Here is a 240980-nt window from a genome sequence, read left to right as displayed (position 1 = left end):
GCCTATACATAGAAGGTGCTACGTAAATATTTGTTGAGTAAATGAAAAAATGAGTGAGTTTCAAAGACATCATTGGTGTTTTGTTGCTCTAAATGCCCCCCAACCCCGCACCATCATCTCATCTGAAATTACCTGATTTTATTATGTATGTATGTATGTATTTATTTATTTATTTTGAGACAGAGTCTCTCTTGCTCTGTTGCCCAGGCTGGAGTGCAGTGGTGCGATCTTGGCTCACTGCAACCTCCACCTCCTGAGTTCAAGCAATTCTCCTGCCTCAGCCTTATGAGTAGCTGGGACTACAAGTGCTCACCACCATGTCAGGCTAATTTTTATATTTTTAGTAGAGGCAGGGTTTCACCATGTTGGCCAGGCTAGTCTCAAACTCCTGACCTCAAATGTTCCATTCACCTCGCCCTCCTAAAATGCTGGGTTTATAGGCATGAGCCACTGTGCCCGGCCTGAAATTACCTGATTTTAGATGACAACAAGCTTCATAGGATCCCACTGTGGGATAAAACAGCCCAGAGGTTTTAAACCATATTAACCACAAAGACAGCATCCTAATCAAAGACAGTGTGTCCTGTTGTCCTCACGCATCCCAGGTAAGGGCTCCCCAGGTAATGCTCTGATAAATGACAGTTGCCCCCAGCTGAAGATGGGAGGAAGAGGAGCCTTGGCTGGCACATGCTGCCTTCTCACCTTCACCTTCACCCCACAATGGCCCCGTGCAGTGAGGGTGTGAGCTCATTTGTTAAAATTTATTTATTTTTATTTTTTATTTTACAGACAGGATCCGTCTCTGTTGCTGGAGTACAGCGGAACAAACACGGCTCACTGTAGCCTCGAACTCCTGGGCTTAAGCGATTCTCCCCCCTCAACCTCCCCAGTAGCTGGGACTACAGGTGTGCACCACCATGCCTAATTTTTAATTTTTTGTAGAGACAGGGTTTCACTGTGTTGCCCAGGCTGGTCTTGAACTCCTGGCCTCAAATGATCCTCCTGCCTAAGCCTCCCAAAGTACTGGGATTACAGGTGTAAGCTACCACACTCTGTTTATAGATTAGGAAGCTGAGTTTTAGGAATCAGTGTCCCTAGCCAAGGTCTCCGGGTGCCAGCCACAGGTGCCACAGCTCTGGGGCATCTGGTCTTCTCTGACATCACAGAGGCTCCTCAAAACCTTTGCATCAGGAGCTATTGACGCAGTTGGAGACATTCAGAATGGAGGAGAGAAAGCTGAGGGTTCCCAAGGACATTATCTGCACTTTCCAAACTGAAGAATTAGAGCAGATGGGTGAGAATCATAATCACCTCTTTCTCCTCTTCCTCTTCTTTTCATCCTCTTCCATCTCTTTTTTCTATGTGTTGTTAGTATGACACTTACAATTTACAATATTACCTACTTTATTCATAACGCCCCAAGTCTGACCTTTTCTGAACTAATTCTATTTCCAAATTAGATCTCAATTTAAAATAAAACAGCAATTAAACAAAATTGGTCTAGTCCCAACACCATGATTTAATCTACTGTTTTTTCTTTCTATGACATGGATTAAGGAATGGGCTGGAAAAAAAAATTTGCCCAATTATGATTCAACCTTTCCACATAATTGCTATTGTCCAAAACATAAAGACCAAGGATAATCACAACTCTCATGTCACCAAGGACAGCAGGTGACATTTCCGGGTTGCACATTGCAATCCATGCCGTGCTGTGCATGGTGCACAGAAGGGGGCCTACTTCTGCCCAGGAGCCACAGCCATAGCACGCCATTGTTGAGTCCATTGGTTGCTCCCAGTGTTTAGATTCTCAGATTAAAAAAAAAAAATGTATGTAATCCCAGCACTTTGGGAGGCTGAGGCGGGCGGATCATTTGAGGTCAGGAGTTTGAGACCAGCCTAACCAACATGGTGAAACCCCTTCTCTACTAAAATACAAAAATTAGTCGGGTGTGGTGGCAGGTGCCTGTAATCCAGCTACTCGGGAGGCTGAGGCAGGAGAATCGCTTGAACCTAGGAGGTAGATGTTGCAGTGAGCCAAGATCGCATCTCTGCACTCCAGCCTGGGTGACAGAGTGAGACTCTGTCTCAAAACAAACAAACAAAAAACAAAGCAAAACAAAAGAAAATGTAATCAGAGTCTCTCCCAAACGAGAAACTAAAAGGCAAAGTCTCAAGCCATAAAAGGCTTCCATCTCTGTTGCATTGCTGATGCCCTCTGTCTCCTGATGTTCTAGAGCAGAAGGGAAGATTGCGCCCACCTATGGGTTCCTCCAGCAGGCAGTGGTGGCGTGGACTGCGCTCGAGGAGCTCACCTTGATGGGAGCATCTTAGGCAGGACCTGCAGGGTTATGCGGCGGGAACAAGTTAACCTCAGAATGGCGGCGGCTACAGAGGAGGTTGGGGGAGCTCTGCTCCACAAGGTCAACCAGAGAGGAGCTGACAGAGGCATCACCATCTCAGTGCAGGGCTAGGGGTTCATCGAAGCAGGGAAGGGAGAACTGGAGAGGCCACCCCAGATCACCTCCACTCATAGCCCGTTGGCCAGGACCACAGCCCAGAGCTGAAAGCGTTCTGGGAACTGTGGAGGAGCAGTCGTTACTTGTTGAGCAGCAAATGTCCCTGCTGCACGGACAGAGAAAGACAATAAACACAAGAATAAAGTGACATGAGAACTACGCTACAAAGCCAGGCCACGCCATGCAGGTCATGAGGGGTGTGCTAGTGTTTAGAGACCATTGGTTGAGGACTTGCCTGAGGGAAAGGTAAGGCACGGGCCCCTGAGCTCCAACCCTGACCTGCAATGACTCTTGTCCCCTCTCCCCCAACTGCTGCCATCCAGGCAGTCCCCACACCATCTGCCTTGAATGTGGGGCCCCTGGCTCCAGAGCCCTCACTGCTCTGCCGGGACTCCCCTCTACTCCCTGGCTACCTCTCTGCTCATCCCACTTTGGGGTGCTCAAGGCTGAGAGGGTGACATTTCCCCGATCCCAATCTGTCAGGATGATGTTGAAATAGCAGCAAACTAAGATTCAAAAAGTTTAAAAAAGGAACTTCACCAGCTCACACTCCAGAAGGCTGCAGGGAGGGCTGGTGCCAGGCTTGGACTCAGTTCCGCCTCTGCTGTGGGCCAGCCCTGCCCAGGGGACAGCAGGGTGGCTTCTTCTCTGAGTCCCCTTCTTTCCCAAAATTTCTCTGGAGTCACCTTGAGTGGCTGGACTGACTGCCTGGACTGAGCATGGCAAACACTGCTGTTGCCTGGGCAAATCTGTTCCTCCTCCCTCATTGTTAACAGAATTCAATTTTGAAAATTTCTTTAAAAATGATGATGCTTAGGATCCTGAGATTTTCATTCTATGTTCTGGGCTAGAGCCAGGGCATCACTATGTTTGGGTTATTTGTTATTTGTTTGTTTTTTGTTTTCTGTTTTTTTTTTTAGATGGAGTCTCACTCTGTCGCCCAGGCTGGAGTGCAGTGGCAAAATCTCAGCTCACTGCAAACTTCACCTCCCGGGTTCAAGCGATTCTCCTGCCTCAGCCTCCCGAGTAGCTGGAATTAGAGGTGTGTACCACCAAGCCCAGCTAATTTTTGTATTTTTAGTAGAGATGGGGTTTCACGATGTTGGTCAGGCTGGTCTCGAACTCTTGGCCTCAAGTGATCCACTCACCTTGGCCTCCCAAAGTCCTGGGATTACAGGCGTGCACCACCACGCTCAGCTAATTTTTAATAGAGGCAGGGTTTCACCATGTTGGCCAGGCTGGTCTCAAACTCCTGACCTCAAGTGATCTGCCCGCCTCAGCCTCTCAGAATGCTGGGATTACAGGCACCTGCCCGGCCCCTCAGGCCTTTTTTGTAAGGGCACTAATCACCTCCCAAAGGCCCCATACTCCTAATACCATCACACTGGGGACAAGGATTTCAACACCCAAATGTTTAGGGGGACACAAACATTCACATCATAGCACCAATAAAAACAGATGCACAAGAAAGGGCGACCCCTCTCCCACCAGAGGGTGGCATGTCTGGTTGTGAACTTGGAATGCACAGCCGTCTTGTGGCCATGAGGACAGCCCTGAGGCGAGGCCGGCGGGCTGAGACCGGCTTAGTAGGGAGATGATGCCCCTGGGCTTCTCTGGGATGTGAGTGAGCTGCTGGAGCCGCCTTCCCTTTAACAAATTTTCCTTTCCTCAAGCCATTTTGCCATTTTGCCATTTTGAAGCATTTCCCGTTCCTTACATCTGAGAGCATCTTATCTATCCTCCTCTTACCGCTTGGTCTACTCCTTGTTCCAGTGTCTCCTGAACAGGGCTGGCTTGTTCTCCTGAGACTTCTGCTTAGACCTCCCAGCACCTCCTCCCTCCAAGTCTCTTCCTCCCCAGGCCTGCAGGGCGTCAGCAGGGCCTCCAGACTGTAGACACCCGCGTATGCCAGTGTTTGCGCAGACCCCTGCGCACATCCACACCACCCACCTGAGGCCACCCTGCAACTGTGAAGGTCAAGAACTCCCTGTCCGCCGGGAGCGGTGGCCCACGCCTGTAATGCCAGCACTTTGGGAGGCTGAGGTGGGCGGATCACTTGAGGTCAGGAGTTTAAGTCCAGCCTGGCCAACATGGTGAAACCCCGTCTCTACTAAAAATACAAAATCAGCTGGGTGTGGTGCTGCACACCTGTAGTTCCAGTTATTTGGGAGGCTGAGGCAGGAGTATTGCTTGAACCCAGGAGCTGGAGGTTGCAATGAGCCGAGATCTTGCCATTGCATTCCAGCCTGGGCAACAACAGCAAAACTCCATCTCAAACAAACAAACAAACAAACAAAACCTTCCTGTCATGGGCTCAATTCAAGGGAAGCTGGGACTGGGAAGCTGGCACTGCCATCACCACTGTAACTGCTTCTTGATACCCACAGAAGCGGCTGCTGGATAAGAGATCACTAGTGCAGGAAACCCAGCAACTGAAGCAGCCAACTTTTTTTTTTTTTTTTTTTTTGAGACGGAGTCTCCCTCTGTCACCCAGGCTGGAGTGCAGTGGCTCGATCTCAGCTCACCGCAACCTCCGCCTCCCGGGTTCAAGTGATTCTCTTGCCTCAGCCTCCCCAGTAGCTGGGATTACAGGCGCCTGCCACCACGCCCGGCTAATTTTTTTTTTTTTTTTTTTTTTTTTTTAGTAGAGACAGGGTTTCAGCATATTGGTCAGGCTGGTCTCAAACTCCTGACCTTGTGATCTACCCTCCTCGGCCTCCCAAAGTGCTGGGATTACAGGCGTGAGCCACCGTGCCCGGCCCGAAGCAGCCAACTCTCACACAAGTGCATCTAAAGTGCAGAACTTCATTCTTCCCTGGAACCCTGCCCCAGGGGAGTCTGGGAAATGTGGGTTTTAGCTGCTGCTGCACAGAGAGCTGCGAGCAGGAGGCGGAAGGGAAGCTGAGCGCCAAGTGATTGATCATACCCAACCATGTGAACGTGGGTGGCTGGCCCACCCCTGGGACTATCTTTCAGCTACTAATTGGTTACATCAGTGTTTGCCTCCTAGGGTTGGTGTGGATTAAATTAGATTGCGCAGGTAAAGCACTTGTGCCTAATCAGGGGCTAATGAATATTAGTTCTTATTATTTCCAACACTTCCTCCTTCTAGCTCTGTGGTTTTCCAAGCCTGAGCTGCTCAGACCTCTGAAACGGGCCCTGGAGGTCACTGGAGAGTTTGCAGAAGGTTCAGAAAGAATAGTCCTGAGAGGGATGACCCAGGCCCCTTCCTGCCTGGACACACCACTGTCTGCGCCCAGGCCTCTCTCTCAGCTATGCCAAGCAGCCGCTGATTCTCCAGCCAAGGGTGTTATATAAGCTTCATCTTTTCCTTTGTTTACAGGAAATTTTGAAAACACCAACTGGGCTTGGCCTGAGCTCCTTCATTCCTAAAGGCAACAGAAATTATTTGGGCAGGAGAGGCAGCCACACGCAAAGCAGCTGCCCTGGCACAGGGCCAGGCCTTGCAGGACAGGCAGCTGCTGGCAATCGTGAGGTCAGGCACTCTCGTCACTCAGGGCCAGGATCTGCGGTGCCTGGCGGAAACCATGTACTTTTGGATGTGCAGCTTTCACCCACACCCATTGGGCCCTGCCTTGGTTTCCCTGCCTGGTGCTGCAGTTCTCTGCCATGATGGCAGCTCTCCACCCTGCCAGACCCTGCCTCTGGGAGGCCTGGGATGACCTGGGAGCACTTTCTAGGGTTCTGCCAACAGCTCGGACAGACCTCAGCCTCTTAGCAGAGCAGGGGGAGTAGAAGGCACCTCAGCCTGGGTGGGGAGGGAGGACAAGGGCAGGTGGGAAGGAGAAGTCCCCTCTTCTCTGCTTTGACCCACGCTTCTAAGTGGACAGGTGGGGGAAAGCTCACACCCTTCGTTTCCTCATATGACAGCGGGGCTGTGCAGGTGCCAAGCTTCCCAAACAACTGCCTTGCCCATCCTAGGAACATTGCCTAGGCCTGGTCCCCGGGAACTGCTTTAATGGAACATCTTCCATTTGAGCCAGGGCCAGAAATGATCTCACAAGTCCTCATGTGACCTGCTGGGAAACAAATGTTTGTTGCTGGTAACTTGTGCTTGAGCAAGACAACAGCTCTCTGTTTCCCAAGGCTTGTATGCCTGATAGAAGTTTACAGGGTTGGTGACTGGTAGAAATTGGCACCAGGAGTAGAATTTTTTACCAGAAATTCCCAACTGGATTTTCTACACCTTCCCTACCTTGGGAAGGCAAGGGGGTGAGGACAGAGAAGACCTAGCCCCAGCTAGACACCCTGACAGTAGGAAGGCTGGGCCTTCCTGAGCATTCGGACACTGAGTTCTTTTTCAGGCCAACAGTTGCTAGACAGACAGAAAAAAATATTTTCTTTCTAGTTCTGCTCCTAAACCTGTGCTCACTGTGATGTAAGTTGGAGAGGTTCTTCCATAAGCACATATACTGTTACTCCTCTATCCAGTGCCCATGGCAGACATTACAAGTTGCTCACCGCACTCTTGTTTGCTTTGCTGAATCTGCTGAAGTTCACAATATAGCAGTGTAGTACAACAGAGTAGAACTGGCAGGCTGGAGAAAAGCTATCTGCCATCCCAGATGAAGTAGAAAGGATGTGCACTTGGATAGGAGACAGACCCAGCCTCATATTCTGACTCTGCCACTTTCTAGCAGTGTGACCTTGGGCAAGTACTTCCTTTCTCTGAGCTTCAATCCTGTCATTTGCAAAATGGGAATAAGTATATCTGCCTGAAAAGGTTGGCATTAAATGAGATGAAATGAGATGTGTCTCGTGCTGCACAATTAGCACATAATAAGAGGCTCCGATTCCTACATATATCATTACATCATCACATACACTCCTACACACCATTCAGACGTATTCTGTGGGGAATTTGCAGAAATGAAATGCTAAACACCAAGCCAAAGTTTTCTTTCCAAGCCAAAGGAGTCATCTTCTCCTTCTCCCCCCTCCTCCTTCTCATTCTCCTCCTCTTACTCCTTCTTCAAAAAGATTTGTTATGTAACAAAATGTGTTATGCAGATTATTTAACCTACTTAAGAAAAGAAACCTGAGAACTTTTACAGTGTTCATTGATATATAAGTAATGTTTGGGCTACTTACAAATGAGTTTCATCTAGTCTATGTCTTTAAAACATCAGGAGCCAAGGACCCAGAATTTTAGGAAGAAAGAAAAAAGGACCATAACATTGGATAAATGTCTTCTAGGTTCCAGACACTTACATCTATGTTAGCCTATCTCCTTCTTGTACCAATACTCTATGTCAGGTTTGTTTTTATTTTTATTTTAATTTAATACACACAACGTAAAATTTACCATCTTGGCTGGGCAAGGTGGCTCACGCCTATAATCCCAGCACTTTGGGAGGCCCGGTGGCGGGGGTGGGTGGGTCATTTGAGGTCAGGAGTTCGAGACTAGCCTGGCCAACATGGTGAAACCCTGTCTCTATTAAAAATACCAAAATTAGCTGGGTGTGGTGGTGCACACCTGTAATCCCAGCTACTTGGGAGGCTGAGGCAGGAGGATCGATTGAACCTGGGAGGCGGAGGTTGCAGTGAGCAGAGTTCACGCCATTGCACTCCAGCCTGGGTGACAGAGCCAGACTCCGTCTCAAAAAAAAAAAAAAAAATTACCATCTTATCCGATTTAAGTGTACAGTTCAGTAGTGCTAAATACCTTCACATTGCTGTGCAAGCAGTCTGCAGAACTCTTCATCTTGCAAAACTGAAACAATTTACACTTTAAACAACTCCCACCTTCTCTCCAGCCCCTGACAACCACCATTCTACTTTCTGTCTCTTGGAATTTGACGACTCTAAGTCCCTCAGGTAAGTGGAATCACACAGTGTTTGTCCCTTTGTGTCTGGCTTATTTCATTCAGCAAATGTCCTCAAAGTTCAGCCACGTTATATGTGGCATCTGTCAGAATTTCCTTCCTTTTTAAGGTTGAGTAGTATTCCATCATATGCATGTACCGCATTTTGGTGACTCATGCATCTGCTGATGGACACTAGGGCTGTTTCCACCACTGGCTGTAGCGAATAATGCTGCTGTGAACATGGGTGCACAAATTCCTTTTTGAGTCCCTGCTTTCAGTTCTTTTGGGTATTTATAGAAATGGAGTTGCTGGATCATATGTAATTTTATTACAAGGAAGGAACAAACTAAAGAGAGTAAATGGCTAGCCCAAGGTTAACACAACGAAAAAGTGGCAGAATCAGAATGTAATCCAAGTCTATCTGAAGTGAGCTTAAATTATGTATTTCCTTTCTCTCATTCCAGTTGGGTTAAACAAACAACCTCACGAAGGGCGTGCAGGTATGAGGAGCAGGTGGGGACGTCCTCTTTCCCCGCAGGCTGACATAGGTCTGATGGGTCAAGAAATGGCCTGCTGGGTGGTCTGGAAGCTCCCCTGGCCCTCAGGCTAGGGGTCTGCCTCCTAGCAAGGCCCATGAGGAAGGACAGTAAAGCCAGGCTTTGTTCAGTGGGGTCAGTATGAAGACACTGAGGTTGTGGATGGGGAGATAGCTGAAGTGCAGACCTCCCGACAGGCCTCACACAGTCAGTCAGGCGTCACGGGTTAGGAGGAACAGATGCCATTCAAACCGTCTCAACTTAAAAAAAAAAAAAAAAGATTGGTCCATGCTGGGAGAGGTGTCCAACCCCCTGCGGCCCGCGCGGAGGCTGTCACGTGGCACACAGGACCACGCCTTCCAGGCCGTGGGCAGGGCCTGTCCGGGGGGTCCAGTGTGGGGGCCACGCGTCCTGGGGAGCCCTGTGCAGCCCCCGAGGGCAGGGTCCACGGGGAGTGGGTGGGCGCGCTCGCCGCCCCTGAGGGGCTGGCTGACCGGGCGGGGCGTTCCGGGCGGCGGATGTCCCCCGCAGGCCTCGGTATCCGGGCCACCCGCGCCGAGGCTGCTCTGAGTTAGGGCCTGCGGTTAGAGAGAGGCCAGTTGAGTGCTGCGGTGCCAACGCCTGCAGCCCGGGCTCGGGCTTCCTGTTTGCGCGCCCTGGCGGTGTCACGTGCGTGGGCGAAGCCTCGCTTTGACCTCAAAAAGCCCGGTGTTTCATGCCAGCCAGTCTCCGCCCGATGAGGACAGTGGAGTTAAGAGGGATCCCTGCGGCTGGGCGCCCAAGACCCCAGCGCCTGCTCCCTGGACCGCACCCGGGCTGGCTTCACAGACCCCGAATCCTCCCCTTGGCGGGGGCTGACCAAGTTGGGAGGGGATGGCGGGGATAAGCAGTATCAAGTCACTGAGACCTGACAGCCCTACCAGTGCCTGGAAGGGTAACCTCAGGGACAAATAGATGTAGAGTCAACAGTAGCCAGGCTCAGTAGCCCACCCATATCAAGTAGTCCTAGGAAAGTCAGGACATGTACCTGTTAATTTGAGAAGTAACCATTGAGCACAATGGCACTGCACCCCTCCATCTTTGCCAAGGACACTAATTGGGATCAAATCTGGCAGCAACATGCTGAGAAGCTGGGCCCCGCCCTAGCCCCAGGGTGAATGTGTCCAGACCTGTGGCTCTCAGCGCCAGCTGCACATCAGAGAGGGAGGTTTAGAAGAATGCCTGGCAAATGATTCTCTGGTGCCCAAAGTCAAGGCAGTGGCTACCCTTGGTAAGGGACGGTGACTGGAAGGGGAAACCAGGCGGCTTGGAAGCCACCAAAGTTCTGTTTCTTGATCTGTCTGCTGGTTACTCAAGTGCATTTATTTTATGAAAATCCAAGGAGCTGTACACGTACACAGTTTTCTGTATAAATGATATACTTCAATAAGAAGTTAAAGAAATCAGGCAAAAAAACCCCAGCTGTCTGGGCCAATTTCCGATCAGAATGTCTGGGGCGGGCCCTGGATAGTGGTTTTTTTCTTTTCTTTTTTTTTTTTTTGAGGAGGGGTGAAAGCTTCCTAAGTGATGATAAAGTGCAGCTGGTTTAAACCCAAATTTGCCACCCAGGGTTGCTGCCAAAGCTCTCAGGCTCTCATTTGGATGAGGTAATGGAGTTTCTTTCAGCGCAATATTCAGGCTCTGGGACGCCTGCTGGAAATTTGCCAGGGCCCGGGGCTTGGGGTGGCAGCTCCCCACAAATATGACAAGGCTGAACGGACAACCTCTCTTGCCGCCATCCTGGCCGCCTTGCAGGTGAGCCTCCAGCCTCTTTTATACATTTTCCCAAAATGTAAAAATCTATCTTTGCACATGCAATTCTTCACCGTCCCAACATATACATAACCTTGGTGTGTAAAGAGCTTACAGCATCCCTCCCCCCCCGCACCTATAAATAGCTTCATTCAGATAAAAGTCACATGCCATATGCACCTTTTTTTTTTTTTTTTTTTTTTTTTTTTTTGAGACAGAGTCTCACTCTGTCGCCCAGGCTGGAATGTAGTAGCACGATCTCGGCTCACTGCAAGTCTGCCTCCCAGGTTCACGCCATTCTCCTGCCTCAGCCTCCCGAGTAGCTGGGACCACAGGCGCCCACCACCACGCCTGGCTAATTTTTGTTTTTTGTTTTTTGTATTTTTAGTAGAGACGGGGTTTCACGGCGTTAGCCAGGATGGTCTGGATCTCCTGACCTCGTGATCTGCCCGCCTCAGCCTCCCAAAGTGCTGGGATTACAGGTGTAAGCCACTGCGCCCGGCCGCCATATGCACATTTTTAAAGTATACAATTCAATGGCTTTTAGTAGATTCACAGAGATGTGCAACCAGCATCACAATCAATTTTAGAACATTTTCATGACCCCCCAGAGAAACCCCATATCCGCTTAGCTGTCACCCTATGTGCCCTGCACCCCCCGCCGCCTGCTCCCTGCCAGCCTCTGGAAATCACTCGTCTACTCTCTGTCTCTATGGATTTGCCTATTCTGGACATTTAATAGAAATGGAATCACACACTTTCTGAGCTTTTGTGATTGGCTGCTTTCACATAGCATCATGTTTTCAAAGTTCATCCATGTTTTTAGTGGATCAATACTTCATTCCTTTTTATGGCTGAATAATATTCCATTATTGGATATTCTACATCTTGGTATTCCTTTCATCAGTGCATGGACATTTGAGCTTGCCATAGTTTTTGGCAGTTGTGAAAAGTGCTGCTGCTGCATTCTGGATCCAACATGAAATGCGTGGGCAAGAGGGCGACATGTTCCCTAGAGATCTCAAGAAATGCCCCGTTGTTATTATTTTGTGTACCATTAAAAAAAAATAGACTTTCTGTTTTAGAGCAGGTTTGCATTTACAGAATTGCACAGAATGAACAAGTTTGCAGTGACCTCGCTACCTCCACCCCCACCTCCCCACCAGTTTCCCCTATTGACATCTTGCATGAGGATAGTACGTTTGTTACCACTGATTAACCAATATTGACACACTATTACGAACTAAAGTGCATAATTTACATTAGAGTTCACTAGTGGTGTTGTACATCCTATGGGTTTGCAGAAATAATGCGAGGTATCCACCATTACAGGATCCTACAGAATAGTGTCTCTGCCCTAAAACTCCTCTGTGCTCCACCTATTCATCCCGAACCCCCGCAGCAACCACTGATCTTACTGTTTCTATAGTTTTGCCTTTTGCAGAATGTCATAGAGTTGGAATTGTACAGTATGCAGCCTTTTCAGACTGGCTTCTTCCAATTAGATTAGCAATATGCATTTGAGGTTGCTCCATGTCTTTTTGTGGCTTGGTAGCTCATTTCTTTTTATTGATGAGTAATATTTATTTTTATTTATCATAGCTTTTCTCCAGATGGAAAGGTCCACCATCTTCCAGCACTTGGCAGTGTCTTCTGGGGGTCTTGCTGCCACTTGCTGAGGGCTTTGCCAGCTGGCTCTGTCTCTCCCCTGGACTGCAGGGTTGGGAGGGGCGACGTCAGCTCAGGGACTGAGCCCTGGTCATTTCTAGGGGTGCAGCACCTGCGCCTGGAAGGTGCCCAGGGAGACCTTGTGGGAGGAGGGAGAGAGGAAGATAGGAAGGGGTGAGAGATGGAGGGAGAGGGTACTAGGTGGAGGCAGAGAGAGCGAGGCAGCTGCCAAAATCTATGAGATGGTTGAGGAGGAGTGGAGGAAGGGAGCCTCAGGGATTTAGCAGGTGTTGGTCACTGTCCGGTGGGAGACCTGGGGGTGGACAGCTCGGTCCTCCCCAACTGTCCTTTGCCCTGAATGTGGGGCTGAGCCATCAGCCAGAGTCCCCACCCTCCCAAGGGAGGAATGGGTGTTTTGCAGTCACGAGGCAGTGGAGAGGGGTTGGAGGAAAGGACATTGGTCCACAGCCCTTGTGGTGTGTGTCTCTGGCAGCCAAAGGGCAAATACAACACCTTTGGGCCCAGCGAGGTGTAACCGAGTGAGAAAAGGTTAACAGAGGCCCTGGACCCAGACTGTACTTGGCAGGACTCCAGGAAATTAGTCACGTGAAGGCAGGCCCAAGGATCTGGCCCTTGCCCCCAGCAGGCTCTGGGCCTGCAGGACCTGAGCCCTCAAGTGAGGGGGACTTCCTGGCACGCCCACATGCCTCGTGGCTCTGCCTCAGCGAGGCTGCTGGGGCTCAGGGGACAGCTCCCCCGGGTCAAGCTTCCTCTTGCTGGCTGGGAGCCTCCCTAATCCCAGGGTGTGTGCTGGGGGCTTGCCAGGACTCTCCACTCCCTTGCCTCTCCCCGCGCCTCCTGCCATTCCTAGGATTTTGTAGCTTTGGGTCCTCCTTCCCCAAAGAGGTCCTGGATATGCGTGAGTCCTCTCACCACTGATCTCAGGGGTCTTTATCTGCTTGCCCTTGCTCGGGGCCAAGTGTGGACAGTGGATGGCACTGGAGAAAGCAGAGAGAATGGAGAGGGAGGAATAGAAAGGAGGAAGAGGAGGGTGCTAGTTAAAGAAGGCATGGCCTCTCGGCTGCTCCCACCTAGAAGTGGAGGCTGTTCCCTCTCCTATGAAATTTGGGTGAGTCCATGATTAGCTGTGGTCAACAGGATGAGGCAGAGGGACATGGGGACCTCCCAGGCTGGCTCTTGACCTGTATGCAGCTTCCACTTGCACCATCGAATGTCCTGTCTTCTGCTCCAGCTCCATGCTGAGATGCCCATGGTGCGTGGGGAGGTCGCTCCATGCTGAGATGCCCGTGGTGCTTGGGGAGGTCGCTCCATGCTGAGATGCCCGTGGTGCGTGGGGAGGTCACTCTATGCTGAGATGCCCGTGGTGCGTGGGGAGGTCGCTCTATGCTGAGATGCCCGTGGTGCGTGGGGAGGTCTCTCTATGCTGAGATGCCCGTGGTGCGTGGGGAGGTCTCTCTATGCTGAGATGCCCGTGGTGCATGGAGAGGTCCTATGAGGGGAGGTGGAGATGCTCCGACTGACAGTCTCAGCTGATAGCAGGCACCCACCGTGGCCTGGACATGAGCCTGGAGGATAGGCCAGCCCGGGCCAGCCCCCAGTGACTGCAGACACAGCTAGACTAGGGGAGGCAGAAGGACCACCCAACTCGCCCCACAGACTCATGACACAGATGGTAATGGTTTTAAGACAACAATTTTGGGGGGCCTGGGTCATGCAGTAATAGATAAATGAGGCAGGGTGTGTAGGCATGTTTTCACTTTCATAGCATCCCACCCTCTGGGGGGCCCCATGCCCCACTTCAGGTAGCTCACAGCTTCCCTCCTTCCCACCCTTTCCACCTCCATTCTTGTTCAGGTTGGCTCTTGCCCCAGTCTTCCAGGAATTTGTCTCTGGGACTGAAGGTGTTTGGGCTGAGTCAGCTTTCCCTGAATCACCCCTAGAGTCCAGGGCTGCATGATTCTCCCTTCTCAAGGCTGGCGGCTCAGCCCTCTTCTGTATCACCTGGCAATAATGATCCCTTCTCCCCCTTCCTCCCTTCCTCCCTTCCATCTGCTGACATGATCCCAGTCCGTTTCTACTGTTTCCGTCAGAGAACGTGGCTGACACGGCAACTGGCATCGGGAGGATGTAATAGGCCATGTGCCCCAGGAAATAAGGGCCTTGGAAACAAGTGATCAGCTGAGAAGGGAAAGGGTCCAGCATTGCTGGGACTTGCTTGTGTATTCTAGGGGATTGGCAGCCCTGTTCCTGAGAGTGAGCTGCTGATCCGTCTGTTGTGTGCAGTATCTGGGACCACAGAAGATGCAGGACTGAAGGGTGTCATGTTGGCTCCTGACAGCATTGGAAGCTCTGGAGAGAGGGCAGAGGCTGAAGCCTCGGAGGCTCCCCCCGGCCCCAGCCACAGGATGGCGCACAGGGGCCATCTGCAGCTCTGCTCAAAGTATCTCAGGTTCCAGGGCAGAAGCCTGGAAAACCCAACTCGGAGCTGAGTCTGCAGGTGGCTGCAGGGCGGTGCTGCTGAGTCTGCAGTTACCACCACAAAAGGAGGGCCTGAAGGCATTGCCGGGAGACTATGGAGGACTCACGGAGCTCTGACACCCCTCACCTGGAGGAGGTGGCTTCCCCCCACCCCCCACTCTGCCTGCACCACCTTTGCCTGGGGTGGCCAATGCATGGCAGTGGAGTCAGTAATTGCCCTTGCTCCTCCCCAGGGTCAAACCCACTGGGGCCTGGGGATTGAAATTCTGAGAGGAGTGTAGGAGGGGAGTGTCTCCCCGAAGAAAATATAGGAATGCATTGGCTTCTATCACAAAAATCCTGGGAATGTTCCTGAGAAGGGATTTTGGAGATGCTCAGCCTAGGACTGGCCCTCGGGAAGATGATCCGACCTTTGTCCTGTGCAGCTGAGTGCTGAACACCGGTCAGCTCCAGATAAAGCCTAATGTCACTGAGCTGATGGTGGGGTGTCTGCACTGAACACCTTCCAGCTTGGTGGGGGCAGGGGAGCCAGCTGTCCTCATTAAAAGTGACCTGGAGTGAGATGGATTCTTCTGCCTACACCTCCACGCGTGGGCTCCCTGAACACCCCCATCGCCATGGGCTCCCAGGAAGTATTGCTTCAGGCTGCAGGGCTCACTGCAATGCTGTGACAGGAGGTGACAGGCCAAGGCCAGCAGGTGACTGCTCTCCCCAGAGGCCCTGTCAGCTGGAAGCAGCTGGTTTCACATAACAGAGACCCCAGGCCCAGGTCCCCTGGATGCAGGAGGATTTGCAGCCGCCCTTTTGGAAGAGGTAGGCTGACCATGAGAACTGGCCAAAGGTGAGAAGGACATGGAGAAGGTGTTGGAGGAGGGAAGTCAGACATACTAGCAATAGCCTGGCCTGGGGGCTGTAGCTTTCACCTGTACTTCCTCCTGTTTGGTGTCATCATCACAATCACGACAGTGACAAAATGTCTTCTTTCCTCTAGGCAGGTGGTAAAGGTACTATTTGGTGCACAGGTTGGAGAGTGCTGTGATAGGAACCATCAGAACAAGGGCAGGAATGTGACCTCCCAGGTGATCCTGATGCAGGTGCTGCCAGTGGAGCGTTTCAGAATTCTGTGTCAAAAAAGAAGTCTGCGTGTTGACTGGGGTGGGGCTGTGCCTGTGTTTGGGGCCACCCATGGGTGTAGCACACCCGTTTTTTTTTTGTATTTGTCCTGCCTCCTGTCCTTCAGGGTCTGCTTCTTCCTCCTCGTGGCTCTGGGGGCTGCATCTCAGAATCCTGCCAGCCACTCCTCCGCTGCAGGGGTGGACATGGGAACCAAGTGGGGCCTTTGGGGTGTCTTCAGCCCTCCCACAGCTGCTGGCCAGCCTGCCTGCCATCTTCCTGCCCCCCTTGCTCACTCCTCCTTCTCCTGGGCTGAACCCACACCCAAAAGCCTGATCCAGGACTGGGCTAGGTGACCGGTGCAATCCTTAGATGCCTCTCTTGGTTCCCACTGCCCTGCTGGTCTTGGGGCAGATTGAGGGGGGAGTCACAGGCCATCCCTGCAAGGAAAAGCAGAGAGGGCAATTTGGGAAGGTGACAGAGGACCCTGTGGGACGCCGAGTCACAGCCTTGCTGGGCACAATGACTGGCGTGCATAGTGAGCTGCTTTCGGAAGCACTGCCACCCCTGGCTCTCAGATATGCTGCTGAAAGGGGTGACAGGCAGTGGGGGGCTTGGGACTCTGCCAAGGTGTCCTAGCTCCCATCCCCATCCCCAGGCCCAGGCCCAGGCCCCTCCAGCAGGAAAGGCTAGGGACCACACTGCCATGGGGTTTGCCAGGCCCTTGTCTTTTGGGAAGCCGCCCCTCCCAGGGAAAGGCAGGGCCGGGGGCTGTTCAGGCTCTGCCACCACCTGCTCTGTGACTTCGGGCAGGCCACCAATTCCTCTGAAAAATGGGAGTCTTTGTGGGCACCATCACGCCCGGGTACAGGACACCCAGTGGCTCAGCTGCCCCAGCCAGGCTGCCCTTTCCTGACCTCAGCACACCTCCCACAGCCACTGCAGGCAGCCCTGGACCTTCTCCGGCTGAGGCCTTACTGCCAATCCCTCTGGGAGACCAGACACAACAGGCATCGGTCTGGGTGACTCCCAGGAGCCCAGGCCTCTATCCTGTCCTCCCTAGTGGCTGAGGCAGTGGGCTGGGCAGCAGGGACTCAGTGCCCTGGGAGGCAGGGCTCATCCCACAAGTTGCCATGGTAGCCCCTCCTCCTGCCCCTTACTCATTAGCCAGGCTGTACTGACACGGGCTGCCCAGGCAGGGGGTGGCTCGCTGGACAAAGCTGGCCATGCAGGCGCTCAGGCGTGCAGGGTAGCCAGCGCCCCGGCCAGGAATGGACAGCCTCCAGGACACAGTGCCCCTGGACCACGGGGGCTGCTGCCCTGCCCTCAGCAGGCTGGTTCCCAGAGGCTTTGGGACTGAGATGTGGACTCTCTTTGCCCTTTCTGGACCCCTGGTAAGGAGGAGGAGCTGGGGGGCAGGTAGGGAGTGGAGGAAGCTGAGAGGCTGAGGGTGTCTGCCTTGCAGGCAGGATCCAGAAATGTGCTCACATTTTCCCCAGAAACTGCCCATGTTGACTGCCAGGTCCAGAGTCTGGGGACAGCAGGACGGCTCCTGTAGGCTGTCCCTAGACAATCCCCAGTGGCAGTGGGGCCTGACTGTGCTTAGCAGCAGGCAGCCACCACACAGAAGGGGTGGGTGTGCCTCAGCTGGAAACCCACAAAAGCCTGAGTTGGAAGATGGCTCCAGGACAAATGGGACCCGGAGATGCATGAAGCCTGCAGCACCTTCGCAGGGGGAAGAAGGGGCCGGCTACCCATTTCATTTCCAAAGGGGAAACTGTTTTTAAATACATTTATTTTTTCTGATCACAAAGAGTAATGGGCTGGGCGCGGTGCCTCACACCTGTTATCTCAGCACTTTGGGAGGCCGAGGAGGGAGGATCACCTGAGGTCAGGAGTTGGAGACCAGACCGGCCAACATGGAGAAACCCCTGACTCTACTAAAAATACAAAAATTAACCAGGCATGGTGGCGGGCGCCTGTAATTCCAGCTACTTGGGAGAGAGAGGCAGAGAATCGCTTGAACCTGGGACGGGTAGGCTGCAGTGAGCCAAGATCTCACCACTGCACTCCAGCCTGGGCAACAAGGGCGAAACTCCGTCTCAAAAAAAAAAAAAAGAAAAAAAAAACCAAAAAGGAGTAATAGAATTACACTTCCTGTAAAACTTTTAGAAAAAAATGAAAGTTATAAAGAAGAAAGAAATTTAACTCAAATCCTAGTGCTTGGAAATAGCCATTACTAAGATTTTGGTGTATTTAATTCCCCTCCTTTTTTGGGGGTGTGCGGCCTGACCAAATTATTGTTATAATAGGAACCGCAATAGCAGTATCAGACACTTGGGTCAAGCTTAGGGCACCAGGCACTGCGCTGTGTCAGGCACTGACCCTTCTGGATAGGGATGTGGAGGCCAGGCGTGATTGCAGCTGCAGAACGCAGAATGGGAGCTGGGCTCAGGCCATCCGACCTCCAGCCCTGGCTTCCCCAGGCATAGGTGACCTCTCGGGGCACTGCTGTGGGGCCCTCAAAGCTGGAGAGGCCTGTCTTGCAGGGCTCGGCTGTGCGGGGACCTGTGGCCCCGAGTCTGACCTGGCCGCTGTCCTCCAGTTCCTGTTCCAGGTGCTGACTTTTATGATCTACATCGTGAGCACTGTGTTCTGCGGGCACCTGGGCAAGGTGGAGCTGGCATCGGTGACCCTCGCAGTGGCCGTGAGTACCCAGCTTGGCCCAGAGCAGGGAAGTTCTCTCCTCAGGTTCTCCACTGGGTTCCCGGGTGGGCCCGTCTTGGGTGGCTGGTCAGGGATGGGAAGACACAGCCCACGTGGCTGGACAGCTGCCTTCACAGGTGGAACCTGAGGGCCGGAGATGGAGGCGGTCTGGCCCTGGGGCACACAGCACATGAGGCTGCTGAGCAGAGCCACCTCTGCCACCGCTGCCTGCTGGGCAGCATTTCACAACCCTGGCTCAGCCCAGAGGCAGGGGCCTCTCTTCAGGCCTCGCCTGACAAGCTCTTGTTTCCTCCTGTGTGTGGCACCAGTTTGTCAATGTCTGCGGAGTTTCTGTAGGAGTTGGTTTGTCTTCAGCATGTGACACCTTGATGTCTCAGGTAGGTGGCCTCCCAGGGAGCTGGGCAGGAAGCCAGGCAAGGGCAGAGCCAATCCCACAGGTGCTATGGAGATGGCAGGTGGGAGGGACGCAGCCAGGTGATCTGGGAGTGATGGGCCCTGGGGTCAGCTGCCCCTGCTCCACCTCCAAGGACCACAGGCTGTCAGGGAAACAGACCCACCCCTTTGAAAGAGTCTGGGCCAGGAGAAAGGCGAGGAGATGGTAGAGACAGTTCTCTGACCTCTTGCCCCCAGAGGAGGTCACCAAGTAGAGAAAGACAACCGGTTCCCCAGCCTCACTCCTAAGTTCGGCTGCCTACATGCAGGCATGTGTCAAAGGCCAAGGGGACACAGAAGGAACCTCCCTGCTTTCAGGGGCCTGCAGTCCAGCACGGGCTGCCCAGGTGGCCATGGGGTCACAAAGCGGCAAGGCCTCACCTCTCCCTGGGGGTTCTAGCTTCACGGTGCACCTGGGCTTGGTCCTGGCTCCACTTACCCGCCGCTGACATGTGATGAAGCCCCATGTGCCTTCATCCTCCTTGGAGCTTTGGAAGAACAGTGGAGACAGTGGTGGGCTCAGGCTCAGGAAGGCCGCTGTGCCATTACAGACTGCGGGCGCCGGGCTGTGGTCACCAGAGGCCGCAGGGTCCGCCACACACCGCTGGCGCCGCTGACAGCCCGCTCCCCGCGCGGGGTTTAGGAATGTCCCGGGCAGTGGAAAGGGCTGATGCGGGGCGGGCTGTTTTGCAGAGCTTCGGCAGCCCCAACAAGAAGCACGTGGGCGTGATCCTGCAGCGGGGCGCGCTGGTCCTGCTCCTCTGCTGCCTCCCTTGCTGGGCGCTCTTCCTCAACACCCAGCACATCCTGCTGCTCTTCCGGCAGGACCCGGAAGTGTCCAGGTGCGCTGGGCTCCGGCTGTGGAGGTGGGGCTTGCTAGAGACCCAGAGGCTCCTGGGAAACCCGGGCCGCCGCGGGAAACCCTGAAGATGCCCAGCTCTCAGACCCCATGCTTCTCTAGGCCACGAGTGCTCACAGTGCACGGTGCCTGCGGGTACCTTCCAGGCTTTGGTTTGGGGATTCTCCCCATGGCTGCGGCTCCAGCAGTGACCAGCAGGGACAGAGGCGGACAAACGCCGTTTTAATTTAGGAGGCAAGGCAAGAAACAACTTGGGATTTGCATTTTATTTGCATTTGTGTGCCCGGACACAGTTGGAGCTTTACAGATGCTTTCGAAGAAATGAAGTGTGTGCATTTTCCCATATTCCGAAAAGAAGAAAGATGACAACCACTTTTTGATGAATTATAGATTATTATTACTTGAGACAGAGTCTCGCTCTGTCGCCCAGGCTGGAGTGCAGTGGTGCGATCTTGACTCACTGCAACCTCCGCCTCCGAGGTTCAAGTGATTCTTCTGCCTCAGCCTCCTGAGTAGCTGGGACTACAGGCACGTGCCACCACACCTGGCTAATTTTTGTATTTTGAGTAGAAACGGGGTTTCACCATGTTGGCCAGGATGGTCTTGATCTCCTGACCTCGTGATCCACCCGCCTCAGCCTCCCAAAGTGCTGGGATTACAGGCACGAGCCACCGCACCCGGCCTATAGTTTATTATTAAATTTATTTTATAATAAATCCCTCTCATAGGGATGCCTTGTTCATGTTCATTTATATTATGTACATTTCATTTGGTTATTCCTTTTTAAGATATAACCTTTTTTTCTTACAAACCACGTTACTCTGAATTTAAGTTCCCTCGTCCTGAGGCCTGGGTGTTTGGGTGCTTCGGCTGCCCCTCCTGGCACCTGCTTAGCATCTGGAAGCAGCAGCCCCTGATGCTGAGGTTTCACAGTCCTGGCTGAGACCCTGGGACAGCGGCCGAGTACCCGGTCCTGGAGGACACAGGGGAGAGGGCCCTGCCTCCCCGGGCCACAGCCTGGTCAGCTCCGGAGTTTCTCCCTCTCTTGCAGGTTGACTCAGGACTATGTAATGATTTTCATTCCAGGACTTCCGGTAGGTGACCCTGTTTGCTGAGCATGGAATCACATTCCCCTAAATTCTGGCTTTTTGCTTTCCCACTCTATCTGCTGCGGAAGATCCCTATCCTGCTGTGACTTCCTGCTGGGCCATGAGGGTGACTGACAGAAGTTCCCGTTGCAGTTGGTGCAAATTGAATTAAAAAAAAATAGTATAACATGTTTTTCTGATTTGAAAATGTTTGTTGGAGAAAATACGAAAAGCATGAGGCAGAGAAAATTCAAATCACCTATAATTCTACTACCCAGAGAGAATATATGTTACTATCTCTCTCCAGGATTTGATTTTTTTTGAGATGGAGTCTTGCACTCCAGTCTTGCCCAGGCTGGAGTGCAGTGGCACAATCTTGGTTCACTGCAACCTCCGCCTCCTGGGTTCAAGCCATTCTCCTGCCTCAGCCTCCTGAGTAGCTGGGATTACAGGCATGCACCACCATGCCTGGCTAATTTTTGTATTTACAGTAGAGATGGGGTTTCACCATGTTGGCCAGGCTGGTCTTGAACTCCTGATCTCAAGTTATCTGCCACCTCGGCCTCCCAAAGTGCTGGGATTACAGATGTGAGCCACCACGCCCGGCCCTCCAGGATTATTTCTATTCATGGGTGTGGGTATTCAAACACACACATAAACACAAATTGAAATGGGATCAGTATGTGTATATTGGGTTATAATATCCTTTTTCCCTTTAAAATATGTCATTAGTCTCTTTATAGGACTAAATAACCTTCCACAATATTAATTCCAAAGGTTATCTGGTACCCATAGTTAGGCCATAGCTTATTAAACAATCTCTATTTATAATACAAACTATTATAAATAAGATTTGTGGTAAATATTCTTAAAGAAAAATCTTTGTGAATCATCTTACAGATGATTTTCAAGGAAACTATCAATTACAGAAATGCATTACTGGAAGTGGATGGCTCAGTGAATGGCTTTGAGACATATTGCCAAACTACCAATTTCTACTCCCACCAGCAAAAACTTCCATTATTGTAGACTACTATTATTAAAAGATTTCTTCCAATTAGAAACCGTATTAAAATGCATTTCTTTTTTCCTTTGTTTTTTTTTTTGAGACAGAGTTTTGCTCTGTCATCCAGGCTGGAGTGCAGTGGTGCGATCTCCGCTCACTGCAACCTCTGCCTCCTAGGTTCAAGCAATTCTGCCTCAGCCTCCTCAGTAGCTGGGATTACAGGCACCCGCCATCATGCCCAACTAATTTTTGTATTTTTAGTAGAGACAGGGTTTCACCGTATTGGTCAGGCTGGTCTCGAACTCCTGACCTCAGGTGATCCACTTGCTTCCACCTCCCAAAGTGCTGGGATTACAGGCGTGAGCCACCATGCCTGGCCTGCATTTCTTTTACTGATAATGAAGTTGAACATTTTCTCATGTATTTATTATGTGAATAGCTCTTTGCTTATTTTAGTGGGTTAATCTTTTTCTAAGTATTGTACTTCTTATTAAATAATATCTTAATCCTTTGTCTCAAATATTTTCCAATTTGTCATTTGCCTTTTATTCTGCTTATGTTTCTGACTTAAATAATTTTGAGCTGGGCACGGTGGCTCACACCTGTAATCCCAGCACTTTGGGAGGCTGAGGCAGGCAGATCACCTGAGTTTGGGAGTTTGAGACCAGCCTGACCAACATGGAGAAACCCCTTCTCTACTAAAAATACAAAATTAGCCGGGCGTGGTGGTGCATGCCTGAAATCCCAGCTACTCGGGAGGCTGAGGCAGGAGAATCGCTTGAACGCAGGACGCGGAGGTTGCAGTGAGCTGAGATCCCACCATTGCACTCTAGCCTCGCAAGAGCAAAACTCCATCTCAAAAAAAAAAAAAAAAAAAGATTTGTGAATGTGTATGTAAGTCCTATTCCTTATGTCTTTAACGAGCTTAAAAGACTTAACCTGGCCGGGCACGGTGGCTCACACCTGCAATCCTAGCACTTTGGGAGGCTGAGGCGGGCAGATCACCTGAGGTCAGGAGTTCGAGACCAACCTGGCCAACATGGTGAAACCCCGTCTCTACTAAAAATACAAAAATTAGGTGGGCATGATGGCGGGTGTCTGTAATCTCAGCTACTCGGGAGGCTGAGTCAGGAGAATCGCTTGAACCCGGGAGGCGGAGGTTGCAGTGAGCCGAGATTGTGTCACTGCACTCCAGCTTGGGCAACAAGAACGAAACTCTGTCTCAAAAAAAAAAAAGACTTAACCTACTGCAAGATTATATACACATTTGCTTATACTTTTTTGGACCCTTCCAGAGTTTCTATTTTTACATTTAAGATATTAATCCAACTAAAATTTTTTTGAACACCATTTATTACATATTCTCTCCTTTCTGCATTAATTTGTTAATTAATCAACAGTGCATCTATCTAGGTCAGTGATTGTATGTCCAGTGACCCGGGGATCTGTATGTCTCTTCCGCAGCCCAGTGCTTCACTGTTTGACCTGCAGCTTAGTGATGCCTGTTACAACTGGCAGTTCTGTGTCCTACCAGGCCCTACCAGGCTGAGCTCACTTTCTGACAGTGTAGCCTCCATGGCACCAGGGGGAAGGTTGTGGGCAAGGGAGCTGGCAGGGAAGAGGTCAGGGTGAAGGTGGGGTGCCCCAACAGCGTGCAGTCCCAGCAGACCCAGCCACACCCACCTCTCTGCCAGGCCAGTGCCATGACCTTTTTGGGGCCTAGCTGGTTACAGATTTCTTCTGGTTTACGGAAACCCCCTTATAGGGCTGCTCTTCTCCTCTGAGTCTTCCATATAATCCATACTTTGGCTTTTCGGACCAAGGTGATGGCATCTTGTCAACCAGCACTATTGGGGCTGGGTTGGGGGGAAATGCGCTATAAAGATGTCACTGTGGTGTCTTCTTTGTCAAATAAGCCAAGGTCCTTCCATAAAATGCAGCTGCAAAAGTTAATTGCCAATAATAGTGACTAATAACACTAACATAGTTATGTTAGTGGCTAACACTTGGAATGCTTAAATGTCCCATATATCATTTTGTAAGCACTTTGCAATATTAACTTTGCAATATTTATGTATGTAAAATATTAAGTGTATATTAAGTACACACACACACTATTATTATCCCAATTACAGATGAGGAGACAAACTCAGGGAGATTAAGTAACTTGCCCAAGATCACACATCTCAGAAGAGGCAGAGCCAGGAATTGAACCTGGTCTATTCCAGCTCTGTACTCTTAATCAGTACACTATGCTGAAAAGAAGTGGAGAGCTACAGGAAGGAATGGGACAAGGGCCCTGGGCTAGGTTTCAGTTGATGCCTATTCTATTCCCCTTAAGAGAGGAGAGAAAGGGTAGGTACAGTGCCCCTCAACACACACACTGCCAAGCACACTCCCCTGCGGTCCTCCCCGGCCAGGGAAGGGCCTGCCACCCCCGTAGGGTCTTGAACCTGCTTAGCATAGGCTGCTCACGGCCAGCATGTCTCAGTACCTGCCATTCCCTCGTCGGAGGTCACGCCTTCAAATCCTGTCTCTAAGGCCAGAGCCAAAGTGGGCCCTTCTGTGAACAGGCCCTTGGGTCACTTCTCACCTTCCTAAGCTGATGGAAGCCTGGCTTAGCAGCCAGAAGGCCTACCAGGCACTGTGCACCATGAGCATGTGTGCAAAGGGTACTCTCTCAGAGCCAAAGAATGCCTGCTCGTCTCCCCTGCGGCAGAAGGGAGCCCTGAGGGGGCCTCTTCCATAGGCCGGGCCCGAGCACGAGTCCAGGTGGCTGGGTAGGCTTTGGCCGCACCTGAGAGGTCCCAGACATACTTTGATGAACTAATTGCCCCAATCTGGGGTACTATGTCCTGGAAAGGAATGTCTGTTATTGCTCATTTGGTGGGTTTTGGTCATTATTGTTGATTTGTTTGGGTTTGCTTTTCATACAGGTGATTTTTCTTTACAATCTGCTGGCAAAATATTTGCAAAATCAGGTACAGGTCTTTGGTGTGGGGGGAGGCCCTTCTCCCAGCACACTGCCCTATTCCAGTGGGAGAGGGGCCTGGGGCTTTCCCCTTCTCTCCACCATCTGTGAACCAGCTCTTGAAAGGGGTCACTTCCAACCCACCTGCCACGTCCTGACCTCCCGCACAGAGGCAGGTGACAGGCTGTGTGTCTCAGCCTCTTCCAACTCCTGAACAGGGATGGCTGAAGGGGCAGGAGGAGGAGTCCCCATTCCAAACCCTGGGTTTGTCCACCCTCCATCCATCTCACTCACACCTTAGCAGGGCCAGTTTTCATTTATTTCAGAAGATCACCTGGCCCCAAGTCCTCAGTGGTGTGGTGGGCAACTGTGTCAACGGTGTGGCCAACTATGCCCTGGTTTCTGTGCTGAACCTGGGGGTCAGGTGAGCCCGGGGGCTGGTGGGGCCTGGTCAGGGGACACTGCCCACTGAGCTCTCCACCCCTGGTGGAGACAGGTCAGTCACCATCCTGGCCCGGCCTGTGCCGTCCTGAAGTGGAGGGTTATGGGGCCTGATGGTCCCTTGGGGACCTCAGTTTGAGGCTTGATCGGGTGAGAGGACAGCCACTCCCCGCTCCTGCCCAAGCCCACCAGGAGAGGTGAAGTGGGCACTGGCAGGGTGGCCCCCAGGACACTGTAGTCACGGCTGCCTTGGTAAAGCCACCATGGCCAGAGGTGCCTGTGGGCCCTGGTTGAGTCTGATCCCAGGATGGGGGAAGAGCACAGCCATGCCTGCCCCACACGGGCTGGTCGCCAGAGCCACCTCTCTCTCAGGCAGGGTGGTGGCAGAGTTGGCATCAGTCGCAGCCCTGTTCTCTCTCCTTACCCAGGGGCTCCGCCTATGCCAACATCATCTCCCAGTTTGCACAGACCGTCTTCCTCCTTCTCTACATTGTGCTGAAGAAGCTGCACCTGGAGACGTGGGCAGGTGGGAGGCCTGGCCTGCTCTGGGAGGCTGAGCAGGCCAGCTGTGGTGCTGCCCCAGCCCTGAGGCAGGGTGGTCAGCAGGCAGAGGGTGCAGTGGAGCCTGTAGGAGGAGGTGCAGGACCCTGCACGGCCCCTTCCCCTTTGCTTCCCCAGACCCAAGGGCCCAGAGTCCCTCCATCCAAGGTGTCACGATGCAGAGCCCTGCTGGGTCCATCACAGAAGCCTGGCCCAGGGAGCTTTCTTGCCCAGCCTCTGCTCTCAGGATGGCGGTGAGAGCAATGACACCCGTGGAATACCAGGCATCAGCAGTGCGTGGGGTGCCTAACATTCCTGAATTCATTTAAACCTCACCCCACCTCATTAGCCCCATTTTACAAAGAGGAGATTATGACAGACGGAGGTTAAGTAATTTGCTGAAACAGCAGGCGTGTAGGGGCCTGCCTGTCCTTTTCTGCCTCTTGAGAGCCAATCCCATACAAGGACCTTCTCTTGCCAGGCATTTCAGGAATAGCTCTGCAGGCCCCTGGGGTCTCACGTGGGGCAGGGCCCTGGCTGAGCCCCTTCCAAGCTTGCCCAGCGCACCTGCGGTGTGTTTCCCTTCAGCATCCTTGATCTCATGCCGCCTCTGAAAACTCCCCAGGGAGGCAGGGCAGCTATAAGGCCTCGGGTTTTCAGATGGAAATGGAGCCTGCAGAGTGCTGGGTAGTTGCTCAAGATCCCACACTGTTGAGGGTGGAGTGGGGACCAACACCCATGCCCTGGGCCCTGGGGCCACACCGTGGACTGGCCAGGTGAGCCTGGTGCCCTGTTCCTGCATCCTCCTCCTCCGTGGGCCCCAACACCAGCTCTAGACCAGCCGCATTCCCTCTGCAAAATGCCCAGTGCCTGGGCCTGCTAAGCCCCAGAGCAGGAAGAGCCAAAGGGGTTTAGGGGCCTCCTGGCAGTGGGGAGCAGGAATGGGGTGGGCAAGCAGGGCAGGCTGTCAGCTCACGGGGCCTCTGTTTCCAGGTTGGTCCAGCCAGTGCCTGCAGGACTGGGGCCCCTTCTTCTCCCTGGCTGTCCCCAGCATGCTCATGATCTGCGTTGAGTGGTGGGCCTATGAGATTGGGAGCTTCCTCATGGGTACGTGGAAGAGCATGGGGGGCGCAATGGCATGTGGGCGGCTCACCCAGCCCAGAAGCCCCCTCCCCAGGATGGCAGCTCACCAGCCCCCTTCCAGCTTCACTGGCCAGGCCCCCCAGGCTTGGACCCAGAGAGCACCACTGCCCAGCGGGGCTGATCCGTCTGTTGCTGGTCTGCCTCCCTACTAGGCTGTGAGCATCCAGGAGGCAGGCTTGGGCCTTTCGTGCCTGAATCCCAGCACGGGCCAGGTGGAGCAGGTGCCCGTGGGAGGTGGCTGAGGCACGGAGGAGTGAGAGATTGAGCTGGTTTGCGGGTGTGAGCAGAGGTCTGGGCTTGCCAGTGTGAGGCTCCCACCTGCTGCCTTGTGTGTGCTCATTAGAGCACTCGGTGAAGTGAGGACGCTAGGCAGCCTGAATGTGAGAACCCCTGCCCTGCCCCGCATTTGCAGATGAGAAAACGGGGCCCCAAGAACAGAGGAACTCCACAAATAGAAAATCAGTGGGAGGGCCAAGAACCGAACTCGAGTTGCCGGACCCTGGTCCCGTTCTCTGTCCCCTCCCTCACACTGCCACCCTGAGTTCATCTGGAAAGACAGACCACACAGGGAAGCCTGCAGAGGCCTCCGGGTCACTGGGCAGAATTTTCCTAACAGGCTGAAGGCCAGGCAGGAATGTCTTTTTGTTGTCATTGTTACCAATCTGCCCTTCAAAATCAGCCGGGCTCAGTGGCTCATGCCTGTAATCCCAGCACTTTGAAAGGCTGAGGTGGGAGGATCACTTGAGGCCAGGAGTTCGAGACCAGCCTGGCCAACATGGCGAAACTCTGTTTCTACAAAAAAATACAAAAATTAGCTGGGTGTGGTGGCACCACCTGTAGTCCCAGCTGCTTGGGGGCCTGAGGTGGGAGGATCACCTAAGCCAGGAGGTGGAGGCTGCAGTGAGCTATAATTGTGCCACTGCACTCCAAATCAGGCAACAGAGTGAGACCCTGTATCAACGAAAAAAAAAAAAAAAAAAAGCCTGAGTCCCCAAAACAAAGCAGCGTCCTGTCGGCGCAGGGTCTGGGTGTCTGGGGCTGCGGGTCGGGCTCACGGTGGGCCTCTCCTCTAGGGCTCCTCAGCGTGGTGGATCTCTCCGCCCAGGCTGTCATCTATGAGGTGGCCACCGTGACCTACATGGTAAGGCTCCTGCAGGGGTGCCTTCCCCACATCCCCCACCTGATGGCTGGAGGTGTCATAGGAGGGGGGCAGGCTGTCACCTGAAGCTGTCTCTGTCTCCCGAGGGACCCCCCCCGGGCCTCTCGTGCCCACCAGGTCCAGACCTTGCTCAGCTTATGCCAGGGCTCACACACAGGTGCCCAAAACCTGACCACCAAGGGTGATATTTCACTCACAGATGTTGGAATTTTAAAAATTAATTAGTATTATTTTAAAATTGGGAGATTTCACATCACAATCTTATTTTTGGATTTTCTTTAAAAATGCACATTCCAGGCTGGGCACGGTGGCTCACGCGTGTAATCCCAGTACTTTGGGAGGCTGAGGCGGGCGGATCACAAGGCCAGGAGTTCAAGACCAACCTGGCCAATATGCTGAAACCCCATCTCTACTAAAAATATAAAAAGTTAGCCAGGTATGGTGGCACAAGCCTTGTAGTCCCAGCCACTTGGGAGGCTGAGGCAGGAGAATCGCTTGAACCCAGGAGGCGGTTGCAGTGAGCTGAGATTGTGCCACTGCACTCAAGCCTAGGCAACAGAGTAAGACTCTGTCTCAAAAAAAAAAAAACAAAAAAAAAAACACATTCCATTGAGCAGCAGGCCCACATTCCTGCACACTGCAGTTGGCCAGAGCTGGGTGACAGCGTCCCCAGCAGGGCCATGGGCTCTCCTCCACCACAGCCCCCACCTCCCCTCTACTCCCCACAGAGACACAGCCATCATCTTGCTTACACAGCCCATGTCGCTCGGGTACGCATCTGCATGTTATCCCTGACCCCAGCTTTAAGCAAAGGAATCACAAAAATCTACATTACAAAATCCATTTAGAGATTCTTATTTTTGCAAATGGTTTCTGCTGAAATCTCTTTTTTCTTACAGGGAGCTTTTCTGGGACTAAGACCACAGTCACCTCTTTAAAATCTGTTTACTCATTTGATTTTGACAACACAGTGATTTCGGTTGCAAGGCCCGCCTGCCTGTGCTGCCTCTGATGGCGCAGGTGGTGGTGGGACTGGTTGGCTCACTGGGGGTACCCCCACCCTTCTCCCAGCCCCAGCCCTCCCTGCCTCATTGTCAGCAGCAAGAATGTGACATGCCTCTTACGCTGCATGCCTGAGATCTGCTCTGCCTTCCCGCTCCCGTCCCTCTTGGCCCAGGCTGGCTCAGGACTCTAGGGGTTGGAAGGTGGGCCCACTGACAGTGCTTTCTTTTCTTTGATCCCAGATTCCCTTGGGGCTCAGCATCGGGGTCTGTGTCCGAGTGGGGATGGCTCTGGGGGCTGCGGATACTGTGCAGGCCAAGCGCTCGGCCGTCTCGGGCGTGCTCAGCATAGGTAGGTGGAGTCCTCTCCTGGTGGGCCTTCAAACGTTGGCCTGAGTCACCAGCCTGGGCCACAGGAAGGCTGACATGGTGGAGGCAGGGCTGGCCTCGGGAGCTGCCAGGTTTATCTTCCAGGCCTGCTGGACCTGCCATCTGACCCAGGTCAGCCTCTGCTGATAAGCTGACAGCTGCCCCTCCCTGAGCAGCAAGCGTCCCTCTCACCACTTTCTCCCCATCCCCAGTCACTCCTTCCCTGCTGCTGTGATTCTGGGACTCTTCTGGAGACAGCTGGCTTCTACCACTTACCTTAGAGCAAAGCCTGACTCTTTGAAGGCCCTTCCTGCCCAGCACTCTCCTTCCAGCTGTCCAGAGTCCTTCTGCAAGTCTGGCCCTCCCAGCACCCCCATGAGCTTGGCAGCTGCCAACCTACTCTGGAGAAGGAGCCACTCGTGTCCTCTGACATCATGGCTGTGCTTTCTGAGACCGGAAGGCTCAGACCGGCTTCCCTGTAGAGAAAGCAGTGGTTCTCAGGCTGTAACCTGTGCAGGAATCCCCTGGAGGGCTGGTCACAGATTGCTGGGCCTCACCAGCAGGCTTTGGTTCAGTAGGTCGGAGGCAGGGTCTGAGAATCTATTTCTAACAAGTTCCCACGTGATGCTAATGCTGCTGGGCCAGCGTGCCGCCCACTCTGAGAACCACTGGAGTGGAAGCTTTCTCCACACTGCCCTTCCTACAAGGCTGTCTAGCCCAAATGAACGCCTCAGATGTGGGGGACATGAAGGCCTGTGACAAAAGGCACCTGGCTGCAGAGGGCTGGGCTGACTTACACTGACGTAAGGCCCAGCCCTTTGCTGATCTGAGCAAGGGTGCTTCCTGGCTTGGGGTCTGTCATTGCTGCACCTTTTGTCTCTTCCAGTTGGCATTTCCCTGGTCCTGGGCACCCTGATAAGCATCCTGAAAAATCAGCTGGGGCATATTTTTACCAATGATGAGTAGGTAATCAGTTTTCTGTGCTGACTTTTGGAAAATGTCAAAGTGGTTCCCAGTGTGTGCTCAGATTTATCACATGCCTAGCTCAGTGCTGGGCCCAAAGGAAGGAGAAAGAGCCCAGGCTTGGCTCTCACTGAGAGGAAGCCAACCTCTGTCTGTCCACCTCAGGCCTTTAGTGCCTGTCCATAGACAAGAGGCTAATTGAAGGGCAGTCCAAAATTGTGGGGGCTCTTCTGAAGTTTTAGGTGTGACCCACAGACACAGAAAACTCTGGGCTAGCAGTGCCAGTTACATTTGTGTGGGGCAACTACCTCTATTCCAAAGCTTTTTCTTGTGGGGGTGGGGTGTGGAACAGAAGGGATATAAATGGGTCTCAAAGGATACATCTGTGTCTTAATGCTTTCTCATTTCTTCTGCAGAGATGTCATTGCCCTGGTGAGCCAGGTCTTGCCGGTTTATAGTGTCTTTCACGTGTTTGAGGCCATCTGTGTAAGTACCACTTTGATCCAAAGCCTGACTCCCCAGAACATGATTTATGTACTTGTGCCCTCCCCAAGACCTCGCAGGGCTGTGAGATGAACTTGTTAATACACGTGAAGGGCTAACTGTATAGTAAGTGCCCAAAGTATTTGCTGATAATAGTTCCATTCTTATTTCAAACAGTGACTTCCCTCTTCTGCAATTTACACGAGCTCAAAAGTGAATGCAGATTAGCAAAGAACTGAAAAATTGCAGCAGTGTAAAGCCACAAATCTTTTTCTTCCGGATTCCTCATGAGCTGGGACCATGACATTGACCTGTGCCCCAGGCTGGCCAGGAGCTGAATGGCAACCACATCCTGTTGCCAGCACAGAGGGACATTACTACAAGGGAACAAGCTCACCCAGAACATAGAAGGAACTGGACTTTCTGCTCCTTTGATCACTAAAGGACAGGTGTCATTTAACACAGATTTGAATTATGTGATTTTTTTTTTTTTTTTTTTTTTTTTTTTGAGACAGGGTCTCGCTTTGTCACCCAGGCTGGAGTGCAGCAGTGCAATCATGGCTCATTGCAGCCTCAACCTCCTGAGCTCAAGTGATCCTCTCACCTCAGCCTCCTACGTAGCTGGGACTACAGGTGCATGCCACCACATCCAGCTAATTTTTAAATTTTTGTATTTTGTAGAGACAGGGTCACACTATGGTAGGTGGAATCCTTTCCTGGTGGGCCTTCCAATGTTGGCCTGAGTCACCAGCCTGGGCCAGAGGAAGGCTGGCACGGTGGAGGCAGGGCTGGCCTTGGGAGCTGCCAGGTTTATCTTCCAAGCCCTGGCTGGCCTCGAACTCCTGGGCTCAAGTGATCCTCCCATATCAGCCTCCCAAAGTGCTGGGACTATAGGCATGAACTACTGTGCCCAGCTATGATTTTTTAAAAACACGAGAAAACAACAAAATGCAAAACACTAAACTCTTGCTTAATAAGCAGAATTTGAACTCATAGCTCTCCTACTTTGCGTCTGGAGTTAAGTGAATTCTTCAGGAACACACCCCTTGCATACATTCCCATAGCTCTGCAGAAGGATATGCCCTTAATTAGCAACACTGGCACACTCCAGCCCTTTACCTACCTGGGGAAAAAACACTTGCATAACAATTACCAACTCATTACAAATCTACTGAAAGAAATCATATTTACGGAGGATTTTTCCAAAGGCCTCTGTGTACTCCATCCAGTTCGCAAACTATTCTAGGATTTATTTTTGAATATAGCTGGGCATTCAGAAAGCGACAAGCTCGGGCCACATGTTCTTAGCCTCAGCAGAAATGCCTTCTCTGGGCTGTGTTCTGGCATCATATTTGTGGCCTTTATCAAGGAACATTAAACAAAACTACTTTATGGAGCCCATTATTGCTTTTGTCATAGGATACTATTTTTTTTTTTTTTTTTTTGAGACAGAGTCTCATTCTGTCACCCAGGCTGGAGTGCAGTGGTGTGATCTTGGTTCACCGCAACCTCTACCTCGTGGATTCAAGTGATTCTCATGCCTCAGCCTCCTGAGTAACTGGGATTATAAGCATGCACCCCTACGCCTGGCTAATTTTTGTATTTTTAGTAGAGACGGGGTTTCACCATGTTGGCCAGGCTAGTCTCAAACTCCTGACCTCAGGTGACCCACCTGCCTCGGCTTCCAAAAAAGCGCTGGGATTACAGGTGTGAGCCACCGCACCTGGCCTGGATACTGTTAAAAGACACTATTCATACTTTTTCTCTAGTGTCTGGGTGAGACCACACCTGAGAAATCATTCTTGAAATTGAAAGCTAGGAATAGCTTTGCTTTTTTCTTTTTTCTCTTTTTTTTTTTTGAGACAGGTCTCACTCTGTCACCCAGGCTGGAGTGCAGTGGTGCCATCTCAGCTCACTGCAGCCTCGACCTCCTGGGCCCAAGCAATCCTCCTACCTCAGCCTCCTGAGTAGCTGGGACTACAGGTGTACACTACCATGCCTGGCTGATTTTTTAAAGATTTGTACAGATGGAATCTTGCCATGCTGTCCAGGCTAGTCTTGAGCTCCTGGGCTCAAGCAGTCCTCCTGCCTTGGCCTCCCACAGTGCTGGGATTGCAGGCATGAGCCATGGCACCTGGCCCAGCATTTCTTAAGAAATTAAGTATGCCTCCCCTTCCAGGGGGCAGTACTTCTCTAGTCACTTGGCTACCAAGAAACTCCGAGTCGGGTTTACAGGGAACAGTTACCAGGGCCTGAGGGCTTGTGTATGTGCAGCCCATCATTTTTCCCCCTGGCTAGTCGGTTTTTTCTTAATTTACATTTTCCATGAGCCTTATTTTTATATTTTGTAAACTTTTAGTGAGTTATAACTTACATATGATAAAATTCATATGTAAGTATACAACTCAGTGATTTTAAATGAATTTAGAGTTATGTAACCATCACCACCATCTAGTTTTACATCACCCCCCAGAATTTCCTGGAGACTGTTTTGTAGTTAATCCCTGCTCCCATCTCCTGCCCTGGGCAATCTACTGCATTGCTTTCTGTCTGTATGAACAATTTCATATAAGTAGGGTCATATGATATGCAGTCCTGTGTCTGGCTGCTTCTCCTTAGCATACTGTTTTTGAGGTTCATCAGTGCTGCAGCATACGTCACTGCTTCATTCCTTTTATTACCGAGTAGTTCCATTGTATGGAAATACCGCCTTTGTTTATCCATTTATCAGTGGATGGACATTTGGGTGTTTCTAGTTTTTGCTATCATCAATAATGCTGTTTAGAACGTTCACGTGGAAGTCTTTGTGTGGATTTATTTTCATTTCTTTTAGTATAGTCCTGGGAGTTGAACTGTTGGGTCAAATGATTTTATTTTTAGCTTTTTAAGAAACTGCCAGCCAGGTGCAGTAGAGCTCATGCCAGCATACCAGTGCTGGTAATCCCAGCACCTTGGGAGGCTGAGGTGGGAGGATCACTTCAACCAAGGAGTTTGAGACCAGCCTGGGCAACATAGGGAGACCCTATCTCTACAAAATTAGCTGGGGGGTGGGGGGGTTGGCGCACACCTATAGTCTTCGCTACTTGGGAGGCTGAGGCAGGAGGATTGCTTGAGCCCAACAGTTCAAGGTTATAGTCAGCTATGATTGTACCACTGCACTCCAGCCTGGGCAACAGAGTGAGACCCCCATCTCTAAAAATAAAGTAAAATAAAAAATTTTAAAAAGTCACGGTATAACCCAAATTCACCTAACCTTTCTATTATTTTGTAGGAGTTTTATAGTTTTACATGTTGCTTTTAGGTCTGTGGTTTTAACTTTTGTAAAACAGGATATCTAAATTCATTATTTTGTATGTGGATGTCCAGTTGTTCCGGTACCATTTCTTGAAAAAAAAACTGGGCTTTCTCCAGTTGCCTTTGTTCCTTTGTCAAAATCAGTTGACTGTACTTGTATGGGTCTATTTCTGGGCTTTCTCTTCCATTCCAGTGATCTTTTTTATCTATTGTTTCACCAATAGAATCATTTCTAGGTATCCTTGGGCAACTGGTTCCAGGACCCTGCAAGGTACCAAAATCCACAGATGCTCAAGTTCCTGATATAAAACGGCAGGGAATTTGCATATAACCTATGCCCATCCTATGAATTTAAATCATCTCTAGATTACTTATAATACCTAATACAATGTAAAAGCTATGTAAACAGTTGCTATGCTGTTTTTTTTTTATTGCTGTATTATCGTTTTTCAAATATTTTTGATCCATGGCTGGTTGAATCCATGGATGCAGAACCTGGGGTATGGAGGGCTGGCTATATACTTAACACTGCTGACCTGTACACTTAAAAACAGCTAAGACAGCACATTCTATATGTATTTTATCAAAATTAAAAGAATTTTTTTTAATCAACCCTGACATAAAGTATTGATACAAGGCTGGGTGCAGTGGCTCATGCCTGTAATCCCAGGACTTTGGGAGGTTGAGGCAAAGGAGGTCCTCACTTGAGTTCAGGAGTTCGAGACCAGCCTGGCCAACATGGCGAAACCCTGTCTCTACAAAAAATACAAAAATTAGCCAAGCATGGTGGCACATGTCTGTAATCCCAGCTACTCCAGTGGCTGAGGATGAGAATTGCTTGAACCCGGGAGGTGGAGGTTGCAGTGAGCCAAGATTGCGCCACTGTACTCCAGCTTGGATGACAGAGCAAGACTCTGTCTCAAAAAAATAAATAATAAAAAAAGTACTGATACGAGAAGTAACTGAGCTAACATGTATGAAAGTGTCTGAAACACAGTAGCCATTTAATAGACATTAGGGTTGACTATAATGCAACAGCCAAGACCTTGTGCACAACTTTACCATGCTGTCTTGATTACTGCAGCTTTATAGTAATTCTTGAAATTGGGTAGTATCACTCCTCCAACATCGCTTTTCTTTGTAAATGTTGTGTTTTGAGTCTTTTCCCTTTCCACATAAGCTTTAGAATCAGTTTGTCAATATCTACAAAACAAGCTGCTGGATGGCTTTTCCTTTCTTGTTGCAGCCATCCCAGTGGGGATATGCCTCTATGTCACTGTGGTCTCAGTGTGCATTTCTCTAATGATGAGCCCCTTTTTGTGTGCTTATTATTCATTCATATGTAGCCTTCAGTGAAATTTCTATTTTAGTCTTTTGCCCATTTTAAAAATTAAGTAGGCTAGGTGTGATGACTCAAGTCTATAAAACCATCACTTTGGGAGGCTAAAGAAAGAGGTTGGCTTGAGCCCAGGAGGTCAAGACCAGCCTTGGTGACATGGCAAGATAACATCTCTACAAAACATTAAAAAAAAAAAAAAAAAAAAAAGCTGGGCATAGTGGTGCATATCTGTAGTCCCAGCTACTAGGGAGGCTGAGGTGGGAGGATAGCTTGTGCCCAGAAGTTCAAGGCTGCCATGAGCTATGACTGCACCACTGCACTCTGGGCTGGGTGACAGAGCAAGACCCTGTCTCTTATCTACAAAATAAATAAAACAAATTTTAAAAATATGAAAATATAATATTTGGTAGCTGGTTGTATTTGCTTGCTAAGTGCTTTGGTTTGAATGTGTCCCCCGAAGTTCATATGTTCATGTAACAGTGTCGAGAGATAGAACTTTTTTTTGGTTGTCTTTTTGTTTTTTTGAGACAAAGTCTCACGATGTTGCCCAGGCTGGTCTTGAACTCCTGGCCTCAAGCAACCCTCCTGCCTCAGTCTCCCAAATTGAGCCCTGTCGTTATCTTTTTCCTTTGAGACGGAGTCTCGCTCTGTCTCCCAGGCTGGAGTGTGTAGCACGATCTCGGCTCACTGCAAGCTCCACCTCCCGGGTTCATGCCATTCTCCTGCCTCAGCCTTCCGAGTAGCTGGGACTAAAGGCATGCACCACATACACCTGGCTAATTTTTTTTTTTTTGTATTTTTAGTAGAGACGGGGTTTCACCGTGTTAGCCAGGATGGTCTCAAACTCCTGACCTCGTGATCCGTCCACCTCGGCCTCCCAGAGTGCTGGGATTACAGGCGTGAGCCACCGCGCCCAGCCTTAATGTCATTATCTTAAGAGCGGGTTAGTTATTTCAAGAGTCGGTTCCTGACAAAAGGATGAGTCTGGCCCCCTTCCCCTCTTTCTTGTGTGCTCTTTTGCCCTTCAGGCGTTGGGATGATACAGCAAGAAGGCCCTCAACAGATGTTGTCACTTGATCTGGGACTTCCCAGCCTCCAGAACCATGAGCCAAATAAATTTCTGTTCATTATAAATTACTCAGTCTATGGTATTATGTTATAGCAACACAAAATGGACTAAGACACTAGCACTGCCATAACAAAGTAGCAAAAATTGGATGGCTTACATAACAGAAATTTACTGTCGTACAGTTCTGGAGACCAGATATCCTAAATCAAGGTGTCAGCAGGGTCATACTTATACTTCCTTTGAAGGCACTAAAGAAGGATCTGTTCTGGGCCTCTCTTCTAGCTCTGGTAGCCTCAGGGGTTTCTTGGATTGTAGATGGTCATCTTTTCCCTGTCTCTTCAAGTCTTCCTTCCATGTCTGTCTCTGTCCAAATTCCTTTTTTTTTTTTTTTTTTTTGAGATGGAGTCTTGCTGTGTTGCCAGGCTGGAGTGCAGTACTGCAATCTGGCCTCACTGCAACCTCCACCTCCTGGGTTCAAGCAATTCTCCTGCCTCAGCCTCCCAAGTAGCTGGGACTACAGGTGCGCACCACTATGCGTGGCTACTTTTTTTTTTTGTATTTTAGTAGAGACGGGGTTTCACCATGTTGGCCAGGACAGTCTTGATCTCCTGACCTCGTGATCTGCCCACCTCGGCCTCCCAAAGTGCTGGATTACAGGTGTGAGCCACCGCACCAGGCCCAAATTCCCTCTTTTAATAAGGACACCAGTCATATTGGATTAGGGCCTACCTACCTTAATGACTTCATCTTAACTTGATCGTCAGCAAAGGCCTTATTTCCAAATAAGGTAACATTCACAGGTACTGAGAGTTAGAATTTCAACATCTTTTGGCCGGACACAGTGGCTCACACCTGTAATTGCAGCACTTAGGGAGGCTGAGGTGGGCAGATCACCTGAGGTCAGGAGTTCAAGACCAGCCTGGCCAACATGGTGAAACCCCATCTCTACTAATAATACAAAAATTAGCTGGGTGTGATGGCACACACCTGTAATCCCAGCTACTCAGGAGGCTGAGGCAGGAAAATTGCTTGAACCTGGGAGGTAGAGGTTGTAGTGAGCCAAGGTTGTGCCATTACACACCAGCCTAGATGACAAGAGCGAAACTCCACCTCAAAAAAAAAAAAAAAAGGAATTTCAGTATCTTTTGTTGGAGACACAATTCAACCCATAACATTTATTATTAGTTATAAGAGTTCTTTATATATTCTAGATACAAGTCCTTTATCAAGCTTTATGATTTGCAAACCCAGGCTGTGGCTTATTTTTTTAAATTAAATTTTATTTTTTAAATTCACAGATAAATATATTTATGGTATACATTTTTTTCTTTTCTTTTTTTTTTGCTGTTTTGGTTTTTTTGTTCTTTTTTTTTTTTTAAGACAGGTCTCACTCTGTTGCCCAGGCTGGAGTGCAGTGGCACCATCATAGCTAACTACAGAACTCCTGGGCTCACACCATTCTCCCACCTCGGCCTCCCAAAGTGCTGGGATTACAGGCATGAGCCAATGCACCCAGCCACTATGTCTGTATATATGTAAACATTTCACTATGTTTAGACATTGTGAAATGGCTAAGTCAAGCTAATTAACATATGCATTACCTTACATAATTCTAATTTTCTTGTGGTGAGAACATTTAAAATACACTCTTAGCAATTTTCAAGTATACAATAGTTATCATGTTGTACAACAGGTCTCTTAAACGTTTTCTTCCTGTCTAACTGAATCATTTTCTTAATGGTATCTTTTGGGCTGCAAAAGTTTTTACTTTCAATGTAGTCCAATTTCGTAATTTCTTTTATGGCTCATGCTTTTGCTATTTTATACATAAGAACTCTGCCTAACCCAAGGTCACAAAGATTTTCTCCTCTGTTCTCTTTAAAAAGTTGTAATTTTAAGTCTTTCTTACATTTAGGTTTATGATCCCTTTTTTTTTTTTTTTTTTTTTTTTGAGATGGAGTCTTGCTCTTTTGCCCAGGCTGGAGTGCAGTGGCACAATCTGGGCTCACTGCAACCTCTGCCTCCCGGGTTCAAGCGATTCTTCTGCCTCAGCCTCCTGAGTAGCTGGGACTACAGGTGTGCGCCACCTTGCCCAGCTAATTTTTGTATTTTTAGTAGAGATGGGGTTTCACCATGTTGGCCAGGCTGGTTTCAAATTCCTGACCTCATGATCCACCCGCCTTGGCCTCCCAAAGCGCTGGGATTACAGGTGTGAGCCACTGCACCTGGCCTCTGATCCATTTTTAGTTCATTTTTGTGTATAATATGAGGTAAGGGTTTAAATTCATTTTTTACATACGGATATCCAATTGTCCTGGCACCATTTGTTAGCACATGAAAGACTCATTTCTCCACTAAATTTTCTTGGAAACACAGTTGAAAATCAACTGACCATAAATGTAGTGGTTTACTTCTGAATTCACAATTCCTTTCCATTGATTTATGTCTATGCTATGCCATTGTGACAGTCTTAATTACTGCAGCTTTACAGGGAGTTTTGTAATCAGGTACTATTAATATACCAACTGTTCTTTTCTGTCCCCAAACTCTTTTGACTCTTTTAGGTCCTTTGCATTTTTGTATGTATTTTAGAATCAGCCTATCAATTCCTACTAAAAAGCATGCTGGGATTTTGAAAAGAATTGTGTTGAATCTATAGATCAATTTGGAGAGACGTGTCATCTTAACAATATTGAGGCCTCCAATCCATGGGCACAGAATGTCTCTAGTTATTTTGAACTTCTTCATCTCAGCAATGTTTTATAGTCTTCAATGGACGAATCTTATACTTCTTTTGTTAAATTTATCCCAAAGAATTTTATTCTTTGGATGCTACTGTGAATGAAATTGTTTTCTTAATTTCATTTTAGATTGTTCATGTTTATAAAAAATCAATTGAGTTTTTGATTATTGATCCTTTATCCTGTGACCTTGTTCTAATAGTTTGTGTGTCTGAGCTCCTTAAGATTTTCTACATGTAGGATCATATCATCTGTGAATAGACAGTTTTACTTCTGCTTTCCAATTTGGGGAGAACCTCCAGTACAATGTTGTTTTGTTTTGTTCTGAGATGGAGTCTCGCTCTGTCGCCCAGGCTAGAGAGCAATGGCACGATCTTGGCTCACTGCAACCTCCACCTCCTAAGTTCAAGCGAATCTCCTGCCTCAGCTTCCCAAGTAGCTGGGACTACAGGCACGCAACTCCGTGCCTGGCTAATTTTTATTTATTTATTTTATTTTATTTTTTTAGTAGAGACGGGGTTTCACCATTGGCCAGGGTAGTCTCCAACTCCTGACCTAAGGTGATCCACCCTCCTCAGCCTCCCAAAGTGCTGGGTTTACAGGTGTAAGCCACTGTGCCCAGCTCTCTAGTACAATGTTGAATCCAAGTGTAAAGAGCATACATCTGAGCCTTGATTCCACTATTAAGGGGAAAGTATTCAAAGTATTCAGTCTTTCTGTGTTAAATTTTATCTGTAGGATTTTCCTAAATGCCCTTTTTCAAGTTGAGAAAGATCCCTTCTAATCCTAGTTTGTTGAGACATCTCACGATTGGGTGCTAGATTTTGTGGAATGCTTTTTCCGCTTCTATTGAGATAATCATGTGGTTTTGTTCTTTATTAATATGGTGTTTTGCATTAATTGTTCTTTATTAATACGGTGTTTTGTATTAATTGATTTTCAGGTGTTATACCTTGCATTTCTGGGATAAACCTCTTTTTTTTTTTTTTTTTGAGACAGAGTCTCACTCCATCGCCAGGCTGGAGTGCAGTGGCATAATCTCGGCTTACTGCAATCTCTGCTTCCCGGGTTCAAGCAATTCTCCTGCCTCAGCCTCCCGAGTAGCTGGGATTACAGGCACACCCCACCACACCTGGCTAATTTTTGTACTTCTAGTAGAGACGGGATTTCACCATGTTGGCCAGGATGGTTTTGGTCTCCTGACCTCGTGATCTGCCTGCCTTGGCCTCCCAAAGTGCTGGGATTAGAAGCATGAGCCACCATGCCCGGCCCGGATAAACCTCTCTTGATCATGGTGTATATATTTTCTGTATATTACTAAATTTGGTTTGCTAATATTTTGTTAAAAATTCTGAGTCTGTGTTCATGAGGAGTATTTGTAATTTTTATTTTTTGTTATCTTGATCTGGCTTTTGTGTAAGGGTAACATTGGCTTTACAGAATGAGTTTGGAAGTATTCTCTCCTCCAGTACTTTCTAAAAGAGCTTGTGAAGAACTGGCATTATTTCTTGTTTAAATATTGAATACAATTCATTGGTAAGGTCATGCGGGCTTTGGCTTTTGTCAGAAGAGTTTAAATTATAAATTCAATCTATTTACTTGGTATAGGTCTATTCAGATTTCCTATTTCTTGTTAAGTTAGTTTCAGTAATTTGTGCCTTTCTAGGAATTTATTCATTTCACCTTAATTGTTTAATTCCTTTGCATGAAGTTGCTCTTCATATTTCCTTTAATTTTCTTCTTTATGGTCAGCAGTGATGCTCTCATTTTCATTTCTGATTTTGGTAATCTATGTCTAACTCTCTTTATTTTTTGGTTTTATTTTACCAAGATCAGATCCTTGGTAAGCGTGGGTCAATTTTATGGATCTTTTCTTTTTCTTTTCTTTTTCTTTTTTTTTTGAGATGGAGTCTCGCTCTGTTGCCCAAGCTGGAGTGCAGTGGCGCGATCTCGGCTCATTTCAATCTCTGCCTCCCGAGTTCAAGCGATTCTCCTGTGTCAGCCTCCTGAGTAGCTGGGACTATAGGTGCCCACCACCACGCCTGGCTAATTTTTATATTTGTGGTAGAGACGGGGTTTCACCATGTTGGCCAGGCTGGTCTCAAACTCCTGACCTTATGATCTGCCCGCCTAGGCTTCCCAAAGTGCTGGGATTACAGGCGTGAGCCACTGCGCCCGGCCAATTTTATGGATCTTAAGAACTAACTTTTGTTTTTATTAATTTTCTCTGGTTGTTTATTTATTTATCTTAATAGGTACATATTAGATGTATATATTTATGGGGTACATGAGATATTTTGATAAGGCATGCAATGCCTAATAATCAGGATAAATGGGGTTTTCATCACCTCAAGCATTAATCATTTCTTTGTGCTACAATCCAATTATACTTTTATTTTAAAATGTATAATAAATTATTGTTGCCTATAATTACCCTGTTGTGCTGTCAAATGCTAGATCTTATTCATTCTATCTAACTATACTTTTGTACCCATTAACCATCCCCATTCCCTCTCCCACTATCCATCCCAGCCTCCAGTAACCATCATTCTATTCACTATCTCCATGAGTTCAATTGTTTTAATTTATGTCTCCTACAAACAAGTGAGAACGTACAAAGTCTGGCTTTCTGTGCCTGGCTTATTTCACCTAACATAATTTCCTCCAGGTCCAAGCACGTTGTTGGAAGTGACAGGATCCTATTCCTTTTTATGGCTGACTAGTACTCCATTGTATATATGTGCCACATTTTCTTCATCCATTCATCTGTTCATGGATACTTAGGTTGCTTGCAAATCTCGGCTATTGTGAATAGTGCAATAAATATGGGAGTGCAGGTATCTCTTCGCTATACTGATTTCCTTTGAGTATATACCTAGCAGGATTGCTGGATCACGTGGTAGTTCTTAGTTTTGTGAGGAACTTCCATACTGTTCTCCACAGTGGCTGTACTAATTTACATTCCCACCAGCAGTGTACAAGGGTTCCCCCTTTTTTTTTTAGACGGAGTTTCGCTCTTGTTGCCCAGGCTGGAGTACAATGGCGCAATCTTGGCTCACTGCACCCTCCGCCTCCCAGGTTCAAGCAATTCTCCTGCCTCAGCCTTCCCAAACAGCTAGGATTATAGGCATGCACCACCACACCCAGCTAATTTTGTATTTTTTTTAGTAGAGAAGGGGTTTCTCCATGTTGGTCAGGCTGGTTTAGAACTCCCGACCTCAGGTGATCTGCCCACCTCGACCTCCCAAAGTGCTGGGATTACAGGCCGTGAGCCACCGCGCCCAGCCAAGGGGGGTTCCCTTTTCTTCATGTCCTCCCTAGCATCCATTAGTGCCTGCCTTTTGAATAGAAGCCATTTTAACTGGGGTGAGATGATATCTCATTGTAGTTTTGATGTGCATTTCTCTAACGATCAGTGATGCTGGGCACCTTTTCATATATCTGTTTGCCATTTGTATGTCTTCTTTTGAGAAATGCCTATTCAGATCTTATACATTTTAGGATTATTTTTTCTATTTCTGTCCATTTTTAAATTGGATTAGATTTTTTTCTATAGATTGTTTGAGCTTATATATTCTGGTTATTAATCTCTCATCAGATTGATAGTCTGCAAATATCTTCTCCCATTCTGTGGGTGGTCTCTTCACTTTGTTGATTGTTTCCTTTGCTGTACAGAAGCTTTTTAACTTGATGTGCTCTCATTTATCCATTTTTGCCTTGGCTGCCTGTGCTTTGGGGGTATTATTCAAGAAATCTTTGCCCAGATCAATTTCCTGGAGAGTTTTCCCAAAGTTCTTCTTCTAGTAGTTTCATGGTTTGAGGTCTTCAGTTCAAGTCTTTAGTCCATTTTGAATTGATTTTTGTAAACAGTGAGAGATAGGGATCTAGCTTCATTCTTCTACATATGAATATTCAGTTTTCCTGGCATTATTTATTGAAGAGACTGTCCTTTCCCCCATGTATGTTCTTGGCACCTTTGTCAAAAATGAGTTCACTGTAGATGCATGGATTTACTTCTGGGTTCTCTATTCCATTCCATTAGTCTGTGTGTCTATTTTTATGCCAGTACTATGCTGTTTTGGTTACCACAGCTCTGTAGTATAATTTGAAGTTAGGTAATGTCATTCCTCCAGTTTTGTTCTTTTTGCTCAGGATGGCTTTAGCTATTCTGGGTCTTTTATGGTTCCACATAAATTTTAGTATTATTTTTTCTATTTCTGTGAGGAATGTCATTGGTATCTTAATAGGGATTACATTGAATCTGTAGAATGCTTTGGGTAGTATGAACATTTTAACAATATTAATTCTTCCAATCCATGAACATAGAATATCCATTTTTTGTGTGTCCTCTTCAATTTATTGCATCAATGTTTTATAGTTTTCACTGTAGGGATCATTCATTTCTTTTTCTTTCTTATTTTTTTCGAGACAAGGTCTCACTCTGTCACTCAGGCTGGAGTGCAGTGGCATGATCATGGCTTACTGCAGCCTTGACCTCCTGAGCTCAGGTGATCCTCTCACTTCAGCCTCCTGAGTAGCTGGGACCATGGGTGCATGCCACCACACCCAGATAATTTTTGTATTTTTTGTGGAGACAGGGTTTCGCCATGTTGCCCAGGCTGGTCTTGAACTCCTGGTCTCAAGAGACCCACTCACCTTGGACTCCCAAAGTGCTAGGATTACAGGCATAAGCCAGCGTGCCTGGCCATCTTTCATTTCTTTGATTAAGTTTATTCCTAAGAATTTTACTTGTAGCTATTGTAAATGGGAATACTCTCTTGATTTTTCAGATTGTTTGCTGTTGGCATACAGAAATGCTACTGATTTTTGTATGTTGATTTGGTATACTGTAACTTTATTGGATTTATCAGTTCAAATAGTTGTTTGGTGGGGGTCTTTAGGTTTTTCCAAATATAAGATCCTATCATCTGGGCCAGACATGGTGGCTCACAACTGTAATCCCAGCATTTTGGGAGGCTGAGGCAGGAGGACTGCTTGAGGCCAGGAGTTTGAGACCAGCCTGGGCAACACAGTGAGACCCTATCTCTCCAAAAAGATTTTTAAGTTAGCCAGGAATGGTGGTACATCTCTACTAAAATAAAAAGTAATCAGGTATGGCGGTGCATGCCTGTAGTCCTAACTACTTGAGAGGCTGAGGTGGGAGGACTGCTTGAGCTCAAGAGGTCAAGGCTGCAGTAAGCTGTGAATGCACCATTGCACTCCAGCCTGGATGACAGAGTGAGACCCTCTCTCTTAAAAAAAAAAAAAAAAAAAAAAAGATGATATCACCAGCGGGGCTCAGTGACTCACGCCTGTAATCCCAGCATTTTGGGAGGCCGAGGTGAGCAGATCATTTGAAGTCAGGAGTTCAAGACTAGCCTGGCCAACATGGTGAAACCCTGTTTCTACTAAAAAAAAAAAAAACAAAAATTAGCCAGGCTTTGTAGTGCAGGCAGTGTAGTGTAATCCCAGCTACTTGGGAGGATGAGGCAGAGGAGAAGTCCCTGAACCCTCCAGCCTGGGCAACAGAGCGAGACTTCATCTCCAAAAACAAAACAAACAAAAAAGATGATATCACCTGCAAACAAGGATAATTTGATTTCCTTTTCAATCTGGATGCACTTTCTTTCTCTTGTCTGCTCTAGCTAGGACTTCCAGTACTATTTTGAATAATAGTGGTGAAAGTGGGTATCCTTGTCCTGTTCTAGATTTTAGAGGGAAGGCTTCCAATTCTCCCGTTTGGTATGATACTAGCTGTGGGTCTGTTGTATAAGGCTTTTGTGTTAATGTTCCTCCTATACCCAGTTTTTTTGAGTTTTTTTTTTAAATCATGAAGGGATGTTGAATTTCATCAAATGCTTTTCAGCATCAATTGAAATCATATGGTTTTTGTCCTTCATTCTCTTGATATATCATACTGATTGGTTTGCACATGATGAACCATCTTTATATCCCAGAGATAAATCCCACTTGGTCATGATAAATTTGGTATGCTAGTATTTTGTTGAGAATTTTTGTATCAATGTTTATCAGGGATACTGGTCTATAGTTTTCTTTTTTTTGATGTGTCTTTGTCTGGTTTTGGTATCAAGAAAATACTGGCCTCATTATAGAATGAGTTTGGAAATATTCCTCCCTATTTTTTTGAACAGATTGAATAGGACTGGTATTGGTTCTTTAAGTGTTTAGTAAAATTCAGCAGTGAAGTCATTGGGTCCTGGGCTTTTGTTTGCTAGGAGACTTATGATTACACTTGATCTTAGCCAAAAGGCTGAGAAGTGATAGGAGACTTATTATTACAGCTTCAATCTCATTATTTGTTATTAGTCTGTTCAGGTTTCAGATTTGTTTATGGTTGCATTTTGGTAGGTTGTATGTGTCTAGGAATTTATCCAGTTCTAGGTTTTCCAATTTATTGGTATATAGTTGCTCATAGTAGCGTTTAATGATCCTTTGCATTTCTTGGTATTAGTTATGTCTCCTTTTTCACTTCTGATTTTATCTGGATCTTTTCTCTTTTTTTTCTTGGTCTGGCTAAAGGTTTGTCTATTTTGTTTATTTTTTCAAAAAAACAACTTTTCATTTCATTGATCTTTTGTATTTTTTTGGTCTGTCTGTTTCCATTTAACTTATTTCTGCTCTGACCTTTATTCTTTCTTTCCTTCTATTAATTTTGGGTTTGGTTTGCTCTTGCTTTTCTATGTTTCTGGCTGGACTCACAGGACACAGACTACTAATTTTGGGTTTGGTTTGCTCTTGCTTTTCTATGTTTCTGGCTGGCCTCACAGGACACAGACTACTAATTTTGGGTTTGGTTTGCTCTTGCTTTCCTAGTTCTTTAAGATGCATCATTAGGTTATTTATTAGATGTTTTTCCACTTTTTGATGTAGGTGCTTATTCCTATAAACTCTCTTAGTACTGCTTTCATTGTATGACATAGGTTTTGATATGTTGTTTCCATTATCATTTGTTTCAAGAAATTTTAAAAATTTCCTTAATTTCTTCATTGACCCACTGGTCATTCAGGAGCATATTAATTTCCATGTGTTTGTATAGTTTCCAAAATTCCTTGTTATTGATTTCCAGTTTTATTTCACTGTGGTCAGAGAAAATACCTGATAGGATTTCAATTTTTTCTGAATTTTTTAAGACTTGTTTTGTGACTCGGGTCTGTCCTTGAGAATGATCCATATGTTGAGGAGAAGAATGTGCATTCTGCAGCAGCTGAATGAAATCTTTTGTAAATATCTATTAGGTCTATTTGGTCTCTAGGGCAGATTAAGTCCAATCTTTCTTTGTTGACTTTCTGTCTGGATGATCTGTCCAGTGCTGCAAGTGGGATGTTGAAATCTCTAGCTATTATTGTATGGAAATATATTTCTCTCTTTAGTTCTAATAACATCTGCTTTATATATCTGGGTGCTCCAGTGTTGGGTACATATATATTTATAAATGTGATATTCTCTTGCTGAATTGACCCCCTTTATCGTTATACAATGACCTTGTCTCTTTTTATCGTTTTTGTCTTGAAATCTATTTTGTCTAAGTATAAACTACTCCTGATAACTTTTGGTTTCAATTTGCATGCAATATCTTTTTCCATCTCTTTATTTTCCGTCTATGTGTGTCTTTGTAGGTGAAGTGTGCATCTTGTAGGCAACAGATCATTGGGTTTTGTTTTTTATCCATTGAGCCACTCTATGTCTTTTGACTAGAGAGTTTTTAGTTCATTTACATTCAATGTTATTATTGTTAAGTTAGGACTTAGTCCTGCCATTTTGTTATTTATTTTATGGTTTGGTGGTCTTCTCTTCCTTCCTTCTTGTCTTCCTTTTTGTGAAGGTGATTTTCTCTGGTAATATACTTTTTATTTTTTGTGTATCTTTTGTAGGTTTTTGATTTGAGGCTACCATGAGGCTTGCAACATTATTTATTTATTTGAGACAGGGTCTCGCTCTTGTAGCCCAGGCTGGAGTGCAATGGTGTGATCTCAGCTCACTGCAACCTCCGCCTCCCGGGTTCAAGTGATTCTCCTGCCTCCGCCTCCTGAGTAGCTGGGATTACAGGTGCTCACCTCCACGCCCGGCTAATTTTTGTATTATTAGTAGAGACAGGGTTTCACCATGTTGGCCAGGCTGGTCTTGAACTCCTGACCTCAGGTGAGCCACCTGCTTTTGCCTCCCAAAGTGCTGGGATTACAGACATCAGCCACTGTGCCTGGCCAATAATCCATTATTTTTAAACTAATGACAACTAAATATTGATTGCAAAAACCAACAAGCAGAGAAAATTAAGACAAACTTTAACGTCATCCCCTGCTGTTTCTTAACTTTGTTGTTTCTATTTATATCTTACACTATGTCTTGAAAAGTAGTTTTTTTAATAGATGCATCTTTTAGTCTTCTGCTGTTTATTTCAATGACTTCACACTAATCTTTTATCTATTTATTTTTTAACTTTTAATTTTTTTTTGTAGAGACAGTCTTGCTATATTGCCCAAGCTGGTCTCTAACTCCTGGCCTCAAGCAATCCTCCTGCCTTGGCCTCCCAAAGTGCTGGGATTACAGGTGTGAGCCACCATGCCTGGCTCACACTAATCTTTTACATTCTTATCCTTTTACTTTATTTAGGTATAGTTTGTTCTTCTTTACTAGCTTCTTAGGGTAGAGTATTAGGTCACTGATTCGAGACCTTTCTCCCTTTCTGATATACGCATTTGAAGCTGTACATTTCCCTCTAAGCATTGCCTTAGTGGCATCTAATAAATTTTGATGTTCATCAAAATTTTCAAGTTCGAAATATTTTTAAATTTGTCTTGTGATTTATTCTTTATGGTTTAGAAGTGCATTTAATTTCCAAATATTTGGGGTTTTATTTCTGGCAGGCATCTCTAATTTAATTCTGTTGTGGCCAGAGAACATACTTTGTATGAATTCAGTCTTTCAAAATTTGCCAGGCATGATGGAATGTGCCTGTAGTCCCAGGTACTCAGGAGACTGAGATTAGAGCACTGCTTGAGCCTAGGAGTTCAAGACCAGCCAGGGTAACATAGCAAGACTCCATCTCTTAAAAAAATTTTTTAAAGTTTAGTTTATTGAGATTTGTTTTTTGGCCTACCACAGGTCTATCCTGGAGAATGCTCCATGTGAGACCAAAGGAATGTCATTGTGTTGGTTAAGTAACTTGCTTAGACTGATTCTGTGACTCCTATCTCCTCTACAATGTACAGCTGCTGATCTCTCTTGCTCAGTTTTTTCCCCCTTGTTCTTATTTTTAAGTCTAGCTTTCTAGTTTAAAATGTTCTTTCTAGGATTAAACATGTCTGCAGAGCTTAGTGTTCAGTCAATTACTGGTCAGAGACTGTGTTCAACACCTCTGATAGCTAGCAAGGCTTCCATTCTCTGCTGACAGATCCATGTGTGGGCTAGAGACATATTCAGAGTTCCAGCTGTTTTCAAGTGAGTCCTGGCTTTTACTTTCTTCTGGGTACTACTGGTCTCTTCAGTCCATGTGGACAGGCTCCATTGTCCAGGAACATGTGGGAGGCTTGGTCTCTGCTACACCATATGCACAGCCTCTGGTCAGCTTGGGATATGTAGAGAACTTACCAGTACCTCCCCACTCCCTTGGCTGTTTTACCTCATCAAACTCCCTCTTAAATCCCCGCGTAGTCCACTGGTCGATGGCTTCTCCTAAACAGGCTCACAACCTCAGGCTAGCAAAGCCACTGGCCCTTCCTGCCACTGAAATTGCCACTTTAATTCACAATACTCTAAATCAGAGTTTCTCAACCTCAGCACTACTGGCACTTTAGACCAGATAACTCTTTGTTTGGCGGGGGGAGGGTGGTCCCCTGAGCATTGTAGGATGTTTAGCAGCATCCTTGGTCTCTACCCACTAGATGCTATAACAATTTCCCCCACCACACCCCCACAGTTGTCACAACAAAAACATCCCAGGATTTGTCATCCCCATTTGAGAAACACTGGTCCAGGGTACATCAATCATAGTTTGGGAGAAGTCTTTTTTAGCCAAAAAAGATCATGCCATGACATATAATAACCAGAAATATACATACCATATTACAAAGTTCAAGAGGCATACATCTCCTAACCCCAGTGCATTACCTCTTTGTTCAAATGTGTACAAACCACAAAATACTCCCCACCTCTCACAGGAACAAAATAAAAATAACCAAATATCTATTGGCCAATAATCCTGACCAAGGATGAGCTGTGCCTGTAGTTCAGAAGATCTGGAATCATGTTGGGAAAATGAGACTAATGAAATAAACAGTACTTTTTCCAGAGCAATTATCATTTTTGAGATGAGACATAATCACAGACAGCAGTGGGTGAGGGCTGCTTGTCTCATACGGAATAAGCTAACAACCACTGTTTGCCATGCGTGGTAGGCAAAATAATGGCCCCCAAGTTTCAATGTCCACATCATAATCCCCAGAACCTGTTAGTGTTTCAAGGCAAATGGGACTTTGCAGGTGTGATTAAGAATCTGGAGATAGGGGGATTATCCTGGGTCATCCAAGTGGGCCCAATGTAAATACAAGGGTCCTTAGAAGAGGGCGGCAGGAGAATCAGAGGAGATGTGAGGCTGGAAGCAGAGGCTGGAGTGATGTGGGGCCACCAGCCAATGAATACAGAAGGAATTCTAGAAGCTAGAAAAAGCAGAGAAACATTCCCAACTAGGGCCTTCAGAAGGAACAAGCTCTTGATTTTGGCACAGTGAGACCCAATTCAAACTTCTAACCTCCAGAACTGTAAAATAAAATAATAAATTTGTGTGTGTGTGTGTGACCAAGTCTCGCTCTGTCGCCCAGGCTAGAGTGCAGTGGGGCATCCTAGGTTCAAGCAATTCTCGTGCCTCAGCCTCCCAAGTAGCTGGGATTACAGTGCCACCTTGCCTGGCTAATTTTTGTATTTTTAGAGATGGGGTTTCACCATTTTAGCCAGGCTGGTCTTGAACTCCTGACCTCAAGTGATCTGCCCTCCTCAGCCTCCTAAAGTGCTGGGATTACAGGCATGAGCCACTATGCCCGGCCCAAATTTATGTTATTTTCAGCCACTATGTTTGCAGTAATTTGCTACAGTAGCCACAGGAAAACACCACACCACCTCTGTATCATGTGAAGTTAGTCCAGTCTCCCAGACCAACTGGTTGCTGGCCACCAATTCTACCTTTACTTTCTAGGGAGGCCATATGGTGTGGCGGTGAAGCCTGGGTGCTGTAGGGTTGTGTTCAAAACAGTTACTTCTGTGTAACATGGACAAGTGATCTGACCTGTCTTGGACCGCCACCCTCAGGGAAGAAAGGGAGATAAGGGCACCCATCCAGTGCTGTGAGAACTCAGTGAAGCAATGCCATGCGAATGGCTTAGCACAGTGCCTGCTGCATGACACCTGCTCTTAGTCTCATCATCATGACCCTCTTGCCCATTTCTGTCTCCCCTCCTAGTGTGTCTATGGCGGAGTTCTGAGAGGAACTGGGAAGCAGGCCTTTGGTGCCGCTGTGAATGCCATCACATATTACATCATCGGCCTACCACTGGGCATCCTTCTGACCTTTGTGGTCAGAATGAGAATCATGGGTATGTGGTGTGAGGAAGTCGGGAGAGGCCTGGGTGGTCGTCGGACCTTGTTCCCATCATCACTTGTCTCCTCCAGGCCTCTGGCTGGGCATGCTGGCCTGTGTCTTCCTGGCAACTGCTGCCTTTGTTGCTTATACTGCCCGGCTGGACTGGAAGCTTGCTGCAGAGGAGGTAAGTGGGTCAGCTGACCCTGGCCACAAGACACACCCTGCACCTGACCCCAGCAGGTGGAGTGACTACTCAGCCAGAAATGCCCAGAGCACATGAGAACTTGGCAGCAGTGTGGTATAAGCTGCAGGTTTTTTTTTTTTTTTTTTTTTTTTGAGACGGAGTCTCGCTCTGTCGCCCAGGCTGGAGTGCAGTGGCACGATCTCAGCTCACTGCAAGCTCCGCCTCCTGGGTTCACGCCATTCTCCTGCCTCAGCCTCCCCAGTTGCTGGGACTACAGGCACCCACCACCACGCCCGGCTAATTTTTTGTATTTTTAGTAGAGACGGGGTTTCACCGTGTTAGCCAGGATGGTCTCCATCTCCTGACCTCGTGATCTGCCCACCTCAGCCTCCCAAAGTGCTGGGATTACAGGCGCGAGCCACCATGCCCAGCCTTAAAATGATACTTTCTAAAAGCCCCACGACTATGAATACATGCGTATATGCTGCTTCAGCTTGCAATGTTTTAAAAACAGAGAATGTGAGGCTAGCAGTGAAGGGGTGAACTGTTGAGCTGGCAAGTTGACCCAATTGAGTTCTTTCTCCTTTAGGCTAAGAAACACTCAGGCCAGCAGCAGCAGCAGCAGAGAGCAGAGAGCACTGCAACCAGATCTGGGCCTGAGAAAGCAGTCCTATCTTCAGGTAATACTGTCACCGCTGTTTCTACTTTGATACACATATAAATGTCAGTGGCATGTTGCTCTTGTCTGCCCTCTGTGCCTCATGCAATTGGAAACTGTACAAGCCCAAGCTATTTTTCTTCCCATTATTATGAAAATGATGTCCTAAGCACCAGGAAGACAACAACAACATCTATTGTCTAGCAGGCATGCAAGTACCAGGCCCCACACCAAGTCTTTGGCCTTGAGAGGCAACTAGATGTATGCCCATTTTCAGATGAGGAAGTGAGGCTGAAAGAACTTAGGTATTTCCTCCCTCATCCCACAACTTGTAAAGGCCAGACATAAGATCTGAGCATCAACCCATCAGATTCAAGAGCTCATGATCTCCCCCACTGAACTCTGCTCAAGACGGAAGGCCAACTTTTAACCTATGGGGAGCCTGGCTTGTCAGCCAGCCTGGCTTGACTCATTGGCTTTGGGAGGGCACCTGCTATCCACCTCTCTCCACCCCATCAGGCAGACAAACATCTCTCTGGTTTGTGCCCAATGTCCATGTTATGAAGTGATGGCCCCAGCTCTGCCCGAGGGCTGGTCCTGAGTGCTAGGTGTGTGTGCAAATGGCCCAAAGCTCATACAGATGATGTCTCCATGACCTCATCCATCCTGGGCTAATCCTTGATCAGACAGTAGTGAGCCAGCTAAAACTCTGGGAGCGTAAGTTGTCATGAGAGAATACGGTAAGACATGATTGTGTTTCCTACGTGCTTTTGAAGCCACAGATCATCACAGGGCCAAGTGCTGACAAGAACACTCCTCATTAGATCCTAGTAGTAAGCGTTATCTGCATGTGAAATTCACAGTTTAAGATGCTTTCCTGCATATCTCCTCCTCTGATCTTGCTTGTAAAGTAGATAAAGCAGGTATTTTTCTATTGTATAGGCATCATCCTTTGTGAGGTGTAACAAACACAGACAGGTGGTTAACCTAGGTTTCCCGATTCCAAGGCCAAAGCTCTCCCTCTGACCCCTGACCTGCTGAGTTTGCTCTTGTTTGCTTCCGCAGTGGCTACAGGCAGTTCCCCTGGCATTACCCTGACAACATATTCAAGGTCTGAGTGCCATGTGGACCTCTTCAGGACTCCAGAGGAGGCCCACACCCTTTCAGCTCCTACCAGCAGACTATCAGTAAAACAGCTGGTCATCCGCCGTGGGGCTGCTCTGGGGGTGGCATCAGCCACACTGATGGTGGGGCTCACGGTCAGGATCCTAGCCACCAGGCACTAGCAAAGAAGCTTGGAAAGAGAAAGCCAGGAGTGGCTGTCCCCAGTACGCAAACACACCATGGTCTGCCCTGCAAAAGCACCAATGGGGTCCAGTGCAGGTGGACACTTTGAACCACTCCTCAAAAAAAGAACTTTGGCTGATTCCTTGTGGTGACACTCAGAGGGGTCTGAACAGAGCAGACTTGACAATTCTGTTCTGGTCAAGCTGGAGTTTTCTTCTGTGACCTGGACTGCTCTACAGAAGACATCAGCCAACTGCACGAGTCAGAGTCCAGGGATTGCCACTATTATGAATAATGTAAATGGCTTCAAATGGGAGACTGCAGATAAAATCACAAAAACCACTGTTACATTAAAGATTACACATTTCCTAGGCACAGCCTGCTGCTCAAGTCTGTCACAAAGCCTCTGTGAAGCTCTGAGAAGGGGACCAGTGGGCCCTGTCCAGGCAACCCCTGTGTGCTCCCGGAAGATACAGGTGCTGTGAGACCCTGACCAGGGCGGTGGCTGTCCATACACTCTTCTTCCCCTTTTCTCCAGTTCTTTCATTCCATCAGCATTTTCACTTATCACAGACTTTGAGAAATACATGTTCTTACTGTACTTTTTCTTCTAGTAGTGACATGATATAAATAAGGGCACAAAACAAGTAGGAACAGAGCACAGCAAAGTCATCACAGAAGCAATTCAAGACTCTATGCCACTGTTTGCCCAAGTATGGTCCACAGTTAACAGGTATTAAGGTAAATGGCTCCGCGGTCAAGGAAGTCTGGGAGCTGCACACACTAGCACTTCAGAGGTTCCGAAGGACCTGGGTCCTTTAGTTTGCTGATGTGCTTTACAAGCCAGTGGTATACAGGACTGGTGGCAGGACCATTTTTTTGTGTAAAATCTTGCGGGATTAGTGTTCTACGAATATGCTTACAGAAACAGTTGTTCTAGATCAGCAACTGGGGGTAGGAGGATGCCACTGGAAAAACCTATTTACTATAGCTACTAACCACCACCCCCAACACACACAGCAGAACATAAAGTTTGAGAAAATCTTCTCAGCTAAGAATTTTAAAATGAGAAAAAAAAAGTTGACAAATACCATCTATGATAAAGACATAAAAGGATTTATAGTTGGGGAGAATTTATGACCAAATGATTGTCTCCAATAGGGTATATCTGAGGTTCCACACCAGGAGCGTCATTAAAATTGATGCCAATTTTATGAAATATGTTCATTTTGAAGCAGATATGTATTAGTAGACAAGCCAATAATTTAAACATACTCAATGAAAATTCCATAGTGCAATTTTATCTAAGGTATTTTATGATTACTCTCTTAGAGCCACAGTTTTAAGCAGCTTTTTCCTAAACTAGGCTCGTTATTAATTTTCAACACTTCATACTATGATGAAGACATCACATACTTTAGACAGTCTTAATAGAACAAATTATTCAACAAAGTTGATTATACGTTCTATAAAGTAAATCACATTCTCTCATTGAGTGAGCTGAGTCTTTTTGAGTGTGGGGACAGAGTCCCTACAGTCAGGAGCTCCAAGGCATAGAATTGCCTGCCCTGCCCTATCCAGCAGGTAACGCTGCGTTTCACAGGCCTCTTCTTCAGCATTGCCCACTCAGCAGAGTACCTCAGGTTGTGACCATGAACGACTGATGAGAGTAACTTCTGACTTGCTCAGGGGATCCTCTTGCCATCAATTCCCTTCAGTATGACCAACTGCAGTGGCTTACTCGCTTCTTGTCCAGACCATCCACCATCTGTCTGCCCCATGACGCTCTCAAACCCCAAAGTCCTAATATCCAAGGCCTCTTTGTCTGTGAGAGGAAATGGTTCCCTCACTTTAAGTTCTGTAGGCTAATCAGAAAGGGATCTCTCTATAGTTTCAAAAAGTGAAATTTTACTTGCACTACAGAAATAAGAAACTTTCAGATTTGTCCCTGAAGACCTACTAACCTGCAACTTTAGGGTCCTGAGAGAGGATTAGTATGTTTATAAGTACTTTTATTACAGTATTTTTTGTTTGTTTCGGAGACAGGGTCTTGCTCTGTTGCCCAAGCTGAAGTGCAGTGGTGCAATCACAGCCTGCTGCAGCCTTGGCCTCGCAGGCTCAATCGATCCTCCTGCTTCAGCCTCCTGAGCAGCTGGGAACACAGGCTCATGCCACCACATCTAGCTAATTTTTATTTTTTGATAGAGATGAGGTCTCACTATGTTGTCCAGGCTGGTCTCAAATTCCTGGACTCAAGCAATCCTCCCGCCTCGGCCTCCCAAAGTGCTGGGATTACAGGCATGAGCCACCATGCCCAGCTACAGTATTTTTTAAATGCCAGTTAGGTTTTATAAGATGTAGAATTCTATAACTCCAACACAAGAATGACAGGTGATGCTTGCATGACTTTGGCAACTAACTTCCAGGAAGCCCTAGGATTTACAAGATGCTTTGAGTGACATTAGTCACAGGAGACTGTTGCAACTAAACAGAACATAGGATGATAAAGAATGAATGAGGAAGAATGAAGACCACTGGTGAGATGGCACTTCTGACCAGGGGCCTACTCCTGGAGGTCAAGTCCTTGAGTCCCATTGGAGGAGGAGTAACCCCTCCCTCCCCCACATAGAGTTTTAGTGCCTGAAACCTCACAGGGAACCAAGATCTAACCTCACCTCTCTGGACTACAGAGGACTGCTGGTAGCCCTGGGAAGTACCAAGCTCTTCAAAGCTTCACACAGTGATGGTGGCAGCAGGGGCAGGAAGTGGGCAGTGCCATTAACTGGAGTGAAGGATTCACTGAGGTCCTGAGACTCCCTTACAACCCCTTCAAAGTTTGTATTTAGTCTAATACATTCTCCTCTCCTAGCTCAAAGCTCAAAGATTTAGATAAGCACAATTTAAGATAGGTTCCCTGAATGCCCTATTAGGGAATGTTGGGATGTGGTTGAAATGGCAACTTTTATTAATGATAAATGGCAATGACTTTTAAGTTTGATCACAGAATGTTTGCATATTTTCTTACTATTTTTGGTATGATTTAAAAATTATTGGTTCATTAACCATTTAAAAGAGGAATAATTCAGTAGAGGCACTAGGAGGTTGAACAGGATCATTCTTCAGTAATATTCAGCCTGGAGAGAGGAAAAAGGGACTCAGTTTACTCAGCTGCTTTAAAAACCTACCCACAACCAGCCTTGCAACACAAGCTCAGCACTGGGACTCAGACACCTCCTGTCTGAAGAGACTCTACATGCACTGTACAAAAAAGGACTACATATCCCTAGGAAGCCTAGGGAGCATGGTTTAGGCTAAAGGATTATGCCCTTCCTCAAAAAACAACAATAACAATAAGAGCGAGACAACGTGATAATGGAGGCTATATTCTGTCCACTGTCAACTAGCTAATGTCAGAGTAGAGACAGAAGATGAGAGTACTAACTTATTATCCTAGCATTTTCAGTAGGAAGCTGAAGTCTCTACGTGGAATTCAAAAACTGGTAAACAATTTTGTTTCTAAAATTCAAAAGTAGTACTGAATTTAATCCTTCCTATTGAAGACTGAGGAAGGGCTGCTGCAATCTCAAGGTTCAAATGTCATATTTAGTTGTCAAAGGCCTAATGAAATTAATCAACATTATATGTTTCTCAACCTTTTAAAACCCACATCTCCCACAATGCCTTCTGTAGCTTATAAGCTTTATTGGAACTTTACTTTGTGTACAGTACTTATGCTCTAAATCCCTTCTAATTCTAATAAGGTAATTAATAAAATCCAAGAGTGTAACAAAATAAGGAAACTATTAAGTACATAAAAGCCATTTCAGAAAAATGTAATTACAATAAATAGACTCTTCAGGTAAATATACAGTGCAGATTCAAAGTCATTTATTTAAAATAAGAGGTAATTTGATAAAAAGAGGATTAAAAGCTCATAAAGGAGCAGAAAAGCAGCAAAGTGGAAAAGAAAACCAAATCTCTACCTAGTTCCAGATTGAATCCAAAGAAATATTAACAACTATTAGTAATGAGAATTGAGCGGGAGGGTTGAAAGTAGCCTGGGGAATCACTGACACCTACTCCCTCACCCTGTAGATGAGCAAGCTGAGACCCAAGGAAGAGTTCAGAAAAGGCCTTGCCCAAGGTCATTGAGCCAGGAATCAAACCACATTTTTTTGTTTCTGCTAAAGGTTTTATATATTGCTGCTTCTTTTATATATTGCTGCTTCTCTAGACCCTCACAGAGAAACATGCCTGCCAAACCGTTTGGGAACTCGAACCTGCCTGGCACACTGCACTGCACCTGAGGGAGGCTTCTTGGGGGTTTGGTAAGATTGGAGAATGCAGACTCAGCCTGGGCCTCCATATTTTCCATGAGGCTAAAATATTCTATCCTAACCAAGACGCATTATCAAACTGAGGAACTGAGGTCTTGGGAAAAGAACAAAAGAGACAGATATTGACCAGAGACCCAAGTAAGCTTCCGATCACACCTCCAGCCTCAGGAAGGCAAAGAAAGTAGCCCCTAAATTGTATACTACACCTTGATTTCACGACATTTGCTGCCATGAATTCCAAAGTCAAACCTTTTTTTAAAAATGAAAACAAATCAAAACTACTTAGTGATTTAAAAAACATATTCTTAAATTATGACATAAAGAGTTCAGTGCCTAGATGGCGACAAGTCCGAATTAGTCAGCTGGCACTTCCCCCAGGAGAGCTGAGTAGAAGGGGAAGAGAAATGAGGCTCACACTCGGCTGCCCTTTTCCAAGAAATGATGTATGCTTCACCTGGACGCAGCTAAGCCATTGCCTCTGCACATTTCTCTTAGATTCCTAGCAAGTCACTTCACCCTTTTAAAATTGTGGATAAGTGGAGTTTTAACACCCTGATACTCTGGGCCCAGGTCCAAAATGTCTAGAGATAAGTAAGTTAAACATTCTTGTTTCTTTCTTTTTTTTTGGAGACGGAGTCTTGCTCTGTCGCCCAGGGTGGAGTGCAGTGGCACAATCTTGGCTCACTGCAACCTCTGCCTCCCAGGTTAAAGCAATTCTCCTGCCTCAGCCTCCCTGGTAGCTGGGACTACACAGGCACGTACCACCACACCCAGCTAACGTTTGTATTTTTAGTACAGATGGGGTTTCACCATGTCGGCCAGGCTGTTCTCGAACTCCTGAACTCAGGCAATCCACCTGCCTTGGCCTCCCAAAGTGCTACGATTACAGGCATGAGCCACTGCGCCCGGCGCATTCTTTTTTCGATAACCCTTAAGCCTCCAACTGTGGCAAAAACAAAACAAAACAAAACAAAAACAAACAAACCAAAAAACAAACCAAAAAACCCTAGAAAACATACCCCAACTTGGCCCACCTTACATATAGAAAGAAAACAAAAAGTTCCTACCTCACTCTTAACAGACAGGGCTGGGTTTTGAAATCTGGTGTTCATCTCTGCTTACTGGACCAACACAGTCTGTGAACTACCAGAAAAATCAACAGGGCCTTTCTCCTCAGCACAGCTTGGTATTTCTGAGAAAACCCAAATGATTTCAAATGCAACTGGTATCTCCAATTCCACTAAGGTTGGGATACTGTAAGACAAGCCAAATCCCTTTCAATTTCTTTTTTTTTTTTTTTTTTTGAGATGGAGTCTCGCTCTGTTGCCCAGGCTGGAGTGCAGTGGCGCGATCTTGGCTCACTGCAACCTCCACCTCCCGGGTTCAAGTGATTCTCCTCCCTCAGCCTCCCGAGTAGCTGGGACTACAGGTGCGTGCCACCATGCCCGGCTAATTTTTGTATTTTTAGTAGAGACAGGGTTTCACCATATTGGTCAGGCTGGTCTTGAACTCCTGACCTCGTGATTCCCCTGCCTCAGCCTCCTGAAGTGCTAGGATTACAGGCGGGAGCCACTGCGCCGGCCCCCTTTCAAATTTTAAACAAAACATAAACACAACTATTACCATTGCCTTTTCCAAGCCCATTCTTCACTGATATGGTCAATATTTTCAATGTTATATCCTCAGTTGAACGGCTGAGGGCGCCACAGACACAATTGCCTTCCTCATTCCATCTTAACTTTAATTACAGATTTCCTCTTTCATCTCAAAATACGCAAACTGCTTTGAGAAGGCAGCTATCATGAAGGCCTCTTTGCAAGCCCATCTCTATAATGACTAATCACCGAAGATAAACTTTATCAGATAGTGAACTTTGGAGGAAAAAAACTCAAGCCTAATAAAATATCCCTCACCAAAGCTGTTAAACCAGAGTTCTTGACTTCACCTCTGTGGTAAGCTGATTTCATGCACACTCAAGAACAAAGTTGTAAGTGACAAGGAAAGTCCAATACCAAAAGGATCAAAGGGCTAACGCTTTGATCAGACAGCTCAGAATTCTGCAATCAAGTTCTACGCTGTTTTAACCTCTTAGACCAGAGATCAGCAAACTTTTCTGCAATAATTTAGGCTTTGAGGGCCATTCAGCCTCTATTGCAACTACTCAGCTCTGTCACCATCCCATGAAAGCAGCTGTGGATGATTAAACAAGTGGGTGTGGCTGTGTTCCAATAACTTTAGTGACAAAAACGGCTAGCTGGCCAGCAGGCTGTGGTTCACTGACCCTGTCTTAGACTCTACAAGTTAATGTAGAGTCCTGCTAGAATATGCATCTGACAGCCATCCAGCCAGGACCAGACAGAATGGCACTCATGGGTAATAGGGACTCACCTTGACAAGCACAGCGGCTACAATACCCAGGAAAGTGAGCAACAGGAGACCAAGTTTTTCTTTGTTGAACCGTTTCAAGAGAAAAAATTTTCCCCAATCCACTTTTGACTGGCTGTTGGGAGGATATCTGAGTTTGTTAGCACCTTCTCTCTTTAAACTTTTTAATAAACAGGGACGCTGATGAGAAAAAGTATCAAAACTATGTTTTCCGTGATAAGCTCCCATCCCACTGGAACCTGAAATAAAGGGAACAGACAAAACAAGCTTCACTGTAGATGATGCAAGCTACTTCTGTCTAACAACGACCAGGAAAGCTCAAATGCACTCCCTAATGCCTGGGAACCCCACTGAACTTCTCTGCCAGCTGAAGTATCTCTTTTCAGGAAGTCCTTACCAACTTCCCTGGAAAAGTCAATGTCCCTGTCAAACAGGATGCTTTCCATGAGCAAGACAAGGACTTGCACCTCTTCTAGAGCTGTGGCTCTCATTTATGCCAGGGACTGTGCTAAGAGTTTAAATCATTCTCTTAAGATAATTCTCACCACAATCCCACTTGGTGAATTATCAGCAGCCTCATTTCCAGAGAGGGAAAGGGAGCTTACAGGGTCAGTTAACCTGCCCAGGGTCACACGGCTGGTAAGTGGCAAAGCCAGAACCCGAACCTGGATCAGACTCTATCTAAATGCTACATGTGCTCTCTTCCCACCATCCCATGTGGCTTCATTCATCCATGGCCCCACTCACCCACTTGTTTTCTCAAAGCCTGTGGAAAGTAAGACAGGGCGACAGGGTTGCCAGCTGGGTGACAATAAGCAAGTGTAAATCTCTGCCCTCCACAAAGCCATGCTCTGTGACAGTTTCTCTAATTCGTTGTGTGTACAACAGACTGACAGGCACAAAGGGGAGCAGTGTGAGCTGGGCAGAGGGAATGGCATGTGTGATGTAAGACACAGGTGACCAGAGGCCAGGGAGCAGTTTACCAAGGCCAGGCCGCAGGAAGGAATCATTCATGAAGCAGGCCTGGTGTGAGAAGAGACCCAAGGACAAGACCATGAGAAACCCTAACACTGAGGGAGGGTAAAGAATGAGGGAGGGGGCCGGGTGCAGTGGCTCACGCCTGTAATCCCAGCACTATGGAAGGCCAAGGCGGGTGGGTCACGAGGTCAAGAGATCGAGATCATCCTGGCCAACATCGTGAAATCCCGTCTCTACTAAAAATACAAAAATTAGTTGGACGTGGTGGCGCACGCCTGTAGTCCCAGCTACCTGGGAGGCTGAGGCAGGAGAATTGCTTGAACCTGGGAGGCGGAGGTTGCAGTGAGCTGAAATCGCGCCACTGCACTCCAGCCTGGGCGACACAGCGAGACTCCGTCTCAAAAAAAAAAAAAAAAAAAAAAAAGAATGAGGGAGGGGCGAGCCAAAGACATAACCAAGGTAGTAAGAAACCGGGAAAAATTTGGGAGGCTGATGCAGGAGGATTGCTTGAGCCCAGGAGTTCAAAGTTGCAGTGAGCTATGATTGTGCCACACTGCATTCCAGCCTGGTCAACAGAGTGAGACCCTGTCTCAAAAAATAAATAAAAAGCAAAAAACTGACATGAAGGAAATTACAAAGTTTTGTTGGAAGATATAAAAGGGCTATATAAATGAAGAGATGATATAACATATTCCCATTAAGACTCCACATTTTAAAGATATAAATTTTTCCCAAAATAATTTAAATCAATTTTAATAAAAATCCTAGGGGATTTCAGAAGGTTTTGTTTGTTTGTTTTAAGTAGGAGGAGGTAGTGATTCCAAAGATCATCTAGAAAAATAAATTTAGATAAGAACAAGCAAGAAAACACCGAAAAACAGTAATAATGAGGAGCTTTTACTTTTAGATATTGAAATAGTACTTTGTCCTAAAGAGCAAACTACTGGATTGGTTGAATATGTGGGTTTTGGAGCCAGACAACTTTGGCTCATTTCTTGGCTTTACTACTTATTAGTTGTCTGTCTCTAAAATGTGTGCATTTGGCCGGGTGCGGTGACTCACATCTGTAATCCCAGCACGTTGGGAGGCTGAGGTGGGAGGACTGCTTGAGCCCAGGAATTCAAGAACAGCCTGGGCAACATAGTGAGACCCCGCCTCTATACAAAAAAAATTTTTTTAATTAGCCAGGCATGGTGGTGCACCCTTGTAATCTCAGCTATTCAGGAGACTGAGGCGGGAAGATTGTTTGAACCCAAGAGGTTGAGGCTGCAGTGAGCCGTGATTGCACCACTGTACTCTGGCTTGGGTGACAGAGCAAGACCCTATCTCAAACAAGAAAAAAAAGAAAAGAAAAGGCATGGATTCAACCGTAGTACCTGGCATACAATAAGCACTTACTAAATGTCACTTATAAAGCTAACTGTACAACTACTGTAATTGAAACTGTGGTACTGGCTCATGGAAAAAACAAACCAGAAAGATAATGCAACCAATGAGAAAACCCGAAGAACGACCCAAACGTGTTTTTATTGAGTACTGATGATATAATGATGATTATTTCAAAAAATGGTGCCAGCATAGTTTACTCTTTGAAAAAAAAAGGCAAATTATTACATCATGCAGTGTATGGCATTCTAAAGTGAACTCCAGGGTGTTTTTTTTGTTTGTTGAGACGGAGTCTCGCTCTGTTGCCCAGGCTGGAGTGCAGTGGCATGATCTTGGCTCACTGCAGCCTCCGCCTCCCAGGTTCAAGCAATTCTTCTGCCTCAGCCTCCCAAGTAGCTGGGACTACATGTGCATGCCACAATGCCCAGCTAATTTTTTTTTGTATTTTTTGTGGAGATGAGTTTTCACCATGTTGGCCAGGCTGGTCTCAAGATTCTGACCTCAGGTGATCTACCTGCCTCGGCCTCCCAAAGTGCTGGGATTATAGGTGTGAGCCACCATGCTTGGCCAACTCCATGGTTAAATGGAAAGAAAAGAAAAGAAGGAAAGGAGGGAGGGAGGGAGGGAAACTACAGATAATATTTATTTTTTTATTTATTTATTTTATTCTTATTTTTTTGAGACAGAGTCTCGCTCTGTTGCCCAAGCTGGAGGTGCAGTGGTGCGATCTCTGCTCACTGCAACCTCCGCCTCCAGGGTTCAAGTGATTCTACTGCCTCAGCCTCCTAAGTAGCTGGGATTACAGGCGGTGCCGCCACACCCGGCTAATTTTTTGTATTTTTAGTAGAGACGGGGTTTCACCATGTTAGCCAGGTGCCTTGGCCTCCCAAAGTGCTGGGATTACAGGCGTGTGCCACCGCACCCAGCCTACAGATGATATTTATATAATAATGAAATAGGGAAAGCTTTTCTAAGCCTACTTTCCAAATCAGAAACCAAAAAACAAAAAGCCACACAGGCTTAGGCCAGATGTGGTGGCTCATGCCTGTAATCCCAGCACTTTGGGAGGCTAAGGCAGGTGGATCATCTGAGATCAGGAGTTGAGGACCAGCCTGGCCAACAAGGTGAGACCCCATCTCTACTAAAAACACAAAAAATTAGGTAGGAGTGGTGTCGGGTGCCTGTAATCCCAGCTACTTGGGAGGGTGGGGCAGGAGAATTGCTTGAAGCCAGGAGTCAGAGGTTGCACTGAACCGAGGTCACGCCATTGCACTCCAGCCTGGGTGACAAAGTGAGACTCTGTCTCTAAATAAATAAACGCTTCAAATCATAGATAAAATTAAAAGAAAAATTAAAATCTGGAAAGGGATATGTGTTACAGATAGGACTGAGGATTTTCTTACTTATAAAAAAGGCTATTTATATACCAATAATAAGGAAAATGTGAACACAGCAAAAATATCAAAGGACATAAATAGAAAATTCATGACAGTGGTAAAAAAAAATTCAAACTCACTAATAATCAAAGGAGTACAAATTGAAATGAGACCCTTTTCTTTCTGTCTAGAAATTTAATAATGGAATAATCCAGAATTGGGGATATAAGGAAGTAAACACTCATATACTGTTCATGGGAATATAAAGTGGCAGAAATCTGCAAAGGCACTTGAAATATGTATCAAAAGTCTTAAAGATAAGCATTTCTAAAGAAAAACCTAGGCTGGGTGCAATGGCTCGCACCTGTAATCCCAGCACTTTGGGAGGCCAAGGTAAGTGGATCTCTTGAGCCCAGGAGTTTGAGACCAGGCTGGCTAACATGGCAAAACCGTGTCTCTACTAAAAATATAAAAATTAGCTGGGCCTGGTGGCACACACCTGTAGTTCCAGCTACTTGGGAGGCTGAGCCAGGAGAATTGCTAGAACCCAGGAGTTGGAGGTTGCTATGAGCTGAGATCACACCACTGCACTCCAGCTTAGGTGACAGAGAGGGAGTCTCAGTCTCGATAAAAAGAAAAAAAAAGAAAAATCTAAACTATATGCCAAAATATTAAAAAGTTTAACTGTTTAGACTTTTTGCCACTGTGTCTATATTACTTTGAGAATTAGAAGAAAAAAGCATTTTTTTCAATTTGGAAAATTGTATAAGCCCTTTTAACAGAGTAATTACACTTGTAGACATTTTTCCTAAAGAAATAATCAGAGATTACATAAAGATACATTATATAAGAATCGTAATACCAAAAAAATTGAAATCACAAAAATCTAATACTGGGAGTTGGTTAAATATGCCACATTCATATGATGGAAAAGTATGCAGTTACTAAAATTATGACATGCAAGAATATTGACATGGAAAAGTGTCACACTATTCTGTCACATACAGGGTAGAGAACAATATATAGTATGATACCTTTTTGAATAGAATATTCAGATGACTGTGTATATGTGTGTGCATATGTGTGCAAGACATATACCAGTTATCTTTACATAGTGGGGTTATGGGTAATATAAATGTTTATTCTTTGGGCTCTTCTATCTTTTCCAAGTTTTCTTAAAAAGCCTGTATTCCTTTTACATTTGGGGGTCAAGGCTTGTTTTATTTTTTATTTTTATTTTTTTACAGCATGGCCACTATAATAATGTATTATATGCCTGAAATTTGCTAAGAGAGTAAACCTGTTTTTTTCTTTTGCATCTTCTTTTTGTATTTTTAATTTTTGTGGGTATATAATAGGTTGCTTGTTTTGTTTTATTTTATTTTATTATTTATTTTTATTTATTTATTTATTTATTTTGAGATGGAGTCTCGCTCTGTTTGCCAGGTTTGAGTGCAGTGGCACAATCTCAGCTCACTGCAACCTCCACCTCCCTGGTTCAAGCGATTCTCCTGCCTCAGCCTCCCTAGTAGCTAGGACTACAGGCACGCACCACCATGCCCAGCTAACATTTGTATTTTTAGTAGAGATGGGGTTTCACCATGTTGGCCAGGCTGGTCTGGAACTCCTGACCTCAAGTGATTCACCCACCTCGGCCTCCCAAAGTGCTGGGATTACAGGCATGAGCCATTGCGCCCAGTCTTGTTTTGCTTTAAATAAGATGGTATAGTCAATGATGCTACAGACTATCTTGTCAAGTAGGACACGGACTGAACCCAAGTCACTTAGATTTGCAATTAGAGGGCAGTGGAGACACCATATGGAACAATTACCGAGTTGATTACTACACTAGCACAGTGGATGCCAGGATCCTATGCGGTGAGCTGGGGAACTAGAGACAACAGAGTCCAATCTTTTAAGCATTTGGGCTACAAAACTATTACTTACTCCAGCCAAAATCCCAGGAGTCATCCTCTTTCATTCGCCGCCTCCTCCAACATTCACTCCATCAGCCAATCCTGCTGCTTGATCCCAAAAATACCCCCTTCCCTTTCCACTATCTCCCCTGCTACCGCCCTCTACAAGCCACCACCATTTCCAATTTGGATCTGGCAATACCTACCGATTTGGCCTCTTCCCACCTGTCCCTCACTCATGTCAGTCACTGTGCTGGGTGCTGGCAATATGTTTACCTCCTAGACAAGGAACTATGGCTATATAGGTCAAGGCTCCTTGGTCATAGGACAAGGTTTCCTTAACCAGGAACAGATGGTCCTGCCAAACTGGTCCATCGCATCCCAGGGAGCAACTGACTTACAGTATTATAAAGGGAGAGGATAGAACAGGGCTTTAAGACAGTGGCTTTTCTGGTTGGGTTTCTGTTATGAGAATGTTTACATATCGGCTGTTTTGTAACAGCTCTAGTAGATAGTAGAAAAGCCTAGGTCCCAAAGGAGAAATAAAAAGCTGAGTCAGTCATCTCACATGTAGGAGAGGCAGGCAGGTCATGTTCTAAAGGGAACAGCAAGGATCAGGTTATGTCTACAAAGCTTCACTTGGAATGAATTTCTTTCTGCCCATCCTCTCTAGAACGGGGGGAGTCCCATTTTACTCAACTCACAAAACAATTCAAGGAGAGGCTGCTCCTCCCAACAAAGGGCTGGGGAATGCAGGTAAGAACTGAGCAGAAAACAAAGGCACATTAGAAAACCCCTCTACCTTCTGTCTGTTCCTGGTATTCCAAACCTTTCATTTGCTACCTCATTAAACACACACACACACACACACACACACACAAAGAGAGATCTTCTTAATTAATTTGAGACTTGATTCTTGGTTCCCAAATCTCCTAAATGTGGCAGGACAACAAAATCAATGAAGTGAACAAAGTAATGATTACAGCTGTGGTCAGTCAGTGCTGCTGACAGAAAGAGAGTGACAAGACATTTGCCCTATGCTGGAGGGGTGGGTGGGGAAGCAGGAATATCAGTCAACTGCGTGACCAGGAAAGGCCTCCCTCAGAAGAGGACAATTAGGGTACGCAACAGCTGGCTATTTCAGCAGCCCGCACAATCCACTCATGAAATGGTGGTGCTTTTGAAATATCCACTATAAGCAGGAGAAAATAAGACTTACCCACTCCTCCAAAGGGGAAAGAGTTGAGCATGAAGTGCATAATGACGTCATTGCCTGTGACACCTCCACTGGATGTCTCATCAATCATCCGTTTGATGAGCTGAGGACAGACCAAAGGTGTCCAGGTCAGTGAAGTTGCCCCTTAGGGAACACTCATGGCCCCACCACACACAGGGCTGTGTGCTCAGTTATGTGCTCAAAGCACACACATTCTGGCTTTGTGTCAGTGAAAATTCTCGAGTTTGGGGACACAATGCCAGATAGACCAACAATCTCAACTGTGGTTAATTTAGCAAAGTGACTGATACCCAACTTCTCAGACACACATCTAGTGCACAAAAGGAGGCAGCTCCAAACCTCTGGGCCTACTCAGCCACAACCTGGAGTTGTACTCCCCAACACAGCAGCAAAAGGCTCTTGGGGACAGCTTAGACTATATTCCAGCTTTAAAAACTGTTATTATTTCTTTCTTATTTCTGCTTTAAATTATAACACATGATTAATAGGTATTATTTAGTCTTTATGAAATGTAAAAATATTTAAGACTTTAGATTTAGCATCCTATTTTTTAAGAAATAAATGGTTGTTTGGCCTAAGGCTCAGAAAAGCACAAGAACACTTGACTAGTAAATGTCATTTCCCTTGGGTGCCAGCTAGCCCTTGACAATTCTTCATGGCAAACGTCAAGTCTGGACTGTAGTGACCTCGGATGACCCACTGCTGGGAAGTGCTCCACACCTGACTTATACCGTGGCCAGCTTCAGGGTTCCTTCCTGCCCACATTATCCATAGTTTTAAATGTCAAACCATTGTTTTGTTAATAACCCAGTCTTTACTGAGCCCCACACATTTGGTCTCACTTCAAATACCTGTAGCTATCTGTATCTCAATAGCCTCACAAGCTCCAAAAGCTGTCACATGACTATCTATACATTACCATCAGAAGCTCTCCAGAAAACATTTGGGCCACTGTCTCTTAGCAGCGGCTGGTCACCTAGTGACATGAATGAGTGAGCCATGCACAAAGTGGCAGAACTGTTCAACCAGGTGATGCAGTTCCACCACTCTAATAAGAAGCTAGCATCATGTGAGAAACTAAAATCCATCATATCACAACCATTTATGTGACAGTGTCAGGGTCTTCATCCCATACAGTGGGTGTGAATGCCATTTTGTGCAGGCTGTTATTCAGCAATGGCCTGTGGATTAACATCAGAAAAGCATTTAATGCTGGCACATATAAGTCTTCCAATTATACAGGAGATGTTTGTGAATCAAAAACCTTGGGACACTCAACCCTGCAGACTCAGATCTAACCCGAGGGAGGAGGGGAATGGATGCTGTGATAACCCCAGAGTCTCATTAACCAAGACAGCAACCTTGGAACACAACCTCACTTAGTGGACTCTGATATGACACAGAAGAAACCATCATTGTTTCATATTGTTTTTTGCATTGTTTTACAGCAAAGAAGGAACACGACTCTTGATAGTTGCTTATGCTAACAAGCTGTTCTCTCTAAAGCTTACCTTATGGTTATGCGAAAATACATAGAGAGCCAGAGGCTTTTCACGTTCATTTATGAAATTTATGGCCTCATCTACATTTTTCACAGGCACTATTGGAAGAATTGGTCCAAAAATTTCTTCTTGCATCACCTTGGTTTTAGGATCAACATCAGTAAGTACTGTTGGGGCTAAAAAGAAAATAAACAAAATGAAAATGCTTCTTAGACAAAAATGCACAACTCTCATCTTACATCTCTTTCATTGGGTCACTTATCCATGCCTTCCCCTCTCCCACCCAAGTCATATCTATTGAAAAATCCTGAGCACGTGGATGAACTGTGCAAATACTCAATGTCTCCAAAGCCTGTGAATCACAACCCTGTGGATACTTGTGCAAACCAAGGGAATGATACACACTCAAATATATCTTTTTCACACTGAACCCTGTTCACAGCCATGCATATATTTAACTGTAGATTATACTTAACATTTTTCTGTGGACAGGTTTTTTTTTTTTTTTGAGACGGAGTTTCGCCCTTATTGTCCAGGCTGGAGTGCAATGGTGCCATCTCAGCTGACCGCAACCTCCGCCTCTGGAGTTCAAGTGATTCTCCTGTCTCAGCCTCCCGAGTAGCTGGGATTACAGGCATGCACCACCACGCCCGGCTAGTTTTGTATTTTTAGTAGAGATGAGGTTTCTCCATGTTGGGTCAGGCTGGTCTCGAATGGACAGGTCTTTCTAGGAGCAAAGACAGCTCCTCTGTGAATCAAACCAATACTATTTTTCTTAACTCGAGTGCTTTCATATATATGATCTCATTAACCTTTATTACAACCCTGTTAGACAGATTAAGAAAACAGACTTAAATGGTCAAAATTCCCTAAGCCTTAGTTCACTGTTCCATCTACCATGGGGAAGAGGCACAAGAAAGGAGGGTGAAACAGATGCTGGGGAGGCTAGACAAAGTGAACCAGCATCTGCTGCCAATGTAAGTCACCAACTAGCAGTACTCCAAAAGATGCTGTAAATAAGAAACTGGCTCATCAACCAAGAGAAGTCATCTGACAATAACAAGTTGGCACTTTTCCTTTACCCCCAGTTTCTAATAGGTTATCTTGGCAATGTGGCTGGGAACAGCTTCTTGCAGCACCACTTTCAGGGGTATATAAACTGCCACTCCAAATCCATTGCCCACATCTTCCTCAGGTCAGAGAACCAATTCGGGCTGAGTGTCTACTTCCTCTGCATAGCCATGCTCAGGTAAGATGATCCCAGCTTGAAGTTAGGGGAAAGTCTTAATTAGTCTATAAGCTAGTCAGGATAGCCCCTTCCTCTTACCATTCATTAGCCTAGAAATGGGCAATGTGGACATGCTGAGGATGGGAGAACAGAGAGGTGAAACAAGTAGAGTCTGTTTTCTCTTTTTTCTACAGATGTATTCCCCAATTCAATCTGGGCTGCCACCAAGAGAGACAGAAGGCACAAGGATTGTTTTCTTTTGCATCCTAGTACAAAGAATCAGGGTTTTTTGATGGTACCACGGAGCCACTGAATTATCTAGCTCAGGAGAACCTCGGGACTGCTAATTATAAGAGAATCAATGCTGCTTATTATTTCATTTTTAAGTTTTGTTTTTTTAAAGTTGATTTTTTTTTTTGGTAACTTATAGCATCTTATCTGATAAAGGGGATAAGTAAAGCTAGGTGGTGCAGCTTCTTTGCCAGACAAATGTGTCTAATTTTTCTGTCACCTTATATGTTACTTTAGAAAAATGTGCTTAACATTCAAAGTAATACATATTCAAGGCAAAGAAGAAAAAGCACAAAGAAGGTACACAAATAATAAGGTCAAGCATGATGGACCAAAACATTATTTCTGGAATGGTACCGTCACTGGTTAATTGTGGAATAGCGGCCAAGCTATTTCCTTCTTTGCGCTGTTTTCCCATCCACAAACTACAGATAATTACATCAAGTTCTATTCTGCTTCTCAGGATTGTTAGGAGGAAAAAAGTAGTTAGGTGTAAATACGAACAACTGGAGCAACGCTGGTGGCGTCATTCAATACATAGAAACACAGACATTTTAAATAGTTTATAACAAAAGCTACAAGTACAGTATACCAGAAAGCAGGATTTAGTACTTTAACAATTAAATGCTATATATTTAATAGTTTTTTAGTGTTAATAAGTAGTGTCAGCAAAAACTGCCAAATTGCCATCTTCCCAGAGGAAAAGGAGAATTTCCATTACCTATGTAGCGTGTGGCCTCATCAGTCTCCCCACCAAAAGCTATCTTTTGTCCTTCAAGCAAACTTAGTATCCTCTTAAAATGACGAAGATTGATGATCCTTTCATAATCAGGAGACTCTTTTATATTTTCTCCATAAAATTCCTATTTATAACAACAGGAGTATATAAATGTCACAAAGACCCACAATTCAATTTCAGTAAGTACAAAATCCAGCCATGCCCCCAAATCAATCTGGTTTTATATCCTCACAGAATCTAACACCCCACCCCTCAAGTAATTTAACAGTAGTATGATAGTAGCAAGTTTCAGCTTTTTGGCAGGTCGAGGACCAGAAAATAAAGCATGCACACACACAGAGATCTGTCACTGTCCATAGTTCCAAAGGTTCTTATGGATCTCTTACAGTCCACGCACGGGCCTTCACCTCCTGGGGCTGACAGTGGGAGCGGGCTGGGGAAAGAAGTCCTGTTCTCCATCAGAGTTGCCTATTTGTTCGCACATTGGCTGTGCCTGCTTTCCCCCTACAGTAAGTTCGGTAGTTACAACAGAGACCCTAACATCTGCAAAGCCTGAAATATTTACCATCTAGCCCTTTACAGAACCCATTTGCCAATCTTTGCTCCACTTTGTTGTTTTGGTCTTCTTTGAACTGATATTTCCACCACTTACACATGATGGTGAAACCACCCAAAGGATCAAAATACACCTTTGGTAAATTACCAAGGTAAAAGAACGTCAATAATCATACAATCAATATTTACTTTGTAAAACAAACAAAATTACTGAATTGCTGCATCACTTCAAAGCCTTGTGAGAGTTCTCAATTTCATCCCAAATCAAAATGAACATTGTTCATCCAACCTCTACCAAGAGCAATTCTCAAGTCTGGATGGTCGGAATCACTGGTGCAGCTTGCTAAAATGCATGTGCCTGGGCTCTGACTCCAGAGTCACCAACAGTAGTTTTCAATGCTGAGTGCATCACAGAATCACCTGGAGGCCTCAGACAAGCTGAATCTTTGGAGGGTAAGGCTTGCAAACTTGCTTTTAAATGGCTCCCTAGTGTAACATGTAGCTTGAGAACCACTGTGTTAAGAGTATAAATGCCTCAAAGGGAGGCAGAGGCCGTTATTCCTTTGAAATTGAATTCATCACCACACTCAACTAAGCATTCTCCAATTCCCAAATATTTTCAATCTCACAAGTATCTTTAACCACTCTCTCTTCCCACATACCCTGAATATGGGCAACTCTCCCTTCATGTGCTCATCTGGATCCATTTTTAGTCCTATGACTAAAAATGATAGTCCAATTCCCATGTCAAGACCCTAGCACCTCATCCCCCAAGTTACTCTGCCTGGAACACATAGTGAACTACTGTCCTGAACTTCCTGGTACATAATTTTCTCTCTCTTTTTTTTTTTTTTTTTTGAGACAGGGTCTCACTCTGTCACCCAGGCTGGAGTCCAGTGGCACATTCTTGGCTCACTGCAGCCTCCGCCTCCCAGGAGGATCAAGCGATCCTCCTACCTCAGCCTGCCAAGTAGCTGGGACCACACGTACACGCCGCTACACCTGGCTAATTTTTGTATTTCTTGTAGCGACAAGATTTTGCTATGTTGCCCAGCTGGTCTTGAATTCCTGGCCTCAAGTGATCTGTCTGCCTCGGCCTTTCAAAGTGCTGGGATTACAGGAGTGAGCCACTGTGCCCAGCCAATTTTCTCTCTTTTTTTTTTTTTGAGACAGAGTCTTACGCTGTCATTCAGGATGGAGCACAGTGATGCAATAATGGCTCATTGCAGCCTTGAACTCCTGGGCTCAAGTGATCCTTCTGGCTTCAGCCTCCTGAGTAGCTGGGACTACAGGCATGTGCCACCGTGCCCAGCTAACCTTTTTTTCTTTTGTAGAGACAGGGTCTCATTATGTTGACCAGGCTGGTTTTGAACTCCTGGGCTCAAGTGATCTTCCCGCCTTAGCCTCCCAAAGTGCTCAGATTACAGGAGTGAGCCACCACAACCGGCGACAACTTTCATTTCTTTTTTTCTTTTGAGATAAAATCTCATTCCGTTACCCAGGCTGGAGTGCGGTAGCATGATCTTGGCTCACTGCAACCTCCACCTCCCAGGTTCAAGCAATTCTTGTGCCTCAGCCTCCCAAGTAGCTAGAATTATAGGTGCGTGCCACCATGCCTGGCTAATTTTTGTATTTTTAGTAGAGATGGGTTTTGCCATGTTGGCCAAACTGGTCTCTAACTCCTCACCTCAAGTGATCAACCTGCCTTGGCCTCCCAAAGTGCTAGGATTACAGGCGTGAGCCACCATGTCCGGCCAACAATTTTCATTTTCAGATCACATGCATTACTCTTTGGTGTTTTTGATCCTTCCTTTTAGTGCTCAATTAACGTCTGTCGAGTAAACAGTGACTGCTCCAATAATTTCTTTCATCTGAGGGGTTAATGATCCTCACCCACTGCTGAACTCAGTCACACTGGTCATCTGGTCATCCCATTCTTCATTTTTTTTTTTTTTTTTTTTAGACAGAGTCTTGCTCTGTTGCCCAGGCTGGAGTGCAGTGGTGTGATCTTGGCTCACTGCAACCTTTGCCTCCTGGGTTCAAGCGATTCTTGCCAGGGTTCAGGCAAATCTCGTGCCTTAGCCTCCTGAGTAGCTGGAATTACAGACATGCACCACCACCCCCAGCTAATTTTTTTGTCTTTTTAGTAGAGACAGGGTTTCACCATATTGGCCAGGCTGGTCTTGAACTTCTGACCTCAAGTGATCTGCCCCCCTAGGAAAGTGCTGGGATTACAGGCATGAGCCACCGTGCCCAGCCCCCATTCCTTTCTACCAACTTAAATCCTATATTTCTTCAAGTCTTGGCTTAGGACTCTACCATGCAGTCTTCCTTGGTTCCCTCACTGCAGATATTTACTTTAAACACCCTGAAAGATTGTTAACTATATAAAGGGTACACTGTAAGTAGTTATTTAATTAAGTCACTCCTCCAAACTACTGGCCACCCTAGGCCCTCTACATACACAAAAACTGATAACCTTCAGCAGCAATGGCCAATATGCCAAAGGGTCTCTCTGATTATACCTAAAGGGTTGGCAACATTCCCTCAAAACCACGGACACACAATTATTTAACTTTTTTAAAAAAAGTATATGCCACAACTAATCATCAACAAATCAACTAGATAGCTTAAGTAGATTTAACACCAATGCAACCTTGCTCCCAGCATATATTCTATGAAAGGTACACATAGCATTTTCATATTAGTCAGTAAGTTCACTGAGTCACATATGATTTTGAAATTTTCCTGAAGGGAGAAACAAATGGGGATGCTGCCTGTGAATAGTTAATTTGACTCCTTATCTTATTAAAATCAGTGGAATCAGATGTTTTTCATACAAACCTTCACCGTTTCCTTAATCTTCCATACAATTTGATTTTGGAGGGATGCTTCACAGAGAATATAGTCGGGTGCAATGCAGGTTTGGCCACAATTCATGTATTTTCCCCAGGTTATGCGTCTGAGGGGAAAACATTCAGAACAGCTATATAATTCAGTCAAATATTCATTTGTTACATTGTGTTGTTTGAATGTCTTGCAACTAAAATAGATTCATATATTTATCTGGCAATTTTTATTAAAAAGTTAAAAACTCATTTCTAAATCAGTTGTTTGGAACTTAGAAAGTATTTTCCAAATGAGGTGGAATATTTTACATAGCAGGGAAGTTCTCAGGTCAGCTCATGGGAAACAGTACTTGGTAAACAGTGAAGCCATTGCCTGCTGCAGGAAAAGAGGAGAAACAGCCTCCCAATGTCCTTTCCCCTCTCCCAGTCCAGCCAAAGGAAAGTCTTGGACGACTGGAGTTTGGTACAGACTCTCCTGGTTGTGGCTTTTGGCTCTGCCGGCAAGATGTTCAGGTATAAAGCAGGATGTCAGCCAGCCTCTAAGGCCACCCTCCTCTTTGTGGAGCCCTGCCCCACTTGGGAAGACCTTTCCTATGCATGGGCAGAAACCCATGCCCTAAACATTCACTAACTGAGGGTGTCTGGTTTTGACAAATGGATTTCTACTTAGGAAGCCAACCTGGAACCCTCACCTGGAATCTCTGAAGGGGAGAGAAAGCCACGCCATCCAGAGCACAGAGTCATGAAGGGGAGAGATAGCCACGCCACCCAGAGCACAGAGTCAGTTCTATGATTTGGCACTTCTTAGTAGCTAAACCGGATTTAGCAGAGAGAACCTGAAACCTCTTATTTTCTAATTTTCAGATGCAAGATGTTATTCGCAGTTAAAAAATGAGGAACACTTGTTTTGTCCACAAAGGATCTCAGTTAAGAGATCAGCATAATACCCTCTCAAATGGGCATTTCAAGATTTTATTAGGCACACACAATACTTTGGATTATGTACTTCACAGATCACTGGCCAGAAGAACGTTAAAATTTCTTGCTAGATCTAGCTGTAACCTTGAGAACAGATATAACTTTTTTAAAATTCCTAAGGACAACCACATGATGTCAGGACTTACAGCTCACCATTTTTGACAGTGGCGCCAAGAGACAGTGAAAGACTCCTGTTACTCTTGAGGACATCAACCACCAAAGCTTAATAATGTATCTTGGAGCCATAAGGTATGGGGTTCAAGTACAAAGAGTAACATTGTCAGGAAAAGTCTCCATTGTGCTGGGAAAATCTCAGAAAATCAGAGAGCCAGACTCACCTGCAAACAATGTCCAGGTCACAATCTTTATCAATATAACATGGACTTTTCCCTCCCAGTTCAAGAGTCACAGGGGTCAGATGCTTGGCAGCAGCTTCCATGACAATTTTGCCAACCGCAGTGTTTCCCGTATAGAAAATGTGGTCAAATCGCTGCTTCAGGAGCTCCGTGGTTTCCTCAACACCACCATTAATAACAATATAGAGATCCTGAAAGAAAGAGAAACACAAACTCTTGCACTGCCAAATTAATCCTAACGTCTAACATCAGCAATCTCTTCAATATAAACATGTAACATTCAGTAAAACCCAGAGAGTGTCAAGACCAGTCCCTGTGAGGGATGGAAGAGGGAGCTGACCAAGGACAAGAGAACACACAGTCCAGTGGCATCTGGGAAGCATGAACCCACATATAACCAACCTGGAGACTCCAGTGTTTTTTTACATGAGCTCAGCAACAAAGACACTAAGGAGAACAAATGGTTGAATTTGACCAGGGAAAATGCATGAGATGCGGGTGTGTGCAGAAGTGCCTCTGGTGAAGAGTGGCTACCACAGGACAGGTCATGCATGTCTTAGTCTGAATGTTCTCTGTCTCACAACACAGAGTGGGCTTAGCCCACGCTATTCTGAATGAATGGTATACACGGCACAGTAGCTGAGAGCGCTTGCTTTTGAAGTGTATCTGGTTTGAATCGGGGCTCTGCCACTCACTAGCTTATGCAACCTTAGGCAAGCTACTGAACATCTCTGAACCTCAATTTCCTCATCTGTTACTGGGAGAATTCACGTAGCTTCTGTGGACTGAGCCCATCTATGCATTGTGCTATCTTTACCAGCTATTCTAAGAGAGAACATCTTGGACAATAACAGCATGAAAAGTAAGAGAACAGATGGCAAGCAAGGAAGACAGATGTATTCAAGATTCCAAGGTGGAAGTGTGAAGTAAAAGGTGGCTTGTGGATCTCATGTTTCCACTTGAAGGCGAATTAGTTTCATTCACTTCATGGTTCAGCTGCCCAACAAATGTTTCAAGCTTTAACTTTTCTATGGCTTAATCTACATAGCATATATTATTGATCCCCTAACACGGTAACTGAAGCTGGTAGGGCATTATTATCCTCCTTATCTGGACAGAGTCAGTTATTGAAGAATTTACCCCTGGTCAGGGGCAAAGCAGTACCTTCAACCTCTATCTTCTGGTTCTATGTCCTATTCAATCCTTGACATCTCACTGTCTTCCATTTCATCTTTCTTGATTGGATCATCACAGCTATTAGAACAAAATGGTTCTAACAAAGAGAACGATGTCATTCCAAGAACCAGAACTGGCCTCAAGCCATTACAAGTTGATGTGCAGAATACAGGTAAGATATTTTTAAGCTGTACTTCACTTAAAGCTAAATGAAGACTCGTCCCTGTAGCAACTGCATGTAGAGCTCAGCAGTGCCAATTTCTTTGTGGCATCATAACTTCCTCCCCAGGAAGGCATAAGAACCTCTGACTCAGACAGATGAACTACCCCGCAGTTCAGCAGATCGTTTTCTTTATTCAGTTCTTGATATTCTTAAATGCCAGCATGTTAAGTCAGTGTGAGGATCCACCCTCTAGTTCAGGAGGGCACTTTTTGTGTATGTGTGGCATGTTTTCACGCCACAGACATGTCTTTTTTGAAAGCAGAAGTACTCTTATAGGCTGGGTGAGAGGTGACAGTGTGCGGGCAACCCTCACCCGCTCTCAGCACCTCCTCGGCTTTGGCACCCACTCCAGCTGCGCTTGAGGAGCCCTTCAGCCCACAGGTGCACTGTGGGAGCCCTTCTCTGGGCTGGCCGAGGCCAGAGCCGGCTCCTTCTGCTTGTGGGAAGGTGTGGAGGGAGAGGCGCAGGCGGCAACTGGGGCTGTGCATGGCGCTGAGCGAGTTCCGGGTGGGCGCGGGCTCAGCGGGCCCCACATTCAGAGCAGCCGGCCGGCGCCGCCAGCCCTGGGCAATGAGGGGCTTAGTACCCAGGCCGGCTGCTGAGGAGGGCGCCCCAGGTCCCCCAGCAGTGCCGTCCCACCAGCGCCACACTCGAATTCTCGCAGGGCCTCAGCCGCCTCCCCGCAGGGCAGGGCTCGGGACCTGCAGCCTGCCATGCCCAAGCCTCCCATCCTGCCCCTGGTGGGCTCCCATGCTGCCCGAGCCTCCCCAATGGGCACTGCCCCCTGCTCCACAGCGCCCAGTCCCATCGACTGCCCAAGGGCTGAGGAGGGCAGATGCGCAGCGCGGGACTGACGGGCAGCTCCACCCGCAGCCCCGGCGCGGCATCCACTAGGCAAAGCCAGCTGGACTCCGGAGTCGGGTGGGGACTTGGAGAACTTTAATGTCTAGCCGGAGGATTGTATATGCACCAATCAGCACTCTGTGTCTAGCTGGGGGTTTGTGGATACACCAATCAGCACTCTGTATCTAACTAATCTAGTGGGGACTTGGAGAATTTTTATGTCTAGCTAGAGGATTGTAAAAGCACCAATCAGCACTCTGTCTAGCTCAAGGTTTGTAAATGCACCAATCAGTGCTCTGTGTCTAGCTAATCTAGTGGGGACTTGGAGAACTTTTATGTCTAGCTAAAGGATTGTAAACGCACCAATCAGCACTCTGTGTCTAGCTCAGGGATTGTAAACACGCCAATCAGCACCCTGTCAAAACGGACCAATCAGCTCTCTGTAAAATGGACCAATCAGCACGATGTGGGTGGGGCCAGATAAGGGAATAAAAGCAGGCTGCCCAAGCCAGCAGCAGCAACCCGCTCGGGTCCCCTTCCACACTGTGGAAGCTTTGTTCTTTCGCTCTTTGCAATAAATCTTGCTGCTGCTGCTCACTCTGGGTCCGCACTGCCGTTATGAGCTGTAACACTCACTGCGAAGGTCTGCAGCTTCACTCCTGAGGCCGGCGAGACCACAAACCCACTGGGAGGAATGAACAACTCCGGACAGCAGGAACAAACAACTCCAGACGTGCTGCCTTAAGAGCTGTAACACTCACCACGAAGGTCTGCAGCTTCACTCCTGAAGCCAGCGAGACCACGAACCCACCAGAAGGAAGAAATTCTGAACACATCCGAACATCAGAAGGAACAAACTCCGGACACACCATCTTTAAGAACTGTAACACTCACCGCGAGGGTCCACGGCTTCATTCTTGAAGTCAGTGAGACCGAGAACCCACCAATTCCAGACACACGGGCATAGTGGCTCACACCTATAATCCCAGCACTTTGGGAGGCCAAGGTGGGCGGATCACCTGAGGTCAGGAGCTCGAGACCAGCCTGAACAACATGGTGAAACCCCATCGCTACCAAAAATACAAAAACTAGCTGGGCGTGGTGGCACAACATCTGTAATCCCAGCTACTTGGGAGGCTGAGGCAGAAGAATCGCTTGCACCCAGGAGGCAAAGGTTGCAGTGAGCCGAGATCGCACCACAGCACTACAGCCTGGGTGACAGAGCAAGATTCCATCTCAAAAAAAAAAAAAAAAAGTACTCTTATATAATCATAGAAAAGTACATTTTGTTAGAACAAAAGAGATTGTTAGTAACAGAAATATGTCAGCACCCAGCACAGTACCAGTCCCTCATTAAATAATCCATTAAATGAAAACATCTAAAATCATGTTAGCTCAAAAATTAACCCAAAATCCCAAACAGACAGAATCTGTTTGGCATGAAGCCATGGGCCTACGTATATTGTGTAACCCCAAGAGCTGGGTGACTCCACACAAAATACACTCCATGTATTTTGGAACTGAACTTGTTTTGCTAAGCCAACTGTTCAAGGCTTAAAGAGACTGCAGTTGGGTCCCTGGCCGGCAATAACATGCAATAGCAAGAAAATCAAATGTGTGTTTTCCACAGTAAACACATATGTTGGAGATGGGTCAAGAAATTCTTACCTGGTCTAAATACTGAGGGAGAAGCTTCGCCAACATCTTGGCTGTATTTTCACTCAGTTCAGAAGGCTTTATAATTACAGCATTTCCTAAACAAAGTAAAAAGCAGAACAGTATCATCTAATATTTAACTTTAATAGCTACCAAAATGATGTTCAGTGGGAAGTACAGGCTAGGTACTCCCAATTATTTCTGCAGCTCTCAATGCTGCATATCCTCATAATTAGCATAAGAGCTCATCTCACTTTCTCTTCTAAGGCTAACTCCTTAGCTGTCCTCATCTTCAGGTCACTGACAATGGGTTCCATCAGCCTTTCCCACTCCTCCAGCTTTCTATCGCTTTTCTCCCACTTCTGCCCTTAGATTGTCCTTTCTGCTCTGGAATTATTGGGCAAGTGAGCCATTTCAATATACATCTCTCTACCTGGATCCTGCAAAGTGAGAAATTAATCTCCTGGCATTTGCTATACACCCAAGCTAGCATTACTCTCATAGTCTTTATTTGAATGAAGAAATTGGTCAGACAGAATCAAATGGTTCATCCAAAGCCAGGGCCAGCAACTGAAACCATATTAGAACATGGATGCCTGACTCCAAACTCCTGGGCCTGTTGACTCAGACACCTTTACACTCCCACAGGTTCATTCCCCAGGTGCTTCAAAACATAGCCACACAAATCTCCTCAGCAGCCCATTTAAAAATATGTATGGTATGTATGAAGTCTCAGTACACTGGTGGTGTAAATAAAGGCAAATCACCAAAGTAAATGTATTTAATTAGCCACTATCCTTAATTTCCAATTAATATAAGAAAATAAGCCTCCATGTACCATAAAACCTAAAGTATAATAATAATAAAAAAATAAAAAAATAAAAAAAAAAAAAGAACAGATGCTAGGCCAACAGGTCTTCATGATTTTACAACCTCTATGGTGACAGATAAGACATTAGGGTGCATATGAGAAAAAGATAGGCGATAGCAGGATACGAAGGCCAAAAAAAGGGGGAGAGGAAATGGAGAAAAAGTGCCTACAGATTCTAATAACTTGAGAGACAATTTTCAGGATTATGGTCACAGTTTCAGTAGCAAGAATAAAAACATACAGAATTCTACCCTTTCCTTGCCAAGGTTAGGTAAGGGCAAAAGTCCTTAATGGCGTTAAAGAGAAAGACAGAGAAAAAACTAGAGAGAGAGAAAGGGAGAGAAAAAAAATAAGAAAATAAGCCTCCCTAAAAAGGTATATAGACATAAGCTGGCACCAGACCTGCAGCGATGGCTCCTATCAGTGGCTGAATGGTGAGAACAAAGGGGTAATTCCAAGCTCCGATTATCAGCACCACTCCCAGAGGCTGTGGCTGAATATAGGCCTCATCCAGCATGGTGAGCACGTTCTTCTTAACTGGTTTAGCAGTAACCCATTCAGGAAGATTCTCAAGCATAAAATCAATTTCCCCAAGGACAGTAATGACTTCCTGACTGTACACATTGAATTCACTCTGTTGTAAGAGAATCACAGTTAATCTTGCAGAGTAAGTATGATACACTTGGCCCCGAATGTCAAAACACTCAAGCCAGGTACACTTGCAGTGACAACAACTGGCATTATCAGACTAGCTGTTTGCCATTCAGACTCCTTTTGCACCCTTCACACCCCTGATAAGGGCTTGCTAATTCTCTAATATATTTCTTTTAAAAAAATCAAAGATTATTTCAGGGAGTAGTAACACTAGTAGAATACCACTAGTAAATCCTTCTTTAGTAATCCACACCCTTTAAAAGCCAGGCTTAAATATTACCTCTTTCAGGAAGATTTCCTTGAATAATAAAGATCTGCTCTGAACACACTTTATATATTACAGCAATCATGCTTTTGACCTGCATCTTAATATTCATCCTTAACACACTGGTTTATAACTATCACTCACATTTCATCTGTGTATGTTCTGTTTCCCAACCAAGTTTAAAACTCTTGAGGACAGGGAACTTATTGTATTTCTTGAGTCATCCTATATACACACATACTCACACAAACATTTAGTTCTTCAAGTATGATTAAATGACACAGACTTTTTAGAATCTTAATTACCCCATCTTGTTTATTTAATATCACAGCCCCTTTCCACCAAAAGTACTCTAAAATAAATTTTATAGTTGCTACTAGTACTACCACTATTACGACTTATTAAAATAATCTTCGATAGAGGGGATTGTGGGGAAGGGAAAAATCACAAACCCAGAGCAAAGCCTTGCTACACATGTAATGCAAATAAAAAGTAAAAACAAGATGATAGGCCAGGCATGGTGGCTCACGCCTATAATCCCAGCACTTTGGGAGGCTGAGGCGGGCGGATCACGAGGTCAGGAGATCGAGACCATCCTGGCTAACACGGTGAAACTCCATCTCTACTAAAAATACAAAAAATTAGCTGGGCACGGTAGCGGGCGCCTGTAGTCCCAGCTACTTGGGAGGCTGAGGCAGGAGAATGGTGTGAACCCGGGAGGCGGAGCTTGCAGTGAGCCAAGAGAGCGCCACTGCAGTCTGGCCTGGGCCAAAGAGCAAGACTCTGCCTCAAAAAAAAAAAAAAAAAAAAAAAAGATGATAGCCTCATGCTTGTAGTCCTAGTATCTGGGAGGTTGGAGCAGGAGGACTGCTTGAGCCTAGGAGTTGGAGGCTGCAGTGAGTTATGATTGAGTCACTGCCTGGGTAACAAAGGGAGACCCTGTCTCTTTAAAAAAAAAAAAAAGTAACAATATTATCAGAAAACATACAGGAATATACTTACACCCTAAAACACTACTTAAAACTTTGCTACCACAGGCCAGGGGTGGTGGCTCACACCTGTAATCCCAGCACTTTGGGAGGCCCAGGCAGGCGGATCACTTGAGGCCAGGAGTTCAGGACCAGCTTGGTCAACATGGTGAAACTCCATCTCTACTAAAAATACAAAAATTAGCCGGGCGTGGTGGCGCATGCCTGTAATCCCAGCTACTGAGGAGGCTGAGGCAAGAGAATCGCTTGAACCCAAGAGGTGGAGGTTGCAGTGAGCCGAGATCGCACCACTGCACTCCGGCCTGGAAGACACAGTGAGACTCCGTCTTAAAAGCAAAACAAAACAAGCAAACAAACAAAAAAACCACACACACAAATCAAAACAATAAAAACTTTGCTACACAAAGCGTGCTTCCAAAAGAGGCATATGATATCACTGGGGACCTTGTTAGAAACTTGGAATCTCAGATCCCACCCCCGACGTACTGAACCATAATCTGCATTTTAACAAGATCCCCAGGTGACTGTTAGTGCATTAAAATTTGAGGAGAAATGACCTAATAATACACAAAGTTATGAAGAAAAATTTGAGTGCAACTATAACTTAAAAACAAAACTCTGTCTAACAAAGAAACCATAAACAAAGATAAAAGGCAAGAAACAGACTCAGCGGCTGGTCTGATGGTAATGGGTTATTCAGAACTTATTAATATTAGTTACTCAAGTTGGTATATAACTCTCCCACTGCTAAGTTTGGCTTAAAAAAAAAAAAAGAAAAGAAACCCAAAGAAAGTATCCACAATATGAGAAATTGACAAATTACTTAAATCCAGAATATACAAAGAGTTCCTACACATCATAAGGAAAAGAACCACAAATGTAACAGAAAAATGGACAAGAATAGAAAAGGCAGAAAAGCAACCACAGAGGCTAGGTAACATATGCCCTTCTGAGTGCTAGAGAACCGGGAAAGTCTGCGGGAACTTTAGCTTTATCTGTATTGCTGGAGATCATACTCCCAGTGCTGGAGTAATCCGAAATGTAAAAACAAAAACAAAGCCCAGCCGAAGCTCCAGTCCACAAGTGCGCAGCGGGGGCCAGCTTCCCCACACCCCGCCGCACGCGTGCGTACCTTGCACAGGTCGGCGGCGATGGCCGCCAGGATATCCTTCTCGCGCTCCTGCACCATCCTCCGCAGGGCCTCCAGCTGCTGCAGCCGAAACCGCAGAGGTCGCGACCGGCCGGACAGGAACGCCTGTCGGACTCGCCGGACTTCGAGCTCCATGGCCTGGTCCTGCAGAGAAATGCACGGTCGGGGGGCGCTGGGGCGTGGGGGGCGCTGGGGCGTGGGCGGCGGGAAGCATGCAGGTGCAAGGCCTCGCCTCCCTTCCCTCCGCCTCCCTCCGGGGGGTGTCCCCACCGTCAACCCACAGCCACAACTCACTCGCCCAGGGCTCGCTCGCTCAGCCGCGACCTCGACGCCCGCCTAGTCCCACTGCCAGTCCGAGGCGCCGGCGGAGGAGTGAGCTCGACCCAAAGCCTCACCCCTATTGGCCTGGGCGGCCCACGTGACAGCCGCTGTCCACGGCCTCGCCCACGCGGCCCCCGCCCTCTCCCCGGCTGTGGCAGCTGGCTGGGATGTAGGGGGTGGAGTGAGCAGTGCGGGAGCCAGGCGCGGCCACGGGCCTGGGGGCGCCGGGGTGTAGGGATGGAGGGAAGGTGTTGGCCATCCTGCTGAGAGCGCCCCGGGGCGGCTCCAGAAAGGGCGAAGAGGAATCCTGGAGGAGCAGGCGGAGGGCGCCCGGCCGGAAGCGCCCCGACTGCGACGGAGAGCCGTCTCCGCTCTGGCACGCTCTGAGGGGTTCCCTCCTCCATTTTGTGGCTCTTCAAACATGGCCAGATGGACGGAGTTGGAGGCCTAGCGCTCCCCATTTCGCTTCCCTGTCCCCTGCTTCTTCCTTCAGCGAGAAGCTGCCTCGACTTGACCGGCACTGACCGTCCCAGTTCCCTGGAGACCTAGTCCCTGAGGGCGGGAAGCCGGGGTTCGTCTCCCGCGGAGCCGGGACAGCGGTCATTTCCTTCTTGCACAAGCATCATCCTCGCACGTCCGTTACTCAAAGCTTCTCCCCAGCCTGCATTTGCCTCGCTGCCCATCGTTCCGTGTTCCCGCTCCCAAGAGAGAAGCCGCTGCCCTCAGATTTCCCCCTCCCGCCTTATTGCCTTTCGGGCGAGAGACCAGCTCTCATCACTCTACTCAGCAGCAGTTGGCTCAGCTGATCGGTCCTGTCTTGTGGAAAGCTTTCCCTTTTTTACCATTTCCCTGCACTCTTCTGCACTTTTGTTTTTAGCTCACTGGCCGGGTCCTCTGGGGTTTCCTTTGCTGGGTTTTTCTCCCCTCCCTGACCTCTCAGTTGTTCAGGTGCCCAGGGCTTAGTCCGGGGGCCCTCTTTTCACAGCCACTCCCTCGTGTAATCCCATGAATGGTGCTCACATAAGGCTCTAATCCCAGCCTTTCCTCTGAACTCCAAAGGGTATATTTGTGAAAAGAAAATAACTTGGGGCCCTGGCCCAAATGAACACTTATATACAAAACAACAAAAACCATGGGAGCCCAATTCACTATGCCAAAAGGAAAAAATTAAGCAGAAAGCTGAGTCATGCAAGAAACTGCCTTTCTCTATGTTCCTAAGCAGATAGCTACAGATGAAAGGTTAAATGTCCCCATAGGTAGCTGCTCTGTCCTCACCTTATCTTACTGAAGTGCTGATTTACAGAGCAGGAGGCAAATACATAATTGACTATTTCCCTGCCTGTTCCTTTTTCTGTTTGTGCAATGTGTGGATTCAGTAATGACCGTGTTCTCCCTCTTTCCCCTCCATCCCGCTCCTCACTTTTAAATATTGAAGCCCTCAAGATCATCTTTAGATAAAGGCACAGACCTCCCTCCCAAGCATGTCCTTAACCTTGGCAAAATAAACTTCCAAATTGATTGAGAGCTGGTTTTGATTTACAGACTGGCAGCCAAAGGAAGTGACTCTGAGTGGAGGTGGCGCTGACCTTTGACAAATCTATCAGTGCTTGGTACCAGCTTGGGCTATTTTTATTGCTCAAACAGGACAATTTGCTGAGGCCTGGGAGCTCCCCACTCCAGAGAATCTCTGATCTCCCAAAATTTGGTTGAGATCTAAAGTTTATTTTGCTGTACTCCTCTTTTTCTGCAGTTTTACTTACTCCCAACAAAGAAGGTGTGTTTTCCTGCTTCCATGACGATGGAGGGGAGGCAACTCCTTTCTGGAATTTCATCTGGCTTCCAGCAGGGAAGGTGAGTCTGAGTTTTTTTCCTCCTTCTAAAATGGTAAAGAGCAGTCTTGAGCCTGGACCCTATTCCTAGGTAAGCACCTGAATTGGAGTTTTGTCTTGGAAACTCTCCTTGGTGACTAAAGTTAGGATTAACAACCAGCTGGTCTTAATTTCTCCTTACCATTAGAGCGCTCAATAATACAAATTGTGCGATCGTTTCTTTTGCTTAACTGTTTCTTTGTTTCTGTTGTTGTTGTTTTGGTCTTTTTCCCATTGGGTTTGACCAGCTCTACTTGACTTGGTCAAATCTGAAGGAAAGTTGAAATTATGGAGAACAAGGCCTTTGAATTGGCTAAATTACCACAGCTGAGGGGAAAAAAATGAAAAAGAAAAAGCAGGCCAGGCGTCCTGATGGTTTCCTTGCTTCTACTCTTCTGGTTTTTTTTTTTTTTTTTTTTTTTTTGAGACTGTCTCAAAAAAAAAAAAAGGAGTGCAGTGGTGTGATCTCAGTTCACAGCAACCTCTGCTTCCTGGGCTCAAGTGATCCTCTCACTTTAGCCTCCCTAGTTGCTCGCATTACAGGTGCGTGCCCCCATGCCTGGCTAATTTTTATATTTTTAGTAGAGACAGGGTTTTGCCATGTTTCCCAGGCTGGTCTCGAACTCCTGAGCTCAAGAGATCCACCTGCCTTGGCCTCCCAAAGTACTGGGGCTACAGGTGTGAGCCACTGCACCCAGCTTGTAGTGATATCTCCTTGTGATGTTAACTTGCATTTCCCTAGTGACTAATCATGGTGGGTACCTTTTCATGTGTATTGACTATTTGCACATATTTCCATAGCTGGGAATAGCAGATTTTATGAAAGGTGTTTAAGACAACAGACCTGAATTGAAGCCTCAGACTGCCTGGGACACCTCTCCTAACTTTCAACACACTCTTCTTCAGCAAATGCCAATATAAATGTTCGTGTCTACAGATCAGTAATAGAAAAGAACAAACACAGGACCATAGACACTACACACACGCACACATGCATATAACTCTAAGGAAAAAGGAGATACAGACCTTTACAAAAGATGAAGCATTCTGATGTGTAATTCTCACAATCTCTTAAGACACTGACACATGATCTTTGGGGGCGGGGGCGGAGGAGTTAGCCCAAAGGAAGGCTGTGAGGGATTAAAGAATAGATTATAAGAAAACAGGAGAGGGCAAACTCGAATTGAAACTCAGGAAAGAAAGAGAAGAGAAAAGCCCACCTTAATAGAGATGAAAGTTGCATGAGAACAAAAGGTAAGAGATACAAAAAGAGAAGTTTGACAAAATTACATAAAATGAAAAGGAGACAAATGATTCCATTTACATGATAGAATAGTCAAATTCATGGAAACAGAAAGTAGAACAGTGGTTACTAAGGGCTGGGGCAGGGGGCAAGGGAAGCGATTATGGTAACAGAGCTACTGCTTGATGGGGGCAGAGTTTCAATTTGGAATGATGAAAAAGTTCTAGAGGTAAATAGTGGCAATGATTGCACAACATTGTGAATGTACTTAATGCCACTGAATGGTTCACTTAAAATGATCAAAATTGTAAAATATACATAAAAGATACAAAAAAATACATAAAACATGTGGATGTAAGTTTTCAACTCATTTGGGTAAATAGCTGATATGTGCTTATTGGAGACCTATGCTTAGCTTTGTAAGAAACTGCAAAACTCTTCCAAAGTGGCTGTACCATTCATCATGCATTCCTACCAATATATGAGAGTTCCTGCTGTGCCACATCCTTGCCAGCATTTGGTGGTGTAAGTGCTTTGGATTTTAGCCATTCTCATAGGTGTGTAGTGGTATCTCATTGTTTTATTGCCATTTTCCTGATGACACATAATGTTGAGTATCTTTACGCATCTTTATTTGCCATCTGTATAGTTTCTTTGGTGAGGTGTCTGTTTAGACCATTTTTAATTGGGTTGCTTTTTATTGTTGAGTTTAAAGAGTTATTTGTATATTTTAGATAAATAGTCTTTTATATAAGATGTTTTTACAAAGATTTTCTCATAATCCTTGGCTTGTCTTTTCATTCTATTAACAGTGTTTTTTTACAGAGCAAGTTTTAAATTTTAATGAAGTCCATTTTATGAATTTTTTCTTTCATGAATTGTGCTTTTGGTTTTGTATCTAAAAAGTCATTGCCAAACCCAAGGCCACCTAGATGTTCTCCTATGTTATCCTAGGAGTTTTATAGTGATGCATGACAGGAAGAAAAGAAAGATACAAGATCTTTCTCTAGGTTTTGGTTTTGTTTTGTTTTTTGGCATGTGGATATCTAGTTGTTTCAGTACCATTTGTCAAACAGGCTGTCCCTTCTCCATTGAATTGCTTTTGTTTCTTTGTCAACCCTTAGTTGACTGTATTAGTGTGAATCCATTTTCAGTTTTGTATTCTGTTCTATTTATTTGTCTATTCAGTCATCAATGCCACATTATTGTGTTTACTCTACCTTTATGGTAAATCCTGTAGTTGGTAGTGTCAGTCTACCAACTTTGTTCTTCAACATTGTGTTGGCTATTCTGGGTTTTTGCTTTTCCATGTCATCTTTAGAATCAAGTTTGTCAATATCCACAAAATAAACTGCTAGATTTTAATTGAGAGTGTTGAATCCATGTATCAAGTTGAGAAGAACTGGCATCTTTTCAACTTCAGCTCTTCATTTCCATGAACATGGACTGTCTCTTCATTTATTTACATCTCCTTTGGTTTCTTACATCAGAATTTTGTAGTTTTCCTCATATAGATCTTGTATATATTTAGATTTATATCTAAGTATTTCCCCCCCTTTTTGGTGCTAATGTAAGTGGTGTTTTTAATTTTAATTTCAAATCCAAAGTGTTCATTGCTATTGTATGGTAAAATAATTGACTTTGTATAATAACTTTCATCCTGATACCATGCTATAATCACTTATTAGTTCCAGAAATCTTTTTTGTTGATTATTTGGGATGCTCTACCTTGATAATCATGTTATCTGTGAACAAAGGCAGCTTAATTTCTTTCTTCCTAATATGTATAGATTTCCTTTATTTGTCTTATTACATTAGCTAAAACTTCAGTTACGATGTTGAAAATGAGTGGTGAGAGGGGACATCCTTGCTTTGTTCCTAATATTAGCAGGAAGGCATGCAGCATGTTTTGACTAATATGTTATCTATAGAATTTTGTAGATGTTTGTGATCCAAGTGAGGCATTTTTATTATTGAAATAAAATAGATAAATAAAACTTACTATTTTAACCATTAAGGTGCACAATTCAGTGACATTAAGTACATTCACAATGTTCTGCAACCATCAATATCATTCACTTTTACATCATTTTCATCATCCCAAACAGAAATTGTACCCATAAACAATAATTCCCCTCTTGCCCTCTTTCAATCCCCTAAATAACCTCTATACTTTATGATTTTGACTATTCTGGGCACCTCACATAAGTGTAATCATACAGGATGTGTCCTTGCACACTTGTACAAGTGTCCTTGTATAATAGGCCTGCATATGGCTTATTTTCCCTAGCACAACGTTTTCTTTTTGGGGGAAAACAGGGTCTTGCTCTGTTACCCTGACTGGAGCACAGTGGCACAAACATGGCTTACTGCAGCCTCAACCTCCCAGGCACAAGTGATCTTCCCACCTCAGCCTCCTGAGTAGCTGGGACCACAAGCATGTGCCACCATACCTGGGTAATTTTAAAATTTTTTGTAGAAACAGGGTCTCGCCATTTTGCCCAGGCTGGTCTCAAACTCCTGAGCTCGAGGGATCCTCCTGCCTCCATCTCCCAAAGTGCTGAGATTATAGGCAAGAGCCACACCAACACCAGCCCTAGCACAATGTTTTTAAGGTTCATTCATGCTATAGCATATATCAGAGTTTCATTTCTTTTTAAGGTTGAGTAATATTCCATTGTAAGTATACCACATTTTGTTTATCCATTTACAAAATGGACATTTGGGGTGATTCTACCTTTTGGCTATTGTGAATAATGCTGCTGTGAACACTGGTGTACAAATATCTGTTTGAGTCCCTGCAGCATATCGTAATTCTATATTTGTTAAAGATCTCACATACTATTTTCTATAGTGGTTGCACCATTTTACGTTCCCATCAGCAGTGTACAATAGTTCCAATTTCTCCACATTCTCACCAAAACTAGCTTTCTGTTTTCTTTCTATAATGACCCCTATAATAAGTATAAAGTAATGTCTCATTGGATTTGCATTTCCCTAATGACTAGTGATGCAGAGAGAATATTTTCATGCCCTGGTTCGCTATTTATCTTCTCTGGAGAAATGTCTGTTCAAGTCCTATGCCTAGTTTTTTTGTTTTTTGTTTTTGAGACAGAGTCTCGCTCTGTCACCCAGGCTGGAGTGCAGTGGCGTGATCTTGGCTCACTGCAACCTCCGCCTCCCAGGTTTAAGTGATTCTCCTGCCTCAGCCTCCTGAGTAGCTGAGATTACAGGTGCCTGCCACCATGCCCAGCTAATTTTTGTGTTTTTAGTAGAGATGGGGTTTCACCATGTTGGCCAGGCTGTTCTTGAACTCCTGACCTCAAGTGATCCACCTGCCTCGGCCTCCCAAAGTACTGGGATTACAGATGTGAGCCACCTTCCCCAGCCATATGCCTAGTTTTGAATTAGGCTGTTTGTATATTTTGTTCTTGTGAGTTGTTAAGAATTTATGTCCGAACATAAATCCCTTATCAGATATATGCTATGCAAATACCTTTTCCCATTCAGAAGGTTACCTGTTTATATTATTAATAGGGTCCTTTTATGCACAAACGTTTCTAATTTTGATGAAGTCCTGTTTATCTATTTTGTTGTTGTTGCTTGTGCATATCCAAGTAATCGCTGCCAAATCCAGATTTCCCCTTATGTCTTCTTCTGGCAGGCTTAGTGTTTGCTCTTATGTTTAGGTCTTTGATCACTTTTTTTTTTTTTTTTTTTTTTTGAGATAGGGTCTCACTCAGTCACCCTGGAGTACAGTGGTGCAATCAGAACTCACTGCAGCCTTCACCTCCCAGGCTCAGGTGATCCTCCCACCTCAGCCTCCTGAGTAGCTGGGACTACGGGCACACATCACCACACCTTTTGTGTGTGTGTGTGTGTGTGTGTGTGTGTGTGTGTATTTTTTGTAGAGACAGAGTTTTGCCATATTGCAGGCTGGTCTTGAACTCCTGGGCTCAAGCAATCAGTCCATCTTGGCCTTTCGAAGTGCTGGGATTATAGGTGTGAGCCACTGTACCCAGACTGATCACTTTTGAGCTAATATTTATATATCATAAATAGGGGATCACCTTCATTCTTTTCTATGTGGATATCCAGTTTTCCCAGCACAATTTGATGAAAAGACTTTCCTTTTCCCATTGAATGGTATTGGCACCCTTGTTTAAGTCATTTGACCATATATGCAGGGGTTCATTTCTGCATTCCCAATTCTGTCCATAGATGTGTCTTTATGCCAATACCACACTGTTGTGATTATGTAGCTTTGTAGTTTGTTTTGGAATCAAGCAATCTGAGTCCTTTCACTTTGTTCTTCTTTGTCAGACATTTTTGGCTGTTTGGGTCCATTGAGATTCCATATGTATTTTAGGGTCGATTTTTCTATTTCTGCAATATGTCTTAGGGATTTTGATAGAGATTGCATTGAATCTTTAAATCGCTTTTGGTAATATTGTTATCTTAACAGTATTAAGTCTTCATGTGCATGAGTATGGGTTGTCTTTCCATTTATTTATGTCTTCTTTAATTTCTTTCGATTATGTTTTATAGTTTTTAGTGTACAAGTCTATTGCCTCCATGGTAAATTTATTCCTATGCATTTGATTCTTTTCGATGCTATTAAAAATGGAATTGTTTTCTTAATTTCTTTTTGGGATCATTCATTGCTAGTGTATAGAAATGCAACTCATTTTGTGTGTTGTGATTTGCATCCTGTGCCTTCTGAATTTGTTAATTGGGTCTAATGGTTTTGTGGAATGTTAAGGGTTTTATACATATAAGATCATGTTATTTTTGAACACAGGTAATTTTACTCCTTCCTTTCCAATGTAAATGCCTTTTATTCTTTTTGTTGCCTAATTGCACCATCTTAAACTTTCAATAGTATTGTGAATAGAAGTGGGGAAAGCAGACATTTTTGTCTTGTTCCTGATCTTAGGGGAAAAGCTTTTAGTCTTTCACCATTGAGTATGATCTTAGCTGGAGGTTTGACATATATGGCTTTTATCATTTTGAGGCACTTTCCTTCTATTCTCATTTTAAGTGTTTTTATTTTTCAAAGAAAAGGTGTCATTATTGGTATAGTGAGATTAGTATCTGTATATGTTACCTTTTCTATTTTTTTTGTTTTTTGTTTTTTTTTTTTTGAGATGGAGTCTCGCTCTGTTGCCCAGGCTGGAGTACAGTGGCGCGATCTCGGCTCACTGCAAGCTCCGCCTCCCGGGTTCATGTCATTCTCCTGCCTCAGCCTCCCAAGTAGCTGGGACTACAGGCGCCCGCCACCACGCCTGGCTAATTTTTTGTATTTTTAGTAGAGACGGGGTTTCACCGTGTTAGCCAGGATGGTCTCTATCTCCTGACCTCGTGATCTGCCCACCTCAGCCTCCCAAAGTGCTGGGATTACAGGTGTGAGCCACTGCGCCCTGCCTACTTTTCTATTTGTTGTCCTTGTTACTTTCTTTCTTCCATTGTGGTTTTAACTGAGCATTTTATGAGATTCTATTTTCTTTCTTCTCTTAGCATATTGATTATATTACTTTTTAAAAGCTTTTTCATTTGTTGTCCTAGAGTTTGCAATATGCATTTACAACTAACCTAATTCCACTTTTGAATAACACTATTCTTCTTCATGGGTCATGCAAGTGCCTTAGAATATTCTCAGTTCCTCCCTCTTGACCCTTATAACACTGTTGTCCTTCATTTTAGCTATGCACAAGCTGTAATAACCAAATACATTGTTGCTACTATTTTCATATATCTTTTATCAATTAAAAATAAGAAAGATAAAATATTTTACCTTCATTTGTTCCTTTTCTAATACATAATTCCTTTCTTTATGTGTATCTGAATTTCTGAAGTATTTCAGAAAATAGGCTTGGCATCATTAGTAGTATGTGATCTCTAGTAATCACAATGAGACACCACTTCCCACCCATTAGTATGATATAACTAAAATCAAAAAGAAAATCACAAGTGTTAGCAAGGATGTGGAGAAACTGGAAACCTCATACACTGCTGGTGGCAATGAAGAATGGTGCAGCCACCATGGGAAACATTTTGGCAGTTCCTCAAAAAAAATAGAATTATCCGCCTGTAATCCCAGCACTTTGGGAGGCCGAGGCAGGCGGATCATGAGATCAGGAGATTGAAACCATCCTGGCTAACACAGTGAAACCCTGTCTCTACTAAAAATACAAAAAATTAGCCAGGCATGGTGGCAGGCACCTGTAGTCCCAGCTACTCAGGAGGCTGAGGCAGAAGAATGGTGTGAACCCGGGAGGTGGAGCTTGCAGTGAGCCAAGATAGCGCCAGTGCACTCCAGCCTGGGCAACAGAGCAAGACTCCATCTCAAAAAAAAAAAAAAAAAAAAGAAAGAAAGAAAAAAAATAGAATTGTCATATAACCCAGTAATTCCACTCCTAGGTATAGACTTAAAAGAGTGAAAACAGGTGTTCAAACAAAAACATGTACACGAGTATTTACTGCAGCATTATTCACAATAGCCAAAAAGTAGAAACAATCTAAAAGTCCATCAACTGATTAGTAAACACCATGTGGCATATTATACAATAAACTATTCAGCCAGAAAAAGGAATCAAGTTTTGAGAGACATGCTACAACATAGAGGAATCGCGGGCCAGGCATGGTGGCTCACGCCTGTAATCCCAGCACTTTGGGAGGCCGAGGTGGGTAGATCACGAGGTCAGGAGTTCAAGACCAGCCTAACCAACATGGTGAAACCCCGTCTCTACTAAAAATACAAAAATGAGCAGGGCATGGTGGCACGCACCTGTAGTCCCAGCTACTCGGGAGGCTGAGGCAGGAGAATCGCTTGAACCCGGGAGGCGGAGGTTGCAGTGAGCTGAGATCGTGCCACTGCACTCCAGCCTGGGCGACAGAGTGAGACTCTGTTTAAAAAAAAAAAAATAGAGGAATTGCAAAACCATCATGCATGCCAAGTTCAAAAAGCCAGACTCAAAAGGTCACATGTTCTATGATTCCTTCATTATGAAACATCCAAAATAGGTAAATCCACAGGCACAGAGAGCAGATTAGTTGTTGCCAGGAACTCAGGGAGAGGGGTATGGGGAGTGAGAGGTTAATAATCTGAGTTTCCTTTTTGGTATGATAAAAATGTTTTGGAAGGGTTAATTTTATGTTATATGAATTTTACTTCAATAAAATCTAGGGCCAGGCACAGTAGCTCACGCCTGTAATCCCAGCACTTTGGGAGACCAAGGCAGGAGGATCTCTTGAGCTCAGAAGTTCAGGACTACCATAGAAAACATAGCGAGATTTCACCTCTACTAAAACTAAACAAAAAATTAGCCAGAAGTGGTGGTGCACGCCTGTAGTCCCAGCTACATGGGAGGCTGAGGTGGGAGGATCGCTTCAGCCCAGGAGATCAAAGCTACAGTGAGCTGTGATCGTGCCACTGCTGGAGCCAGGGAGACAGAGGCAGATCCTGTATCAAAATAAATAAATACATACATACATATGTACATACATAATCTTCTGGGGAAAAAAAACACTTTTTTTTGGAGTGCAGCGGTGTGATCAGAGCTCACTGTAGCCTCGAACTCCTGGGCTCAAGTGATCTTCCCACATCAGACTCCTGAGTAGCTGGGACTACAGGCACATGGTTTTGTTGTAGAGATGGGGTTTTGCCATGTTACCAAGGTTGGTCTTGAACTCCTAGGATCAAGCCATCCACCCGCCTCGGCCTCCCAAAGTGCCGGGATTAGAAGCGTGCACCACCATACCTGGCTGAATGTTTTATTCTATAGCATCCTATTCTATATCATAGTTGAAATATTTTGTGTTACCTCTTTGAAGATGTAAATTTTCTCCCTATAACGCCTATTTTTTTTCTGGTTGCTTTCTCCTATAATTGGATTTTCACAAATCTAATAATACTGGGTTGCTTGTTAACACTCAAGAGAGGGAGACAAATAAGCTAAGGGAAGCACTGGTGACATTGGGTGCTTTCAACTGTGGGCTCCTCTTCTGGGAATCTGGTGGGCTTTGTGTGAGAGAATACCCAATATTCAGATTTTTTTAAGGATTTTCTTTTTGGGCTGGTCTAATTCCCTATAAAAGACTCTAAAACTTTTTCGCTTTGAGGATGAGGCCACCGTAGCTGCCAGCATTCTGGGAGCTGAGTAGCAGAAGAGAACACAGATTTATTTTCTACTTTTAATGACAGTTGCCACAAAATTAATTAAAAGGCAAAAATGCTAAAAGTTAATCTTTTATATTGACTGTATAGCTCCAAATATTGTCAGTATACATTGTAAATTTTAAGAGGTTCCATTTTATAAAAGCTTATATGACAATACCTGAGATAGGACTTGAACAAGCACTTAATATACACTCACTGAGAAGATTAAGTACATTCATAGAGAAATACAGAGAAAACTAGATCAGCAATAATATTTAACAGGACTATGAACCACTCCCCAGGAGAAGAAAGAAGTTTGAAATAAGGAAGAGTAAGTAACCTTTACATCAAGGAAAATCTAATTTATATATTTAGAAACCATGATAAAATTAACAGGGAAAAGTTTACTTAAAATTATAGCCCCTTTCTTGATCTCCAATAGGATAGTGCAATTCCTTGGAATAACCAAGGAAACATCCCTGATATTCTTTCCATCCACAGTTAAGAGTAAAAACTGTCCAAATAAGAAGGTCACCTTTCATACTTAACATATGGCATGTAATGATCATCTCTAGTTTGTAGAATGGTGGTAATTCTACCATTTTAGCCATGGTCTTAATGAAAATTCCTGCTGAAAGGAGAGTGACAGCAAGAGCTAAAGCCACTCCACGATAGAATATCAGCTGCCTCACTGTCAGGACCTCTCCAGCGGTGGACATTGCATACTGGGTGTTTTCTTCTGGTCTCATCAGTTGAGGGGTCTGGCTCTCTGGTCTGATGATATCAGGCAAAATGATTCCATCAGTTACTTCTCTTCCCAGGATAGGTATATCTGTTTGCAGAGAATAGTGGGGTATTCACTTATGTCCAGGTCAAGTAAAGGCATATTATGAAGTTTACATAAGAATATGTTGTAAACAATAACCCTCAGTTATCAGTTAGTATATGTGAAATTACATTTAAAAATATTTCATAGGAGAACCCACAGGTGATCTCAGCAATTACTAGGGCTGAGACAAATTTTATTGAGCAAGAGAGCAGGATCTTGCAAACTGAGCAACTCTGGCTGCACTGTTTCAGTTTTCGTACGTCAGACATTGAATATACTAGAGAATGCTCTCTGTTACCTGAGGAGGTAGGCATGGTCTCTTTATTCCCTTTTAGTCCAGCTTGAACCTGTGCCTAGAAACAAGCGTCACATGAGTAAATGCAGAGTAAGTTTAATCACACTAGTAGTTGTTTGCTAAAACTTTGACTTAAAGCCATTGTAGGCTGGGCGCAATGGCTCATGCCTGTAATCCCAGCACTTTGGAAGGTTGAAGTGGGCGGATCACGTGAGGCCAGGAGTTTAAGACCAGCCTGGGCAACATGGCAAAACCCCATCTCTACTAAAAATGAAAAAAATTAGCCAGGCGTGGTGGTGGGCTAATCCCAGCTACTCAGGAGACTATGGCAGGAGAATAATTTGAATCCAGGAAGTGGGGGTCACAGTGAGCCAAGATTGCACCATTGCACTGCAGTCTGAGTGACAGAGTGAGACTCTGTCTCGAAAAATAAATAAAGCTACTATGAAACCTACTGCTAATGGGTTACAGTATCTAGCACAGTCTGTCTTGGTCCTGGATGTGCCATAAAGCAAGAGAACAACACCAGAAAAACACAGACTCAGTTCACAACAATAATATAAAAAGCTGCTGTTGCTAGAGCAGCAAGTTTAACATATCATTTGCACTTGTGCCCTTCAGTGTTCCGAAACACAGATAGAAGGAAGAAAGTCTAAAGGTCAATGGTATTGTGATCTAATGGGTAGTTTATGGCCCATCTTAATCTCCTATAAAGTTTAGTCCCTGAATAAATCAAACAGAAGATAGGAAAAATATAACGCATCATAGTTAGGCAAATCTAAAACGTAAATGTGGTCAAAGCTTAGACAGTGATGGTTGATATGCCTAAACTCATCTTGTTTCCTTATTAATAATCCCTAAGCCAACCACCCATCTTTTTTTTTAAAAAAGTATTATTATTATTTTTAGTAGAGATGGCTTCTTGCTGTGTTGCCCAGGCTAGTCTTGAATTCTTGGCCTCAAGTGATCCTTCTGCCTCAGCCTCCTAAAGTGCTGGGATTACAGGTGTGAGCCACTGTGCCCGACCATCCATCTCATCTCAAGCCTCAAACAATAAAAACTGCTTGGCCAGGCACGGTGGCTCACGCCTGTAATCCCAGCACTTTGGGAGGCTCAGGTGGGTGGATCACAAGTTCAGGAGTTCGAGACCAGCCTGGCCAACAAAGTGAACTCTCGCCCCCACCTGCCACTGTCTCTACTAAAAATACAAAAAATTAGCTGGACATGGTGGCACGCGCCTGTAATCCCAGCTATTTGGGAGTCTGAGACAGGAGAATCGCTTGAACCCAGGAAGCAGAGGTTGCAGTGAGCTGAGATTGCGCCATTGCACTCCAGCCTGGGCAACACAGCGAGATTCCATCTCGAGAAAAAAACAAACAAAAAAACGGCTCCCAGTTCAGCATGTAGATGCTCACATCAGTGAAGATGCAGATTCTATCCACATGTTGTTGTTCTGCCCCCAAAGTACTTCCCACAGATTACAGATACTTAACATACTGCTTTTATGAAACTATGGACAAAATAGAAAGAGGCATAAAGAACAGCTAACAAGTCAGTATAAATAGGAAACAAACTACTATTTTCCTACAACTAGTATACCCAAACAGCAAAATACATATATCTTTAAATTAAGAGGCAGGGTCTTCCTCTGTTGCCCAGGCTGGTCTCACACTCACTTGGGCTCAAGTGATCCTCCTGCCTCGGCCTCCCAAAGTGGTGTGATAATAGGTGTGAGCCACCATGCCTGGCCCTAATTCCTTTTCTTTTTTAGGTTGAGTCCCTGGTTAGTAGATATTAAATCAGCTCTATATAAAGAGGAAAATGTGCTGAACTATGTTTTCTTTTGCCTCCCCTCCCCACAATGTTAGATGTATTTCATGATTCACAGTGAATCAATCTGCCAATAGCATTTTTACCATTTTGACCCTAAGAGGTTCCTTACCATGCCATGGGATTAAGTAGAGCCATGTTTCTAAAATAATACACTGACTGTTAGTTGCTCCACAACTTTGTTCCAGTTTATCCTCAAGATGTACACCAGATAGAAAAGGGCTTGAAAGAAGACACAAACTCTCAATCCAGACCAGAGACCTATGGGTGTAAAATGAAATCAGAGTTTAGATTTTTTTCAATTCTGTTCCTATGAGCATTAAAATTCTTCCCTAACTACTGTATCCATAGAGTGAAATTTCAGTTAATTTCCCTAAAATTTTAGATAAAATTTTAGATAATTATGGACAAAGATTAGACTCAAGTTTACCACTGAGCTATTCATGGCAATCATTCAATCAATGAACAACACAAAACCTCCAAAACTGTTTGCTGCTTGTATGTTAACAAATATTTGCTGCCTTCAGTTTTATGCCAGGTATTGTTTTAAGGGCTAGAGATACAGAACTGAACAGGCAGACGAGCTAGGTGTCCTTGGGAGTTTATGTTCTACTGTGCAGGACAAATAATAAACAAGGAAGCAATCATGCAGTCATTTTAGGAGTGAGAGGTGCCAGGACAGACACCGGGCAGAGCCACGTCATAGCACCAAAGATTTGCAGATGAGAATGTGAATGAGACAGCCAGACCCCTCTAAGGTGGGACCTGGCAGCGAGAAGACGCCATGAGAAGTCTAGGACGGGCACTGCAGGCAGAGGGAAGAGAAGAACCCCAGCCAGAGGAGTCCCAGGAGCTGAGGGGCCAGTCAGAAAGGAGCACAGTGGCAGGGGAGCGTCCAGGAGATGGGGTCAGAGAAGCAGGCTCAAAGGATGTGAATGCCATGGGAGGACTGGGGTTCATCCTAAGGCTGATGAGGACCTGGCACAGAGCTCAAGCCTGGGGTGTGCATCCACAGATGTGAGACCTGATGCTTTCAAAAGCTTGCCTTGAAAACAATCCCTCCAACCACGGGCTGGAAAAAAGTATTGGGAATCCAAGAGTGCTTGGTAGAGAAGAGACAGTAATAAATGTGGCTGTTCTGTCCTCAAATAAATAAGGACGAATTCCAGCTTGAAGTAAAATATCCTATGGTCCCAGCCTGTACCAGTCATTTAAGTGGGAGATGACACAGAAGACACTTACTCATTAATCCACCAGATGATATTTCCAAAAAGACGATAAGAAACAGCCGCTGTGTTTGTGTTGACACTAAGTTCATGTGACAGCTGTAAGACTAATACTTCACAAAGAAATGGTGACAGAATCAGAGTTTTTTACCTAGTAAAAATAATGCACTGGTTGGATAGAGAACAAAAGGAGTTATTTGAATACGTATTACAGGACTCATTCCATTTTCTAGTTAGCCTTTTTAAAAACAAAATAAAATTCATTGTTGCTAAATCTGTAGAAAATGAAGATGTGGACATATATGCAAAACACATATATAACAACTTATCCCAAAAGCACATAAGTTAATTTGCTCCCTCTCCCCTCTCCCCTCTCCCCTCTCCCCTCTCCCCCCTCCCCCCTCCCCCCTTTTTTTGGTCTCCCTCTGTTGCCGAAGCTGGACTGTACTGCCGTGATCTCGGCTCACTGCAACCTCCCTGCCTCGGGCTCCTGTGATTCTCCTGCCTCGGCCTGCCGAGTGCCTGGGATTGCAGGCGCGCGCTGCCACGCCTGACTGGTTTTTGTATTTTTGGTGGAGACGGGGTTTCGCCGTGTTGACCGGGCTGGTCTCCAGCTCCTGGCCTCCAGTGATCTGCCCGCCTAGGCCTCCCGAGGTGCTGGGATTGCAGACGGAGTCTCGCTCACTCAGTGCTCAGTGTTGCTCAGGCTGGAGTGCAGTGGCGTGATCTCGGCTCGCTACAACCTCCACCTCCCAGCCGCCTGCCTTGGCCTCCTAAAGTGCTAAGATTACAGCCTCTGCCCTGCCGCCACCCCGTCTAGGAAGTGAGGAGCGTCTCTGCCTGGCCGCCCATCATCTGGGATGTGAGGAGCCCCTCTGCCCGGCAGCCCTGTCTGGGAAGTGAGAAGCGCCTCGGCCGGCTGCCATCCCGTATAGGAAGTGAGGAGCGTCTCTGCCCGGCCGCCCATCGTTTGGGATGTGAGGAGCGCCTCTGCCCGGTCGCCCTGTCTGGGAGGTGAGGAGCGCCTCTGCCCAGCCGCCACCCCATCTGGGAGGAAGTGAGGAGCACCTCTGTCCGGCCGCCCCGTCTGGAAAGTGAGGAGCACCTCTGCCCGGCTGCCCCATCTGGGAAGTGAGGAGCGCCTCTGCCCGGCCGCCCCGTCTGGGAGATGAGGAGCGCCTCTGCCCGGCTGCCCAACGTCTGGGAGATGAGGAGCGCCTCTGCCTGGCCACCCCATCTGGGAAGTGAGGAGTGCCTCTGCCCGGCCGCCACCCCGTCTGGGAGGAAGTGAGGAGCACCTCTGCCCGGCCGCCCCGTCTGGGAGATGAGAAGCGCCTCTGCCTGGCCGCCACCCCGTCTGGGAGGAAGTGAGGAGCGCCTCTGCCCGGCTGCCCCGTCTGGGAGGTGAGGAGGACCTCTGCCCAGCCGCCCCGTCTGGGATGTGAGGAGCGCCTCTGCCCGGCCGCCCCCTCTGAGAAGTGAGGAGTGCCTCTGCCCGGCCATCCCGTCTGGGAAGTGAGGAGCGCCTCTGCCCGGCCACCACCCCATCTGGGAGGAAGTGAGGAGCGCCTCTGCCCGGCCGCCCCGTCTGGGAGGTGAGGAGCGCCTCTGCCTGGCTGCCACCCCGTCTGGGAGGAAGTGAGGAGGGCCTCTGCCCGGCCGCCCCGTCTGGGAGGTGAGGAGCATCTCTGCCCGGCCACCCATCGTCTGGGAGGTGAGGAGCGCCTCTGCCCGGCCGCCCCGTCTGGGAAGTGAGGAGGACCTCTGCCCGGCCGCCCCGTCTGGGAGGTGAGGAGCGCCTCTGCCTGGCTGCCACGCCGTCTGGGAGGAAGTGAGGAGCACCTCTGCCTGGCCGCCCCGTCTGGGAGGTGAGGAGCGCCTCTGCCCGGCTGCCCAACGTCTGGGAGATGAGGAGCACCTCTGCCCAGCCACCCTGTCTGGGAAGTGAGGAGTGCCTCTGCCCGGCCGCCACCCCGTCTGGGAGGAAGTGAGGAGCACCTCTGCCCGGCCGCCCCGTCTGGGAGATGAGGAGCACCTCTGCCCGGCCGCCCCGTCTAGGAGGTGAGGAGCGCCTCTGCCTGGCCGCCACCCTGTCTGGGAGGAAGTGAGGAGCGCCTCTGCCCGGCCGCCCCATCTGGGAAGTGAGGAGCGCCTCTGCCCGGCCGCCCCGTCTGGGAGGTGAGGAGCGCCTCTGCCCGGCCGCCACCCCGTCTGGGAAGTGAGGAGCGCCTCTGCCTGGCCGCCCCGTCTGGGAGGTGAGGAGTGCCTCTGCCCGGCCGCCCATCGTCTGGGAAGTGAGGAGTGCCTCTGCCCGGCCGCCCTGTCTGGGAAGTGAGGAAGTGTCTCTGCCCGGCCGCCCCGTCTGGGAGGTGAGGAGTGCCTCTGCCCGGCCGCCACCCCGTCTGGGAGGAAGTGAGGAGCGCCTCTGCCCGGCCGCCCCCCATCTGGGAAGTGAGGAGCGCCTCTGCCCGGCCGCCCCGTCTGGGAGGTGGGGAGCGCTTCTGCCTGGCTGCCACCCCGTCTGGGAGGAAGTGAGGAGCGCCTCTGCCCGACCGCCCCGTCTGGGAGGTGAGGAGCGCCTCTGCCTGGCCGCCCCGTCTGGGAGGTGAGGAGCACCTCTGCCCGGCCGCCCCCTCTGAGAAGTGAGGAGTGCCTCTGCCCGGCCATCCCGTCTGGGAAGTGAGGAGCGCCTCTGCCCGGCCACCACCCCATCTGGGAGGAAGTGAGGAGCGCCTCTGCCCGGCTGCCCCATCTGGGAAGTGAGGAGCGCCTCTGCCCGGCCGCCCCGTCTTGGAGGTGAGGAGCGCCTCTGCCTGGCTGCCACCCCGTCTGGGAGGAAGTGAGGAGCGCCTCTGCCCGGCCGCCCCTGCCTGGCTGCCACCCCGTCTGGGAGGAAGTGAGGAGCGCCTCTGCCCGGCCGCCCCATCTGGGAGGTGACGAGCGCCTCTGCCCGGCCACCCCCTCTGAGAAGTGAGGAGTGCCTCTGCCCGGCCATCCCATCTGGGAAGTGAGGAGCGCCTCTGCCCGGCCACCACCCCGTCTGGGAGGAAGTGAGGAGCGCCTCTGCCCGGCCGCCCCGTCTGGGAAGTGAGGAGGACCTCTGCCCGGCTGCCCCATCTGGGATGTGAGGAGCGCCTCTGCCCGGCCGCCCCGTCTGGGAGGTGAGGAGCGCCTCTGCCTGGCTGCCACCCCGTCTGGGAGGAAGTGAGGAGCACCTCTGCCTGGCCGCCCCGTCTGGGAGGTGAGGAGCACCTCTGCCTGGCTGCCCAACGTCTGGGAGATGAGGAGCGCCTCTGCCCAGCCACCCTGTCTGGGAAGTGAGGAGTGCCTCTGCCCAGCCGCCACCCCGTCTGGGAGGAAGTGAGGAGCACCTCTGCCTGGCCACCCCGTCTGGGAGATGAGGAGCACCTCTGCCCGGCCGCCCCGTCTGGGAGGTGAGGAGCGCCTCTGCCTGGCCGCCACCCCGTCTGGGAGGAAGTGAGGAGTGCCTCTGCCCGGCCGCCCATCGTCTGGGAAGTGAGGAGTGCCTCTGCCCGGCCGCCCTGTCTGGGAAGTGAGGAAGCGCCTCTGCCCGGCCGCCCCGTCTGGCAGGTGAGGAGCGCCTCTGCCTGGCTGCCACCCCGTCTGGGAGGAAGTGAGGAGTGCCTTTGCCCGGCCGCCCCGTCTGGGAGATGAGGAGCACCTCTGCCCGGCCGCCCCGTCTAGGAGGTGAGGAGCGCCTCTGCCTGGCCGCCACCCCGTCTAGGAGGAAGTGAGGAGCACCTCTGCCCGGCCGCCCATCGTCTGGGAAGTGAGGAGTGCCTCTGCCCAGCCGCCCCGTCTGGGAGGTGAGGAGCACCTCTGCCTGGCTGCCACCCCGTCTGGGAGGAAGTGAGGAGTGCCTTTGCCCGGCCGCTCCGTCTGGGAGGTGAGGAGCGCCTCTGCCCGGCTGCCCCATCTGGGAGGTGAGGAGCGCCTCTGCCCGGCCGCCCCCTCTGAGAAGTGAGGAGTGCCTCTGCCCGGCCATCCTGTCTGGGAAGTGAGGAGCGCCTCTGCCCGGCCACCACCCCATCTGGGAGGAAGTGAGGAGCGCCTCTGCCCGGCCGCCCCGTCTGGGAAGTGAGGAGGACCTCTGCCCGGCTGCCCCATCTGGGATGTGAGGAGCGCCTCTGCCCGGCCGCCCCGTCTGGGAGGTGAGGAGCGCCTCTGCCTGGCTGCCACCCCGTCTGGGAGGAAGTGAGGAGCGCCTCTGCCCGGCCGCCCCGTCTGGGAGATGAGGAGCACCTCTGCCCGGCCACCCATCGTCTGGGAGGTGAGGAGCGCCTGTGCCCGGCCGCCCCGTCTGGGAAGTCAGGAGGACCTCTGCCCAGCCGCCCCGTCTGGGATGTGAGGAGCGCCTCTGCCCGGCCGCCCCGTCTGGGAGGTGAGGAGCACCTCTGCCTGGCTGCCACCTGGTCTGGGAGGAAGTGAGGAGCGCCTCTGCCCAGCCGCCCCGTCTGGGAGGTGAGGAGCGCCTCTGCCCGGCTGCCCTGTCTGGGAGGTGAGGAGCGCCTCTGCCCGGCCACCCCCTCTGAGAAGTGAGGAGTGCCTCTGCCCGGCCGCCCCGTCTGGGAAGTGAGGAGCGCCTCTGCCCGGCCACCCATCGTCTGGGAGGTGAGGAGCGCCTCTGCCTGGCTGCCACCCCGTCTGGGAGGAAGTGAGGAGCGCCTCTGCCCGGCCTCCCCGTCTGGGAGGTGAGGAGCGTCTCTGCCCGGCCGCCCCGTCTGGGAAGTGAGGAGCGCCTCTGCCTGGCTGCCACCCTGTCTGGGAGGTGAGGAGCGCCTCTGCCCGGCCGCCCTGTCCGGGGGGTGTACCCAACAGCTCCGAAGAGACAGCGACCATCGGGAGTGGGCCGTGAGGATGATGGCGGTTTTGTTGAAAAGAAGGGGGGGAAGTGTGGGGAAAGGAAGGAGAGATCAGATTGTTGCTGTGTCTGTGTAGAAAGAGGTGGGCATAGGAGACTCCATTTTGTTCTGACTAGGAGAAATTCTTCTGCCTTGGGATGCTGTTGATCTATGGCCTTGCCCCCAGCCCCGTGCTCTCTGAAACATGTGCTGTGTCAACTCAGGGTTAAATGGATTAAGGGTGGTGCAAGATGTGCTTTATTAAACAGATGCTTGAAGGCAGCATGCTCTTTAAGAGTCATCACCACTCCCTAATCTCAAGTACCCAGGGGCACAAACACTGCAGAAGGCCGCGGGGTCCTCTGCCTAGGAAAACCAGAGACCTTTGTTCATGTGTTTATCTCCTGACCGTCTCTCCACTATTATCCTATGACCCTGCCATATCCCCCTCTCCGAGAAACACCCAAGAATCATCAATAAATACTTAATTTAAAAAAAAAAGAAAAAAAGTTAATTTGCACAAATCTTTACATTTAGAACCTCAATAAAGTGGATAATTTCCTTAAAAAATATAACTTACCCATGTTGACACAATAAAAGAAAGTCTTAACAGACTGAGAAGAAATTGAGAAAGCTGTACAAAGAATAAACTACTTCAGAATGCCAGGTCATGGCAGTTTCATGGAAGAATTACACCAAACCTTTATAAAACAGAGAATTCTTATACTACTTAAACTGTCCTGAGGCATACAAAAAGGTATAATTTTTAATTATCTTTAAGAAGCGAGTATAAAATTAATATCATTAATATCAAAACCTAACAAAGATACACAAAAAATACAATTACAGACCAATCTTACTTATAAATTTTAGTGCAAAATTTTTAAATAAAATATTTAAAAAGTGTAGCAGTTCAATAAAAGAACAAGATATCATAATCAGGATAGTTCAGTATGAGGACACCAATTAATATTATTTATCTTCATGATAGATCTAAGGAGAAAAATTATAGAATCATTTCTAATAGCACTAAACAAGCATCTGGCAAAATGCTCAACTATTTTTGTTTCAATAAAATAGACTTCATGGACATTTCCTGAACATGATTTCAAAAAACATGAGCACATACATACATAGTTGTGTGTGTGTGTGTGTGTGTGTGTGTGTGTGTGCGTTTTGTGTTTTGTTTTTTGTTTTTTGTTTTTTTTTTGAGACAGAGTCTCACACTGTCACCCAGGCTGGAGTGCAATGGCGCGATCTCGGCTCAATGCAACCTCTGCCTCCCAGGTTCAAGCAATTCTCCTGCCGCAGCCTCCCGAGTAGCTGGGGGATTACAGGTGCCCACCACCAGGCCCGGCTAGTTTTTTGTATTTTTAGTAGAGACGGGGTTTCACTGTGTTGGCCAGGCTGGTCTCAAAATGCCTGACCTCATGATCCACCTACCTCGGCCTCCCAAAGTGCTAGGATTACAGGCGTGAGCCACTGCGCCTGGCCGTGTGTGTGTATTTCAACCTCAAATCCAGCATACCATTTAGTAGAGGAACACTGGCAGTGCTATCACTAAAGTAATGAATAAGACAAGAATTTCCACTATTACCAGAACTTATTGTACTAGAGGCATTATGCCGGAAAAAAGAGAAAAGCAGCGCCCTCTTCTTCTCTCTTGCAATGCTTAACCAACGGGGATTGACAATTGTATAAATAATTATTGAATCTGGCCCTCATTCAGAGGGCAGGGACATGTTTATTTTGTTTGCCATTGCATTTCCAGTGTATTTGTATGGAGGAGGCACCGAATAAATATTGGGGGAGAAAATAATTTTTCCTATTACACAAGGGCAACTTTCTAGTTGAATGGTTTTTTTTAAGAGTTATTTTGTTTTCTTGTTTCCAGTGGGGCTGGAGTCAATTGTTTTATATCTCAAGCAGTGTGTCTTAATATGACAAGTGAGATTTGAGACAAGTCACAGGACTCAAACACATACCTATTATCCTGAGTTTAGTGGCAAACATCAGAGGTACTCCAATGGGAAAACCAAAGACATAGTACCCAATGGGATTCAAGACAGCACCAATCTTTTGTTTTCCTGTACCTCTCGGGACTCCACCACAGGCGCCCTACGGAGAGGAAAACCAAACCCAACATTGGTGTCAAGTCTGTCATCATCACAAGGCTCAGAATACTACATTCATATCTCACGAATATGGATACAGTCAAATGGCCCTAACTCAAAACAGGTACAGCACATTATGTAAGAGAAAAAGGAAATCTTTTGTTTCTAAAGTTATATTAACAACAATAGCAATAAAAAACCACAGCTTCTTTCATCAGAAATCTATCATGACTTAAATCTCTAACTCTTTATCTTGACTATTTAAAAACATTTTGTAAGTTAAAAAAAAAAGATGTAGAGGTTTCATCAATGGCATCTCTTCAAAAGTTAGCCTAATATCATGGCTGAGAAACATTTAACGCCATTGCAGGCTTCTCATCCACATTTCTTACCACAGTTTCAATGGGTGCCACATCTTCAGGATGACATGGACAAAGGGCAAGAAACTCCACGGAAAAAAAGCAAAATGACTAATGCCTAGAAATCATGTCATGAGGAAAAAACTCAAACTGGGAAGAAGCCGGATGGGCTGATTCTGGGGTAGAGCAGGTCTTCAAACCCTTGTACACCCACAGATCAGCCTAGACAGGGACTTTCTAGTGGTCAGAGTCAACTCAAAGGTGGCGTGGCCTGCAGTGGAGGGTTCAAGCAAAGGTCACCTCACCACTTGGATACAACACCTGGCATTCAGGCACCAGATGAAGATAGAGGAGGGGAGAACTCACTTGGCTCACAAGCCTCTTCTCCACCTTGAGAGGCTACACTCTTTAATAAACCATCTTCCCCCAAGTGACTCACACTGTCTAAAGCAAGAGCTTTCTCTTTTTAAAAATAAAATCACTGACATTTAATTTCTAATTAAAAAGCTAGAAACACAAAACAAATTTTGCTATCTTTATTCGAGTAAAATCACTCCAAATACTGCAAGTGCATCAAGTAGATGAAAAGAAGCAAAAATAGGCATCACTTGGCTCACAAGGGAAGTAATATCTCTGTTAGAGGAAAATAAAGTAGTTAGTGATCTAAAAATCACATTAAAGTGGGGTATTAATTAACTACTGATCTGACAATCCTGACAAATTTATCAATAAATTCAATCAAAATAGTACATTTCTTTTTTATAAAGTTAGTACAGAATAAAACCTCACTGATTTAAAATTTATTATTATATAGAATTTAGGTTAAAATGGACAAGGCTGCCACTATAGAAGATAATTCTGAAAACTCTTTATCTGAATATATAAATGTGGGGATTGGGAAGAACCCGATACAGGTTTCAGTCTGGGTGTGGGAATTGTCCTCAAAAATGGAGTTGAAGGCCAGTATTTACTTAGGAAGCATTTGCTTCCTCAGGGAGCCCCTTCAGTTATGGTGGAAGATCTGCCTGGGGAGCTCTGCAGAAAGATGCTGGGGCTCTGGAGAGGGACACAGCAGAGGTAACTAGAGACCCGTGAGATGGATCTAGAGTGGGTAAACACATGAAACAGGCCCAGTGCCCTCTCCCACTTACCCTACAGGGAAGCCCGCTGGTCAACAGGTGCCACCAATTTAGACAGAGCCTACAGGACATCCTCTGACTCAGAGGAGTGACCTCTTTGGAACAGACCTACAGGACTGCAAAGTTACCTAACATCTGCACTGTCTCCACCAGTCAACATGGCAACACAGTCTTTCACTCAAAAATACAAATGTCCACAAAAACAAATGTTCACAATTGCAAAGATATGGAACCAACTAAGTGCCCATCAATCAATGAGTGAATAAAGAAAATATGGTATATATACACCATAGAATAAAAGCCATACAAAAGAAATAATGAAATAATGTCTTTTGCAGCAACTTGGATGGAGCTGGAGGCCATTATTCTAAGTGAAGTAACTCAGGAATGGAAAACCAAATACTGTATGTTCTTACTCTTAAGTGGGAGCTAAGCTATGTGAGTATGCAAAGGCATGCAGAATGGTATAATGGGCTCTGGAGACTCAAAAGCTGGGGGTGGGATAGGGATAAAATAACTATATATTGGGTACAATGTACACTACTCAGGTGGTGGATACACTAAAATCTCAGACTTCACTGTTATACAGTTTATCCATGTAACCAAAAACCACTTGTACCCTGAAAGCTATTGAACTAAAAACATATTTTAAAAATAGAAAAATAAAATACATTTTCAACATTAAAAAAACAAAAATACAAATGTTAAATCAATGTTCACCAGACATTGAGGAAAATCAACAGCACAAAAAAAGGAAAGACCAAAATAAGCCTGCTAATACAACAGGAAACAAAGAATGCAAGGAACATGAGAGAAAAAAAATTTTAATTATAATTACTATTATCAGAGACATTTATCAGCTAACAACAGGCAATTAAGGAAGAGGAGCAATTGGGAGAAAAGTAATTGGAAATGAAAAATATGAACACTAAAATAAGACCTTTTTTTAGAAACTGGATAATGAATAGACATGGCTAAACACTACATTTCAACTTGAAAGATAAAGTTGAGAAAATATCCCAAACACAGAGATAGAAACTGGGAGAAAAGAGACATGTCAGATTAATCATACATTCTATTCTTTATCCAAAAAGAATTTCAAAAGGAGAGAACAGAAAAAAAGGAAAAGGAGTAAATTTTTTTTTAAAGGGTAAATTTCCTAGAGCTAAAGAAAAATCCAATGCTTCAGATTGAAAGTCTACAAAATAGCAAGCAGAATATAAGAAAAAAAGATTCACCCACACCTAAGCACACCCAGCAGAGACAAAAATAATATCTGAAAGATTTCCAGAAAAAAAAATTTCTTCTACAGAAGAACGAGAGCCAAATCAGCATGAGAAGCCTCTATCCAGATGACATCATGAACAACAGTGGAGTAGGAAGCTCAAGAATCAGTCTCTTGTGAGACTGATGGCGAGAGATGTCACAGTCAATGATTTCAGCACTCTGGAGGCTAGTGAGAAACTCGCAGTGAGCAACAAAGGGAATGCCTGAAGAAAGGGCCTGGTGATCATGGGTGAATTGCATTTCACATAGTGGCTACCTTTTCCCGTCTTCCAGTTCCGCGGCAGGCAGCTGCAGGGATGGCTGCCTGCATTCCTAGTGTGGCTTACTAGTGCCAAACTGGGCAATAAAAACCTTATCCTCTAAAAATTAAAGTTGTGTGTTTCGATCTATCTGGAGGTTCCACTGAGGAGCTGGCATAGAGGCCCTTTGGGATGAAGTGGCTTCACAGGCAGTGCCTATCAAATAATTTTACAAGAAAAAAGCCAGCTTAACTTTTCTTGTTAGATAAAGGCATTTAAGGAAATCCCTACCAGATCATTCTGTCTTTGTAAAAACCACTTTGGAAAAGTTACTAAACAAATAGATAAATAGCCCCAACAAACAAGAACAACAATGCCTGGAGAGAGATGAAAATCTGATTTCCAGTGTTTTCATAGAATAATACAATGTCCAGTTCTCAACACAAAATTACAGAGCATACAGAGACAGGAAAGTATGGCCCATTCACAGGAAACAGAAATTGGCAAAAATTGTCAGAATCAATTTTTTCATGGCTGACTGTGGTCACTCACACCTGTAATCCCAGTGCTTTGGGAGGCCAAGGCAGGAGGGTCACTTGAGCCCGGGAGTTTGAAACCAGACTGGGCAACATAGTGAGACACTATCTCTACAAAAAAAAAAAAATTTTTTTTAAATAACTAGCTGCACACAGGGGCAAGCACCTGTAGTTCCAGCCACTTGGGAGGCTGAAGCAGGAGGATCACTTGAGCCCAGGAGCTTGAGGCTGCAGTGAGCTGTGACTGCACCACTGCACTCCAACCTCTGTGACAGAGCGAGACCCTGTCTCTTAAAAATATTTTTTTAATTAAAAAAAATACAATTTTTTTCCAGATTTTCAGAAATTCACCAAAGGGAATTGGGAGCATTTATTTAAGAAAGGTGGCTGAATCTTGGTAAGAACAGTAAGCATTGTGGTATTTTAACTTACCCTAATATCATCCTGTTGCTCCTAGCTCAGCAGTAACCTTGAAAAATAACAGTTCCAGGACTTGAGGAGGAAGAATGGGTTGAACTCTTTGAAAGCCCTATTCCCAAGGAACAGTTATTATTTCACAGACAGATCATCTGTCTGGTGGTTCTCTAGAAGACCCCACTTGAAAGGCTAACTTTATTTCACCTGATTCAAACCTGCCCAGTGCTAAAGTTGATGTTGAGGGATGTTTGTTGAAAATGTATATGGGCAAATGTTTTAGCTGCTGCTGCCTGATACAAGGGATACACAATAAACTCACCAAAAAGCTTAGTAGGAATGGCTGGGGAATGAAATGTCTGAGGGGCTTTGCAAAGTTCTGACATATTCTGGGGAATCTAGAAGGCCATATGCATGCTTAAGACTGCGCCCCTGCTCAAGGAAGACCCATTAAGGCCTAAGCACTCACCTCTGGCCGAACTTGAGACTCTGCACAAACAGGAAGTGAAGGTTAAAACCAAGTTGTGGCTGGGCATGGTGGCTCATGCCTGTAATCCCAGCACTTTGGGAGGCCGAGGTGGGCGGATCACCTGAGGTCAGGAGTTCAAGACCAGCCTGGCCAACACGGTGAAACTCCGTCTCTACTAAAAATATAAAAATTAGCTGGGCAGGGTGGCACATGCCTATAGTCCCAGCTACTTGGGAGGCTGAGGCAGGAGAGTTGCTTAAACCTGGGAGGTGGAGGTTACAGTGAGCTGAGATAGTGCCACTGCACTTCTAGCCTGGGAGACAGAGTGAGACTCCATCTCAAAACAAAAACAAAAAACAAAGTTGTAAACTGCCTCACTGAGTGTTGAAGGTGTTCCTCAAAATGCACAGAGAGTCTCTTGGCAAAGAATGGGAGATATTTGGGATTCTAAGCATTTGAGAAAATATTTCTCCAATAATTAGCTGACATTAAGCTAACAGAACAGGGACTTTAGTGGCTACATTTGGCAAATAATATAGACTTTACAGAATTAGTCCATAAAAATCACTAAGCAAACAAGCAGCAATAGCAAAAGCCCCTAAAGAAAAAGACAATCTGACTTCTAGAACAGTGGCACTGTAATATTTAAAATGTCCAGTTTTCAACAAAAAACTATGAGTCATACAAAGAAACAAAAAGGTACAGCCCATACACGGGGTGAAAAGCAATCAATAAGAATTCTCTCTGAAGAAGCCCAAATATTGGACTTACCAAAAAAGACTTTCTTTTTTTTAGAGAGATAGGGTCTCACTCTGTCACTCAGGCTGGAATGCAGTGGCACTATCCTGGCTCACTGCAGCCTTGAACTCCTGAACTCAGGAAATCCTCCTGCCTCAGCCTCCTGAGTAGCTGGGACTACAGGCACATGCCACCATGCCTGGCTAATTTTTAGTTTTATTTTTAATTTAATTTAAAATTTTTATAGAGACAGAGTCTTGCTATGTTGCTCAGGCTGGTCTCAAACTCCTGGCCTCAAGTGATTTCACCTTGGCCTCCCAAAGTGCTGGAACTACAGGCATGAGCCCCTGTACCCAGTCAAAAACAAAAAAAGACTTTAATTCAGCTATTTTAAATATGTTGAAAAAGATAAAACTATGTCTAATGAAGTATGAGAATATTGTCTCACCAAATAGATGCTATCAATACAGATATATAAATTATTTTTCAAGAGAACCAAATAAAAACTATGGAGTTGAAAAATACCACAACTGAAGTGAAAAATTCACTAGAGGGCTCAAGAGTAGATTTGAGCTGGCAAAAGAAAGAATCAGAAAACTTAAAGATAGGATAATTGAGATTAGTCTGAGGAACAGAAAAAAAAGGTAAGAAAAGTGAACACAGATGTAGGGACCTAGGGAACACAATCAAGTATACCAGCATATAAATAATGGAAGTCTCAGAGGTGAGGAGAGAAAGAAAAAAACATAAAAATATTTGAAGAAAGAATAACTGAAAACTTCCCAAATTTGATGAAAGACATGAATCTACATATCCAAGAAGCCCAACAAGCACCAAGTAGGATGAACTTGAGGAGGCAAGGTCATTTGCTGACAGTGATGGTGGAAGGTGGTAGGGAGGGGCCAGTGGTTTTAAAAGAGTAGAGAAGGTTTAACATGAGTTGCAGAGATGGACAGTGAGATGACTAAACAAAGGCAGGGCAGCGTGCTGAGGGTCTAATGATGGTTAATGGTCATAAGTTTCTAGTGTAACCAATATGAAGTGATTGGCTATTAGTACAGAAAATGTGCAACTGGGTTCCTCCAGGATGGAGTTCTGTCATTTAGAAGGGTCAAAAGAATTCAGGTTACTGGCAAAAGAGTTACTAAAATGATGAACCATACTGACTAAGCAACATAAGGAAGGAAGTAAAGGCAAGAATGTAGTGGATTGAGAAAGAGTTGTGAACTGACTGGGAGTGGTTAAGTGGTTGAAGAAACCTCTTAAGTAGACATAGCTATAAAAGTATGCTGGAAGGATTAGGGATGTGGCCAGTTAAAGGGCTGAAGGTAGAACAGTTATATGCAGTGAAAAAGCCCAAAGTATGATCATGGAGTGTGTGCCTGAGGTAGGGCAGAGAAAGTTACTGGAGAGAGGACTGGGGAGTTGAGGTGAGGGGCTGGGGCATTGAATGTCTTCATCTATATGGATGCTGAGTTCACACAGGATGCTAGTAAGATTTGAGGGTAGAAAGACTGTATGAAGGTGCTAGGGTTTTACATAAAAGAGGAGGAAATGAAGATCTAAAAGTGTATATCACATGTACACGTGCCACTAGCTGGAAAGGATAGGACATACTGTCACTGGAAAAATTAGACACCAAAAACGTCAAGATGACTAGAAAATAAGAAAAAACAATTAATGGGTCCAAATGTAGAATTCTGCACTTGGGCTCAGGAGGACAAACACAAAGGAAGGATGGTGATGCTGTGGCTGGTCAGTGGCACACTGGCAGGTCATGTGGTGTAGCCACCAAAAACTTAGTACTTCCCTAGAAGTCTAACAGGTTCTGCTCTAATGGAAATGGTTCTGCTCTAAATGGTGCTGTTTGTACTATGGACACTGCCTTCAGGCTTGTGTTAATTCAAGATGAAGATGGTAGAGACTCAAAACCACGTTCCATGAGAAATGACTGAAGGAATTACAAATGTTTACCATGAAGATCCTGTGGAGCATGAGCCATCAGAAAAACACCCATAGGGCAGTAACTGAAAAATGGACAGACTCTCCTACAGGATCATAAGCCCCAACAGCTGGTATCAGTGGGTGAAAGTTATGGGTAGGAAAGGTAGGTTTCAGTTCAAAAGAAAAGTGTTCTGAGAATCAAAGCTGCATTGGGAGGTAGCAGGTTCCTCATCAGTGAGGTAATTAAGTATAAACTGGACTGCTTGGCCAGGATGTTCTAGAGGAATCCCAAGGTCAGCTCGGTGATTACATCAAATAAATACCCTTTTAGACCCCTTTAATCTGAAGATTTTATCAAATGTGGAAAGTTTTTTGCCATTATTTCTTTAAAAAAAAATATTCTGCCCCTCTTCCCTCTCCTCTGCTGTGGGAACTACGATTATGTGCTTTTAGGCCACTCACAGCTTGCTCATTTTCATTTTTTTCAGTCTTTTTTCTCTCTACATTTTATTTAGGATATTTACCATTGCTGTATCTTTAAATTCACTAATCTTTTCTTCTACAGTGTCTAATCTGCTGTTAATGTCAACCAATGTATTTTCATCTCAGATTTTTTTGTTTCATCTCTGGCAATTCAATTTGGTTTTCTTTTTATAAATTTGATGTCTCACTTTAACATGCTCATGTTATTCTCTATTTTCTTAAAGATTAAACAAAATTATAGAAACCATTTTAATATTCCTGAGTAGTAATTCTATCTGTTCATTTCTGGGTCAGTTTCTATTGATTGATGTTTCTCTTTATTACGGATTTTAGTTTATTGATTCTTTGTATGCCTGGTAATTATTAATTGTATGCCAGACATTGTGATTTTTACTTTGTTGGGTACTACATATTCTTGTACTATTTTAAATACTCTTGAGCTTTCATACAGTTAAGTTCTGTGATGCAGTTGCTTCCTAGAAGCAGTTTGACCTTGTTGAGGTTTGCTTTTAAGCTTTGTTAAGCAGGACCAGAGCACTCATTATTTCTAGGGCTAATATTCCTCTACTACCCAGGCAAAACCCTCCTGAGAACTCCACCAGCTGTCTCATGTATTACGAGGTTGTTTCATTCTGGCTGTTGGGAACACAAACTCTTCCCAGCCCTTTATGAACTCCAGGGATTGTTTTGTCTGCTCCTTTCAGGTGTGTCCTGCTGGCTTCCAGTAGCATCCTCACATGCACATCCAGTTCGGTAGTCAGCTAGACTTGAGAGAGCCCCTCTGTGGATTTTTTTTTTTTTTTTTGAGATGGAGTCTCAGTTTGTGGCCTAGGCTGGAGTGCAGTGGTGTGATCTCAGCTCACTGCAACCTCTGCCTCCTGGGTTCAAGCGATTCTCCTGCCTCAGCCTCCCAAGTAACTGGTATTACAGATGTGTGCCACTACGCCTGGCTAATTTTGTATTTTTAGTAGAGACAGGGTTTCACCATATTGGCCAGGCTGGTCTCAAACTCCTGACCTCAGGTGATCCACCCACCTCAGCCTCCCAAAGTGCTGGGATTACAGGTGTGAGCCACCATGCCCAGCCAAGATCTTGAAAGCACTCTCCCTCAAACTCTCTCCTCTCTGGTCCCCTGCATTGTGAACTCAAGTCACATGGCCTCCCAAAACTCCCAACTCCATTTCTTCATCTCACAGAGATAGCAGGGCTTTCCCCCTTCCTGTGCTATGGCCTGGAAACTCTCCCCTAGTACACTGGGTAATCATAGTGTTCTCTCATTTTTTTCCCCTTTCTGGGCTGCCTGTTGTCCAATGTCTGAAAACTTTTTTCTTTTTTAAGATAAGGCCTTGCTCTGTCACCCAGGCTAGAGTGCGGTAGCATAATCATGGCTCACTGCAGCCCCAACTTCCTGGGCTTAGGTGATCCTCCCACAGAGCTGGGACTACAAGCATGTGCCACCACATCTAGGCAATTTTTGTAGTTTTTGTAGAGATGGGTCTTGCTATGTTGCCCATGCTGGTCTCAAACTCCTGTCCTCAAGGGATTGAAAACTATTTTAAAATATATATATATATTTTAAATACATATATATAATGTACATATATACATATACATTTATACATGTATACATACATATATAATATATACATATTATATATTATATATACATACATACATATATACATATTATATATATATAATATATATTTATGTGTTGGCCAGTTTTTAGTTGTTTAAAGCAGAAAGGTAAATCCAGTCCCTATTACTCCATCTGATCACCTCCTTGGTTCTGAGATTTTATGAGAATACATTTAGGCATTGGTCTAAAATCAGTGAGGTCAGATGACACTAGGAGAGCACACTTGAAAATAATAAAACTGGGCTAGGCACGGTGGCTCACATCTGTAATCCCAGCATTTTGGGAGGCCAAGGCAGGCAGATCACCTGAGATCAGGAGTTCAAGACCAGCCTGGCCAACATGGTGAAATCCCATCTCTACTAAAAATGCAAAAATTAGCTGGGTGTGGTGGCACGTGCCTGTAATCCCAGCTACTTGGGAGACTGAGGCAAGAGAATTGCTTGAACCTGGCCTTTAGAATTATTTCAGTAGAACCAAGTGTAACATTATTTAGTTGGTTTATCATTAACAGAAAATCATAATTAAAAGCTTTATTTAACTTTGTAAATTTGAAAGAGCATAAAGAATAGATGTTTTAGTTGAATATATATATATGATTCAATTCCTAGAGAAATTCTGATACATAGATTTTAACTTAGCACACTAAGTTCAGCACAGATGCCAGGGAGTAGAACGCTTGACTCACCAGTACACAGAAGAACTGTAGTGCAGGAGCACCAAGCCTCCTCTACATTCCCTTCCCCCAGAGCATTGCCCACTCAGACGCTGGCTGCAACTCCAAGGCCAAGGGGTACCTGAGAATTAAGAAGCATAAATCACAGTCATAAAGCCTGAACATTGCAGTATTAGTGCACTAGCGTCTAACTAAATGGAAACAGGACAGACCCAGAGAGCTGAGTTCTAGAACTGGCTCTCTTACATCCTAGCTGTGTGACTGTGGACAAATTGCCCAGCCATGTGACATCCGATTTCTTTGCAGGTAAGGAAGCATGACAGTTGCCCTGACTGCTCCCTGTACCACATGCATCACAGCAGAACCTCGTAATGAAGCTGGATTTGAGGGCAACACACCTCCTTTATTGGCTACATACACACTATCAAGACAATTCAACTTAGCTACATTATACAAAGTAAGATTTAACTTAGTATAAACGTTAGTATATAAATAATTTTTAAAAACTAAATGACCCATGTGAAAAAGCACTTAGAACCGCGCCTGGCACACTGTAGGAACCCCAGACATTGATGAAATCTGGACTCCATGACAATACCTCATTGATGGTGGGATGGGTGAAACATTCCATATGTCTGATTATCCAGTAAATTGAAAGAAGCCCCTTCAGATGCAAAGGCTTAATTTTAATCATTGATTATGGAAATCTAAAGCTATAAGCTTATTTGCTTCTTAAATAGACCACCACTCAACCTTTGGAGCCACCTCCTTGACCCGTATCATGATCCTGCAATATAGTGCTGCCCCCAGGGGCTGCAAGGGTAACGTGTGTTGTACAGACAACTTAGCTTTGGGCTCTCAAGTTCGCTTTTAATCATTTGTACATCAGCTCTAACTTCTCATTCCTACTAGAAGCAGCAGCTCCCAAAAGCCCTCTAATTCATTATTGTTTTGAAAACTAGCCTAACTTCAGTTGATAAAAATATGTATTAAATTGTTAAGATTAAGAACTTGAGGCCAGGTGCGGTGGCTCATGCCTATAATTCCAGCACTTTGGGATACCAAGGCTGACAGATCGCCTGAGCTCAGGAGTTCGAGACCACCCTGGGCAACATGGTGAAACCCTGTCTCTACTAAAATACAAAAAACTAGCCAGGCATGGTGACACGCACCTGTAGTCCCAGCTACTCGGGAGGCTGAGGCACGAGAATCGCTTGAGCTCAAAAGGTGGAGGTTTCAGTGAGCCAAGATTGTGCCACTGCACTCCAGCTTGGGCTACAGAGACTCCATCTCAAAAAAAAAAAAAGAACTTAAAAAAAAAACAGACCTGAGTATATGAGTATATAAACATCTCTTAAGATTTGTGTGCCTAAAGTACACATAACTGGCTTCCAGTTCAAAATGAATGAATCACATGCCTAACTCTCTTCCCTCCCAAAACACCGTTAATGGAAAATAAATCTCCATGCTTAATAGAAAATAAATTCATTAACAACACTGAGAATGAGAGCAGGTCAGCTTCTGGAAGAGGGAAAGCAGGCTCCACAGCCATGATCCGAGGGCAGAAACACAGGAAGCCACAGCCCAGAACACGAACAGAATGCTGCCTCACGCTCCGTCTTCCCAGTAGAGCTCCAGGAGCACTGACACCCTGCTTCCCCCCACCGAGGCTGTGAAAAAGAGCAGTCAGGGAGATGTGCCACAGGGCTGGGACAGGACAGCCAGGGCCCGCGACCTGCCCATCCTTAGCCTTACTATACACAAGAAGCTGGGCTGACACAGAAAAGCCAAGTGTGGAGCTTCCTCCGTGGCATGAGTCAGGCCCCTCTTCTTTTGTTTTGGGGGACAGGTGGGACATGGGGATAAAATGGGGCAGGAGGTCAGGCTGCCTACTGCCTAATCCTCACCCATAAGCCCTAAAATGAAGATGTCACTGGACAGGTACCACCTTGGTACTGAGCTCCCCACTAGTCCTTCCCATTTTGGGGAGAGGCCTGTTGGAGAAAAATCTCCAAATAACAGGAGAGGAAAGCCATGCCGGCCATTTGTTTGATAAATCAATGTACTCATTCATTCCTAAGTATAAACAGACTAGTAAGATCACCAGAGCTTTGAGGAAGACTGAAGCACACATCCCCAAAACAGATAAAGATAAGTAAAGGTCAACTGATCTCAGAGAAAATAGATGACTCAAGGAACACAGAAGAACATTTAAAGTTTCGATTTAGCATCCACAGGGATATTTAAAAGGTAATGCAGCATAAAACAAGAACAGGTTCCCATAAAAGAGACTATAAGACAAAAAAAAGATGTTCTTAGAAATTAAAAATGAAACTAAAAAAAAGCAGCAACAGAAGATAAACAAAAAGACAAAGAGATATTTTTTAATAGAAGAAAAAAAAGCCAAAGGCAAGAAGATTAATTCCCAAGGTCAACCTCCACCTAATAAGAAATTTAAAAAGAAAGAACAGAAAAAAATGTACAGAAAAGAGGGAAAGAATATTTTTTAAATTTCCCAGAGTTGAAGAAAAACACAAGTCTTCAGACTGAAAGGGTATGCCAAGTGCTAAGCAGAAGTTAAAAAGTATCCTCAGCAAAATGCACTCTTGTGAGATTTCAGAACTATAAAGAAATAAACGTTAAAACTTTCAAAGAGAAAAATCATGCTGCCTACAAAGGAACAAGAAACAGATTCTGAGCAGACTTCACATCAGTAACTCTGAACACCAGACTGAGACACAGCAATGTCCTCAAAATTCAGAGGGAAGTTATTTTGAACCTACAATCCTATGCTCAGCCAAATTATTAAACAAGTATAAGAGGAAAATAAAGTCTCTCAAATATGCATGGCATATGATTTACTTTCCATATAGTCTTAGAACAAGTTTTTGACTAAGTACTCCAGAACAAATTTTTTTAAATTTTCATTTGGCTGCTGCTAGATCAGAAGAAAAAAAAATTAAAGGAATCTAAGAAAGAGGAAGAAATTGGATCAAAGAAATTGTAGGCTTAATTCGGGAGGACAATGAGAGAAATTCTGGAATGACAGCTGTGCAGCAAGCTTGAAAAAAGTCTAGAAATCAATGGATACAAATTAATTATTCCTTTTTTTTTTTTTTTGAGACAGAGTCTTCCTCTGTCACCCAGGCTGGAGTGCAGTGGTGTGATTTCAGCTCACTGCAACCTCCGCCTCCCGGGTTCAAGTGATTCTCCTGCTTCAGCCTCCTGAGTAGGTGGGACTACAGGAGCCTGCTACCACTCCCAGCTATCTTTAGTAGAGATGAGGTTTTGGCACGTTGGCCAGGCTGGTCTTGAACTCTTGACCTCAGGTGATCTGGCTGCCTTGGCCTCCCAAAGTGCTGGGATTACAGGCATGAGCCACCGCCCCCAGCCTGGATACAAATTAAAACAAGGAATCAAAGAGCCCTGAGGCATTCAAGAAAAAAATGCACTCATACTTAACAGTATGTTTACACACTGGATCATCTTAGTAACAAGATGAGGGGCCATGCTGCTCTGTCAATAAGAAATAAAGGCTATTAGAAATGCCAGAAAAAACAAATGAGCTGCACAAGAAAAGTCATGGCCTAAATATGAAACAAAATATGACATGATTTTGACCAAATGACAAAAGCAAGAAAAAATGATGCATTTCATCTTTCACTTGTAAAAGCCTCTTTCAAGTGGTAGTGTTGGTGGCTACTGGATTTGCATTTCCTTCTCGCCTGATGCAAGACCGCATTTGGATCTGTAAATAATCATATTTACAAAAATCATAATATTATGAATGTTGATTTTTTTCAGACAACCCCTAACACATGAAAGACATAATAACCATTAGATAATACAATTCAAATGTTGTAAGCTTCACAAAATAAAAACAGTGATATAGCTGAGAGGTAGCTGTGACTAAGACCATGACCATAACCTCTGGAGCCAGGTCCCTGGGCTCAAATCCTAGCCAGTTACTTCCTTGAACTTGGGCGAATGATACTCTCTGGGCCTTAGTTTCCTCATCTGTGATGCAGGGGAAAGAACAGTAAATCCCTCACATGGCATTGCAATGAGGAGCTTGTGAGTCCCATTTGTGAAGTGTTTCGCATAGTGCCTGGCTCATGGCACGTGGTGGCTATTAAGCAGCGTATGGAATTCTGGAATTCGGGAGGCAAATGGGAAGAGAGATGGAAAGAAACATAAGGACCCCATGTTCCTCATCTTAGAACTTAGGGGTCAGGTCACAGGGTCTATAAAGTTGTCGGACCAAGAAATAGAGGTCTATGCTTATTATTTAAGGTTATAAACAATTTGACCACTAAGAGAACTATAAACAGAAAAAAACCGCAAGGAAGAGGGAGATGGCACGCAAAGTGAGCTGATTTCTCATCTTCCCAACAGGAAGTCAACCATTACTGAGTAAGGGTGATAAGAAGTGTAAGGATAAAGCTCTGGAGACAATCATCAGAGCTATAGCCAGAAATGGTTAGGAAGTGGGACAGATTGGCCGGGCACAGTGGCTCACAACTGTAATCCCAGCACTTTGGGAGGCCGATCACGAGGTCAGGAGATCAAGACCATCCTGGCTAACACGGTGAAACCCCATCTCTACTAAGAATATAAAAAATCATCCAGGCCTGGTGGCACGTGCCTGTAGTACCAGATGCTCGGGAGGCTGAGGCAGGAAAATTGCTTGAACCCAGGAGGCGGAGGTTGCAGTGAGCTGAGATCACGCCACTGCACTCCAGCCTGGGTGACTCTGTCTCAAAAAAAAAAAAAAAAAAAAAAAAAAAGAAGTGGGACAGCTCTGGGGAACTAGCCTAAATAGAAGAAGTGGGCTCACTTTCAGTTGTGTTAACTTCTGAACTATGCTATGTGTTCAGAATGTGTTATGTGTTGCTTAGTATAATTTGCTTTTATAATAAAACATTTTTAAGAATAAATAAAATTTTAAAATAAAATGGAAAAATTTGTCATGGAGACAACTGATAGAAAACTAATAATCTTCTAGTTATAAAGAACTCATATAAATTCAAAAGAAAAATAAACCCCAAATTGATAAATAAACAGGCAACAGACATAAACAGATAAAAGATGATTAAAAGAAAAACTAGTTAAATATAGTCAACCTCACTAATAAAAAAATTGAAATTAAGTACCCATTTTTCATACACTGAGCTAGCAAAGATTTTTTGAAACACTTGTTTCTGATTTGGGATTCTAGTCTCAAGGATCAAATTCTGTGTAAAGATATTCAGGGGATCAATTATAGGGGATAGTGAAAAACTAGACAAATGAAAAGTCCAGTGACAGTGAAGTAATTAGGTGAACAGTGTGACAATCAGGTACTGATTATACAGAGACAGTCAGATTTTAACATTATTTTCAGGAAGTGCCTTTATAAACATAAAAAACATGTTTGTGTGGTAATGTTAAGTAAAAAAGCAGAACACAGCTGAGACAAAAAAGCACTGCAAAGGGATTGGAAGTGAGGGAGGGGAGATTTGAGAGTCTATCTTTGGGAACTTTTGTGTATTTTCCTTTAGTGTGATTATACATATTTGAGATTTAATTCTACTATCTTATTTTGTATTATTATAATGCCTTCTTTTTACTTTTTATCTTCATTTTCACTGCTTTATGTTAGATTTTCTTAATTTCCTTTTGATTTCTACTGGTTTATAAATTATATATTCTAGGCCGGGCGCGGTGGCTCACGCCTGTAATCCCAGCACTTTGGGAGGCCGAGGCGGGCGGATCACGAGGTCAGGAGATCGAGACCATCCTGGCTAACACGGTGAAACCCTGTCTCTACTAAAAATACAAAAAATTAGCCGGGCGCGGTGGCGGGCGCCTGTAGTCCCAGCTACTCGGCAGGCTGAGGCAGGAGAATGGCGTGAACCCAGGAGGCGGAGCTTGCAGTGAGCCGAGATAGCGCCACTGCACTCCAGCCTGGGCGAAACAGCGAGACTCCGTCTCAAAAAAATAAATAAATAAAATAAAATAAATTATATATTCTATTTCTTCCCTTTTGGTTATTCCCTTAAAATGGCAACATGCATACCTGACTTAAAAACTTTGTCAATCACTATATCCTACCCTCTTCCCTGATAATATCTAGATGGCTTTAACTAACAGAATCTTCTCCCAATCTTACCTTTTATTGCTGTACATATTTTATTTCTACTTTATTTTTGTACTGTATGAATTAACCTATTATTTTTTAAAATTTAAATTCAAAGTAAGTTTCAATATATCCATATTTACCAATTTCGTTGCCATGTTTCGGACATCAGTGTTTTTTTTTTTTTTTTCATGAATGCTTTATAAATAAATGGTGATGCCTCTGAGTATTTGCTGGAAAATGTCTTTTAATTTGCCCTCTTTTGAGAACAATAGTGTAGCTGAATAAGGAATAACACTATTCTCTTAGCATTTTGATGATATTATTTCACTGTCTTCTGGTTTTTATTGTTGTTGTTGATGTGTGAATCCTCCAACTTTCTTCTTTCACAAGATTGTTCTGACTATCCTGGGTCCCTTGCATCTCCATGAGTTTTAGGATGTGTTTTTCAATCTGCAAGAAGGGGGCCTATTTAAAGTTTGATAGGGCTTGCCCTGAATCTGTAGATCAACTTAGGGTGTATTTAACAATTTTAAGGCTTCCAGTCTATGAACATGGGAAATCTTTATTTACATTTTTAATGTCTTTTAACACTGACAAGTCTTGCACTCCTTTGGTTGAATTTATTCCTAAGTATTTTATTCTTCTTTGTTATTCTTGTTGTTTTTGTTTGTTTGTTTGTTTGAGACGGAGTCTCACTCTGTCCCCCAGGCTGGAGTGCAGTGGCGCCATCTCAGCTCACTGCAAGCTCTGCCTCCCGGGTTCACGCCTTTCTCCTGCCTCAGCCTCCCGAGCAGCTGGGACTACAGGTGCATGCCACCACTCCTGGCTAATTTTTTGTATCTTTAGTAGAGACGGGGTTTCACCGTGTTAGCCAGGATGGTCTCGATCTACTGACCTTGTGATCCGCCCACCTTGGCCTCCCAAAGTATTTTATTCTTTTTGATACTTTTGTGAATGGAATTGTTTTCTTAATTTCATTTTCAGATTGTCTGTTGCTAGTGGATAGAAATTCAACTGATTTTTATGTATTGATCTTGTATCTTACAACTCTGCTGAACTCATTTATTAGCTCTAGTAGTTTTAGTTTTGTGTGTGTATGGATTCCTTAGGGTTTTATAAATGAACGATCATGTCACACTCAAATAGGATAGTTTTACTTCTTCCCTTACAAGCTAGATGCCTTTTCTTTCTTTTTCTTGTCTAATCACCCAGGGTAGAATCTCCAGTACAATGCTCATTAGATTTGTGAATATTAAGATTCATGTCTTACTTCAAGTGTCTTCTGTCAAATGTCTGAATACTACATCTCCACCAGTTTCCTACTCTTTTCCTTAGAATTTCTATCAGATAAATAATGACCTAGGCCCGGCGCAGTGGCTCACGCCTGTAGTCCCAGCACTTTGGGAGGCTGAGGCGGGCAGATCACCTGAGGTCAGGAGGTCGAGACTAGCCTGGCCAACATGGTGAAACTTTGTCTCTACTAAAAATACAAAAATTAGCCAGGAATGGTGGCAGGCGCCTGTAATCCCAGCTACTCAGGAGGCTGAGGCAGGAGAATTGCTTAATCCTGGGAGGCAGAAGTTGTAGTGAGCCGAGATCGCGCCACTGCACTCCAGCCTGGGTGACAGAGTGAAACTCTGTCTCAAAAAAACAAAAAAACCCACTTAGATCTTGCATACATTCCATCTCTTTACATATCTTTTATTCTGGGGAATTTCCACAAATCTATCTTCAAGTTCATTATTTAATCTTTCAGTTGTAACTAATCTGCAGTTTAGTCTATCAAGTATTAAATGTCAATGGATATATTTTTTACTTCTGGAAGGTCTCTGTGGTCCTTTTTCCAATATTGTTCTTTTGGTTTCAATTCCTTCTTTTATGTCTAATGATTTTTGTTATTTTTTGAGATGACTTTTGCTTTTGTTGCCCAGGCTAGAATGCAATGGCACGATCTCAGCTTGCTGCAACCTCCACCTCCCGGGTTCAAGCGATTCTCCTGTCTCAGCCTCCCAAGTAGCTGGGATTACAGGCGCATGCCACCATGCCTGGCTAATTTTTGTATTTTTAGTAGAGACGGGGTTTCATCATATTGATCAGGCTGGTCTTGAACTCCTGACCTCAGGTGGTTCGTCCACCTCAGCCTCCCAAAGTGCTGGGATTACAGGCGTGAGCCACCGTGCCCGGCCTTTATGTCTAATGATTTTAAACATAATTTTCTTTTCTCTGTCTGATTATGATACCATTATTGCAAATTCTGGACTTTAACTTTCCTGTTAGTTGTATGTGTTAACTCTTGTTCATGGTGGATTACTTCTTTATATTTTATAATTTTTACTGTAAGCTCACCACTAACAGGGCTTGTTTTGCTGTTAGTGATGTTGCTGTTAGTGTTAGGGAATAATGAAGAATTGTTGCCTCGCTGTCTCTAACAAAAAAGGGCCTGCAACAAGAAACAAAGTAGAAGGTGGTTACCAGGGTCTGGGGAAGGAGGATGAGAGTTGTTTAATGAGTTTTGCAAGATGAAAAGTTCTGGAGACTGGTTGCACAACAGTGTGAATACAGTTAACACTACTGAACTGTACACTTAAAAATGATTAAGGAGGAGTCCAGGCACAGTGGCTCACACCTGTAATCCCAGCACTTTGGGAGGCTGAGGTGGGCAGATCACCAGAAGTCGGGAGTTCAAGACCAGCTTGACCAATATGGAGAAAATACAGAATTAGCTGGGTGTGGTGGGGTATGCCTGTAATCCCAGATACTCGGGAGGCTGAGGCAGGAGAATTGCTTGAACCCTGGAGGTAGAGGTTGAGGTGAGCTGAGATCGCACCATTGCACTCCAGCCTGAGCAACAAGAGTAAAACTCTGTCTCAAAAAAAAAAAGATTAAGGAGGGAAGGCGCAGTGGCTCATGCCTTTAATCCCAGCACTTTGGGAAGCCGAGGCAGGCGGATCATCTGAGGTCAGGAGTTTGAGACCAGTCTAGCCAACATGGCAAAACCCTGTCTGTACTAAATACACAAAAATTAGCTGGGCCTGGTGGCAGGCGCCTGTGATCCTAGCTACTTGGGAGGCTGAAGCAGAAGAATTCCTTGAGCCCAGGTGGCAGAGGCTGCAGTGAGCCAAATCACACCACTACACTCCAGCCTGGGCGACAGAGCAAGACTCTATCTCAAAAAAAAAAAAAAAAAAAAAGTTAAGGAAGCCGAGTGCAGTGGCTCATACCTGTAATCCCAGCACTTTGGGAGGCTGAAGTGGGAGGATCACTTGAGCTCAGGAGTTCGAGACCAGCCTGGGCAACATGGAGAAACCCCATCTCTACAAAAAAAAAAAAAAAAAAAAATTAGCCAGGCATGGTGGCTGGCTATTATATGTATGTAGTCCACATACATATAAGCACATACTAAAAATTCCTTAATCAACTTTCGTACATCTACTATTAATGGCCCCTAAAACAGAAGAAACACCTGCCAAGTGGAATGAGAAGATGGTTAAATCTACAGAGGCTCCTGCATATGTTCGGTTTCCTGCTAAAGGGGGATGAACTGTTCAGCAGGTTCCAGCACTGGCTTCTACTGTTGAGGATGCAAGTAAGAGTAGGAAAGAGATGGGCAGAACTCAGAAGCTCGTATTATTTATCCAGGGAAATGTCATATCGGGTGCACCAATTATTAGAGGGACTAGCCAGTTGCCGAAACCTCCAATTATGATTGGTATTACCATATAGAATATGATGATGACTGCATGGGCGGTAACAATAACACTGTAGATCTGATCATCTCCTAGCCAAGTTCCTGGTTGGCCTAATTCTGCTCTAATTAGAAGGCTTAAGGTGGTGCCCACTATCCCCACTCATGCGCTGAATAGCAGGTATAGTGTTCCGATATCTTTGTGGTTAGTTTAAAACAGTCAACGACTGATGAACATAAGTGGGAAAAAGGTAAAATGAGTAAGCATGAGACTGTAAATCTAAAGACAGAGGTCAAGGCCTCTTTTTACCAGCCCTGAAGTGATTTCTCATGTTGAATTGCAAATTCAAAGGAGCAGCTTCAATCCTGCCAGGGCTTCTCCTGCCTTTCTCCCCGCAACGGTGGGAGAAGTAGATTGAAGCCAATTGATTAGGGTGTTTAGATGTTAGCTAAATTTTCGTGGGTTTGAATTCCACCAGCCTAGCCAGGGCTTTGCTTCATTAAAGTGGTTGATTTGCGTTCAATTGACGCAGAAGAGAGTCTTGCAGTCCTTAGGTCTGTTACAGAAATTAAGTATAGTTTACTTACTAAGGGCTTTGAAGGCCCTTGGTCTTATTTAACCTAAATTTCTAAGTTATAGTTAGTGTTAATGGAGAGATGGGTAAGAGGAGGGTGGAAGAAATGATAACTGGGGTGAGGAGTAGTATGGGTTTTGTGTTTTCGAATTGTCATTTTATTTTCATGTTATTAGATGTGGAGAATATTGTCACTGAGATGGAATAAATTAGGCATATGTAAATGTACAGGTTGAGTAGGGTTATGGTAGCTATAATGATCAGGATATTAAGACTATTGTTTTTTGTAAATTCTTCAATGATGACTCATTTAGGCAAAAATCCTGTTAATGAGGGTAAACCTCCTAGGGATAGTGGAATTAGTGGAATTATAGGTGTTAATCATGTTAATTTGTTTCAGGCATGAGATAGTGACAGGATTTCAGTGCTTCTACTCAGGTTGAGTGCTAGAAATGCAGTAGTTGTTAAAATAAAGTAAATAATCAGGTTTAGAATGGTAATTTTGGGGTCATAAATTAGTACTGCTATTATTCAACCTATGTGAGTAATTGAGGAGTAGGCTAGGATTTTACACAGTTGTGCTTAAGTTCTCAACCGCCCACTATAATGGATAAGATTGTGATAGATAGGCTGGGTGTGGTGGCTCATGCCTGTAATCCCAGCACTTTGGGAGGCTGAGGAGGGTGGATCACAAGGTCAGGAGTTCAAGACGAGCCTGGCCAAAATGGTGAAACCCCGTCTCTACTAAAAATACAAAAATTAGCCAGGCATGGTGGCAGACACCTGTAGTCCCAGCTACCCAGGAGGCTGAAGCAGGAGAATCATTTGAACCCGGGAGGTGGAGGTTGCAGCAAGCCAAGATCGTGCCATTGCACTCCAGCCTGGGCAACAAGGGCGGAACTCTATCTTCAAAAAAAAAAAAAAAATTGTGATAGATAGGAGGATGTTCGAGTTTCTTGTTGGGAAAATGTGAAACATAATCAAGATAGGCGCTAGTTTTTATCATGTGGGGAGAAGTATGCCAGACATTAGAGAGGTTCCTTGGGTTACTGTTGGGACCCACAAGTGAAAGGGGGCTATTCCTAGTTTTATTACTAGGACTGTTATTATTAAGGATGAAAATTGATTACTAGTGTTTATTATTGTTCATTGTCCAGAGGACAGGTTATTGGAAAGGATACCTATCATGAGAATTATAGATGTGGTTGCTTGTGTAAGGAGGTATTTGGTGGCTGCTTCTGTAGACTGGGGATTGATTGATTGATTGATTGATTGATTTTTTGAGATGGAGTCTTGCTCTGTCGCCCAGGCTGGAGTGCAGTGGCGCAATCTCGGCTCACTGCAAGCTCCGCCTCCCGGGTTCAAGCCATTGTCCTGCCTCAGCCTCCTGAGTAGCTGGAACTACAGGCACCCACCACCACACTGGGCTAATTTTTTGTATTTTTAGTAGAGACAGGGTTTCACCATGTTAGCCAGGATGGTCTCGATCTCCTGACCTCGTGATCCGCCTGCCTTGGCCTCCCAAAGTGCTGGGATTACAGGTGTGAGCCACCATACCCGGCTATTTTTTTAAATTAAGATTGGTGTAAAAGCTAGTATGTTTATTTCTAGGCCTGTTCAGCTGAGAAATCAGTGTGAGCCCAACATTGTGATAAGAGTTCCTGTGAAAATAGTAAGGCTGAGCTAATGGATTAATTAGTACGGGAAGGGTATGACCAACATTTTTGGGGTATGGGCTCAATAGCTTATTTAGCTGACCTTACTTTAGGATGTGGTGTAATAGGTGGCGTGGAGAATTTTGGATTATCAGGGGTAGGTTCAACTCCTATAGTTCAAGCAATAAGAGGATTTTAACCTCTATTGTTTACTCTATCAAAGTAATTCTTTTGTCAGACATATTTCCTATGTTTGAGGTGGGATGCTGGAAATTAGGACAGGCCATATAACATATGCAGAATGCTAGTTTAAGTGGTAGGAAGTTTTTTCATGGGAGATATATGAGTTGTTTGTAGCACAGTCAGGGGTACGCTGTTCGAATTCATAACAACAGGGTGGTTAGAAGGAGGGTCTTGGTAATGAAATTTGTGGTATAGAGTTCTGGTGAATATATACTGTGTAGTGCTCCTAGGAAAATAGTAGTAGTTAGGGCACTTATTAAGATAATATTCATGTATTCTGCTATAAAGAAGAGGGCAAATGAACCTGTGGCATATTCAATGTTGAAGCCTGAGACTAACTCTGACTCTCCTTCTGTTAGGTCAAAAGGGGCTCGGTTAGTTTCTGCTAGTGTGGAGATGAATTATATTATGATTAGGGGCATGATGGTAGGAGCAGTCAGAGGGATTCTTGTGTTGTGATGAGTGCATATAAGTTAAATGAGCCACTTATCAGTAGGATTAACAGCAGGATGATGGCTAGGGTGACTTCATATGAAATTGTCTGGGCCACAGCTCATAATGCGCCGATTAGTGCATAATTTGAATTAGATGCTCGTCCTGATCATAGAATAGAGTAGACGGCTAGGCTTGATGTGGCTAGTATACATAGGAGGCCTATATTAAAATTAATTAGAGGATCTGGTATAGGGAGTGGAGCTCACAAGAGGACAACGATAGAAAGGGCCAGGGTTGGAGCAATAATATAAAGGGTAAGAGTAGATGTTGAGGGCCGTAAGGGTTCTTTGGTGAAAAGTTTTATTGCATCAGTGAATGGTTGAAGCAGTCCATAGGGGACCTACAATGTCAGGTCCTTTGCGTAGTTGTATATAGCCTAAGATTTTCCGTTCAGTGAGTGTAAGGAATGCTATAGTGATTAGAGTAGGACTGATGAATAGGAGAAGGTTAATTATAGACATACTGTTAAGAAGAGGAGTTGAACCTCTGATTATAAGTTTTAAGTTGGCCAGGCGCAGTGGCTCATGCCTGTAATCCCAGCACTTTGGGAGGCCGAGGCGGGTGGATCACGAGGTCAGGAGATCGAGATCATCCTGGCAAAACATGGTGAAACCCCATCTCCACTAAAAAATACCAAAAAATTAGCCAGGCGTGGTGGTGGGCGCCTGTAGTCCCAGCTACTTGGGAGGCTGAGGCAGGAGAATGGCGTGAACCCGGGAGGCAGAGCTTGCAGTGAGCCAAGATCACGCCACTGCACTCCAGCCTGGGCTACAGAGTGAGACTCTGTCTCAAAAATAAATAAATAAATAAATAAAGTTTTAAGTTTTATGCAATTGCTGGGCTCTGCCATCTTAACAAACCCTGTTCTTGGGTTAAGTGTGTGATAATTTGTTTGACTGAGATAGCATCATCTATGGGGCGAGAGCACTTTATGAAGTGGGCCCCCTATTTCTCTTGTCCTTTCACACTAGGAAAAATGTTAAATAGATAGAAACTGACCTGGATTACTCCAATCTGAACGCAGATCATGTAGGATTCTAATCATTGAACAAACGAACCCTTAATAGCGGCTGCACCATTAGGATGTCCTGATCCAACATCGAGGTCGTAAACCCTATTCTCGATATGACATTAGGATGTCCTGATCCAACATCGAGGTCGTAAACCCTATTCTCGATATGAACTCTAGAATAGGATTGTGCTGTTATCCCTAGGGTAACTTATTCCGTTGATCAAATTATTGGGTCAATGTGTGTTAACTCGCTTACACTAGTGCAGTCTTAGTTTAGGTTGTTCGGAGGTTGGATTATGCTCTGAGGTCACCCCAACCAAAATTTTTAATGCAGGGATAGTAGGCTAGGGCCTGTAGGCTTTTTTTTTTTTTTTTTTTTTGAGTTTTCATTTGCATTAATAAATTAAAGCTCCATAGGGTCTTCTCTTCTTATATCCGCCTCTTCATGGATAGGTCAGTTTCACTGATTAAAAGTAAGAGACAGATGGCCGGGCACAGTGGCTCATGCCTGTAATCCCAGCACTTTGGGAGTTCAAGGCAGGCAGATCACGAGGTCAGGAGATCGAGACCATCCTGGCTAACATGGTGAAACCTCGTCTCTACTAAAAATACAAAAAAAAAAAAAAAAAATTAGCTGGGTGTGGTGGCGGGTGCCTGTAGTCCCAGCTACTCGGGAGGCTGAGGCAGAATGGTGTGAACCTGGGAGGCGGAGCTTGCAGTGAGCTGAGATTGTGCCACTGCACTCCAGCCTGGGCAACAGAGCGAGACTCTGTCTCAAAAAAAAAAAAAGAGAGACAGCTGAACCCTCGTGTGGCCATTCATACAAGTCCCTATTTAGGGAACAAGTGATTATGCTACCTTACATGGTCAGGATACTGCGGCCGTTGAACATATGTCACCGGGCAGGCAGTGCCTCTAATACTGGTAATGCTAGAGGTGATGTTTTTGGTAAATAGGCGGGATAAGATTTGCCAAGTTCCTTTTACTTTTTGTAATCTTTCCTTAGAGCATACCTGTGTTGGATTAACAGTATAAATAATAGGATGCTTATTATATTGCTTATTAATATTAGGCTTTCAGTGGGTTATTCCGATCTGATATAAGCTTATGCGATGGAGAATATCTTCGTGTTACTTACATTAACATTATTGCTTCTATTAAGTAATAGATTAGTCCAGTGTGATGTTAGGAGTTCAGTAGAATGATTAGAATTTAAGATAGTTAGATGTTGAGCTTGAATGCTTTCTTAATTGGTGGCTGCTTTTGGGCCAACTATGGTGGTAATATTTTTTACTCTCTGTAGGAAGGCTGTTTCCTATGGTCTAAAGAGCTATCCCTCTTTAGATTAACAGTTAAACTTTTTTTGTTTTTTTTTGAGATGGAGTCTTGCTCTGTCACCCAGGCTGGAGTGCAGTGGCACAATCTCGGCTCACTGCAAGCTCCGCCTCCCAGGTTCACGCCATTCTCCTGCCTTAGCCTCCCAAGTAGCTGGGACTACAGGCGCCCGCCACCACGCCCGGCTAACTTTTTTTTTTTTTTTTTTTTTGTATTTTTAGTAGAGACAGGGTTTCACCGTGTTAGCCAGGATGGTCTCAATCTCCTGACCTCGTGATCCGCCCGCCTCGGCCTTCCAAAATGATGGAATTACAGGCGTAAGCCACCGCGCCTGGCAATTAACAATTAAACTTATAGGGAGATTAAGTAGTTCTGTGAGTAAGTTTAAAGTTGAACAAAGATTCTATCTTGGACAACCAGCTATCACCAGGTTCCGTAGGCTTATTGCCGCTACTCATGAATCTTCCACCTATTTTGCCACATAGGTGGGTGTGCTCTTTCAGCTGTTCTTGGGTAGCTCATCTGGTTTCAGGGGACTTGGCTATGGTTCTCTGTGTAATGTTATTTCTAGTTATGCAGAAGGTATACGGGTTTGTCTTTGCTTTTTAATGCTTGATTCAGTTCTTTCATCTTTCCCTTATGGTACTATGTCTATCGCACCAGGGTAAAAATTTCTATTGTCTATACTTTTGTCTAAGGTAAATGGTTTGATTAAGATAGTTTGATAATATTTTTAGTGAGGTTTGGGGCTAGAGTTGGCTCAAAGTGATCAGGTCGTGATGAAATTTTCCAGGTGAAAGCCGGATGCTTTGGGTTAAGCTACACTTTGGTTTGTCCAAGCACACTGTCCAGTATGCTTAACATGTTACAACTTATCTCCTCTATATGTACATACAGAGTTTTTAGTAATAGTAATTTCTAGAATAATATTTGAGGAGGGTGATGGGCGGTGTGTGCGTGCTTCCTGGCCTTATTCAACCAAGCACTCTGCTCTTGGTTTACTGCCAAATCCTCCTTGAGCCCTTAGATGTCATAAAGGTTGTCGTGAGATTTTCTGAGTATAGAAAATGTAGCCCATTTCTTGCCACCTCATGAGCTACACCTTGACCTAATGTTTTTATTTGTATACTTGTGCTTACTCTACAACCTTTTTAGGGTTTGCTGAAGATGACAGTATACACACTGGGGGCAAGAGGTGGTGAGGTATATCAGGGTTTATCGATTATAGAACAGGCTCCTCTAGAGGGATATAAAGCACTGCCAAGTCCTTTGAGTTTTAAGCTGTTGCTTGTAGTACTCTGGAGAATGGTTTTGTTAATTAACTATTAGAGTTTAGGGCTAAGCATAGTGAGGTATCTAATCCCAGTGTGGGTCTTAGCTATTGTGTCTTCAGGGTATTAAAGCCACTTGCATAGTATATTTTATTTCAGCTGGAGGTTTTTTACAACTTAGATGGAGTTTAGCTTTATTGAGGCCAGACCTTAAACACTCTTTATGCCGAGTTCTATTAACTTGGGTTAATGGTATGGCCACAGTAGCTGGCACGAAATTGACCAACCCTAGATATCAGTATAGCTTAAACTTTCGTTTATTACTAACGATTTATCACTGCTGTTTCCCCTGGGGGTGTGGCTGAGCAAAGTGTTTTGAGCTGCATTTGTGCGTGCTTGATACCTGCTCCTTTTGATCTGGGTGATCTAGAGGGCATTTTCACTGGGGCGGGGGTGCCTGCATGTGTAATCTTACTAAAAGCTAATAGAAAGGCCAGGACCAAACCTATCTGTTTATGGGGATGTGCAGACCCATCTAGACACTTTCAGTGTCTTGCTTTGAATAATTAAGCTACATTAACTGCATAAATACTTAAGTGTAAAATTAAAATACGAGAAGGAAAGAAGTAAGTATAAATAGTCGTTTACAGATCCGGGAATTCAGGGTCTTTAAAGTTGAATTGGCAGAGGTTTGGCTGAGAGGACTACTCATAATTCGGATATAATTGATTTAGGGTATGGCATATGGGGTAGCACTTTCAGAGGGGTATGCTCAAGGTATATTAGTATTAGGGTGGAAATTTAGTTATTGTATTTATTATATAAAATGGAGGCTTAATTTAGTAGGAGGGTCTCAAGATTTTTAGGAAAATGACATCGATCGAGGGGCAGCTGTTGGGGTATTCATGGTTAAAATATGATTTCTGGGCTCTGACTGGGTTGCATTTTAGTCTCTTGTTTTGGGGGTTTGGTGAGGGTACACTTACCTAGGTTGACGGTAAAGTCAGAGATGGGGGGTTGCAGATTTAATCGGAAATAGTTCTTGAAAGTGAGTGGACATGCATGAGCATACATGCCTATTGATTAATTGTTATGTCTTTCAAGCATGAATTAATTAATACCTTATGGTTATTGTGCCAGCCTGGAATATTCAATACAAGCTCAGCTTCTACAATTGATTCGGCAGGAATCAAATCCAAGTTCATCTACGGCGGATTCGGAAGGGACTAGACCTTCCGCAATGGTGAGTGATAGCATCCCCCAAAGTTAGAAATACCCAAGCATGACAGTGCTCCCGTGACTGGTTAGTAGGGTGATAGTCATTAGTCCATCAAGATGTCTTATTTAAGGGGAACGTGTGGGTGATCTTAGTTTTATGGCCCTGAAGTAAGAACCAGATGCCAGGTACAGTTTCAGGATAGTCACCCCCAAGTGTTATGGGCCTGGAGCGAGGAGAGTAGCACTCCAGAGCGGGATGATGATTTATTGGAGGTTGGTAGATTAAGAGACAAAAATCTGGCAGAGGATATCCATATTGACAAGGGATTTCTTGACTGAAATGTGCCATGTCCAATGAACGAATATATGCGCTATGCAATATTAAGAATTTCTAGTACGGATCAATATTCGTATGGATTAGGTTTTGTTGTACAGTCAATAGTAGTATATATACGCATATATATATGTGTGTGTGTGTGTGTATATATATATATAAACAAAAATGGCCCATAATCCCACTGCTGAGATGGCCTCAGTTGATCTTTAAAAACAAAACAAAAACAAGAAACAAACAAAACAAAGGGAATATCTGCACCGGGTTGGGACATTCAAAAAGCATCAAAAGGCAACAGGCATTACCGCTACAGTTGCTCAAGCCAGAAACTCTGCAGTCTGTGACCCTTCTCCTTCATTGTTTTGCATTCCACAACCAAATGCTGATCATGACCTGTCGATTCTGCCTCTACACATAACTGATCCACCCCCTTTTCTCCTCCCCCACCAGCAGCCTCCTGATTGTTCATCTGGACGATTCGAACAGCCTCCTTCTGCCCTCCCCAACTCACACACACACCTGTTTTCCTCTAAGCCCACTTCTACATGGCACCAAGAATGGCTGTTTCCTTCTGGAGCCCACAGGCCCTGCGTGCTGCCTCCAGCCTCCCTCTACCCTCACTAACCCTTCGCCTCATCCACGCCAGGTGCTTGGACCCATTGCAGAGCCTTGGCCCAGGCTGAGCAGTTGGCTCCTGTGCACAGGCTCCCAAGCTGGCTCCTCTCATCCTTCAAGTCTCAGCTTAAACAGCAATGCAGAAAGACCATTCCTGACTACCCAAGCCAAAAAGGTGTCATCTCTGTTTTCATGCACCTCAATCCTACTTTTGCTTTTTTTTTGAGACGGAGTTTCGCTTTTGTCACCCAGGCTGGAGGGCAGTGGCACAATCTCAGCTCACTGCAACCTCTGCTTCCCAGGTTCAAGCAATTCTCCTGCCTAGACTCCTGAGTAGCTGGGATTACAGGCGTGCATACCACACCCAGCTACTTTTTGTATTTTTAGCAGAGATGGGGTTTCACCATGTTGGTCCAGCTGGTCTTGAACTCCTGACCTCAGGTGATCTGCCCTTCTCAGCCTCCCAAAGTGCTGGGATTACAGGAGTGAGCCATCATGCCTGGCCCTGCTTTTGCTTTTTAATGGTACCTATCGCATACATTTACAGTGCTCTCACTCATCCGTGTACTTGGCTCATCTCTGTCTCCCTATGGGGCCACGAGCCACAGAGGGCAAGAGCTGACCCCATCTCACACCCCACTGCATCCTCGCACCACATCAACTCCACGTCAGGTGAACATATGTGCCAGGTGTCGTGGTGAGTGTTGCATATGCATGCATTCTCATTCAATCTTCACCTGCAAAGTAGGTTTTTTCCCCCTCCATTTTGTATATGAGGAAACTAAAGTTTGGAAAGGTTAAGTAACAAGCCCAGGTCACACAGTTGGGGAATGACATGGCCAGGACTCAGCTCCGTGTGTCTGGCCCCCGTCCATGCTGTCCACACTGCACTGTCCTCTCTCACTTGTGCTGCCTGGTTCCTCCCTTCCCATGGTGCACATCTGCTGAGCGAATGCAAGGACAGTGGCGCAGCAGGTTTAAGCAGAGAAGGTGCCAGGTCTCGGCCTGAGTCTCACCCGAGTTCTTACCATGTAGGCCACTGACGCCAGCTCACAGATGATGCCCTGAGCGCCAAGCTCCGTCATGTCAATCAGTCCTGAAACGTCAGCACACACAGAACACATTTCAAAAAGTATGTGAACATTTTCCTTATGAAACTAGAACTTATTTTAAGAGAACCCAAGAATGCCCCCAAGAAGCATAACCTGGTGGCAGAATTCACCGCGTGTGCTGAGAAGCCCAGACATCCTTCCCCGAGCAGTTGCCATGACCATGATCTCAGGCAGCTCAGATGAACACAGGCTCATTCTACAAATCCCTCCTCCACCAGGGAACAAAACATCAGGTTCCAAGTAGAAAAAAGAATGGCCAGGTGCAGTGGCTCACACCTGTAATCCTAGTACATTGGGAGGCTGAGGTGTCAGGATCACCTGAGCCCAGGAGTTTGAGACCAGCCTGGGCAACATAGTGAGACCCCCATCTTTACAAAAAAAAAAAATTAGCTGGGTGTGGTGGCACACTCCTGTAGTCCCAGCTACTCAGGAAGCTGAGGCCAGAGGATCACTTGAGCCCAGGAGGTCGAGGCTGTAGTGAGCTGTGATTGCACCACTGCACTCCAGCTTGGGTGACAGACTGAGACCCTACCCCCACCCCCAAAAAGCAGAAAAAGGTGAGGCTGTTAGAGTTGCAAGTCACTCCCTAGAGAGACATGGGGTCACATGGTGGGAGGGGAGGCAGAAGGCTGCAGAACTCTACAGATAGCTGATGGGACTGTTGATGTGTGCAAGTGTCCGTGGAAATGGCAACGTCGTCACTGTCACCCTCTGCATCGACTGTTACTTTACTGATAACAAGATGGCTAAGGTAAATATCTATGGCAAAAATTATTACAGTTCCAACAGAAACATAGGCCATGGCTAAAACAGGGCTGAATCAGTCACCCTGCGTACATACGACTCTTAGAAATTTGGCTTGGGCTGGGCATGGTGGCTTATGCCTGTAATCCCAGCACCTTGGGAGGCCAAGGCAGGTGGATCACTCGAGGTCAGGAGTTCCTGGCCAACACTGTGAAACCCCATCTCTACCAAAAATACGAAAATTAGCCAGGCGTGGTAGTGCACGCCTGTAGTCTCAGCTACTTGGGAGGCTGAGCCAGTCGCTTGAACCAGGGAGGCAGAGGTTACAGTGAGCCAAGATCACGCCACTGTACTCCAGCCTGGGTGACAGAGCAAGTCTCTGTCTCAAAAAAATAAATTAATTAAAATTAAAATTAAAAAACAATTTGGCTTGATGTCTGGCAAAAGTCAGCTGAGGCACAAGCTAGTTCATGAGGCCTGGGGTGGGGCTTTTGTTCTTTCAGTTGGTGACCTCTGACAAACCTCTGACCGGCAGCTTCCCTTTCCTCACTTACAAAATGAAGGGTACTGCAGTAGAGCCAAAACCCCACCCAACCTGAGTCTGCTAACAATGGCATGAGGGCTTAAACCTATATTGGAAACCGCCACAAGAGCCTGATGAAATGAGGCAGGACAAAGAAGCAAAGCTGGAGCTTCCTGGGAATCTCTGGAGATGTGACTGGCCGGGCTGAGGACAGCTTTCGGATGGACTGCTGACAAACCTGCAAGGAAGTTTCCGATCTCAAAGGTCCACTGCTCAGTGCACACCATGAACATACTGGGAATAACCAGGTGGATGTAGGAGCCGCACTCCTGGAAGCACTCCCTCGTCCAACCTAGGGAACAGGAAAGAAAACAGGCATTTGTTTTTCAACAGTCTCTGGCACCAACAATTCTGTTTCACATACCTGTACCCTGCAAATGGCCAGAGACAAGGCGCAACCTCAGTTCTCCAGCAAAATATAAAGATGCCAAATGGATTGAGATGGGCGGCACTAAGCTGGCAAGACTCAGTAGATGCCCTTTCACCCACACATTCTACTCCTGGGTATAAATGGCAGAGGGATTTTTGTAGACCTCTATAAAAAAACATATAGAATATTCCCTGTGGCAGACGTTAGTTGAGGGGTGTGGGAGACAACATGGAACTAGAGGAATAAAATATGATAGATGCACATTATAATTAAAAGCAAAACTGATGTATATATAGCAATGTGGATATTTTAAAATACACTATGTATTTAAAATACATAGTGCTCACCAGCAACAAAAGTAAACATAGATAAAACTTGTATGCATCAAAGGACACAATCTGCAGAGTAAAAGGGCAACCCACGGAATGGGAGAAAATATTTGCAAATCATATAAGGATATCTGGATATCATAATGTCCAGAATACATAAAACATTTCTATGGCCAGGTGCAGTGGCTCACGCCTGTAATCCCAGCACTTTGGGAGGCCGAGGTGGGTGAATCACCTGAGGTCAGGAGTTCGAGACCAGCCTGGCCAACATGGTGAAGCTCTGTCTCTACTAAAAATACAAAAAATTAGCCAGGCATGGTAGCAGACACCTGTGATCCCAGCTACTCGGGAGGCTAAGGCAGGAGAATCGCTTGAACCTGGGAGGCGGAGGTTGCAGTAAACCGAGATTGCACCACTGCACTCCAGGCTGGGCAACAGAGTAAGACTCCATCTCAAAACAACAACAACAACAACAACAACAAAAATTCCTATACTCAACAACAAAAAAAGAAGTAACCTGATTTTAAAAAAGGGAGGGCAACAGACTTGAAGAGGCATTTCTCCAAAGATGATATATAAATGGTCAACAAATATATGAAAAGATGCTCAACATCTTTGTATTGGAAAATAACCTTGGAGCGTCTTCCATAGGTCATATTTTATCACAACAAATAGAACCATGCCCCGCTCTGGCATACAGAGCCAGGGACTCCGTCTTCCTGTCTATTTTTCCATTCCACTCCCCTACCCAACCCTCCATTTTACCCTTTGTTAAACCATTCCTAAATTTTCTTCTCCTTTTCCCCACTATCCCCAAGCTTCCCTGTGTACATCTGTTGGGGAAACCTCTAAGAGACGGTTTCTGAGGTCCACCTCCCAGGAGAACCTGGGTGGCCCAGGCCTCCTGTTTCTGGACATGGGTCAACCAACTGGTGCTCACACTTCCCTGTGGGACTCCAGCTTCCCGGGCCAGCGCCTCGTTCAGCTTTCTGACAGAAGGTGTGTTTCACTGATGTGTTCTTATGTTCCATCCTCAGCCAGCCTTTAAAGATTTTCTAGCCACACTGAGGAGCCTGGCTCTGGCTCCATGCACAGAAGTGTCCCCAGTGAGGGACAGGCGAATTGATAGTGCTTTCTTTCTGGGACCCTCATCTCCTCAAGCTTCATAAGGATGCAATTGGGCTCAGTTTCTTACAAGTCCAAGATGCTAGGAGAATTCCTAAGGTGTCTGCCCTACTCTGTCTTTGCTGGGTGGCCCCTTTCAGCCTTCATAGACCACAGCAACTCCCTTCTGTAGGCGAACTCCGCCTCAACACGCAATCAGCTTACACATCGCTTCTTCCCAGGCACCATCCCTGTCTCTCCACCCACTAACCCACTGACCTTCCTTCCAACAGCCTGAGCCAGCTGCTCCTCCTGTGGGGTCCTGTGGCACCCAGTTCTCACCTGGCACACAGACCACCTGAACACCCAACTCTATTTCCTGTCCACCTGTCCATATTCCCTCTACCAGACGATTTCACTCTCGCTATCCCCAGTCCCAGGGACAGGAGACAGCACACAGCAGACATTCAGTATCTGTTGAATGCAGGGGTCGTGACTTACACCACTCTGAGGTCCAGGGCATAGAGCAAGAGGACATTTATGACCACGTTGATGACATTAGCTGCAATCCTGGTAATAACTTAAGGCATGATGACGCCCTAAAACCCCCAAACAAATAGGAAAACATTCACATTTTCAAAAGCTGATTAGCTAGCCTGTCAAGTGAACACTCACAGTGAAACAGGGAACAGTTTAAATGATGGCAAAGTTACTCAGGACTGGAATGGTCAGGAGCTGAGATGACCAGATTAGTCTCCTCCGTTGGTGCAGCATCTGGCTATCCCAACTGGAAGCTTGCAACTGCTTCTGAATAACAGCAGCAGAGAGAAAAAACCTCCTGAAGGGCAAATGGGCCCTGGCATGAAGTGAAGGAGAGGCGGCTTGGAAGATATCTGGGCCAAGTTGCTAAAGTTCTTGCATACAAGACACCCAGCAATGCCTGCTTCATAGCAGGTGTGCAGAACATGTTCACCCTATTGTTGTAGGCACCAGTCACTCATTTCTTTTGTTTATGCTGTCTATTCAAACATTTTCTTTCAGTAAAACCTCTCTTTCGTCCCTGCATTGAAACAGAGAGCTGACTGTTACCAAAGCTGGGCAAGGCAAGAAGGCTGCGGCCTCAGATGGGCGAGAAGGGACCTGGGGAGGCAGAGCTCTGCTTCACTCCACTGTCCACCCAAATCTTGCCCTCAGACTCCTTCGCTGCTCCCTAGTGGCTGTAGGGACCCCGGGACCTCCTCTCTAAAGCAGAAGCACAGGAGCCAGGTCCCAGGCCAGATGCAAAGCTGGCACCAGCCCCAAGAGAGGGGAGGGGTCGGGGCAGGGGCTGCAGAGAGAAGTGGGTGGTGGTGATTGAAAGGGGAATGGGATGGATTGATACAGCCGTCTCTCTTGGGCTAGACAAAATTCACCTACAAGGCCTCAGTCTCTCAGGCAAAAAATTCTAGGGTAGAATTACAGGGGGAAAAAATGTAAATTACTTTTATAGAACATTCCCTACGAATATTTACTAGACATTTCCAGGATTATGGAGTAAAAATTATAAAAAGAATCTGTACCTGACTTTGTAAATATCTTTTCTGCAGCTGGAACAAGAATGCTGCCTGTAAGTTTAAAAAGAAAAACAAACACTTCTCATTAATATAAATTCCAACGGTTTAGTTTAGTTCCGGTTTTTAATCTTAAATAAGACACTCCCCCTTGATGTGTGATCTCAGAGAACCTCACTCACGTGAGACAATGCTAGGGCACTATTTGGAATTTTCCAGAGTGGATAAAAGATGTACTCCCTGAAGAACTGACGCAGGCAGATTCCAACTGGCTGAGGCAGAAGCCACCATCTTGACATTTCGAACAGCTCCGAGGGTGCTGGAATGCAGCACTCCCCAAATCCTGGATGATCCAGAAACAGTCTGGTTGATTTGCAATCAGAAGTAACCATAGAACAAGGAATCAGGAAGGAAATGTCTTCCCCTCATCAATCTTTGTCTCTTTTTTTTTTTTTTTTTTTTTTGAGACGGAGTCTTGCTCAGTGGCCCAGGTGTAGTGCAGTGGCGCGATCTGGGCTCACTGCACGCTCCGCCTCCCAGGTTCACGCCATTCTGCCTCAGCCTCCCAAGTAGCTGGGACTACAGGTGCCCGCCACCACACCCGGCTGATTTTTTGTATTATTAGTAGCGACAAGGTTTCATCGTGTTAGCCAGGATGGTCTCGATCTCCTGACCTCATGATCCACCCGCCTCAGCATCCCAAAGTGCTGGGATTACAGGTGTGAGCCACTATGCCCGGCCCAATCTTTGTCTTTAATTTAAGCTACTGGACATCAGAGTGGTACATGTCCTGAGAGTCAGCAAGGGAGGGACAACAGGGCCAAGAAATACATGTCGGGCTTTTGGCATGAACTCCACCAAGATGGAGAAACAAACAAGAGCGGGGGAGGGAAGGGGCATGCGCAGGGCGACACATGTGAGCTGCTTCATGTCGTGAGACACAACAGCCTTGAAACTTACAGGAAGGGCAGGAATGAGGCCGGGCGCGGTGGCTCACGCCTGTAATCCCAGCACTTTGGGAGGCCGAGGTGGGCGGATCACGAGGTCAGGAGATCGAGACCATGCTGGCTAACACAGTGAAACCCCGTCTCTACTAAAAATACAAAAAAATTAGCCGGGCGCGGTGGCAGGTGCCTGTAGCCCCAGCTATTCGGGAGGCTGAGGCAGGAAAATGGCGTGAACCCGGGAGGCGGAGCTTGCAGTGAGCCGACATCGCGCAACTGCACTCCAGCCTGGGCAACAGAGCCAGACTCCGTCTCAAAAAAAAAAAAAAAAAAAAAAAAAGGAAGGGCAGGAATGAAAATCAGCACATAAATTTGGGCTATCCTGAAACAAACAAAATAGCCTTCAGTTAATATTAAAACAGTTGCTGGTCATATTGTCTTCAAATTGAACCCACAGAGTATTTTCTAAAAATTAAAAATTATTTACTTTTTGGAGACAGGGTCTCACTCTGATGCCCAGACTGGAGTAGAATGGCACCATCATAGCTGGCTGTAACCTCAAACTCCTGGGCTCAAGTAATCCTCCTGCCTTGGCCTCCCAAAGTGCTGAGATTACAGACATGAGCCACCACACCCAGCCTAAAAATGAGAGAAACTTAATAACAACTTTAAGTGTTTTTCTTCAACCTACACAAACATGACATTAAGTCTACTAAATGTCTGCTCTCTAAGGGGAAGTCTGACCACGTCCCATTTTTCAGCTCATTCCTAGCATGAAAGGTGGAGTGAACACAGCAAAATGAACTAAAACTTGGGCAAAATTCAGAAACCATTTGAAAGTGTCAGGGTCACCTAACAGTGAGTGAGACAGTCTTCTAGAAAGGACCACGCACCCCAAGGACAATACCAGAGAATACACTGGAATTATAGGTTAAAGAAAAAACCCAACTCTAAAGTCATACGTGAAGGCGATTACACTGCTATTCTACTTCAGGGGAAAAATATTCTGTGCATTTGCCAGACAGCAAAATGGAGGGACTCGGTGAACGGGAGACAGGCCAGGCACACAACACCCTGGTCCTGTATCTTGTCACCCTGGGTCAGGTGGTCCCTGCAGCCCCCAGACCCTGTGGCCCATAGTCACAGCTTTCATTTTTTGTTGTTGTTGTTTTGTTGTTGTTGTTGTTTGAGACAGAGTTTTGCTCTTGTCACCCAGGCTGGAGTGCAATGGCACGATCTTGGCTCACTGCAACCTCCGCCTCCCGGGTTCAAGCAACTCTCCTGCCTCAGCCTCCCGAGTAGCTGGGATTACAGGCACCTACCACCACGCCTGGCTAACTTTTTTGTATTTTTAGTAGAGACGGGGTTTCACCATGTCGGCCAGGCTGGTCTCGAACTCCTGATCTCAGATGATCCACCTGCCTCGGCCTCCCAAAGTGCTGGGATTACAGGCGTGAGCCACCGCGCCCGGCCAGCTTTCATTTTTGAAAGGGATCAAGACCATGTGATTGGCCGAAAACCTCCACACAGGTACAATGACCAGATAGCCACTTACTCTTAACCTAGGATTGAGAAACGGGGGACCTCACCTGGAGACTTAGGGTCTTGTTTTAAGAGCAGGAGGATGCTCTCGGCGTTGACCAAGTCGGCCCAGCAGGGAAAGCAGCACAGCATAAGGATGAGGATCCCTCTCTGAAGTATGATCCCCACGCGCTTGAGGTTCTTGCCTCCAAAGGACTTGAGAAAACAAATGCGCTGCTAACAGCATATGCCGGGCAGGCCCAGGCTGGGGGCCTGCACCACAAGCAACCCCTTCCAGGGGCGCCTGCCCGCTGCCCAGGCAGACCTGTTTCCCGTCATCTGCTCCCGCCCTCCCCACCAACAGCTGACAGCATTGGGGGAGCTTCTGAGCCAGGGACAACCAGTAAGCTAGCCGGCCCCTGTGGCATTTTACACATGTCCTGGGACAATGCGTCCCTGCTCCCAGGAGCTGGGACTGTTAACATGGAGGGTAGAGGCAGCAGAAACTGAAGCTTAAAAGAGAGTTTTCCACATGGGGGGAGACAGATGCCGCAGGAGAACGTGTGCCATGGCAGAAGGTGAACTTGTGGGGGACTCAGGGCCAGGGATACCAGGGGAGGGTGCAGTGGAAGAAAAGCACACACTGTAGGCTGAGAAGGGCAGCTAGCAGGGCGGCAAGAACTTCGGGGCGCGGGAGGTCATGGAGGCCAAGGCAGTGCTCTAGAAAGCAGGGATGGCCAGTGGATTAAGGACGGCCAAGCGCTCACCTGAGGATTTTGTCACAGGAGGCCGGGAAGAGGCCAGGCCCAGTGGGCTGGGCAGGAATGAACAAGGCATCAATGGGGGCTGAGTCGGGAGTGCAGGCCAGGCCCGAGTGCAAAGAACACCTTCAAGAAGCTTGGCTTGAAGGAGGCCAGCAGGGAAGGCGGGGTGGTGGTAAGGGAGGGCGATTTTAGGGTATGGGACACCAGACTGGGAGGAGCAAAGGACAAAATGCCCTTGAGCAGGTGGCCCCAGAGGACAGCACTAGTCAAGCTGACTCTGCTGGGTTTTTTTTGTTTTTTTTTTCTGAGACGAAGTCTTGCTCTGTCGCCCAGGCTGGAGTGCAGTGGTGAGATCTCAGCTCACTGCAACCTCTGCCTCCCGGATTCAAGTGATTCTCCCACCTCGGCCTCCTGAGTAGCTGGGATTACAGGCGCCCACCACTGAGCCTGGCTAATTTTTGTATTTTTAGCGGAGATGGGGTTTCATCATGTTGGCCAGGCTGGTCTCGAACTGCTGACCTCGGGTGATCTGCCTGCCTTGGCATCCCAAAGTGCTGGGGTTACAGGTGTGAGCCACTGCACCTGGCTGACCCTGGTTGTATTTCCAGTCATTAGCAGCCGTGTAGTCCCAGCTACATGGGAGGCTGAGGCAGAAGGATCTCTTGAGCCCAGGAGTTCAAGCCCAGCCTGGGCAACACAGGGAGACCTCACCTCCAAAGATAAAAATAATTTTTTTTAAAAAGATGCTCTATGACTTAAAATGGGCTACCTAGCTACCTCACAACTGTAAATTAGAAATATCTTGAGTTGAAAATGCATTGAATGCATCTAACCTACCAAACATCACAGTTTAGCCTGGCCCACTTTAAATGTGCTCAGAGTGCTTACATTAGCCTACAGCTGAGTAAAATAATCTTAGATAAAGCCTATTTGTGGTACAGTGTTGACTGTCTCATGGAATCTACTGGACGGTACTGAAAGTGGAAAGCAGAATGGTTGTATGGGGCTTGAAGTGCAGCTACTGAACGCGTGTCACTGTTGTACCATCACAAAGCTGAAAAATCTAAGTCGGGGACCATCTGTATTTGACAAATAAAATACAACAAAACCCATAGGGTGGATGGTCCTAGAAAGTCTCTATTATGAAAGGTAACTGTCAAAAAACGGTATGTGGGGGAGGATGGTCCTCACCTGAGACATGAGGGTGTCATAAGCTGGGGCTAAGCCAGTGCCAACTCCAATCCCAGTAACGTTCACCACCTGCAAGAGAACCACAGACCTGGTGTGGCAGAACTTCAGGGGACGACACCAGTTCAGGGCCACATCAGACAGCTCCCTCTTCATGGAGGAACCTCAACAAGCTTGTCTCTAAAGGGCAACTCACAGATCAAACGGGTGTCTACATCTATCCTTATTGATTATTGATTATTGATTTTAGATCAAATGGGTGTCTACATCTATCCTTATTGATTATTGAACAAAAATGTACCTTCTAACTAAAGGACGATAACCACCTTGTGTCAACTGGGGAAATATGAAACCTAGTTTTTCTTAAAACAGTTTAGCACGTTATAATTTCTATATTTAAGGTTAAATTGTGGGCCAGGTGTGGTGGCTCATGCCTGTAATCCCAGCACTTTGGGAGGCCAAGGCAGGTAGATCACTTGCAGCCAGGAGTTCGAGACCAGCCTGACCAACATGGTGAAACCCCATCTCTACTAAAAATACAAAAATTAGCCAGGCATAGTGGCGGGCGCCTGTAATCCCAGTTACTTGGGAGGCTGCGGCAGGAGAATCGCTTGAACCCAGGAGGTGGAGGTTGCAGTAAGCCAAGATCATACCCTTGTACTCTAGCCTGGGTGACAGAGTGAGACCCTGTCTCAAAAAAATAAAAAATAAATAAAGTTGTGGTTAATATCAAAAGGTGATGCCCCGATCTGCCAGTAGGATGTGCATTTAGTAATAATAACAGCAAACTTTTATTGAGCACATACTATGTGCCAGGCACTGCCCTAAGCCCCTCATGTACATGGTGCTAGGACCACTCATCTCATTTTTTGTTTTGGGTAACCTGAGTTACACAAAGTGTATGTCCCTTGCCCAAGTTACTCAGATGGTGACCTGAGTCTGGGAAGTCTGGCTCCAGATCCCCAGCTTTAGTCCTCCAGTGAGGAACAGGACTAGTTGTGTCACCCCCTTGACCAGACCTCACCCAGTCCCTGACAACCAAGGGCACATAGAGTAGCCCGCAGGTAGGGTGCGAGAGGCATGCAGGGCAAGGGGCTGAAAGACCCTCGTTTGCGTCCTGGGTCTCACGGTTACTGGCGATGGCAGCCCCAGGTGAGTTAGCTTCTTCACTGACCACGACTCTGGCCTGGTGAACACAAACTCCAGCCCCACCACATAACTGACAGGCCATACACATACTGCCCAGCGGGACCCCATGAGACCAGGGTCTCCATCTAACCATGCCCCAGGAGGGCTGTGGCACAATGAGGATATACCCACACAGCGACACTGAATCAGCCAGGGGAGAGGGGCATGACTAAAGCTCCCAAAACCCTCGGACTGCCAGGAAAACAGAAAGGTAAAGCATGCCAATTTATGAAAAGTTTTGTGTTTTAAAAAGTCACACAGAGCTGGGCATGGTGGCTCATGCCTGTAATCCCAGCACTTTGGGAGGCCGAGGTGGGCAGATCACTTGAGGCCAGGAGATCAAGAGCAGCCCGGTCAACATGGCAAAACCCCATCTCTAGTAAAAATACAAAAATTAGCCAGGAGTGGTGGTATGCACCTGTAGTCCCAGCTACTCAGGAAGCTGAGGCACAAGAATTGTTTGAACCTGGGAGGCAGAGGTTGCAGTGAGCTGAGACTGTGCCCCTGCACTGTAGCCTGGGCAACAGAGCAAGACTCTGTCTCAAAAAAAAAAAAAAAAAAAAAAAAAAAAGTCACATAGGAGGGTAGGGGGATGAGGGGGATAGGGAGAGATGTGTTAAAGGATACAAAGTTACAGTTAGACAGAAGGAATAGGCTCCTGTGTTCCACCACACTGTGGGATGACTTCAGGAAACAATCACAGATAGCTTCAAATAGCTGGAAGGATACTGAAGCCTGGGCAACATGACCAGACCCCATCTCTACAAAAATTTTAAAAATTAGCTGGACATTGGCCGGGTGTGGTGGCTTATGCCTGTAATCCCAGCACTCTGGGAGGCCGAGGCAGGTGGATCACCTGAGGTCAGGATTTCGAGACCAGCCTGGCCAATACAGTGAAACCCTATCTCTACTAAAAATACAAAAATTAGCTGGGTGTGGTGGCACACGCCTGTAGTCCCAGCTACTCAGGAGGCTGAGGCAGGAGAATCGTTTGAACCCGGGAGATGGAGGTTGCAGTGAGTCACTGCACTCCAGCCTGGGTAACAGAGCGAGACTCTGTCTCAAAAAAAAAAAAAATTTTTTTGCTGGACATGGTGGCACACAACTGTGGTTCTAGCTACTTAGAAGGCTGAGGCGGGAGGATCACTTGAGCCCAGGGGTTTGAGGCTGCAGTGAGCTGTGATTGCGCCACTGCGCTCCAGCCTGGGTGACAGGGCAAGTTTCTGTCTCAAAACAAAAAAAAGAGAAAGAAATAAAAGAAAAGAAAATATTGAATATTCCCAACACAAAGAAATGAGAAATGTGTTACTCTCCCCCGGGGCTCAGTGTACCCATGTAAGCAGGACCATGGCCTTGGGCCCCGCAGCTTCCGCTGTCACAAGCTTTTATCAAACTGAGCTCTGACGTTAGACCTCTCGCTTACAACGCACAACTTTATAAAGGATAGAACAAAAATTGCTACTCTGTCTCCGGCGGCAAGCTGCCCAGAACACCACGCTCCATGTCATGGTGTTTGCCTTCTGAAGGTCAAGGGGAATGTGGCTGAGGCTCAGTACCCAGGCCTGCCCTTCCACTGAATCAAGGCTTCCATAAAACCTCAGCACAGTTTCCAGCCTATCCCGTGCCAACTAACCCCCGGCTCCCAGCTTTTCCACCCATGTTTCTTTGAACCAATTCTAACAGCTATTTATTTATCCTTCTTTTAAGGAAGTATTTGTGTAAACTAGTTCAAATTCTTCGTGGAACAAGATGGAAAATAAATAGAATGTTCCTTTATTAAACACACACACACACACATACTTTTGTTAGTCCTTTTATACGATGAACATTTTTCCAAAGGTAAAAAATTTTGTTTTCACAGTTATCTTAAAAATGAGTCTATCATCTTCCTAGAAGATTTCACTGCAGCCTCCGCCTCCCGGTTTCAAGAGATTCTCCTGCCTCAGCCTCCTGAGTAGTTGAGATTACAGGCACCTACCACCACGCCTGGCTAATTTTTGTGTTTTTAGTAGAGACGGGGTTTCGCCATGTTGGTCAGGTTAGCCTCAAACTCCTGACTTCAGATGATCTGCCCGCCTCAGCCTCCCAAAGTGCTGGGATTACAGGCGTGAGCCACCGTGCCGTGCCTAACCACAGGAATTTCTGTAGCCGGTTCCTGATAAGGGGCTCTGTGCTCTTCCACCTTTGGCCAAGGGCGGTGGTATTTCAGCTAAGTTGTCAAGACAATTTTGGCCAACATGGTGAAACCCCGTCTCTACTAAAAATACAAAAATTAGCCAGGCACGGTGGTGGGCGCCTGTTATCCCAGCTACTCAGGAGGCCGAGGTGGGAGAATCACTTGAATCCGGGGGGCGGAGGTTGCAGTGAGCCGAGATCTCGCCACTGTACTCCAGCCTGGGCGATAGAGCAAGACTTCGTCTCAGAAAAAAAAACAACAAAAAACCAGCAGAGTCAGCTTGACTAGTGCTGTCCTCTGGGGCCACCTGCTCAAGGGCATTTTGTCCTTTGCTCCTCCCAGTCTGGTGTCCCATACCCTAAAATCGCCCTCCCTTACCACCACCCCGCCTTCCCTGCTGGCCTCCTTCAAGCCAAGCTTCTTGAAGGTGTTCTTTGCACTCGGGCCTGGCCTGCACTCCCGACTCAGCCCCCATTGATGCCTTGTTCATTCCTGCCCAGCCCACTGGGCCTGGCCTCTTCCCGGCCTCCTGTGACAAAATCCTCAGGTGAGCGCTTGGCCGTCCTTAATCCACTGGCCATCCCTGCTTTCTAGAGCACTGCCTTGGCCTCCATGACCTCCCGCGCCCCGAAGTTCTTGCTGCCCTGCTAGCTGCCCTTCTCAGCCTACAGTGTGTGCTTTTCTTCCACTGCACCCTCCCCTGGTATCCCTGGCCCTGAGTCCCCCACAAGTTCACCTTCTGCCATGGCACACGTTCTCCTGCGGCATCTGTCTCCCCCCATGTGGAAAACTCTCTTTTAAGCTTCAGTTTCTGCTGCCTCTACCCTCCATGTTAACAGTCCCAGCTCCTGGGAGCAGGGACACATTGTCCCAGGACACGTGTAAAATGCCACAGGGGCCAGGTTGTCCCTGGCTCAGAAGCTCCCCCAATGCTGTCAGCTGTTGGTGGGGAGAGCAGGAGCAGATGGTGGGAAATGGGGCTGCCTGAGCGGCCGCCGGCACGCACCCCTGGGAGGGGGTTGCTTGTGGCGCGGGCCCCCAGCCTGGGCCTGCCCGGCATATGCTGTTAGCAGTGCATTTGTTTTCTCAAGTCCTTTGGAGGCAAGAACCTCAAGCGCGTGGGGATCATACTTCAGAGAGGGGTCCTCATCCTTATGCTGTGCCGCTTTCTCTGCTGGGCCGACTTGGTCAACACCGGGCACATCCTTCTGCTCTTAAAACAAGACCCCGACGTCTCCAGGTGAGGTTCCCAGTTTCCCAATCCTAGGTTAACAGTAGGTGGCTATCTGGTCATTGTACCTGTGTGGACATTTTTGGCCAATTACATGGTCTTGATCCCTTTCAAAAATGAAAGCTGTGACTGTGGGCCACAGGGTCGAGCCCACAGCCCCAGGGATGACAGCAGAGGCGGGGAGAGGAGAAGAGTGGACACTCAGGTGCTGAGGTCCTCTTGAACGAGGCGGCTGACTGGCCATTAGATGTCATCCACAGGGAGGAGTGACTGACGGCCCAGAAGTGAGCCCGGGGAGCACCCTGGGGGCAGTGATGGTTGGCAAGCAGTGATCAGAAAAGGTAGACCCCAATCCTGGGCCCTGCGGGGACACAGCAGGAAATTTCCCTGCCAGTCTTAGATCATCCCCTGTTAAGGTAGAGGCCAAGCTTGTCTTTCCCGGTGGGGACACTGGAGCAGCCATGTATACAAATCTCCTCTGCCTTCGTGCCTCTTCCTAGAGCCCCAGTCTAAACTTTCAAAGGAAACAAAAATGTCCCTTAATCCAATACATTCACCAAATAACAGGCCTGTAAATAAAATGTGTGACTAATTCCACCTGGCAAGGTCTTCTCTCCCATGTAGCTGAATGAGAAGCTCCGGTGGCCCTCCGTGTTCTTAGGGTGTGTACCCATCTCACAGGGAAAGAGGGGACATTTTCTGAGACTAGGGAAAGCCGCCTGCCATCACCAGCAGAAGTGTTTTCCACTTTCTCTGAAAGCCTGGATGAAATGCAGGAAGAAACAACTTTCCACATCACTAACAAAAGCCAGGGAAGAGACGTCCCAGGAGGTGTGATTTCAATCCATGGGAGAGGCTTTTCCACAAGGGTAAAAGGGTGGGAGCTGAATGCACTGTGTAATCCAATTAATGGCAAACAACCTAAATTACCTAAAAATCTCCTGATTTAATTTCATAATAGAAAAAAGTGCAGTTATTTCAGTTTTACACTTTTCTAAGTATTGACACGAGATCCTTCCAAATCTAATTAGTAATGGTAAGCCACAGGTCAGTCCCAGACCTGTAAAGGAAGATGCATAAGACATGATACAATTCAAATTGATTTTTTTTCTTTCCTTTTTTTTTTTTTTTTTTTGAGACGGAGTCTCCTGTTACCCAGGCGGGAGTGCAGTGGCACAATTCCGGCTCACTGCAACCTCAGGCCCCTGGGTTCAAGCGGTTCTCGTGCCTCAGCCTCCCAAGTAGCTGGGATTACAGGCGCGTGCCACCACAACTGGCTAATTTTTGTATTTTTAGTAGAGATGGGGTTTTTCCATGTTGGCCAGGCTGGTCTCGAACTCCTGACCTCAGGTGATCCGCCCACCTCGGCCTCCCAAAGTGCTGGCTAGGATTACAGGCGTTAGCCCCCGCGCCCCGCCCTGTGTGTTTGTTTTTGAGACAGGGTCTTGCTCTGTTGCCAAAGCTGGAGTGCAGTGGTGCGGTCTCAGCTCACTGCAGCCTCGATCTGCTGGGCTTAAGCGATCCTCCTGCTTCAGTCTCCCGAGTAGCTGGGACCACAGGCGGTGCCAGCACGCCGGGATAATTTTTGTATTTTTAGTAGATTTTTGTATTTTTAGTAGAGACGGGGTCTTGCTATGCTGCCCAGGCTGGTCTCGAACTCCTGAGCTCAAGCGATCCTCCCACCTGGGCCTCCCAAAGCGCTGGGATTACAGTCGTGAGCCACAGCGCCCGAGGACACCGCTCAAATCCTAAGCCTTGGCCGCCCGTCGGCTCCTACACGGGCGAAATCAGGCACCCACCGTGACGGCGAGCGTGACAGCGTCCAGCTCGACCTTGCCGAGTTGTCCACAGAAGATGGAGCTGACGAGGGCTGATGAGAAAGATCATCAACTGCGCAAGAAACTGCGGAGGCGCGGAAAGCAAGGCGCGTTCACAGCCGCCCTCCCTCCTGGAAGCCCGCGCCCACCCCCGCGCGGCGGCTGCTCCGGAGGCGTCGGGCTGGGCGTGAGGCCGCCGCACTCACCACTGGGCCCGCGAGCGCCGCCAGCTCAGCCACCTCCCGCCGCAGGTCCGGGGGCAGCGCGCCCCGCAGGCCCCACAAGCGATCACGCCATCCGAAGGCCCGGGGCCGCTATGGGGGCCGGTCCTTGGCAGCGGCGGGGAGCTCGGCGGGGACCCGGGCGTCGGCGGCCGCAAGGGCCTCCATGCTGAGGCTGGGAGCGGCTAGCGGCGGCGCGGGCGCGGGACCGCAGCGCAGTGGGAGGGCGGAGGGGGGCAAGGGGCGGCCCGGTCCCACCCAGCCCCGCCCCTCCCCGCCCCGGACCCGCTCCAGACGCCCAGGGGAATGGTCGCCGCCCGCAGAACCCTGGGGGAGGGGACCGGAAGGGCCCTTGGGCGCTGACGAAGGGAGCTCGGGGAAGGGGTCCCTGTGGGGGAGGACCCCTCGTGTGCTTTTGGATGACACGGGTTTTTATCAGGAGAGTTTGTAGGTCAGGTTGGAAGAACAAAATCCCTAGAGGGTGGGCAGACAGGACGGAGCTAGTGATTCCATCCTCCCGCGGAGCACGGGTCTGGCGCTTTCTGGCAGCTTCTCCTGGCCTGGGCATGCTGTGGGTTCAGGTGTTTCCGGGAGAGGAGGGGTCCTGTCTCGCAGGGACCCCAGCCTCCCTGCTCCTGGCGGCCCGGGGTGGCCTCCTGGCCAGCGGCTATTTGTGGCTGGTGGTTGAAAGAACCTCCTCTCATCCCCAGGGGGTCCCTGCCCTACCCGGCAAGGGGAAGGGCAGGGGGTCCTGTGCGAGGGGAATGGAGACAGGGTTCGAGGGTTCCTGACGAGGAGCTGGGGAGGGGCCTCTGCGGTGTCTGCCCCCTGCCCCCAGGCCCAACACCGAGGGCCACAGTGCAAACCTTTATCTGCCTTCCTGGAGAATGGGCCTCGTGGCCCCAAGAACAAGGCACTGAGGGTAGAGATACCTTAAGGTGGCCCCAACCAAAATCAGCAGTTGGGTGTTTTTTACTCAAAGTAGGTAACTTTTCTGATTTTGTTATTTCAGGAAAAGGCGATGCTGAGAGCATTATAGCCATCCTAGCACTAAGTCAGCAATGTAGAGGCAAATCTCTATTTAATGTTTTATTTGAGAAGAAAGAATTGCATGTTCAGGGCATCCATGTAGACCAGTTGGTCCTCGGTATGTCGGAACAACACAGAGAAGGCTGGAGGTTTTATCCAAAGAAATGTCAGTATTGCTCTTTGAGAAAGTTTATTGGCACCAGGAAGGGTCCTGGGAGTTGGCAAGCTACAACTGGTGAGCAACTGGGCAGGCAAAATTATTCCTAGAGCTTCAGCAAGTTATCTCAGCAGTTATGGATAAAGCTGGTCTCAGCTTACAGCAGGCAGTTTCACCAGCTGGATGTCCAGAGAATTACATTACTAGATTAATGTTTATGTGCCTGAGGTGCTTTTATCCCTGGCTTCTTGACTTTTGATTGGGTGTGATAAGAATGACTTAATTTGGTGTAATCCACTTTCACAGCACTGAGCATACTTAGTATGTACTGAGGCTTGCTGAATTAACAGTGTGTACCGCACCCCAGGAAGGCTTAATGAAGTAGGATTGCTACTTAAGCTAAGACCTTTATTAAAATTTTGTCCTCTGGCCAGGCGTGGTGGCTCATGCCTATAATCCCAGCACTTTGGGAGGGCAAAGTGGAAGGATTGCTTGATCCCAGGAATTCAAGACCAGCCTGGGAAACAAAGGGTAGACCCCAATATAAAAAATTAGCTAGGCGTGGTGGCACACGCCTGTGGTCTCAGCTACTCGGGAGGCTGAGGTGGAAGGATCACTTGAGCCCAGGAGGTTGAGGCTGCAGTAGGTCACGCACACACCCCTACCAGGAATTATCAGTCCTTGTTTGGATTTCCACAGCTCCAAAGATTTCCCAACTGTTTTTCAGTGCCCACAGTGCCTAGATCTAGACCTCAAATGAAGACTAACAAATGCCAGCTGGGCATGGTGGCATACCCCTGTAGTCTCAGCTACTCTGGTGGCTGACACAGGAGGATTGCTTGAAGCCCAAGAGTTCGAGGCTGCAGTGAGCTATGATCGCACCACCGCACTCCAGCCTGCATGACAGAGCAAGACTTCCGTCTATTAAAAAAAAATTAAAACAAAAACAAATACCATTTGCCCAGTGAATAGTAATCTAAGGCCCAAGGAAAGATATATTGTAAAATACATTTTACATAATTCAAGCAGTATGAATTCTTAAGCACTTAGTTTATGGGTTTCTGTCTAAAAAAATAACAGAAGTATCAAAGCCATTGGCCAATGCAGTCAGCACACTGATCCTTGCTTGGTTCGGATAGTGGTGAATTACTATTCATGTCATCTTTCAGACAGTGTCTTGGGCCACAATATAGCTTTTAACCTTAGTTGCTTTTTCTTTTTATAGAAAAATGAATCTTTGCATTCCCAACCCTCAAAATCCATGGGCACATCTGAATGACATTAACTCAAAGTAAATTGTCACTGGTGGGCCTGTGAATTGTGTGTAAGCTCAAAAGCATCACTTGACCTGACTTTCTTTCCTGCCACGTCACTGAATTCTGACATAGAATCTCACTAAAATCCCCACCAGCAAGATTAAGAAGACCCCCAGGAGCAGAAGCCCTCGCCGCAGCACCAGCTGTTTCCTGGACAACTTAGCGCTGTCCTGTGGATGTTCCGGCAAAGGTTCTTCTTGGCGCATCTGCTGATCCGACTGAGTCTCGCCTGTCTTTCCAACATCGTTCGTTAAAATTCCTTCAAGGTTTTCAGGGCACCCTGGGAGGAAAAAGGAACTTAGCAGCTTAAAAGGGATTTTTTTTTTCATTTGTATAAAGGGCTGTGTATAAAAGGAGTATGTGCTAATAGCAGAGAGAAAGTTAATTCAGGACGCTATTGCTACAGTGAATAAATAAAAGAAATCCTATCCCAGAGTGCCTCTCCACTCACTGCTTCACGAACACCGATGATCCTACCAGTGATGGCTTGGAGCACTCTCCCAGGAGCTAGAGAAATAAGGTAGCCCTCTCCATTAAAATTCACAGGGAAGCTGGGCGCGGTGTCTCATGCCTGTAATCCCAGCAGTTTGGGAGGCTGAGGCAGGCAGATCACCTGAGGTTGGGAGTTAGAGACCAGCCTGACCAATATGGAGAAACCCCATCTCTACTAAAAATACAAAATTAGCCGGACATGGTGGCACATGCTTGTAATCCCAGCTACTCAGGAGGCTGAGGCAGTGAGGCAGGAGTATCACCTGAACCCAGGAGGCAGAGGTTTGGGTGAGCCAAGATGGTGCCATTGCACTCTAGCCTGGGCAACAAGAGCAAAACTCCGTCTCCAAGAAAAAAAAAAAAAAAAGATTCACAGGGGAAATTTTCAAGGAGCCAACACCCATCTAATAAGCATTTCAGAACAAAACACAAGGAGAAACAACCTAAGAAATAATTCATGTCTGGGTGTGATGGCTTACGCCTGTAATTCCAACACTTTGGGAGGCTGAGGTGGGAGAATCCCTTGAGCCCGGGAGTTCAAGACCAGCCTGGGCAACATAGTGATACCTCATCTCTACAAACAAAAACTTTGCTGGGCCTGATGGCGCATGCCTATAGTCCCAACTACTTGGGAAACTGAGGTGGGAGGATCACTTGAGCCCAGGATATCGAGGTGCAGTGAGCTATGATTGTGCTACTGCCGTCCAGCCTGAGTGACAGAGAGAGACCCAGTGTCAAAAAAAACAAAAAAAAAAAACAAAAAAAAAAAAGGAAGGAAGAAAGAATACAAGGCTATTCACAGAATGGGAGAAAGATGTGACCATTCACATCAAAGGGCCTACTAAGTATCGAAGGAGTGCAGAGAATTTCACCCCAAGATATGGCTCCCTGGTATAATGAGTATTTTAAATTAAAAACTCTTTAGAGATCAACAGGCATTGAAAGAGACTTTTCCCCATCTACATAAAAGCCAGACAAACCCACCAAGAAGAACAATTGCCAAACCTTTTACAAAATAATGCCAGTCTCTGAGGTTCATTCAACTTCCAAAGGGAACCAGTCTGTCCACCCTGCCCCCAATCCATTCATTCTGCAAAATATCCAATCATTTTCCCTAGTACTCATTTACTATCCCTCAACAGAAGCACCAAATGCCCTATCTCCTCTCTCCCCTCTGAAAGTTGGTTATATGAGTGTTGGGCCTCACTGGGATGTTGGGTAACGACGGTGATTCTTCCCTTGTGCATGGTTAAATACATTTGTATGCCTTTTCTCTTATTCATCGGCCTTATTATAAGTTGAATTTTCAGTGAACCATTGGAGGACAAGGGGAAAGCTTCTCCTTCACCCCAACAGTTTCAAGCAGATAATGACTCACACCTAGACTTAGTCTCAAGACACTTCAGAACAGTAAGAGTAATAGGCCAGGCATGGTGGTTCACACCTGTAATCCCAACACTTTGAGAGGCTAAAGCAGGAGGATTGCTTGAATCCAGAAGTTCAAGACCAACCTGGGCTGCAAAGCAAGACCTGGTCTCTACAAAAATATTAAAGAGTTAGCTGAGCATAGTGGCGTGCACCTGTAATCCCAGCTACTCAGGAGGCTAAAATGGGAGGACTGTCTGAGCCTAGGAGTTTGAGACTGCAGTGAGCTATAATTGCACCACTGCACTCCAGCCTGGGTGACAGAACAAGACCCTACCTCAAAAAAAAAAAAAAAAAGGAATAATAATAAGAAAATATCCTAAAAGCTTCCAAAGAGAAAAATGAAGGCAGATTACATAATGGCACGAGAATAAGCTTGGCCACCCCACTTCCTAATGAGCATAAGTGGATGAATGTTAGGAATATAGCAATATCCTCAGAGTTCTGAAAGAAAATCATTTTGGGCCGGGTGCAGTGGTTCATGCCTCTAATCCCAGCACTTTGGGAGGCTGAGACAGGCAGATCACTTGAGCCCAGGAGGTCAAGGCTGCAGTGAACCTTGAGCGTACCACTGCACTTCAGCCTGGGTGAAAGAGAAAGAGAGAAAGAGAGAAAAAGGGAGGGAGGGAGGGAGAAAAAGAAAATCATTCTGAACAGAATCATACCAGCTCACACTTAGCAAAATGCTTTCCCTGGTCAGGCAGTTCTGGGTGCTTCTCAACCCCAACAGCAGTAGTATAAAAGTAAGTGCCATTGTTAGGCCGGGTGTGGTGGCTCACGCCTGTAATCCCAGTACTTTGGGAGGCCGAGCCAGGCAGATCACTTGAGGTCAGGAGTTCAAGAAAAGTCTGGCCAACATGGTGAAACCCCGTCTCTGCTAAAAATACAAACATTAGCAGGGGGTGGTGGCGCACCACTGCACACGCCTGTAATTCCAGCTACTCAGGAGGCTGAGGCAGGAGAATCACTTAAACCTGGGAGGTAGAGGCTGCAGTGAGAATGAGCCACTGCACTCCAGCCTGGGTGACAGAGTGAGACTCAAAAACAACAGGGATAAATGCTATTGTTATGCAGATTTTACAAATCAGGGAAATTGGCAAGATGGTAGAAAACATCCACCAACCCTTCCCTGAAGATCATTATAGAACCTCAATAAAACAAATTAAATATCATCTTGAAGGCATCAGAATGCAAACGATGTAATAAAGAGTCACCAGGGCAAGATCCAGGGGATGAAGGAAACCCAGAGGGGCTGCCCAGCCTCTGGGGCTGCTTCACATCAGAGAGTTCATTCAGATCAGAGAGTTCATTCAGATCAGAGAGATGAGAAGATGCAGGTCAGAGAGATCTACATCCAGATCACATGACTGAAACGCTGAGCAGGGCTTTGGGGACTTGGGTACCTACCAAGAATCAGGCCCTGGCAAACCTCTCTGTACTTGAGGTTAGAACCCCAAAGGGCTGCATCCAAGACTTAAGGATGAACCAGTCCAGGTGTGGTAGCTCATGCCTGTAATCCCAGCACTTTGGGGGGCCGAGGAGGGCGGATCACTTGCGGTCAGGAATTCGAGACCAGCCTGACCAACGTGGTGAAACCCCATATCCACTAAAAATACAAAAATTAGTCAGGTATGGTGGCGGGCGCCTATAATCCCAGCTACTCAGGAAGCTGAGGCAGGAGAATTGCTTGAACCCGGGAGGCAGAGGTTGCAGTGAGCTGAGATCGCGCCATTGCACTCCAGCCTGGGTGATAGGGTGAGACTCCTTAAAAAAAAAAAAAAAAAAAAAAAGCATGAACCAGAAGAAGTAAACCAAGCCTCACACTGGCTGCAGCACACCTTCAGGTCGGCTGGGTGCTCCAGATACCTCCATTTCCAAGATTGCCCTAGACTGCTGGTCACCCTCAGTGTCCAACAGAAGCAAAAGAAAATCCTCTCTGAAGATAAATAGACAACATTCTTTCAGGCTCAAGTTACTTCTATGAACAATTTTCAAATATAAAGTCTGGAACATAATTAAAGATAACCAGGCCAGGTGTGGTGGCTCACGCCTGTAATCCCACTGCTTTGGGAGGCCAAGGCAGGAGGATCGCTTGAGCCCAAGATGTAGAGGCTGCAGTGAGCTACCATCGTACCACTGCACACCAGCCTGGGCAACAGGGCAAGACCCTCTCTCTATTTAAAAAAAAAGTTTTTCTTTAATTTTAAAAAATTAATTTAAAAATAAATTAAAATCAAAGATAACCAGACACACAGCACAGGAGCCTAGACAACATGAATGAAAATTGGCAGAAACAACACAACTGACCACTGACTGCGTATCAGTCGTTCTATGAAGTCAAAGTGTTTAAATTATAAAGGAGCAAGGATTACTGTGAGTGGGTGGCTAACTGCCTAAGCGGCCAGGAATCAGGGGGATTACTCAACTGACTGAAGAAAACCATAACCACATTTGCACGATGTGCATCAAGCAAAGGTCCGAGCAACGACCTGTTTAAAGCCCACAAGTGTCTGCCTGATGAACAGCAGGGACCACATTCAAACAAACAAATGTCAGTTTCCAAGCTATGGTAGAAGCACAGTATCTCCAAGTGTTAGAAATGCCTGCAAAGTGCTTGCAGAAATTAGGGGAGGAACTGGGGACCTTTCAGTCATCTATAGCGTTATACTAATGTGTGGAATTAAAGCAAATAAACTTGAAGTCAGTTTACCTTGAATTGGGTGTTTATCATGTGTTTCTGAAACATTATTGCCCTATTTAAATGAGAGCTCATAGCAGCAAATCTAGCTGTGTCTCACTAACAGCCCCTCCAGTCCTACCTAGACAGGCTTGTCTAAGGGCTGAGGGAGTCATATCATACCTGGGTGAAGCGGATCCTGAGGGAGAGCAGAATTCCCACTCCGAGGCACGTTGTTTACTTTCAAATTGGCGTGTACCTGAGCCTGGAAAATGAAACTTAGTCAGTCTGTCAGGCTTCACGATAGTGTTAATACGGTATTTTACTTGACCACCTAGTACAGGAAGAGCCAAGCCATTTTCCTTAATTGGCATGTATAGCTGAAGTTCCTCTCATTCACAGGTCATCTTTCATAAAGATTGAAATGGGGCCAGGCTCAGTGCTCACATCTGTAATTCCAGCACTTTGGGGGGCTGAGAAGGGAGGATTGCTTGAGCCCAGGAATTCAAGGCCAGCCTGCGCAACACAGCAAGATCCCATCTCAATTAAAAAATTAAAAACAAAAAAACAACAACAAAAAAAAACCAGCCAGGCATGGTGGCGCATGTCTGTATTCCCAACTACTTGGGAGGCTGAGACAGGAGGATTACTTGAGCCCAGGAGGTTGAGACTCCAGTGAGATGTGATCCTGCCACTATAGTCCAGCCTGGGTGACAGAGTGAGAGCCTGTCTCTTAAGAAAAAGGAAACAGAAAAGGTTGAAATGGGTCCATGAGAGGGAAGGTGGGATGGGAACAGTACAGGGTGAGGGAGACAGGGACAAGAGAGGGACCAAGATCATTTAGAACTCTCTCTTTTTACTTTATCTCTTTCTTCTTTTTAAAAAATTTTTATTTGTAGAGACAGGTTCTCGCTCCATCACTCAGGCTGAAGTGCAGTGATCACAGCTCACTGCAGCCTCGAACTCTTGGGCTCAAGCGATCCTCCCGCCTCAGCCTCCTGAATAGCTGGGACTACAGGCATAAGCCACTGTACCTCGACTCATCTCATTTTTCTCCCACCTATTTCTAGACCTCACACTGACCCCAGAAAGTTGAAGGGAAGGATGCACACAAGTATCTTAACAAAACATTTGGAGACCATAAAAACACCATCAGGATGACTCTGATGCATCCCACCTTTCTCTCCAGTTCTAATTCTTGTCCTGAAATTGGATTTTCCTGCACAAGAGTGACAGCCTGGCATGGGAGACAAGGAAGAAAGGAGTCCCCTGTTTTTCTGGGAATGGATAAAGCCAGGGTCATCTGGCCCTTCACATCTGAACTGTCTAGTTAAAACAACAAGAACAATAGTATTCATGAGATAAGAATAAAGAAAATGAGAAAAGAACTTTCCAAAAGAAAAAAGGGAGAGCCAGATCAGATCCTGTTTTTCTAGGAGAGGAACCTTTACCGGGACAGAATGAACATAGTTACCTGCTGACAGGCTTTTTTCCAATTTAGCTGAATAATAAAGCCTAGAAAACACACAGCTTGAAAGACTGTACAGATGATGATCCCTGACCACAGACCTAGAAATAGAAATATTTAATAGAGGTTAATTCCATAGAAAACCAGCTGCCCCTGGGGAGTATGGTTTGCCTATCTCAATTCTGTCAGCCATACTGAATATCTGCTTTCATGGCTGAGGTGGAGCCCACAGTGGGCCAGAGACCTCTATCCTGCTCCTCCTCGGGCTTCCAGAAGGTTCCAGAAGGTTCTGGAAAGCCCAGTACTCCCTGAGGCCACCCCCAAAAGGGCCATCTCTTTTGGTTCAGGATTTTGGAACAAATATTCAGAGGATATTTTTGGCTTTACTGATTATAATGCTTGAATATTAAGAAAAATGCCAGTTATAAGGAAATTAAAATTTCCCAAGACCAACTGCTTCTGCCCTGGTTTCCTCAGAAAAGGGGACTAACATTAAAAAAAAAAAAAAAAAAAAAAAGCAGAAATCACTAGCCATGTAAATTACTAATGTTCTCTCCCTCAGAGTTTCTGTCAGACCTTGGACCTTAACTTGCTTGACACAGACTTTGCTGGAAGCTTCCAGAGCAGGGCTGGGCACCTACAGATGACTGGAGAACACCAAAGGCAGGCCAGGTGGGAATGGATGGCGGGAAAAGCCCTGTGAATCTCAAGGCACCACACAGGGCACAGAGGGAGACCCCAGGTGAGGAGGGTTTTTTGGTCAACAGTAAACTAATGGCAGAACCAAAAGCTCCAACAATAACCAAGAGACAAGGGCATGACCTTAATAAAAACAGACCTCTGCCTCACAACCTGCAGCACCCTGCCCAAGAAACCCCACCCCATCTACAATAAACCCAGGAAGCCAGCCTTCCCTAAATCAGACTTGCACGAAGCAAGATCCCCGCCTTTGGTAACAGTCCAGGAAGATAACCAGTAACTTCTGTAACGATTGGCCCCAGACGGCCAGGACTTGATTAGCAACTGACAGCTTCCCTAATTTTGCTCTGCACTTCCAACTTAGGACCAACCAGAGAAAGTAAAATACATCCCCCTAACCAATCACATGGGAGGCCCATTTCTAGTCAGCCACCTCCAGCATCCCCCAGATCAACAGTCTCCACTCAGGACACACCTGCAGCCTCCCCTTTTATCCACTGTGACGCTTTCCCACTCCTTTGCCTGCCTTTGAGTCTCTGCCCAAATGCAAGTGGTGGCAGCCAACACCCTTGCTGAGAATACACAGCCTTTGCTTGTCTTGCTTGGTTGGTCCTGGTTTATTTCCACAGCTGTCCCAGATCTATGTAAGGGTTAAGGTGGCTAGTCTGGGTTCCTGGTTTATGGATTCGGTACAGGGTTTACAGCTCTGTTTCTTGGTACCAATCACATTTTTCAGGTATGATCAGCCTGCCCTTTTGTTTGTTTGTTTGGTTTTTAGAGTCAGGGTCTTGCTCTGTTGCCCAGGCTGGAGAGCAGTCGCACGACCACAGCTCACTGCAGCCTCCAACTCCTAGAGTCAAGTGATCCTTCTGCCTTGGCTCCCAAAGCACTAGGATTATAGGTATGGGTCACTACGCCCAGCCTAGCCTGCTCTTAGAATAGTATAGTTGGTGCCACCTGCTAGTCCTATAAAAAATTAGTAAAAGCAAGCTACTGGCTTCCTCTTTCAAATCCAGTGTTCTCAGTACATAGAAACTACAAGCTCACCCGAACCACCTTAAACAGGAAATAACCAGCTACCTCCAGCTATAATTTGAAAGTTATGAATTAGATTTCCAATAATTTTAGAATACATCATTTAAAAGATTACCGTTTGACCCAACCTAGGTGCCCAAAGTGGGATGATTATTAGAATCTCATGGGCAAGGCCCGGGAGTTTACATATTTAAAATGTTTCCCAGGGATTCTGAAGGTCATTATGATTTCCTGGGGTTGCTTCTGAGAACCTGCAGAATTCTGATGCTCTCCTAGACACCTTGTATAGGTATACTGCATACCATACCAGGAGACACAATACTCAAAACCAATTCATACCACACTTTCTTCTAATAGGTGGGTAGGGGGGATTGACTACAGTCTTCTCATAGAGCCCTCACATCCCCAGGGCCCCCACCATTTCTTTTCAGTGATTCTCAACTTCCTGTTCTACTTTGCACAATTAGTTATGCTTTTTTTAAATTTTATTTTATTTTAAGGTAGAGTCTCACTCTGTTGCCTAGGCTGGAGTGCAGTGGTGCCATCTTGGCTCACTGCAGCCTCCGCCTCCCGGGTTCAAGCAATTCTTGTGCCTCAGCCTCCCGAGTAGCTGGAACTACAGGCGCACACCACCACACCTGGCTAATTTTTGTATTTTTAGTAGAGACAGGGTTTCGCCATGTTGCCCAGGTTGGTCTTGAACTCTTAACCTCAAGTGAACCGCCCACCTCAGCCTCCCAAAGTGCTGGAATTACAGGCATGAGCCACTGTGCCTGGCCTAGATATATTTTGTTAAATGAATAGGTGAGCCAAGGACAGCACTTGGGATATAGACGGATTTATATTTCAAAGCAGGTTCCTCATGCCTGTAATCCCAGTTACTTGGGAGGCCAAGGTGGGAGGATCACTTGAGTCAAGGAGTTTGAGACCAGCCTGGGCAACATAGCAAGACCCCATCTGTAAAAAAAAATGAAACAAGAGAATAAAGTAGACTCCTCTTCTAAAAAAGTTGAACTCATAGAAGTAGAGAGTAGAATGATGGTTACCAGAGACTGGTGGCAAGGAGGGGAGGGCGTGGGAATGGGGAGTTGTTAAGGTACAAAGTTTCCGATAGGAAGAATAAGTTTTGAGATCAATTGCACACCAGGGTGACTGTAGTCAATGTACTGCACATTTTGAGTTAACTAAGTAAATTTCAAATGTCTCACCATAAAAAATAGTGGTGATAAGTATGTTAATTAGCTTAATTTAATCATTCCACATTTTATACATATATCAAAACACCACACTGTACCCCATAAATGTATACAACTATAATTTGTCAATTTAAAGTTTAAAAGATATAATATAGAGAATTTAAATTATTTCCTTAATATTTTATACTGATTGCATGTTGCAATAATTTTAGATATACTGTGTTACATAAAATACATTACTTTAAAAATAAAAATAAATTAGATTCCTATAATATTTGCATTAGCTAGGCAATTGGCAAATCCAAAATATGAATCACACCAGAAACTCAGCTAAATAATTTTCTGCACTATCATGCAAGCCCAATGAACTTTGCATTGGCAATTCTATTCTTTGAACAACTCCTGTATTTTTAATTAAAATATTATTGAACTTGAGAAAAATGTGCCACATAAAGGAACATACTGAACTGGAAGTTCCCTGTAGGTATCAGTTGACTTCTCACCACCTCTGAGCCTGCCAAGTACAGATGAATCAAAACAAGCCACGCTTTAAGTCAGTCACTACTCACCCCAAAGATAAATGTCCAGGTTTTCATATCATCATTTATTAACTGCCAATATGTTCCCAATTATTATTTTAGAAATCAAAGCTGGGCAGTCATTTATTTCCGTACTTTTTAAAAAGATTAGCTCTGGTAATTTCAGATGCTGTGGATTAAGTTTTTTCTTCCAAATGTGGGAAGGTGCTCAAGTCCACCCTCTTCCTCCTGTGCTGTTCACACCGACCACGTGTATGGCCTTGTGGGGAGCTCTGTGGGGGCACAGAGCTAAGGCTGCACAAGGAGGGAGGTGGAGGCTGCGGAGTGCGATGAGGGTGATGAGAAGGGCACTGGCCACCCATTGCCCTCCAAGGATCCAGCCACACTGCTTGGTGAGCACACGGGGCCCTGCTCTAGGATGCAGAGTACCACCGTGAGTGCTGACCCTGCGGCACCCCACGCATGCAGGACAGACCGCCTACGATGGCCCTGGCACTGCAGAGTCACCCTCAGGGGCTCACATGCTGTCTCTAAAGAACAGCATGGAACACGCTAAAGGGATGCTTCCAAATGCTTCTTCAGCGGTCCCTGCTGTCGCCTCCTTTAGAGAAGTGAGGGCTGAATGACTCAGGATAGGAGGTGAGTAGAAAGGGTATCTGTGCTCAAGTGTGTCAGCGTGGAAGACTGCCCGCAGGGGTGTGAGGGGCAGGACCACGTAGCCTTGGGGCCCTGGCTAGAGCTGGAGGCCACCTCCTGAATGCCCCCTGCGCTCTCTGACAAGACACAGAATGGACGTAGACAAGCTCCCGAGTTTCAGAGGTGAGCCTCAGTCAAAGACCTGTGTGCTCCGACAGTCATTTCCTGGGCTGGTGAGCAGCTAAGCCCTGCCTGCAGAGGTTAGAGCTTACCCATCACTCCAAGTTTGGTTGCAAACATCAGCGCGATCCCGATGGGGAGGCCAACCACATAGTACCCAATGGTATTCACAATGGCTCCAACCTTCTGATTTCCACTCCCCCTCAGAACGCCACCGCTCGTGCACTGCAGGCAGAGAGCATTCCATCAGTGTGAACACATCCGGTGCTCTTGAAACACTCCCATCTCCCGAGCACTTCATATTCTGTGGGACTCTGATGCTAAAGTCCATGGTAAGGTGACAGTACCCTTCTAAACGAAATGTGATAACAATATTCAATCTTCCTACCTATGCTGGCCCCTCCTCTCAGCTGAAATTTACCACCATCAGAAGATCATAACAGTACTTAGGGGACTACTACATAATACTTACAGCAAGAGCTTCAAAGAGGTGGGAAACAGCATAAATTGGAACCACCTGAGCCACCAGATTAATGATATCTCTGTTAGGAAAATAAAGCACGTGGTGATTAGGAGACAAAGTGGAGAAAGAAGTATTTAGCTTTCTGGCTGGGCGCAGTGGCTCATGCCTGTAATCTCAGCATTTTGGGAGGCTGAGGCAGGAGAATCACCTGAGGTCAGGAGTTTGAGACCAGCCTGGCCAACATGGTGAAACCCCGTATCTACTAAAAATGTAAAATTAGCCAGGCCTGGTGGTGGGTACCTGTAATCCCAGCTACTCAGGGGGCTGAGGCAGGAGAATCGCTTGAACCCAGGAGGCAGTGAGCTGAGATCGCATCACTGCACTTCAGCCTGGATGACAGAGTGAGACTGTCTTAAAAAAAAAAAAGTATATAGCTTTCTGCATATTACAGCCATGCGCGTGCATTGAGGCCAGCAGCCTAGTCAGGGACAGTTCTCCTGTTGCTGGGTCCATAGAGGAAACTAACTGCATGTTGTATCCACAGCTTTTAGAAAAAATATGCAGCACCACACCCTTGTCTTCAGGAGATATGTTCCAAGTTCCCCAGTGGATGCCTGAAATCGCAGAGAGGACTGAACCCTAAATACATTGTGTTTTCCTTATACACACATACGTATGATAATGTTAACTTATAAATTGGGCACAGTAAGAGAGTAACAACAGTAATAATAAAGTAGGCCATAACCACATGCCAGCATCACTACTTTTGTGCTTTGGGATTACTAGCACTGTGATACCAAAACAGTCGATCTGAAATAACTAGCAGGTGGAAAGCACACACAGTGTGAAGACGTTGGACAAAGGGATGATTTCATGTCCCAGGCAGGACGTGAGATTTCCTCCTAATACTCATAACAGCATGCAATTGAAAACTTATGAATTGTTTATTTCTGGAATTTTCCACTTAAGATTTTCAGACTGCTGGGCACGGTGGCTCACGCCTATAATTCCAGCACTTTGGGGGGCCGAGGCGTGCAGATCACAAGGTCAGGAGATCGAGACCATCCTGGCTAACGTGGTGAAACCCCGTCTCTACTAAAAATACAAAAAAATTAGCCAGACATGGTGGCGGGTGCCTGTAGTCCAGCTGCTGGGGAGGCTGAGACAGGAGAATGGCGTGAACCCGGGAGGCGGAGCTTGCAGTGAGCCGAGATCACGCCACTGCACTCCAGCCTGGGTGACAGAGTGAGAGTCCCTCTCAAAAAAAAAAAAAAAAAAAAAAAGATTTTCAGAACAAAATTGACTGCAGGTAACTGAACCTTGAAGCGCAAAACCGAGGATAAGGAGGGGCTACTGCATAGTCCCTTTGATCAGTGTAGACAAATCAAGGGATTTGGTGACACCCCTCCCCCGTTCCCCATCAGCTGAAAAGAAGTTTGGCTGGGCCCAGTGGCACGCATCTATCATCCCAGCAAGTTTGGGTGCATCCTTCTTTTAAGATGATGCCACAGGCCAAGTCTGACTGTGTCTCTTAGTAAGCCTGAGTGAAGCGCTACAGAGTAAAAATTAAGTTCCCTCTATGGATAGATATATTCTGCAGAATTATCCTTGGTTCCTAGAAATGGGACCCCTAAAGCTAGGGGTTGGATTCTAACCCCTGCACGTGAAGGGAGACGAGAAAAATGCTGCCCTGACCTGGGGAAGCAAGAAATTCACAACACCCTTGGAGTGAGTTTGGTCACTCCAAACTAGAACCTAGAAGACTGTCTCCCAATAAATACTTGTTTAATTACTAAATAAGAAATCCAGCACTGGCCCGGACGTGGTGGCTCACGCCTGTAATCCCAGCACTTTGGGAGGCCAAGGCGGGCGGATCACCTGAGGTGGTGAGTTCAAGGCCAGCCTGACCAACATGGAGAAATCCCGTCTCTTCTAAAACTACAAAATTAGCGGGGGTGGTGGTACATGCCTGTAATCCCAGCTACTCGGGAGGCTGAGGCAGGAGAATCGCTTGAAGCCAGGAGGTAGAGATTGCGATGAGCCGAGATCGCGCCATTGCACTCCAGCCTGGGCAACAAGAGCGAAACTCCATCTCAAAAAAAAAAAAAAAAGAAAGAAAAGAAATCCAGCACTGAACAAGATGATCACTTCCTCCTCACCAAAAAGGACAGAAATATAATTATTTTGTTCAAATTTTATTTTTTGAATAGGTAACATGCACATGGTCAAAAAATGGAACAATATGAACAAGATAGTAAGCAAAGTCTTACTGCAGTGCCCTTCCAGTTTGCCCCAGTACCAGCCCTACCTCCTCCAGGTAACAATTCCTAGCACGTTCCATATTTGTCTAGTGTCTATGAAAATATAAGCAGATACAAATGTATATTCTTAATTTTGCTTTCTATACTCTATCATTTCACATGCAGCATTCTCTATATGATGTTCTGCACCTGTTTTTTCCAGCTGAGATATTATATTCACTTTTTTTTTTAGACAGGGTCTCACTGTCACCCAGGCTGAAGTGGAGTGATGCAATCATGGCTCACTGCAGCCTCAACCTCTCAGGCTCAAGTGATCCTCCCACCTCAGCCTCTTGAGTAGCTAGGACTACAGGTGCACACCACCATGCCCAGCTTAATTTTATTTTTTGTAGAGATGGGGTTTCGCCCAGGCTGGTCTTGAACTCCTGGGCTCAAGTGATCCTTTTGCCTCAGTCTCCCAAAGTGTTGGGATTACAGGCATGAGCCACCGCGCCTGGCCTATATTCACTTTTATATTTCACCCAAATGTATTCTTTCAATGTGCTGTTAAATTTTGTCTAATAAGTTTTTTTTTTTTGAGACGGAGTCTCACTCTGTCGCCCAGGCTGGAGTGCAGTGGCTCGATCTCGGCTCACTGCAAGCTCCGCCTCCTGGGTTCACGCCATTCTCCTGCCTCAGCCTCCCGAGTAGCTGGGACTGCAGGTGCATGCCACCACGCCCGGCTAATTTTTTGTATTTTTTAGTAGAGACGGGGTTTCACCGTGTTAGCCAGGATGGTCTCAATATCCTGACCTCGTGATCCACCCACCTGGGCCTCCCAAAGTGCTGGGATTACAGGCGTGAGCCACAGCGCCCGGCCTATGTCTAATAACATTTTATTTTGGATTTTTAAATTCATATTAATACATAAGAGTGATCTGTGATTTTCTTTCTTTTTTATGTGCAAACTTTGTCAGATTTTCGCACCAATGTTATATTTGCTTCATAAACAGAATGCAAAGTTTTCCTTTTCCTGTGCTCTGAAATTTTCTGTATTACCTATGTTCGCAATTCCCTATGTTTTGAAGATTTTATAAAATTATCCTTTGGAACCTTCTGGGATTGTGCTTTTTGACATTTTAAAATAGCTTTCTCGGCCAGGCGTGGTGGCCCACGCCCGTAATCCCAGCACTTTGGGAGGCCGAGGTGGGCGGATCACAAGGTCAGGAGATTGAGACCATCCTGGCTAACACAGTGAAACCCCATCTCTACCAAAAATACAAAAAATTAGCCGGGGGTGGTGGCAGGCGCCTGTAGTCCCAGCTACTTGGGAGGCCGAGGCAGGAGAATGGCATGAACCCGGGAGGCGGAGCTTGCAGTGAGCTGAGATCATGCCACTGCACTCCAGCCTGGGTGACAGAGCGAGACTCTGTCAAAAAAAAATAAAAAATAGCTTTCTCTTATTTCTTACCAGGAAATCAGTTTATTTAGACCTTCTATCTTTTCTAGGATACATACTGATCAATTATTTCCCTAGAAAATTATCTGTTTATTCCAGGTTTTTAGATTTCCTTGGAAAAAGTTGTGCAAAGTAGTCTCTTAGGATTTTTAAAAATGATTGTGTTTAGTAGTAACGTCCCCCTTTCTTTGTTAGAGGTGCCGTTTCCCCGCCCCCTGTGATTAAGTTAGGTAGAGGTTCATCTCTTTCACCGATTCTACCAGGTTGGGTCGATCCTGGCCACCTTACAAGTAATTTGATTGTTGAGTTTCTGATGTTTCCTCGTCTCATCAGTTCTATAGTTTGTGGGCCTCTTGTTTTTCATTATTTTCCTTCGCCGCTGTATGGTTTCCCAAGTGGACAGATTCAGAGTCCAGCTTCTACTATGTTCCTTCTGAAACCATCCATCTGTCCTGGTCCTCGTAAAGTTCATCCTGAGTCCCTTTGTGAGAAAAGCCAACTATTTACCACCGCCTTCCCCACTCATTCTGAGTGAGGGAGTTAGAAACTTTTTTTTTTTTTTTTTTTTGAGACAGAGTCTCACTCTTGTCGCCCAGGCTGGAGTGCAGTGGCAGGATCTCAGCTCACTGCAAGCTCCACCTCCCGGGTTCACGCCATTCTCCTGTCTCAGCCTCCCGAGTAGCTGGGACTACAGGCACCCGCCACCACGCCCAGCTAATTTTTTGTATTTTTAGTAGAGACGGGGTTTCACCGTGTTAGCCAGGATGGTCTTGATCTCCTGACCTTGTGATCCACCTGCCTCCAGCTCCCAAAGTGCTGGGATTACAGGCGTGAGCCACCGCGCCCGGCCGAGCCTCTGATCTTGCAAATGAGTCAGACATCCCTGCTGCAACAACCACAGGCGGCCTCTATGATAGCATCTATCCAACTTAACCATTTCTTTTTTAAATTTTGAGATGGAGTCTCATTCTTGTCACCCAGGCTGGAGTGCAGTGGCACGATCTTGGCTCACTGCCACCTCCTCCTCCTGGGTTCAAGTGATTCTCCCACCTCAGCCTCCTGAGTAGCTGGGATTACAGGCGTGTGCCACCACGCCCAGCTAATTTTTGTATTTTTAGTGGAGATGGGGGTTTCACCATGTTGGCCAGGCTGGTCTCGAACTCTTGACCTCAGGTGATCTGCCGGCCTTGACATACCAAAGTGCTAGGATTACAGGCGTGAGCCACTGTGCCCGGCCTCTTTTTTAAAAAAAATTCCTAGTTTTAAAAAACTTTTTCTGCTGGCATCTTGCTCTTGGAGGAACCATTTCTTTTTTTTTTTTTTTTTTTTTTTTTTTTTTTTTTTTTTAAGACGGAGTCTTGCTCTGTTGCCCAGGCTGGAGTGCAGTGGCACAATCTCGGCTCACTGCAACCTCTGCCTCCTGGGATCAAGAGATTCTCCAGCTTCAGCCTCCCAAGTAGCTGGGATTACAGGCGTCTGCCACCACACCCAGCTAATTTTTGTATTTTTAGTAGAGATAGGGTTTCACCATGTTGGTCAGGCTGGCCTTGAACTCCTGACCTCAGGTGATCCCAAAGTGCTGGGATTACTGGCGTGAGTGAGATGTTTTCTTTTTACTGATAAGATTTCAAACAGCAATGTTTCTGAACAGCCTGATTTTAGAGAACAAAGTTTCTCAATGAACCATTTCTTTATCACAGATTTCACATTTCAAGAAAATCCTTGCACTTACCGGTCGGTAGTAAAAATGTACCCCACGTGATCCTTACAGCTTAACAGCAGGACACTGAAGGCTACAGCAAAGAGCACTGAAGGTAAAAACGGCAGAAGAAACAACACAGTGAACAAGAAGATCCACAGGAAGTGGGGGAGCCTGGGTTTTGCATGCAGAGGCTGCACCAAGAGCCTCGGGTAAAGGGGTCTCAGCACCTGTAATCAGCAGGGAAACGGTAGAGGACTTCCGTGCCTGCTCCATGTCTCCAGCACCCAGAGCGTTTCCTACCCGGACACTGGCAGCCACACTGAAGCCTGCAGGGACCTAAAATAAAAAGGAAACCTGCAACAACGAGTGAGAAACTGCAGAGTGAGAACACGTGCAGAGAAGCAGCCTCATGCCTCACACCTAGTGGGAAAACTTGGTCCTAAAAGTTTTGAAAAGACTGATTTGCAACATCCCCTTTGTCTAGCTGGGAACTCCCACACTACTGTGGAAACTGAACCCCAGGTTACGATGCTTAGCACAAACTGGGCTTTGCTGCAGAGCTTCCAACCTCTGCAACATGAGGATGCTGCACAACCATGTTCCTCCTCTGGGTGTGGGGGGATGGACTGACTCATCAGGAGCCCAGGCTTGTGTCTTTCTTTTTTCTTTTTTTTTTTTAAATAGGGACAGAGGTCAGGCGCGGTGGCTCATGCCTGTAATCCCAGCACTTTGGGAGGCCGAGGCAGGTGGATCACTTGCGGTCAGGAGTTTGAGACCAGCCTGGCCAACATGGTGAAACCCCATCTCTACTAAAAAATACAAAACTTAGCTGGGCGTGGTGGCGCATGCCTGTAATCCCAGCTGCTCAGCAGGCTGGGGCAGGAGAATCGTTTGAACCTGGGAGGCGGAGGTTGCAGTGAGCCACGATAGTGCCACTACACTCCAGCCTGGGTGACAGAGTGAAACTCCTTCTCAAAATAAATAAATAAAATAAAATAAATAGGGACAAGGTCTCACTCTGTCCCTCAGGCTGGAGTGCAGTGGCACAATCATAGCTCACTACAGCCTCGACCTCCTGGGCTCAAACGATCCTGCAACCTCAGCCTCTCAAGTAGCTGGGATCACAGGCATGCGCCTCCACACATGGCATAGTGTCTGTTCTGAAAGACCATCAAGGGATCCAGCTTAGAAGACAGGAGTGGCACTAAAGGAACTGCAGGGAAGCAACCCTGCATTGTGGTTAGGGATCAGGATTCTGAAGCCAGATTGCTTGGGCTCAAATCCCAGCACAGCCACTTTATCAGCTGCATCACCCTGAGCAAGTTACTTACCCTCTTGAAACCTCCAGAGTTTTATCTGTAAAAGGAGTTGAGTCATAGAACCCATCTCATTGGGCTATTGTGAGAACTTAATGAGTCCGTACATGCTAACTGCTTAGAAGAAGCATGTAGGAATTGCTCAATAAAGATTTACCATTACTATTATTTATAAAGTTACCACTTGAAAAATTAATATTAATAAGGAAAAAGGAGTCATCACTTGTTGAAACATGAACATTGCCTTAGGATCAGGATGACTATGGACCAGCTTAAAGAAAATCTGATACACAGATTGAGAAATAAAAAAGTAATAGAAGACTGACTCTCTGCCTATAAATTCACAAGTAGGGACAAACAGAGAGATCGTCTGACAACTTATTTATTCATTACAAAGGGAAAGGTAGTATCTTGACAGGAGAAACCTGGCAGGCACCACCTTAACCAAGCAATCAAAGTTAATACTGGCAGGGTGCAATGGCTGTGCCTGTAATCCCAGCACTTTGGAAGGCCAAGGTCGAAGGATTGCTTGAGCCCAGGAGTTTAAGACCAGCCTGGGCAACATAACAAGACCAAATTAAAAAAAAAAAATTAGCTGGGAGTGGTGGTGCATGCCTGTAGTCCCAGCTACTCAGGAGGCTGAGGTGGGAGAATTGCTTGAGTCCAGGAGGTCAAGACTGTAGTAAGCCAAGATCAGGCCACTGTCACCAGCCTGGGTGACGGAGCAAGACGCTGTCTAAAAAAAAAAACCACCAACAAGTGAAAAGTAGTATCACCAACACTGAGACAGCTCAACATCATGTGCCTCCTGATATGGTGCACTAAGAAGGACACGGCATCACTTCTCTAGCTTTCCTGCCCAAAACGGACAATCTAAATTTATTTATAAGGAAACATCAGCTGAACCACACTGAGTGGACTTCTACAAATAATGGCCTATGTTCTTCAAAAATGCCAAGGTCAAGAAAGACGAAGGAACAATGAAGATCTGTTCCAGATTAAAGGACACTAAAGAGATATGACGCTAGGGGAAAATTAGTGATAAGGGACATTACTGGAACAACTGGTATTGTTTTGAATTGACTGTATTGATATAGTATTTGAACATGGACTGTGTAGAAAGACCAGACAGAATAAATGTGGCAAAACTGGTGAACCTGAGGAAAGGGCATACATCTTTCTTTTGATTAAGAAGAAATATAAGTGTAAATTCTTACAAGCCTATTGGAAAGCATATGGAAATATATTCAAAAGACATAAAATCATACCTTTGTTTCACTTTTACGAATCTTAAAGAAATAATCAGACAAGTATATGAAGATATTTGTCCTAGGATGTTCCTTGAAGAGTTGTTAATATTGAAACATTGGAAATAAACTATTCAACCATAGGAAATTGATTTTAAAAGTATATCACATATAGTGGAATCCTATATACCATTAAGCATTTTGACTTAGATATAGTAATGAATTTACTCAAATATAAAATGTAAATAAAATATTAAAAGTGAAGTAAAAAATCCATGTTAAAAAACTCTGCCAAGGATAGAAAAACAAAAACAAAAAACATAGCTCTGCAAGAGAATAATTCTTAAAGAAAACAGGAAATGTGTACTCTATGTTTTAAAACATAACCAATATCAGAGGGAAAAAATCTAAGTGTTAATGCTGCAAAAAATGCCAAGCATATCTGCTGGCTTGGGTTTCTCCCCACATTACAGACTCCCTTTCTGTTTTTAATTTTCCATTTCTAAAATGGTACTTGCTTCCTTCAGAATCTCCAGTTGATGTTTTCAGGAAAATAAAGCCAAAGAAAAGCCTCCTAATGACTAGTGTTCTCTATGATCAAAATTTCCTCCCTTTTAAGGCTGAATAATACTCCACTGTATGCATAGAACCCGTTTCGTTCACCCGCAGACACATAGGTTGCTTCCACCTTTTGTCTACTGTCAATGATGCCCCTGTGAACACAGTTAACAAGTCAGGCGCGGTGGCTCACGCCTGTAATCCCAACACTTTGGGAGGCCGAGGAGGGTAGATCGCCTGAGGTCAGGAGTTCAAGACCAGCCTGACCAACATGGTGAAACCCTGTCTCTACTAAAAATACAAAATTAGCTGGGCGTGGTGGCAGGCACCTGTAATCTCAGCTACTTGGGAGGCTGAGGCAGAAGAAGTGCTTGAACCCGGGAGGTGGAGGTTGCACTCCAGCCAGGGCAACAAGAGTGGGACTCCGTCTCAAAAAAAAAAAAAAATCCCTTTAAGACCCTGCTTTCAGTTGTTTTGGAGATCTACCTTGGAGTAGCCACACTGTGTTTTCAGAGGCTTCAGAACCAGGCAGGAGCGGGCATAGTGACACAGGCAGCTTGATGTTTATGGTCATACACCCAGCCTCATCCCTCTGCTATGCCACCCACCTGGCCCCTCAAGGCATTTGTGTTGTGACAACTGAAAAAGATTCTAAAAGTATGGAAACAAAATCAAATCTTTCAAGGGAAGTTTCAGCTGGGAGCTGCGTTAGGAGATGGAGAACCAGCAGATCACATGCAGTTTCTCTCCAGCCCCCCTTCAGTTCCTAGGGAAGATCCAGCTGTAGCAGAGGTACCTTCCCAGGCTCAAGGATGGGATTTGACTTTTGTCCATCATTTCACAAATGATTCATGTACGAATGCCTGTGCTCATCCATAGACTCTTTCAGATACCGAGCAAGGAAAATGCCTGGCACCTCCCCACGACCGGCTCCCCTGCTTACCATGTACACAGTGATGGCCAGTTCATACACGATGGACTGAGCGCCCAGCTCCACCATGCCAAGGATGCCTGGTGAAGAGAGACAGCTGTCACCTTGCACCTAGACAGGGCCCCCGGGTTCCCACCAGTCCCCATCATCCAACCTCATACAGACCACTGAGGAAGCTCCCGACCTCATAGGCCCACCACTCCATGCACAGCATGAGCATGCTGGGGACGGCAAGGTGGAGGAAGGAGGCCCAGTCCTGCAGGCACTCGAGGGACCAGCCTGTGGGCGGGACACACACATTTCCAGGAGATCTGGCCATTGGGCCGGAATTCAACCTGAGACAAAACCCACATCCCGGTTGGAAGACAAAAGGGCAGTCATTACCTCCCCATGTAGCTTGATGCAGTTTTTTCCCGAGGATGTAGAAAAAGAGGAGTAGAGCCAGGGTGTACTGGGAAATCAAGTTTGCCAGTGCAGAGCCTCTGGAAAGAACAGTCCCAGTGAGAGGGAGATACCTTTCTGCGCCTCTCCCTGCCCCACTCGGTGAGGAGGGGAGACTCATCCCTTCCCGTGCCGTCCTCAGCAGGCCAAGGTCTTCTTCCCAGAGCAGCCTCACCCTCCATCCCTGACAGTGCTTTCCACAGTGTGCAAGAAAGGGACCACGCATGGACACAAGAACCAGCTGACGCGCCCACTCTTCTCCCTCCTGGAAAAACCACATGCAAGTCATCCCTTCTCCCTGTCCCAAGAGTATGTTGGACTCACATCACCCCAAGATGCAGTTGATGGAGAAACAGATAGTTGGCGAGGGCATTGACAAGGTTGGCTGCAACTCCAGTTACGATCTGGGGCAGTACAATTCCCTGGAACAAGGACACCGCATGCCATCCTTGAGACCCACAGAATAGGACTGCCTTTCTGCTATCCAAGCACACACAGGCTCCAGCTGGCCTGCTCAGCGGGTGTCACAGGCATAGCTGGGGGGCTTAACTGGGGAGGCCACGTCCTTGTTGCTCCTGCCTTTCCACTCTCCCATCCCTTTCTCTTCCTTCTCTCTTTGAGGTATAAAGTGCGGAGTTCTGGCCACAGAGAGACACAGGCAAGATATGTTCAGCAGCAGGGAAGGAAGAAGATAAATGGCTTATTTCCAGCAGTGCAAGGACTGGCAGGGGCTAAATGGGTCAACAAGGCATCTTTGACACTGGACGATAGGAGAAAATGAGAATACTTTCTTCACCAAAATAGAAATTCAGAAAATTGACCTAAGATCTTGAAGAAACTAGAGTTTCTTTCTAGAATATGGAAGGGATTTCAACATATCTAACTTTCAAAAGTACAGGACTGGAGAAACATCCAGACTGTTTGGTGTCTCAAAGTAAGACAGGGTGTGACAGTAAAATTACATCAGACCAAAGAAGTAAAACTCTGTCCTGCCCCATGTCCGGATAGAATAGCAGACGCAGATAAAGTCAGTGCAAACGTAAGAGGAAACCTCCTTTCTCCGAAGGTCACGCTGTCCCCATAAAGTGTCATTACACCCCTCATGGAATGATGAGTGCTTTCTGACTCATTGAGAAACTTTGTTCTCTAAAATCAGACTGTTCAGAAACATTGCTGTTTGAAATCATATCAGTAAAAAGAAAACACCCCACTCTTGCATGGAGGCTCAAAATCATGTTAACACAAAAAAGTAGCCTCAATTCCCAACCCAGGCACAGAGCTTCGTGGGAGCTCCTGGATGTGGCATTTTACATCTGTCCACCCTCAACATCCTTCTTAGCCTTGAGTTTCCTAAGGAGGAGCACCGGGTCCACGTCACAGCCCAGACCTGATGTTGGCCCCTCACTCACAGGTCTGCTCGCGCCTATCAAACCATGGTTTCGCTTAAATGTCACCTGAACCCCACCCTTCTTCAAACCTTTATAATAACTATTCTTCCTTTGCTGAGGCATCCCACAGCCCCTCTAGTCTCTCTCATTGCGACAGCTTGATAAACACAACTGCAAACCCACTGGCCTGCAGTCCTGTCTCTGGTGGTCTCAGGCTGATGGGGCCAGGACAATGGTCTTGGCCGACGACTTGAGTAGGCCACACATTTATGGGGAGGCCCTGGTTAGTTTGTAGCAAGGGAATTAGTGATCAGATTTACTTTTCAGGCAGATGGCAGTGGATGGAGACAGGTTAAGGTCCTCTGAAATGACACAGAGGACAAATGGCAAGAAATGAATTCAGGGCTGGGCACGGTGGGTCACACCTGTAATCCCAGCACTTTGGGAGGCCAAGGTGGGCGGATCACCTGAGGTCAGGAGTTTGAGACTGTCCTGGCCAACATGGTGAAACACCATCTCTACTAAAAATACAAAAACTAGTTGGGCGTGGTGGCACGTGCCTGTAGTTCCAGCTACTTGGGAGGTTGAGGCAGGAGAATCGCTTGAACCTCGGAGGTGGAGGTTGCAGTGAGCTGAGGTCACGTCACTGCACTCTAGCCTGGGCAACAGAGACTCCATCTCAAAAAAAAAAAGAAAGAAAGAAATGAATTCAGGTGGTAGCATGGAGGATTGGGAGGAGGCAGAAGCTATAGGACCAGGTGACTGACCAGATGTGGGAGGGAAGGAAAGATGGAGTCGAGGATGTGACAGGGACAAAAAGGACAGGTTACTGGGAGCAAAGATGGCCGAGGCCACGGAATTCCACCCATTGCGATGGAATGGAAGGCAGAGGAGCAGGCTCGTGGGAGGACGAGCGGAGGTGGCCAAGCCTGTAACACACATGCGTCTCCATGTCCAGTGGTGTCACCTTCTCCTCCAAGGCCCTCTTGACTCTCCTACTTGAAAGTCTGCCTTCCCCTGGTACCATCTGGCTCTGTTCCCACCCTCCGCCCTCTCCAAGGGCATTCACTTTCTCCAAACTCCCAGCTGCTTCTCTTTGGTTCTACGCTCAGCTAATGGTCGCCCTGTCTTCCTAGGGAAGGGTCCCAGGGCAGAAACTCCTTCCACCCTGGGGGCCCAACAACCCCTGCCATTTCTACAGAACCCACCCATCATCGTATCTCCCACTGCTCCCACAACGCAAACTCTTCATCACAGACCTTCACCATTATTCGTTTGGATCATGTCCATAACTCTCACCTCTTCCTCTCCCAATTAGTTAATTTCCCAAAACTAAATGCTCCAGTGGAGAACACAAGGCCCTGTGCACGCTGACCCTGGGCCAGCCCACCTCTCGATGCCATGATCTCACTGCGTCCGCTCCCACCGCAGTGGCCTAACGAGACTCTGTGGGCCTCAGCCCCTAGGAACAGGCTCTGCTGCACCTCTGTCTAGGATCCCCTGCCTTCCTTCCCGATCTTGGGAACCCCACGTGTCCTCTGTAACCAAGTTCAAAGCTCCCAACCCCACTCAGCTCGTGGCTCCTACTTCCAGGCCTTTCCCTGTGCCCCAGAGAACGGGAGAGAAGACTTTCACACTCACTGTCCTCAGTAGGTCATATTAGACCCTGAGGTTAGGGCCACTGCCATTGTTGGGGGACTGAGTCCAGGAGAAAGTCTTGCAGCGTGCTGAGGCACCCATGCTGCCTTAGCAAGGGTCTACATCAAAAGGAGACAGCCCAGAGCCAGATGAGATGTGTGGGTTTCCTTCTCTCTAGTCTACACCTATTTCTGATATGTCATTCTAATACTAATCGGGATTCTAAATATTCTTGTTTTGTTGATAGAGTAATATCCTGGCCGGATGCAGTGGCTCACGCCTGTAATCGCAGCACTTTTGGAGACTGAGGCAGGAGGATTGCTTGAAGCCAGGAGTTTGAAACCAGCCTGGGCAACATAGCAAGACCCCATATCTACTTTAAAAACATTTTTTTTAATAGCGTAATATCTTAACTTTAAGAACACTTCCTGTTGCACATCCCCAGAGAGCCCGCCAGTGTGGCTGGGATCCATTGCCGAGTACCCCTGTTTACCTGGACTTATCTGGAAGAATGTGGAGAGTCCCACATATGCTGATTTCATAAATCTACCCCTACCACGCCAGGCCCTTTGGCCGTGACCGTTTAATCACATAGGAGGAGTTCTGGCTGATGTTAGGTGTCATTAGAGTTTGAGCTCTTATATCCTCACTGAGAAAAGTGGGGCCATTCAGACAGAACAGAGCAGACAGTTTGGTTCCCTCTCTGCCAGACGAGCTGCCCCCAGCCTGCGCTCTGTCTCGGGAGCAAACGGGCACGCACCCTTCTTTCCAGGACACTGGTTAAAATGCGGAGCCAAGGAACACTGCGGCTCTGAGCCCACCCTGCTAGTGACAATATTTCCAAGTGGGAATTGGATAAGAGTTTTCCAGAGCCAAATATAATATGTTCTTTCCTTGATATCACTTAACAAACCTCTTGACATCCAAGTTGTGTGTGCACAACACTGAAAAAATATCTTTCAGTGGCTCCCAGCGGTGAGCTCCCTCCACCCTGGGGTCCCTGGTCCTGGAGTATCTTCAGGGCCCCCACTCCCAGAAAGGTACAAACTCCCATTAGCCTCCCAAAGGAAGAGAACAGTCAGTATTACCTGGTTGAGCAAATATTTAACTTGTAACATATAAAGAAAGGTTGCCTACAAGAGAACAAGAGAGATGAATGTTAATGTTTCAGCCTTGACACACAGCAGTGAGGTCACACGGCAGGGAGCTGGGAGCCACAGCCAAGGCTCGGCTGCCCTCTGCTCCCGCAAGGAGCCACAGAGGCTGTTGTCTCAGGACAGGGCTGGGGCCAGGGGGTTATGGCCCGGGGGCTTCCCACATCTCCTTTATGGGTGCATATGCCCCAAGCATATTCCCTCCATCTGGCAAAAGGAGGTGGAGTTTCCCTGGGTGAGTGGCCAGGACTCTTCTGGGGACACTGGCATGGAAAGGAGGCCCCAGGCACACTCCAGATGGGCACCTCCATATAGACTGGTCCTATGTGGTAGAATCATGAAAGACTGTCACATTTACAAGGTTTCAGGATAAGTAAGTGAGCACACTGCCAATTCTGAGGGCAAATGGTGTGCCTAGATCCATGTGTTGAAGCCCTAGTCCTCAATGTGACTGTTTGGAGGTCCTCAAAGTGAGATTAAGTTAAAATGAGGTCATTAAGGTGGGGCCCTAATCCAATAGGACTGGTGTCCTCTTAAGAAGACAGGAGACACCGGGGGATGAATGCATAGGGGACAACCTGCAGAGGGTGGCCGTCCACAGGCCACGGAGAGAGGCCACAGAGGACACCAGCCCTGCTGCACCTTGATCTTGGACTCCCAGCTTCCTGAACTGTAAGAAAATAAACTTCTGTTGTTTAAGCCCCCTAGTGTGTGGTATTATATTATGGAAGCCCCTGCAGACCAATTCAGCTACAGCCTCCAGCTGAATAACAAACACTCAGCTCTCAGGCCAGGCGTGGTGGCTCACACATGCAACCCAACACTTCGGGAGGCCAAAGCAGACGGATTGCTTGAACCCAGGAGTTCAAGACCAGCCTGGGAAACATGGTAAAATGCTGTCTCTACAAAAAATACAAAAATTAGCTGGGCGTGGTGGTGTGCACCTGTAGTATCGGCTAATCAGGAGGCTGAGGTGGGAGGATCACTTGAGCCTGGGAGGCAGAGGTTGCAATGAGTGAAGACTGTGCCACTGCACTTCAGCCTGGGCAACACAGTGACACCCTATCTTAAAAATATATATATATAGCAAGACCCTGTCTCCACAAAACTAAAAAATTAGCCAAGTGTGGTGGCATGTGCCTGTAGTTCCAGCAACCCAGGAGGCTGAGACAGGATGATGGCTTGAGCCCAGGAGGTCAAGGATGCAGTGAGCTATGACAATCCCACTGTACTTCAGCCTGGGTGACAGAATGAGACCCTGTCTCAAAAACACCAAACAGACAAACAAAAAAACCACTTAGCTCTCATTGTTCATTGACCACACACTGCTGTGTCAAACATTAACCCATGCTTAAGGTTCTGTGTGGTCAAACTCAGCAGACCAAAAAAAAAGTCTAAAGGTTCTAAGTGACACCCTCAGGGGTTCTGAGATAGGTGAGACTTTGCCCTTGTTTACAATAAAAGTTTGCACTCTTCTCCATGGATGATTCTGGAGGTCTCTCCAGCTCTACTCCAGACGTCCTGGAGTAGCCTCAATCTTGGTGTTCCTTGAGACAAACATCTGTTGTGTCCTTAACACGCATAAATAAAAACAGGCTTTCTTGAAGGCACCAACATCACAGATAAGAATCATCTAAGACTGAGCCAATACACTGAGCTCACAGATATGGTGGCTACCTTTCACCCACGGACCCCAAGAAGGGAACCTCTTAGCCCTTGAGCACTTACAGGAAGAGCTGGAATGAAGATCGTGACGTAGGTCTGGGTGAGCCTAAATAACGAAAAGAAAAAAACAAAAACAAAAACTGTGATGGAGGCCTCTGTTTCCAGGGAAAGTTAGGCAGAAGAAAATAATTAAAACTGCCTTTTGCATTCTTGGCTGTTTCCAGATTAATGGGCTTAAGTTGCTGGAGCAGGCCGGGCACGGTGGCTCACGCCTGTAATCCCAGCCTGTAATCCTGAGGCAGGCAGATCATGAGGTCAGGAGTTTGAGACCAGCCTGGCTAACATGGTAAAACCCCCATCTCTACTAAATGTACAAATATTAACCAAGTGTGGTGGCGGCCACCTGTAATCCCAGCTACTCGGGAGGCTGAGGCAGGAGAATCTTTTGAACCCAGGAGGCGGAGTTTGCAGTAAGCTGAGATCACCCCATTGCACTCCAGCCCGGGCAACAGGGCGAAACTCCATCTCAAAAAAAAAACTGCTGGAGCAAATGTGAAAATTTACATATAGAGCTTGTCATCTTATAACCCAGATAAGCTTTCTTGGTTAATTTATATCTTTATGTCTAAGACAGCGTTTTTCAACTTCAGCACTATGGCCAGGTAATTCTCCACCTGTTGCGGGGTGCTGTCCCGAGCACTGCAGGATGTTCCACAGCCTCCTGCCTTCTACAAGGAGCACCCTCCTACTGCCAGCTGTGATAACCAGAAATGTCTTCAGACATTGTCAAATGTCTCCTGGGTTCAGAGCCGCTGGTCTAGATAAGAGCTTTAAAAGCTCTTACCCAATTAAATCAGTGGGTCTCAAACTTGGCAGCACGTTAGAATCACTTAGGGTGCTTTGAAAGATACGAATACCCAGGCCTCACCGCAGACCAATTAAAAGAGAATCCTGGCCGGGCATGGTGGCTCACGCACTTTGGGAGGCCGAGGCGACAGATCCCGTGAGGTCAGGAGTTTGAGGCCAGCCTCACCAACATGATGAAACCCCGTCTCTACTAAAAGTACAAAAATTAGCCGGGCGTGGTGGCAGGTGTAATCCCAGCCACTCGGGAGCCTGAGGCAGGAGAATTGCTTGAACCCGGCAGGCAGAGGTTGCAGCAAGCCAAGATCGCACCACTGCATTCCAGTCTGGGGGACAGAGCAAGATTTGGTCTCAAAAAAAAAAAAACAAACCAGAATCTTGGGTGGTAGGGAGCAGGGGCACAGGTGGGTTTGAAAGCACCCAGGTGATTTTAATATCAACCAAGGTCAAGAATAACTAAACTTTGAGCAAACGTCACAAACTACCATCCCACATGGAGGGTGCTTGCAAATCTATTTTCATTTAAAACTCTTAACCATGCAAGTCACCCAGGAGGGGAGGGGGAGTACATCTTAAATGCCAGGTGTGGAAAGTACTAAGACCTAGGAGACGTCAGCCAAGTAGAGATGAGCACCACCTTGGTGTGCAGCCTTGTCCCTGGCCTTGGCTGCACCCGGACAGGATAATCTTTCTGTGGGATGGATGCCCAGTCCCGCCGCGACAGGTTCCATCTTACCTGGACACATCTGGGTCCTGCCTGAAGAGCAGCAGGATATGCTGGGTGTTGAGAAAGAGCGCCCAGCAGGGGAAGCAGCAGAGGAGCAGGATGAGCGCACTCCGCTGCAGGATCACACCCACGTGCTTCAGGTTCTGGCTCCCGTACGTCTGGGGTGCACACAGCCAAAATGAACCCATTAGCACAGACCCAGCACCCCAGCTGTCCCCTAAAAGCCTTCAATTGTGCCACACAAAGAAACAGGTTGTCTGGATAAGGTGGCTCACACCTGTAATCCCAGCTACTCAGGAGGCTGAGGCAGGAGAATCGCTTGAACCTGGGAGGCAGAGGTTGCAGTGAGCTGAGATCACGCCACTGCACTCCAGCCTGGGGGACAGAGCAAGACTCTGTCTCAAAAAAAAAAAAAAAAAAAAAAAAAAAAAACCCATGGCCCTAGAGACTTTGCCCCAGTGTTTAGGTAGGAGAAGGATGGTGTGAAAGATGCTTCTCAAACTCAGCTCCCATTAGCATCACCGGGGGATCATTTTCAAAACTCTGATGCCAGGGTCTCACTAATGACATTCTGGACTTTAATTCACCCAGGGCGGGATTTAGAGATCCATACCTTTTTTTTAAAAAAAATTCTATTTAAAACAATTTTTCTTTTGCAGAGGTAAACAATCTGAAATTCACACTTCATTTATTTTTAGAGACTGGAAAAAAAATAATTTTTTTTTAGAGAGGCAAAGGTTGCAGTGAGCTGAGATCGTGCCACTGCACTCCAGCCTGGGTGACAGAGCCAGAGTCCATCTCAAAAAAAAAAAAAAGCCAGGCTGGGCATTGTGGCTCATGCCTATAATCCCAACATGTTGGGAGGCTGAGGTAGGAGGATTGCTTGAGCCCAGGAGTTCGAGACCAGCCTGTGCAACATGGCAAAACCCTATCTCTACAAAAAATTAGCTGGGTGTAGTGGCGCATGCCTGTAATGCCAGGTACTTGAGAGGCTGAGGCAAGAGGATCGCTGGAGCTCAGGAGTTCAAGGCTGCCGTGAGCAGTGGGTGTGCCACTGCAGCCTAGCCTGGGCGATAGAGCAAGACTCTGTCTCAAAACAAAACAAGCCAAATTTTGTACATCTTTTCAAGTCGTGCACATCTCTTCCAGCTCCAGGTTCAGTGACATCTCTGGTAGTCTGAAATTAACCAGAGGAAATACTTGTACCCCTGGAACTGGCAAACACTGCCAGTCATGTGTTTCCCTCCTTCCCCTTTCACCCAAGGCCTGGTTGCTGAACATTTACCAGCCTGCCACTGGGTGGGGCCAGGCAAGCTGGGTTTTAACAAGCCCTCCAAGCTCAATCAATGCACGCTCAATTCTGAGAACCACAGAACTATACCAAATTCAAACGTGGGGAGCAATAGAAGGGAATTTTATAAAATGTCCCCTATTTGATCAAAATATAGGGTAAGGCAGTTGTGCAGACAAAAACTACTTGACAAGACCGAAAGAAACCTAGTGACATTTCAAAGAAAGCAGGCCAGGAGAAGAGGAGTTGCTGGCTGAAAGGCACTGCAGGTGCTGGCTGCTGAACTCTTCCTGCCAGTGGGGCTCTTCCATCTACACTTGAGAAAAGACGTTTGAGGTCACTGTGAGCGTGTGACCACTTCCATTTACCTGGGAGATGAGGGTGTCACAAGCAGAAGATAAGCCGAATCCCACTGAGACACCAGTGACATTGATAACCTGCAAATAAACCCAAAGATAAGGCCCTATAGAGTTAAAGGAGGAAAGGAAGACAAAATCCCTGTGTGTGTTGGTAAGAGCCTGCAAAGCTCCTCCTTCAGCATTCACAAGTCAATTTTACCAACTGTGTTAGCTGCCTGGACCCCACTCATACTGAAGCCATTCTCACAGGTTTAACAAGAATTCTGGACAGGACTATAATTTTTTTTTTTTTTTTTGAGACAGAGTCTAGTTCTGTTGCCCAGGCTGGAGTGCAGTGGCGCGATCTCGGCTCACTGCAACCTCCACCTCCCGGGTTCAAGTGATTCTCCTGCTTCAGCCTTCCAAGTAGCTGGGACTACAGGCATGCGCTACCATGACCGGCTAATTTTTGTATTTTTAGTAAAGACGGGGTTTCACCATGTTGGCCAGGATGGTCTCGATCTCTTGACCTCGTGATCCGCCCGCCTCAGCCTCCCTCACAGGTGTGAGCCACCGCGGCCGGCCCAGAACTATAGTATTAATCAGGCTGCACTTTGACCCACTTCCTTATAACTGAAAGTCATGTGGCATCAGACACTGGCCATGTACATCCCCACTGTTCCTACAGATGGGATTTCTGGTGTTACAATGATAAGGCTATTGTTTAAGAATTGTTGGCCAGGTGCGGTGGTTTACACCTGTAATCCCAGCACTTTGGGAAACCAAGGTGGGAGGATCGTTTGAGCCCAGGAGTTTGAGACCAGTCTAGGCAGCATGACGAAACCTCGTCCCTACAAAAGTACAAAAACTAGCAGGCATGGTGGCATGCTCCTGTAGTCCCAGCTATTTCCAGAGGCTGAGGTGGCAGGATCGCTTGAGCCCAAGAAGCAGAGGTTACAGTGGACTGAGATTGCACCACTGCACTCTAGCCTGGGCAATGGAGTGAAACCCTGTCTCAAAAAAAAAAAATTTCTGGCCGAGCATGTTGGCTCACGCCTGTAATCCCAGCACTTTGGGAGGCCGAGGTGGGCGGATCACGAGGTCAGGCGTTTGAGACCAGCCTGACCAATATGGTGAAACCCCGTCTCTACTAAAAATACAAAATTAGCCCGGCATGATGGCGGGCGCCTGTATTCCCAGCTACTCAGGAGGCTGAGGCAGGAGAATCACTTGAACCCGGGAGGGGGAAGTTGCAGTGAGCTGAGATCGTGCCACTGCACTCCAGCCTAGGCGACAGAACAAGACTCCATCTCAAAAAAAAAAAAAAAAATTTATTAAGCAGAGCCTGAATTCCAGTGAAACATCTGACACCAACCAGTTTGAAGGCCCACAAAGAGGAACTGAATCAGCATGAGAACACAGTTTCTTCATCTCCCTGTCTCATGACTTCATGCTGCACCCTTCAACCAATCAACAATCACACTTCAGCCCATTCGAAAACCCTTAAACACCCTGCCCCAAACTCCTCGGAGAGACTGATTTGAGGTTTCCTCGTTCAGTGGCCTTACAATTAAACCTCTTTCACTGTTGCAACCTGGCATCTCAGATTATTGACTTGCCACAAGCAAATCGACAAGCCTATTACGGTTACAAGATCTTGGCTGGGTAAGGACATGTACAAGTTTGGAAGGGAAAAAGTCTAGGCTAGAGGTGATTACCCAGGCTTTCTCTTTTAAAAAGTCACTTTACTCTCCAATTTCGGGTATCAGGGACACTTCTTCCGGGAATGCAATGGCACAGTAACACAGAAAACTCCACCTGCTGGAGACCTAGCATGGCCTGCGTCCGTACCCTGGGGGGCACTGGGAGTGCAGAGGCAGTCTGAAGTCTGGACTAGTGCCAGAGGCTTTCCAGGTGTGCTCACCTTCACCAGGGTCAGCAGCAAACCCTGAAGTTTCGGGGAGCCTAGAGCAGTGCCCCCCAAACCAGGGAGTGGTATCACAGGATGTCTGATGTGCTCCCCATCTGGAACCTGGTACCTCCACTTGATTCTACAGCAGGGAACCTGTGGACAACAGCCCAAACTGCACCCAGCCTGGAAGCACTGACTTTGATAAGTCCTTGGCCACATCCTGCAATTCCTTGGCCAAAGAGAATCTGCTGAGGCTTGCTAAGTGCATTTCCGTCTTCTCCTCTATTGCAAATACAATACTTAAAAACAAAATGGATAATTAAGCCTGGGATTGTCCATGTTGCCCGCTAAAGCCAAAATAAAATAAGCCATGCTGGGTGCAGTGGCTCACGCCTGTAATCCCAGCACTTCAGGAAGCCGAGGAGGGTGGATCACGAGGTCAGGAGTTCAAGACCCATCTGACCAACATGGTGAAACCCCATCTCTACTAAAAATACAAAAAATTAGCTGGGTGTGGTGGCATGTGCCTGTAATCCCAGGCTGAGGCCGGAGAATCATTTGAACCCAGGAGGTGGAGGTTGCAGTGAGCCAAGATCGCACCACTGCACTCCAGACTGGGCGACAGAGCGAGACTCCATCTCAAAATAAATAATAAAAGAAAATAAGCCATGTATACTCACAGCTAGTTCCACATATACTTGATGACTAGTTCCCAGGCGTTTTGCATAGTTCATGGATAGCAAACTCAAATGCCTGGTGAGACCAGGCAGATCAAAGTGAAATTGTGTCTCCGTCAGGGCAGGAAGAAAGGGGAACATGCACCTGCCCGAGAGCCACTGAATCCACTTTTCTAGAAACAACCTAACTAGACAAACCAAACCCTTTGTTCTTACATGGCCAGCTGACAATTCCTGGCTGAGATTGATGACATGTCTCTGGTTTTGGGGGTTTGCGTCTATTATACAGAGAGGATCTGCAGTTCCTCCCAATTTTAAGTTTGGACACAAAGACCTAGATTTTTACCTTCCAGACCCATTTCTAGATTAGGACTCTCAGTAAGACAGACAACTGAGGGGTGGGCATGGCGGGAGTCAGTTCCTCTGAGGAAGTCAGACTGAACTCCCCTTTTACTGTTCCCCTCCCCCAACTGTGGGACCAAGAGTGGGAACGAGTTCCATGGATTAGAAATAAGATGATGTAGGCTGGGCGCGGTGGCTCACGCCTGTAATCCCAGCACTTTGGGAGGCCGAGGCGGATGGATCACCTGAGGTCAGGAGTTCAAGACCAGCCTGACCAACAAGGTGAAACCCCGTCTCTACTAAAAATACAAAAATTAGCCAGACATGGTGGCAAGCACCTGTAGTACCAGCTACTCAGGAGGCTGAGACAGGAGAATTGCTTGAACCCAGGAAGCGGAGGTTGCAGTGAGCCAAGATTACACCACTGCACTCCAGCCTGGGTGACGGAGCAAGACTCCGTCTGAAAAAAAAAAAAAAAAAAAAAAGAAAAGAAATAAGATGATGTGAGGATGGGCGCGGTGGCTCATACCTATAATCCCAGCATTTTCGGAGGCCGAGGCAGGTGGATTGCTTGAACTCAGGAGTTTGAGACCAGCCTGGGCAACATGGTGAAACCCCATCTCTACTAAAAATACAAATATTAACCAAGTGTGGTGGCGCATGCCCATAACCCCAGCTACTCAGGAGTCTGAGGCAGGAGAATCGCTTGAACCCGGGAGGCGGAGGTTGTAGTGAGCCGAGATCGCACCATTGAACTCCAGCCTGGGTAACAGAGCAAGACTTCGTCTCAAAAAAAACAAAACAAAACAAAATAAAATAAAATAAATTAGAAGATGTGATAGACAGGATCCCCCCCAGATGTCCTCATCCCAATCCCCAGAACCTAGGAATCTGCAAGGTTACACGGCAAAGGGGAATTAAAGTTGCAGCACCTTGATTTTAGGCCATGAAACCCACTTCAGACTTCTGCACTCCAGCGCTGTAAGAGAATAAGTCTGTGTAGGTTTCAGCCACTACATTTTGATGATTTGTTATAGTAGCAGCAGAAGGCAAACACAGACAGTATTGGTAAACCTGCCAGAAAGCCCACACGTACCGCGATCGCCAGCGTGACTGCGTCCAGCTCCAGCTTGCCCAGGTGGCCACAGAACACGGAGCTTATGAAGCTGATCAGGAACACCATCAGCTGAACCAAGAACTGGGTAGAGAAGGGAATGGGAAGGGAGGTGAGTGCCCACCATTGCAGGGAAGCCTGGGGCCCCAAGGGTGACCCCGACCCAACAAGTCCAGTCAGAAGTAAAGAAATACAACTTCAGTGAGCCTCTGCCACCTTTCACAGGCAAATGTACAATTTCTGGGCCTGGGGATGGGAGGCTTCTTGAAATATTAAAACATTTATTTGCAACCACTAGGTCAGAATCACTTTTTTGAGAACTTCCCAGTCTTTTCAGCTTTTGTTTTTTTTGAGATGGAGTCTCACACTGTCACCCGGGGTGGAGTGCAGTGGCGCGATCTTGGCTCACTGCAACCTCCGCCTCCTGGGTTCCAGCAATTCTCCTGTTTCAGCCTCCTGAGTAGCTGGGATTACAGGCAGGCGCCACCACACCCACCTAATTTTTGTATTTTTAGTAGGGACGGGGTTTCACCATGTTGGTCAGGCTGGTCTCAAACTCCTGACCTCGTGATCTGCCTGCCTCGGCCTCCCAAAGTTTTGGGAGTACAGGCGTGAGCCACCGCGCCCGGCCTGCCTTTTCGGTTTTTCAGTTCAGTTTCTCAAGCCATAGATCACATTAAATTTCCTCTGCAATCTGAAGAGGCTGCCTTCTGGGATAACCCCCTTGTTATCCAAGATTCCTAGTGAGGACTGGAGAGAATACAGCCTTCAACAACAAGAACCCATTCCAGCAAGGAAGTCCGTAGACAGGAGGAGCTGGAGGTAGCGATGAGATCATCCACTTGGAGTCCCAGTGGGATCCAGACTCTCAAAGTGAAACATTACAGGCCTGCTGAATGCCTTGCATTCTAGGAAGCCTCAGATGTGAGGGCAAATTCTGGAATATTGAACCATTCTTCCTCGAAATTCCAGTGGGCAATTCTATGAATTGCTCCACAGTGCTTTCACTGCACGATTGGATAATGAGCTTATTTCTGGAGGTTAACTTAAAATCACCTCCTGCACCCCACCCACTAGACCCAGGCAGTCCAGTGTCTCTCTTGGGGAAGCCCCTCTCCCCTGGCAGGCTACACGGCCCAAAATGGGGAGTTCACCTGACCCCTGCCCCCTAGGAGAGAATGGCTGCCTAAGGATTTGCTGCTGCTGCCCCCGCTGCCTGCATCAGCCCCATGGGGCCCTCACTGAAGCTGATACCCCAGAGTTGGTGATGCTGCTGCTGGTCCAGCCACAAGGCCACCTCTCACTGCCCTCAAGGAGAACAGAGTCCTCTGTGCTGAGCCCACAGAAAGGTCCCTCTTTTAGTGCTCCAATGACTTAGCTTCTAGAGCTGACCTCCACCAGGCTCACACACAGCCCATCTGCCAGCTCTGCAGCCACCCCAAAATTGCTACATCAGGACCTCATCAGGCCCCCAAGCCATAATGGTTCCGATGATCTCCCTCTTTTCTTCCCTAGAATCCACATCCCGGGAGAGACCGTTTTCAACTCCTGTGATGGGCCCAGAACTTCAGAGCATGCACAGCCTGTTCCTAACCCTAGCGGTGGGTGTGTGTGTGTGTGTGTGTGTGTGTGTGTCTGTTGTAGGAGAAGTATCTTTCTTGTGTGAACTTCTACACGATCCAGGTGCTTCTCTCACTACCACAGAAGCCTAATGTGAATTTAATCGCCAACAGTCCCCCGCTACTGAACATGAGAAGCGCTTTTGCAATATTCTGCGTAAGCCAAAATAAGACAGAAGATGGGAATAAAAAGGGGGTGGGGTGGAGGTGTCAATAAAAAAAGCTGACATGAAGAACCAGATGCTGTAGAATCTAAACCTAGAGCCAATGGACGCCCAGTAGGCCTGTACTGGTGCCACACGATTTGGGCGTTGTCACCACCCTTACAGATGTCCCCTGTGGTTTCATTGGGTGGAGCTTGGTGTCTCTTTAAATTGTGAATTCACGTATCTTTAAAGGCCACAGGGTCCCTTTTATTTGTAAACTCGGCATCACTTCCAAATCTGTTCAGTTCACTGTGCTTTAAGCTTTTGCACATCATCTGTCACAAACAGTTGTGTTCACAGAATCTGTCTTCTCCTTTCCCACGGAACATCACGTTTCCACTCCACAGTTCCCTGCCTCCCTGCAGGCCACCTGTGAGCTGTTTTTCATGGCTTCGCATGGAAGTGTGCTCGGTCTCCCCTACTGCCCGGCTTTTGGAGTGCCGCCCAGATTTTACCATCACAAATTGCACTGCCTTGAACATCTTTCTCACTTGGGTGGGGGCCAGTCCAAGGGTGGGAATCATCAGATGTCTCGGATACAAAAGGCCAGGAAGTCGAGCTGAGTTAGACTAATCGATGTGAGATGCATCTTCAATGTCAATGCCAGCAAAAATAGTTTTTTGAGAGCCGCTGCGGCTCTGCCAGGGTTACGGCAACAACCCTGTTCTCCGACTGCCTGAGTCAGGCAGCCTCATGCAGCCAGCCCATCCTGAAAGTCCGTGCCAGGGATCTCAGCTTGAGTCCAGAGTTACTAACCTCTTCTCAGATCCTGGTTTCAAGCCCTTTGGGTGAACGCTTGGCCACAGACTGTGGATCATATACATAAGGGTCACCTGGGAACCTTTGCCCTGGCCCATCACAAGACCCAAGAGGTTAGGCCGGGCTCAGTGGCTCACGCCTGTAAGCTCAACACTTTGGGAGGCTGAGGCAGGTGGATCACCTGAGGTCAGAAGTTCAAGACCAGTCTGGCCAACATGGTGAAGCCCCATCTCTACTAAAAATACAAAAAATTAGCTGGGCGCAGTGGTGCACGCCTATAATCCCAGCTATTCGGGAGGCTGAGGCAGGAGAATCGTTTGAACCCAGGAGGCAGAGGTTGCAGTGAGCAGAGATTGAGCCGCTACACTCCAGCCTGGGTGACAGAGAGAGAGACTCCATCTCAAAAAAAAAAAAAAAAAAAGGACCTAGGAGTTCCCTGGGGCTGAGGAATCTTCATTTCAGTATATCCCCACACTCCCTCATATACACCCAGGCTAGATGCATGTGGTCCAGGGCCACGCTTTGAGAGTGCTCCAGGCCCTCTGGGACTGTGCTGTCACAGAGCGTATTTCTGTGCCCAGGGAATGAACCATTTCTGGACAAAGGCCTGTTCTGCTAGATGTCTCAGCAGCTGCTGTCTGAAGAACAGCCTGAACTGGCAGTGGCTTGGACAGAGCTGAATGGATGACAGAAATTGCCAGACTGGGCCGCGCACGGTGGCTTATGCCTGCAATCGCAGCACTTGGGGATGCTGAGGCGGGAGGACTGCTTGAGCCCAGGAGTTCAAGACCAGCCCAGGCAACATTTTGTAGAGACCCCGTCTCTACAGAAAATACCAAAAATAGCATGCGTGGTGGCATGCACCTGCAATCCCAGCCACTCAGGAGCCTGAAGCAGGAAGGATCACTTGAGCTCAGGAGTTTGAGGCTGCAGTGAGCCATCCACACCACTGCATTCCAGCCTGGGTGACACAGCGAGACCCTGCTTCAAACAAAGAAACTTCCAGACTGACCGTGCTTCCGTCCCTTCTTGTCACAGTGACCCTGCTCAGATTTTGGCCAGACAACAATAAGCAAACTTGGCAGCCAGATAAAGACCTTCAGCGCCTGGCAGCTTTAGAAGTTGCTCTCCAGGGCCAGGCACCTCCAGACAACCTCTCCTACCCCCTCCCATGACTGCTGAAAGTTCACTCACTGGAAAGAAGCTGAGAGGTCACCTGGGACAGCCCCCCTTCTTTTACATGTGAGGAAGCACAGCCCAGGAGGTTTCGCAACTAGCCCAGCCACCTGACTGTCAACTCAGATGGTTACATACGGCCACTGTCTTTGGAGCACAAAGTACATCCCAGCACTGGGGGAACAGGTGTGAGTTAGACACCATTACTCCATTCCTGCCCCATGGGACCCACAGTACAGATGGTCCTGACTTACAATTTTTCAGCTTTGCAATAGTGCAAAAGCAATGTACATTCAGTAGAAACTGTACTTGGAATTTGGGATATTGATCTTTTCCCGGGATAGTGATGTGTAGTCTCAGACTTGCAGTGCCAGTCAGGGCAGTGGGCCACAGCTGCCCATCAGCCCTGCCATCACTAGAGCAGGCAGCTGACACTCTACAGTGGACTGTGTTGCCAGCGTTTTTTGGGTATTTTGTTTTGTGTTTTCGCATCCCATCATGACTACAAGACAGCCATCTGTGTCTCCTGCTTCTGGGGAAAAGAAGGCAGCTATTACTCTTGCAATGGAACTGAAGATAATTGGCCAGCACGGGGGTGGCAAGCCAGTCATGGTCGTCCCACGCAAGTCAGGACTCTTGCAATCCGTGATCTCATCCTTTAGAGGCGTTTTGACTTAAAGATATTTTCAGTGCATATAACCCCATCGTAAGCCAAGGAGCATCTGTAGAATAGGGAAAGATATTCAAAACGCAATAAATAACACAGCTCAAGACATATGCGTGATGAGCTGTGGGGTGCAGCAGAGAATTCAGAGAAGGTTTCTGGGGGAAATGAAGTGGAGCTGAAACCTGCATGATGAACAAGTCAATGTCAAATAGTCAGGTGCCGGAGACTTGTCTGTCGGGGAGGACTTTCCAGGCTGAGGCACTGAAAGGAGGCTGGGTGGAGGGTGTAACCAGGAGATAGGGACGAGAGATGAGGCTGGAGGCCTGGCCAGGGCCAGGCCATAGAGGGCTTTGCAGGACCAAGGAAAAGGTTCTAAGCAGGAGGGACAAGCTCAGATGTGCATTTGAAAAGGACTTGGTGGCTCCATGTGGAGCATGAGAGCGGAGATACGAAAAAGTGGATCCCTCTGAGAGGTATTTAAGGAGCTAAAGCCAAAGGCCTTGGTGAGGATGGATTGGAGGAGGAAACGGGGAGTAGAGGTGGTGGGGGCTGGACCTCACCCGACTTTCCTCTGTCCAGCTCCTGCCATCTTGGCTACCTCCTCTCACCCTTTGAATGGAAGGAACCACCTTCCCTGTAGGTCTTCCCCTCCTCCAGCCTAGGCCTGTCGGTCTCTGACCAGTTTTCTCCTGCTGAATCTGGTGTCAGTAACCACTTCCTGATCAATATCTTCCCCATTGCCTTCAGGATACAATTCAAAAGATCAGCCTGCATTTTTTCCTTTGTGTGTCCCGGGTAAAGCGGGTCTCTCCAGATCCCCCACCTCATCCCCCTCAACCTGCCTGCCTTCTCTGATATTTCTGCCCTGTAACCCTAGAAGGTCCGCCAGCTTCTCCCCACACAAGTGGAAACATTTCCCTGAGCTGGGGCCTAGGCTATCCCACCTCTGTTACATCCCAGGCAATGCCCGGGGGTCCATCTTTGGGGTTACTTTTCAGAACTTTTGCTGTTTTGATTCAGCCAGGTGATGAGAGGCTGATGACCAAGAGGAGGCACAGCTGGAGTACCTGAGGCCAGGTATCTGCACATTCCCTCCCTTGCAAATCCAGTCTTCCTCAAGCTTTCTCCAGGATAAAATGGACGCATCTTTTGAGAAGTAAGCACCATTCGGCTCACATTTCCATTGTGTTATGGGTTAATCTCTTTACAAAGGCCTCATTTAAAGCCCAGTGAGACCTCAAGGGTCAGGGTTAACTTGAGAGGTCTAGAAGGGAGATGGCGAATGAGAGAGAAAATTACAGAGAGGAGAGCCAGACAAGGCATCTTCATGTTATGTTGGACACTTGGAGAAGAAAGTATTGGACAATGAGCATGGGGAAAGAAGCAGGTGGTCTCTCCTTATCCCATGCCTTTTAGCAAACAGAAAACTTTACAGCAGATGGGATTAGAGATGGGAGACAGACCCAGGCCGGTACACATACACTTCATGAGAGACTAAGCAGGTAGCAAAACTCTACAATCACATTTTCACAAAGCAGAAACACACACACACAAAGGACTGGAAGGAAAGCTCCCAAATTACCTCTCAGTGGTGAGATTTCAGAGGGTTTTTTCCTTTTGTTGATCTTGGTTTTCCTTTTTTTTCTACAGTAAATATGCATGACATTTGTAATAAACACAATGGTATACATGTATGTACATACAAAGAGAAAAGATGAGGTCCCCAGCATGTCAGTCTAGTGCTCATCCCTGGAGACCTGGAGAGGTCCCCCACATCAAGGGGATCAGGCTACTGGGAGGGCTGGATTTCAGAAACCTGCCCTGTTATTATTATTATTATTATTGCTATACTATTAAAGCAATAACAGTCTGGGCAAGGTGGCTCATGCTTATAATCCCAGCTCTTGGGAGGCCGAGGCAGGAGGATTGCTTTAGCCCAGGAATTCAAGCAATGGGCAACACAGGGAGACCCTATCTCTAACCCAAAATATAAAAATTAGCCAGGCATGGTGGTGTGTGCCTGTAGTCTCCGCTACTCCAGAAGTTGAGGCTGCAGTGAGCTGTGATCGCACCACTGCACTCCAGCCTGGCCGACAGATCGAGACCCTGTCTCAAAAAAAAAATTAATAAAACAATAATAGCCTTAGAAAGCCCCTTCTCACAGCAGCTCTGTGAGGGAATGTTGAGCCAAGACACGACTATTATCTCCATTTTACAAATGAATACGCAGAGACCAGAAGAGGTTATGAGGCTGTTTCAATCCGCACAGCGGCTTCCTGACTTACTTTCGGAGGTCAAAGCAGGGCACGCAGCCCCAGGTCTTGAGATTCCAAATCATGAGGTGTTTTTTTTGTTTGTTTGTTTTTGTTTTTGTTTTTTTTGAGACAGAGTTTCACTCTTTTTGCCCAGGCTGGAATGCAATGGCGCAATCTAGGCTCACTGCAACCTCCGCCTCCCGGGCTCAAGCGATCCTCCTGCCTCAGCCTTCCAAGTAGCTGGAATTACAGGCGCCTGCCACCATGCCCAGCTAATTTTTATTTTTATTTTTTGTATTTTTAGTATAGACGGGGTTTCACCAGGTTGGCCAGGATGGTCTCAATCTCTTGACCTCGTGATCCGCCTGCCTCGGCCTCCCAAAGTGCTGGGATTGCAGGCGTGAGCCACCGCGCCCAGCCATGAGGTGTTTTTGTTTTATTTTGTTTTGTTTTTTTGAGACCAAGTCTTACTCTGTTGTTCAGGCTGGAGTGCAGTGGCACCATCCTGGCTCACTGTAACCACCACTTCCCAGGTTCAAGTGATTCTCGTGCCTCAGCCTCTGGAGTAGCTGGGACTACAGGCGCCCGCCACCACGTCTGGCTAATTTTTGTATTTTTAGTAGAGACGGAGTTTCACCATATTGGCCAGGCTGGTCTCGAACTCCTGACCTCAAGTGATCCATCTGCCTCAGCCTCCCAAAGTGCTGGGATTACAGGCGTGAGCCACCGCGCCCGGCCCCAAATCATGGATTCTTTCTGGTCTGTGAGAAAGCATCGCTGACGGATCTTATTCCACGGCTTTGACCTCGGCATTACTCTTGCTGTCCTGCACACCACAGAGGGTGCCACAATATCCCACAGACCACCGAGCCCCCACTCCAGGGGCACAGCAGCCCCCCTCAGCCCGCGCAGGTGCAGAATGTGGGCCTCAAAGCCAAAAGCTTATTCACGCTTTAAGTGCATACCAGTTGCTTCTTGTGCCGCGTCCTACCCTCTCGGTTTGAAAACCACCCAAGCTGGCAGGAGAATGTGGATAGGATTATATTTTTGTGGTTTTAAAAACCACATTACTCTTAGGAGACAAGGCAGAAACAGCCCTAACCTAATGATTAAAAAGAAAAGAATCCCACAGATAAGAACACCTCGACCCCACAAAGAACCACATTAAAACCCCTTTTTTCTTTCACATACATAATTATTGGCGGGGAAGGGGTGGTACAGGATGCCTCTGGTTTCCTCGGTAGAGGTTGACTGAATTCTGAAGAAATCATTTCGCAACTCTGAGTCCACGACAGACCACGCATCCCCTCCTCCGTGCCTCGGGATTATTTAGATCGCAGAGCTCCCGAACTTTTTACCGCTACTTTTCAAAGAAACAAGTTCCCTTGTGCTTTGAAGTTCGGCAACTTGCGCTTTATTGGCTGGAATCAGCTGCCAGAGAAGGCACCCCCGGATGCAAATACAGCCTGGACCTGGTAGAGCCCCGTTAGGCGCAAAGGTCCCAGCTCCCCGGTGTCTCCTGGCGCAGGAGGCTGGAGCCGCCGGCCTCTCCGAGCCAACGTGCGCCCGGGCGCGTGCCAGCCGTTCCCGCAGTGCCCCGCGGGGCCCCCAGTCGTGTGGTGCGGAGCGGAAGGCGGCCGGGACGCAGGCAGAGGAGCTGGGGTGCCCGCCCGGCTCCTGGCACGATGCTCCCCGGAGCCCGCCCGCGGCCAGCTCGCTCGGTCCTCAAACCCCGCCAAAGTCACCCGCGGCGGCAGGAATCACCAGGTCCCCAGCCCGCCGGGACCGCCCTCCCACCGAGGCTACCTAACTCACCGCGGGGCCAGCCAGGACCAAGAGCGCCCGCAGCTCTTCTCGGAAGGCGGACAGCCGCAGGAAGCGCGACCCATGGATCTCAAGGGTGGCCTCCGGGCCTCCGCGCACTGGCGCGGGCTCCTCAGGAGCCTCCATGTGACTCGCGCGCTGCGGCGGGGTAGCGCGGAGGCCGGCAGTGGGTACAGCGCGGCGCAGCCTGCTCTGCAGTCCCCGCCCCGGCCGCCCGCCCAGAGCCCGCCCCGCGCCTGGCGCCCGGGGGCCCGACTGAGCGCGCAGCCAGGCAGCCTGCGACCTTGGGCGCGCCCCTTGCACCTCTCTCTGCACCACTGCGGACGCCTGCGGGTCTTGCAAAGACCAAGGAACTCCTGCACTTGGAAGGCAAAGTTTGAAAAAGCTTTGGAAACTAACGGAACGCGCTCGGGGGGCTGGGTCCTCCAAGTCTCGGACGCCAGGACTCACCCCGGCTCTGCACCTCCGCTGGGGGTTTCAGGTTCTGAATGACCTGGTGTGGAAGGACCCAGAGGCCTCGAGCCGTGACTCGGTTAGCACCCCGCGGGGTGTATGGGTTGGGCACATTTGCTGTGCAGATTGAGTTGGGTACACGCTTTGATGCTGGTTTGGATGTTGCATACGCCTCTCCTCTCATCAGTTGTTCCATTAGAGAACTTAGAATCTACCAGGATGGAGCAACATGCTCCCATTTGCCGAGTAGCACAGTTGGTGCCAGCTCGTCGTGTTGGAAGTTTATCCATTAGCCTGCTGTGGGAGTACGAGAGGCTGTGGCCCAGAAGGGCGTGGGCAGCGCGCTTTCCTCCCAGAGCCTCAGCTTCCTCGTCTGCAAACGTGAAAGAACACTTGTTGCCAGTTGTGAAGACTGGGGTTGCCTGGGCGGAAGACCTGAGTCAGTGCCACCTGCCCTCAGCCTGGCACCAGCCATTACCTAATAAGTGTCAGTTACCAGGACAAAAATGATTTCTGTAATAGTCAAAATTCCTTCCGTTGTAAGTGATCCAATGTAAGTAGAGAAAATGGAAAACAAATATTTTGGCTCACATAATCAGGAAGTTTGGATTCAGGGATTTGAAAACAAGGTCATTAGGCCAGGCGCGGTGGCTCACGCCTGTAATCCCAGCACTTTGGGAGGCCTAGGCGGGCGGATTACAAGGTCAAGAGATCGAGACCATCCTGGCCAACATGGTGAAACACCATCTGTACCGAAAATTAGCTGTGCATGGTGGCGCGCGCCGTAATCCCAGCTCCTAGGGAGGCTGAGGCAGGAGAATTGCTTGAACCCAGGAGGCAGAGGTTGCAGTGAGCCGAGATCTCGCCACTGCACTCCAGCCTGGTGGCAGAGGAAGACTCCATGTCAAAAAAAACAAAAAAACAAAAAAAAACCCAGATCATTCATGTTGTCCTTCTCCCCATCTCTGTCCCTCTCCTCCCGTCTCCTCCCACCTTGGGATTCTTTCCGTGGTTTCTCTTCCTTCTCTGCCGGCAGCCTTTCTCTTCGTGTGCAGGTGACAGTGGTGGCCTCTGATACCCTCGTTCCTATCTTTCCCATGTGTTAAACCAGAAAGTAAGACCCTCCTCTCCTCTCTTCTGGTTCCAAACTAACAAACAAAAAACTGGGAGAAAATCTGGTTGGCCCTGCTTAGGTTTCTTGCCCACCTCTGGAACAATCGCCCTGGGTGGGAAAATAGGGTCTGATGTTTGGCTGGCCCTGGACCATGCACCCAGCTTTGTACCTACAGGGTTAGGGTTGGGTGCCCTGTGACTGGTCTCGTTCCACAAGGCCTGTAGGTATGGAGTAGAGAAGTTTCCCAAAAGAACTGAGAGTGTCAACAGACAAATATCCGAGGATATTCACTAGATCTCTGATCACTGCTGATGTAATAAGACAGGAAACGGAAATGTAATGTATAATATTAGGAAAGAAAAGGCAAAGGGATTACTCACAGTAGAAATTGCCAGACTGGGCCAGGCACAGTGGCTCATGCCTATAATCCCAACACTTTGGAAGGCCGAGGTGGGAGGATCACTTGAACCCAGGAGTTTTGAGAGCAACCTGGGCAACACAGTGAGACCCCATCTCTTAAAAAAAAAATCCACACAACCCAAAGAAATAAAATATGAACAAAAGCTAATAGAATTGATAAAGGGGTTTAATAAAGTTGCTACATAGAAGTTCTTCAACAAGTCATGTCAGTCCTTTATATTGGTAATAACATATACGAAAATACTAAAAGAAATCTTTCACAATAGCAACAAAAAATAAAAGGTCCTTGTGATGCAGAGCATAACTCCTCACTCCTGAAAGGTGGATTGTACACAGTGACTTTCTTCCAAAAAGTAGAGCAGGAAAATTAATTTTCAATTAATGTATTAGGTTTTAGTCCACTTCTGTGTATTCCATTATTTTAAAATTTAATAGAATGATTCTAAAAGCAATCGATAGTGTATACAGGAAAAGATATAACAAAAACTCTGAAAAAGAAAAGTAAGGAGGAAAGAAGCAGCTCTACTGGCTGATAAATAGCTTTTAAAACAATGTGTGGTTGGCTAAGCATGGTAGCCCACACCTGTAGCCCCAGCACTTTGGGATGCTGAGGTGACAGGATTGACTGAGCCCAGCAGTCTGAGGCTGCAGTGAGCTATGATTGCACTACGGCACTCCAGCCTGGGCGGCAGAGTGAGAACCTATCTCAATAAAAAACAAAAAACAAAAGAACAGAGAACCTTGTTACTTGGAAAGTGTTAAGATTTTGATTGACATTGCATTATATCTGCAGATTTATTCAGAAAGAATGCATCTCATTAAAATACTGTCTTCTCATTCAGTCATATCCCTAGTCTAATCAGTGCTCATCTAGGGAATGGGAGACTCATTGGACTAGGGATATGATGAATTTGTTATTGATGCTTGATAAATAGTCATAAGTATGTTCATATATGGCTCTTTACTTGCTGAAATATATTATTAAAAGCATGTATTAAAGTTGAACTTTATCAGGTTTTTTTTTTTTGGGCGGGGGGACAGGATCTCTCTCTGTCGCCTATACTAGAGTGCAATGGTTTGATCTCGGCTCAAAGTAGCTTCGACCTCCCTGGCTCAAGTAATCCTCCCACCTTAGCCTCCTGAAGAGCTGGAACTACAAGCATGTGCCTCCACACCCGGCTAATTTTGTTTTCTTGTTCCTTTTTTTTTTTTTTTGAGACGGAGTTTCAGTCTTGTTGTCCAGGCTGGAGTGCAATTGTGCGATCTTGGCTCACCGCAACCTCTGCCCCCTGGGTTCAAGCAACTCCCCTGCCTCAGCCTCCCGAGTAGCTGGGATTACAGGCATGCGCCACCATGCCTGACTAATTATGTTTTTTTGTTTTTTTGTTTTTTAGTAGAGATGGGGTTTCTCCATGTTGCTCAGGCTGGTCTCAACCTCAGGTGATCTGCCTGCCTTGGCCTCCCAAAGTGCTGAGATTACAGGCATGAGCCACCATGCCCGGCCTGTTTTCATATTTTTTATAGAGACAAAGAGATCTCACTATATTGCCCAGGCTGCTCTCAAACTCCTGGGCTCAAAGTGATCCTCCTGCCTTGGCCTCCCAGAGTGCTGGGATTACAGGCATGAGCCACTGTGCTCTCATATATTTTTTTTTTTTTTTTAGTATTAATTCAAATGATCAAATTTTTCTTCTCTTTTTGGTTGTTAACTTAAGTTCATTGTAGATTTCCTAATGTTTAGCTGTCACTAATTCCTGGAATAAACGTCCATTATTCATAATAGTATACTATAACAGGTATATAGTGGTAGATTTATTGCTAATATTATATTCAGGATTTTTATATTTATTTATTTTTATAGAGACAGGGGTCTCACTATGTTGCCCAGGCTGGTCTTGAAATCCTGGGCTCAAGCAGTCCTCCTGCCTTGACCTCCTAAAGTGCTGGGATTACAGGCGTGAGCCGCTGCGCCCGGCTTCCGTGAATCTTTAGGCTCTGTAATTATTCAAATACCATAAGAATGATCTGTTTCTTGAAGGTTTGAAGGCCACTCACCTAGAGGACCATCTGATGCCTTTATAGAAGGGGCATTTTATTTAAAAATAAAACAAAAATAAAAGGTTTTCTATTTATTTAGAAGTTGCTGGTCTATTCAGGGTTTTGTTTAACCTCTTCTTGAATTAATTTTGGTCATTCATGATAAGTGTTTATTGATTGCTGCTGTAACAAATTACCACAAATTTAATGGCTTACGATAACACAAAGTTACTATTTAACAGAGGTCAGAAGCCTGAAATGGGTTCCCTGAGGCTGAAATCAAGGTTTCAGCAGAGCTGCGTTCTTGCTGGGGCTCAGGAAGAATCCATTCCCTTGCCTGTTCCTACTTCTAGATGCCACCTCCCTCTTCCTCCATCTCCAAAGCACATCACTGCAGCCTCTGTTCTTTCATCATGTCTCCTTTTTCCAGCTTTTACTCTCTTGTCTTCCTCTCAGAAGAAGAGATTCCATTAGGCCCACGCGATAACACAGGATAACCTTTGCCTCTTACGATCCTTGTAGTAATCACATCTCCAAGTCCCTTTGCCATGCAAGGTTATGTATTCACAGGTTTCAGGAGATGGATGGGGACATCTTTGGGTGGCCTTATTCAGCATCTCATACTCACCATGTTCTGACCACGTCTGTATCTTCCCTGTATTTTTAAATTCTGATTAGCTTTTCATTTTCTAGTGGGTACTTTCTCAGGATATTGTGGCGTGTGCTTTCTGAATGCTTGCAGTCATGATATTTCACACATTCCCATGCTTCTAGCATTACACATTACAGATGAAAACTCCAATCCACTCCAGTTCTCTCTCTCTCTCTTTTTTTTTTTTTTTTTTTTGAGATGGAGTCTCACTCTGTCGCCCAGGCTGGAGTGCAGAGTGCAATGGCACGATCTCAGCTCACTGCAACCTCCACCTCCCAGATTCAAGCGATTCTCCTGCTTCAGCCTCCGGATAGCTTGGATTACAGATGTGTGCCACCATGCCTGGCTAACTTTTTTTTGTATTTTTAGTGGAGATGAGGTTTCACCATTTTGGCCAGGCTGGTGTCGAACTCCTAACCTCAAGTGATCCACCCTCCTCGGCCTCCCAAAGTGTTGGGATTACAGGCGTGAGCCACCATGGCCGGCCCCGATTCTCTTTTTTTTTTTTTTTTTTTTTTTGAGATTAAGTCTCACTGTTTTGCCCAAGCTGGAATGGTGAGATCTCGGCTCATTCCAACCTCCACCTCCTGGGTTCAAGCGATTCTCCTGCCTCAGTCTCCCGAGTAGCTGGGACTACAGGCGTGTGCCACCACACCTGGCTTATTTTTGTATTTTTAGTACAGATGAGGTTTCACTATGTTGGCCAGGCTGGTCTCGAACTTCTGACCTCATGATCTGCCCGCCTCGGCCTCCCAAAGTGCTGGGATTACAGGTGTGAGCCACCGTGCCCGGCCCTCAATTCTCTTTTTATTGTAGAATTGATGGTGGTCATTGTGGCTAGTTCCCCAACATTCCTTTCACCCCAGATGGGTCATTTTAGCCAGCCACAAGAAGCTCATTTTCCTTCTCAGGGCCCTATGTAGGAACGGACATGCATGACCCAATTCTATTTAATGTATTTATATGTATATTAGAGACAGAGTCTCATTATGTTGCCCAAGCTCATGATCCAACTCTAGCCATGAAGCCTGAGTGAAAATCTAATGGTGTTTCTGGAAAAAGTTTCCTATTTCTAACAGTCAGAGAAGAAAAAGGCCCCTATTTTCTCCTTCAGATGTTGCGGCATCTGAATTTTTTTTTTTTTTTTTTTTTTGAGACAGAGTCTCACTCTGTTGCCCAGGCTGGAGTGCAGTGTGTGATCTTGGCTCACTGCAACCTGTGCTTCCTGGGCTCAAGAGGTCCTCCCACCTCAGTCTCCCAAATAGCTGGGACCACAGGAGCCCATCACCACACCTGGCTAATTTTTGTATTTTTTTGTAGACACGGGGTTTCACCATGTTGCCCAGGCTGGTCTCGAACTCCTGAGCTCAAGCAATCCACCTGCCTTGGCCTCCCGAAGTGCTGGAATTACAGGCGTGAGCCACCACACCCAGTGGTATCTGAATGTTATGCCTGGAAGTGCTACAGCCATAATGCTGCTGGCCCTGGGATAAAGCCAATATTGGAAAAGGGCAAAGCCAAGAGAATCACAGATATTAAATGAAGACAGAGAGGGAGAGAGAGAGGGAGGCAGGGAGAGTATAAACAGGTGATTATAAAGGGTAAATACCTGTTTTTGGCAAGAAAAGGAAAGGCTTTTTAAAATTTAGACACACAGAGTAGTGCGGAGGCTTATGCCTGTAATCCCAGCACTTTGGAAGGCTGAGGCAGAAGAATTGTTTGAGCTCAGGAGTTCAACACCAGCATGGGCAACATGGTGAAACCCTGTCTCTACAAAAAAAAAACAAAAACGAAAATTAGCTAGGTGTGGTGGCATGCGCCTATAGTCCCAGCTACTTGGGGGGCTGAGATGGGAGGATTGCTTGAGCATGGAGGGGGGTGGAGGCTGCAGTGAGCTGTGATTGTGCCACTGCACTCCAGCCTAGATGACAGAGTGAGGCCCTGTCTCAAAAAATAAATAAATAAATTTAGACACACAGAAAGAGAGCCAACTTTTTCAGTTTTGTTAACTTTGCCCACAAATCATAAAGGAAAACACAGAACTCAAAACTGACCAATTGGTTGAGCTACAGGAATCAAAGGCTGCTCTCCATTCCAGGGAAAGAAAAGGCCCTTTTCTAATTGAATAACTTGCGCTCACACTGTATATAAACAATAAAGACAAAACTGAGGAGCCAGGAAACATTGGGATCTCCAAGATAAACACACAAACCAAAACAAGAACAACAAAAATCTACTACCAATAATCAGAATTCCTGCTCAGTCTGCTGTCTGGCAGAGATTGCCTAATGGTCAGATCATGAAAACCTCACTGAAGGGGGCATAAGTCGCTGTATACAAATCAGAACACGAGCCAGAAACAGACCTGGCCAAGAATCAGACAGAATCTAGAAAGTAAAACAGAAACAAAGCCAGCAAACAGTCAAAAAAAACACAGGAGGCCCGGTGCAGTGGCTCACGCCTGTAATCCCAGCACTCTGTGGGGCCGAGGCAGGCGGATCATCTGAGGTCTGGTGAAACCCCGTCTCTACTAAAAATACAAAAATTAGCTGGGCATGGTGGCACGTGCCTGTAATCCCAGCTACTCAGGAGGCTGAGGCAGGAGAATCGCTTGAACCCGGGAGGTGGAGGTTGCAGTGAGCCGAGATCACGCCGCTGCACTCCAGCCTGGGCAACAAGAAACTGTCTCACAAAACAAACAAACAAACAAACAAACAAAACAGGATTCGTGAGAGTTAAGCTTTAAGCTTTATTGCATCATGAAATTCATCCTTATTGGGAGGATCAAAGGATAAAATGAGGTAAAGTGCACAGGGCTTCAGAAGAACATTTTGGGCTGGGCACGGTGGCTCATGCCTGTAATCCCGGCACTTTGGGAGGCCCAAGTGGGTGGATCACCTGAGGTTGGGAGTTCGAGACCAGCCTGACCAACATGGAGAAATCCTGTCTCTACTAAAAATATAAAATTTAGCCGGACGTGGTGGTGCATGCCTATAATCCCAGCTACTCAGGAGGCTGAGGCAGGAGAATCGCTTGAACCAGGGAGACAGAGGTTGCAGTGAGCCAAGGTCGCGCCATTGCACTCCAGCCTGAACAACAAGAGCGAAACTATGTCTCAAAAAAATAAATAAATAAAAGAAAGAAAAGAAAAAGAAAAAGAAACCACACAAAGTATGTTGTCAGGACACAATAAAATTAAACTAGAAATCAATAACAGAAAGCTAGCTGGAAAAACCCCAAAATATCTGGAGATTAAACAACACATTTCTTTTTTGAGACAGAGTTTCACTCGTGTTGCCCAGGGTGGAGTGCAATGGCGCAATCTCGGCTCACTGCAACCTTCGCCTTCCGGTTTCAAGCGATTCTCCTGCCTCAGCCTCTCAAGTAGCTGGGATTACAGGCATGCGTCACCATACTCAGCTAAATTGTTGTATTTAGTAGAGACGGGGTTTCACCGTGTTGGTCAGACTGGTCTTGAACTCCTGACCTCAGGAAATCCACCCGCCTCGGCCTCCCAAAGTGCTGGGATTACAGGCGTGAGCCACTGCGCCGGCCAACAACACACTTTTGAGTAACACATGGGCCAAAGAAGAAATCTCAAGAAAAGTTTTAACACATGTTGGTCATGAATTTAAATTTTATGAAAATGAAAATACAAACTATCAGAATTTGTGGGATGCAGAATTAAAAAATAGTGCTTGGGGGAAATTTCTAGCATTGACTGCATCTATGAGAAAAGAGAAAGATCTAAAATCAATCATCCAAGCTTCTACCATAGGAAACAAGAAAAAGAAGAGCAAATTAAATCCAAAGCAAACAAAAGAAAAGAAAAAAAGAAATCAGAGCAGAAGCCAATAGAATTGGAAATAGGAAATCAATAGAGAAAAATCAACAAAACCAAAAGCTGGTTCTTTGAAAAGAAAAACCACTGTGGTTCTGCGAGCACAGAATAGGAGCAGAATGGGTGTAAAGCAGGCAACCAAGAGTGAGCGTCTGACATGTATGCTCAGCAGAAGTCCACATCCCTGTCCAAGATGTCAAAGAAATCTCTTGATACATCTCTGGGCTTGGAGCACTGCCCTTCTAGGTGCCCCCACGTACACCCCAACAGAGGACGCCCCTCTGCCCCACCCAGCTCACACCTAGTCATATGCAGATGTAAGACCCTGAGATTTTAAGCCCAAATGGGCAAAACATGTGGCCACATCTTTTACGACTTTTTGTTCAAAACATGTGGCCACATTTTAAGGGGGCCTGCCCCTCCACACCCCTGGGTATTTCTCGCAAGGTGGAGACAAGAGACTGGGAAAAGAAATAAGACACAGAGACAAAGTATAGAGGAAGAAAAGTGGGCCCAGGGGACAAGCGCTCAGCAAGTGAGGACCTGCACCAGCACTGGTTTTTGAATTCCCTCAGTATTTATTGATCACTATCTCTACCATCTCGGTGAGGGGGATGTGGCAGGACTATAGGGTAATGGTGGGGAGAGGGTCAGCAGGAAAACATGTGAGCAAAGGACTCTGTGTCAAAAATAAGTTTAAGGAAAGGTGATGTGCCTGTATGTGCACATATGCCAGATTTATGTTTCACTTTACACATCTCAGTGCAGTAAAGAGCAGTATTGCCGCCAGCAAGTCTCACCTCCAGCCATAAGGCGGTTTTCTCCTATCTCAGTAAATAGAATATACAATCGGGTTTTACACCAAGACATTCCATTCCCAGGGACGAGCAGTAGACAGATGCCTTCCTCGTATCTTAACCGTATAGAGGCCTTCCTCTTTCACTAATCCTCCTCAGCACAGACCCTTTATGGGTGTCGGGCTGGGGGATGGTCAGGTCTTTCCCTTCCCACGAGGCCATATCTCAGGCTGTCTCAGTAGGGGGAAACCTGGACAATACCCAGGCTTTCTTGGGCAGGTGTCCCTGCGGCCTTCCGCAGTGCATCGTGTCCCTGGGTACTCGAGACTGGAGAATGGCGATGACTTTTACCAAGCATACTACCTGCAAACACATTTTTACCAAAGCACATCCTGCACAGCCCTAAATCCCTTAAACCTTGAGTCAATACAGCACATGTGATCTGCCAGCACAGGGCTGGGGCTAGGTCTGCAGATTAACAGCATCTCAAAGCAGAAGAATTTTTCTTAGTACAGATCAAAATGGAGTTTCTTATGTCTTCCTTTTTCTACATAGATACAGTAACAGTCTGATTTCTCTTTATTTCCCCCAAACATCTTTTATGACTCAGCCCAACAATCTCCAGGCAGTGCCCAAGGTTAATGCCTAGGCCAATTGCTGCTGCAATCTGGGCTCAGGATGTGCAGACCAGAGATAGCCAAGGGTGTCTGATAACTCTAAGGGCTTGGTCGTGCTCAACCAGGAAGGAGCTCAATCCCCCAGACTGGCCAGGAGCTCAGTTGACTCAGCACTGCTGTTGAGTGCCGGACAGAATGGGACTAGTGCTGGATTTTTGGAGGTTAAAATAAAATACTCCAGGTCTTGACAGAGATGACCTAGCGGAAGTCATTCAGTTCCCCATCAAACATGACCCCTGGACTCAAGAAAAAGGCAGCATCATGGGATGCGAGGCTGAGCCCTGGAGTTGGAGACCAGCCTGGGCCACATAGTAAGACCTCATCTCTACAAAAAATTTAAGAATTAGCCAGGCATGGTGTCATGAGCTTCTAGTCCCAGCTACTCAGGAGGCTGAGGTAGGAGGATTGCTTGAGCTCGGGGGGTCAAGGCAGCAACAAGCCATGATTGTGCCACTGCACTCCAGCCTGGGCAACAGAGTGAGACCCTGTCTCAATAAATAAATAAGTAAATAAATAAATAAATAAGGGCCAAGTGTGGTGGCTTATGCCTGTAATCCCAGCGCTTTGGGAAGCCTAGGCGATGGATCACCTGAGGTAGGTGTCAGGCCTCTGAGCCCAAGCTAAGCCATCATAACCGCTGTGACCTGCGTGTATACATCGAGATGGCCTGAAGCAACTGCAGATCCAAAAAGAAATGGAAATAGCCTTAAATGATGACATTCCACCATTGTGATTTGTTTCTTCCCTACCCTAACTGATCAATGTACTTTGTGATCTCCCACACTTAAGAAGGTTCTTTGTAATTCTCCTCACCCTTGAGAATGTACTTTGTGAGATACACCTCCTACCCGCAAAACATTGCTCCTAACTCTACCGCCTATCCCAAAACTTGTAAGAACTAATGATAATCCCACCGCCCTTTGCTAACTCTCTTTTCGGACTCAGCCCTCCTGCACCCAGGTGAAATAAACAGCCTTGTTGCTCACACAAAGCCTGTTTGGTGGTCTCTTCACACGGACGCGTGAGACAGTAGGGAGTTCGAGACCAGCCTGATCAATGTGAAGAAACCCTGTCTCTACTAAAAATACAAAATTAGCTGGGCATGGTGGTGCATGCCTGTAATCCCAGCTACTTGGGAGGCTGAGGCAGGATAATCACTTGAACCCGGGAGGCAGAGGTTGGGGTGAGCCAAGATCACACCATTGCACTCCAGCCTGGGCAACAAGAGTGAAACTCCATCTCAAAAAATAAATAAATAAAATAAAATAAAATAAAAGGTAGGAGAACATCCTGTCCACCATCTTTCCAGTCCAGAAAGCTCTGTGCAACTATGAAGGCCACTTGGAGTCATCTGAGGGACTATGTTTGTAAGAAGTACAAGGACTCTCAGATTGTAAGCCATCTTTGGAGAAGAGTGTTTGCTTGGCCCTGCCTGTGAGGGGCCACTGTGGACCAAGTGTGACACAGACCAGAAGTAACATCAAAGACCTTGGAGGGAACCATCTTCCAGGAACCTGGTGTCATCTGACCACTGAGGGAGGATGCCCAGAAGCACTTTTTGTCCTGTAGCTCCATCTGAATCTGTCCCCAAGATATTAATAACAATGACAACTATAATAATGTAATACCATTATCCATTACCTTCTATTTGATGTAATGACATTTCCTTCTTGTAATATCATTAACAGCTGCCATATTCTAGGTCTGGGCTGAGTGTTTTCAGCCATTACCTCATAATCCTGACAAGGATCCTAGAGGGGGTTATTACTTGCTTTCTTCAGATGGGTGAATTGCAGTTCAAATGGTTTAAGTAACTTGCCTGGAGCTAAATGGCTGATTAGTGGCAGATAGGTGACTGGAAATTACTTCTGCCTGATTCCAGAAACAGAGTGGGAACAAAAGATCATCATTTAACAACAGATAATCAAAAGACAGGAATATCCAACTCCACACACAGCTCATCACTCATTCAGCAAATGCACTGGGAGCATCTGCTGTCCCCAGGAATAAAACATTCAGAATGAATAAATTCCATATTTTCAGATGTGAGGAGTCAAAAATGAAGAGTAATGTCTCTAAACTGTCAGGATATGCCTAATTCCTAGAGTCAACAAAATGTCTAAATTCCCAATCATTCTGGTGGTTTGGTTCGTCAACTAAGGTACCTCAAATCAGTTTAATCCAGAACAGTGGAGCAGAAACTTTTCGGTCGCAACGTGCATGAGAATCACCTGGAAACCTTGTTCAGGTGCAGATTCAGAGCCTGGGGTAGGTCTGGGGTGGGGTCTGAGAGTCTGCAGCTACTCCCAGGCCTCCTCTGCTGCGGGTCTGAGGCCCACCTTCTGAGCAGCAAGGCTGTAGAGGGTTAGCACGAGAGTGTCAAAGCTGGAGGCCTCTCCAGGCATCCAGCTTGCATTGGACACATGGGGTCACTGGGCCTCAGAGGAAAATGGGACTTGCCCAAGGTCACGCAGGAATTTAGAGCAAGAGCTGGCCCCAGAAGTCCTGGCCCTCAGAGCAATGGAAGCATAAAGACAGCCCTGTTCAGCATCACCACAAGAATAACCCTCAGTTTTGAACACCTAACTGCCAGACCCTGTAACACATTCTCATTTGCTTCCTACCAAAAAGAAAAAAAAAAATCACAATGGGCGTTATTATCTCTTATTCTTATTTATTCATAGATGAGAAAACTAAGGCTTATGTAAAAGCAACTGGTCAAACCAGGATTTAAATGTAAATATGTCTAACTTTAAAGCCTGTTCTTTCTGGTAAGGCACATACATTTCATCCCATTTCAAAATGTCTAAGACCAGACAATCATGGGCGGTCTTCAACAAGTAGGGAACTTAAGTTGCATTCAAGTACAAACTATCTCTATTTTTTTTTTTTTTGTACAGGGTCTCACTCTATCACCCAGGCTGGGGTGCAGTGGTGCGATCATCACTCACTGTAGCCTCGATCTCTTGGGTTCAAGCGATCCTCCTGTCTCAGTCTCCCAAGTAGCTGGAACTTAGACTCCCAACTATTTATTTATTTATTTATTTTTGGTAGAGACTGGGTCTCATTATGTTGATAGACTGGTCTTGAACTCTTGGGTTCAAGCGATCCTCCCTCCTCGGCCTTCTGAGGTTCTGGGATTACACTCATGAGCTGCTAATAAAAATAAATATTATTTAATTAATAATTTTAATTAAAAAGTAACTAGGCCAGGTGGGGTGGCTCACACCCATAATCTCACCCCTTTGGGAGGCTGAGGCTGGAGGATCACTTGAAGCCAGTAGTCCGTACCAGCCTGGCCAACATAGTGAGACCCCATTGCTACAAAAAAATACAAAAATTAGTCAGGTGTGGTGCTACATGCTGGTAGCCCCAGACAGACGGGAGACTGAGGCATCAGGATTCCTTGAGCCCAGGAGTTCAAGGTCCCAGTGAGCTCTGACAGCACCACTGCATTCCATCCTGGGTGACAGAGCGATATCCTGTCTCAAAATAATAATAGTTGGGGGTAGCAGTCTTGCCATGTTGGCCAGGCTAGACTTGAACTCCAGGCCTCAAGCGATCCCTCCGCCTTGGCCTTCCAAAGGCCTTGGGATTATGGCCGTGAGCCACTGCATCCAGCCCCTAAAAGTGGAGTTTAAAGAGCTGTAAATTATTTCAGTGTCTTATTGCAAAGTAAGGCAATTAAATAGACTATAGACATATGTAACACTTAAAATAGAAACACTTTAACCTAAGTTAAAACATCTAAAACAGGCCGGGAGTGGTGGCTGAAGCCCAGCACTTTGAGAGGCCGAACCAGGCAGATCTCCTGAGGTTAGGAATTTGAGACTAGCCTGGGCAACATGGTAAAACTCCGTCTCTACTAAAAAATACAAAAATTAGCGTGGTGGTGGGCGCCTGTAATCCTAGCTCCTCAGGAGGCTAAGGCAGGAGAGTCGCTTGAACCTGAGAGGCAGAGGTTGCAGTGAGCCAAGATGGTGCCACTGCATTCCAGCCTGGGTAAAAGAGCGAGACTATGTCTCAAAAAAAAAAAAAATTTAAAACAGAAAAACTACCTACTCACGGGTGTTCTGTTATAAAGTTCCTCGTCATAAAGTAATAAAGCTATTTGGGAAAATTGTGTTTTTCTTTTTCTTTTTTAAAACGTCTACTCCTCCCTTTGCACAGGTTCTACCTGTGACTCGGTCTCCAGGCTTCCTTTGGGTTGACTTGGCTGAGTGACATCTGGCCCAGCACTCCGGGGCCATGCAAAGACCTTGGGGTGTGCTCCTCCCCCCGCATCTGGGATGTTATTGCTCTGTCTGCTCTGCTGTGGTCCCTCCAATGGGCCACTGGCTCAGTCAGCTTTCCCAGTCCCTCCATAGCAGGTTTTGATGGCATCTTCAAACTGGAGTAGTCAATACTGTATGTGACAAGGGAATACTGTGTGTGACAAGGAAAGTTTTGAGGCTCACACCTGTAATCCCAGCACTTTGGGAGGCAGAGGCAGGTGGATGACCTGAGGTCAGGAGTTCAAGACCAGCCTGGCCAACATGGTAAAACCCTGTCTCTACAAAAATACAAAAATTATCTGGGCATGATGGCAGGTGCCTGTAATTTCAACTACTTAAGAGGCTGGGGCAGAAGAATTGCTTGAACCCAGGAGGCAGAGGCTGCAGTGAGCCGAGATCATGCCATCATGCCATTGCACTCCAGCCTGGGCGACAGAGTGAGACTCCATCTCAAAAAAAAAGCAACTACTGTTCCAGATTCCCAGGTTTCTGGTTGAAACTGCCTTCTCCTTGCTCTTTTCAGTGTATTTGTCACTAAAGAAAGACACCTTGTCACCCACATTGTACCTCACATTGCCCCAAGGCAGAAACACTTCTCAGGTGCCAAAGAGGCAGTCTGACAACTTCAAAACCTCATAATACATAATCAAGATGTGTAATATATTTGTGTTGTTTGTAGCAATGCTGTGTTGATATTAATTATAGTTCCCATGATCTAAAGAAGCCAAAAAATATTTTTTAAAATAGTGATAATTCTATCCCAAAGAAAAATTGTTAATACTTAGCCTTTGAAGGTCTCAGGAAATGAGACATTTTAATTTTCAATTTACATTTGTATTTTTGTGGCGATAGTCATGATAGAGTGATAAATAAAAGACTTTCAGCATAAAAGTATATTACAAATTGATGGGGGGAAGGAATGGAAATATGAAGAGAAAAAGGAAAGATGAAATTTTCTGACTGTTAAGGAAGAGCTTGTTCATGTATTTTTTAAAAATGGGTGACAGTATCAAATTGTGGTGTGTATATGTCATTGGATATATTTAAAACAATGATGTAACCGTTTTATTTTTAAATGTTACTATTTGTGATATGCCAGCCCTTGCAACTATTTTTAATTATGGTGAAAATGTTTTATTACCACTTAGAAAATGTACAAGGGTTACATGGTTTTCCAGAAATTATTTTAGAGAATACCCTAGTACAAAGTTAATTAGTTCTATGTCGGAGGAAAAAGATGTTCGCAGGGACGTCCCTGTGATTCCTGGGCTTACCATTTGCGCCCTCTGCCGGTGTTCTGAGATTTTGCTTTTTAGATAGCGAAACTGTCCTTTGCTCTATCCCTTGCTAACTGTGGTCAAAAATCCCCCCACCAGGAGGGTCTGACAAGAGCCAGGCGGCCTGTGATGGCCTCAGGAGCCTGTTGTGCATTTGAATGATCCATCACAGCACGCAGGTCACAGAATCACCGGGTCCTGTCTTGGAGCTGGGTGACAGTGGAACACAGTCTTGGTCTAAGTTCTGAACTTACATAATCTTCTTTTGCTGACTGATCTAGTGATGAGTTTTTTAGCCTTGGAAATATTAATAATTCTAGAAGAGCTACTGTCAAAAAGAGCCATACTCTGGAGAATATTGGAAGAGATTTATTCTGAGCCAAATGTGAGGACCACAACTTGTGACACAGCCCCAGGAGGTCCTGAGAATATGTGCCCAAGGTGGTTGGGTCACAGTGTGATTTTATATATTTTAAGGGGACAGAACTTGCAGACATCAATCTATACATGTAAGGTGTACACTGGTTCTGTATGGAAAGACAGGATAACTCAAAGAGGGGAGTGAGAGCTGGGAGTGATGGGGGTGGATTGAAGCTGCCAGGTCATAGGCGGATTCCAAGATTTTCTGATTGGCAATTGGTTGAAAGAGTTAAGTTATGATCTAAAAACCTGGCATCAATAGAAAGGAGTATCTGGGGATAGGGGGTTGTGGAGATCAAGATTCTTTTCATGCAGAGGAAGCCACCGGGAAGTGGGCTTTAGAGCTCTTATCAGGCCTGAAAAGGTACCAGACTCTTAGTTAATCTCTCCTGGACCAGGAAAAAGACCTGGAAAGGGAGGGGGATTCTCTACAGGATGTAAATTTCCTCTACAAGAGACAGCTTTGCAGGGCCTTTTCAAAATATGTCAAAAAATATATATTCTGGGGCCGGGCATGGTGCCTCACACCTGTAATCCCAGCAGTTTGGGAGGCCGATGTGGGTGGATCACTTGAGGTCAGGAGTTCAAGACCAGCCTGGCCAATATGGTGAAACCCCATCTCTACTAAAGATACAAAAATTAGCCAGGCATGGTGGCACGTGCCTGTAATCCTAGCTACTCAGGAGGCTGAGGCAGGAGAATCTCTTGAACCCGGGATGCAGAGGTTGCAGTGAGCTGAGATCACACCATTACACTCCAGCCTGGGTGATGAGTGAAACTCTGTCTTAAAAAAAAAAAAAAATATATACATATATATATATATATATATATATATATATATATGCTATCTGTCATGTGATGCTATACTAGAGTCAGGTTGGAATTTGGTACCTATAAAGACATTGTTTTGTCAGTCTCAAGATCTTTATTTTATTATTATTATTATTATTTATTTTTATTTATTTATTTATTTTGAGATGGAGTTTTGCTCTTGTTGCCCAGGCTGGAGTGCAGTGGCCTGATCTCGGCTCACTGCAACCTCTGCCTCCTGGGTTCAAGCAACTCTCCTGCCTCAGCCTCCCAAGTAGCTGGGATCACAGGTGCCGGCCACCATGCCTGGCTAATTAGTAGAGATGGGGTTTCACCATGTTGGCCAGGCTGGTTTCAAACTCCTGACCTCAGGTGATCCACCTGCCTTGGCCTCCCAAAGTGCTGGGATTACAGGCATGAGCCACTGTGCCCTGCCAGATCTTTATTTTAACATTAATATTGGTCCATTGTACCTGAATTCCAAAGGGAGAAGGGTATCATGAGGCATGTAGACTCCTCTTCCCATCATGGCCTGAACTAGATTTTCAGGTTTGGAACGTCCTTGGCTGAGGAGGTGGCAGAGGTAGGTAATGGGGCGTGTCTGCCAGTCAGTTGGAGAGCTTAGACATTTTTATTTTACTATTTTGTATTTATTTTGAGACAGGGCCTTGCTCTGTCACCCAGGCTGGAGTATAGCAGTATGATCATGGCTTACTGCAGCCTTCACCTCCTGGGCTCAAGCAGTCCTCCCACCTCAGCCTCCTGAGTATAGCTGGGACTACAGGTGCATGCCACCACACCTAGCTAATTTTTTAAATTATTATTTGTAGAGATGAGGTCTTTCTATGTTGCTCAGACTGGTCTCAAACTCCTGGGCTCCAGCGATCTTCCTGCCTTGGTATCCCAAAGTGTTGGAATTACAGCTGTGAGCCACCACACCTGGTCAGAATTTTATTTTTGGTTTACAGAGTAATGGTGAACACAACGCCAGCGTCTATGGTGTTTGCCATATGCCAGGCACTGTTTGAAGCTCTCTGTGTTCACTCATGCAGTGTGAACTCTAATCCATTCACTGAATTCTCTTATTTGCCCTGTAAGATGGGGACCATTATTATTCCCATTTTACTGATGAAGTTGGGGACTGAGAGTTTAAATAAACTGTCCTAGGCCACACAACTAATCAGGGCAGGAGTCAGGATTTCTGGCCAGGTCCTCTCACTGTAGGCTGGAACATTTACTACTATTCTTTACTGTTTGTTGCTTTAAAATAATAAAACACAGGCAAAAAGATTTTTTTAAAAATCTGTTATCTTGCCACCCAGAGATCATTATCACTAATGTTTTGGCGTGTTCCTTTCTAGTCCTGTGTGAGTGGGAGTCTGTGGGTCCCTGGCATTCTGTCTGTTTTATGCAAATGGGACCTTCCAGTTCTGTAATCCGCTCTGGACACTTTTTGCTTCTATTCCCAGCCACTGTCAGTTTTGTGTATCCCCTGGAGCACGAACTAGGCTGAGATCACCCGGTTTCTTTCTGACACTCAGCTTCTAGAGTTCTCTCTCCCACAGGCGGCTCCAGGGAATGAGGTCGTGAGGACTCTTCACCCAGGCCTGGCCAGGCAGTGTCCCTGGGGCTGAAGTCCCCCCTGAGGGAGGCTGCCCCTCCTCTGAGGTGGGAGTGGGGCTGACGCTAAGGAATTTCTCATGTTGAGTATCAAGTTCAGATGGCGCGTGGGAGGAACAGAAGGTGGGTTCCAGATCTTGGCTTGTGCCGCTTATTTCTCCAGCTTTGGTGACGTGTGCTCAGGCTTTAGCCCATTGAAGGAACAGATTCTGATAGGAACATTCTCAGTTCTGAAGCCCAAGCTCATTCCTCCCCTCTGGAGCCAAGGATGCCAGTATGTGGTGTAAACTAAAAATCCTAGGCTCCCCAGGCCGGGCGCGGTGGCTCACGCCTGTAATCCTAGCACTTTGGGAGGCCAAGGCGGGTGGATCACGAGGTGAGATTGAGACTACCCTGGCTAACACGGTGAAACCGCGTCTCTACTAAAAATACAAAAAATTGGCCAGGCGTGGTGGTGGGCGCCTGTAGTCCCAGCTACTCGGGAGGCTGAGGCAGGAAAATGGCGTGAACCCGGGAGGCGGAGCTTGCAGTGAGCTGAGATCACACCACTGCACTCCAGCCTGGGCCACTGAGCGAGACTTCGTCACAAAAACAAAACAAAAAAATTCCTAGGCCCCCCAAACAACGGAACGGACCCCTGCTCTCCGCCAAGCGCATTTCTAAAGTAAACCTGAAATACAAGTTCAGGCCGTGGTGGGAATGGGTGGTCGTGCTTCCTTATACCTTCCTCCCTTTGGAATTCAGGCACAGTTGACCAGCACCAATTTTAAATAGAGACCTTGGCCTGGCGTAGTGGCTCATGCCTGTAATCCCAGCACTTTGGGAGGCCGGTGGATCATCTGAGGTCAGGAATTCGAGACCAGCCTGACCAAAATAGTGAAACCCCATCTCTACTAAAAATACAAAATTAGCCAGGCGTAGTGGTGCACCACGCCTGTAATCCCAGCTACTTGGGAGGCTGAGGCAAGAGAGTCGCTTGAACCCAGGAGGCGAAGGTTGCAGAAATCCTGCAGCCTGGGCAACAGGAGCGAAACTCTGTCTCAAAAAAAAAAAAAAAAAGAAAAGAAAAGAAAGAGAAAGAAAGAAACAGAGACCTTAAGACTGACTTTTCGTAGCAATAAGATACCAACGTGACAGACAGCAGGCCCTAAAAGAAATCAAAGAATTTTATACCAAAACATAATTCCTTGACTTTTTTTTTTTTTTTTTTTTTTGAGACAGAGTTTCACTCTTGTTGCCCAGGCTGGAGTGCAATGGCATGATCTTGGCTCTCCGCAACCTCTGCTTCCTGGGTTCAAGCGATTCTTCTGCCCCAGCCTCCTGAGTAGCTGGGATTACAGGCATGTGCCACCACGCCTGGCTAATTTTGTATTTTTAGTAGAGATGGGGTTTCTCCATGTTGGTCAGGCTGGTCTCGAACTCCCGACCACAGGTGATCCGTCCAGCCTACTTTTTTTGTTTTGTTTTTGAGACAGGGTCTCACTCTGTTGCCGAGGCTGGAGTGCAGTGGTGTGATCATGGCTCACTGCAGCCTCCTGAGCTCCTGGGCTCAAGTGATCCTCCTGCCACAGCCTCCTGAGTAGCTGGGACCACAGCAGTGCACCACTACTTCCGAGATGGGGTCTCACCATGTTGTTCAGGCTGGTCTTGAACTCTTGGGCTCAAGAGATCCTCCCTCCTGGGCCTCCCAAAGTGCTGGGATTACAGGCATGAGCTACCATGCCTGACCCTCTATTTTTATAATATGGTCGAGTAGTTTTCAATTTGTATATTTAGTCATGCCTGACCACATATTTTGAATCACCACAATATTCCATTTTATTCTTTTTTCAACTCAGTCTAATCTGCTGTTAGATATATCCATTGTGTTTCTAACTTCAAGTATTAAATCTTTCATTGCTAGAATTTTGTTTTTAGTTATTTACACATATATTTTTATTGTTTATTGTTCTCTAGTTAACTTTTTGGTCTCCTCTTTTATTTTTTGAAAAAGATTAAACATATCTGTTGGGTATTCAATATCTGATAATCTCCATACTGGAATCTGTGGATCTGATTCTGCTGTTTTTCAAAAACAGTGGACAGCAGAATCAGCTTCACAGACTTTATTTTCCTTTAAAATGTATTATGAGTAAATTTCGACTGGGACTTTATATGTGGGAAAACTAAAAGGCCTGTTGTGAGGATGTATTTCTCTCAGAGAGTATTTACCTCAACTTCTGCCAGCATCTGTGGGGTCTCCTAACCTGGGAAACTGTAATTTCTTGGCCTGGGGCTTTTGGACCACGCAGGTGGAGAGAATTCAGACCTGAACATCATGTTTTGTAACATTAGATCCTATGAACCCTCCAACTAGATATAATACATGGTAACAACTGTTAGACAACATTGAAGTGAATATCCAGGCTTTACGGCTGTGGCCGAATCATAGACCTGCTGAGAATGAGGTGTCAATTCAGGTGTCAGAGAAAGGACCACCAGAGAGACCATCACTGAGACTAGGAATCCCTGAAAGTGCAGCAGACAATAAAAGAGAAGTTCAAGGCAGGCAGGGAGAAGACGGAGATGCAAAAGACACCAGTCCTTAGGGTGGGGAGCCCACTTCCGGGACGCGAGGGACCCCTTCCAGGTGAGAGCCCAGGTGAGTCGGGGGCGGGCAGAAGTGGAAGTGGGAGTGGCGGGCGGGGCGCCCTCCCTGCGACCGGGCTGGGTGGCTTCCGGCTCCCTCGGGGTTCGCTCCGAGGGTTGGTGCTGCCCCTCCCTCGGAAAGGAACGGCGTTTTTATTCCCAGGGAAGGGAAAAAAGGAGTTGCTTTCAGTTGCGTTGGAAGGACAACATATCTTGCAGGGGGCTTAATTTCTCATTTATGACTTTCATTCCGCTCCTTCCAGTCCTCTACAGTTAAGAAAGAAAAAAACCCAACATTGACCCCGACGTGACTTGAACACGCAACCTTCTGATCTGGAGTCAGACGCGCTACCATTGCGCCACGAGGTCACAGCGAGATGGGGACTCCGCATCGCTAAAGACCTCGTTTCTCCAGTATGGTTCCAGGGCTAGGAGGCTGAGGAAAGACGCCCTCTTTCCTGAATTCCAGCACCAATTTAGAGCGCTAGCGAGTGTGGTTTCTCGGGTGTGGGAACACAGACGAGCTGGGGCATCCCAGCCAGAACTGCGGCGCCGCAGCGTAGCAGCCACCCGGCGGCCGAGACTCGGGCTCCGCCTCCTCCGCGTCGAGTAGTGACCCGGCGAGGGGACACCGGGGTGCGGGGACTGGCACCGGGGGATGGGATTGAGGAGATGCCCAGGAGGAGGCCCGGGATCGGGGAGATCCCTGGGCCATGGGGATTCTGGGAGGGAGCGAGGGGACGCAAGGGAGAAGGGGACGCCGGGGCGGACTAGGGGACGCGAGGGCGGGTGACTCCGAGGAGCGGTGAGGACGCCGGGGGTTAGGGGTGAGGAGATGTCCAGGGGAGGAACGAGGGACTAGAGGAAACCCAGAGGGCAGGGGGACCCCGGGGTAGAGGGGACTCTGAGAGGGAGCGAGGGGACGTCGGGGCGGGCGTGGGGACGCGGGTGGAGGAGGGAACGCCGAGAAGGGAGGTGGGGTGACTCCGGGCGGGGCTGGGGACGACGGGGCCTGGCTGGGGGCGGCTGGGCGGCCGTCAGAGGCGTTCGCGGTCGCCGCTCGCCGAGTCCCCTGCCTCCGGTGAAGCGGCGACGTTGTCGTCGGGAGGCGGCAGGAACTCGGCGTGGCGGCCGAGAGCGGATGGCGGCGCGGGGGACGCGGGGGCGCGGAGCTCGAGGCTGCTCCTTTCTCCTCTCCTCTCAGGGGACAAGCGCGGGGGTGCGGAGGGCGACGCCCACGGCCAGGAAGCACCTTGCCAAAAAGACTTGAAAAATGCCACAATTCTTTTTATTTTTGAGACAGTCTCGCTCTGTTGCCCAGGCTGGAGTGCAGTGGCGCAATCTCGGCTCACTGCAACCTCCGCCTCCTGGGCTCAAGCGATTCTCCTGCGTCAGCCTCCCCAGCCCCACAAGTAGCTGGGATTACTGACGCCCGCCACCACGCCCGGCTAATTTTTTTTTGTATTTTTAGTAGAGACAGGGTTTCTCCATGTTGGCCAGGCTGATATCGAACTACTGACCTCAGGTGATCCACCCGCCTAGGCCTCCCAAAGTGCTGGAATTACAGGCGTGAGACACTTAGCCTGGCTTTTTTTTTTGACAGGGTCTTGCTGTGTCGCCCAGGCTGGAGTGCAGTGGCGCGATCTCGGCTCACTACAACCTCCGCTTCCCGGTTTCAAGCGATTCTCCTGCCTTAGCCTCCCAAGTAGCTGGGATTACAAGCTCGCACCACCACATCCGGCTAATTTTTGTATTTTTACTACAGACGGGGTTTCACCATGCTGGCCAGGCTGGTCTCGAACTCCTGACCTCAAGTGACCTGCCCTCCTTGGCCTCCCAGAGTGCTGAGATTACAGGCTAAGCCACCGCTACTGGCCTGTGCATGGTTTTAAACGGCTCATTGTCCACTTAAGACTCCGTGCTCTTGTGGGAGTCTTGTGGGAGTCAAGCCCCTGATTTGAACAGTACTTTCTTCTTCCTATTAAATAAGAAAAATAAAACAATAAGTGAGTGAATGCTTTTTTTTTTTTTTTTGGATGGAGTCTTGCTCTGTCGCCCAGGCTGGAATGCAGTGGTGTGATCTGGCCTCATTGCAACATCTGCCTCCCAGGCTCAAGCGATCCTCTTGCCTCAGCCTCCCACTTAGCTGGGATTACAGGCGTGTGCCACCATCCATGGCTAATTTTTGTATTTTCAGTGGAGACGGGATTTCACCATGTTGGCCAGGCTGGTCTGGAACGCCTAGGCTCAAGTGATCCTCCTGCCTGGGCCTCCCAAAGTGCTGGGATTACAGGTATGAGGTACTGCACCTGGCCAATAAGTGAGTGAATAAATTTTTCAGTAAAAAGGCTAGTAAATAGGCCGAGCATGGTGGCTCATGTCTGTAGTTCCAGCACATTGGAAGGACCAGGAGGGAGGATTGCTTGAATCCAGGAGGTCGAGGCTGCAGTGAGCCATGATTGCACCACTACATTCCAGTCTGGGACAGAGCGAGACCCTGTCTCAAAACAAAACAAAAAACCTTATTAAATAAGAAAGATAAACTCTCCTGGTCTGTTGAAGAACATGAAGCATCAATCTTAATTCAATACATACAACACCCACAGGGCTTTATGCCTTTTAGAAAAGGAAAGATCTGGCCAGCGCAGTGGCTCACACCTGTAATCCCAGCACTTTGAGAGGCCTAGGCGGGTGGATCACCTGAGGTCAGAAGTTGAAGACCACCCTGGCCAACTTAGTGAAACCCCGTCTCTACTAAAAATACAAAAAAATTAGCTTGGCGTTGTGGCGGCGCCTGTAATCCCAGCTACTCAGGAGACTGAGGCGGGAGAATCGCTTGAATCCGGGAGGCGGAGAGTGCAGTGAGCTGAGATCGCGCCATTCCACTCCAGCATGGGCAACACGAGTGAAACTCCATCTCAAAAAAAAAAAGAAGAAGAAAGAAAAGAAAGAAAGGAAAAGAAAGATCTGGCCAGGCCAGGTGGCTCACGCCTATAATCCCAGCAGATTGGGAACGAGACCCTGTCTAAAAATAAAACTTTTTTTTTTAATTTTGTATTTATTTTTGAATCAGGGTCTTTGTTGCTCAGGCTGGAGTACAGTGGTGTGATCACAGCTCACTGCAGTTTGAACGCCTAGGCTCAAGTGATTCTTCCACCTCAGCCTCCTGAGTAGCTAGGATTACAGGTGCACAGCACCACACCCATGATTAATTAAAGGTTAAGTTTTAACTTTTTTGTAGAGACAGAGTCTCACTATTTTGCCCAGGCTGGTCGTGAACTCTTGGCCTCAAGTAATCCTCCTGCCTCGGCCTCCCAAAGTGCTGGGATTACAGGCATGAGCCACTGCACCCAGCCTCCACTGTGTTTGGACCCCTGCTCAGATCTGTGGCTACACCTGTGATGTCCTGGCCCCTATTTTCCTGGGATATGGAACCAAGCACTGTCTTGTGTTCTATGACAGGGGTAAGACATTGAACTACAGTATGGCATTGTGATCAAATGAAGAGATTAGATCAAGTGACTTATGCAGATGTGGCTAAAGGGTCCCTTTAAAGACTAGGACCGTGGCTGGGCATGGTGGCTCACGCCTATAATCCCAGCACTTTGGGAGGCTGAGGCAGGCAGGTCGCTTGAGGTCAGGAGTTCAAGACCAGCCTGGCCAACATGTGAAATCCTGTCTCTATAAAACAAACAAATAAATAAATAATAAAGACTAGGACCCTACTTACCAGGGCAAGGACTAGGAGTGAGGCAAACATGCAGTTGTGCAGGGTGGAAACCCATCTTATGTAAAATTTTGATACTTCGTTCATCAGAGATTTTTGCACTAATTTTTACTTTTGGAAATATTAAATATTTTAAATGTCTTGATTGCTGAGTGTTTTGACAGCTCTTTGAATTCTGCACCTGAGAGAGTTACATAGCGCCTCGCCCTCCTCCCAGCTCTGCTGTTGCCCAGAAATTGTAAAGAATTGCTTCCTTATTTTAGAGTTTGTATATGCAAACACTAAACCTTATTTTTTTATTTTTTTTATTTTTTTGAGACGGAGTATCGCTCTGTCGCCCAGGCTGAAGTGCAGTGGCGTGATCTCGGCTCACTGCAAGCTCTGCCTCCCGGGTTCACGCCATTCTCCTGCCTCAGCCTCCCAAGTAGCTGGGACCACAGGTGCCCACCACCGAGCCTGGCTAATTTTTTATATTTTTAGTAGAGACAGAGTTTCACTGTGGTCTTGATCTCCTGACTTTGTGATCCTCCCGCCTTGGCCTCCCAAAGTGCTGGGATTACAGGCATGAGCCACTGCGCCCAGCTAAACCTTATTTAAAAAAAAAAAAAAAAAAAAAAAAAAAAAACTTCTGTAGAATATAGAAAATTGACAAATACAAACTAGGATAATTACCAACATTGGCAAGAATATGTGGAAATAAATATTCTCATGCAAGATGGGAAAAGCATGTATAAATTGGAACTTGCTTTTTGGATTATAATACGACAAATGTTTTTTAGATGCTTTTGTCTAGACATTTCTATTTCTAGAGAATATGTACTAAAGAAACAAGGATAAATGCAAAGATATGCCTTCAAGATTGTTTTCATAAAAATTGTGTTTATAATCATGATGCCTCAGAGCATCTTGAGAGTCCCATTGTACAAATGCAACCTAGATTTCCAGGGCATGAGGCCGGGAAGCTGACCCTGTTGAGAGCTGGCCCCTATGCATGAACATACAAGGCTCCTGGAGTAAAGAAGTGTGACAGTGAGGACTCAGAGTGACTATTGTGGAGGAGGCGGAGGGAGGCAGGGGTTACACCACAGGCACATTATGAGTGGGGCTACCTCATCACTGAGAAAAACACACACAGCTTGGTTTCCTGCTCTCTGCTTAGTTTAGTATCATCTCACACCTAGGTAACTGGTGGGTATTTTTGTGTTTGTTTTTGAGACAGAGTCTCACTATGTTGCTCAGGCTGGAGTGAAGTAGCACCTTCGTGGCTCCCTGAAGCCTTGAAATCCTAGGCTCCAAGGGATCTTCCTGCCTCAGCCTTCCAAGTAGCTGGGACCATGGCCACCATCCCCAGCTAATTTTTTTTTTTTTTTTTTGAGACGGAGTCTCACTCTGTCGCCCAGGCTGGAGTGCAGTGGTGGGATCTCGGCTCACTGCAAACTCCGCCTCCCAGGTTCAAGCTATTCTCCTGCCTCAGCCTCCAGAGTAGCTGGGATTACAGGTGCGTGCAACCACGCCTGGCTAATTTTTGTATTTTTAGTAGAGACGGGGTTTCACCATGTTGGTCAAGCTGGTCTCAAACTCTTGACCTCGTGATCTGCCCTCCTCAGCCTCCCAAAGTGCTGGATTATAGGTGTGAGCCACCATGCCCATCCGCCTGGCTAATTTTTTAATTTTTTTTAATAGAAACAGGGCCTTGCCATGATACCAGGCTGGTCTTAAACTCCTGGGCTCAAGCAATCCTCCCCCCTTGGCCTCCCAAAGTGCTGGAATTGCAGGTGTGGGCCACCGTACCTGGCCCAGGTGTATTTGTTAGTCAAGACAAAGTCTTTACTTTTTTTTTTTTTTTTTTTTTTGAGACAGGATCTTGCTCTGTTGCAGGGCTGGAGTGCAGTGGCACGCTCATGGCTCACTGCAACCTCTGCCTCCCGGGCTCAAGGGATCCCTTCTGCCTCAGCTTCCCAAGTAGCTGGGACTACAGGTGTGTGCCAGCACACCCAGCTAATTTTTATATTTTTAGTAGAGATGGGGTTTTACTATGTCGCCCAGGCTGGTCTCAAATTCCTGGACTCAAGTGATCTGCCCGCCTCGGCCTCCACGGTGCTGGGATTACAGGTGTAAGCCACTGCGCACAGCCTTGGCTCCTGTTTTCTAAGGGGCTGAAAATATTCCAGCTCCCCAAAGCCCATGGAAGATGTCGTTTATCTTTCAGATTTACACATTCCTGATCTGACAAATTCCAACCAGAACTTGAAAACTGAACCCTGAAGGGAAAAGGCACACTGCCCTGTGGAGTGGGTTATCTCTACCACCACACCAAAAGTTTGGGGGACAGACTTGCTCTTGCAGGCTGGCTTTTTGGGAAGTATCTGCTGACACAGTGATTTTGGGAGTAGCACTTATGAAAGGAAATGGGAGTTGGCTGGGTTGGCAGGGACAGCTGTCAGGCCAGGATGCATGTATACAAACTATCTCTAGATGCCTGCATTCTCTGCCTGTCCATGGGGAGCTCTGTTAGGAGAATCCCATGTCCCATGGAAATGGCTTGCCCTATACCACCACCTGCTCAGTCACGGGCCAGGGCCACTCCTGTGGGATGGTGCCATTGGCTGGAAAGCTGAGGTAGGCAAAGGCCAGCTGCAGACTGTCCACTAACTGCCCTTGTATGGCTGGACAGCAAGTTCTCCCTTGAAGGAGGACCTGAGGACCACATCTGGGATTTGCCACGGCATGCAACATACATTACATTTGCAGATTTTTCCCCTCTTTGTTTTTTACCCATCTCTGATGTCCTACTTCAAGCACCAATCCCAACTATGAGTGCCCAACTGATAGATGACTCCAGATTCCTGGGAGCAAAGTCTCTGGATGATCTCTAGCTCCCCTGCTCCCCGCTAACAGGGAATTTAGCCCAAAGGAAAGAAAGGAACTCCTGTTTCCCATTGTGACAGAAAATGTTTCTTCTAAGTCCCAACACCAGCTAGCTATGCCACTCTTCAGGAGGAAAGATCCCATTAAAACTGGTGGCATGCCTTCAGTTTCCATCAGAAATCCTCACTGGGAGTCAGTGTGGGCTTCATGCAGATCCCCAGACAGAGGGAGCCTCCACCAGGCTGCAGCCTCCTGACAAAAAAAGGCCAGTCTGCAGTGGCTCACACCTGTAATTCCAGCACTTTGGGAGGCTGAAGCAGGCGGATCACGAGGTCAACAGATTGAGACCATCCTGGCCAACATGGTGAAACCTCGTCTCTACTAAAAATAGAAAAATTAGCTGGGCATGGTGGCATGCGCCTGTAGTTCCAGCGACACGGAAGGCTGAGGCAGGAGAATTGCTTGAACCTGGGAGGTGGAGGTTGCAGTGAGACGAGATCATGCCACTGCACTCTAGCCTTGGGACAGAGTGAGACTCTGCCTCAAAAAAAAACAACAACAACAAAAAACGCCAATCTGAATGCCATGTTAGGGAGATGGAGGAAGATCAAAGTGGAGTCTAGCTGCTACTTGGGGGTAAAAATGCAGATTCAGGGGGTTTGTGAACGTTGGGCATTTAGATTTTCATGATGATTTTGTTTGATGCCAGGTTTTCATTCATTTCATATGATGTGCCTCAAGGCCCTCAAATAGGAAAGAAACCCTCTCTTAAAATGGGAAAATCCAAAAAGATTACAGGTGGAAACAATTGCCTTTTCTCTCTGCCTGTCCCCCTTTTAAGGCTTCTGTGACCTATTAGGCTTTGGTTTTTCCAAAGATGTGGTTCAGTTCAAACCCATGTAAATGTGGCTAAACAGTCAGGGCCTAAAGTCTTTCAATGGTCTGTCTGATTAGAAGAGTGCCATGTATGTTCAATGGTCTGAGGACACTAGAGTGATTTCAATGCCCGTTGCGTTGGAGAAATGGAATGTTGGGAGTGGAAAGTGCTATGTCTGTTGGGATAACAGCTTGTGAGTGCAACTAGCAAAGGACAAGGATCCTATCCAGCCAGTCCCTGTTTGACAATAAATGTGACTTTTTCCATTTATCTTCGCCTCCATGACAATTTTGGCTGACCTTGTCTTTGGAGATGTTTTTCAGCCTAGAGAGCTGGACTCGGTACTTTATTAAACCCAAAGGCCACACTTCCTCAATGCTCACAAAATGCAGCTGATGATGAATGTGGCTTATTAGTGAGGGCTGTGTGCAGAGAGAGGCCCAGTGGCAGACAGAGCTCTGTAATTCTGTCAACATTAATGAATATGAGGCTGTCTTTTTTGGACCACCACAGCTGTCTTCCAACCTGATATATGATATTAATTGTAAAAGAGGGCTTTGTCCTAATTGGGTTTTTTGTTGTTGTTTGTTTTGTTTTGTTTTTTGAGATAGAGTCTCGCTCTGTCACCCAAGCTGGAGTGCAGTGGTGTGATCTCGGCTCACTGCAACCTCCACCTCCCAGGTTCAAGCTATTCTCGGGCCTCAGCCTTCCCAGTTGCTGGAATTACAGGCACGCACCACCACGCCGAGCTAATTTTTGTATTTTTAGTAGAGACGGGGTTTTGCCATGTTGGCCAGGCTGGTCTCGAACTCCTGACCTCAAGTGATCCACCTGCCTTGGCCTCCCAAAGTGCTGGGATTACAGGTGTGAGCCCCTGCAACTGGCCTGTTCTAATTGTTAATCGGAATTTACTTTTATGGGTTTAAAATGTCTCCATGGGCCTGGCGTGGTGGCTCACACCTGCAATCTCAGCACTTTGGGAGGCCGAGGCGGGTGGATCACTTGAGGTCAGGAGTTCCAGACCTGCCTGACCAACATGGTGAGACCCTGTCCCTACTAAAAATACAAAAATTAGCTTGGCATAGTGGCATGTGCCTATAATCCCAGCTACTCGAGAGGCTGAGGGAGGAGAATAGCTTGAACCCGGGAAACAGAGGCTGCAGTGAGCCGAAATTGTGCCATTGCACTCCAGCCTGGGCAACAGAAACAGACTCCATCTCTAAATAAATAAATAAATAAAATAAAATAAAATAAAGTAAAATAAAAATGTCTTCAGCGATACAAATAAGAAAGATCTAAGGTATGGAGATCCATTCTACCAAGAAAGAGGTAGCAACTATGCCAGAGGGCCAGATGTCAGGACAGGACCTCAAGTCCTTGCTACCTACTAGCCGTGTGACTTTGGATGGGTCACCCAACTTTTCTTTGCCAGTTTCCTCGACTCTAAAATGTGTGGAATATAACCTATCTCAAAGGGTTATTGTAAGGATTAAGGGAAGTAATGTATGGAAATGGATTCCAGAGAGAGCAATTTTTGGATTCCTGATATTTAGTGTGCCTAGTGTATCTAGGCTTTCACAGATATCTTGGTCTGTTTTTCTGTTGCTATAACAGAATACCTGGGGAGGCTGGGTAATTTATAAAGAATAAGTTTATTTAGCTCACGGTTTTGGGAGCTGAGAAGTCCAACAGCATGGTGTCGGCATCTGGTGAAGGCCTTCTTGCTATGTCATAACATCATAGAGGGCGTCACATGGCAAGAGGGCAAAAATGTGCATGTTATCTCAGGTCTTTCTTCCTCTTGTTATAAAGCCACCAGTCCCATCATAGGACTCTGCCCTGATGACCTTATCTAATCCTAATTACCTCCTAAAGGCTTCACCTCCAATAAACATATGAATTTGGGGATTTAGTTTCCAACACATGAAATTTGGAGGACACATTCAAACAATAGCAACAGATATGTCAGAATTTAGGACTTCATGGGGTACAGAGCTGACAAGTGCTATAGGGCTGAGGTGTATAATTTAACCTACTTCTAGCTTCTCTGCAAGCATGAGTGGCAACTAAATTTGCTGTTAATATTTACAGTGGAGTCACATAAACCCAAAGACACCGTGGTGTGAGTGGGCCCCTTTTTCTAAGTACTTTGTTGTAATGTTGGTTTTCTTTTTCTCTTTCTCATTTCTCCTCTCAAATTTCCTCTTTCTCTGATTAGGCCATATGGAGTCCAATCTAATCACTCTGATTGCATGCTCAGAATCCAGATTGTGTGAACTTCTTGTGATGCTTGATGGATGTGTAAATTGGCCATAGAATTGGTGTGAATCTGATGTGAATCACCACAGAATGATTCACAAACCAATTCTGAGTGGTCTGGAAATGCAAATCTTTGTTACTTTATCTAATATTTTTTCCTGAGGACCTGTTATTTTCCTAGCACTGTATTTTACATGCATTATTTTAATCTTTGCAACAAATCTATTTTTGAATTCTCATTGCACAACTTTACCTTCTTTAATGGCCTTTATTAATTTTCCTCCATTCTTTTTGTTTTCCTTTTAATTGCATTTATTTTAATGCTGAATTTACTCCCGTGCCGTAAGTTTTTGTTTCTTCAGTTTCTTCTGGGATATCTTTTTCTTCTGGGCAACCTCCTCTTCTGGTTTAGGAACAATCTGTTCCTTTTCAGTAAGGATCATCTCAGTGTGGCAGAGAGAGCTCATGTATGGGTTAATCCGACCATAAGCTCTGTAGGTCCAGTGGCACATCTTCGGTCCTTTGTTCACTTGGATATGCTCAATGACCAGAGAATCTACATCTAAACCCTTACGTTCACCATTACTCTCTGCGTTTTCAAGCATGTGCAGCAAAAATTTAGCACTCTTTTTGGGCCACCGACCTTGTGTCCAGCCCCACTGTTTGCCAACTTCATTATTGTAACATTAGAATGGTACGCACTGTTTCTGTAAAGCGACATCTTTCAGACACTTCGTGGCTTTTCGTATATGCACACCCTTGATGGCCTTGGCAGTTTCACAAGTGTTTTTTGAGTGGAACACGAGGAACTCTTGGATCACAACTATGAATTGCATACCTTAAAGTGAATACGAACATTGGAACCTCTTGATTTGCATGATTTTGCGGGATTCTCGGGGTCAAGTGAATAGCGAAACTTTTTCACAGATTACCTTGGGCCGCTGAGGGAAAGAGGCTCCATTCCTTTTTATGTGGAATATCTTCCTTTAAAAAGCCTTTTGCTGTCCACCCCCCCGCCCACAAGAGATTTTCTGCTTTTGGCTTCAATTCACATTTTGATAATATTGTAAGGACTCTTGCATCTTTATAGAGTTTTTTTTTTTTTTTTTTTTCTGAGACAGAATCTCACTGTGTTGCCCAGGCTGGAGTGCAATGGCATAATCTTGGCTCACTGCAACCTCCGCCTCCCAGGTTCAAGCAATTTTCCTGCCTTAGCCTTCTGAGTAGCTGGGATTACAGGCGCCTGCCACCATGCCCGGCTAATTTTTGTATTTTTAGTAGAGATGGGGTTTCACCATGTTAGCCAGGCTGGTCTAGAACTCCTGACCTCAGGTGATCCATCTGCCTTGGCCTCCCAAAGTGCTGGGATTACAGGCATGAGACACTGCACCGGCCTGGAGATTTTTTTTTTCAAAACATGTTTAATCTATTGTTCAGTCCATTGACATCTTCCCTTTCTGAAGAAAAGTGTTCCTTTTTTTTCCTTTTGTAGAGATGGGGTTTTGCCATGTTGCTCAAGCTAGTCTTGAACTGCTGGGCTCAAGCAATCCACCCGCCTCTGCCTCCTGAAGTGCTGGAATTACAGGTCTGAGCCACCGCGTCCTGCTGAAAATGTTCCTAAGAATAAAATTGTATTGATCACAGGTTCTCCCAAACCACAATTTCAATAAATTCTGGGCCAGGACTTAGGCCCCCGTATCCCACAGAACCATTAACCAATCCTGGGGTTCTTTAAAGGAAAGAGAGGTACAATCCACACCTTTTTTTGTGGGGAAAGGTGGCTCCTCTAAGCCCTATTTTGAGGTTCTGATGTTTCTTGTCATCATGAGCAAAAAGGCAGCCTCTGTGCACCTGTACAAACGGTTTTGGTTCTTCTCTGCAGGGAATGACCTTCATTTATTTCTGTTCCTATGCCCCCAGTTCAGTTTATTTGATGAATGTTTCCAAAGGTTCAATGGGTTTCAGTCTAAATTTGTCCCGGAGGTTCTAGAGATGTCCAGCTGGACAGTGGGCCCCACTGAGGACATCTGTCCCTGAGCTGGAGGCACAGCTTCCCATGGAGGCACCGCTACGCGGCATCCACACTTCCCACAGCACATCGGCTTCCCGAGGCCGCCACCCGACCCTGGTTACGTAGACCCCGACAGACCTGGGCGCGAGGCAGGGAAGCCGCAGGAGAGTTCGAAGGACGAGAAGCCTGGAATGCAGTCAGAGGCTGGGCCTGGGAGACCTAGCACAGGGGTGCAGCCCCAGCCCTGGCTGACATGCAGACAAGGCCTGGGACTTAGGGGACCCAAGACAGGTGAGCGTGGCCTCCTCAGCGGGGTCAGGGTTCGGGGTTACCTAGAGGGAAGGCCAGGCAGGAGCAGCAGGAGCAGTAAAGGCTCTCTCTGCCCAGACTCTGGCCAGGGTCGGGCCCTGGAACTCTGGTTTTACCCCCGGCTCGCGCCCTCCCTGCCAATCCCAGGTGAGGCTGCGCGTGTGTCACAATGGGGAGCCTATGACGGCACGCTGGCCCACCCCACCCCACGTGCTCATCTGGAACCGCCTGTCCTACTTGCTGCCCCATCGCGACAGTTCTTCCCCTCCAGCTCGGTCCACCACCTGCCCCCATGCTCGATCCTCTGTGGAACCAGGAGCTGTCCCACACCTTATAGAGGCATAATTGGGATGAGGGACAATGACTTGCCCAGGATCACCTCGCCAGTTGGAAAGGAGGAAACGTCCCACACCCGTGGCGCTGTCTCCGGGGGGTGCTGCGTCCAAGAGGCCCACCCGCAGGGGTAAGCCTGAGTGCGCGAACCCAAGCAGGAGAAGGGAGCTGGGAATCTCCCAGTGGCTGGGGACCCCTGCTCCTTCTAGAGCCTCTGCCTCTAGGTCTTTAATAAAGTATATACAATGTGAGTATCAAATGCCTTTAAAAGCAGATTTTCTTAAAAAAAATAAGTAGCTATATGTTATCATGAGATGTGATTCATATACCATACAAAAATAGCTAACGTTATATTGAGATAGAACTCACATGCCATAAAATTCAGTGGCTTTTAGTATAGTCACAGTTATGCAGCCATCACCAAAATCAATTGTAGAATATTTTTATCATCCCAAAAAGAAATCTTAACCGTCACCTCCCAATCCCCATGAATTAGTCAGAATTCTCCAGGGAAAGGAAACCAATAACACATATATGCATTTGAATTGGCTCTTGCAAGTCCTGAGATCTCCAGGGTCAGTCAGCAAGCTGGAAACCAGGAAGAACTGATGGTTTTGTTCTAGTCTAAGTCCAAAGGCCTGAAAGCTAGGGGAGCCACTGGTGTAATTTCCATCTGAAGGCCAGTAGGCTCAAGACCCAGGAAGAAGCAATGTTACTCAAGGGAGGGTAGGGTTTTTTGTTCTAATCAGGCCCACCTATATTTGCAGTTGGCTTTACTCAGTCTACTGATTTAAATGCTAATTTCATCCAAAAACACCCTCACAGACACACCTGGAATAATGTTTGACCAAATGTCTGGGCACTCTGTTCCCCAATCAGGATGACAAATAAAATTAACCATCACATCTGCCAGTTTCTACAGCCCAAGGTTACCACTAGTCTACTTTCTATCTTTATGGAATTGCCTGTTTTGAGTATTTCGTGTAAATAGAATCATACAGTACATGGCCTCTCGGCTCACTGCAACCTTTGCCTCCCGGGTTCAGGCGATTCTGCCTCAGCCTTCCAAGTAGCTGGGATTACAGGCACACACCACCACGCCCAGCTAATTTTGTATTTTAGTAGAGGCAGGGTTTCACCATGTTGATCAGGCTGGTCACAAACTCCTGACCTCAGGTGATCCACTGCCTCGGCCTCCCAAAGTGCTGGGATTACAGGTGTGAGCCACCACGCCTGGCCACATTTTATTTTTCCATTCATCAGTTGGTGAATATTTGGGTTCTACTTTTTGGCTTTTTTTTGAAGGAGTCACCCAGGCTAGAGTGCAATGGCATGATCTCAGCTCACTGCAACCTCTGCCTCCTGGTTCAAGCAATTCTTGTGCCTTAGCCTCCCGAGTAGCTGGGAGGCGACCACCACCATGCCTGGCTAATTTTTGTATTTTTAGTGGAGACAGAGTTTCGCCAGATTGGCCAGGCTTGTTTCAAACTCCTGACCTCAAGGGATCCCCCACCTCGGCCTCCCAAAGTGCTGGGATTACAGGCGTGAGCCACCGTGCCTGACCTTTGCTTTGTTTTTTTTGTTTGTTTTTTGTTTTCTTTTGAGACTGAGTCTTGCTCTTTTGCCAGGCTGGAGTGCAGTGGCACGATCCCCACTCACTGCAACCTCTGCCTCCCGGGTTCAAGTAATTCTCCAGCCTCAGCCTCCCGAGTAGCTGGGACTACAGGCGTGCACTACTACGCCCAGCTAATTTTTGTATTTTTAGTAGAGATGCGGTTTCACCGCATTAGCCAGGATGGTCTCGATCTCCTGACCTCGTGATCTGCCCACCTCGGCCAAAGTGCTGAGATTACAGGCGTGAGCCACTGCGCCCGGCTGTGCAGGAGCTTTTCAAAGTCTTTATTTCTCCATGTTTCTCTTTCCCCAGCCTCTTCCCTCCTAGGTGCTCTGACGTGTCTGCTTCTGGCCCCATCTGTTTTCCCTTGCTCCAGGTGGCTACAGCTGGCATATGCCTTTAAATCCTTTCAACAAACACTGCTGGGAAGATGGCTCCAATGCTGAAAGTTCTGAGGGCGATGAAACAAAGGCAAGCCTCTGAGTCAGTCCCTCTGGTTGCTGCCAGACTGGTCAAAAAATACAACCACAGCTTTTTGAGAACAAGGACCTTATTGGCCTCTCTGGCACAAGCAAGCTGCCCCGGGATTGTGGGCCACCATCTCCATGGCTGCTTTCTGAACTGGGGATGGTGAAGTGATTGGGGATTACATTGAAATGCCACAATATCTCTTACCAAAATTTAGCTGCTTCTTTCTTCATTAACCAGTCCCTCGGTGGTTGTTTTTTATTATCCCAAAATTCAGGAAAAGTAAATTCTGACATTTTTTGCCAGTTTAATTGTTGCTTTAGTGGAGGGATGGGTTTTAGAGTTCTCTAGTCCACACCATTTTCAGTGACATCATTTCTTTAACATTCTTAAAAGTGCTCCTAGTCACACCCATACATCATTTTGAGGTATCAGTGAAGGGTCTTATAATTTATAATGGACAGAAATTTATTAGCTCACCGTTCTGGAGGGCTCCAGGTTCTGGCAAGGGCCTACTTGCTGTGTCATCCCATAGTGGCAGGGCAAAGAAAGAGTGAGAAACAGAGTGAGAGAGAGAGAGTGAGTGCAAGAGGGAGCTGAACTGGTCCTTTTATAAGGAACCTACTCCCACAATAATGAATCTTTTCCTGTAAGATTGGCATTAATCCATTCATGATGGCGGAGCCCCCATGACCCAAACACCTCCAATTAGGCCCTGCCTCCCAACATTGTTGCATTGGGGATCAAGTTTCTAACACGTGAACTTTGAGTGTTGGACACATTCAAACCATACCATCAGGTTTTAAACTATCATTTTATAGACCTAATAAATTTTCTTGAGTGCTATGTTCACTGACAATCAGAATTCTTCCCTACTTGTCTCTTTTTTCATTGAGGGTGGGGAGGACTAAGTAATAAAAACACCTCCCTTCCTCTATTCAAGTCCATATTTCCTGCCACTATTTCTGATACTATTCTGGTTTTCCAACAGTGGATTCTGTGGGTGGAAGGATAATGTTTTTCTTATAAGGACACCAGTTATATTGGGTTAAGGCCCACCGATATAATGGCCCTTGTTCCAAATACAGTCACATTCTGAGGTGCTGGGGATTAGGACGTCAATATATGAATTGAGAGGCGGGGGACACAATTCAGCCCGTAACATACAGGAAGAGGGTTTTGTGCTGCTGGATACCACTGTTGAGGCTGGAACGCAGATCCATCTACTGCAACTCATGTGCTTCTTTACTTTTTCATTACCTTTTCAGCATCTGAAATTCTATTTTGAATCATTCATTCCTTTTTGTTTGGTTATCTCTTGTATAAAGGGATCCCCTATGAGTTGAGCACTCTTTTGTTAAGAGTTAGCTTAAATTGGCCAGGCACAGTGGCTCACGCCTGTAATCCCAGCACTTTGGGAGGCTGAGGCGGGAGGATCACCTGAGGTCAGGAGTTCAAGACCAGCCTCAACATGGAGAAACCCCGTCTCTACTAAAAATACAAAATTAGCCGGGCGTGGTGGTACCTGCCTGTAATCCCAGCTACTCGGGAGGCTGAGGCAGGAGAATTGCTTGAACCTGGGAGGCGGAGGTTGTGGTGAGCCAAGATTGCACCATTGCACTCTAGCCTGGGCAACAAGAGCGAAACTACCTCTCAAAAAAAAAAAAAAAAAAAAGAGTTAGCTTAAACAACAAAAATATTCTGCCCACATGGATAATTACTAAGTGTGACCTCAGCCACTGTGGGGATAACAGGAAACTCACTTTACACCATGTCCTAGCGTCGGCCTGTGACATAGGCCTAATTATGGCTGGGTCCTCAAGGATACTGCCTCAACAGAGCATGCTAAGGTGAAATTTGCATGCTGAAACCTTTACGTATTCAAACCTTCCAACTAGCTCTGTGTTTCCACTCTTCGATATGAGAAGAAAACCAAGGACTATGACACATCCCTAGGAAGTGTGCATAAAAGAAGGAGATCAGCAACCTTTGCTGGGTCTCAGAAAGGTAACCCACGCCAAACTCTGTGAGGAAGATGGAGTGGCAGAGAAGGTTGCACATGTGTGGCGGGGAGTGGGATGGAGGAAAGAGAGCAAAATACAGCATCCTGTTTTGAAATATGGAGCTATGAGGCCAGGCGCAGTGGCTCATGCCTGTAATCCTAGCACTTTGGGAGGCCGAGGCGGGCGGATCACGAGGTCAGGAGATCGAGACCATCCTGGCCAACATGGTGAAACCCCGTCTCTACTAAAAATACAAAAAATTAGCCAGCTGTGGTGGCGGGCGCCTGTAGTCCCAGCTACTCGGGAGGCTGAGGCAGGAGAATGGCGTCAACCCAGGAGGCGGAGCTTGCAGTGAGCCAAGATTGCACCACTGCACTCTAGCCTGGGTGACAGAGCGAGACTGTCTCCAAAAAAAAAAAAAGAAAGAAATATGGAGCTATGTACCAAAAGAATATGCAAGGAAGGCTGGGTGTGGTGGCTCACACCTGTAATCCTAGCACTTTGGGAAGCTGAGGCGGGCGGATCACGAAATCAGGAGTTTGAGACCAGCCTGACCAACATGGTGTAGTGGTGCAGTCTTGGCTCACTGCAGCCTCCACCTCCTGAGTTCAAGCAATTCTCCTGCCTCAGCCCCTCAAGTATCAGGGATTACAGGCAGGCATCACCACCCCCGGCTAATTTTTGTATTTTTAGTAGAGACGGGGTTTCACCATGTTTTTCAGGCTGTTCTCGAACTCCTGACTTTAGGTGATCCACCCACCTTGGCCTTCCAAAGTGCTGGGATTACAGGCATGAGCCACCACGCCCGGCCGACATTTTTTCTTTATAAATTATCCAGTCTCAGGTGTTCATTTATAGCAACACAGGCCAAGACAGCCCCTATTCAGAAATGTTTCCCATTGTTCTTCCCCAGCTTCATTTGAATCTCAGGGGAGTACAAGTGCAGACACGGGTGCAGATGGAACACACACAAACAGAGAGGGAAAAGCACCGAGAGTCTGGGAGATGGAAAACGATTCAGTGCGGTTCTTGCCAGTGACTTTCCCGTGTGGCAGGGCGTTCAGCTCCCTGCTCCGCTTTCATCTCTTGTCATACTTATCTGGTGCCTTCGATCCATCCATTCTAAGATTTGTTCTCCCTGTGCCATTTGCTGTCCAGTCATCATTTGTGCTGCTCGCCGGGCCCCGGGCTCATTTTTCTCCGTCTCTTACTCTGGTAGAGTATTTGGCCAGACCCTGTTCCATGTTGAGCCGTGGAGGGTTCAGGAGAGGAGCATTTGGGCTAAGAGCCTGCAGCACACCAAGAGCTGTGGGGCTTTCCCTTCAAGCATCCGGAAAGGAAGTGCTGGGATTAGGCTGGAGCCCATCAGGCCCAAAGGCCCAGAGGCCAGAGACAGGAGGGGAGGCACCATTGCCCAGTGTATCAGTCACACCTGCTGTCCCCAACCCTCACCCAGCAGGCGTTTGGTGCTGCTCACTCTTGTTAACACCCACATTAGTAGCCTGTGCCTGTGCCACTGATTCCTGCTGGCAGGGGGAGGGGCAGGCAAGGCTGTCCCATAGCATGGCTGAGCAGAGCCCAGAGCAGAACAGAACTCTCTCTCTCTCTTTCTCTCTCTATATCTCTCTCTATATCTATGTCTATATCTATATCTATATATTTATATATATTATATATCTATATATATTTATATTATATATCTATATATATTTATATAGATATATTATATATATATATATTTGAGACAGAGTCTCGCTCCGTCGCCCAGGCTGGAGTGCAGTGGCGCGATCTCTGCTCACTGCAAGCTCCGCCACCCCGGTTCACGCCATTCTCCTGCCTCAGCCTCCTGAGTAGCTGGGACTACAGGCGCCCGCCACCATGCCCGGCTAATTTTTTTGTATTTTTAGTAGAGACAGGGTTTCACTGTGTTAGCCAGGATGGTCTCGATCTCCTGACCTCGTGATCCGCCTGCCTCTGCCTCCCGAAGTGCTGGGATTACAGGCGTGAGCCACCGCGCCCGGCCAGAACTCTGTATATATTTTTTTAGAGATGTGGTCTTGCTATCTATATCGTCCAGGCTGGAATGCAGTGGCTACTCACAGGCATGATCACAGATCACGGCTCACTGAAGCCTTGAACTCCTGGGCTCAAGTGATCCTCCCGCCTCAGCCTCCTGAGTAGCTGGGACTACAACACTGTACCACCACGCCCAGCTCTAATATAATAAATGTTGGCGGCAGCTCTGACAAGTGCTGGAGCGGCTCCTGGGCCCCACGCTCCCAGAACACGAGGGCGACTCCGTGGCCTTTTCCTTGCTCTAAGTCTCAGCCTTCAGTCCACCTGACCAGCATTCCTGCTCCCAGAAGCCATGTTCTAAGCTCTCCTCTGGCGAGGTGCCTCCCAGGCTCAAGCAGCTTCCAAGTCCCCACTGGCTCTGGTCCGAGTCTCAAACACATTCATAGCCCTGGGTTTGTTGGCTGGGGTTTCATGGCGGTGCGTGGCCTCTCCCTCCCAGTCTGGCTTCCCTTTTCCTGGGGCCCACCACTCTCCCTGTATCTGTCACACTCATCTCCATACACCCCTGCTGAGCCCCCTTCTCTCCTGGCCCACCAGTCAGAATGGAAGTTCTACTGTCCTCCAACTTTTGAATTCCAACCTGGCCTTTCCTCAAGCCCACGCCGGGGAGCTTTTCCTGACTAGGAGCCCCTTGAGCCTAGCCTTATACCGAGAAGTCCCTGGGACCTCCGCAAACTAAGTGCTGATGTAATAGGAAAGTTGTACAGTTGTCATCCCACGGACTGTTTGCAGCTCATTGCAGGACCAGGCCCTGCTCAGCCCGAGGAGCAGCGTTGAATGGTGGGAAAATGGGTCAAGGTTTAGGACTCTGGTTTGGCTCCTCCCACTAACTACCGTGTGTTCTTGGACAAATCTCTCCTTCTCTCTTGGTCGTGGTTTCCGCATCTGTAAGGTCGGGGCAGAGAGAACTGATTGAATCAGGTGTTCTTGTCAGCCTGTACGTTATAAGTACTTGGGGAGTTTCAAAAAACAAGATAAAACGGAATATCCCAACTATAACTCCAGACCATTAAAATCATTTCATAATTTTATGAGGGTAGAGCCAGACAAAGTTTAAAAAATGTTCCCGGCTGGGTGCAGTGGCTCATGCCTGTAATCCTAGCACTTTGGGAGGCAGAGGCAGGTGGATTACCTGAGGTCAGGAGTTCAAGACCAGCCTGGCCAACATGGTGAAACTCCATCTCTAGTAAAAATACAAAAACTTAGCCGGGCGTGGTGGTGGGCACCTGTAGTCCCAGCTCCTTGGGAGGCTGAGACACGAGAATCGCTTGAACTGGGGAGGCGGAGGTTGCAGTGAGCCGAGACTGTGCCACTGCACCCCAGCCTGGACGACAGAGTGAGACTCTATCAAAAAAAAGAAAAAGAAAAAATGTTCCCAGGTGATTCCAGTATGCAGCTAGCTTTGTGAACTATGAGAATAGAGTCTCCAGACCCTTCCAGCTTTCCTGGTCTCCAGATTGACATCTTTGCTGGAGGAGGCCGAGTGATCTAAAGGGCCCTACTTATTCTGAACTCTTGCTGACTGAGACCTATGTAGATACCAAAACCCCTGCAGCACTTCCAGTAGCAATAGAAGGAGCAGGTTAAAAGCAACAACAGAAACAATGATGAGGGTGATGATGACAGCTGGTTTTTCCAGCTTCTCATGGGTCTCACTTTTCCTCCACTCCCTCTAAAGGGGCCACTGCAATTGACCATCCAGATCCCCCTTTGGAAAAGAAACATTTCTTGGCCACACTGCTGGGAATGCTGTTAGCAGACAGCCTTCAGCCGTCAGGCCTCTCCAAACGTGCCTCCACCCAACCACACTCTCATTTCCTTCAGCAACACACGTCCAGGCTGGGGATAAACATACGGGATTGGCTGAGGCCTTCGCTGAATGCAACCAGTTTCTGCCTCTTTCTGATCCTGCTTCGTTCTCTTCTCTTCTGCGGGTGGCGATCACAGGGCACGCCCTAAGAAACCTGCACACTAACCTCCCTCTCAGACACTGCTTCCGGAGAGCCCAACCTGTGACCGCTGGGCCAGGAGGGGTCTGAGAAAGAAGATGCTAAGATGGGATTCTGGCTCTGGATCACCCATTGCCTAGCTGCTGATAAGGACCCTTTTGCTGGGGGTAGATGGAGTGGTACATGCCCCCGCACAGAGCAGAGGTACTATTGTTCAAACTGTCACTGCTGGTGGATGCAGAGGTGGAAGGGAATGTACCAGCAAATGATGAATGTGGGGGAGTCAGTCATTGTCGAGGGAGTCAGTCATTGTCAGGAGAGTGGGACTGGAGTGGCTGCAGCTAAGCAGAGCCTGATTAATCAGCAATTTAAAGCTAAATGAGAAAGCTGCAGGGTTTCCTTGGGAGCATGTAAAGTGGCTGAAGGATGGAGAAAGCTGAGGCCCAGGCCCAAGTCTTAAGTGCGAGTAACTGCGCCTAAAGAAGGGGAACTCCGGCTAGGCACAGTGGCCCAGCACTTTGGGAGGCCGAGGCGGGAGGATCACCTGAGGTCGAGAGTTCGAGACCAGCCTGACCAACATGGAGAAACACCATCTTTACTAAAAATACAAAAAAATTAGCTGGGCGTGGTGGCGCATGCCTGTAATCCCAGCTACATGGGAGGCTGAGGCGGGAGAATCGCTTGAACCTAGAGGCAGAGGTTGTGATGGGCTGAGATCGCACCATTGCACTCCAGCCTGGGCAACAACAGCAAAACTCCGTCTCAAAAATAAATAAATAAATAAATAAGAAGAGGAACTCCCCATCTGAACAGGCCTGCCACACCAAGGTCATGAGCTGGTTGGAAAACAATGGGGACCATGACACTTGGATGGGGCTAGATGTACCCTCAAATCCTGAATCACCAGATTTTCCCAAATCCTCCGAGCTTGCAGAACTGGCTCCCTCCTCCCTATTTAGGGAGCATTCCTCTCTCGCTTGCAGGCAGTGCAGAGGCCACACCCCTGCAAAACCACATCACCGCCCTCAGATCTTCCTCCACCTCACAATCTGGCCAGTAGGCCACTAACGAGGGTTAAGTCACAATGTGTCCCGGCTGGGTATGTGCTAGTCTGAAAAGAGAGGGATGATCCTTTGCTCCAAAGAGGCTAAAGGACATAGTCTCCATGGACCAGCAGGGATGGGAGAGTCCTCATGGGGCTGGATCTGAGGGCCTGAGTCAAGGGCAGGGAGAAACAAATTTGGAAGATGAGGACTTCCTCAACTTGGAAACACTCCCCCAGGATATAAGATTTGTCATCCTGAAAAGGACTCCAGAAGTTGGTACAAACATGTAACTATGGCCAGGCGTGGTGGCTCACACCTGTAATCCCAGCACTTTGGGAGGCTGAGGCAGGTGGAGCACGAGGTCAAGAGATGGAGACCATCCTGGACAACATGATGAAACCCTGTCTCTACTAAAAATACAAAAATTAGCTGGGCTTGGTGGTGCGCGCCTGTAGTCCCAGCTACTTTGGAGGCTGAGGCAAGAGAATCGCTTGAACCCGGCAGGCAGAGGTTGCAGTAAGCCAAGATCACGCCACTGCACTCCAGCCTGGTGACAGAGCGAGACTCTGTCTCAAAAAAAACAAAACTAAACAAATCATGTAACTACACTAGCACCTAGAAGCATGGCAAAAGGAATTACCCAAACTAAGTGAGGTTAAAAAGGCCCGCATTGCCAGAGACAGTGGGAGAAGGGATGAGAAGTTTCAGCGACATGAGCATGCTCAGGTGGATGATGCTGTGTAAGGCTGGTAAACCCACCAGGTGAGGTCACACCACAGAGGCCCCAGAAGATTCACCACTTACTAAAGCAGCCAGGTGTGTGCCAGGAGGAATCCTAGCACCACAGGAATGTTGGAGTACCTCCCTTCAGAGGGCCGGGGCAGAGGTAGGAGATGCCTTTGCTACACACTGTGCAATGGCAATGAGCGGGCCCTAAAACCCTTGAGACGAGCTGGTAGCATAAAACCACGTGAGTGCAAGCATATCAGTAAATGCAAGAGCAGAGTGACAGCCAAGGAGTCATCATATAATGACAAAAGGTCAATTCAGTAGGCATATATAATAATTATAAATATATGAGCTCAATATCAGAGTACTTCAATATATAATACAAGTATTAACAGATCTAAAGGGAGTAATTAACAGTAATACAATAATAGGAGGGGACTTCAATACCCCACATACATTAGTGCATAGGGCATCCATACAAAAGACCTATAAAAAGCTGGCTCAGGCCAGGCGCGGTGGCACACACCTGTAATCCCAGCACTTTGGGAGGCCGAGGCGGGAGGATCACTTGAGGTCGGGAGTTCGAGACCAGCCTTACCAACATGGAGAAGCCCCATCTCTACTAAAAATACAAAGTTAGCCGGGCACGGTGGCCCTTGCCTGTAATCCCAGCTACTCAGGAGACTGAGGCAGGAGAATCACTTGAACCCGGGAGGCGGAGGTTGCGGTGAGCCTAGATTGCGCCATTGCACTCCAGCCTGGGCAATAAGATTGAAATTTTGCCTCCAAAAAAAAAAAAAAAAAAAAAAGCTGGCTCTAACAACACTATAGATCATAGATCAGTACCTCACAGACACACGCAGAACTCTCCACTCAACTGCAGAATACACATTCTTCTCAAGCATACATGGAACACTTTCCAGAATAGATCACATGTCAGATCACAAAACAAGTCTTAACACATTTAAGAAGGTTGAAATCATTACTAGCATCTTTTCTGACCACAATGAAATGAAACTAGAAATCAATAACAGCAAGAAAATGGGAAAAGTCACAAATATATGGAAATTAAGCAACATACCCTTGAACAATCACTGAGTCAAATAAATCAAAAGGGAATTTAAAAATATTGTTGAAGGCCAGGCGCAGTGGCTCATGCCTGTAATCCCTGCACTTTGGGAGGCCGAGGCAAACAGATCACTTGAGGTCAGGAGTTTGAGACCAGCCTGACTAACATAGTGAAACCCTGTCTCTACTAAAAATACAAAAATTAGCCAAGCATGGTGGCACATGCCTGTAGTCCCAGCTACTCAGGAGGCTGAGGCAGGAGAATTACTTGAACCCGGGAGGCAGGGTTGCAGTGAGCTGAGATGGCACCACTGCACTCCAGCCTGGGTGACAGAGATTCCATCTAAAAATAAATAAAAATTTAAAAATATGTTGTTGATGAAAAACCCAAACTCTGTAAAATATTTGAAGAAATTTATTCTGAGCCGAATGTGGGGACAATGACCCATGACATAGCCCCAGGAGGCCCTGAGAACATGTACCCAAGTTGGT

At 46.6% G+C, this 240980-nt stretch overlaps 4 protein-coding genes, 1 long non-coding RNA gene, 1 other non-coding gene and 2 pseudogenes across 12 annotated transcripts; 2 read left to right on the top strand and 6 right to left on the bottom strand.

Moving 5' to 3' along the window:
- The first annotated feature begins 17119 nt into the window (after window positions 1–17119).
- SLC47A2 (solute carrier family 47 member 2) lies at window positions 17120–53673 on the top strand. 2 transcript variants are annotated; one of them, NM_001134066.1, is given in 18 exon segments: window positions 17167–17348; window positions 18560–18661; window positions 18990–19058; window positions 19807–19955; window positions 21024–21066; window positions 25003–25047; window positions 25364–25461; window positions 25907–26004; window positions 27012–27125; window positions 28235–28302; window positions 29049–29090; window positions 29565–29673; window positions 30577–30652; window positions 31070–31139; window positions 51053–51185; window positions 51262–51356; window positions 51946–52036; window positions 53080–53673. In NM_001134066.1, coding segments are annotated over 18 exon segments (1746 nt in total). In that variant the 5' UTR covers window positions 17167–17225; the 3' UTR covers window positions 53301–53673.
- Window positions 53674–54396: 723 nt separating this feature from the next.
- On the bottom strand, window positions 54397–83643 carry ALDH3A2 (aldehyde dehydrogenase 3 family member A2). 4 transcript variants are annotated; one of them, XM_009236522.4, is made up of 12 exons: window positions 83536–83643; window positions 83224–83385; window positions 80586–80817; window positions 79325–79410; window positions 75397–75605; window positions 74076–74193; window positions 70659–70800; window positions 68428–68594; window positions 66899–66998; window positions 60027–60262; window positions 58706–58830; window positions 56329–56435 (listed from the first exon to the last, which is right to left on the bottom strand). In XM_009236522.4, exons 2-11 carry the CDS (start codon window positions 83374–83376, stop codon window positions 58747–58749), a joined length of 1527 nt encoding a protein of 508 aa, XP_009234797.3. In that variant the 5' UTR covers window positions 83377–83385; window positions 83536–83643; the 3' UTR covers window positions 56329–56435; window positions 58706–58746.
- Window positions 69839–69929, bottom strand: LOC112131444 (small nucleolar RNA SNORA31; annotated as a pseudogene).
- Window positions 83639–144831, bottom strand: LOC100445723 (multidrug and toxin extrusion protein 1-like). The gene is given in 7 exon segments (XM_063719048.1): window positions 83639–83911; window positions 97946–98007; window positions 115920–116028; window positions 135495–135562; window positions 137084–137212; window positions 142792–142939; window positions 144679–144831. Coding segments are annotated over 7 exon segments (942 nt in total).
- Window positions 144832–152382: 7551 nt separating this feature from the next.
- On the bottom strand, window positions 152383–196313 carry SLC47A1 (solute carrier family 47 member 1). 3 transcript variants are annotated; one of them, NM_001131190.2, is given in 17 exon segments: window positions 152386–154090; window positions 158588–158669; window positions 159879–159973; window positions 164250–164382; window positions 164630–164699; window positions 170052–170127; window positions 170249–170357; window positions 174086–174153; window positions 174239–174352; window positions 174458–174555; window positions 174839–174936; window positions 178629–178673; window positions 180423–180465; window positions 181960–182108; window positions 183610–183678; window positions 187607–187708; window positions 196122–196295. In NM_001131190.2, coding segments are annotated over 17 exon segments (1713 nt in total). In that variant the 5' UTR covers window positions 196257–196295; the 3' UTR covers window positions 152386–153863.
- Window positions 196314–217447: 21134 nt separating this feature from the next.
- On the bottom strand, window positions 217448–217519 carry TRNAW-CCA (transfer RNA tryptophan (anticodon CCA)). The gene has a single exon. It is a non-coding gene; the product is annotated as a tRNA-Trp (tRNA).
- Window positions 217520–227210: 9691 nt separating this feature from the next.
- LOC100451862 (large ribosomal subunit protein uL22-like) lies at window positions 227211–228000 on the bottom strand (annotated as a pseudogene).
- Window positions 228001–229367: 1367 nt separating this feature from the next.
- On the top strand, window positions 229368–231833 carry LOC129051039 (uncharacterized). The gene is made up of 2 exons (XR_008514986.1): window positions 229368–229664; window positions 231462–231833. It is a non-coding gene; the product is annotated as an uncharacterized LOC129051039 (long non-coding RNA).
- Window positions 231834–240980: the final 9147 nt, after the last annotated feature.

This window comes from Pongo abelii, chromosome 19 (genome assembly GCF_028885655.2).
Source record: "Pongo abelii isolate AG06213 chromosome 19, NHGRI_mPonAbe1-v2.0_pri, whole genome shotgun sequence".
Taxonomy (NCBI): Eukaryota; Metazoa; Chordata; class Mammalia; order Primates; family Hominidae; genus Pongo; species Pongo abelii.
The sequence above is the reverse complement of the archived record's forward strand: the minus strand, read 5'-3'. Positions and strand labels throughout refer to the sequence as shown.

What these genes read in the sequence shown, in the direction of transcription:
- SLC47A2 (XM_024241494.2), top strand. Translation starts at nt 17,226, where the DNA reads ATGGACAGCCTCCAGGACACAGTGCCCCTGGACCACGGGGGCTGCTGC. An exon ending in ACGTGTTTGAGGCCATCTGT is followed by an intron (nt 31,140 to 51,052) that starts GTAAGTACCACT and finishes CTCCCCTCCTAG; the next exon opens with TGTGTCTATGGCGGAGTTCT. An exon ending in GGAAGCTTGCTGCAGAGGAG is followed by an intron (nt 51,357 to 51,945) that starts GTAAGTGGGTCA and finishes TTTCTCCTTTAG; the next exon opens with GCTAAGAAACACTCAGGCCA.
- ALDH3A2 (XM_009236522.4), bottom strand. Translation starts at nt 83,376, where the DNA reads ATGGAGCTCGAAGTCCGGCGAGTCCGACAGGCGTTCCTGTCCGGCCGG. An exon ending in AGATTAAGGAAACGGTGAAG is followed by an intron (nt 70,801 to 74,075) that starts GTTTGTATGAAA and finishes TGTTATAAATAG; the next exon opens with GAATTTTATGGAGAAAATAT. An exon ending in TAGCCGCTGTGCTTGTCAAG is followed by an intron (nt 58,831 to 60,026) that starts GTGAGTCCCTAT and finishes GGGTTTTCTCAG; the next exon opens with AAATACCAAGCTGTGCTGAG.
- SLC47A1 (XM_009236520.4), bottom strand. Translation starts at nt 196,256, where the DNA reads ATGGAGGCTCCTGAGGAGCCCGCGCCAGTGCGCGGAGGCCCGGAGGCC. An exon ending in GTGACACCCTCATCTCCCAG is followed by an intron (nt 182,109 to 183,609) that starts GTAAATGGAAGT and finishes TGTGCACCCCAG; the next exon opens with ACGTACGGGAGCCAGAACCT. An exon ending in GCATCAAGCTACATGGGGAG is followed by an intron (nt 174,353 to 174,457) that starts GTAATGACTGCC and finishes TCCCGCCCACAG; the next exon opens with GCTGGTCCCTCGAGTGCCTG.